This window comes from Calliphora vicina, chromosome 1 (genome assembly GCF_958450345.1).
Source record: "Calliphora vicina chromosome 1, idCalVici1.1, whole genome shotgun sequence".
NCBI classification, from domain to species: Eukaryota; Metazoa; Arthropoda; class Insecta; order Diptera; family Calliphoridae; genus Calliphora; species Calliphora vicina.
The window spans coordinates 46,281,601-46,534,171 of record NC_088780.1 but is presented as its reverse complement, the minus strand read 5'-3'; the positions used below and the strand labels follow the sequence as shown (position 1 = coordinate 46,534,171).

The 252,571-nt window shown below is 29.5% G+C and overlaps 10 protein-coding genes across 12 annotated transcripts; 5 read left to right on the top strand and 5 right to left on the bottom strand.

Annotated features, from left to right (window-relative positions):
• The first annotated feature begins 3,581 nt into the window (after positions 1-3,581).
• On the top strand, positions 3,582-5,072 carry LOC135948997 (uncharacterized). Its single transcript, XM_065498455.1, has 2 exons — positions 3,582-4,343; positions 4,408-5,072. The coding sequence occupies exon 1, from the start codon at positions 3,586-3,588 to the stop codon at positions 4,201-4,203; it is 618 nt and encodes a 205-aa protein (XP_065354527.1). The 5' UTR covers positions 3,582-3,585; the 3' UTR covers positions 4,204-4,343; positions 4,408-5,072.
• A 3,930-nt stretch (positions 5,073-9,002) lies between these two features.
• Positions 9,003-12,830, top strand: GABPI (zinc finger DHHC-type palmitoyltransferase GABPI). The gene is made up of 2 exons (XM_065510856.1): positions 9,003-9,102; positions 9,194-12,830. The coding sequence occupies exon 2, from the start codon at positions 9,299-9,301 to the stop codon at positions 10,502-10,504; it is 1,206 nt and encodes a 401-aa protein (XP_065366928.1). The 5' UTR covers positions 9,003-9,102; positions 9,194-9,298; the 3' UTR covers positions 10,505-12,830.
• A 909-nt stretch (positions 12,831-13,739) lies between these two features.
• Positions 13,740-14,501, top strand: LOC135959790 (complex III assembly factor LYRM7). Its single transcript, XM_065510864.1, has 4 exons — positions 13,740-13,872; positions 13,935-14,078; positions 14,137-14,218; positions 14,276-14,501. The coding sequence occupies exons 1-4, from the start codon at positions 13,852-13,854 to the stop codon at positions 14,419-14,421; spliced, it is 393 nt and encodes a 130-aa protein (XP_065366936.1). The 5' UTR covers positions 13,740-13,851; the 3' UTR covers positions 14,422-14,501.
• On the bottom strand, positions 14,484-16,412 carry LOC135959777 (peptidyl-prolyl cis-trans isomerase sig-7). Its single transcript, XM_065510843.1, has one exon. It carries the CDS (start codon positions 16,329-16,331, stop codon positions 14,499-14,501), a length of 1,833 nt encoding a protein of 610 aa, XP_065366915.1. The 5' UTR covers positions 16,332-16,412; the 3' UTR covers positions 14,484-14,498.
• A 1,929-nt stretch (positions 16,413-18,341) lies between these two features.
• On the top strand, positions 18,342-51,684 carry lili (LMBR1-like protein). Of its 2 annotated transcripts, XM_065510820.1 has the most exons (9): positions 18,342-19,019; positions 40,411-40,535; positions 40,689-40,828; positions 40,920-41,150; positions 41,362-41,430; positions 46,355-46,938; positions 47,001-47,232; positions 47,294-47,450; positions 50,950-51,684. In XM_065510820.1, exons 1-9 carry the CDS (start codon positions 18,945-18,947, stop codon positions 50,975-50,977), a joined length of 1,641 nt encoding a protein of 546 aa, XP_065366892.1. In that variant the 5' UTR covers positions 18,342-18,944; the 3' UTR covers positions 50,978-51,684. The 2 variants fall into 2 exon arrangements, with proteins under 2 accessions (XP_065366892.1, XP_065366884.1); XM_065510812.1 differs by lacking the exon at positions 50,950-51,684 and having other exon boundaries at positions 18,344-19,019; positions 47,294-49,803.
• Positions 43,026-44,088, bottom strand: LOC135959770 (sperm-associated antigen 1). Its single transcript, XM_065510833.1, has 4 exons — positions 43,883-44,088; positions 43,591-43,824; positions 43,390-43,512; positions 43,026-43,304 (listed from the first exon to the last, which is right to left on the bottom strand). Exons 1-4 carry the CDS (start codon positions 44,008-44,010, stop codon positions 43,085-43,087), a joined length of 705 nt encoding a protein of 234 aa, XP_065366905.1. The 5' UTR covers positions 44,011-44,088; the 3' UTR covers positions 43,026-43,084.
• A 2,570-nt stretch (positions 51,685-54,254) lies between the features above and the next one.
• LOC135959753 (coiled-coil domain-containing protein 149) lies at positions 54,255-58,338 on the bottom strand. Its single transcript, XM_065510796.1, has 6 exons — positions 57,521-58,338; positions 57,311-57,454; positions 57,116-57,223; positions 56,908-57,001; positions 55,755-55,893; positions 54,255-55,689 (listed from the first exon to the last, which is right to left on the bottom strand). Exons 1-6 carry the CDS (start codon positions 58,163-58,165, stop codon positions 54,897-54,899), a joined length of 1,923 nt encoding a protein of 640 aa, XP_065366868.1. The 5' UTR covers positions 58,166-58,338; the 3' UTR covers positions 54,255-54,896.
• Positions 58,339-63,232: 4,894 nt separating this feature from the next.
• Positions 63,233-70,255, bottom strand: LOC135948995 (uncharacterized). 2 transcript variants are annotated; one of them, XM_065498453.1, is made up of 6 exons: positions 70,217-70,255; positions 64,719-64,829; positions 64,211-64,462; positions 63,998-64,143; positions 63,627-63,833; positions 63,233-63,557 (listed from the first exon to the last, which is right to left on the bottom strand). In XM_065498453.1, the coding sequence occupies exons 1-6, from the start codon at positions 70,227-70,229 to the stop codon at positions 63,417-63,419; spliced, it is 870 nt and encodes a 289-aa protein (XP_065354525.1). In that variant the 5' UTR covers positions 70,230-70,255; the 3' UTR covers positions 63,233-63,416. The 2 variants fall into 2 exon arrangements, with proteins under 2 accessions (XP_065354525.1, XP_065354524.1); XM_065498452.1 differs by having other exon boundaries at positions 63,998-64,146; positions 70,217-70,244.
• Positions 70,256-82,169: 11,914 nt separating this feature from the next.
• Positions 82,170-190,623, top strand: Dhc1 (Dynein heavy chain 1). Its single transcript, XM_065515984.1, is given in 34 exon segments — positions 82,170-82,334; positions 82,400-82,559; positions 83,220-83,373; positions 83,590-84,226; positions 89,310-89,417; positions 89,501-90,580; positions 90,642-90,761; positions 90,882-91,038; positions 91,108-91,296; positions 91,380-91,570; positions 91,637-91,984; positions 91,986-92,418; positions 92,486-92,685; positions 94,473-96,347; positions 96,404-96,576; positions 98,534-98,689; positions 103,195-103,405; positions 112,175-112,561; positions 112,680-113,265; positions 113,320-113,574; positions 113,674-113,724; positions 116,624-119,301; positions 119,377-119,625; positions 120,005-121,573; positions 127,142-127,310; positions 127,373-127,525; positions 127,604-127,896; positions 127,967-128,459; positions 135,369-135,558; positions 135,844-136,000; positions 155,726-155,821; positions 156,099-156,155; positions 169,327-169,459; positions 190,215-190,623. Coding segments are annotated over 34 exon segments (14,127 nt in total). The 3' UTR covers positions 190,469-190,623.
• A 31,469-nt stretch (positions 190,624-222,092) lies between these two features.
• Dh44 (diuretic hormone 44) lies at positions 222,093-249,954 on the bottom strand. Its single transcript, XM_065498451.1, has 3 exons — positions 249,792-249,954; positions 236,544-236,666; positions 222,093-222,815 (listed from the first exon to the last, which is right to left on the bottom strand). The coding sequence occupies exons 1-3, from the start codon at positions 249,915-249,917 to the stop codon at positions 222,114-222,116; spliced, it is 951 nt and encodes a 316-aa protein (XP_065354523.1). The 5' UTR covers positions 249,918-249,954; the 3' UTR covers positions 222,093-222,113.
• Positions 249,955-252,571: the final 2,617 nt, after the last annotated feature.

The following is a 252,571-nucleotide window of genomic DNA, read 5'->3' as shown; positions in this document are numbered from 1 at the left end:
CTGAGTTTGATTTAGGGGTTTGTTTATATTTTGTTCGCTTTTGATAACATTTCAGCACCTGTAGAAAATTGTAACGGTTAAAATATATGTATATGAGATGATGTTGATTGTGTACGGACTGGGTGGTTAACACAAACCCCAATTTGTGAATTTGTATGAATTATACACTGTAATTTGAAAATGTTTTTGTTTATCGAATCAAATTATGCGGCAATAAATCTCGTACAAATTTAATTTTCCACTTTTTTCAGTTTTCCAATCATTTCAGAAAATTATTTTTTATTTTATATTTCAAATTGAATTCATTAATTCGAAAATGTGGTACATACATATATATATATGTAAAAGTGTTAGGGTTCCTAATCGGGTAAAACAGTAAAATTCCCGGAAATATGTTTATTTATACGTTTATATACCCTTCACCTTCGTGAGAAGGGTATATATAAGTTTGTCATTTCGTTTGTAATTTCCACAATATAATTTTCCGACCCTATAAAGTATATATATTCTGGATCCTTATAGATAGCGGAGTCGATTAAGCCATGTGCGTCTGTCTGTTGAAATCAATATTCTGAAGAACCCAGATATCTACGGGATCCAAATCTTCAATAATTCTGTCAGACATGCTTTCGAGAAGTTTCCTATTTAAAGTCAACAAAATCGGTTCACAAATGGCTGAGGTATGAGAAAAAAACCAGGACAATCTCGATTTTTGACCTATATCTGGATTACTAAGTCATAAATATAGACAATATGGATATCTAATGATAGATATTTTAAAGACCGTATATAAAACCATAGTAAGTTGGACCTACAATAGGTCAAAATCGGAAAAAATATGTTTTTACCAAAAAAAATTTAAAAACAAAATTTTTTTTTTTAAATTTAAAAAAAATAATTTTTTCAATTTTAAAAATTAAAATAAAAAAATAATAAAAAATTTCCAAAATATTAAAAAAACAACTTTGGAAAAAAATGAATTTTGTTTAAAAAATATTTAAAATTTGTATTTTGAAGTATAATTTGGTGAAGGGTATATAAGAATCGGCACAGCCGAATAAATATTTTTATTTAATATATTTATTTAACTTGGTGGTTACACGATCAAGTTTTGCCTTTAAAGTTTCAATACACTCATACTTTTTTACTAATACACTCTCACTTTTAAGAATTGAAACGAACTTGCATTCAATTTCTCATTCAAGTTAGTGTTTCAATTTTCAATCAAGAAAACAGCTGATTACATTTTTTTGGACAATTTGTACTAAAATTGTTTTCAAGTTGCGTGCAGCCTACGTCACAGCTTTAAATTTTTGTAAATTTTGATAGCCAGTTATGTAAAAGACTATCAAGAAAAACTTGATCGTGTGGCTGCAGGGTAAGACAGGAAAATTAACAATTCTAACATAGGGACTAATGCAAATTAAAATTTTTAATTCTTAAGATGATTAACATTAAAACTTCCAAGGATATTCATATTTAGAGAAAATAATAACAATAATATTGGTTTAAATTAGTTTATATACATTGAAATTTAAAAAATTTCTTTACCCAATATAAGATTTAATATGTACATACATTTACTGGTTTTTGGCTAATTTAGTATTAAAAATTTCCCGGATTTGAACAGATTTTCTGAATTTCCAAACCCAATAAACCAAACGCTATTATAACGATATCATATAGGATATTAACATTTCTAATGTAGCGACCAATGCAAATTAAAATGTTTTATTCTTAAAGGTATTATTAAGATGATTAACATTAAAACTTTCAAGCATATTCATATTTACGATATCATATAGGTGATATTAACTATCATATATGATTCTCGTATCATCTACGATAGTATTTATGGACTAAAGTGTACATTACCTATTAATATCGTTCTTCCAGGAAATTATGATATCGTTTTCGCTATCATAATTTTCAATAAAAACGTATGTAAATAAAAAATTTCGCTAAAATAAGATAAAATCCTGAAAGAAAAGGAAACTAGCATACGCAAATCAAATTTATAAATTTTTATTCGAATCACAAGTATATGTTTTGTTTGCAAATATATATTTTAATTTTTCAATTCACAATATAACTGAAATACGTACGCGTATTTATTACCCACAATTTAAACAGATTTTATATTTACATATTTTGTTTTCGCATGTTTTTTGAAAATGTTTAAATTAAATTGTTTCTGTCATAGAATAAACGCATAGAACAGAAGGAGAGAAAAATATCAGTGGAAAAAATTACTCTCTTTTCACACATACGGGTGATACAATAACAAAATACATGGTAATACAATCTCATGAATTAGGTTTTTGACAACATACTTAGGTTTATGGCTCTCAGTTACCTATCTAGTTGTCATCTATGATTTCTGTTTTAAGTTTTTTTCAAATGTTTGTGGTTTATTAATTTATTTTATTGGGAGTAAAATATTTGAGAACGTTTTAATATGATATCATAATCGTCCCCATAATGTAATATTTTATTAAAATAACAAACAAAATAATCAAAATTGGAAGAAAATAACAATAAAATGTTTACCGCCATATTCGAAATCAATTTTTATAAAATAATATTTGAATTACAATAAATTAAAATTTTTATTCCAATTCCATATGTACATAGTTAAATTCATATTGGACATAATAATCGAAACAACTATTCAGCAAACGTTTTTTTTTACATTACATGCTATTTTGTAAGAGCTAAAATAAACATTTGTTTAATCAATTTCTATCCAACCATTACACGATTATATTATTATATACATACATATGTAAATTGAAAACATAACCCTATTTCGCAAGAGGTCAATCTGGCATACCCAGATTGGCTGATTGTAAAAAATCCAAGGCAATAGGTGGTAGTGACCTAAGCGGCGAGGTACCTCTGGACTTCTCTCCAAGTACCTCCAAAGCCGCGAAAGCCCAAGTCGTCAAGGCGGCTAAATCCCCTGTTTCGGGTGCCTCTAAGGGGGAAGCGACTAAGTCGCCCCTCACGGATGCTTCCCATATGCCAATTGTGCGCTCAGGTCTTGTGAAGGAATCCTCCTGTCCTGAAGACGCATCACCCCTGGCCAATCCCGGCTCTGAAACTAACCCCAGGCATAAAAACCCTGCTAGAAGGGCTGCTACCACCAGGCGTTCCGCTTACCGCTTTGTTGAGGCACTTGGCTCGAAAAAAGTCGAGGACCTCACTAAGGAGCAACAAGCTTCGCTTTCCTGGGCGAAAGCCTATATTGCTGGTCTCAAGACCGCTCCTCCTTCTGCTGAATTACCAGCGGGGCCTAAACGGCAACGTTCAGAGGAGGATACAGCGACCAAGAGCCAGCAACCGGGACCTAAACGTCCCAAAGCGGCACAAAGGTCGTTAGCTAAATCCTTTAGCGAGATTGTCAAAGACAGTCTTGTTAGGGCGGTTATCGACCGGAGTGCGAATGACGGATCCATATCTCAATTGAATTGGGATATGGTGAAGCAAAAACTGGTAGGGGTGTTTTGGAAAGTTCTCAAAGAGATCCCAGGCACTCCTCCACAATGCGATGACGCTGGTTGGTACCAGGGTCACGTAAAACTTATGTCTTGTGTAGATGAACGCTCAGCGTTGCTACTAAAGACTGCCGTCGCATCACTGGGTGAGGTTTGGCCGGGGTCTAGGCTTGAGGTGGTATCTGTGAGTGAGATACCCCGAAAGCCTAGATCCATAGCTAAAATACCAGCTGAGCCATCTAGCCCGGAGGAGATCTTGGAGATCCTTCAGTGCTGTAACCCACAGCTTCCAACTCAAGACTGGAAAGTTGTTAAGGTTACGGACGCTGAGGGCTCTTCAAGGAAAGCGATCGTTGTCCTGAATAAGGACTCTTTGGGGCCGCTAAGGAAGGCACAAGGGAAGGTCTACTATGGATTTGGTACGATCATCCTGCGTGTCTACCGTAGCGACAACAAAGGCGATACATCCTCAGGTGATGTAAAGCCCATGCTCTCGGAAGAGGGCATGGATTGCAATGACGCCACTGATCCAGCCGACACTGAAGATACCAACTCAGTCTCTGAACTAGTTGGTACATTCTTTGAACGGATGGATGAGGTGGTGGACGAGGACGCCCTCCTGAATTCTGACCAGGAGGACGCCGACGTCACTATTGTAAAAATGGAGCATGGTGAGGGTGACCCAGATAAACCTTCACCACTCTAAAGCAGCATCAGCTGCACTGCTCCTCCGAATTGCTCAGAACGGGGAGGAGCTAGTCATGGTCCAGGAACCTTGGGTCCATCAGGACCGTATCTGTGGACTATGTTTGAAGGGCTATAAGCTCTACTTCGCTAAAGGCGCAGGTAAAATTAGATCCTGTATATTGGCTAAAAGCTCTTTGAAAATCTTCATTCTGTCTGATTACAGTAATGAAGATACAGTAGCAGTCTCATGGGAAACTAATGAAGGCTGTTTGTTATGGCTGATATCCAGCTACATGGCGCATGACCACGGGGAGCATCCACCAAACGATGATATCCGTAGTGCTGTGAAAAAGGCGAATGAGTCCAGGATACCATTGGTTATCTGTGCTGACGCTAACTCGCACCACATTGTATGGGGTAGCAGCGACACCAACACAAGAGGTGAGAGTCTTTTCAGTTTCATACTTAATAGTAGTTTGGAAGTAGTTAATAGAGGTTCAGAACCTACCTTCATTGTTTCAAACAGAAGTGAGGTACTAGACTTAACACTTGTGAGTGCTGAGCACCACAGTATGATTAACAATTGGGCTGTCTCCGACGACTGCTCTTTTTCTGATCATCTATATATTGATTTCAATATCAGTGTAACTTATAGGAATGATAATACCATTCTAAATAGGAGGAAGACCAATTGGGAGTTGCAGAGTGATGTACTCTCCCGGTCTCTACCAAACCCGCCCACTATTGAAAATAGGGACGATATTGAGGTAGCAGTTGAGGCACTTACAGAAGCGTTCCAATCAGCTACTAATTTGGCCTGTAAGCCGAATATCTGCAGGGGTAGGAATAAGCCACCCTGGTGGAACCCTGAGATTGCACACGCAAGAAGGGCGTGTCGTAAATTGTTCAACGAGGCAAAGAGGCTGGGTAACTGGCCGGAATATAAGTCCTCAGTGAACCACTTTAAGAACCTTACGAGGAATGCGAAAAGGAAAGCCTGGAGGGACTTCTGTAGCGGCGTGGAAGGATCCTCTGAGACTAACCGATTACGTAAAATTCTATCAACTTCACCGGTTGTACCGAGCTATATCCAGAAACCCTGTGGTAGATGGACTCTGAATAGTAGTGAAACACTTGAGGTCCTATTAGATACTCATTTTCCAGGTTGCCTTCCAGTCGATGATGAGACTATGAATGGGGCTGCCGATTCTGTTGCTCCGGGTGATAACTCTGTTCCGATAAACAGGGATAGAATCCAATGGGCAATCAAAAGCTTCGACCCGTTTAAATCTCCTGGGCCGGATGGCATTATTCCTGCTGATCTTCAAAAGAACGAAGAAATAGTTGTACCATGGCTCATTAGCATATACACAGCGTGTATTAGATGGACCTATATCCCCACATGGTGGACGAGATGCAGAGTAGTCTTCATTCCTAAAGGTGGTAAGGCGACTCACACTAAACCAAAGGATTATAGGCCAATTAGCCTTGCATCCTTCCTGCTGAAAACCCTAGAAAGGGTGATTGACGTATATCTGAGAATGACCATTCCGTCGGAACTCATCTCTAAATCCCAACATGCCTACTCCAAAGGCAGATCTGTGGAAACAGCTCTACATTCGCTAGTTGGCTCCATTGAGGAGTCGCTAATACATAAGGAGTATTCACTTGTTGCCTTTCTCGATATTGAAGGAGCTTTTAATAATGTCAGGCCCGATGCCATCCTATCTGCGATGGATGAACTGGGAATTGATCTATGTGTTCGCCGACTAGTCGAAAAGATACTCGGTTATAGAGTCATTTGTGCTACTTTAGGTGGTGTAAGTGTTTTAAAAGTGGCCAATCGTGGAACCCCGCAGGGGGGTGTTTTATCACCACTTCTGTGGAATTTGGCTATGAACTCCCTGTTGATCAGGATGGATAACAGAAGGATCAAGACAGTCGCATATGCTGATGATGTTGCAGTTTTTATATCTGGTAAATTTCTGGATACAATATCCAGTTGTATGGAATCAGCATTAAGTACACTGAGTGAGTGGAGTATTTCATGTGGACTTAGTGTGAACCCACAAAAAACGGAACTGGTTCTCTTCACTAGGAGGTATAAGATCGATGACTTCAGACCACCTAGACTGAATGGAATCAGTCTTGAGATTAGAGATAATGCGAAGTATCTTGGCATCATTCTAGATAAAAGATTGTCCTGGAATTTGAATATTCAAAACAGGATTAACAAGGCTTATGTAGCCATCTACTCCTGTAAGAAGGCAATTGGTACAAACTGGGGTATTATGCCGAAGGGTATCAGTTGGATCTTCAAAGCAGTTGTTAAACCCATCTTGTTCTATGGAGTGTTGGTGTGGTGGCACGCCTTGGATAATGCTACTCACCGTAAGGCTGTGGAACGAGTTCTCAGGACTATTGCGATACTGATTACAGGCGCTATAAGGACTACCCCCTCTAAGGCACTTTTTACTATCCTGAACTGGTTACCAGTTGATTTGATGGTGATACAAATGGCTCTCAACTCTGCTGTGAGACTAAATGCTGGATGTTCGTGGTATGGTAAAGATCATGGGCACTCTAAGATACTGAACTACTATGGGTACTTACATAGTAATGTCGATTACTGCATCGCAAAACCATTTTTCGATATGCATTTCCATATTAAGATCCCGAATAGGGATTCATGGCAGCGCGGACTCTTACCCCCTGATGATGTCATAAGGGTATTCACTGATGGCTCAAAGAGGGGCAATAGGGTCGGTGGTGGTTTCTTTATTGAGAACTATGGGATTAAATCCTATTTCAGGCTACCTAACTTCTGTACGGCTCTTCAGGCGGAAATTACGGCCATTAAACGTGCATCCAACTGGCTGAGGTTTTATCAAATATCTGGTGATATATGTATATTTACCGATAGCAAGGCTGCCGTTAAAGGAATAGCGGGTGTCTTTACGACATCTAGGTTAACCGAGGAATGCCGGGTATCCCTTAATGAGATAGCGAGACATTCTAGGATAACGCTTATATGGGTCCCTGGCCATGATGGTAATCAGGGTAATTGTATAGCTGACGAACTGGCCAAAATGGGGGCGATGATGGATGATGATGAGATCGACCCCTTTTCTGGTATTTCCCTTGCTATATGCAAGATGGCTGTTCAGCGGACACTATATGAATCTGCACAAAGCAGGTGGACCAATGAGTCTTCCTGTGTTACAACGAGGTCTACTTGGCCCGTATATGATGCCAGCAGGACGAATCTACTTATGGAATTTCGTCGTGAGCAAATAAGGCTAATTGTCTCCTTCATTACAGGACACTGTATAATTGGGACACATGCTAGGAGATTGGGCCTACGGTATAATGACTACTGTAGGAGCTGCCATAATGAAGAAGAGGATGAGACGGTGTCACACCTATTCTGTCAATGCCCGGCTCTGATAAATCTGAGGGAACGTATCTTCGGAACACCATTCCTATCATGCTTAGATGAGCTATCAAGGATAAGTCTTAGACGAATCTACTCTTTCATCAGAGAATCTGGTTGGTTTAGCCTGGAAACAACGGACGTATAATTAATACCAAGATGTTTACCCCTTGGGTATCACAATGGGATCAGTTTTGAATGGACCCAAGTGAGCTGCTTGAAGAGTGGCTACCCATGGAACCTAACCTAACCTAACCCTATTTCTATAAATTTAATTATTTAACAAAGTATTTTGTTCCGTTCAGAATTCATATTTTTATTATGTTTTCTTCGTGTTTTCGATAACACCGATAATGTTAAAATAGTAGATGCCGCCGTGAATTTGTTTTCCAATATGGTTCAATATCTAGACCGCAATTTGTGTTTTTTTGTTAGAATTCAAATAGCATGGTAACCTTTTTACAACTGCCTGCACTGTCGGTGTAGCAACGGCCATAAATGGCTTTTATTACGACACAGTGGCAACATCTGGATCTACTGCGCTGCGGCAGCGCGAACAAATTCACCCTTATCGCTGTTGGCGTATGAGCACTGCTACACGTTCAATATATGTATATTTTGTAGCATGCAGTATCGATGTATTGCTGAATAACCTAATATTCTGAAATCCAGATCGCGATCCAAATATCACAAGATATATTGAATGTGTAACTGTGCCATATGTGTTTTACGCTTACCACGGTTTCGTACTAGATTAAAGATAAAATGTAACCTGTTTCTTTAATCTAGTACGAAACTGTCGTAGGCGTAAATCACATACGCCAACCGCGATAAGGGTGATTATTTTCCTAATGGAAAATTCCCATTAGAGTTTGAATAATAAAAGTTTCTATTTCATAGAATTTTATGCAAAAAGTATGGAATAAAATTTGTATGATGAATTCAATTTTATTTTTTCATTATATTTTTAAGAAAAAAATTTTAATGGACTATATCTTTTGTAGAGCTGGAGTCTTATATTTTCTAGAGAATTATATTTCAACGGAGAGAGAGTAGGTGATCAGATCACTCCAACGACGAAATCATCTCACAAAAATACCTATTTTGATGACCTATTGGAAAATTTTATGATCAGTTCATAATTAATTAATAAATAAATAATAGGTCATGATTTCAAAATAGGCTCCATTTCATAATAGACTCAAATACTACTGAAAAAATACTGACAGATATTATTAGTGGTTTATTATATTTTGTATAATTCTGAACTTAGCAAATTTATTTCTACATGATCTTGTAAGTTCAAACCCATTAAAATTCTGATAAATTGAAAAATCTGGCATGCCTTCAATAACTAAACAGATGATTTGCTTCCCTGTGTTGTACACACAACAATAGTGGTTGGATGTGTTTTGTATATTTTCGGTACTTAAAAAATATATTTTTTCGTTGTGAAAAACTACATTATTTATCTATTAAATAAATGTAAGAATATAAACATTTCGTCCAATATTTGTATAATGTAAACATTTTAATTTGGTTTTGAAAACAGAAGTACTTTTTCTTAATATTACAGTGTATGTTTTTTAATATTTTCATGCTGCCTGGATTTTGATTTCTTTTTGTTTTGGAAATATTTCTATGGATAAAAAATCTATACGAAATGCTACCATTTTGAATAATGGCCAATTGTGATTATATAGCTGTAGCTCTAAAAGCCGAAGAAGAGGAAAATATTTCCCCAAATAGGACACGTCTTTGTTGCTGTGAATATTTGGATCAGCATCAACAAAGAAACCACATTTTGGCCTGCTGCTGTAATTGTTTGGACTTTGATTTAGCCTTTACCAGTTTTATAACGTGTCAACGGGTAAATACGCAGAATAAACAAAACATGCTATTAACATTCCAAGATAGATTACGTATACCATGGCGCGGTGGTGCCAAACGTATTTCCATGGAAGCGGTCATACCAGGTGTGGTATATCCCTTGGTTATTGGTTTGGCTGCTTTAAATGAGATAACATCGTACATAATGTTGGGTGCATGTGTAGTATTTTTGGCCTATGCCCATCATTTTGTAAAACGCAACCATGTGAAAACAAAATTCTTTTGCATGTGGATGATATGGTCAGTGGCGTATTTGATTGTGGGTCTAGAGTTTGCTCTGCCTTTGTTGGAACTATTGCCAGAGGAAAACTTTATATTGGTGTTGATGGCCTGTATAACCTTTTATTTGATATGGTTGTCGCGAAAGAATTCAATGGCATGTCATGATGTGCCATCCAGATCTAACGAAGATGATCTAGCTGATATTTCAGAAGCTACAGCAGCCGAGGAGGAAGAAGAAGCAGCTGCTCATACAGCCCTATTGATAGATAATGATTCCCCACGCAAATCCCTACACAATCGTGGAACTCATCAGCATCAAACAAATATGTGTCATAATTGTCGAAAGTATGTCTCGGCTCGTACTATACACTGTCATGTATGCAATGCATGCATAATGTTGCATAGTCATCACAGCTACTGGTTGGATTGTTGCATCGGCCAATACAATCTGTCATACTATACGGCTAGCATAATTATGGGCATATTAACACTGGCATTTGGAGTCTACCTAACGCTTACCGCTATATGTCACCCCATGCTAATTGGTCGCATTTGGAATATACCTATCACAATGCCAGACGATTGCAGTGAAGTATTTGATGAGTATACCCTAGGCTTATCTTATGTCTTATCTATATACGCCATTATTATGGTGACTTATCAATTAATTTCTTTGCTCTTTCAATTAATCAAATGTACTCGTGATCCCGTACACTTTATATTTGGAGATATGTCTCAGCCATTTTCAAAAATCTATAAAAAATTTAGTACATAAATTGGTGATTGCGTGAGGCAATACTTACTAGTCTACAATGCAAGGTTATTGAATGGACTACTTTAACTAGCTACGGTTTTTTGTGTCATAAAAAGAGTTTTTAAACTACTGAGAATAAATTTTAATACTTTTTGTTCATATATTTAAATTTTGTAAATTGTGGTTATGGATCATGTTTGAAAACTGTTTGTTAGAGTCGGTCCTAAAAAATGTATTTTTATGAATAGTGTTATTGTGAACTTTCGCTCTAAATGTTCCGTAGTATTTAATGGCTTAATGAAGTAGTATTTATTTAGATTTAATAAGTTACTGTTTGATTTCTGGCTCTATGCACAACGTTTTTTATATAAATACAATAATCCTAATAGGATTGATTTATTTATTACATTATAAGTATAAGAAACAAGGATTTAGTGCTTGTGCTATTAAGCAGCCCAATAAATCAAAGAACTATAATATTTTAAAAAATCAATTGGCGATATTAATATCGTTATGACTGGATATTATATTAGCGAAAACGATATCATAATTGACCAGAAAAACGATATAAGAAATAGTAAAATTTAGTCGTTTCGATATCGTTTGATTTATTGGGAGATAGATCTATATAATAGAGAATATTTTGGGAGATGTTAATGGGTAGAATCGTATAGCTCAGTTTAAATCACTTTTTTAAGCGATTCAATTAAAAAGTAGTAACAGTTCTTTATCTTTATCAGCCACAGAGCAATTACAAAAAGTATTTTCTTTTGATGTTTTTGCAATTGTAATCTGTTGTTGGAGAACTGCTATACCCTTTAAATTAAATCACTGAAAAAGAGATTATATTTCAGAGCGGCACATCTTTATCAATGGGCTCAATTTTTCATCCACCAATAATACAACTGCCTCGTCTGGAGCAAGGCGTATTTACACAAGATAAAAAGGCGAAATTAGCGAATCCTTTTATTTTTTATATATGGAGTTTGACATTCTCAAGATTAAGAGCTTTATTTGTGAACGTAAAACTTCTTATATAATAACTTAAAAATCCGCTAGAATTTGCATGAACTCGCTACTGCATTCACCTTTTATAAATTGGAATTGATATGGAGCAAGGACGAATTTAGCAAGGAGATAGCATGGTTGAATTCAAGTAAATTCAGCCAAATTCATTAGTTTTGTATATATGAAGTTTGACATACAAGCGTTCGGTCCATTTTAACGTACAAAATATATAATTAGTTGGGCTCCCGATGAATTCGCACATGCTATGTGTGACGTTGTTAAATTCGCCTTATACAATTCGAATTAATATTAATTAATGCGTCATGGCTAGTCCATGTATTTATACACAATTTTTTGATTCACTCGAATTTACCTGAATTCGCCACAACATCTACCATGTATAAATTCGCCTTGGTCTGGAGAGTTGGTGAGTTTATTAAAATAACTAAAAAATAAGTTTTTTGGTGAACAAAATTAGGGAAACTTTTTTATTAAGTTTGGTTAATGCATGTGTGTTGGTCACCTTAGGAGGAATCTTTTGGTTCAACTATATTTTTAACTGATTACACAACTCTCAATTTTTTTCAATATACTCGTATCTTAAAATCACTTTTGTCACAATTGTAAAAAATCTACAAAAACAACTAATACAATATTCCATTTAATTAACTATCTGCTTTAATATAAATACATAGATAAATAATACATTTCATATATGTAGGTTAAAAAGCAAAATCGTAACTAACGTATTCATGACGAAAAAAATTATTGCTTAATATCGAGTTAGAAATTGTTTGTGAATGGAAATTTATCACGACAGTTCATGAAACATTTTAAAATTAAGAGTTTTTGATTATAATCGCATATTTCGTCCTTTAAATTTACAAATCAAAATAACACAAGTGAGCGCAGTATACTTTAAGTTTTATTTTTTAAGCATGCATAACATAAACATACAATTATAACTATTTTTTAATTAGAATTATTTTCAAATTATAGCCAAGCTAAATTTATTTAATTCATAATTAGTGAATCCAAAGAATAGCTTCTATATTTTATTGTATTTATTAAAAACAATAAGAAATATTAAATGTAGTTTTTTTGTTTTAAAATATATCCAAACAAATTATTATTATAAACAAATTAAGATTAAAATTAATAAATTCATATATAATATCTTTACAATAATAAAAAAAACGTATGTATGTATTCGAAAATTAACTGAAAGTATTGAAAATGTAATGCAAGTAAGAAGCAAACTGCATCGTTTTTGCAAACGATTTTGCTTTTGTAATATTACTAATAAATTGCTGGGTAAATAAATAAATATTGAAAATAATTATTTCAGAATTTCTGCAAACAGTAGAACATTTAAAAAAAGGTTTAGAAGTTATACCATAATAAAAGTCGATATCAAAACATTGAGATCAAATATTTATTTTTGTGGATATTTACGCTTTTAGCATTTTACGGTTTTTTTGGAAAAATTCGAAAATTCCGTAATTTCAGTTTCATGTCAAGTGAACCAACTTTAGAAATCGATGTGTTCCGATCGGGATGAAATTTGCATCAAGTCCTATTGGAGAGTAATTCAGACACAACAAGAACTCTGAGTTAGAGGGGGTCAAAATTTGGCATTTCGGCCAAACAGGTGTTTTTTCTCATCCATGTAACTTAATACCTATTGTTCTTAGCAAACTGTCCCAAATAGTTTAGATAGCTATTTCTTCAATCTTTCGAAAAAAAAAATTGTTGACATTTTTTTTCCGAAATCAAAAACTTTTTTTCAAAATGGGCCTTTTTTATTTTATTTTTCAAAAGAAAGCTTGGGTCTTTTCCTTGACCTTTTTAGTCGCTTAGTGCGATGCGAGGGGGATATCTATCAAAATAAATATTTTGTAACTCAATATATAAAATTTTTGATTGTTTTTGGCAAAATCAAAAACTTTTTTGATTTTTTTAATTAATATGACAGTATGTACTTCAGACAATTTTTTCGCTATATTTTGTTGTATAAAAAATTAAGCAACAATTGAAAAATAGTATAATTAACCTAATGTATTTATTACCAAAAGTGTGCAACCCAAACATTATTAAACTATATTGATCTCAGATTAATAAATATGTATTATAACTACCGAACTAGTTATTTTTTTTAAATTAGCTTATTCAAATTTAAATTACATACATATTTCAATCAAATCAATAATGGGAGATATATAGTATTAAAAAACAAAGTACGATAATGCAACAACTCTGCATTTTTACACTGAAGATTCCAGTGGTTCTGAAACCATAAGAATAACACAAAACAGCTGACAATTACACAAACAACAAACATCTTTTTTTTGGAATCGAAAATGTCGCAAATTAGACGTGAGGTAACTTTTTGTAACAATATTTTTAATAAAATTATTAATTAAAATTACGGAATTTATTCTAGGTAATAAATGCATTTAAAAAATTACATCGCACAAGGCAGAATATATTTGCCGGAGACGATAGAGCTTTGGAGGCTGGACGTAAGGAAATAAATGAACGATTCAAAAAGAATATGACTGAAACTAATGTGGACAATGTGAAAAAGGTAGGCAATTTATTAAATAAATGTTGTTAAAGTCTACCAGTGGAGAATATTTTTATAGATGCTGCAATTAGCTTTAGATGTGGACAAGGAGCTACGAACAAATGTAATACAGGCCAAAAAGAAAGACGAGGGTGTTTACGGTAAGTTATTGAAAACGAAAACTGATTGTCTTAAATTTAACTTGTGAATTTTCTTAGAGTTGCGAATTACTCCTGAAACTACACGACTGGAAAATTTCCCTTTCAATCCTGATATTGAGATACCAAAACGGCGCAAGGGCAAATCGTCTGCAGCCAATGAGAGCGGTTGTTGTGGCGGGGCTGCTCCAGTAGAAAAAAAATAGTTTCATAAATTTATTTGACCTATATTGTTATTATATTAAAATTTTAGTAATTAAAAAAAATATATTTTTTGTTCGCTTTATTTTTTATGTTTTTTAGATTTACTTTTCTTTGATTTGCTCTTTTTTTGTTTAGTTTTCTTAGATTTTTTCTTTTTCTTTCGTTCTTCCTCCGAGGAGCTGTCTGAAGCGCTAGAATTTGTTTCAGACGAAGAAGATGAGTCGTTGTCAGAAGAGGATTCGTCGCTGCTAGTTTCATGCTTTGATTTCTTTGACTTTTTCTTTTGTTCCAGCTTTTTGTGTTTCTTCGAGGATGTGGCACCATTTTCTTTATTATACTCTGTAGAATTGTATGCTCTCTTTCTATCCAATTGCCGGTCTTCTGATGATTTATGTCTATTATGATTTGATTGTGGAGACTGTCTAGATCTTCTTTCTGAATTATATCTGTCATTGTATCTTTTATCTACGTAAGTATTTTGGCGTTGTCTTGGTGGAGATCTATCTTCATGTTTGTCGTTTTCTGTTCTATTGTAATGACCTCTGACTTTTTCTCTTCTGTCGGTTTTTTCAATTGATCTATTGCGAGATCTGGATCTAGAACTTATGCGCTGTTTTTCTGATCTGTTGTAGCCACTTCTGTCCTTTTTATCACTTCTTTCTAATGATCGATTACGAGTTGGGGGTTTTCGCTGTCTGTCTTGTTCACGATGACGCTCTTCTCGTGCCTTGCGCCTTTCAGCTGATGTCATACTTTCCCGTGACCGCGATTGTCTTTTAAGACGATTCTCACGAGTGTCTCTATCCCTTCTTGCTCCTGAATTAATATTTCTTTCTTTATAATCTCTCCTTGTGCCATCATTTCGTTTGTCTCCTTTGTCTCTTAAATTATTAAAATCTAAACCTTTGCTATCGCCTTCAATACCTCTACCTTTGCCTCTCCACTGCACTTTCGACACTGATTGCGAAAAGTCTACGTGAATGCGACGGTCATCTATCAACACATTGTCCATTTTAAAGTAGGCTGCTTCGCACGACTTTTGGTCTTCAAACTCTACAAAAGCATATTGTAAAGAGTCACCAGACTTGCGATCACGTATAACTTCACACCCTTTAACTTTTCCAAAACGACTGAATATGATTTCTAAATCATCATCGTTCGTGACTGGATTTAGCTTGCAAACGAACAAAACATTTTCTGGAGGTGCCATTTCAGCATCTGGCAAATCACCAACTATTTCCAAAATTGTTGCTCTTGCTTTGGCTTCACGTTCAGCCAGCATTTCCTGAATCTCTTCCATGCTCTTGCCATCGGTGTCATCAATATCTTCATCAGCAGCGATACGTCCATTTTTCAATCGCTCAGCACTCGGTGAGGGTGAACGACTTAGTTCTCGAAAGCCTCTAGGATCCGGAAAGGGATCTTCTAGTATGACCGTATGGGTTATTCTGATATCTTGATAAGGTCGAAAATTGTCATCTACTATAGATTCATTCAATTGTCTCAGCACTTCATGACCCTCTACAACCTCACCAATAACACAATGCTGACCATCCAAAGATGTTAAATTCTCACCCAGTGTAAAGAAAAACTGACTGCCCACCAAATGTTTTCCAGCTCCCACCAGCGACAAAAGACCGGCCGTCGTATGATGAATTTTTGGCAAACTTTCAGCTTCAAAGAATCTTTTATGATGTCCTTCGACAACTCCCCATATCGAACTGCCGCCATCTCCTGCACCGCTCGGATCGCCCGTTTGTGCAATGAAACCTTGTTCGATTGTGTGAAAAAGATTATAATTGTAGTATTTTAATTTACACAATTTCATAAAATTTAAGCAAGCTACAGGCCTCTCCTCGGTAAATAGATCCACTGTAAGATCACCGATTGTGGTTTCAATGACCACGGACATTATGTTTCCAAATTATTGTCACTTCTCTATAAAAACGTTTGCTATTTTATGAACAAAATATAAATTTGTGGTAAATAACATGAGTTGCTAAGACAGAAATGTTATTGTTAACAGTACTAAAAAGTAGTGTTGCCAGAGGTTTTTTTTAAAGAATTCAAAATTGTAATCGCTACAATTGTCTACCACAGTTTTCAATTTCAACTACTTAATTCAAAATCAAATTTAGCACACGAGTTGCATTTCATTTAAATTATTGGTTATTTGAATATATGTTGTAGGGTTTTATAAGTCGATTGTTCGAACAATCGACTTTTTCTTGAAAAAAGTTGAACAATCGATAATCTTATCTCAAAAGTCGAATAGTCGATAAAAGTCGACTTTTTAGATTGTTAAAAAAAATATTTAAATGTAACATTATACTAAAACTATTGCAATTTGGTACACTTGCATTTTTGTAGTGTATGTTAATATATGTAATAATAAATAAATGTTTATAAAATAAAGCTTTTTTCTGCACAAAATTCTTATAACATTCTTCTAACTATTATCGCCTTGATAAATTTAATTTTTATTACTAAACATTACAAGAGGCTCATCAATAAAAGTAGAAGCCAAATTATTTTTTACAAGAAATGGTAAAAAGTTGAAAAAAGATGGAAAGTCGGAAATAGTCGATTAACTAAAAAGTCGAAAGTTCGAAAAGTCGACTTTTCATATATCACCAAAAGTCGGAAGTTCGAAAAGTCGACTTTTTAAAAAATAGAAAAAGTTGAAGGGTCGACTTTTTGTTTCAGCTATAGAACCCTAATGTTGCCGGTGGGATAGACAAACCGTCTGGCAGCTACTCCACTTGCGATTGAGGTATGAGGTTTATTTACCACTTAGACACCTGACCATAAATGTCCCTCAAAGGGGGGCTATTCGACCTGGAGCCACCACTCCTGCTACATCCCAGTGGATTTCTAATACCAGTAATGAGAAAGGGCCTATTACTTTGGAGCCACCACTCCTTGGGGAGGAGCTAATTGATCTGGAGCCACCACTACTGCCTGTAAAGAAAAAGGGGGAAAATATTAAATAAAGGAAAAAGAATAATTCTGAACGATGCCATGTACCACCTTGATTTCGATGGCCGGAATAAAAAAAAAATAAAAATATGTTGGCTTAATTAATTAAGGTTTAGGCAATGGTAGACCGGTAAGTCCCCTTTTACAATGCAGAAATTGAAACGCAGACATTTTTCTCATTCTTTTTTGAACTAACCTAAACCTGTGTAAAACACACTCTACCTCTTCAACCCCTCGCCCACAAACTTCGTCTGTCTGCCTTTCAATTTCTGCATTGTTGCAGAAATTGCATTAAAACCAAGTTGTAATGGTCAATTTCTTTTTGGCTAGTTTGGGAGGGCAAATAATGGGAAAAACATCTGCCTCATCGTATTGGTTCTTGTGTTTGTTAAGTTATGTTCTAATTTCGGTAGTTTCTGTTTCTTCAGATGTTTATTTTTTCATGTTTGGATACGCGTCAGTCGAGAAGGTTTGGGACCTCCTGGCAGTCATCGAAAGAAAAGAGCTAGTCGGAAACCTCGCTTGTGCAACCGGTCCGTAACATATGAATATCAAGTATTTTGAAGTATCGCAGTAGATTATTGTGACAGGACATTATTTTCTTCTTCGCGGCCGTCTGGATTTTTTATACGGACCGCTATAGAACCTAATACCTATATTTGAGAATTAAATTAGGAATTAAACAAGAAATGCAATTATACAAAATTATCAATTTTGTTGCGCGTGTGGACAACCTTTAATGATACATACGTAGTAGTGTAGTATTATACTAATGCTTTGCAACTCTAGGAAAATTCATAGATATGGCAATACTATTTTTTATTTTTAGTTTGTACTAAAAAGTTAACAGTTTTCTACAACAATAAAATCAGCTGTAGTAAAAATTTCTTTTTGTGTATTTTAGCAGAAGTTTAGTTTAATTCTGTACGCGTTGCTGTGAAAATTCGGAAAAGTTGTTTTAGTTAAATGATTTTTGGTCAAAATCATTTGAGAAGACTTGTTTTAACACAATTTTCATAATAAAAAAAAATTACGATACACATAATTCGGAATAAATTATATACAAACAAATTGGAAAAAGTCAACAAAATTAAATGAATAGAAAGAATAAAAGTGAACTTTTCTTATCAGTTGGTGGACAAAAAATAAAATATGAAAATAAATCCATAAAATAGATATCGAAAATTATAGGTGAAAGGGCAAAACCAAGATTTTAACGAATCAAACAAAACGAGGAAAGGTATAAAAAGAAATCCTTAAAAAACGTGATAAGAATAGTTTTAAAAAAAGTGAAAATATATAAATACAATAACAACAAGAAGTGTTTTAGCTCGATTAATATTGTTGTTGTGAGGGAGGTGTCAAAGAAAAAATTCATTAAATAGTTAAATTTTACCCCTGCAAAGTGTAGTTTATGTGTTAATCCAATTGTTAAAGTGTTCTTTTTTAAACAAAAACAAATTATTTTTGCTATAAATTTGTGTATAATCTAAGCACTAAACTGGCCGCTATTAGTGAAAAATATCAAAAAAAATTCTTCAACAACATGGATGAGGACGAAGAGGATGAAGTAACAGACATCAAGTTACAAATATTTCATAACACTGTACGGGAACACATTGTAAGTAGAAAGAAACTTTATACCTACATACATACATGTTAGTTTCTTTTGTGGTAAATACCTATTTTGTTTTTTCTTAAAAAAAAATACCAAGTCAAATTGTATTGATATTATTTGACTAGTGTGATACTTCTGTACTTTCATACAGTCACGTTTTCAATCTACGAATTGTTACATTCGAGGCACAAAAATTACCACCACCATTATCACCATTACTATCAATGACTGAAGCGGCAGCCAGCCAGCATGCTGTATAAGTGGTTGATTTTTTTTTGTTTTTGATTTAATTTGGTTGCCCAACGAAAAACAAGTTCATCACATTCATTTAATTTTTTTGTTCTGGTATAGTAGACGCCAGCTATTACTTGCAAAACTAAACACAATTAAAAATTAAACTTGCTTTGGTTTATTCTAGCAGCTGTCTTTTGGCACGAGATTTTCATCAAGTTGTGTGTCCTTGGAAAAGGATACATACTTGGTTTTTTATATCATTTATGAAGGAATCATGACTGTACTGGTTTTATATATACATATATTTTAGTTGTTTCACAAATTTGATAACTCCAATAATGCGTGCTTACTTTAAAGATGTTTATTTAAAGGTTCAAATGTAATAATAAATTGATGATAGTTCTAGGGCTTTAATATTCTAAAAATCATACTGTGCTACCATGATTGCTTTAAAATTTTATTAAATTTTACACACAACTTAATAATAGGTGTGTTATAATTAAGGATCTAGAATATATGCTACAGTCGACTATACAAATGGCAAATTTTCCAAAAATTCAAATAATAGCTCACAATTTAAAAAAATTCTTCAGAAATTTTTTAGTATTTCAAAATAAGCGGCAGATTTGTATGCAAATGCATATTTTTTCTCGATCGTCCAAATACAATATAGAATAATTATCTACCAGAATCACACATTTTGCTATAAAATGGCATCGATTTGTTTGTCATATTTTACTTCGAAATGCATATTTATATCGGCATACAAATTTTTCGAATTTATTATACAAATAGTAACCAAAAGATATTAGTCGATATAAATATTGATGAATAAATTCTGTCAACTACGCGAAAAAATTATAAATAGCAGTCACTTCTTGGTTTTGTTGGCTAGAAGTTTAGAGTAGCAAACGATGTCGATTGCTTGATATTTTGATTATTTTAAAATGTAAGGCTCGTGATTAGGGTTGCCAGATAACAAACATGAAATAACTGGACGATAGAAAAACTTTACCTGGATTTTTAAAAACTAACTGGACAAAAATAAAAAAATTAATATGTACCATAAAAACAAAGAAACGTAAACTTCAGTGACTTAAATCACATAATGGTTTTGCCCACCGGGAAAAGTGATTTTCGTAAAAAAGTTATACGTGAAGCGGCGTTTCGCTGGGTCAGGTCAAGGAATCGAGATATATCGATTCGAAGTTAGTAAGTATCATTTAGGGGAAATTGTAATTTGTTTGCCTTTTTCATGCATTTTGACCATCAAATGTCCGAATATCGTTATGTTTAGTAAAGTTGTTTAGCTCAACGCCGGCTACAAGATAGTCAATAAAGAAAAGTGTTATTTTTGGTTTTCAATGATTGGGAGCCTGAAAAATCAGTTTTTCATAATGACATGCCTGGACACGTATTACTTTTTTCTCCGATCTAACTTTTCCCGGTGGACAGAAACCCCGACGATTTGAGCTGTCCCACAGTGTAATTTAAAATACTAAAAATCCTTTCCCAAAAATTAATTCCAATTGGTATGGAAAATACGAACGAGATCAATTTATAGAAATTTTTTAAGTTATTTTCATCTCATTAAAATGGACCATATATTGTGTATTAGAATATCTTTCGACAAATTATCAAAGGCTTGCTGTCAATTATATTTGATATTTCTAAAACTTTCGGAAGCTCTGATAAAGTACGTAATATCATTTCTAAGTACGTAATATCATTTCTTAAAAACTGATTTGCTCATATTTGTTTTTGTTTCGCAAGATGAAATCTTTTTTAAAGTTGTTACAACTATGCTTCCATAAAACTCATATTTTCACCGATTTTCAAAAAATTACTCATTGTACAGGAATCACTTTCTAGGGCTATCAATGCTGAATGAAATTCATGCATTACGTTATGCATAAAATACAAATATGCCTCAGACAAACCTTCATCCATATATTTTTCATCATCACTGATTATATCATGAGAAACAAATTCCCATGTAACTTTTCGACAAGCATTTTGAAAAAATACCTACTCGTGATTCATCTTTTTCTCAGAAGAATAATTATAATTTTAAAACTCGGATCCAGGATCTATTTGTAAAGAAAAAAAGGAAATGAAATGAAAGAACTAAGACGAAATGATAACACGGTATGAAGGACAGAAAATAAGTATAGACGGGGATTGTCCCAACACTCGTATAAAATAGCCAGCCAATTCCCCTGGTAAAGCCTAGAAGATTGCCTAGATCATATCTAACAATATCCCCTAATTCATCGTGGAATAAACCCTTGGCGGCTTTGACTGAGACCATGTAATCTAGGACAGTTACCCAAAGTATCTTTTACTATTTCTAGCTCCTCAATATCTTCTTCGCACATTCTAAAAAATGATCTAATTGAGCAGTTGTATGTTATCACTCATACTAAAGACCTGAGACTTCTCCTATACAAACCAATTAGCCTTGGACACTTTGCAATCCGTCCTTTTTTTCGCTGTCCCAATCCAATAAAGTTTTGAAGAGATCTGAATAATCGATAGATCTCAATCCCACTAACTACATAAAGATTGCAAAATATAGACTCAAAGGGAATGGACTCGCTATGAAGCAGAAATAAGAAACAACAACGGATATCCAACAAAAAGATACCTAAGTTTCCGTTGTTTTGTCAATACCCTAATAATAAATACTTTTTACTTTGTTTTCTATTTTTTTTGGATTTTGAACTTTTAATTGAGTTTTTGGAAAAGTTTCCATTGTATTGTCAACCACTGTATAGACTTGTTTAAATATCGGATGAAGTAGATGTAATGTCACATTCTATTTTCATAGACCATTCACGTGATATGTAGTCATCTTCTTTAGATATTTTCAAAATGGTTCCTATTGTGCACTAAATAAGTAGATATGTATGTACTTTTGTATATTAAACAATGAATGGGATTTGTACTTTATTTAGTACAAAGTTACGAAAGTCCATTTATTAATACGCTTATTATTCTATTTTGAAGATAGTTTTTTAAATTTAATTTTAAACAATAACATTGTACGAAATTACTTAACAATATCTTTTATATTTTTAAATACACTTTTGTACATTCTCGTATTATTTTAATTTAAACATTAAAAATGTGGTAAGTGCTCTACTTATTGCAGCAGGTGGTTAATTAAAAAAAAATTAATTGTTAAATAAATTCAACAAACTATTGTTTTATAAAAAACTGTATTTACCAAACACTGTTGGATATGGAAATTGTATGTCAAATTGTATTGAAAATTTTCGTTTAAATTTTACGATATTTAATGTACTATTTACTAAATGGTTTCTTCAGTTAATAATATTTTTACTTTGCGTAATTAAATTTTCCTTAACAACTATTTAAACCGATATCAGTCCATTTAATAAGTTGTTTTGTGTGCTAGAACAAGAATTTTTTTATCAAATTTTATATCAAAAAAAAGTTTGGCAACGATAATCATCAGCATTTTTACGTTTATCGATTAAATACCCACTTCGATAGACTGTTACCTTTGTACTTTCTTGTTGACTAATACGTACATAGATTTAAGTTACGTAAATGTTACTAGGCTAATATGATAATAAAATTTAATCTACAAAACTTTCAAGAAATTTTGCTAATTATTCCTATTGATGTAGGGTATGGTATGTAACTGATAAATTTCGATAACAAGTTTCTTTTTTCACTTGTAATTTTAATGTTTTTACTCATGCATGAAAACTTCAATAAAATTAAATTAGTTAATGAGTTAAATAAATCTCAATTAAAACTGAACAATGTTCAATTGGCCAACAACTAGTTGTGTGAGTTTGGAGTTCTTATCTTTATTTATTTAAATGGTGGTTATAATAAAAATAAATTACTTGCTGCATTTAATTTTGCATTTAGGAAGTAAGTAATTATTGAAAAATCATGACAATGCTGTAGAATTTATGAAAATGCTTCATATATGTGCTTCACCAATATGTAAAGCATTTATGCGTTACAACTTTAAATTCTGAAATAACCAAAGGGAGAAATCTGCCGCAGATCGCTCGTGCAGATGAGGCATGAACAAAATGCTTGTAAACTTCAAAACTACTTCTTTTCACACAAATTAAAATTCAAAAAAGCAATTAATATTAACTTACATAATTAACTTTAGCAGATTCATTAAAAATTAACTGCAATAGTATAAATGTCACTTAAATCTGTCTGACTTGTAGCTATTAAATGCTGTAAATTAAACAAAAATCATAGTATTTTAAAACCGCATTCCTTTTTTTAATTTTTATATATCTTTTTTTTTGTTCATCTCTTTTTGTCCAAACTGACGTAATACATTTTCATAAACAACCATCATTAATCAACAGTTTTTAAATATACATACATATTTTTTGTGATGCTTGAAGAGTTTTTATTTAATAGACAGAGGGACAGACAAGACAACTTAAAGACTTTAAAAATGAAAATATTTACAAAAAAAATATGCAAACAAAAAATATTAAAAACAATGGAAATAAATGTTTCAGTTAAGACGACCATTGAAAGCCCTTCCCAAAATGGCTATAATTCATTTAAAGTCTATAAAAAATTAAATTTAGCTTTTATTTAAAATATATTCTGTCTAGAACAAAATTATTAATTTAGGTTTAACTTTTAGTTTTTCATTCAGTTAACAACAAAAACATATTACTACTTGATACATATAAATTGAATAAACGGCCAGAGTTAGCTGTAGGGTATAATAAACATATTGACGGAATAAAAATATATGCATAAAAAAAAATAAAAGACAGACGAATTGGTTAGAAGAAAAAAATACAATATTATATAATTACAAAAGATAAACAATATTAAATTAAAAATGAATATTTTTTATTATTAAAATGAGTTACCAGATCTATTATAAAATTTCGTTGTTTTACTAAGAATAGCAGCAAGGCCAGTTTTTAAACAAATATAATATGTCATACATACAATGATATTTCTGTTTAAATCTGGAAAAAAAATCAAATTTAACAAAAAGCATTTTAGATATCAAAAAATAAATCTGTTTTCGGATTATTCTAATAAGGTTTTAGCTAAAAGAACCGGTTAGCCGGTTTTTATATAAACAAATTAACTAGAAAATAAAAATTATTGATCGAATAATGTTTTAGTCTAAATTGAAACCTTTCCTTTTAATTGTAGTATATATCATTTTGCCCACAAATAAAACCCTACACAATATTTGGCAATTTTTTTGAATACATTGCAGGACACTTATTTCCAAAACACATTAATTTTGCTCAAATGAAAAAAAATATTTTTTATTAATTTTTGACACTTAATTTTATAGTGGTAGAATTTAATTTATAGAACAGAGTTTTAATTTTTGGTATTGAAAATAGAACAAAATTTAAATAAATTAAAATTTATACATTTTTATAGAACTCTGTGTGTCTGGTGAAAATTAATAAGGCACCAATACAATATCAAAACTATGTACTAATACATTCTCACGACTTTGGTTTTTCCCTCTCAGTAACGCTTCTATCCAACATAATTTCAACATTTTCACAAGTCGTTTTTAACAATATTATGGTCTCAAAGTTAATATGATAAAGTTACTATTCACATGATTGTAAAAATCACGTCTATGTATGGATAAAATCGTCAACAAAGAATTGGAGGCATTACGCTATGAAGATTGTTGTTAATCTCAACAAGAGCTACTCAAGCAGCAATTTCAAAACGTTTGTGAGCTGCAGGATTAATCCAAAAGCAGGGAAATATAAAAAATGGATTCATTAGGATAACCCGAATGGTGGTGAATAGACACCAAATACAAACATACAAAAGTGTTCTATCTATTATGAGCTGCTGAAATCTGGCCAAACCATCACAGAGAACCTGTACCAAACATAACTGATTCGTTTGAAGCCAATACTTTGATTAAACTTATATTGTTCAAATATTTCAAAATAAAAGCTAAAAATTTTAAAAGATCCCGCATTTTTAAGTCATACACCCAATATTTACTTGAGGATTACAACACTTTTACTTGAGGATTACAACACTGTATATGTTAGAATATGTAAAAATACAGTCTTTAAACAAAATATTCAGTTTTGCCTAAGTTTTGTAGTTGGCAGATAATTTGTGTAGAAATTTCTCAATCATCCCAATGTTTTAAGGAAATTCTATAAGGAGATGTTGCTAATAAATACATTTTTTCACTTAAAAATATTAGTTTTTCCTTCTTTTTCTTCAATAATAAGTTGTAACTATCGTATTTGCAAATAAATTATATTTCTATTATTGGCAGGTTGTCTATGTTTTTAGTTTTTTGCTTTTAAAATGTGTAACTTTGATTGGACCACGTCTGTTCTTTTAAGTAACAAAGCACTTGATAAAATTTCTCAAATAAATTATTTTTTGAAGATAACAAAAAACAACAGAACTTTTAAGATGTTTCTATATATTTTTCAATGACTATGTATGCAATATTATTTATTGGTAGCATTATTTTTAAATTAATTTGTTTAATTTAGATTTGTCGAATACATACTACATATAAACATATTTTGTCTTCGAAAAGTTTAAATAAATATTTGTTTGTTTATGCACAAAAACAAAAAAAAAACATATGGGCAATTCCACGAGAATGACAAACACGACTGAAAAATCAAAAACCCTTGAAACTTTTTTACAAGATGATTTGAATAGGAGAAAATACTAAAATATTACTATGAGAATTTATTTAGAGCTTAGACTCCTTTTACACTAGGCAAATTAGTTGCGCAAGTCTCTTGTGTTTGTAGATGCCAGAATGTCGGGTTAAGGAAAAGAAAATTTTACATGCTGTTTTGTTGTTGTGCAAGAGACTTGCGCAACTAAATTGCCAAGTGTGAAAGGGGTCTAACAATATTAAATTTTATTTACTTTAAAATCATTCAAATATTGTTTTTATTTAAATATGACGGATTGTAAAGGAAAAATATTTCGTTTAGTGTAAGAAATTAAAAGAAAACATAACGCCTCTCACTATTCGCAATTTTTCGCATATTTATGCATGTACCTCAAAATTACTTCCGTTTTATGTCACGTACGATATACCCTTATTACGCTCGATATTTTGGAAAACAATGTTTTGAAAGAACTTATTATGTTTTTAAAATAAAGTACCCACTGAATGGAACAAAAAGACCAACTTATTTTAAAGATACTCTTATTTTTGCAAAATCTATTCCACTCTATAGGCGTACAAATGTCACGTATGATGATATGGAATTGCCCATATGGCTGTTGAGCAAACATATTAAACAAAATTTTATTTAGAAAATGGTATATGCATGTATGCTAATTGTGTTTGAAAATTAATTATTTATTACAAACTAGCTTGCTTCGCTTGGTAGCTATTTACTAATGATTTGTATTTCATATAGAATTAAAACACAGAATTTTCAGTAAAAAATAACACAAATTTTTATTGCTTAAAAAGTTGCTTCGGTTATTATGCATCAATAACAATTAAAACAATTGTTAATTAAAAAACAAACAAAAAACATTAATGAAAAAAACAATGTTTTTGGTCCTTCTTATTATTAAGAAAAATGAGAAGAGAAAAGGAGGCAGTACCATTTAGTTCTTTAACCCTACAAGAACAGTGAAGTCATTTGATGCATCATCTGATCGGTAGTACTGATAGGTTTATACATCAGTAGTTCCTAGGGTATTCATTCGACTAATGATCGTTCGATTAATCGAATAATTTCTTACGAATAATTATTCGAACAATTTAAAAACTGCCATTTTCGAATAACGAATAAGTCGAACAATTTTATGTAGAATAATCGAATAAAACGAATAAATGTTCATATATATTTAAATTTATTAAAATGCTTAAAATTTTTCATAATTTCAATTTAAATAAGTAATAATGACTCACAAAGATTGTATTGTTTCTGAAATTCGACAAATAACTAAAGACAAAGGGACTTTCGATCACTGTAGAAGAGTGTTCCGATAGCTCGTTCTATAAATATTTAAATATTACTGCAAGAAGTTACAATTATAAAAACAAATCTTTCAAAATTTTAAAAGAATCGCAATTAATAATCAAAATATTAACTTAGATTAAAGTGGAGTTGAATGTGATTTTGAAATGGTCGTCGAAAGTGATATTGAGGATGACATTTATAATGATTACATTGAAATAGATGAAGACCGTGATCTTAAAATATATGTATATAAGTGATGTTATTAACCGCGTACGTAAGTGTTGCAAAATATTTAATAAATCGAATGATAAACACAAATATTGCAAACTATAGGTTCTGTTGCAAGAAAAATATGGAGTTCGTCTTATACATGATTTTGAACATCGTTGAACATCTTTGTCTAACATGGTAATAAACTTTTTGCGTATTTGTAAAGGCGTCAATCATGAACTGCCTGACTTCAAATTAGCCACGTTCACTAACATGATATCAAACTTTGGACAGATTCCCTTTATTGTGTAATTCCCCAAGACCACTTTATTAAGCAAAGATTCGGCATTGATAGAGCTTGATGTATAATACAATTTGTTATAAATAGTTTAGAAATAGTGAATAATTAATTTACTAAAGAATTGGTTACTCCATTTAAAACCCGAATTAATGAACGACATAAAAACGTTTATATTGTATTTGAATTCAGGATCATGTCCAACTAGCTCAAATTTTTTAAAGCATAGCTCCAAAACTGAAACTGATTGTTCGGGAGTTAATCTGATCAGAATATATCTGTTGAAAATTTAATGATGGACTTTGTTTTCAAATGCTCTTTAACATTATCAATACTTGAATTGTTAACTTTAACGTTTATTTTTGTTTTTATTTAACAATAAAATATTAAAAAACCGACATCAAAACTTCATTCTTTACTTTTTTAAACAAATTTAAATTATTCGAATAATTCGATTAATTTTAAACGTGTGATCGAATTATTCGAACAAGTTAAAATCTCTTATTCGAATTATTCGTTTTATTCGAACAAGAGAAAAATCGAATAATTCGAATACCCTAGTAGTTCCCATCATTTTATTAAGAGCATCGTTAAAAAACTGATGGAAACATTCATGTATGTGTGACTTGTGTCGTGTTATTCATGTGTTGGTAAATAAATTGCTAGTGTATTAGTTTCCATCAGTCATTTCTTGCAGGGAAGTTTTACTAAATTTTTCTGATAATTAAAAAAATGAGAATTTAAAAAGGAAGCATTAGTGTTAGTTCTTCAAGTTTCTCCAAAAATGTGTCTTATTTAGAAAAATGAGAAGTGAAAAGGAGGCAAACCATCTCCTGAAAATTTCGAATTGAATAAAAAACAAATTAGCCAAATCGCTCCAGCCGTTCCAGCCGTTCCCACGTGATGCGATTACATTCATGGACCTTTTCATTTTTATATTAATAGATAGAAAAGAAATAACTAAAAAAACAATGAGTGTTAACAATAAAATATTCTTTACTCAAAAGGGAGAGTTATAAATCTTTTAACTGATAATTACGACTTGGTGTTACCTATAGTTAACATGCTCGCTTTTTGTGGCTAATGAGGTAAACATAAAAAAGTTTGTTTAAGATTTTTCTTCCCACTTTTAACATCCTTATGTACATAAAACTGAATTATTACAATGTAAATTTAATTTGTCAATTTCTATGCCCACTGCTGAATTTTTTTATGTACCACTCTCATACCAAACTGCCTACTCAAAAAATTGCAATGAAAATGTATGGAGATTTTTCGAGACGTCATATACATATTTCAACAACAAATAAGAAAAAATAGACAAACGTAGTTTTATTTTTAAATACATACATATTTTATGATTTAATTTTTCTTCATTTTATGTGCGTATGATTTGGGTTAACCCTTAGACGTATTATTTTAAATAATAACATTTACTTGATTATATAGTAAGGGGTTAAATATTCATGGAAAACTTTAAAGATGAATCAAAAATTATTTATGAACATAATTTCTACTTTATTATTTATAACAGAGAACTATTGAATTTATTTTTTAATGTAAATATTAGGTTTTAAGCTAAATTAATTGTATACAAAAGTTGTGGTGTAAAAGCCAGAGGATTATAATCTACTACACTGTATCTAATACATATGTATATAGTATTATTGAGCTCAAGAGAATAAGAACTGTTATTATAAAACTTATTATTACCGGACTATTTTACTCTATTATGCCTTTTTAAGGTTAAATATAAAAGTTCATTTAATGTCAATGACTTTACAATACGTTTGAATATACTATGTTTTACATTAAAAACTGTGTTTATTTGTATACCTTATAGTTCCTTATAAATTGTTATTATAAGATTGAAAATGTTTTCATTTTGACGACAAATATTTACACTTGCCATTACAAACATCTACACAGCACAAACCAATTTTGTTGGTGGGGATTTTTAAATAAAATTATTTATTTGTTTTTATTCACACAAATATATAAATTTGTTTATTTATAAACAAATGTAACGAATATATATGAAATGCTTTTCAGTTTGAATATTATCATTCATCTATATTTTGATATTTTTTGTATTTTTAGTTTGAAAAGTATTTTTTTAATTTTTTTTATTAATTTTTATGGGAACATTTTAAACCTTGAAATTTTAGCATCATATTCATTATCACACTATTATTTTTTTATAAATAGAATATCGTTTAATGAAATGGAAAGGTGATAAATATTATTTATGTATATTTTAAAAAGTTTTAATTTTAGTCGCAAAACTTTTTTAGGATATGATTTAATTAAAAGGTATATTAAACTGGAAATTCGGTTTTTAATAACTGAAAACTAATCTTTGTGAATAACAAGTAAATATTCTTGAAGAGTCTTTTGAATTTTCTACTTTACGGTAAAATAAATAATCTCTCAGTCCAGAACGCGACATTTGTATTTCTTTGAAGCGAAAACAAATTAAGAAATCTTAATATTTTTTCTTGTTTCCTTTTTTTTGAGAAAAATGTTTTAACACTTTGTTTAGTACAAAATGAAGCAATAACATATGCATCAAGAACGTAACATAAAATTGAACTTGTTTTCGACTGCAACCAGAAAAATTCGAAAATCTTCAAATTGGAACATAAGTTTTCAAATCGATTTTTTAAACTAATTTTGAATACTGCAAGTTCTGTTGATAGTTGTCATGTTCAAATTTGTAATCAAGTAATTTCTACAAAATCTTTGTATTTATTATTTATTAGTTCGAAATACTTTTTAAATAGTGCTTTAATAACATCACTGGTAATACATTATTTACTGATATTCCCAATGTTTGTTTCAAACTTATCTTTTTCTTTATCATAATTTTTCTTTCTATCGCGCAAACTTTTCTGCTTTCGATTGTGCTTCTCAGTGGCTTTATCGAAATATTCATTATACTTGATAATAATAAAAACATAAGATTCTGAATATATATAAACTTACGATAGCGAACGAGACACCCTTTGAAAATCAAAATGAAATGTTTGTTCTGATTATTATATGTAGTTACTTTTGTTTTAGTTAAAGCCACTAAATTTTTATACGAATTAAATTTGTCAACCACCTGATAACAACGATCGCGGAATATTAATAACAAACGATGATTGAGGTAAAAGAACGCGACATTGGAATATCAAAAAACAAATGAACAATTAGTTTTTTGTCCTTTATAATTTCCAACACCGATATGGTTCGCATGTTTTTATACTTGAAATTTATAAAAATGCCCATATACCAACAAAAAATTTACAATATTTTTGTACTTTTATAACCTCCCTTGCCTCTTTCTTATCACTTCAATAAAAACAGACAATATTTTCATATATAATAAAAAAATCTATTAGTTTTTGTTAAGTTTTAGAGAAAGTTTTGTTTACGTTTAAACACTACTGCTACTTGTGTGATTCACACGTATTATTTGTCATTATTTGATTAACACTCAATAATTATTTAAAGTTTTGCCAATAACAGTAAAATTTAAATAAATTCATAGAAGACATATTGAATTTCCTACGGAAGTATACGATTCGATGCATTTTTTGGAATTAAGTTATTAATATTTATATAAAATTTAATATTTATTTATTTAATGCCATAAGCTGGAAACAGAATATACATTAAATATTATAATGTATTTTTTTTGATTAGAAACCATAGTTGACAACTGTTTAAATTAGTGGTCGTCGCTCAGAGCCACCAGGGTCCAAAAATTTAGCTGTAAAGTATAGCTAAATATACGAGATATAAAAATCACAATCACTTAAATTGTTGACTGGTTAGATTACAACAGATAAAGTAAATAATATGTTATCATAATCCATATTCTCTTTATGCCTACCACTGCTTTACATTGATGGGAACTGAGAGCGAAATCGTAAGTCTGCTGTCAAAAGCCTAATTCATGAGAATATAATAGTATCTATTTTGTTATTCTATGACCTGTATGTTTAAATTTATTTCCCGTCATCGCTCTCTGCTTCCATTCTATGAATTTATATTTAATCTTTGTTAAAAACATTTTAAAATTATGGTGTGCTAATTAGTTGACTGCTTCATTAAATTCCAAGTAAATTGCTTTGCACTATACCATGATTAAATGTTTACAAAACATTGTCACGAATTGTGGGTTAGTATAACATCAACTCATGTTTGTTGACATTTACATATGGTATTTAATATATTTTTCAACTAAGGGAATTATTTTAGAGCCTCAACAAAAAAATATCACGTAGCGGCCAGACCGATTGACATTTATATATAAGTACAAAAATTGTATTGGTTTCAATTAGAATTTCTAAACTGTAATAGCGGAAATCAAAATTGCAATTTAAAAACAAAAAACCCATTGTTTTTAACTAAATAAATAAATGTAAATAAATATAAAACAAAAACAGGATAGAAATAAACAAAAGTAAAACATAATATTTACTTTAACAATAAAAATTATAAACAATTGTGTATATTTTAATTTCTTTCTATTTGTTATATTTTAAATCTTAAAATAAATAGATAATACGTATTGCGACAAGACTGTAATAACTCAAAATTGAGCGATTTTTAAAGCAACACTACACTAATTTTGAGCGTTGAACTGATTCGAATTATTTAATGTTTTTTTTTATTAATAAATTCATAGAGAAATACACATAGAGCGGAAACTAGAAAAAAAAACTCAAACAAAATATTACTCAAAAAATCTCACATAGCTTTTTTACTAATACATTCTCACCACTTAGGATTTTGACAACTGGTTATGTAGGTCATTGATAGGAGAGTTTCCGATCTATGTCTATTTATCTATGAATAAAATATTTAAAATAATAATAACTATTTAAAATTGAAAAAAAATATACTTAACCCATTTAAAAATATTTAACAACAATATTTTGTTCAATATTCATATGAGAAAAATCACTTTTACTTTTTAAGTACGTATAATAAGTATGTATAATAATTTGTTTTTTCATGTAGCGTATTCATTGAAAAGTGAATGAACGAATGTACTATATGAAAACCTACAAATCTACCAGTTATATTATGTATGTATGTTCTCGTTTATTGAATGAAATGTTGCTGCCCCCATTCCAAATTACTTAAAAATGTTGGTACATAATTTTATTTAATTCGGTTGACATCAAATGATTAATTATGTGTAAAATTAACATATTCACACACTTTTTATTTTTATCTACAATATTTATGATTTTTTTCTTTTAGATTTTGAAATTGTTTATCTTTTAAATTCTGTTTGCAAATTTGTCATTGCAAAATGCTATTGTACATTAATTTATTCATAAATGATGGACTGTGGTTTTAATGTACATATTTATTATATTCACAACCAAAAATATTGATTTAGTCATTACGTTTATAACTCTGCGAATGTCGATCTAGCTATGATCTTCTGTCTGTTGAAGACACGAAGGGTCTAGAGTCTAGAGCGAATGACCTGAGGTGATGGAGTTTCGCTCAAATATGAGCAAAATCAGAACAAGAAACAAAAATTAGATACAGTTTAAAAGCATTTAAAACACGATAGAGCCTTAACGAGAAGACATTTGGCAGAAATAGTTAATGCTACGAGGTCGAGTCAATAATTCCGTGACTTTTTGAATTTCCCGCCTCTTAACTGAAAGGACTACACTGCTTCTGTCAACAAGCATCTGTCAGTAGACTCTTGGCAAAATATTAACACGTTACTTTATTTAGGAGAAAATGAAAATGACTTGAGGAGAAAATGAAAAACAGTGAATTTCTTGTGCTCATTAAGCATTATTTTTTGCAGAAAAAACTATTACTTAAACTAAGGCTAAACTTGATAAATACTATGGGATCTCTGCAAAAAAATCGTTTACTGAATTTCGTTGTGTGTATTTACCCCCGATGTACGCTGTGAAATCCACATTGGTTACCTTTAAAGGGTAAACAAATCAATATCGTATATTATGCCAACTTATTGGGTCGATTTAATGGGGATTTGAAAAATAGCAAGGGTGCAAAAATGTGCTGTTTCCAAGGCAAAATTTGAATCAAAATATATATAAGTTTCCGATAACATTTAAATTGATGAATCCAGTAGGGTGAAAATTTCCACTGATATTTTCTAGTAATGGAAAATATAATATTAATCAAATCGGGTGAACCATAACAGTTTTTATATAAAATGCACAAAAATCGGACCCCATATTATGTTGCTGTTTGGATAAGCAAAAAATCACGACTACCTCAAAATTTTTGAACTACATATTTACATTTAAAACATTTTGGTAACGGTATTTTAGTGGAAGTATTTGAAACTGTTAAGTCCTTATACATAAACAATTTTTAAATTTAAACGTTTTAAAATGAAATTTTGTATGGAAATTTAAAATAGTTTAAATTTAAAATTTGTTTATGAATATGGGGGTTAGTGTAAAATTGCATTTAAATTAAACAAGTATGAATGTGACGATATAATTATCTTCACCAAAAATAATAAGGTGAATGTTAAATATATTTAAAATATGGGTAAGATATCTGGGGCTTTCGAAAAATTTATTTCAACCAATATACAGTCAGATGGAGAGACGGACATCGTTGTATCTAGGAACCATAATATATATGTGGCTTATACTTATTGAATAAGGACTATTTGCAGTATAGATATACTTTCGATATAGGTTCGCAAATTAATATTGTGAAGGAAAACAGGTCCATAAATAAGAAGTGTAATTATACCCTTCGCCATGATTGGCAAGGGTATACAGTGACAGACAATACAATAGAATCACTACATATGAATTCGATTAAAGCGGTAAAACTACAAAATTTGATTTCAAAATTTAAAATTTGTTCATTATATATTAATGCTCATAACGTAAACAATAAATATAAAAAAATAAAATAAAAAATAACACATTCTTATGTTAAAAACGATGTCAAATCTAAAAGACTAAATAAAATATGCGACATTCAAATAGAATCAATCAGTCTTAAAATGATTAAAAATAAAAAATCGTCATAAGAATTCGTTGTTTTCTTAATATTTTGTTGCATATCAATTATTTATAATAACAGCATCAAATCTTTTGGGGATTGAATTTAACAAACTTTCGCATGTAGATCGGGAAATTGCATACCATATTTCCTGAATTTTCTACCAAAGTTCTTCCTTGTTTTTCAATTTTTCAGGTCCGAGTTTGTCTTTTACTATTTTCCATAGGATTTAAGTCTGGTTATTGAGACGGCCATTCCATAACATGAATTTTGTTATATAAAAACCATTTTTTGGCAAGACCTGACGTGTGCTTTGGGTCATTATCTTGCTGGAAGAGCCATTTTAAGGGCATATTCCATTCTGCATGTGGCTTTATAACATTTATATACAAGTGCTTATCCATATATTCTTTAATCCAATAAATTGGATCAACGTAATACCAAGAAAAGCATCCCCATATAATAATATTTCCCCAACCATGTTTAAACGTTTTAGGTTTTTGCCATTTTTTTGGACGTCTAACCCATGTCTTATCATCACTACCAATTAAATTAATGGTCGTTTCGTCCGTCCACAACACATTTTGCCACTTTTTTATATTTTCTGGCCCACACCAATCCTTATGATTGCTCCTGGTTTTAAATGAAATATTGGTAGTGATTCTATTGTAATGTCCGTCACTGTATATAAGTTTGTCATTCCGTTTGTAATTTCTACATTTTTCATTTGCGACCCCACAAAGTATATAAATTCTGGATCGTTATAGATAGCAAAGTCGATATAGCCATGCCCGTCTGTCCGTTTGTATGTTGAAAGCAACTTTCCGTAGCCCCCAAATAACTTGATTCATACATTAATATATCGGGAATTTTTCCGACTCGGTTGCTATTTAAAATCGGGACAACCTCGATTTTTGCCATATTTTTATCTATATCTGGATTAATAAGTCATTAATATAGACAATATGGATATCTAATGATAGATATTTCAAAGCCCATTCCAACGATGTATATTAGGCTATACTAAGATGGACTTACAATGGGTCAAAATTGGGAAAAATATTTTTTCTTTTTAAGAAAAAAATTTAAAAAAAAAATTGGAAAAAACTTTTTTAAAAAAATTTACCAAAAAATTTAATTTTGTTTAACCCTCCGTCAGATATTTTACCAATTTAACTGTGATTTAAATATATTTCCAATTTGGCTAGGGGTTTGAGTCTCCAGGTACCCTCTACAAATATTGTTAGGTATCGTTTTATGAAAAAACACATTAAAAAAAACAACAAACTAAATTTATGTGGATTTTTTCATCTATACATCGTATACGTAGCGCATGTATCTGGCCAGATACACACACATTTTGTAAGAAGAGTACTGTACTTTATTGATATTTTTTATTTTTTTTTAGTTGCTTACCTGAAGCTGTGTAAGACTTTTTAATTTAGAATTAATTAAAACATAATTTATAACTACTAAATTTAATTGAAATAAACAACTATTTTTTGGAAATTAAACACAAAAATAAAATTTTTCTTGTTTTATTTCTGATAATTTTTTTTTTTGCACTGGTAGATGGTTTCGGATGCACTAAGAACAAAAAAAATAGAAAATATTTATCTGCCTGGCGTGATAACAATATAACAATGTAATATTATCACTAAAATAGCATATTTTTCATATAAATGTACTGAAATACATAGTGTATCTGGCCAGATACATGCGCTACGTACGTGACTATCGGAACATGTGGACCGTCACCATCCGTCAGTTAATAAAAATATTTTAAAAAAATATTTTTAAGTATAATTTAGTGAAGGGTATATAAGATTCGGCACAGTCGAATATAGCTCTCTTATTTGTTTTTTAATTCGTTCAGAATGAAATTACTTATGCATACAAATTTAAAATATATATAATATGAAAGTAAATTTTAAGTAGGCTTAAGTTCATTTTTATTATAATTTATTTGCAAAAATTTGGAATTTTTCAAAATATGTAAATATAAAACACACTTTTAAAGTGCCAGTCAAGATGTGCAATACAAGTTTTAAAATATGGAAAAATTTTGGTATGTTTAAGTTTTTTCGTACCATGATCAAAATATTTGTTTACTTTTCCAAAACATGTTTGCAATTCTACTAATTTTATTATGTAAACAAATAATGAAAAAATATGTCATAATACAAATTGTAATTTAAAACCACAGTGTTTAAATAAAATATTGCAAATCGCAACACTGGCAAAATAAAACAATAGTTTCTATAATGCCTATACATACCAGTATATACAATGCCTGCTAGTTTTGTTTATACGTTTGCCATATACTTATAAATATATACTTTCATTTTAAAAATAAGATCTGTTCATATTTTACGTTTCATTTCAATGTTTTTTTCTGAAAGACAGCAATCATAACAAATATTTGTATGTAAAATAAACAGAGTAACAAATAAATTGTCATACATCTTAAATCTGGGAGTTGTATTTTCAGTGATACAGTGATACTGGAATATTTTAAGGAAAATACAACTTAGTTTTTGAATATGTTTAACAAACAAAATATTACAAATTTCCTTAAAATCAAACTAGTAATTAACTGAAACCGTTGTTCCTTTTGTTTTTTTTTGCTCTCAGATCTACGCTCAGATCAGGCAGACTTGCTGAGGTTGTGTCGTCTTTGTGTACTAATAAGTAATGCATATAGTATGTGGTTGTCATTACAACGTGTGTACCTACTAAATTATTGATAGGTTTATATTGAAATATTGAATTTATGTTGTTATAAACATTTATTTTTCAATTTTAGAATTACAACTGTTCTATATCTTGTTTAAGATATTCTATGCCACACTGTAAATACAAAATAAATTCGATATATTTCCTTTACTTTGATTTCTTTTTGAGAAGAAAAATATAAAACAGCAAAAAATACAATAATTAAAAGCAGCAACCAGTTCGTTTAAATTGGCGCTAAGAAATATTTCACTTAATTTAGTTGAATCTCAATATCTTGGGGGGTTTTAATTGCCAGTATGCAATTTATTTTTGTTTCGCATCTGAAAAACAACTTTTCTTTTCAATTATTATCAACAAGTGTTTTCTTTATTTTATTTCAAGTTGACTATTGTCCACCTCTTGTTGTATTTATTTTGCTAATTGTTGTTTTTTATACAATATTATTTTTCAAAATTTCTTTCATTCGCCAACCCATAGATATTTTCCCATTACAAAGTCCATTTGGCTTTGGGACTTTTACTACACATTTTATTTATTTAATGTTTTTGTTTTTTATTACTGATATTGATTTCAATTCATTTGTCGGTTTGACTATTGCTTTCTTATAAATAGATTTATTATTAACTTTGCAAGTGATAACAAATTATAAGACCTCTTGTGTGTTAAATTGTGTTTTATAAAGACATGAATAAATGTATTGCATATAGAACTGTAATGAAATTATGTGATAATAATTTAAACTTGAAATGGTTTTTTGATTGATAGTTTAAATTTAATTGCTAAAATAAGATGTATATTATGTATTATGTATATTCATGTAAACAGTATACATTTTTTAATAATTTTTTAGGGAATAGTTTAATAATATGTATAATGGTTTTTCCTTGGACATTTAATTGTAAAATATCTCATAAATAAGGCTTTTAAGTGTTACTGTTTAAGTTTTAATTGTTTTCAATTTGATATCAGAATTCTTCGTAATCAACAAAGGAATAATCAGTAAATGAGCTACAATAATGCAAGATTACAATAATTGATTAAAAAAAGTGAATTTGTGTCACTATGTGCGAGGCTGAAAGTTTAAGCTAAATTAGATTTATTTTTTGTTAATTTGATAATAATTTTTCGATCCTATAAAGTATATATTCTGGATCCTTATAGATAGCGGAGTCGATAAAGCCATATCTGTCTGTCTGTCCGTCTGTCTGTTGAAATCAACTTTCCGAAGCCCCCAAATTACTTACATAAACGATTCATACATCTTAGCAAATAGCTGAGATATAAGGAAAAAACCAGGACAACCTCGATTTTTTACCTATTTCTGACCTATATCTGGATTACTAAGTCATTAATATAGACAATATGGATATATAATGATAGATATTTCCAAGACCTTTGCAACGACGTATAAATGTTTAACCCGAATTTTTTTTCACCAAAAGTTTTTTTTCGCTAAATATTAAAAAAAAAAATTCCAAAAAATTAAAAAAAACTGCAATAAAATTAATTTTGTTTACCTAAAAATATTAAAAATTTTTATTTTAAAGTATAATTTGGTGAAGGGTATATAAGATTCGGCACAGCCGAATATAGCTTACTTAATTGTGTTTAATCAAGTTAGTTTTTAAAATTATATGTATCAGATATTATCTTTTAATTAATGATTTAATTATCAACTGTTTCGTTCAAATGTACAAATGTATTTTTGAGAATTTTCATATTGAACGGTTTAAGTTTTATTTAACTTAATACAAGTATGTATAAGTTATCTCTGACTCACTCTTTACCATTAATAACATTATTGAGATGTCATTTAACATTAAATTATAATGATTATCAACGACCTAACATTTAATGTAAAAGTATCACCTATCGAAACAAGTTGGTTTAAGTATCTAAAATGCTAAATTCTGGCACTTCTCTGCTTAAACAATAGCATTTTTACTGATAATTTTAACATAGGACCACAACCGTATACTTTAATATCAATAAAACTAGTAATGACTTAAATAACTTATTGATACTTAGGACTCACAGAATTCGTTATAAGTGAAAACAGAATGTGCTCATACAAATTAATAGATAATAAGCAGCTGTATAACAATCGTATCAATATTTTGATTTGCCATTGAGCGATAGTTTAACCATTTCTACATTTGTGTGACGTTTTTAAATAACGGGTGACATTTTTAAATAATTCCAGTAAATGAAATCAAAAGTTAACTGTCTTCCTGTCACGCTTAACGTGAACATCATAGAGTCTGAACATGTCACAAACCTTGTCATAGACTTGGATAGACGTTTTACATGATGTCGCCACATAGAAAGTAAGAGGCTCCATCGTGAGACATAAATCTTGAAATTGCAAGACCATCCGAACCCGCATGTAAGATCACTTACATGAACTCAAACAAAGCTTCTTTATAATTTGAGCACACTTGTCCATCATGGCTCTGAAATGAATCAGCTGGTTTCAATAAAAAAATAACAAAAGAAAATGTCAAAATGGTTGTGGTTTGAAAAGAGTTACAAATATATTTCACACTCGTTGCCTATTGAAAATTATATTTTTCTCTCGCACTGCAAATCACAACCATTAAAAACTTTTTTGACAACTGTCATTTGTTGCATATCTGTAATAATCTGTGGCAAATAGTTTTCAATTTTAGTTATAATATTTAAATACTTATTATAAGGTCTAAACAGTAAAGATAGTAGATAAACAAAAATGCATAACTCATAAATTTGTCTAAAAATTATGATTTCCAAAAATTAAAATAAAATTATTAGTTATTTATTAACAATAATGATTACAATTTTATACTTGATCTACATGTGTATTATTAAGAAAATAAGTTGGCTACATATAAAATAAACACGTTATTTATTCCAATTTATCTTCTTTGTTTCGTTACAGATTTTTCTTCTCCTCTTAATTATTTTATATTTTGCATCATATGTGTTAATTTCACGTTTTCGACGCAAAGATCGTGATGATTTATTTTCCAATGATGAAGATGAATTATTAGTGTATCGCATAAGGTAAGAGTAAAATAAAATGTCCAATAATAGTAAATGGCAGTCACGTTAACCACACCAACCATAATCGATAATTATAAAAAAAACTAAATAAAAAATATCGTATATTGCATTGTGTTTAAATTGATTGTAATATTTTTATTTATTATTTTACAGCTCATGGCTTTGTACATTTTCAATGGCAATAGCAGTTGGAGCAGCACTGTTATTACCCGTCTCCATAGCTAGCAATGAAGTGTTATTACTCTATCCAAATAGTTACTACGTTAAATGGCTAAATAGTTCATTGATCCAAGGTGGGTTAGTTTGTTTGTAAAAACTCACACGTACCGTCATATATGGTAGCTTCATGTTATTGTAATTGTTTTCTACTGTTTATGCTTTTAGGTCTTTGGAATCATGTATTTTTGTTCTCCAATCTTTCCCTGTTTGTGTTCCTGCCATTCGCTTATCTATTCACAGAATCGACGGGATTTTCTGGTCATAAAAAAGGCATTATACCCAGAGTTTATGAAACATTTACAGTATTTAGCCTGTTGGCATTTGTTGTATTGGGTCTTACGTATGTTTTATCCGCTGTTATAGATCCAGAAAAGATTGGATTTTTATCACTATTAAGTAAGTTGTTAATTTCATTATCTCTGCGCTGTAAATGAAAACAAAAAGACAAATTTGCACCGGAAATTTATTGTAAATTTTACGCTTGTAATTTTCAATCATTTATCTGGGTGCAGTGTATTGTAATACCTTCCTAATAGTACATTTTACCACCATATCTGATTTTGTCATTAATTATTATTATTTTTTTCTTTTTTTTTTGTATATATAGATTTGGGCAGCGTTCATTTACCATTTTTATATTCATGTGTTTCGTTTTTGGGTGTGCTACTGCTACTTGGTAAGTTAGTTTTTGTTAATATTAATTAATGTTGTTGCATTTGTAAGATTTTTTCATTTATTTTATGTATTTAATCATTATATACTTTTCTATACACCTGTGCTAATTGCTTTTTGGAAATTGTAAGAAAAATTGCAATGTGCGCAGTGATTTAAATAATGAATATTTAAGATAGAAAATTCTGTAAATAATTCGAATACTTGTCAGATGTGTATGTTTTAATCATAGAGAAAATATACATAGAGCGGAAACTACAAAAAAACTCAAACAAAAAGATTACTCAAAAAAGTTTTCTACTACCACAGAGAGCTTGTCCGTCCGTCTGTAGAAATAAAAGTTTATTTCTACAGTGAAAACGGGATTTCACCGAATCTTGCTGTCAGCTTATTCGAGCGATACTAGAACCAGAGGAAGTATTCTTGATCAATTCGCAGACGAACATTATGATGGGGCATCTCTCAGGCTTCGATGTGTTTAACAATATTTTATTTTTTTAAAAAAAGAGAAGTATCACTCAGGCAATTAATATGCCTATATATAATTGTGTTACTTTCTTTGGAAAGGGGATAGAGTGTATAAGAAAAGGTGGTGAAAGGAGGAGAAAAGCTTTTAATTGACAACTCTGCAATTGCGCGTTATGTTTGTTACTAGAGCAGGTTGCAGCGCCTCTGGTGGTGAGATGGCGCTTTAGTCAAGCCAACAACCTGTATTTTTGTATCATGCTCGTATGCATAGAGAAACATACGAGTGTTGTTTTTGTTTTCATATAGTTTTTTCTACAAATACATTCTCACCACTTAGGTTTCTGACAACTGAGTTAGGTCTTTGACAGGAGAGTTTCCGCTCTATGTCTATTCTCTATGCTCGTATGTGTGATTATTTTGAGTAATTTTTTTGTTAGAGTTTTTTTCTAGTTTTCGCTCTATGTTTCTATTATTGTGCTGTTTTTCAATAGCGAACGAGTACTTTGAAAAACAGCATATATATGTTTTTATCATGCAATACAATTTTAAAGCTATTTTGTAATGTATTTAAATTCAAGAAGCTTTGAATCATTCAATAAGGAATTAATTCTATAAAGAATGAATTCTTTAAGTATGAAGGAATTAAGCCTATGAACTGATTCATAATGAATTCATTAACGAATGTATAGAGATACAATTTATTTTGATATCGATAATGGAATTAAGAATTAATTATTTCGAAGCTTTCGTTCCCAAATTAATTATTATTTGGGAACGAATTGCATATGATTATGTAACATGTTAAACTATAAAATTTACTTAATGCGTAGTTCTGCAATGAAGACAAGGACAATGAATTGTTCTACTTCTAGATGAAGTCTAGGACACGTTGCAAAATTATCGATCTAAAAGTTTAGAGGTTAAAATTAAATTCTAGAGCGTATTTTTGAACTATAAAAACCCTTTAATCTTACAAAGGATCTATGAAAAACAAAATTCTGGAGCATTTGCTAAAAGTGAAGGAAGATAAAGAAAGGCTTAAATGGAAGGGGATTCGGAGAAGTAAAATTTATATAAAAAAAATAAGCGACATGAATAAAACAAAACTACTAGATTTCTTTAAATACAATTTTCGAATAATGATTTTTATTGCATCAAAGTTCTGAAGTAATACAAATGTAATAAAAAAATTAAATTGATTCTCTAGCAAATTTTTCCAAAAAATCATCAATATAATCAGCTTTTTTGGGATTGTTTTTACGAGCCAATTTAATGCTGGTTTCGTAATTCTTTTCATCACCACAACGTTTATAAGCAGCAGCACGATATAACCAACTACGCAGATTTTTCTCTTCCAATTTATTCAAAACATAATCACAATCCATAATAGCACGTTTATAGTTTTTCAATCTAAATGTAAGAGATTAATTAATTAAATAACCAAAAGCATGAAACAGTTCACATGAAATTGGAGATATTTAGAAGTTTTACTTACTTCATATAAGACAAGGCTCGATTATTGTACAATATAGGGCTATCCTTAACATGATCTATAGCTTTTGTATACATATTTATAGCTTTTTCATAGCTTTGTTTACGAAAAGCTTCATTACCTAAACTATTTTCAAAAGGAATTCTAGTGTAATTAACTTTTTATACATTTAACATAATTAGTAATAGTTAGTTTTCATCCCACCTTCTAAAATTATGCGCTATTTTCTCACGTTCTCTTTTGTTTTTAGTTCTTTCTTCGGCATCTTGTTCTAGCTGTTTCATAAACGTAAATTTATCCATTTCGGCAACATCATCTTTTCTATTATCATCGTTTGGTTTGATTTTGTTTGTTGATTTTTTGTTAATTGATGTGCGGTCATCTTTAACCGTAATTATAAAATCATTTACATTAATTTCATCCATTATATTTTTTGTTCTAAAAGTAAGTTTTATAAGCAAGTGTTGAGCTGTTAGTTGAGTTGGGTTAAACTTACGGTTTTTTAGATGTTCCTTCATCGCCTTCTTTTTTATTTGCATTGCTTATGTCTTCCAGCAATTTCATAACTTGACTGACCTTTGATTCAAAGTCCAAAAAATCTTCATCTATTCCACAGGTATTCATTATTTTTTAGTTGTTTTTTACGGCTGAATTTAAGTTTTTGAATATTTATTTGTATGTTTTATTATTTTCTGACTATTGTTTAAATTTGTTTAAAATTTTTGTAATAGAATAAACAATTATATTGTCGTTGCTATAAAATTTGTTATCATTGTCATAGTAACCTTGCATAGTGGAGCAGAATCAACATTTTTTGGAAATAAATCTGGTATTTAAGGAGTATTCGAGTTTAAGTTATGAAAATGGGCCATACAAATGATCTAGGGGCTGCGCTATGGGTGCTCAAAGTAAGGTACATTCGACATGTAAAATTCTTAAACACGTGCCATTTTTTTTGTTTCCTATCCGATTTCAAAGATTTTTTCTTTAAGAACATATAACAATTTTATGTTTTTCTGAAAGATATCTTTACGGAGAACATTTTGTTATAAATAACAGTCGTATTCTTAGAATATGTCTCCCCCGCCCTTTGGAATTTGACCTATTTTTTTATCAAAAATTCAACTTTGGGCCACATGTTCTAAAATCCCAAAACTGGGATCAGAAAACAAAAAGCAGCTTTGGAAATCCTGTTGCCTATTTATCGCCAAAGTATTTTCCCAGCCCCGAGGGAAATGTGGACCCTATAGACAAAATTGTAAAAATACCATTTTTGGGATTTTCGCTCCAATTTTTAGGAATTGCGGGATTGCCTTTGACCCTTTGATTCAAAAATAAGCTACTTTAAAAGTCTTTTTCATACTAATTTTTTTTTTTATAAATTTTCTTAATATTTAATTCAACACAAGTCATTGAGTCATATGAGTGATCACAGATCGAGCTCATTTTCTTGATAAATCGCTTATTGCCCAAGTTATTAGAGAATTTAGATATTTTGAGTTTTTAAATAAAAAATCGATTTTTGGTCAGAAATATGCGTGATCACAGATCGAGCTGCTTTTCTTGATTAAACGCTTATTGGCCAAGTTATTAGCGAATTTTGATATTTTGAGTTTTTATATAAAAAATCGAATTTTGGTCAGAAACATGAGTGATCACAGATCGAGATGCTTTTCTTGATTAAACGCTTATTGGCCAAGTTATTAGCGAATTTAGATATTTTGAGTTTTTATATAAAAAAATCCATTTTTGTTAAGAAATATGAGTGATCACAGATCGATCCCCTTTTCTGGATTAAACGCTTATTGGCCAAGTTATTAGCGAATTTAGATATTTTGAGTTTTTATATAAAAAATCAATTTTTGGTCAGAAATATGAGTGATCACAAATCGAGCTCTTTTTCTTGATTAAACGCTTATTGGCCAAGTTATTAGTTGGGCTATGACCAACATTTAAAAAAAAATTTGTCTAAATCGGGCCGGCCGTTCTCTACTGATGCAATTACCAACGAACGACATATGATTTTTATTAATATAGATTTGTGGAATCAGACCACCCTAATTTCCTACTATGACCTGTAGTAAAAACTTTGGAATTGCTACATCCATGAAAGAGCACACCATCACGGCTTTAGAGATACGCATGCTGATACATGACATCACGCCTTCGTACTTCAAACGTGAATTCATTCTTTATAGAATCAATTCCTTATTAAATCGTTCATGTTTTCTTTAATTCAAATCCATTACAGAACACCTCTTTTGCGAGTTCAAGTTACAATCGCAAATGTTATGCGAGTGTCAGAACATCCTCGATTATTTATTTTACCAAAAACGGTATCACTAACGGTCATATGTATAGCGTGGTTAATATATAATTTCGATTCTATCTGACACAAAACCATTTATTTTTAAGTGTTTTTGAGAAAAACTCGGTTTTGATACTACTGCAAATTGCGTCCTATTTCGGGGGACATTTGTATGGGGGCTAGGTGAAATAGTGGACCGATTTCATTCAATTTTAAAAGACTTCGTTCTTGGGCGGTCATGAGAGTCATACGCATTATTTATGATCAAGTATAAACATTTAAGATTTTTGTAAGAATGTAAATTGATGTTATCAGCTTCGAAATAATATGCCGTTACCTAAAGAACCTATATGCCGTTACCTATATCGCTAAAAAACCGTTATTGAAATCCAAATTTTCGCAACCGTAACATTTTAACTATTTCAATTCTTATTGTTGGCTTGCTCAGAAAATCTATTGTAATTAATCTAATACGGTAGAACATTTTTATAACGAACCCGTAAAGATTAATTTTACTTTCATTGAAGCATAGTTCGCATATTAGTATTAAAACAAAAGTAACCACAAATGGGACCACAAAATAAGTTCGTTATAACCAGTGTTCGACTGTAATTTATTTACATACATTATATTTATCCATAGTTTTCTTTTCCTTTACAGTTTGCACACCTTTTGGCTTTGTACGTCTCTTTGGTGTTGTTGGTCAAGTTTTGGTTAAACCACACCTGTTGCGTGATGTCAATGAAGAGTACATTGCTTTTCACATGGAAGAAGCCAGCGTTAAGCGCAAATTAGCTAATTTAGAGCTACAAAATGTTAGCATTAACGAATCTCTGAATGGTACATTTTCATCCAATAACACCACATACGATACAGCAACTGGCAGTTATATTTTACACAACATGCTAAATGGTCATCATCATGCACAGCAAAGTAAAACTAATTTTAGTTATTATTATAATAATTTATCATCCAGAACATCACTATCACATTTAATACAAAGAAAACCAATGAATGGTGATATTAATGATCATCAAGCTAAATTAAACGAAAGACTGAGAGAGTTGGAAACTGAACGTAAAGAGTTGGAAAAACTTAAGAAATCATCAGCATTTCAAAGAAATTTTGTCTATCCATTGGCCATGTTGTTGTTATTATTCTTTACGGGCATTACCATATTGTTGGTGGTGCAGAATACTTTGGAGTTATTGATTGGCATTAAGGCATTGCCTTTAAGTACCAGGGTATGTTTGATTAATTAAATTATGAAAACGAGATTATAATAAATATTTTTATTTCATTTTAGCAATTTACATTGGGTATAACTTCTTTGTCGAAGTTAGGTCCATTTGGCGCAGGTCTAGAAGTGTGTCTGATATTTTATTTGGGAGCCACTTCGGCGGTGGGTTTCTATACCATGCCCTTTATGCGTAATGTAAGACCACAAAGGCGTAAAACCTCACTATCACAATTGATACTCAATTGTGCATTAGTGTTGATTTTAAGTTCAGCCCTGCCATTACTTAGCCGTATTATAGGTTAGTTGTTAACAGTTAACTAAGGATGTAAACAAATTTTAATTTGTTTTCTTTTTTGCAGGTATTACCAATTTCGATTTACTGGGTGATTTTGGTGCCATCGAATGGTTGGGCAATTTCCAAATCGTTCTACTTTACAACCTGGTATTCGGCTCTACCACTGCCTTAGTGGTGGCCAATAAATTTACCGCCACCGTACGACAAGAGTTATGTGCGCGGTTAGTAGAGAATTATGTAATTTTTACTAACTACATGTCATTCATCAACTGATATTTGCTAAAACGACGCTTTAAAACCATTAACAATCTGCCAAATCATACTACTACACCATCATCCTCATCGCATCAGTCCTCATCTATGGTTCCTATTAAACATTTAACAACTTCTACTATACCATCGACATTTTCATCGTTCTCTTCTATGGCTTTAATTATGTGGCGTAGTGTGATTAATCATTTAAATGATAATGGTTTTATTGTGTCGTTTTTAAGAATTTTTTCCAATTTTAACACAAGAAATACAAAAGTTTAAGTTCATTTCAAAACTATATTTTTTTTTATAATAAAAGAAAACTTCATATATTTATAACTTATTATTCATAAAACATTTAAATTGTAATCTTGTACTAAAATCTATAAATCATTTATAATTTCTTTTCAAATTCAAAAGAAAAACTCTATATATATTTAATATGTCTTAATTTAATTTTAGTGAAACTTTTAATATTAATTAAATCTTAAAAAATTAAATAAATTATAATTTGTTTACATATTCGAGTATTTTCGAAAAAGTTTCAGAAATATGACCGGTAAAATGTTTCAAGTTTTTTTTAATGAAAAATAAAATAATTTGAAAACTGAGTAATTTCCATACAAACATTTCAAAATTTGTATCTAAATCAGGCCCTTTACCTAGAACGCTGATTCCTCACGACAAAAGAATGGAAATTTATGACCTCACCACGGGATAATGTTTAAATCAATTTAGATTGCATACAAATGAAAATAACATTCGAATAAATTTCTTAATATAAAAGAAAAATAATTGTTTACAATTGGTTTTGATATTTTGTAATTAACAACAATTTTGAAATTATATTTATTACGCCATTGATTTTATTTAGTTCGTAATTTTGAAAAAATGTTCCAAATTTCTATTTCGAAATTGGTCCTTCAAGTTTGAAAATTGAAAAAATTATATAAAAAGAACGAAATCTCAGCAAATGTTACATTTGTTTACGCTACATTGTAGACATTTATTTACAAATGTTAAGAAGAAGTTGGGATCACATTAAATTTGTTTTATTAAATCAAAAAATCTCAGAAAAGTTGTTCCGCAAGGTGGTCTTCATTGATCAACTAATGCTTCTTTTATGTTTAAATATCACATCTCAACTGACAATAATATAAGGTATGAAATCCTTATCTATTGACATACCAACGAACATACAGATGTCTGCAGTGGTTCAGTTCCATATTTCCATTATTATTTTAATTTTTTTTTCAAACGGCTACACAAAAGTTTTTATGTTTTCCCGTGGTGTCAGTCAATGTGGATTTTTTCAGCTAATTTATAATTTATTCTTAATTCAATTTTCAAAATCAAATGTTTATCTCTTAAAGAATTCATTACAAAGTAATTCATAGGCTTAATTCCTACTGAACTCATTCTTTATAGACTTAATTCCTTATCCTTTACAAAATAACTTACTCAAACTTATTTAATGATTAGATTTTTCTTCAATTAAAATGTATTACAAATATGCTTAGGACAATATTATTAAATTCATTTGGTAAATTATTAAAAGCTAAACAAAAACAAAACTGAATGATTTCTATTCAAATTTGTTGTGTTGCAAATTGTTATATGGAATGAATTGCTGAAATGTTTAATTCTCAATTAAGATATTAGTGAATTAAGCTTAAATTGAATTAATTGGATGCTCTAATTCAAATCTAATCCAAATTGAATGACATTTTTTTCTTCAATCAATTTGTTTTTGTTTGGTTTATTGTCTAAAGCCAATTTGTAATAGATTTGAATTTGGGGAAACTTGAATGATTCATTACGTTTGAAGCCTATAATTAACTCGTAATAACTTCTTTAATGGAATGACTAAGAAATAAAATTTGAAATGATTTTGAAAACTTAATTTATTATTGTGTTCCAAAGTTCAATTTGAAATAAGATTGCATTACTTTAATGCTTATAAATTAAAATCTCATAAATTACTGCTACTCTGAAAGCTACAATTTACATAATTGAAACTGCTTTCACATCTGCAAAATTGTTTGATAGGAAACCAAGAATTAAAATAAATATTTTCTAATAAAAATTATACACAAATAATTGGATCTCTAGTAATTTTCTAATTCCTTTTCTATGATTTTATAATTCTTATATGTATTCTATGTTTAATTCTATAATTTAATTAAATTTAAATTAGTTTAGTAAAACTTTATCCAAATTATTTAAAGAATATTAAGAAACGTTAAACAATTATAGTTATTTTAAGTTTGCAATATATTTTAAGATCGATACTCACTATAATAAAATAATATAAAAATAAAACTTTTTGTAAGATTTATTAAAATGTTAAAATGTCGATTTGTGAGACAGTGAGTATTTTCAGTGAGCTGTGGTTTTTGTTCTTATTTTAATTATTTAATAAAACAAAAACTTTAATAATTTGTGATACATAAATTTGGCTGTGTTCTCTAGCAATCGTTTAAATGATTACCGCATTCGATATCGAGTAATACGGATCGTAATTTTCTTATATAAACCGAACTTCATTCAGTTGCGTTGCCAGAGGACAACCACAAATTTCTGATTGCCAATTTGGCAACAGAAATGATAGCTACCAGTTTCCATCTGTAATATCATTTAGGCAACTGACAACGCAACTGAAGTTCGGTCGCCATCCATAATCGACCAATTATTCGAGATTATGCCATTCGATATGGTGCAAAAAATTTAGTATATTTTATTACAATTTCGATATCGACATAATTTTTCGATACTATAACTCATTCGATTACGAATGTGGTAATACGGCCCCTTATCAGAGTTTTTTTTAATATGTTTGACAGATGTTTTGTTTAAATATAAAAATGTCAATCAAGTACTTTCAAATTGTAAAAATTTTACCACACTTAACACTATTACCACGAAGTCTGTTGGGTGTAAACTAGTACTGTTATACTGTCGGTTTAAATTATTTTTGTAAGAAATCTGTCAGTATAACTATTAGTTAAAACATAACCATACTTGGTGTTAATGGGTGTTAAATTAATTATTTAAATGCTACTGATAATAATAATATTAAAAGTTTACATATTTATAAAATTAATATATTGTTCCTTAAAACATATTAACAATAATACACTAATCAATACATTTTATTAAGTAGTAAAATTAATTAACTAATGCTCAGTAATAAAATTTAATAAAATTATGTGATAAATAAAAAAGCAAAAACTATTTTTATTAATTTGAAATCGGAAAAATTTAGGTTTTATACATTAATTAAATCAATCTGCAAATACTTTACTAAATAATTTCAAGTCTATAACTTCTTTAAAATTTCTTCTTCTATCTCTTTGCAATATTCATGCAGCCATTGTTCATCATAGCATTTTATTTCTTCCGTAAATCAAAATTGTATGTTAAACTTTATTTCTGTATTATTTCCTTATTTTTTTTTTTTAATTACAGATTGAGTGCGATGTTTATGTTGGGATGACCTAGGTCCTTTATGTATGTTTATTTATGTTTAAGTGTTATACTGTAAATTACAAACAAACACATATCCAAATACAATTTATGGAATTTACAGTTTTATTTATCACTGTTTGGTTATCCTTTTTGAAAGAAGTTTTAATTAAGCCACATCTCCATCCGAATATCAGTGCCAGTGAGCAGTTTGAAGTTAGAAAACATTAAATTTTAAACGTTTTCACATACATCATACAACGTTTATCATTAATCGGTTATTTATCTTCGTAACGATTGCCAGTACGAAATAAGTATTAATTAAGTTCATACACCATACAAACAGAGGCAGTTATCAGTTTTCGTGAACTGCTTGAAGTTAGAAAACCTGTTTTGTCAGTGCAGTATTTGAACAGTGTACTGCAATGTTAGATATATTTATTTTGGCAAAGATAGTTGGGTTAAAAACAACGGTTCAAAAGTTCGATTGCCATAATCAAATTTGATATTCCCAACATTCTATTAAACCATTCATTACGAATTAATTCATAGGCTTAATTCCTTAGTACTTCAAACTTATTGAATTCTTTTTTTTTAAATTAATTCATTATTGAATCAATATATTTGTTCTTAATTCATAATTTAGCTTTAATTCTTAAATTTTTCTTCAATTTAAATCTATTAAAAATTAGCTTTAGAAAATGTGTGCCAATATCAAAGGATCGAATGAATTAATTCTTAATTAAATTTTCAAAAACAAATTCAGCACGAATTATTTCCTTAGTACTTCAAACTTTTCCATTAAGAATTCATTTTTATAGAATTAGTTCCTTGTTTAATCATTCAAGTTTTCTTTAATTCAAATCTATCACAAAATAGCTAAAATAAATATGATTAAAATGTTTTTCAATTCAAATCTGTTACAAATAGGCTTAAGGCCATATAAGGCCGATTTTTTTATAAACTTTTTTTCACAAATAAATAAAATTTTTTTCGCTAATAAAATTTCAAAATTTATTATTTAACTAGAAATCATTAATCGTTGAATTAATTCATTATGGAATAACAGAATTCATTCAACTTTTAAATGATTCATTTTTTTTTAATTCAAATCTGATACAAATTGAATTGAAATATTTTACTAAGTTAATTAAAAACAAGTAAGAGAGCTATATTCGGCTTATATTTTTCACCAAATTATACTTAAAATAAACATTTTAAATAGTTTTAGGTAAACAAAATTAACATTTGTTTGAAGGTAAAGAATTAGATTTTGAGAATGGATTTATAGAATGAATCACTGACACTTTTTAATTCCGTATTAAGATTTTAGTGAATTAAAATTAAACTGTATTAATTAATTCGAAGATCTGGTTATAATTAATTTTGTAAATGATTAAAATCAAATTGATTGAAGAAAAATTTTTTTTTATTAAATTACATTTTTTTTTATAATTTTTCATTAATTTTAAAAAACAAATTCATAATTGGAATGTATTTTTTAATAAATATTATTAATCGTATTTGGCATTTTTCCAATGGTTTATGACTTTTTTAGGATTTTAGTGAGATAAGCTCGAATTAATTAATTTAATGGAAAATTAAATTTACGGATACATATGTGTTGTAAATCGATTGCTTTCAAATCAATCAATCAATTTGAAATTAATACTTAAAAATTTTGAACCAATGCCCTATTCTCTCCTTACAAAATATTGTCGGATGAAAAATAACGATATATTGGTTTTAAATGAGTTTTCATTTTCCAATAAACGCTGCTCAGTGAGAGATGCTGACAGTTTTCAAAACATTGTGGATGTAGATTTTATGTCATTGTATTTAATACAATGACTTTTCCCAGTTTTCAAATACGCTTTAAGAATGTAAATAAATTTAAAAAAATTTTAAACCTTGATAATAATACTGTGATTTTCATAAATATATTTATTAATTGTATATTAATTATGTTTAACGCCCATTAACAATAAAAACTTAACATAAAGTAAGCACTAACCATAGGTCTTAATATTATATTATGTCTAAAATATGTCCTTATTTTTGCTACCATTAAGTTGTAAAGTTAAACCACTATATTCTGAACTATATGCCAATAGCTTTGTTCAATAACAAAAAACTATTACGAATTAATTCGTAATTATTAAAATAATACAATAATTATTACAAATATTTAACCTTTAACTTATGACGTGAAAATTTTTGACATAGTCACAGATGTGGTGTAAATTTTACATCTTATAATTTTTGCAAAAAATTTTACTTTTAATATTTTCTTTTTAACAATAAGATACAACAATTTTAATTTAAAAAAAGAAAAGTAAATGTTATTTGAAACAAAAAACCAGGCACTTTATTTCGCAAGACTTTTTGATAAAACCTCATAAGTTAAAGGTTAAACATTTTCTAAAATTTTAGTGTTTCAATAATAGATCTATAGACAAAATTTTATATTTATAATAACAATTTTCATACAAAAATGAGCATGTGTTTTTAATTAAATCAATTGGAATTGGCATAATGCAAACATGTGAGTGAATGACCAGACTCAATGGTTGGAATTCCACTATTATGGGTGGTAACCTTCGCCAGGAACAAATTAAATTCGTTTGGACCGGGCGGGAAATAAACATCTCAGATTATTTGTTTGTAAATAACTCATCTCGAAAAGTTAAAAATTAACATTAATGATCATCATACACGAAAAAGGAATCGTTAAACAGATAATATACTACGAAATTTCAACGCAGAAATAGGGTTATTCATTTAGCTGCTTTATTATTTTTTATTTAAAAACCTACAATAAATTTTATGTCGGAAGAACAATCTCTCTGACTTTTTTTAATGGTAGGTGGTCCAATTTTCGATAACTCTCTCCAGCATGTCTTCCGGTATCTCCACAATGACGACTCTTTTCAGAATTTTTAGCGGTATTATGACTTTTGACTTGACTTGACCCCAAAGAAAAATCCAGAGATGTGATTATTCGTAATACAACTAAATAATTGAGAGATGTTGTTGCGGTGTGCTTCATTCCATGATGAATTGTCATACAATACCGAGTATTGTGGAAATACTGAATAAAAAGATGACAGTATGACATCTAAATATAGCACCCTATACATTCTAAAAAGTTGGGAACGGCGGACCTGAAAATTAAATTTTTGAAATTCTAAGATAAGTTATATATAAATTAAAAAACATAAAATCTCATATACTTTCCGAATTATCTCACAGAATCATAGAAATATAACGAATATAATTCTGGATCCTTTCAATTAATTGAAACAAAATTTTAAATTTAACGTTTATATAGCTTTATTTTTTAGTCTTTTTCATTATTATTATTTAATTTAACAATATATCAATATAAATATGAATATTTTAAGCCATTGTTGTTTTATTTTACTATTATTATGTTATTTATTGTGTTTCAAGCTTTTATTATAACCGTACGGATGATACATAACAAATTGTTAAGAGTGTGTTTTTTGTATTGATTAATAACAATGTGTGTTGAAGGAGTTATAGTTTTGTTGCGATTTAATATTTGAAGTTTGAGATTTCTTTGGTTTTTTTTTAAGTTAAAAAGGTACGTTCATCATGAATTTGTTTAATTTATTTGTATAGAGTATAAATATGAGGGCGGCAGTTAAATATTGTTTAGTTTATATATATTATTCATTTATATTTATATTTGTTTTTTCATAAAACAGTGACTAGAAAATATATAGTTGTTTGTTAAATAGAGTGAGGGAGGGTTTACTTTGTCAAATGTTAAGACTTCAGCTTTATGTTCGTTTTTGTTTCACCAAAGATGTTGTGTTGGAAATAAAACTATGTTTATGGTTGATATGGACTTAGAGTAAAGAAAATAAAAAATATATTTAGAGAAAGTGAGAGAGTTTAAAGGGGAGTAGTTGTAATACATTAATTTAATTAGCCTCAATTAAATTCGAACAGACACCACCAATGGCACCATCTTCACTATTCAATTCTTCTTCTAAAATATCATTGTTGTCTTCACCAATATTCGAGGAAACAGCATCTTCCTTGGCTTCGATGGCCACATCTTCACAGATACCACCCACAACTTCGTCAAAATCTCTTAGATCCAATTCGTGTAAAGCTTTTTGCACCAATGCTGCCAATTCGGGTGGTAAATCCTTCAAATCATCATTTCTTTCGCGAACTATGGAATTGGGTAGTAACAGAGACCTAGAAGAGTCTTGGCGTTGCGTTTTACCACCCGCTGATCCAGAGGTGGTGGAGGGTGTTTTATATGTAAAGAGAGCGGCATCAGTAAAATCGTTTAAATTTAAAGGAGCCATCATATCATTGTTAGTCAAATCATATTCAGACGATTGAATACTACGCCCTGATTCAGTTGACAAAGAAGACATGCCATCATCGGAGTTTCCAGCATTTGGCTGTTTTAGAGATTCTTCGTTTTCCGAAGACATAGTACCAGAATCTTCAGTCACTTGACTTTCACCACACGATGTAGTACTTTTGAAAGTGGTAGTTGTATTGGCAGATGCTACCCTAGCTTTTGTGGATACTTCATGCTCTTCAGGGGCCGAATTTGAATTCGTATCGACTAGTGAGGGACAGTAGCCTCTTAAGAGGAACTCTGATGCCGAGAAACCTTCATCATCGTTACTAGTCTCAATACCGGCTAAAGATTTCATTCTTTGTTCTAATTCTGCTATTTTTGTAGCCAATATTCTGATAACATGATAAAAGCAATTAAAATAAATATTTGTGATTGTACTTTATGTGGTTATACTTACTTGTTGGTTTTCTTTTGATGATTAAGAGCCAAATTTTTGTCATTTAGATTATCCAACAGTGTTAAACATAGTGATTTCAAATCATGTATAGTTTCAGTTTTCGTTGGTAAATCAATGCCATTTTCCAAGAGGTTTTTAACTAAAATGTATGAGTTGAATAATAAAAATTGTTGGTAAAAAAATGTTGTTAAAAAATGGGTGAAAAAAATCGAGGTAGTTTTGCTTATATCTTAGCCATTGGTAGGCGATTTTCTAGATTTAAAATATCCAAGTACCCAAGTTGGACTATATCGGATATATTGAAGTATCAGTCATATATGTAACTTTTTATGGGTCTTCCGAAAGCTGAGTTCAACAGACAGACGGACATGATATTTTTTCCATAGTTGTTGAACTTTTTAATAATAATTAAATTAGAGTTATAGTAATCTTGCTTCATACCAGTAATTTGAACAAACAAATCACATTTATGCGAAATTACGCAACTATCAACACAAATTTTGAAAAAATGTTCAAAATTATTTTGGACAATTTCTACTGTAATGGTTTTATCCATGGGGAAAAATTAAACAAATTTGTTCATTATCTTGCACTCGACAATAAGGGGAATATTAAACCAACTTCTCTTCTTACATTTGGTTTCGTTGATACATTTTAATAGAAATTCTACGGAATTAGCTGATTTTGGAATTGTTAGTATTAAGGAGCTCAAATTTAACATTTCACAAAATTTATCTTTAAAATTCTTTAATCAAATAGAGAAGAAAGATTTATACCTGGTATATGTTTGAGTATAGAAGGTATAAATTAATTGATAAAAAATATGTTATATCGCAACAGGAAACTATCTAAAACTTCGCAAATAATCATTGCTCTGCGCAGTTAGAACTAAAATGTTCAAAATTTGTTGTTGCATCTTTTATTAAAGATATCTGAAACACATAATATACGGGAATTTTGTAATGGATTGAATATATCAACTAATTTGCTTATATATATCCAAAATGTCCCTAAATTTTAGGATTATAAATCCTAAGAGGATGCTCTTAAATTATAAGGAAACAAAAAAATAACAGAAGATACAAAAAAAAAAACGTAAAAACTCAAAATATGAAAGTTTACAACATCAAATTACAATCAAATAATTCTTTACCTTGTTTATGAGACAATATATTTTCATCGAAATTAATTGGTGTTTGGGCACCTAATTTCATAATACCTTTTTTACGTTTTGTTTCCAACATAGTCTTATGTTTTGCAAGCATTATACATATGGTGAGTTAGTAAAATGTATATTAATACTTTATTAGTTAACAAATAATTTCTTTAGATGTTAATTAAAATAAAATTACAATTCTTACCTTGTATTTACTCAATGAATGTTTAGTTAATTCAACTTCATTTTCTATATTCTTCAAACGTTCATTCAGGTACTTATTCTCCAAAATGATACTATCAATATCAAGGAACTGCAATAAAATTAGAAAAAGTTTAAGTTAAATTTATAAAAAAGTTTTAAAACAACTAATAAACTTTATCCTTTATATTTATTTTACCTTGGGATGATTTTCCTTAGCCCTTAAAGCCACCAGCAGTTCATGATTCAGACGATGTGATTTACATTTATAGGCATCGCGTTCATTTGTTAATTCCTCTTTCTCATCAATAACGGCTTTTAAGTCAAAAGCTAATTGAGCATTCTGAAAAAATCAATCAATATTATTAAATCAATTAATTACTAAAATATAAACACGCAAATTTCTTGCCTTCTTCTTTAATTGTTCCAAGTGACAAATAAAATTTGAGCGTTCGTGTTTCCACTGTAAAAACATTTCCTTAGTGGAAACATCCAGTGAGGAGGGTTCCTCTTTAATTGAAACTTTTGATTTATGACCTCTTTTGACGTCTTCTGGAGGTGGTTTTTGGGATCCCCTTAAAACTTCTATGTCACCCTGAACCTCGGATAACTTTTGTTTTAGCGCCTCAACTTCTGTAGTCAATTTAATGTTACGTTCTCTACTTTCGTGCAAAATCTTTGCCACACTTGTTTTACTATTACTGCCGGGCACCCCACTGGTATCGCTGGTAAAACCACCCATATCCGATAGGCTATTGCGTCTCAAGGCTGCATAACGCAATTGAAGTGTTTCTGCCATTAATTTGAATTGATCACGTTCCGTGCGAAATTTTTCCAATTCTTTGCGTAGTATTCGTAGTGCTTCCATTTTACTTTGGAGTTTGCGATGCAGTGCCGTCGTTTCCACACTATAGTTTTCCATATGTTCTCCAAACATTTCACCGTACTCGCTGTTGTTTACTTCTTGACCTTGTTGTGAACGTTTTCGTTGCGTCCACACGGTGGAAGCCTTAATTTTATATTGTCCTAAAGACATGCTTTCATCATCGGACATTTTGTCGTTTTTTTAAGCATTGAATTAACAATAAATTAAATTGTTTGTCGAGAAATGAAAAAAAATATACAAAATTTTCACAAATCTTCACTTTATTAGAGATGACAGATTAGTGACAGTGAGAAAATCGATTGTTTATATTTGTTTAAAAGACAGGGTTGCTCAATGAGTACTCAAGTGACATCTGTAAAATTAGTGGTGGTTGTTTGTCGATTTCCATTTTTAGTTGTTAATGTTTTTGTCATCCTAAAAGTATGCAGTGGTTTTTTGCATTGTTATATGGTTGTTGAATTAGCTAGCTGGTTCTTAATTTTTAAGGGAAATTCGCCACAAGTGTCAAGGGTAACGGTTGTTGTAACAGCTAAAACTACATAATTTAGGTCAGCACGTTCTATGTGGTACCAGTAGGCATCGAACCTGTTGCTTCATCACCGACATCAGTTTGTGACAGAACTACTCTTGTTTTTCGCGACAGGTTTTTCTCCGTGTCTGGTATGGGCGGTTGGCAACCTCCAAGTACAACATTCATTCGGTATCCTGTAATGTCGTTCAAAGCTGCCGTATACGAATTGCGATCCAAAGGAAAACATACCTTTGTATGTTTTCCTCGTATACATGAATATCCTTCATGACCTGCCTCGGGGGAGGCTCCAGCTGTGTGATTTTGACTCCTCTGATGACACCCCAGGTGGATCTGCTGGGTGCCAACAATGGATAAAGTTATCCATTCCCCATGTGCTTCTGCCCATGTGCTTTGATAACCTTGTTTCCACTTTGCAATTTGTGCGTGATTATAGTGGCATGAGTTGAGGAGTAAATAGGCTGTATAAGGTGAACTTCAACATTTTTGTTGGGAATTCCAATAACATGTGGAAATAAATCTTGAATTTTTATATATACAAAATTCATGTCACTAAATTTTGTTACGATCGCTTCATAATTAGTGATAGCTCCCATATAAGGCCCACTTCCGAAAATCACTCACGAATATAAATTATTGATATTTTAAAAGAAACATTTTTTTTTGCAAATTTACTTAGTGTAGGGTATTATATGGTCGGGCTTGACCGACCATACTTTCTTAGTTGTTTTAATTCAGACTTTAAACTCCAAGGGGGTGGAGCCTCAAGGTCCCAAATTTTTGTTCTCGATATGATTTGAAAGATTTTTACATACATATTCGAATTCAAACAGCGTTGCCAACTTACGATCAATGGTCAACTGAAAGCTTTTATTTAGTAATGCCCACAGATATGTTACAGTTTGCTATTACAGCACTGTTATTTGAAAGCATTATGCTACTTTTAAATCAGCCCTTAAAATCGTTATATTTGAATTCAAGTACAATTTCGTAACAATATATAGAATCTACAATGAGATCTACAAAAAACATCGCTATAGCTATCTATTATATCTTATTGCTTTTTTTTACCTATCTCACATTTGGATTATTTGCTATTGATTAAATGCACATTTTTTTTGAATAACGATCACCTGTTTGTTATTAACCTATTTAATATGTCCTCAAGCAGTTTATATAAAAGCAAGGGAATATTTTAATGACCTTGAACTTTTATCCACATACGAGTATTTTTTTGCATGTTTGAAACCGAAATACATAGTTATTTTTACTGCCATAGAAACTTATTATTTATTTAACAATGAAATAATGTATGTTTTCATTTTGTTTACTAATCAACTGTTGCATTTTGTTCATACAGCCATTCATTCGTTTATTTTACATTTCGCCAACACGTCAGTCAATGAACTGTTTAAAATTGTTGTGTTTGGTGCCAATGGCCTCTGGGAATGACAGTGCCATTTTCGATAAAACACCATGACGATAATTGTGAAACAGGTGCCACCGAGTGTTATTCAGATTATCTTGTTGATACATAGTAGTTTGTCAACAATTTAGCAACAGTTTAAACAATCTTGTTCTTTTGCTTCTTGTTCGTTTAATTGCGCTTAATGCTACTTATTTTGTAGTCGTTTATGTAAACAAATTAACAGGTGGAATAATGAACTGTTGCTGCTGCTGCTGTCGTTGTTGCTATTTGTAAATAAAAAGTTTAACAATAAATGGATGGGTGTGATTGTTAGAACAAATTAAATTAAAATTATTACATTTAATGTACTTTGAATTAAATTTTAAACAATTTAAATAAATTTGGAATTAAATTGAAAGAGTGATATATTCGACTTGGCCGAATCATATATACATATTTTTCACCTTAATCTGAATAACACTCGGTGGAACTGGATTCCATGATGTGTAAAACTGTTGCGTATTCGGATGTTGCATCTGTCGATTCTCTCACAATGCCTACAATATGCACCAAATGATGTAAATCATGGGAAAATTGACCTCGTGCTCTTCCCATTATTGGGCCGCAATGGGGTGGAACTTATGTAAAGTATCTGGGGATCATTCTATATTCCAACTGTTCTGAATATTCAAGTGAGGATATCGAATGCAGCTTAATAAGAAGAGGCATAGTGAGGACCAGGGATATCAATCTGACTAAGTATATGGAGACTAAATCGATTCTAATTTACTGGTATGGGGATGGCACTTGGTAAGTCTATCGAAAGGATCATGCACTACGAAGTAACATTATAACCTTATTCTGTGTGCTGGGTCATTCTGATGTACCTTTAACTAATGATGCGGACGAACCGACTGCAAAACGAGGAAATCGACTATTCCGCTATCATGCTGTATGCCACTTATATAGCGGGAACTTTATCGGTCTGCAAATATTCTACTTGTATACATGCTCGATATCGAAGGGTTTGGTAGCCGTTTTGACAGGACACTGTTTTATATGAAATTTAATTTTTCTTCTAATGACTAATGCAGAAGTTGTCATCATGAAGACGTGGAGGAGATATTGGGTCAACTTATCTATATTTGCCCTGCTCTATATGGTATTATGACTGCGACATTGTTAAGACCATTAGTGTCCGACTTAACGATTTAACCTTTAACATGATATAAATAATCCGGTATTTCTGCTGCCTCGATTTTACGCATAACTCGGAAGTTAGTTTTTATACCCTACACCTCCATAGTGGGGATGGTATAATGGGTTTGTGCAGATGTTTGTAACGCCCAAAGATATATAAAGTATTGTCAGTTTTTGATTTTTATTTTTTTTTGTCAAGATTATTCGTCAGACTTTTTGAGTTTTTTTGTCAGAAATATTTGTCAGTTTTTAAAAAATGAATTTTTATATCTGCCAAAAAAATAAAAATCATAGTCTGACAAATATGTCTGACAAAAAATAACAATTATTTCGTACAAAAAAAAAAATAAAAATCAAAGTCTGACAAATATTCTTGACAAAAACAAAATAAAAATCAAAAACTGACAAATATTTCTGAAAAAAATCAAAAAATAACATTTATTTTTGACAAAAAAAATAAAAATCAAGAGTTTAAAAATCATGTTATTTTTTGAAAACGATCCTATTGTTTGACTTGACTATCCGATATTTTCTTGTGATGGCTTTTTTCCTTTGAAATTTCAAGAATAATTATTATTTTCTGTCCCTGGTTATAACTGTTTAATTTAAATAGGTATCTCCAAATAGGTTTTATATATGTATACGGAAGTCATGTCACGAAATATGATGATTACCGGTATATACTTAGTCATAACTCCCATATAAGGCCCGCTTCCGAAAATCGCTTAAAAATTTTGGTATCAGCATAAAATTCAACAAAAATAAGCTTCATATAGACATAAAGCACACGACCTAATTGCATGGCGTTCGGTCCATAGTTAGTCATACCTCCCATATATGACCAACTTCCGAAAATCATTCATGAAAATAAATTATTGAAATTAAAAAAAAGTTTTGGCTCATTTACTCATTGTATTATTCGGTCGGGCTTGACCGACCATACTTTCTTACTTGTTTTTTATTGTAAAAAATCAGGTAATATCTCTCTAATCTAAGAACATACAGGCTGTATCTAAATACTTACTTATAGAGCTGTTTTTCAAGCTTTATCACATTTCCTAAAAAAATCGGGTGAAAAAATATTATTCCCGAAATGGGTCACTTGTCCTTTTTTTTACTTTTATATACATATTGCCTATGTACAGTACGAATATAGCTAGAAATATTTCCAAATTTAAAGCCACACATAATACCCCTTTAAAAGACTTTCAGTTATAGACTTTATAAGAGGTGACAAATACAAGGTGGCGCAAAAGTTATCCTCCTATCAGAAAATGCTATAAATTTTGCGATTGGCCCCTAATGTCAGTTCTGTTTTGACATTTGTGTAGTAAACACATGCAAAATACACGTTAATAAACAGTGTTACGCTACACTGCTCCAGAACGCGGAATATTGCTGACTATTTATTTGACCAATAATCGGTCGGTTTTTTCATCAAAAATAATCATGAGTGATGATTTCCATCTTAGCGGGTACGTAAATAAGCAAAATTTACGCTTCTGGGGCACTGAAAATCCGCGTGTAACCCACGAAGAGCCATTACATCCGCTCAAAGTCACTGTATGGTGTGCTGTTTTCGCTGGAGGAGTCATCGGACCTTTTTTCTTCGAAGACGTCGCGGGCCAAACGGTTACTGTGAATGGTGAGCGCTACAGAGCAATGATCAACGAGTTCTTTTTGCCGCAACTTGTTGAATTGGGATTGGAAAGCATGTGGTTCCAAAAGGACGGTGCAACGGCACACACTGCAAGTGCCACAACCGGTCATAATTCTTCTAACACAGACATTTTTTTTTACAGATTTTTTGTCAGTAAGTTATCTGGCATTTGCCAAAAATTCTTTTTTGGTGCCATTTTAGATACATATATGTGATAATTAATTTCTAGCCTATAAATTAAACTGATTGAATCGACTCTGGTTCTAGTGATAATCTGTTAATAATATTTCGATAACGATTTGGCGGATTAGGTTAAAATTTCGCTAAACTTTTGAACAGTTAAACATTTATACATATTTAGCTCTATTCTTTTGTTGTTTTATTTAAGCAAATCGGAAAAATAGTTGTCGAGGTATGCTAAAATTGAGGTGAAACGTCTTTAATTGATTATACTTTTCATTAATATATTTATTAAAATTTACTGATAAGTTACATGCTGCAGGGACAGAGTCCTATTTTATGGAATGAACATTTTCTCTATCAGTTATCACATTTAATTAGCTTTCTTATAAATACTACTACAATTAATAATATTCTAAAACATGATTTTTTTTCACCACTTTTATTTGTTATAATTTTTCGGTTTATGCTTTTTATAGGCCAATAAGCCTTCTTTACGCAATTGTCTGGTATAATTTGAGTATCTGTAGTATAAAGCTCCACGTGCTGAGTTGGGTCCACTATGCGGAACAAAGTAGGTTTCCTAATAGAAATAAGGTAAAGTGTTAAGACAAAATACATTTACAAAACATTTTATAACATAAGAACTTACATATTTTTCTGAAGGAAATATTTCTAACAATTGCCGCGTCATGTCGTGGAATATGGCGGTGTATTTTTCAACTTTACGTTCAACGACATTACGTATCAAAAGATTAACAATACGTTTACGATTTTTAATATCTAAAAAATTATGAATTTTATAAAATTCCAAAACTGTTTGGCCATCTGTGCAGCTATTGAGTATATCGAGGACATTCTGAAAAGCAAGTAACATTTATTTATATTTTGTCATTTAATTTTCATAAAACATAATCAGCCCAATTATGAAAAAATTCCCCGGGAGTTTTTTCCATTTTCTTTTTAACATAGAATTTGAATAGGAAAAATGGGAAAAATAATTGGGCTGAATAATAAACTTACAAATGGCTCTCCTTTATAATTGAATTGATTTCTTATTTTTCTACTATTTGCAGGTTCTGGAAGTATCTGTGTTTCATTATTGTTACTATCTAAATTCTGTTCAGTTTCCTGAGTTTGTTTAAGGCATTCTAATGGAAAATCACTTTCTTCTGCAATATACAATAAATTTGTATAAGTTTTATGAATACATAGAGATAATGCTTAATGTTTTACCTGTTGAAAAATGTTGCATATCAAAATCCTCGGAATTACATTCTGTTTTAAGCTCTATTTGATCTAAATACGAATCACTGTCCACTTCACCTATTGACGATGTTGTTGTTCTGGGATATGCTATGGCATCGTAGGTTTCTCTCCATTCCTTTAACATAGCCCGAAATATGGTTCGTATGCCAATTTTTGGTATAAGCTCACAAATTTCCTCATCGGTGAGATAGATTAGGGAACGTAGGGTAACATCGTGTTCTGAAATTATAAGTAATATACGAATGAAACAAATATTAAATTTATAAACTATTAAATTTAATAAATTTTCAGGAAAAGTTTAACAAAATTGATCGTTAAATTTTTCCGAAATGTTGAATTATATGTATTAAAAATTAACACCAATTGTGTTTAACACACAGGTTTAAAGTTTGGACCCATTAGGTTTTTTTTAAATTTTATTCCTAGCAGTCCATTTCATTTAATAAAATTTATTATGTCAAAATCTAGTTTTTACCTTTAAATTTATTTTGTAATTCTAATAAATTCCATTTTTGTAACAGCTGCAATGTTTCTGTAACACCAGTTCTTCCGTATTCGCACTGAGGTGTGGATGATCTTGATTTAACTGTAAGTAGTGTATTAAACAAATTGTTAAAAAAAAATAAAATAACAAAATGTTTGTTTTTATAAATGGCAGAATGATAACAGTTATAGATAGAGCTGTAAACACTTTATCACACTTTTATATGGTTAGTATAAAATTTAATTAAAACAAATGAGATAAGCAAGACAAGTTAGATTTTAAAATAAATATTTAACACAACACTATTATTATAACTCAGATATAAATAAGTACTTATACCCAACACTACCATGGTGGGGAGGGTATTACATGTTGGTGTGGATGTTTGTAACGCCCTTAAAGTATACCGATCGACACGGAATAATTTTCTGAGCCGATTTAACAATGTCCGTCCGTCTGGATGGTTGTCCATGATTTGGAGCAGTCGTACCCTACGTTTTAAGATTCGAGAGATCGAAAAGGCTATTGTTGATTTAAAATCCAAGAAAGCACCTGGTATTGACAAAATCAGTAACAAGATGCTTATGAAGCTACCCCGGATAGCAATAAAAATAATTCTTTTTATTTTTAATATATATATTTTTTTTTATTTTAAATAAAAGCAGTTTATTTTTTAATTTTAATTACTAACAACTACTTTTTTAAACTAAAAAAGGTTCTTCATTATATTTTCATTAAGACTGCAAAAAATATTCAATTGCAACAAATTTATTAAAAAAAAATTATGATACTACCAAAAATAAGGTAAAAACGATTTATTAATTAATTACTCATAGCATATACTTTATTTTGTTTAAGAAAATCATATACTTGATGATACTTTAGTTTCAATTTTGGTTATAACTTGGTTATTTTTGATAGTAAAAGTTTAAAATTTTGCACACATATGTAATATGATGTAATGAATCGTAATCAATAATAAAATCAATTTCGAATTTTTTGATGATACATTGTTTTGCATTTTAGGTGACTATATACAGAAGTCATTTCACCTAATTTTCTGACGATCGCTCCATAATTAGTCATAGCTCCAATATAAGGCCCACTTTCTGAAATAACTTTTACGAATAACTTAACAAATAAGTTCCACACATATAAAAGTCATGTCACCTAATTTTATGACGATCGGTCCATAACTACACCATCTCCAATTGCATTTCAGAAGTTTCTAATCGTATTTCAGAAATTTAATTGAATTTCAGAAAATTTCAACTGAATTTCATAAATTTTCAATTATATTTCCGAATTTTCTAATAGAATTTCAGATTATTCCAATTATATTTCAGAATTTACCATTTGTATTTCAGAAATTTCAAATTGTATTTCAGAAAATTCTAATAGCAATACCAATGGATATTCCATTGGTATTGATTGCTATTAGAATTTTCTGAAAATTCTAATAGCAATACCAATGGATATTCCATTGGTATTGATTGCTATTAGAATTTTCTGAAATACAAATGGATATTTCTGAAATACAATTGGAAAATTCTGAAATACAATTGGAAACTTTTTAAGTATAAAATAAAAATTCTGAAATACAAATGGAAATTTCTGAAATACAATTGGAAAATTCTGAAATACAATTGGAAATTTCTGAAATACAATTAGAAATTTCTGAAATATAAATGGAAAATTCTGAAATATAATTAGAAAATTCTGAAATATAATTAGAAATTTCTGAAATATAATTGGAAATTTCTGAAATATAAATGGAAATTTCTGAAATATAAATGGAAATTTCTGAAATTGAATTGGAATTTTCTGAAATATAATTAGAAATTTCTGAAATTCAATTGGAAATTTCTGAAATACAATTGGAAATGGTGTAGTATAAATTAAAAACTCTGAAATACAAATGTAAATTTCTGAAATATAATTGGAATATTCTGAAATACAATTTGAAATTTCTGAAATATAATTAGAAATTTCTGAAATTCAGTTGGAAATTTCTGAAATGGTATCGTCGTATTTGATTTGAATATACATATCGCTCATTTGCTGCAACAACGTCATAACTCAAAATCCGTGTGTTTTGAACTGAGTAATACAAAATATGCGTTCTTTAGTATTTCATATAGTTTAATCAGTTTTAAAAAAAGTCAATAATTTTTTGTAATAGGGTGTTTTTTGTTGTAAACGACAAAATGAAAATTCATGTTTTCTCGTATATTTAACAAGTAAAAATTTGGGTTAAATACAGATTAGAAAGATATTAGTATCTACTATTTAAATCAGGTTTTGTTTCAGAAATCGCATGATTTAATGAAAATTTATTTAAGAAATAGTAAAATGTCATAAAACATTCAAAGTTGTTTTTCTCGAAACGACTTTTTCGAATTATGACGTTGTTGCAGCAAATGAGCGATATGTATTTGATTTGAATTTTATAAGAACATCAACATATTTAAGATGTTTATTTATCATGAGCGACATATTGAAGATGTTTATTTGTATGAAGGCAAATTGAAATGAACCGATTTTAACCAATTTAAATAGGCTTCGTCGCTGTACCAAATTTATTTACAATTGAGACACATATTTCGCGCATAAAGATTACATGTGCAGCCAGCCAAACGGACTTGCCGATGTCGTAAAATAGACTCAGAGAGTGATTATGTCGATTTGTATACTTTAAGGTAGGTGTTGCACTAATATTTGTTGGTGTCATAATCATCATCATTGTTTTCTCATAAAATCGGTATCGGAAGAAAAAAAAAACCGTTTCCAAAAAATATTGTTTCTACTAAGGTGAAGGGTATTTAATATTCGGCACAGTTCAATATACCTACATCATTATAGTTAGTGATAACTTTGTGATAAACATGATTTTGCAATAAATATCTATAAAATCTATTAAAAGACCAAAAAAATAAAGTCACGACATCGTGTTTATTGCATCATTGAACATTTAAGTTGTTTCATAAGTAAATAACCGGATATTAAAAAATAAAAATTAACTATTTATAAATGAAAAATACCTTCTATCTACCGGATGTAGCCCTTGAATTGTAGCATGGATTCTTAAAACACATTCTATAAAGTATTGGAATGATATCTTTCAATATTTTACAACTCTAATTCGTTGCGGCTATTATGTTTGGAGATGTGTTTACTAGTAGAAAATCTGCACTTTTTAAAGTTTTAAATCAAATTTTTGTTTTAATCTTAATCTTGAAACTATTTCAGAATGTTATGAACCATATCGAGATAATGATTTGTATGGAATCTAGTGCCTAAAAGTAAGGCATAAATATAGAATTTTTACTCTGTTTCATTTTATTTTTATAAAAGTATTTTACTAACATTTAAATAACTGAGCTGTTTTAAGAAATGCATTATCTTTCAAATTAATGATTGCAAATACTACAACTCTAAGTGAAAATTTCAGTGATTGCTCATAAAGTAACGAAAAAAATATAAGAATACAAGATTTTGTATTTTGTTTACGATGTCAAGATGAACAGATAAGCTATATACATATGTAAATACATATCAATGTATAGAAATTTGTGTCTTCTTTTAAAAAATATGAAACAAATTAAGGTGGTAATTTTGTAAAAAAAGACATTATCACCTCACTTTACAAATATTCTAGATTTTATTTGAATTGAAAAATTATGAACAAATTCTTTCAATTATTTATAAATATTATAAAATCAATTCATACTATTTATGATCAAAATTGGTTCTGTGTGAAGAAATTTTGAAAGTGTTATGCCAAAAACAACAAAAATATGGAAAATCGGGTTTGAAACAAAAACTTTATTCCAAATAAAAACAAGTAAGAGTTTCGGCTTTGCCGAATTTTAAACTAACTTTCAACGTAAGTAAGTTGTTTTTTTTTGTGCTGACTCAATTTTGAATATGGAAATTAGTTATATCACTAAATTTTGAGCCTTAACAGTAAAAAAATCTGAGATATATTCGCTTTTAATGTATTTTCAAGATATGGGTCCTAAAATATGATCTATGTATAATTATGGGCCGATAATATGATTTCTGCATACTTGAAACTAATTTCTGTTAATTTTGTTTATCTCTATGTCGATATTTATAGGATATTTAAATGCATTTATAAGATTTTCGGAATTGGGTCTTATACATATAGGAGCAATATCCTAGTGTAGACCGATATTATTAAAATCTAGTTGTATGATTTCTGGATATAAATTACTGATCTGTGTTAAATGTTGGTTCGATATCGATATTTATATAGATTAATGTGTTTTTCGGAAGTAGTTCTTACATGGGAGCGGTCATTTAAGGGCTGATCTTCATAAAATTCGATACAGGGATTGTTATATGGGGGATTTCACGTCAAGTGAACCAACCAACTTTTAAAATCGATGTCTTCCGATTGGGATGAAATTTGCACCAAGATTAGACCTATTGGATAGTAATTCAGATACAATTTTTTAGAGGAGGTCAAAATTTGACATTAAGATAGCTATTTATTCAATCTTTCGAAAAAAATATTTAAAAAAAAAATAAAAAATTTTTAATATTTTTTTCCGAAATCAAAAACTTTTTTGACTTTTTTTTCAAAATGGGCCCTTTTTTCTTTTTAAAAATAAAGCTTAGATAAATACAAATTAGAAAAATATTAACATCTACTATTTATATTTCTAAAATCGCATGATTTGTTAAAAATTTATTTAAGAAATAGTAAAATGTCATAAAACATTCAAAGGCGTTTTTATCGAAACGTTTTTTTTTTATTATGATGTTGTTACAGCAAATGAACGATATGTGTATTTAGTGAGATCTTCTGAAAAAGTCTTTTAAATAAAGAATATAATTAAAATGTTTTCCTTTTTACCGATTTTTTTCTTTAGATTTAATAAAACTTTTTTTGGAGATAAACTCTCTAGCTGATTGTATATGTTGGCGAATAAAATCCTTAGTTATACCATTGGAGTCCTTTTTGGATTGTTTTAGATTTTGAATACTTTTAATAGTTTAGTTCTGATAACTAAAAGACTCATTTCGAAAAAGTTTCATCTATACATGTAAATACAAACATAGTTTCAAATACATGTAAATTAAATGTGTCAGTAGTTATACTCACTATTGGATGTTCAAAAAAATATTTAATTTGAAATTTGTATTTGAATTGAAACGGAAAAATAAATACAAAAAGATATACGAGTATTAAAGTTCAAAAATATAAGGATTTTGGGTTAATCGGTTAATCGACACAAATTAATCGGTTTATTTGTTATTTGAAAATCGGCCACTTTAAGCCGATTAACGGTTAATCGATTGAATACCCTAGTATGCAGCCAAAAATAATGTAAAAATATTTAGGGCCTGCATATTTGTTTCTCACTTGAAACAAGTGTTTTGAAATCTGTTCTAAAAGATTACAACTCTTTTTTTAAAATACAATTCAAAATAATAAAGTAACGTGTTTACACAGAACTCACCGATTTCGTGCATTTTATTTACATATATTTAAAAAAAATAATATTAAAAAAATATGATTTTAAGTATCCGCTGTGTTTATCTCTACCATACACTGTTCACTTTACACACTCTTAACTTACTGACTTTAACTAAAAAAAAACTTGGGCAATTTTTCCATAAAATCGTGTGAGTGGATGACAGACTGGCTATTTTGTCGTTTGGGGAAAGTACGAGTAAATTGTTATTATCACACTTTGTTAGATTAAGAAGTTTAGTAGTCGCTGCAACGTACAAGTATTTGTGTAGAATAAAAATAATAATAAGAATAAATATCAAGTCAATCATAAAAGTACGTAACACTTTATCTTCCATTCATATTACCCACCTAGAGCTGTTTTCTTTATAAGTTTATATTTTGTCGTTTCAAAAGAATTGAAGTGGTAGAAATAACACAAGTAAGAAAGAAAATAAGGTAAAATAACTAAATAATATCAGTTTTAAAGGTGTCATAAAAATAATACACTAAACTGACTGATTAAAATATACATACAAACTAACTATTGTTTGTTTATACTAGAGGTTTTCTTTTACCATATCAAAATTTTTTAAAAAAAATATAGAATAATAAATTTTAATCATTGTATTTGCTAATAGAATTTTTGGTGTAAATAGATCATTTTGAAGTATATGACAGGTGATAAGTCATTCATTATAAAACTACTTAGTAAAGGTTGATGTAACAAAGTGTTAATAGAATTGCAGAAAACAATAATGAAGAAATATACAACAATTAATAATTCCAAATTCTGGACACAAAAGTAAACTCTGTGCTTCATACTAATATGAGACATGAAAAGGAGACAGTAAAATTTAGTTCTTTGAGTTTTCCTAAAATTTTCTCATACTTAAACAAGTAAGAAAGTATAGTCGGTCAAGCCCGACCATATGATACCCTACACCGAGAAGAACAGTTTTCTTTTAAAATAAGGTGGCATGTCTTCTATATATATGAAACTTATTTGTGTTGAATTTTATATGAACACCAACAGTTTAATCTTTACTCGTTAAAATGATTTTCGGAAGTGGGTATTATATGGGAGCTATGATTAATTATGGACCGATCGTTACAAATTTGGTGCAATGATTTAGGTATATATACAACTTATTTGTGTTAAATTTTATTGGAATACTATAATTTTTAAGAGATTTATGCGGTTTAAAGTCATTTTTGAGAGTGGGCCTTATATGGGAGCTATGACTAATTATGGACCGATCATCACAAAATTTGGTGGTGCGAGTTAGGTTTATATAAAACTTATTTGTGCAGGATTTTGATTTGGATATCAATATAAATAAGATATTTATGAGAGCTTAATTATTTTCAGATATGGGGGCTAGGAGAAATAATGGACCGATTCTAACCAAATTCAATAAGCTCAGTCCTTGGGACAATAGAAAAGCTTGCACCAAATTTTGTCGAATTATCTTTGAAATTGCGACCTGTACTTTGATTACAAGGTTTACATGGACGGACATCGCTTAATTGACTCAGAAAGTGATTCTGAGCAGATTTGGGACAACATTTTAGCATGTTGTCCCTCCCCACTACGGTGGTGTAGGGTATAAAAAATTAAAAGTGAAAAGGAGACAGTCTTCGAGTTTCTCCAAAATATCTCTCTTATTAAGAAAAATGCGAAGTGAAAAGGAGGCAATATATTAAAAACAAACAAATTTCCGAGTTTTACCATGAATTTTTCAATTTGTTTTCTATTGAAAATTTCGAATCGAATAAAAAACCCATGTAATATCCTACACTAAGTAAATGAGCAAAAATATTTTTCTTTTAAAATTTCAGTAATTTAATTTCGGGTGTGATTTTCGGATGTGGGCCTTATGGATCAATCGCCATGAAATTCTGTCGAGTGATTTATGACTATATGAAAGTTATTTGTTTAATTGTATGTGTTACCAACATTTTTAAGAGATTTATGATCGTTAAAGTGATTATCGGCAGGCTTGTATGGGAACTATGACTAATTGCACTGTACAATACAAAAAAAATTACAAGGTTCGACCAATAAATTTTGATAGAGGAGAAAAAAAAAGACACGTGTATCGGCGTTTTGAAAGTTTACATCTGAATTTCATTTAAAGTTTCACAACTCTGGCACATTCTAGAACTGGAGTTAAGGACACGTGGATATCTTTCTTCTCCATGGAACGCAGTAAGTCCTCGGTTGCTGCTTAACTGAGTTTCACTGTAGGAAAAATCTGATCTATAACTAATTGCAATGGTGATAGTTGGAAAGCATTCATAGAACTAGTTTCAAATGTTACAATTTCAGACAAAATAGCAACTATATGCACGCGATTTATAACTAGTACAGTTTATCGTTGATTAATTTGTTTCTATTATATTTTGACGAATAAGCAATAACAAATTAAATGTCAAGCAAATAAACTAATTCCACTTAGACTATATTTAGTACAAAATCGAATAACAAACATTTAATGCAACAATAAAGGTTTATATTTATAGTTTTTACACAATTTAATCACGTTTAACAGAAACACCACAAGTTCAACTAAATTTAACATTGACTTATATTCAAATATGCAATTTGTTTATAACTAACATACTGAATAAATACGACTAAAAATTCTATTAGTTACTTTTTCACAACGTATATTAATTCTTACAAAGATTCTGCAACATATATATTTGAAATCAATTATTTAAATTTTTTAGATGATGATCCGATTTGATAATTTTCGGTTGATGCATAATGTAAAAATATTTAATTAAATAATGATATTATTGTGTAATACTATTATTTAACTTAAATACATTTTAATACGTTAAATAAATATTTAACGTGAACAATCTTTTAATTGTCGATTAAAATGTTAATGTGTATTCATTTTGTATTTGGTACACAGGAAGGATGTATGAGCACAAAACCAGAGCGGGATACTAACACGGAATTAAATACAGACGAAACATTAAATTTAAAAGTTTAAATAAAGAGTTGTTCTTATATTATTTTTGAAATAATGTAATTAAATTCAAATATCTTGCAATATTAGAAACCTAGTGGGGGAAATGAAAAAAAGTGGAAATAAATCTGTAACTTCTAAACCAATAGTCCGATGTTAATATAATTTCCCACCACTATAGAGGACACTAAGGTGTGGGGAGCCTCAAGGCCATAAAGTGGTGTTTCTCGGGTATATGAAATATTAAAAATGATGCCAATTTTTTTTCTCCATCCGATTTGATTGTACATGTGTACAATCTACAAGTAGTGAGCTACAAAAAACATTGCTTGAACTATATTTTAGATATTTATATCTCATAATTAAAATTTCAAGTTTTTTACTTATCTTATTCTGGATTATTGTCCTAATCTGCTTAGGACAATAATAAACATATTTCTTGTAACTCTACTAAGTTTGTTTGCGTATTTTGGACGTGAACGTGTTTTACACAGACGGACAGACAGACGGATATGGCTCAATCGACTTAGAATTTCATAAGGATCAATAATATATATACTTTGTTGGGTCTCAGATGAATATTTCTCAATGTTACACACGGAATGACAAACTTATATATACCCTCACTCACCACTTATGGTGGTGGAGGGTATACAAATATGAGTGATCACAGATCGATCTCCTTTTCTTGATTAAACGCTTATTGGCCAAGTTATTAGCGAATTTAGATATTTTGAGTTTTTTTATAAAAGTCGACTTTTGGTCAGAAATATGAGTGATCACCAGGGAAACCAAAATATGCAAATGCATGTTTTTGGTGAGTCTAATGAGCACACTGTGGGAGAAATCAACAATTTAGTGGCGCAAAATAAAAAAAAAACTTTCGCATATTTGATTTATTGTTATGTAGTTTCAATCTATAGTTGTTGCTGTACTTAAAAATATTTAACATTTATTAATAACTTCAGTGGTTTGGTTTTGACAACTATTTAAATGTAAAAAATGTTTAAGAAATTTTTTTTATGAAGAATTGGTTTCAAAGTTGTTGTTAAGCTGGATAGTACAAGGTTTTCTTTAAGTTGTATTTTTACTTTTTTTTATGTAGATGGAATATGAGGCTTGGTAAATCAGAAAAATAAAAATATATTTTCCGCTATTTGTGATAAACAATGGCCATATTCTTATAGAATTTTTTTTTTTTTACTTTTTGAATTTTCGGAGTTTTTTTCCTAATTTTTTTACCAATATCAAGGCTATATTATAGACTACATATGCTGAAAAATTTAGCTGCGAAAAAGTGCGAGGTGAATTTATATAATTTTTTTAAGAAATTATTATCGTTGGGACGATGTAAAATCTCGTACTAAATTTGTTCCTTATTTTTTTAAGATTGTATATAAGAAGTGTTGTTGGTAATTACATTATATAAAAATGAAATGTATGTAATTCTAACTACTTACAAGTTGCTAAAAACAAATGCCCATATACCAAATTTGACTTAAAATTATGAGTCCTTTTAAATATGGTAGTGCTTTATATAGATTAAAAATATAACATTTGCAAAGCGTTTTATGTAGAGATGCCAAATGGGAATCCCGTTCCTGAAAATCCCGAGGTTTTCGGGATTTCCTAAATCCCGAAGACCAGGATTTTATAATTTTAAATCCCGGGGTTTTCGGGATTTTCCAAATCCCGTTTTTCATAAATAAATAAGGTAAATTGTAGTTTTATGTAAATATTAATATATTTGTTTTAACGCTTTGTTATATCAACATTGTCCAGAACTTCATCTGCAAGCTATAAAAAAGTGGAACCGTTATCGAAAGATGTTAAGCAACTTTTGTTGGATCCATTACTTCCTAGTGATTCATTAGACTCTGAAGACGACTAATTTAAATAAATTTTAAAAACCTCATAATAAAAATTCACAAAATTGTAGCAAGTGTTAGTTAGCTTAATTACTCTTTATTTCATTGTTTAATTATAACTAAATTATTTATAATAATGAAAGAAAATCATTTCATATCTAATAATTGTTATTCGTTTTTAAAAATAAACTTATTAATAAAACTAAAAAAAGTTTAATTTTATATGAATATTTCGACCTATGCCGGCAATAGGGTAAATGTCCAAAATCTATAGATTTAAATAGTTATTAAAATAATTTCTTACAATTGAAAATAGTATAGAATTTCTTCCGAGTTAGTGTAGTTTAGCAGCCACTACCGCTCATTCTACTGAAGTAGCAGTACCCATTTTGCATTGCTTTATTAGCTTACCTCCTTGCCTGCAATATTTCCATATAAATGAAATTAATTTGGCCAAGCGTTTAGAAGATACGAATTTAGTTCCACTAAATTAGGGTTTTCTCCCACTGTGGAGCACATGGATAAGATATTTACACGTTTCAGAACTATTTAAGAATTTTGGCATCGATTTGTTAGTGCATATTTTTGCATATTTTACCCTTAAATACATATTTTTGCATATATTTGTTTTAAGAGCATATTTATTTCATATTTTGCGTTTTTAGAGCATATTTTACTGTTTAATAGCATATTTTGAGTTTATCAAAAACAAATTTTGTCTTACTTATTTTTCGCTGTTGTGTTACAGGTTTTTACTTCCTTTGTTTAAAATTCAAATTTGAAAATAGATGGCTTTTCACCAAAAAAAAAAAGTTTAAAAAACAGAATTTTTTTTTTAAATTTAAAATAACAATTCGAAAAATTTTTTTATTCAAAAAATGAAAAAACTGAAAAAAAATTTTTCTTCACCTAAAAATATTTAAATTTTTTATTTTGAAGTATTAATTATATAAAGGGTATATAAGATTCGGCACAGCCGAATATAGCTCTCTTACTGTTTTAATATAAAATATGCTCTATTTTAATAATAGCTCCATCTAAATATCAAATTTGAGTTCTAATTCAAACTTAACCGTTCTAAGTGTTAAAGAAATATTGTCTTTTAAATTTGATCCTGTAACATCAGTTGATGTCGAAATAACATTTTCTATGTTTAAAAATGTTTTCAGATCCAATAGACAACGATTTTTAATTGAAAATTTAAGTAAATTTTTTTTGGTTAAAAATTATGTAAAAGTTTGTTTTTTTAAGAGCATATTTTTTAAATTTTAAGAGCATATTTTAAAGTTTTTACTGCATATTTAAAGCGCCTAAAACGCTTTTTTTAGAGCATATTTCCGGTTTCCCTGGTGATCACAGATGGGGCTCCTTTTCTTGATTAAACGCGTATTGGCCAAATTCGATTTAAACTATTGTGATTTTATAAATAAGTAATTGAATTTTGGTCTGAAATGGGATTGATCACAGACCGATGTATTTTGCAGATGTATTTAATAAGTGGGCGTATTAGTGGACGTGGACAATTTTTATTTATGTAAAAACTTTTGCGGGCTATGTATTGCGAACATTAAAAAAATAGTTAAATCGGTCCAGGCGTCCTGCGATTTTATATATAATTATATATTGGCGATTTTTCTTTCAGTAAAAACTTAAATTGGATTACTATGATCATTTAAACCAAAAATTAGCCAAATCGATGTAGCTGTTTTTCGATTTTAGACAAATCGAAAAAAGTGGGCGTGGCCAATTTTTCATTCCGTAAAAACCTAAATTGGGCTATGACCAACATTTAAAAAAAAAATTGTCCAAATCGGTCCGGCTGTTCTCTACTGATGCAATTACCAACGAACGACATTTGATTTTTATTTATATAGATATTTCAACTGGGTATCATTAATTAGCAACAAGTTATCAATATTCTAACAAATCAAGATGAACACCAATCGATTATTTTGACGTAATAAATCCTTATATTACTCTCCTAACAACTGGTTGCTAAGTAGTTACGTTTCGGAATTTCACCTGTTGGCTAAAACTGATTAACCTCTAGCAACAGGTTTTTAAACAAATAAAAACAATAAACTAGTGACAACACTAATTTTAACCCGGTTATGTTTCGAAATTCAACCTGTTGATATCGGAACTTTAGCTGCTAGCAACAGGTAACAAAATTTGTAAACAAAAATTAATAAAAATCGATCAATTATAAATAACTTTGGTAACTTTGGCTCCAGTTATTTGAATCATTACATGGCTCTCCTAACAACCGGTTACTAAGTAAGCGTTACTTTTCAATATTAAATCAATACTCTTCACAGACAAAATTTTCAACTGTTTACTGATAGCAGCACAAACTACTGCTCTCTGTGAAAAATATTAAAATAATAGTAAAATTAAATAATTAGTTTGCAAAAATACTTTTATTTAAATTTTAAAGTGTAACATTTTTGAATTTTGGCTAAAACTTGCGTGAAATATACACACAGGAAGGATGTTTGTGCACAAAAATACCAGAGCACATTTTGCACAACATGCTGCACAAATACGTGGAGATACTAGTTCCGAAGAGGAGGAAGAAGAGGGGGATATACTGCAGGTGAAGCGAACAATAAATTTAAAATAAGTGTATTTTATTAAATATAGGTATTTAAGATTTATTAAAAAAATTTAAAATTTTCCAGAATTATATAATCTTAATCTTTTCAGTGGTTGCCATACAAAAAAAAAGTAAAAAATAAATGTTTAATCAATATTGAATTTTTTGAGACCCGGTTGGAATTTTTTTGCTTAGAATTATTTTCTATAATAATTCCTTCTGGGTTTATAAAAGTTCAATGCTTTTTAACACGCAAGTGTCAAAACAAACCTAGGCTTCTTTAAAAAGGAAACAAACTGTCCATAAAAAATTGTTTTATAAACATATGACACAATTAATAATTTATTATGAATAATGCTTTTTGTATCTACATATTTTTTAAAACTTATTGAAATTTATTTGTCTAAATATTGTTTTTTTTTCTACTGGGTATTTTATTGTTCAACTAAACAACTTGATGACATGCAAATTATTTGTTTGTTGTAAATCATTACAAAATTGAAATTATTCTAAAGAAAATGTTTTATTTATGTTTTGTTTGTCATTACAGATATCCTCACAAATATCATTTCTTTATTTTTATAAAATTTAGTCACGTTTTGTTGAATGCACACAAGCCAAAATTTTTGAATTGGCGCCAACTTTTTTGAATAAACAAACTATAGAGATTCACCGTATTACACATGTTGTATTGGGTAACATAAGAAAATACGATTGAATGATAGAAAATAAGAATTAATGAATTTTTGAAAAAATATTTTTGTATCTTAATTACAGCAAAATTGTAAGAGCAAGGCAAGTAATCTAAACAAAATACGTCAAATCGAATTCTATGATAATTTTATATTATAGAATTCGATTTGACATTTATATTTTTTACCACTGTGTGTTATTTGCTCTTGCAAAAGTCTTGTAAAATCTGCACAGCAGAACTTTTTTATGTTTATAGTGGAGTAGTTGTAGTATTTGATTAATTTTAAGATTAAGTTTTGTTGATTGTAGTAACTAGCTTTAAAACATTTTGTGATTCGATTTCTATCGTATTAAACAATTCTAATTTAGAGTTGTTGAGTTTTTTAAGCTATTTTGCAGATTGTATTTTATTGATTTATTTTTTGAATTTTACCATGAACTAATAAAATATCAATTAAACTAATTTATGTGGAGAACATTGTCATAGTCATATCCATCCGGTATATTTGTCATAAATCCTGGATCCAGGTATTGTGTAGTCAACAGGAATATTCATATTGATCCATATTTCCATACATTTAGCCTCATTTCTGAGTTCGAGGCTATTTGTTTTGCCAAAAAATCTGCTGGTCACCAGTTAAAGATAGTAAACAGTGCCTTAGATGGAGTAGTCCTCAGTGCACCTGTCATCACGATTTTTCTTCTGCACCTGTAATAAGAATTGGTTTCGTATTGTGACTTCAAATTTGTAGGACTGATTCTCTAGTTAATGCTTCAAAGAACTTTTTGAAGAAATATAGTGAAGTTGCTATTTTAGCGATAAATGAAACACATAGTTCTAGTTATATTTCAATTGGATTTACTCCCATATCACATTCCTATCACCCTCTATATCGAGGAAGATATCATAAGTGTATTTCTTATAGTTAAGCGACTTAAATATACATATAACTAAGTAATGGTCTTCCGAGAGTATTTTCGGATCTTTGCTCGTAACTGCCACCCCCAAATTGGTCGAATCCAGAGCAGTGGAGAGGGTACAGGTCCTTTCGAAATTTCAAAGAGGACTCTTGAAATACTCCTGTATTTTAAGAGTCCTCTGACAAATGAGATGACAGATGAACACATTTGCGTTAATAACCGATTCCGATTTGACATTATTAAAGGTATCTTCTACATGAAGGAAGGGATCATGGCGTAATGATTATAAGGTGTATGCGTTACGGCAACAAATACAACAATACAAAAACAAATAACTTTTATAGTGTCAAAAACAGCTGACATAATGTATACAAACTACAGCAAAAAAATTTTGACAAGATTGAAGTTGTAAACAAACTCGAGCAAAAAAATAATCAGCTGTTTGATTAATGTCACCTTGTATATCATTACACCATGGAAGGGATCGTAAGTGTATTCCTTATAGTTTAGGGATTTACATACATGGCTAACTAATTAGTATTGCGGTAGATCTACACTTCGTAAAGCCATGTTGAGTCTTGGTTAAATCGCCCGGTTCGTGAGATGGTCTAATATATATATTAATGACTTTCTTCAAAGTTTTTTATAAAATCATATATCCAAAGGAGAAGCTGGTTGGCCTGAAGCAGAGCTTAAAATTAAATAATAAAATTTTAGCTTAAGTCTGTATAAATCATAATTTAGAATTATAAATGTTAGCAATTCATTCCATAAAATTACTTATTCCCGTCAAAACTAATTCTTTAGTTTCATTTAAAATCTTTATTTAAATAGAATTAGTTCATTGTTGGATCAACCATTGAATGTTTCAATTAGTGTGAAAACAAATTAAATCTAAATTGCATTAAAGTATTTTTTCTTCATTTTTTTTGCGTTTAATCATTTACAAAATTAATTGAACAAAAATGTCTAATGCAATTGATCACTATATTCTTAATGCTATTATTAAAACTTGAATGATTCAATAAGGAATTAATTCTATAAAGAATGAATTCGCAAGTGAATGAATGCAATACGTTTGAAGTACTAAGAAATTAAGCCTATGAATTAATTCATAATGAAGGCATTAACGCAATGGTTAAGAGATCAAATATAATTTGATTTTTAAAATTAATTCTTACGAACCTTTGGTCTGAAGATTTTCAGGATCAATGCCATTTAAGTATAAATGTTTTCCTGTAAGTCATACGGAATGAAGTCCTAAAGAGATGTAAACTATTAAGTGCTAATGATCCCTAGACTGAGTGTTTCGTTCCTGACAGCCAGGAAAATCTGCTTCCACTAGTACCTCCAGAGTATCTTTAATATTTGTGGTCCCAGATTCATTAATTTTCTGTATATCCAACATACAGTTGGACCTGAAGATAAAATCTCACATAGCCGATTTCTTTCTGAAGAGCTGTCTCCAGTATTGTCTTTTAGCTTTCTTAACTAGGTTTTCAAAACCGTTATGCGAGAATTTATACCTTAAGCTCCACATAAAGCTTTACCGGGGTTTATCCTTACCTCTTATGGTGGTTTCCTACCGAATTTCTCTGTTGCTTCAGCTAATATGTTAGTAACTCAGTAACTAGAGTTTGGACACATAGGTATTATATTGCCTTATACCTCAGCATAAATAGATTTCTTCCTATTTAGGAAATAGTTTTCAGAATTTACTTCCCAAGGGAAATATAAGTCGATATGCATGTGGTCTGAATATTAATAAAAAGGCTGAACAAATTCTATCGTTTTGTGTACACGCAGAGAAAAAATATAGTTGGGCATGGTTACTGTAACCATTTCAATATTGTTACAAGTTTTTTAACTATATTATAGTCACAGTAACCATTTACATGATTGTGGTAACCATAATATGGTTAATTTACGATTCACATGATTGGATCATATATATGGTTACAGTAAACAAATATATGTTTGTGACAACCATTCATATGATGAAGGACTTATCATATTATGGTGCTCTCGGCTTAAGGCTTATCATAATCTGATAACAACATATTATGATAAAATTATTCATCATAAATATGGTTGCCACAAACATATATTTGTTTACTGTAACCATATATACGGTTGATACAATCATGTGAATCGTAAATTAACCATATTATGGTTACCACAATCATGTAAATGGTTACTGTGACTATAATATTGTTAAAAATCTTGTAACGCTATTTAAATGGTTACAGTAACCATGCCCAATTATATTTTTTCTCTGCGTGTAAGTGCAAATCAAGAACTAAATTAATCGAGATCATTGGCGTTAAAAATTAATATAATTACGAAATAGAAGAAAGATGCATATGATTAAGTATACTTTGCAAATAATTAGGAGCCATTCAAGTATTTTGGAACTGGAATCTTCTGAAGTAGACTCAATCTATTTGATGAAAGATAACGTTTTATAATATTTTTTTTAAGTATTCAACTCTTAAATTAAAATCAGCATACACGAATTAGCACTAAATTTTTATCAATTTTCGAACAATAACATTTACACCTTTTGCTCTTTTAATTTAGAAGGATTTTGAAACATTTTGATTTTTTTAAACTATTTTATGTAAAAAACTTTTACTTATTTTTTGAATTTTGTTATAAAGGTTTTTGAAATTTTTTATATTCAAACTTAACAAGAATACAATTTTTAAAATCTCTGTCCTCTTTGATTTTGTTTTTTGGTACTTGCCATTTTGTTTTTGAAACGACATCTTTCCTCCTCGTTTTACAATGTGCACTTCCAAATAAAAAAAAAATATTTTTGCCTTAAACACACAATATGTTAATTTTTTCTGAACCACAATTGGTCTGGGATTACGATATCATACCGTTATTATTAAAATGACCACTGACGCTGACGAAGCACAGCGGAGACGTGAAGAATGTGAACGTAAGGCAAGGCGTGGGGAAATGGATCCCCGTTTGGAGTTTACTTTTCAACTGTTAATCGATGCCACGCAATTGCCGAGGCATCAGTTGATGGATTATATATTTGAGGGTGATATGGTTAGTATTAAGAAATATTATTATGTTTACTAATTGCTTTAAGGATATAATAATTTTTTCCAAAGTTGGATGAAATCAATCAATTATTTTTACCAAATATGAAAAATAAACTGTTGTGGTTTTATCAAGAGGTTGATGAACCGGAACCCCAACCTGTACTAGATCCAAATAAGCCGAGCACCTCACGTTCGGCTATGGCATCGAGTAGTTCAAAGACGCCTCAAGGTAAGTTGGTTTATTTGTGAAATGATTTTAAAATAAAAATCTAAAAAAAATTCTTAATGTAAATACAGTAATGTTCATTAAATATAACTATGTATAACATAATATATATAGTTATTGCATAGTGACGTCTTAAACAATTTTGTAAATTTTGTAAATTTATCTGTAAAAAGCCTTTAAGCAAAAATACCGACCTTGACCTAACCTCATACACTCTATAATAGGTAAATACTTCCAACTTATAGTTTGTCTCTTATTTTGACTTACTACATTTTCCGAATTTGTACATTTATGTTTTAACTCATTGAGTTAAAATCTGGATTGACAATTTAAGATGACTTCTGAAAGTAGGTTATGATAAATTTGACATTTTTTGACCAATATTTTCTAAAGGGTGCAATAACATTCGACCCCAACGAATATAATAAAAATATTTATGTATTTTCATTTGATATCCCAAAAATTTATCGTTTCAACAAACATTTTTAAATACAACAAAATAAAATAAATATTTCTTATTCATGAATGAAAAATATAAAAAAAAATTCTAGGTACAACTAATATTTATTTTCCATTTGTGAATTCATATCCAATGCATGCATGAATTCATATTCTAACCATAATTTGTTACACATATTTTTTGTTATTCTTTTATTTGTGGAGGTGGTGGCACATCACCAGGTGGCTCGGCACCCGTAAAGCAGAAGAAATTATTTCTAACTGATGGCTGGACATGTGCTTTTACCGGCATTTGTATCTATATATTTCGTATAAATGTAACAAAACAATTGCCTGAGGAGGGTTTTCAAAAGGATTTGTAAGTTAAACGAGAAAAAGGATAAAAAAAATACTCGTACTTGTGTATAAAAATAAATATTTTCCTTTTTAAAATAAATATTGAGAAAGAAAAAACATCGATTAACAAATTGTTAAACAAACCTTTTTGAGAATTTAATTTTAAATGTTTTTTTTTTGTTAAAACAATTGCTTAAAAGCTAAAATCAATACTAAATAATTTATATATTTCATTTAGATTCTGTGGCATTATTGATGCCAAAAATATTGGTTTGGTTACCTCCATCGAACGTATTGTTGAATATGTGTTCATGCAGGCCTTGGCTTTTCCCAGTCTGGAAGGTGATGAGGAGGATATCAGTTGTGGTCTCATAAAGGGACAACTTTTACCCGGTCTACGTTCATTTTGCAGTGCTCTACGCGTTTGTGAACAAGTTTGTGACCATTATAATGTTTTTAATGATGGCTGTGATATGTTTGAGAAAATCGATCAAATCGAAGAGGTCAAAGACCTATCAAAGAATCAAGAATTTTGCAATCAACTCGGGGAGAGGGTGACCAATTGGATTAAAGGCATTATGAAGATATTGGGCGAAAGTGAACAGCTGCGTAAAGAGAACGATCATAGTGGTCCCCAGGATGAACTGGAGTATTGGAAGAAACGTGGTGCACAATTTTCACAGCTTTTGGCTCACCTGCAAGAGAAGGAGGTTCAGTTCACGTTGCACTGTTTGTACTTGGCTAATTCGAAGGTGATGCGCGATTGGAAGGAAACAGATCGTAAGATAACGTTTTGCTACAATGAGGCCAGGGATAATTCGAAATTTATTCAGGCCATGGAACATTGTTGTCATTCGTTGTATTTGGATGATCCGGTATGTATAAATTACTGCATTTTACATATATTTACGAATCTGGTTGTTTCCATTATATGAATTTTCTTGTATCAAACTCCTTAAAATGTAAAATATATGACATAAATGATTAATAACTGAAAGGAAATAACGATTATAATTTTAAGTTGTAACATCATTTTGTCCTTCACCAGACAGATAGGATCCAATTTTATAAATCCTTTCTAAATAAAATTTGTGGGACTATTGCTTCATTTTATTTTGAATTCAAATTTCAACGTACAGTTTGAGCTTAGGATGTAAATTGGCTTAAAAACAAATTTATATCAATATAAAGTAGAAATATCCATGGTAGAACCAACCAGGTACAATTATTAGGGAGAGTTTTCAATATTTACCCCTACAACGTCAAATGACGCATTTATTCTCATCACTTTTTATTTTGTTTTCGCAATGTTTTGCACGTTATATTAAAACTAACACATATTTATTTGTAAAAAATTTAATTTCAATTAAATATTTCACGAAAAAAAGTAAATACACAAAAATTTGTTTAATTAATTTCATGGTACAATCAGTTACCAGGTACAATTATTAGAGAGAGTTTTCATTATTCAACCCTAAAACGTCAAACTATGTGTTTAATTACTTACCTTTTTTCAATTTGTTACCGCGATATTTTATACATTTTTAACGTTTTAATTGAAACTAGTACACATTTATTTAATAAAATATAGTTTTTCTTCAATTATTAATGAATTTATGGTTGAAATTGAATTTTTTCGTAACACAAATTTAAATTCAATTATTTTTTTTTGGCATTTCCTTTTTATATTTTTTAATTTTCTTTTGTTTGACGTTATAGGGAATGTATAATTGAGAGCATACTTTCTAATAATTGTACCTTGCTAATTCTACAATGATTAATTTATTTTTGTCTTAGACATTTCGTTTTGTTTTTTTCTAATTTTCTTTTGTTTGACGTTATAGGGAATGTATAATTGAGAACGTACTTTCTAATGCTAGGTATACACTAGGGTGGCCCTTAATAAACGAAAGTTGGATTTTGGCCATTCTCACCCCCCAGTTTGGTGAACATTAGTAAAAAAATCATCCTGAAAAAATTTTAGGTAAATCGGTTGGGGTTAAGATGTGCCGCAAGCCCTCTGAAGTTTTGAGATGCATTTACAAGGGGAAAAAATTCATTTTTTTCAGTTTTTGTAAAAATTTTGCCATTAAAAAATTACTTTTGTAATTCAATTTAAAAGAATCGAAATGTGTACGTAATTGTCGTTCTAATGAGACATAAAAAACAGAAATCGGTTAAAAAATGTTAAAGTTATTAAAAATTCGCCAGGCCATTAACGTGTCTCAGGCCACTAGAACAAGAAATGTTGGAACAAAATTAACATATTTTGAGAAATATTAAAATAAAAGCTAATTTTTACTTAAAATATGTCCATATTTACTTGTATATGAGTTTTTGTCTTCGTAGGATACCGTTAACCTATTCTTAGGTATGAACAAAAAAATTTTATTTTTTTAACGGCAGTTTCAAAACTCCATTTTCAAATTTTTAAAAATTTTGTTAAACAAATTTCAGAATGTTTTGATCATCTCATTGGGATTTATTAAGAGTATAATAGGGAATTAAATCGTGAAAAATTATGAAAATATCTCTTATAGTTTTTCCGTACCTGCGATTTAAATTTTGATTTTCGAGAAAAACCAATTATTTGGCAATTTTTAGGCCAATGAGCTCTATTTTCTTACTCTTATGAATTTTAAGCAAAACTTAATTAGAATATTATAGTCCAGATAATTCTAAATATACTCTGAAACTTTTACTAAAATCAAAAAACGTTAACCCTTAAATCGTGAAGGTCAAAGGTCAAATTTTTCAATATTTGGAATTTCTCTTGGAAAGATTTTGAAATGTTCGAAATGTTGTATATTTTTGGGCCGATTTTGATGAAATTTAACAAAAATATAACACAAAGCCTAGTATTTACAAAAGCAGCAGAAAAATTAAAATTAACCCTATATAGCACTTGGTGTTAAAATGACCCCAAACTTCTAAAACCATAAAAAATTATGATTTTAAAAGTTTGGTGTCATTTTAACCCCAAGTGCCATTAAGCGTTAATTTCCATTCTTGTGCTGTTATTATAAACCCTAGAGTTTATGTTATATTTTTGTTAAATTTCATCAAAATCGGCCCAAAAATATACAACATTTCGAACATTTCAAAATCTTTCCAAGAGAAATTCCAAATATTGAAAAATTTTACCTTTGACCTTCACGATTTAAGGGTTAACGTTTTTTGATTTTAGTAAAAGTTTCAGAGTATATTTAGAATTATCTGGACTATAATATTCTAATTAAGTTTTGCTTAAAATTCATAAGAGTAAGAAAATAGAGCTCATTGGCCTAAAAATTGCCAAATAATTGGTTTTTCTCGAAAATCAAAATTTAAATCGCAGGTACGGAAAAACTATAAGAGATATTTTCATAATTTTTTCACGATTTAATTCCCTATTATACTCTTAATAAATCCCAATGAGATGATCAAAAAATTCTGAAATTTGTTTAACAAAATTTTTAAAAATTTGAAAATGGAGTTTTGAAACTGCCGTTAAAAAAATAAAATTTTTTTGTTCATACCTAAGAATAGGTTAACGGTATCCTACGAAGACAAAAACTCATATACAAGTAAATATGGACATATTTTAAGTAAAAATGAGCTTTTATTTTAATATTTCTCAAAATATGTTAATTTTGTTCCTACATTTCATGTTCTAGTGGCCTGAGACACGTTAATGGCCTGGCGAATTTTTAATAACTTTAACATTTTTTGACCGATTTCTGTTTTTTATGTCTCATTAGAACGACAATTAAGTACACATTTCGATTCTTTTAAATTAAATTACAAAAGTAATTTTTTAATGGCAAAATTTTTACAAAAACTGAAAAAAATGCATTTTTTCCCCTTGTAAATGCATCTCAAAACTTCACGTCTTAACCCCAACCTATTTACCTAAAATTTTTTCAGGATGATTTTTTTGCTAATGTTCACCAAACTGGAGGGTGAGAATGGCCAAAATCCAACTTTCGTTTATTAAGGGCCACCCTAGTATACACGTTACGATAAGTCGTACGATAAATCGTATAAGTATGAAATTAGTAACGTGTATCATATTGTCGTACTAACGAAGTATGAAAATCAAAAATTTTTGATTTTTGTGATATTTTTATTACTTGTCATTTTTTTCAAAGGAAATAGTACGATTTGTAGTAACGTCTATCACAAAATCGTACTTCAACTCATACTACGATTAGTACGAAAATTAGTATCGTGTATACCCAGCATAATAATTGTACCTTGCTTGTTCTGCCATGGAAATATCTAAATTTTTTGGAAATAAATCTGGCATTTCTAAATGTTTCTGATCGAAATAAAATTTGACGTGGGCGTAGCCAAGGAGGGTTCGAGTTTAAGTTAATAAAGTGGGCGCTACATATGCTCCAGGGCGGCGCTATGAGGACTCAAATTAGTGTACCTTTTAATCACGTGCCATTTTTTGTTTCCCATCCAATTTCAAAGATTTATCTCTTATAATTTCTAAGATGTTTCTAGGCAACGACAGATGGCAGCACCATTATCCTAGACCAGCTACAGCAGACCAATCATCTACTTAGTTGGAACAACAACCGATTAACGAAACTGACACAAGGCAAAAATAACAATAGGCCTGATCTTATGGCAACCTCCTACATGTATCCTTGGACCCGCTACAGCAGACCAATTACCTACATAGCAGGAACAAAAACCGTTTACGAAACTGATACAAAAATAACAACAGTCTGGTTATAATGGCAACATCGTTCATGAAGACGCACGATACTCCAATAACAAGGAGTGCAATATTACATGGGAAATATGCGAAAAAAAAACAACTGTGAACAAATCGTATAAGATGGAAGATGCTTTGTGGAAGCCAAATGCTCCCAAGTGGGGTAGAGAAAAAAAAATTTTCCAAGTTATAGGCATTTCAAAACTTAAAATTTTCCCTTACCTTGGTCCGCTTTTTATGTGTACCCTATGAGCAAAATTGTAAAAATTACCATTTTTGGGATTTTCCCGCAAATTTTTAGGAAAATTTGTCTTTTGACAAATTTTTTTACCCTTTTTTATTTAGAATGAAAAATTTAAAAAATGTTGAAAATTTCATGGATTTCTGTTAATAAATAAAGTTTTTCTTACATATTACTTTATTTATTGAGTTTCTAAAACTAAAATTTGTATACAAATTTTAATAAGATTGCAAATATTAGGACCAATTTGATCCACATTTATTCCGAACTATTTTTATTTAGATAAGTTAATTTTTGTGTCTTACAAAAAAATTTTAAGTCAAAATCTGAATTAGATTCAAAAATATTCAACTTTTAAAACTCAGTCTTTCAATAATATTGCACATTTGCAGATTTTTTTTGTTGTTTGGAATTGCGGGATTTGCTTTTTTCAAATCGTACATTTGTTTCCGCCTTTACATTTGTTATCAAAAGCTGTATTAACTTTATATAACATTATATATAAATATAGTCAAAACAGCCCAAGTCTTTCAATACAGAGATATTAAAATCCATCGGGTATATAGAAAGATCTAAACAAAAATATGGTATCTTGCCTATGACCGATACAAATGGGTTGCTATCAGAATATTGATATAGATATCTCCATTTTATATACAATGATCCTTTTGCCTACTTTTTATGAAATTTGAAAGCCATACATGTTACTTTTAAAGCTCACAGAGTTCATATTGGAACAACTTAATCAATATTGAGACATTGAATATTCTACTAAATCAAAGTTCAGAAATATTTGCTTTCTTCTTAATTATTATGGACTCCTCTAAATACTTGTATATGTTTTCTAGAATAATTCATAATTAATAAATTACTGTAAATTTTGATCTATTATAATTGATCAAAAATCAAGTTTGTAATAAAATTAGGTCACCAAAATTATAAAAATCTTATTGACTTGTTTATCAATTTAAAAATAAAATAATTTACAATACAATTTTTACAATTTCAGGTTTGCATGAAGGAGTCTATTTTAAGCCTATTGCAAACAGTACGTTTAATTTATAGTGTTTCACAATTTTATAATACCTCTGAAAGAACTTCAGCACTTATGGTTAAGGTAAGTAGAACCAAAACCCAAATTATTTACTATATTACTATACATGGACGTTATTTTATCTATTTATTTTGTTTAAACTTCAGATCACCAATCAAATGATAGAAACCTGCAAATCCTATATAACTTGTCGTTGCAAGGAAACAATTTGGTCGCAGGACCGCAACTTAGTACGCACTAAACTTAGTAATTGCATTAAACTAAATCACATCTATCACGAAACCTACTACACCGTTAGAGAGCAACCATTTCTACCTAATCAAACACCATTTGGATTTTCGGAAAATTTCGTCTTTGGAAAATTTGATACATTTTGTGAACGTTTATCGAAAATCACCTCTATGTTTAATTTAATCGATGATTACAATCATTTATTTGAAAGGAGATTAGAGGGATTATTATTGGGCGAGGCCTTAGAGGAGGCCTCAAATCTGTTTGAGGAAGCCAAAAAGGATATATTGTCGAAGAAGTATGATTATTTAGATCATCGTAATGCCGACTTTAATGAGGATTATGAAAAATTCATAAGTAAAACAGATACTTTGAAAGATACCATAGCTACTCTAATAGAAACGAATTTTGATACCGTCTGGGAAACGCCTCAGTGTATACGGTTTCTAGTACGTTTCGAAAAGGTTAGCGAGAAAATACCTTTAACCAAAATGGATGAGAAGTACTTGCGCATTATACGCTATGTGGATAAGGAAGTTGAGAGAGTATTGAAACTTTTTCGCAAACAAAGAGATGATCCACCGGTTAGCAGAAATTTTCCACCCATGGCGGGTCGTGTGTATTGGACTCGTTCTTTGGATTGCCATATCAGCGAATTGGTTGACGCTGTATGTGAGCACCCGGTTTTGGGTAATTTACCGCCCTGCAGGGACTTGGAACATCGTTTCAATCATGTTATGACCATATTGCATGAGTATGAAGATGAAATAATTTCCATATGGCTGGATCAAGATGTTAGTGTGGCGGATGCATGTCTCTTGCAGCCCCTGTTGTCTTTGCAAGGAGATCGTATTTTTGTTAATTTACATCCAACTATTCCGTTGCTGATACGTGAGGCTAAACTGTTGGCCAAATTAAATATTGAATTACCTATTGTGGCGGCTACACTGATGAGTCGCCAGGAATATTTTATCACCATACAGGATTCATTAAACGTTAGTAATTATTTGAAATTTTCTCTTTATAATTGTTTAAGAAATGTGTTTATATTTGTAGCATCTTATAAAAATGTTTTTGAGTACTGTGAGAGCCGTTAAGCTGGAAGTGAGGCCTTTGTTTTTACCCCAACTTGTACGTTTGACGGCCATGTTAAAACCGGGCTTGACCACAATTAATGTAAGTAAATTGGAGTTAAAATTGAAGAAAAGTAATAATTATGCATTTAATTAAAACATGAAAAATAGTTCAGGGCTAAAATTGTTCTAAATAATTTTAATCAAGTCCATTTACTTTTAGTGGACCAATCAAAATTGGAATAAATTCTATGAACGCTGTAAACAAGCTATTGAAACATTTGAAGTACTGGTGGCAAGAATACATGATATCTACTCCAATCGTATATTGCATGTGTTAATGTGTATGCAGGAGATATCGCTACAAGTCTTGCCCGGAGGTTGGTAAAACAGAAATTCATAATTTTGATTATCGAAAACTATACATACTTTTTAACAACATATTTTAGATGATGAAATCTGGTCGGTTGATGAGTTTTTGGAAAAAAGCGAAGAGTCTTGTCGCAAAGCTGCTATAGAATTGAATCGTAAAAGTCAAATGGTTTCAGAAGCCGTCGAAGAGGTCCTAAATTTGGTGGATAAGGCCACAGAAACGTTCAAAGAAATAGCTGGAGATGATGTTGTAACATTGTTTGATGGTAAATCTCTGCTGTTTAGAAAAATTATAGTAAGATAATTAATCCATTCCGACTTGCCATAGCTTCAGCTAAGGACCAGTCAGCTTCGGCTAGAAAAGGTGGAGATACTGCAGGGGCTAGTACTAGCGCCGCAGCAGGTGGTGCGTCTACTTCAAATGCTGGAGGAGCTACGGGTTCGGGTGGTCAACAACAAGATTGGAGTATTTTATGGTCTTGTTTTGACAATCCTCTTACTTTGTTGGCCACTTCGGAAAGTTTACCCAAAGGCATGCAGGTTAGTTGACGGTTACCCTTAAATAAGAGAGGAAATAAATAATTAACCTTACATGCATTATTTTAGGACATGGTCTGCAATGCTGTGGTGGAAATGCGACGTTATTATAGTCGCAAAGTTATAGATGTTTTAATAAAAGTTATCCGTGCCGCCTTGGATACTATAAGACGACGTTTCATAGCTGACGATGATGAAACATTGATTAAGAAACCGGTATTCGCATTATATGCACAACTGCAAATTCCCAATGTAGTAATAAAACCCAATCTAGAAGAATTGCAAGAAATATTAATTACAGCTGGACGAAATATAACTGGCATAGCTAAGGGAGTGGCACAATGGACTAGTGGCAAAGAAAATCCGGTAAGTATCAAGTAATACCAAAAAACTATAAAATATTTATAACACTTCTATATCTCAACAGCAAGTTTCCATAACACCTCAACCTCGGGTGGGTCGTAATCATAATACCAAACGTCGTAAACTATATGCATTGGCCTCAGAGGAACGTCCTCAAATGCCCCATATGTTGAAATCGTTTTACTCGGCCATTATGGATAATAAGGAGGTGGCCAAGGCTTTAAATCTCTTATCGAATTGCACAAAAAATATTAAACCCGAAATTCAAATCTATATTAAACGTTGGAAACCTTATCATTTCCTGTGGAAGAATGATCGCACTACCAGACAGCTAATGGAATTTGGTTTACAAGAATTTGAGTCTACCTTAAGATGTCTAGCAGAATTGGATGCAAATCTTGTAATTGAACCCGATATGGAGGTATTTGGCCAATGTATTGCAGTGTATAACGAAAGATTAAAATATGGCTTGGCCATTGAAATAAAATGTGAGTTACTGGTTTCAGCTTGGGATTATTTATAGATATTTTAAATGGTTTTTGTTTTTGATTTTAGCTTGCAATCATAAAATTGGCCAAGCCATGAAGAAGAAATATAAAAAGGAAATGGATTATGTTTATGCTGTTATTAATGAAATGGATCGTAAATTAGATCGTCCTATTCGAGATTTGGATGATGTGCGCATGATTATGGAGACTTTGAGTAAGATTAGAGAACAGGAGGTGGATATGGAATTGCGTATTGATCCTATCGAGGTAAGAGATATTAAAGTAGGGTTTCTCAGTTCTAACATCATACATTATTTCCATAAAGAACCTAACAAAGTTGCCAACTCATGCTAACCTGTAATATAAAAGTTGTAACCTAATATTCGTCTCTTTAATTATAATCACTAGGGTGATAGATTCTTCGATCACCCTAGTGATGAGTCAAATTTGACCCATTTTGAAATTAAAATTGAATTTTTTCTAAAAGTGCGTTGTTGATATTTTCGATATTTTATGAATTTTATTTAATTTCAAATGTCAACAACTACGTTAGGTTTTTTTTTCAAAAATTGGTTAAATTTGATCCGAAGATCGTTAACCTTATGAAGGTTAAAATAATCTCTTAGGAATAAAACACAGTTTAAATGCTTTGGTGTATATGGATTTTTTTCTTTTGGGTTTATAAAGCTAAACATTGAAAATGATCTTTCACTCAGTCTACTTGCAGGACATTGCAAAGCATTGAATAAGTTTTCAAGCTCTCCAGATCGCTTGTGACATTTGTCTAAATATAAAAACTCTTCTAAAATAGTTGGAGTATTTGCTTTAAAAAAGTTTTATGGATTTTGAATATTTTTTAAAGTTTTTAATACACTAAAACTCATAAAAACTCACTTTTAGAAAAAGCCGGCTATTCGAGGAGAAAACCCTGGTTTCTTCGATATTCGAAATGTGAGTTTTTCAGAAAAACCGAAACAGACTTAACCAAAAAAACCGGTTATTAAAAACCGGGCCGATCACCCTAATCATCACATAATGTATATTTGGAATATATGCAGAATTAAACCGTTTGCATTTCAGATACTACAAAGTAATTTTCTAGTTAATATGACTTGAACCATTTGGTTCTGCCTTCTCAAAAGCTACAGTATTATTTTTTGAATGGAAGACATAAAGATATTCATATTAAGGTGGGTCAAAAAGTCCGTGCCTTTGAAACACAGGTTTTTTAACAAAAAATTACTTCATTTCTCAACGTAGTTTCCTTTGAGCTCTATGATTTTTGTCCAACGTTTCTCCAATTTTATTATACCTTCCAAAAAATAAGGTCATCAAAGAGATTTCATCGTTGGAGTGAAATCTCTTTCCGCTGAGGGAGCATTTCGTGGATATTCATTGATATTTGCCATGGGAACTGCATATGTTTGTACCTTTTGTGCACCCGATTGTGAGCAAAAGCGCCAGCCATCTTGCGGAAAGCTTTATCATACATACATCATTCAAAATTGAAACCACTGAGCCATTTGAGATGCTTATGGCTTCCACAATCTCTCGCACTTTTAATATTCGATCGGCCAACACCATATCGCGATTTTTTCTATTGTTTCGGGTGTAGAGATCTCAACTGGACTTTCAGATCTTTTGGCAACTTCCATGCTTGTACGCCCACAACGAAATTCAGTAAACCACTTTTTTATCATTGAAATTGGTGGCGCACTGTTCCCATATTATTTATAATAAAAACTATTACGCAAAAACTATTGCTTAATGATCAGACGAAATTCACTTTTTTCCAATTGCTCCTCAAGTCACGATGCAGTCTGTTATCAATGGCTGTCAAACACAAACTAAATGACACAGCTTGTTCAAATTTTGAAAGGAGTCAACTGACAGATGCCTGTTGACAGGAGCACATATACCCTTTTAGTTAAGAGCCGGAAAATTCAAAAAGGCAGGGAATTATTGACCCACCATCATATATTAATTCATTATAATTAAAAATTTAGTGTAATACCAATTAAAAATATAACGCTATATTTTCTTTCGCCTTACAGGAAGCCTTTAATGTCCTCACTCGTTACGAAGTACAGGTTGAAAGAGAACAATTTGATCTGGTAGACAATCTACGTTCCACCTTTCAAAATCTATTAGCTTGTGCTCTGCAAGCTCAAGTAAAGTTGTTGGAAATGCAGCCTTCATTCCAGGATGATTTGAAAATGAACTTGGACAATTTTAAACAAGATAAAATTACCTATGTCAATGAATATCGTACAGCAGGACCCATGCAGCCTGGTCTTACACCCCGAGAAGCTTCTGACCGTTTAATACTATTTCAAAATCGTTTTGAGGGAATGTGGCGTAGACTGCAGACATATCAAAGTGGTGAAGAACTATTTGGTTTACCACAAACCGATTACCCAGAATTGGGACAGATTAGAAAGGAATTGAATTTATTGCAAAAATTATATAAACTCTATAATGATGTAATAGATCGTGTTAGTAGTTATTATGATATACCTTGGAATGAGGTGGATATAGAGGAGATTAATAATGAGTTGATGGAATTTCAAAATCGTTGTCGTAAGCTGCCCAAGGGTTTGAAGGAATGGCCGGCTTTTCATGCCTTGAAGAAGACCATAGATGACTTTAATGATATGTGTCCTTTGCTGGAGTTAATGGCCAATAAGGCGATGAAACCACGCCATTGGCAAAGAATTATGGATGTTAGCAATTATATTTTTGAATTTGATTCGGAGGGCTTTTCTTTAAAGAATATACTGGAAGCTCCCTTATTAAAGCATAAAGAAGATATTGAGGATATTTGTATAAGTGCCATGAAAGAGAAAGATATAGAGGCGAAATTAAAGCAGGTGACCAATGAGTGGTCTGTACATGAACTACAATTTATGAGTTTCAATAATCGGGGTGAACTACTGCTACGAGGTGATACCACAGCAGAGACTATAGGTCAACTGGAAGATAGTTTAATGATTTTGGGTTCTCTGTTATCCAATCGCTACAATGCTCCGTTTCGCAAGCAAATTCAGCAATGGGTTTATGATCTTTCAAATTCCAATGAGATCTTGGAAAGATGGTTATTGGTGCAGAATATGTGGGTGTATTTGGAGGCTGTATTTGTGGGTGGTGACATTGCCAAGCAATTGCCTAAGGAAGCTAAACGGTTTTCCAAAATCGACAAATCCTGGCAAAAGATAATGCAAAGAGCTCACGAAACTCCTGGTGTAGTAGCATGCTGTGTAGGCGATGATTTGCTAAAGCAATTGTTGCCTCATCTTCAGGAGCAATTGGAAATATGCCAGAAATCTTTAAGTGGCTATTTAGAACGCAAGCGTATGATGTTTCCCAGATTCTTTTTTGTCTCCGATCCAGCTTTATTGGAAATTCTGGGTCAAGCATCCGATTCTCACACCATACAAAACCATTTATTATCCATATTTGATAATACGCGTAAAGTTAAATTTCATGACATCGAGTACAACAAAATGATGGCCATCATTTCAAATGAAGGTGAAATGATACAGCTGGATCGTGCCATACGAGCCGAAGGTTCTGTTGAGACATGGCTAACTCAATTGCTGGTCACAGCACAGCAGTCATTGCATTCCATTATACGTACCGCCTATGCCACAATCAATGATCCAAATTTCACTTTATTAGGTTTTCTGGAGAAGGTACCGGCCCAAGTTGGCCTATTGGGCATACAAATGATTTGGACACGCGATGCGGAAATGGCTCTGATGCAGGCCAGGCATGAGAGGAAAGTCATGTCAGAAACGAATAATAAATTTCTGGACATTTTAAATACACTTATCGATCAGACCACAAGAAATCTGACTAAAATGGAGAGAACCAATTTTGAGACGTTGATAACAATTCATGTTCATCAGAGGGATATATTTGATATATTGGTGAGTTGTGATAAGAAAAGTTAGTAAAGATTAAATACATTTTTTTTTAATTGAAGTGCCGCATGAATATAAAATCTGCTAATGATTTTGAATGGTTAAAGCAGTGTCGTTTTTACTTCAAAGAAGATTTGGATAAAACTTGGATTTCTGTTACCGATGTTACTTTTACCTATCAAAATGAGTATTTGGGTTGTACAGATAGATTAGTCATAACACCCTTAACGGATCGGTAAGTGTAATACTGAATATATGAGGATGGGTCAAAAAGTCCATGCCTTTTTGAATGAAGCACACGTTTTTGGATAAAAAATTATTTTATTTTTCCACATCTTCTCCTTTGTCTCCTTTGAGCTCTATGCACTTTTTACAACGAATCTCCAATTTTTTTTATCCCTTACACAAAATAAGATTTGTCGAAGTCATCGAAATAGGTATTTTTTGTGAGATGATTTCATGGTTGAAGTCAAATCTCTTTCTGCCGAGACATTGGAAACAATAAATAGTCACTCATAGCATTTCATAGCCTATTTCATGGATTTTTGCCATGGAAACTGCACTCTTGTGCATCCGGTTGTGAGCCAACAAGGCATCCATTTTGCGGAAAACTTTCTCATACCCAAGTGATCTTACAATTGTAACCACTGAGCCATGTGGCTTCTCTCGCACTTTCAATCTCCGATCGGCCAACACCATATCTTGATTTTTTTCATTTGTTTCGTATGTAGAGACCTCAACTGGGCATCCAGAACGTTCGGCATCTTCCGAAATATAACGGCCATAACAAAATTCAGTAAACCACTTTTTTACCATTGAAATTGATGGTGCGGGAACTCTGCACCATCAAGCTTAGCCTTTTTTTGAGTGGTGTTTTTTTTTCCGCAAAACGTAATTCTTAATGAGCAGACAAAATTCTCTTTTTTCCAATTTGAAAAAAAATTCGGGTTAAAAAATATTTTTTTTTTCCGATTTTGACCTATTGCAGGTCCAACTTACTATGGTCTTATATACGTCATTGCAAAGGTCCATATTGTCTATAGTAATCCAGATATATGTAGGTATAAAAATAGGTAAAAAATCGAGGTTGTCCTGGTTTTTTTCTTATATTTCAGCCATTTGTGGACCGATTTTCACGATTTTAAATGGCAATCGAGCCGGAAGAATTCCGGATATATTGATGTATAAATCGTGTATGTGAGTTATTTGGGGGCTTCGGACAGACATACATTTCAGGCAGACAGACATACAGACGGACATGGCTTAATCGACTCCGCTATCTATAAGGATCCTGAATATATATACTTTATAGGGTCGGAAATGAAAAATGTAGAAATTACAAACGGAATGACAAACTTATATATATCCTTCTCTCGAAGGGTATAATAATGACAGTAAAGGTAGAGTCACACATGGCAAATATTTGCTCAAAAAAGCGTAACCACTTTTTTTTAGCACAAATTTGTTTAACGTGTTTACTCTTACAAGTGTTTTGTAAGATCAAACAGCATCAAATAAAATAAAACTAAATTTTTTTTTTGAAACAACCTAAGTAAAATAAGTTTTTCAAATAAATAAAATAATTAAAATGTATTTTATTTAGTGGTTACGTCTTTTTCATCAAATATTTGTCATGTGTGACCCTACCTTAAAACATAAACAAAATACGGGGTTTTGAAAAGAACAGGTTAACTCTTATCAAACTACATTTTTTCAGAAAAGAACTCATAGAAGGTTAAACGGCAGAATAAAGGCATCATTTATGCCAGAAAAAAAAACGTCATTAGTCATACTTCTTATATTTTTTTAATATTTTTATTGAATAAAATCTTTATATATTAAATCATTCCATAAACAAATTGTTTATTCTGTTTTATTTGATTAAAAACTAATAATTAACCAATTTATAAATTTTTCTTATAATATTTTTTTGGTTAATTCTTCTCCTTATTATTTAACTATATTAAAATTAAAAATTTCTTTAATTTAATTTTAACCATAAAACAATTTCGTTTAACTTCTCGCAATAAAATATAAAACTTATTTAATCATTCTCCTACTACTCGTATTTAAAATACGAATGCGGTATTTTGCGGTAAAGGAAAATAGTTTACTAAACGTTTTATATTTTACGTTTTTTGTTTAGTTTTAATTTATTTATTTTCCTCTTTTTTGCTATTTTTCTTATATAGATGCTACATAACATTAGCTCAAGCCTTAACCCTGAGTATGGGGGGTGCACCATGTGGTCCAGCTGGGACAGGAAAAACTGAAACTGTAAAGGACATGGGTAAAACGTTGGCTAAATATGTGGTTGTATTTAATTGTTCCGATCAAATGGATTACAGGTTAGTAGAATGTGTGTAAATGTCCATATGTATGGGGTAGTTAAGTTGGAAATTTTGTGTATGTACATATGTGGAAGTATAATAGGGTGGCCCCATTTTTGTAGAGGATAGATAAGGTTTCAATGTTCCCAACTAAAATGGAAGAATAGTTTACCATGAGTATACCATTTCTCAAAATTTTTGTTCTGGCGTCTGTATTTGGTTAAAATTTTTATGATTTTTTTCAAAGGAAACATATAAGATATTGGTATCATGTAAAAGATTTTTAAAAAGCGCTCTAGTGCCATATCTGAATTGTCGTGCAAATCCAAAAATGTAAGTTTTAGCGATTTTAGTACAAATTTCAGCAACATAGTTTAGAGAATTTATTTTCAAATGGGTCTCAAAATGTCAGAAATGTCAATTTTATTGTCAATTTTATTGTTTTATTTACTTAAAAATATTTGGATTTTTGTTCATAATATTATTTTAAATGCATTGCAGGAAAAAGTTTTTCAAAAGTCTCGGAACATTTTCGACGCCCTTCTGAAAAAAAAATACTTCAGGTTTCAAGCAAATTGAAGTAAAATTGATAATCACTGGTGGATAATTGAAGATTCAATACTACTTTTTCTCATATTTAAATTAAATTCCTACAAAAAAAAAGTTGGCAACGGTGTACTCTATAATGTATGATATTAAGGTGGCACTTGTTTTGCTCTTTTCCTTTCTCCATCATCTTAAATCAAATTCTGAAATTTGGCGGAAAATCGAATAATGTTTAGATGTTGAATATTTTATTGGAAATTTCGTGTTTTGGGTCTAGACATATTTTTCAAAAAAAAAATTTTGAAAGGACCCAGAATATATATAATTTTGTGGTGTTAAATTTTGTATCAATATCGATATTTATGCGCTTTAAAGTATTTTTCGTAAGTGGGCCTTATATGAGAGATATGACCTTTTAAAGTGGTTGTTACAATTGTTATCGGAAGTGGATATTATGTGGGATCTATGGCCAATTATGGACTGATCATTGCAAAATCTGACTGACTGATAAGTAATTTATGTTGGTTAATGTGCTTGTCGGAAGTGAACAATTATGAGCCGATCTTCATTAAAATAGGTACGTCGATTTTAATGTTATGATGATTACGATATTTGTAATCAGAGATTTATGCAAATTTAAGAGATTTTCCAAAGTGGACCTAAGATGGATAGTGGGTATAAAAATAGGGACATGCACTGCAGTTCCACTGCCAAATCTAGCTGGAAAAAATTAAAAAATCATGTATTCAAAATATAAGTTAATCAGAAGTTTCAAAATATCTAGAAAATTTATGCTTTACTAAATGACTTACAGTTCATTTGTTTTATCACATAGAATTCCATACTTCAAAGCTTATATAGACATTGAAATTACCTTTTATTAAATGTGTTTAAATGTTCATATGTAACAAAATATATAAAATAAGTGCCACCCTAGTGCGCAATTATTTCAACAATGTTCGCAAAATATTTCCCTTTGGATATTCGCAGACATATTGATGATATAAAATTATTGAGTAGAATAATTATTTAAAGGTGATTTAGGTTATCAATTTAAACATAAAAAATATTTCCAACAGAGAGGTTCATACTCGTGTGATTACATTGAGGAAATGAACTGAACGTATGGGTAGTTCTATTGAAGTTAATTCAATAAAATTAATAAAGAATTTAATAGGCATAATTTAAGGCAATAGAACTTATAAGGTACCGAGAAAATAAACATTCAGAATATTGCATTCAAGTATGTACTATGACCAAGTGCAGGTCATTCGGATTTGAAACCATTTTATGGGGAAATTTGGAATTTAGCCTATTTGCTCCTAAATCACAAAGATTTTTATCAGCCTCGGCCCAAATGTGGCCCCAATGGACAAATCTTTTAAAATTCTAATATTTTCCATATTTTTTGGGATTTATGGGACTATTTTTCTATAAAATGTTTTAATTTTTACCAATCAAATATTAAGAATTACAAAGTCTACCTAGGTACTAACATCCAATTATATAAAATATAAATTTATTGTCTCTCCACAAACTCTATTTTAAGTTAAATTTTCAGACTAACTAAATTACTTCTGGATGATGTCTTTTACCATAGATAATACAGGGCAACAAAATCGAAAAAAATTTTGGAGGCCTTTTAAACTACTACACAATTTTGATGTATTGTGACTCCAGTAGTACAAAAATGGTAAAAATTTTAATTTCTATGGATAGATTTGTTTTTTAATTTTTTTTTTTCTAAAATTATGAATTTTTTTTAAATGCTTCTCCACATAATTTATGATATCTCAAAAACGGTTAGTCCGATATTATTGAAGTAAACTTAACAAATTTACATAACCTTTAAGCCGGTTATATTTTGCGTCTTAATCGGCTAAGTAGTTTCGGAGTTATAATAACAAATTGAAGCAAAAAATATATTTGTTACGTGAAAATAGTAAATTTTTGTGTTTTAAAAAACTCGGGAAAAATCGAAAACGACAGAACTTGTTAAGGTTTCTTACTTTGTCGCAAAGCCGCATATAATACCAACAAAATGAGATACTGAAGATAAAAATCGATTGATTTTTTCGAACTTATTCACAATTAAGTGAATTCGCTCATTTTCACAAAATTTAACTTTTGTTTGATATACATAAAATTGAGTAGTTAATGTTCTTCTTTCGATAGATTGAATATTGAAAACATTTTCCTCATGCTATGTAAGAATTTTTACATATATATTGCGTTTTAATCGGCTCTGTAGTTTCGGAGTTATAATAACAAATTGAAGCAAAAAATATATTTTCTATGTAAAAATATAAATTTTTTTTGTTTTAAAAAAATCATGAATAATCGCAAACGGCAGAAATTGCTTTATCGCAAAGCCACATGTAATAGAAACAAAATGAGATATCGATCGTTAAAATCGATGGATTATTTCCGAATTTATTCACAATTAAGTGAATTCGCTTATTTTCAGAAAATTGTGTGTGCTTACAAGCGTGTACTTTGAGTGTACAGTTTACATGTATTTTGTTTTTGTTAAAATTCTTGTTACAATAACAAAACACATGTAAAATTTTTCTAAGTTTACTTCAATAATATCGGACTAACCCTTTTTGAGTTATTATAAATTATGTGGAGAAACATCTAAAAAATTCAGAATTTTAGAAAAAAAAAATTTTAACAAAAAAATCTGTCTATTGAATTTAAAAATTTTACCATTTTTGTACTTAGGTACCATGGTTAGGGTTTTTAATTTTCCGACCTTTTTTGATTCTCGGGAATCGGAAATTTTTTTCTACATTCCGGGTACCCGGCTATTCCCGAAATATATAATTATACTGTAAATAAGGAATATTATAGCCAAATTTCATATAAAAACATAGTTTTATAATTATTAAATATCAGAGCTTCGAATTAATTAATAAAAGTTGTGCTTAATTCACTAAGACCTTAATCCGTAATTAAAGATTGTCCGCCTTTCATTCCATATATCCATTCCTAAACTGAATTAATTTTAAAGTTAATTAATAACAGAATTTATTCAAACTTTTAATGATTAAATTTTTGTTAAATCAAATCATTTACAAAATTAATTGAAAAAATTGTCTTAAGCCTTTTTGTACTAGATTTGAATTGAAGAACAATTTAATCATTTAATAAATTTTTTAAGCTATTTTGTTATGAATTTGAAGAAGAAATTTAAATTAAATTTAAAGAAATTAGAATGATTCAATAAGAAATAAATTCTATAAATAATGAATTCACTTTTTAAATTTTTCTAAGAAAAACCCCAAATAAATAATAATAAGCGGTCTATTATTACCTAGATATAAGCAAAAAACTGTAAAAAAAACTTTTCAGTGTTTTTTGGTAAAAAAAATAGAGTTCTAACTTGTTTTCTATGTATTTTCGTCAGTTTTTAATTCCCGGGATTCCCGACTAAAAATCCCGGGAATCGGGTAGTGAAAAATTGGCAAAAACCCGGGATAAAAACCCTAACCATAATACATCAAATCTATATAGTGGTTAGTGAAGGCTTTTTTTTGCTGTTGACCTGTGTAATAGATGAGAAATGATAAAATTGTTAAACTCCTTTCAACGGAGATTTATCTTAATACAATATTCGAAAACATTTTAACTTTATAACAATATCAAATTTAACCAAATACCCATATAGTTAAAGAAATACAAAATATAAGCACATGTACTACGTGCATAGTGTATCCTTATTTAATATTGAATTTTAATTAAAATTGTATATCATTTTTCTTTAACCGAATTATTTATAAGGATATTGACGTATACATATGTACATCTAACTACTTAAAACTCATACCGTAACTATCTACTTAGTGGATACATAGATAGACTTAGATTACTATTTGTATTTTGTTATTTATTTTTTTTATCTATGTGTATATAGCTGTAGTTTTATAATTTAAAATTAGATACAAATTCAATTCATTACACGTTTTATATTACAGAGGCTTGGGTCGTATTTACAAGGGTTTAGCACAATCCGGTTCATGGGGCTGCTTTGATGAATTCAATCGCATTGAATTGCCAGTCTTGTCGGTGGCAGCGCAACAAGTTGCTGTTGTCTTAACAGCCAAAAAGGAAAAGAAGAAATCATTTATATTTACCGATGGTGATACCATCGAAATGAATCCGGAATTTGGTATATTTATAACGATGGTAAGTAGTAATCAATGTTTGTATGGATGTTAGTCAAGTTGTAAGTATCGAATGCATAGATACATTTTTTATGTTTTAATATGCGCTCAAAAGTATGGTAGTAATTTATATTTTAGTAGTAAAATAAAATAAATTTAATGGCTAACAACTTTTAATTATCTTCTGTAGGGTTTACACTCATAGAATATAAAATGTGAAATAACGAAAACGAAATGAAGTGTATTAAATTTGAATTGAAAGTTAGCTTTAAAGCATAATGAGATGCTTTAAAGCTAACTTTCCAGCTAACCGACCACTGCAATAAAGAGCTTTATAGCAGTGGTCGGCATAAAGATAACATCGATTATAATAAATAACATCTTATGCACTTTTATCCTTGATGTAATAAGACGACGGTATTTCTTTCTTATTTTATCATTTATATGAACGTCTTTGACATTCGCGTTGTTCGTTGATTATGTTCGTTCTCTGGTGGCTATGAGTGCCACTGCTTTCCAGATACTTTTGCGATTCCTTCTTGTATACTTTTTCAAAAAAAGTTTTCGTAAGGGTCGAAACTATAATACAACATCAATACATGTTTTCTTGAGGAAACTTCTTAGAATTTTCCGTAGATTGCGTTTCTGCTATACGATTTTTTACTTTTTGATCGTCCATAAAAATCGACCCAGCCTAATGTGCATACACACAGGGAAAACAGATTCGTAATAGCAACCTAATTTGTTGTTCTACGATATACTTTGTTTGATACCAATAAAACATACAAAATTAATGACATTTAGCGTGGGAACCGATTTGAAGTTGACGAAATTAGAGGAAATTTGTTTTTTGGTCACAATTCTGTTAAAATTATTTCTTAAAAAACATTACGTAGCCTATTTTCTAATGTTTAATTTCAGATGATTTCTTTACTTCTTTTAAGATTATTTACGATTTTCTAATATTAAATTTCTAGGAAATTGTTAACCCTTTTATATCTGGGCTCAAAATTGTCCCAGACAGCAAAGTAAAGTAGAAGACTTTTGTTTGTTAATATCAATAAAAAACAAGTAAGAAAGTATGGTTGGTCAAGCCCGACCATATAATACCCTACACTAAGTAAATGAGCAAAATCATTTTATCTTTTTTTCTTTTAAAATTTCAATAATTTATTTTCGTGAATGATTTTCGGTAGTGGGCCTTATATGGGAGCTCGACCTTTTTTGATTACCTGGATTCGGGAAATTTTTTCTACATACCAGGATAACCGGCTATTTCCGAAATATATAATGATACTGCAGGAATATTATAGCCAAATTTCATATAAGAACTTAGTGTTATAATTATTAAATATCAGAGCTTCGAATTAATTAATACAATTTGAGCTTAATTCACTAAAATCTTAATCCGTTATTAAAAAATGTCAGCCTTTCATTCCATAAATCCATACCTAATATTTAATTTTTTAGAATCATTCAAAAGCCTTTGTTTAAACTGAATTAATTTTGAACTTAATTAATAACAGAATTTATTCAAACTTTGAATGATTAAATTTTTGTTAAATCAAATCATTTACAAAATTAATTGAAACAAATGTTTTAAGCCTTTTTGTACTAGATTTGAATTGAAGAAAAATTTAATCATTTAATACATTTTGGGAGATATTTTGTTAAGGATTTGAAGAAGAAATTTAATGAATTTATTTTATGTTTTGATTTTGATAATTGACTATACAATTTTCGTTATTGGTTGGTTGGAGTAAACAAAATTATTGAAAATACAGTTTTCGCATTTGAAAACGGTATTTTCAATATTTTTTTTTTAATTAAAGTTCAACCAATAACGAAAATTGTATATTCAAAATTGTAATTTAAATTATCAAAAAAGAAAATTCTTTACTGTCTTTATATTCTGAGTGTAGAAACGCACTTTAACTCTTTAACGGCATTTTATTCAGCTGTAAGTCTTATACGTAAAATAAAACAATGGATTCCAAGTTAAGAACGGTTTTCAATTGTTGTATAAATATTCGAGCATTGAATTTTACACTTTTCAATTTTTGTTTGTTCTTTTTTTTATATAAGAAAGAGACAAGTAAAACAGCACAAGTAAACAATTCCAATAAAATTCTTTTCCAAAATACAAAATTTTTTTGTTGAAATTATTTCTCAGCTTGTCATTCAATTAAATTTATTTCGAAAGAAAGCAAATATGTATTTTTCGTTAAGAAAAAAAATTAAAAACTTTTTCAGTTTCATTTTGGCTGTCTTTCAGTTGAATACACACAATTGACCTTTGAAAAATTGTGCAAAGTTGAATTTAATTTTCCAGAAAAAGTAAGCGGAGCAGCATCTTCCATATACTACATTGTACCAACTTAGTGAGTCAATTAATCACTTCATTATCTACACTTTAGAGCTTGTTAAATGCTCCTCTGATAGTTGTTTAAATTTACACAGACACATTTACTGTCACACAAACACAAAAGGTCCTTTAAACAATCAAATTTCGTTGTTGTTGTTGCTGCTATTTGGAAAATACACAATCATCTCTCCAAGGTCCAATTAAACTAAAACCAACAACCAAACACCCGACCAGTAATTTTTGGTTGGGGTTTTTACCTTCATTCTATTCGTTTTTTTATAGTATTTTTATTTGAAAATTATTATTTTCATTAGGTATAAAGGGAATTTGGGTTTTGTTGTTACACAAATTAAGAAGAAAGTTTTTTTTTTGGATTGTATTTGATTAAAAAATACGACATGACAGCATGTTTTAGCCTTTTTATGGTGTCAAAATTTTGGCCATGGAAACTGTAAGCATAAGTTGTATGTATCTTATAAAGTTTAGTAAATGTGGTTTTATGATAAATTACTTTAAGTTTGTTTAAAAACGTCAAGAATATATACCTTAAAAGTATGTGACATAAGAATTATTTTACAGGAATTAATTTGTTATATAAAAAATTAATTTGGAAGAAAATATTACTTTTATTAAAATTATGGCATAGTGAGACAGAATCAAAATATTATGGACATAAATCGAACATGTTTAGATGGCTGATCCGATTGATATGAAATTTCTGAGGCGAATTCTAGCTTATGTCTTGAGGGGTATAGAAACAATAAATGTAAAAAAATGGAGATTGCAGCCTTTACTTATATACCGATGTCTTCCGATCGGTATGAAATTTTTCTCATTCATGTAACTTATTACCTATTGTTCTTAGCAAAATATGTTCCAAATTGTTTAGATAGCTATTTGTTCAATCTTTCGAAAAAAAAAAAAATAAAAAATTTTTAATATTTTTTTCCAAAATCAAAAACATATGTGACTTTTTTTTTCAAAATGGGGCCTTTTTTCTCTTAAAATAAAGATTAGATATTTTCCTTGGAGAAATACATATTATAAAGACATAAATAAATGTTTTGTAACTTAAAACATGAAATTTTTGACTTTATTTTGCAAAATCAAAAACATTGTTGACTTTTTTTTTTTCAAAATGGACCCATTTTTTAATTTTTATTTTGCTTAAAAGAAATCTTACATATTTTCCTTGAATACCTATTTGGTCGCTTAGTGGGATGCGAGGTCGATATCTATCAAAATAAATGTTTTGTAACTCAAAACATTAATTTTTTGACTTTTTTTTGCAAAATCAAAAACTTTATTGACTTTTTTTTCAAAATGGACCCATTTTTTAAATTTTTTTTCTTGCTCAAAAGAAAGCTTAGATATTTTCCTTGAAGACCTATTTTTTGATTTTGCCAAAAAATCCCGAACGGAAGACATAGATTTTGAAAGTTGGTTCACTTGAGATGATATTTGTATAGGTATAATTGAGATGATATTTGTATAGGTATAATTGAGGGTTTTAATAATATATTAATATCATTGCTTTTGAAAAATACCACAAGGGTTAGAAAATGTGTTGTGAAGTACCCTACTTTTAGACCCCATAGCACCGCTCCTGCCAGTTTGAAATTACAGATTATGCAATGTGATTTCTCAATCTAGAAAATCCTTAATGGTGCTAGCATGTCAAAGCTGAAAATAATATTCTTTTTATAGATATCACGTATTCCAGATAACCAATTTTTACTTATAAGTCTTCATAACATAAAATATTTATTTCATCATGATGTGATTAAATACAAAAGAGTTGACACGTGAATAATATATACACTAGAGTATCCAAAACCGAAACCCAAAACCGGTCATCCGGGTTTTCCATTGTTATAAACTCTTCTGTTTGTTTTCAACATTTAGGTTGTTTGACAAACTGATTTATTTAAGATGGTTAAACGGTTTTAACGAAATATATTTTCTGATGACATTTTTAAAAATATTGAGATATTTAGTGTATTCAAAAGGTATCCATGTCATATTGTCATAATGTTCTAATATTTCACTCTCTAATATTTTATGACATTTTTTGCATGAAAGGTTGTTAACCTTTTTAAACCATATGATAACTTGTGAATCTACTAATTTTGTATAGAAATATACATAGAGCGGAAACTCTCCTGTCAAAGACTTAACTCAGTTGTCAGAAACCTAAGTGGTGAGAATGTATTAGTAAAAAAAACTATGTGAAAACAAAAACAACACTCGTATGTGTGATTATTTTGAGTAATTTTTTTGTAGTTTCCGCTCTATGTTTCTCTATGATTGTAGATTTTATGATATGAAAATAAAGTCAAAAATTTAATTAGACTTTTTTCATATTAAAAAAAATATTAATATTAATATAAAACCGGTTAACCTTTTTTTAGAATGACAGAAACCGAAACCGGTTTTTTAAGAATACACTTTTACGATTAAACCGGAAACTGTTTTTTTGGATACTCTAATCTACACCCACTAAAGCAAACGTCTTAACATACATTCTAAATGCTTCACTTATAAATAAAATGTTTTTCTCAGTAGAAAAATATAAATTTGTTTTAAAAGTTTCTTTTACGCTCCTTCTCAACCAAATTATTCAAATATCGTGTTAATCGAAATATGTACACAACACATGTAAATGTTTTGGGACATGTGTTGTGGCAGCCTATCAAAAAAAAATCATAATTCAACCCAAAAGTAGGTTTTTTTAGCATCTCAAATATCAGGAATAAGCTCAGTTTTTTAGTAAATTGATAAAGAAAATTGTTTTTTTTTTTTGCTGTATATATTTGTGTATGTGTTTCCTTACAATAAAAAAGGCTGTAAAAACGTAAATTTATGATGTTATCTGTCTGTGTATTTGAATGTAGGCGAGTGAAAAGAAATTTAAATTTTATAATGTTTATTTTATTGCTTTTCAAAAAGGATAATAAAGACATTGGTAAATTTCTTTCTAAAATATTGTTGAAAACAAAAGAAAGAAACCACTTAAAGTGTCTTAAGTAAATATAAGGAGTTTTTAAATCTGGAATAATTTTATGATTCTTAATGTAGCCTTCGGAGTATAATGTGTTGAGGAAACTGGCAGATTTAAATTACATTAATATAATTTGTTGCTTTAGTATCCTTGTTGATGTAGCAGTTACATAAAATAATATTGTTATGTAAGTTGGAGTTCATTAACAATAAATTTTATATATTTTACTAGATATATATTCAAGTCCAATGGACATAGTGATAAAAATCATGATGTCATGTTGCAAATTAATCTGTCGCTCGATTCCGTCTTTAGTTTTGCCAAAACGATTCCAGTTTTTCAGGTCAGGCTTATATGTACATGGCTGAGCATATTGGTTTATGTATCAAAAACTAACGTTTTTCAACAAATTTTAATTTTCTTCACGCTCTAAGTTGATCGCGAAAAAGCTTACTAAAGTACAATAGCATTCCAAAACATAAATAAAATCAATTAACCCTTTCAGACATTAAATAGAATTAGTTGTAAGTTTGTAAGTTAATTTGAGGCTGCTAATTAAGAATATGAAGTCAAATTAGAGGTAAATCGTCACACATTCCCGCCAGGTGAGGTCAAATATATTGGGCGAATTTTCTTAAAGGACATCTATCTCATAAATAAATGTTAAAAAATTAATGTAATTAATTGCAATTAATACACAAACATCTAAACTAATACTCAATTAATACTTACATGTTTTTTCTAGAGTTTAAAATAATGTAATTATAATTTTTAAAAAGCACCGAATATTACTATGTCTAACACATACTTATAGAACGCTAACGTACTTATGAAAATAACTTAATTTAACAAAAACCAATGAAAAACAAGTAAGGAAGTATGGTCGGTCAAGCCCGACCATATAATACCCTACACTAAGTAACAGAGCAAAAACATGTTTCTTTTAAAATTTCAATAATTTATATTTTTGAGTGATTTTCGGAAGTGGGCCTTATATGGGGCTATGACCAATTATGGACCGATCACCATAAAATTAGGTCGGTTATTTTTCATTCGAAATTATTGTTTTATACATTCTTAGAAAGATAATTTTCTCTAGAAGCTTAGGTTTATTGCAAATGTTTAAAATACAGTATTTAAATAGGGAATTTTTTTAAGATATAGGAAAAAGTACCATTATTTACCCAATTTTACAACTTTCAATCGATTTCCGGCACGTGTTCTAGTTATCCGATTGCACTTAAATTTTACAGTAGTTAGTTTTAGCTGCTAATGAACAAAATAAGACCCATCCAAAGCAAATCTATTTTTTAAGGGCATGTCTAATGGACAGCCAGCCAGCCGACCAGACGGACGGACGGACATCGTTTAATCGACTCAGAAAGTGATTCTAAGTCGATCGGTATACTTTAAGGTGGGTGTTAGACTAATATTTTTGGGCGTTATAAACATCTGCACAAACGCATTATACCCTCCCCACTATGGTGGTGTAGGGTATAATTAGATGTTTAAATCACATATATATACTAGGGTGGCCCTTAATAAACGAAAGTTGGATTTTGGCCATTCTCACCCCCCCAGTTTGGTGAACATTAGTAAAAAAATCATCCTGAAAAAATTTTAGGTAAATCGGTTGGGGTTAAGACGTGCCGCAAGCCCTCTGAAGTTTTGAGATGCATTTACAAGGGGAAAAAATGCATTTTTTTCAGTTTTTGTAAAAATTTTGCCATTAAAAAATTACTTTTGTAATTTAATTTAAAAGAATCGAAATGTGTACGTAATTGTCGTTCTAATGAGACATAAAAAACAGAAATTGGTCAAAAAATGTTAAAGTTATTAAAAATTCGCCAGCCCATTAACGTGTCTCAGGCCACTAGAACAAGAAATGTATGAACAAAATTAACATATTTTGAGAAATATTAAAATAAAACCTCATTTTTACTTAAAATATGTCCATATTTACTTGTATATGAGTTTTTGTCTTCATAGGATAGCGTTAACCTATTCTTAGGTATATACAAAAAATTAAATTTTTTTAACTGCAGTTTCAAAACTCCATTTTCAAATTTTTAAAAATTTTGTTAAACAAATTTCAGAAAAAATTATGAAAATATCTCTTATAGTTTTTCCGTACCTGAGATTTAAATTTTGAAATTTTCGAGAAAAACCAATTATTTGGCAATTTTTAGCCAATGAGCTCTATTTCCTTACTCTTATGAATTTTAAGCCAAACTTATTCAGAATATTATAGTCCAGATAATTCTAAATATACTCTGAAACTTTTACTAAAATCGGAAAACGTTAACCCTTAAATCGTGAAGGTCAAAGGTCGAATCTTAGATACCCTTCACCAAATTATACATAAAAATATTTTTTTTTTAAATATTTTTAGGAAAACTAAATTTAATTTTTTTTCAAAATTTTTTATATAAAAAAGTTTTATTTAATTTTTTTAAAAGTTTTTTCCAAATTTTTTTTTTATTTTTTTTTAATTTTTAAAATTTTTTTGGGAAAAATAATTTATGACAAAAAATTCTGATAAAAAAAAATTCGGGTTAAAAAATGTTTCCCCGATTTTGACCCATTGTAGGTCCAACTTACTACAGCTTTATATAAATCGTTTAAAATATCTATCATTAGATATCCATATTGTCTATATTAGTGACTTAGGTCAAAAATAGGCCAAAAATCGAGGTTTCCCGTTTTTTTCCTTAAGTTTAAGCTCTTTGTGGGCCGGATTTGTCGATTTTAAATAGCAACCGAGCCGGAAGAATTCCCGACATATTGATGTATGGATCATGTATAAGCTATTAAGGGGCTACGGAAAGTTGATTTCAACATACAGACGGACATTGCTATATCGACTTCGCTATCTATAACGATCCATAATATACTTTGTGGGGTCGCAAATGAAAAATGTAGAAATTACAAACGGAATGAAAAACTTATATATACCCTTGCCACTCATGGCGAAGGTCAAAATTCAAATTTTGACCTCCTCTAACTCAGAGAGTCCTTGACCGATCTTGTTGAAAAATAGTGTCTGAATTACTATCCAATAGCACCTTGCGGAAGACTTACCCTATCTGCCTTTCGATAGGGTAAAAGATGATTAACTTGACATGAAATCTTCCATATATTTATGATGTTTGGAATTTGTAACTTTAAGAATACCGGTATTTCACTGAAACGAAGTGTTCGTGAAAATCTAAAATTATTGGCGTATCCTATGGACTCCAACAAGTTGTATTTACCAATTAGTTGTATTTACTTTGCTATTATTACAGGCAATTTGGTAGAGTTATTGAGTCCGCCATATAACAACTGAAAAAAGTGTCCCATACATCATTTATAATTTCCTATAACATTTTTATCGCTTATATCTTAAAAAAATAATTTTTTGCCATTATTAATTTCCTTTTCAGAATCCCGGCTATGCTGGTCGCAAGGAATTGCCCGAAAATTTGAAAATTCAATTTCGCACTGTGGCTATGATGGTGCCCGATCGTCAAATAATCATACGCGTAAAATTGGCCTCGTGCGGTTTCTTGGAAAATATAACACTGGCACGAAAATTCTACACCCTATACAAACTGTGCGAAGAACAGTTGACAAAACAAGTGCATTATGATTTTGGTTTGCGTAATATACTGTCGGTATTGAGGACACTAGGTGCAGCAAAGCGAAGGAACTCAAAGGATAGCGAGAGTACGATTGTGATGCGAGTCCTGCGTGATATGAATCTATCGAAGTTAATAGATGATGATGAGCCATTGTTCATATCACTGGTATCGGATTTGTTTCCCAATCAGGTAAATTCAAATAAATATAACTGATTAAGAATTACTTGAAACAATTACAAATCTTGCTAAGATTTCAATATCATCTTTCTTAAATAAACTATAAACTTGTATGTATTCTTCTACATAGACCCTCGAAAAAACCAATTACCCAGAACTGGAAGCGGCCATAGCCCAACAGGCCGAAGAAGCTAATTTGGTTTACCATCCTCCTTGGGTTCTTAAGCTTATACAGCTGTATGAAACCCAAAATGTCCGTCATGGCATTATGACTTTAGGACCTAGTGGTGCGGGCAAAACAACTTGCATACACACTTTAATGAAGGCCCTAACACAAATGGGTGACTATCATCGTGAGATGCGTATGAATCCAAAGGCCATAACGGCAGCTCAAATGTTTGGCCGTTTAGATGTGGCCACTAACGATTGGACTGATGGCATTTTTTCTGCTCTGTGGCGTAAAACTTTGAAAGTTAAAAGTGGTGAACATATTTGGTTGGTTTTAGATGGTCCAGTGGATAGTATATGGATTGAGAATCTAAACTCCGTGCTAGATGATAATAAAACTCTAACCTTAGCCAATGGTGATCGCTTAACCATGGCTCCCACAGTAAAGATTATTTTTGAACCCCATAATATTGATAATGCTTCCCCGGCAACAGTGTCACGCAATGGCATGGTGTATATGAGTTCTTCGGGTTTGGATTCAAGGCCCAGTAAGTTTTTCTTAAAGCACAGTAGTCTAGCTTCTTAACAATATTTTTCATTAGTTGTTCAAGCTTGGCTTAAAAATCGTGCTCCTGGTGAGAAAACCGTTTTCTCGGATTTGTTTGAACGTACCTTTGTTCCCGTAATTTCTTGGGGTACCCAGAATCTTAAATTGCTTATGCCTGTTCTGCAATGTAATATTGTTCGACAAATGTTACTGATTTTGGAGGGTTTGGTGCCGGTTAAAAAAGAAGACGAACAAGCTGTTAGTATGTCTAGCAAAGAAAGTCAAGATGGTAAGTTGTTATTAACTTCTAGTTAAAATAATTTCCGATAAAGGTTTCATCATTTGGGCTTGTCATTAGTATCTACTTGTATTACATTTTTTATATTTGAATAATTTTTAACGTTTTCAGTTAAAGTTGTTAAAGAAGAACGCCGTAATTCCTTAGGTGAAGAAGAAGATGGTAAAGTATTTTTATTTCGTTTACTTAAACCTATTTTCAGATTCTGTTATAACTCTTCTATGTAAATATGTATCTACATTTTTCCTGATTAAGCTTGTATTTTCTGATACTAAACTACTAAAGCACTTTCATTTTTTTTAAAGCATGACAAACAGTGATTCGATTAATACTTTTTTGCTAAATGATTGGTTATCTATTCGATTGCAAAATTACAAAGGTCCAGCAGTTTTAGTAGATTTAGACACAATTGTTTTATTAAGTATATTATAGCACTACATTTAATATATAGCTCCTTTCTACTCATTATCTAAGATTTTATGATTTCTGATATTTGGTGGATCATATTAATGTCTGATTAATCTCTAAGCCAAAATCAAATAAGGAATTTTTGTCAGACTAGACGTTAATAGACTGCTAAAGGAAGCTATTTGGCCACGTGATGTATTGTGGGGGAACGAGTACTTAAATAGCAAAAAGTGTAGTACAATTGACCTGACTGAATGTTCCTTAAATTGAATATTTACTTTTGGTTGCTAATTTCGAAAGATGGTTTATATTTATCTAAGAATATTGAACTGGTGAAGTTTGGAAAAAAGTTAATTGAGTCCAATTTTTGATAAGTTGTCTGTTCAGTTATCCAACCCCATATTTTAGGTTAGGAAAGTATGTGTACAATTTGTGATTCCATTCGAAAAGAAATAATAAGATGTAGAAAAGAAGAGATCGCCTAATTAACACTCTCCTGTCATTAAATGAACATAGAATCATTAATGTGTACATTAATTCTAGTACATCGTAGAATATTCTGCCCAGCCATATAATCCTAGGTTCTGTTTTCCGAGGTCAGTTTATATCATTCAATCACTTCTCAGGTATTACTCTATAATAGTGACAGATTATAGATTTTATCACCAAATTCAACCTTATCTCCCAAGTTCGTCTGTGATCCCATTTCCATCTACATTATACTCATGCGGTACCTAGCACATCCTAACATTGTAAAGAAGACTTATTAGCCCATCGTATAATTTACTTGCCAGTGAACTGAAACACTTTATTTAAACAGATAAGGATTCCAGATACAACATAACATTCTTGATTATGGGTTGTGACATTGAGTTTTCTATCCATTGCCGACATCTCTCCGTTTTATGATAATCTAGTAAACTTAGCTTAGGGAAAGATTATAGTCTGCGCATCCTACTACATGCTTAGAGCAATATGTTCTCGAAATTTTATTCCAAACTATTATTCATGATTCTGATAACGTTTATTATGTTCCATAAATCAATGTGTGATAAAACAGAAAACTCATCGTAAAATGTATCCGAAAAAACTCGTTAAATTTGTGTTATAGCACAAATTTATCCGAAAAAACTAGTTAAATTTGTATTATAGCACAAATTTTAGTTTTTTCGGATACATTTTTCGATGAATTTTCTGTTTTATCACACATTGATTTATGGAACATAATAAACGTTATCAGAAGCATGAATAGACAATGTCTAAGAAAACATACCAAATTCTTCTCATCTTCCTCATGTAATAAGAGATAGAAGCATGTTCTGCCCCATGAGACTTGATTGACCATACAAAAACATTATACCTAATCAAAAATCAAGAATCGGATAAAATTACTTAATACAAGGGTGGGTAAATTAGTCCGAAAATTTTTCAATATCCCGGCAGTTAACTGAAAGGGCAACACTGCACCTGTAAACAGGCATCTATTAGTTGACTCCTGTCAAAATTATAACAAGCTGGGTCATTTAGTTTGTGTTTGACAGCTGTTGATAGCAGATTACAGCGTGACTTGAGGTGAAATTGGAAAAAAGTGAATTTCGGCTTCTCATTAAGTATTATTTTTTGCGGGAAAAAACCATCACTCAAATAAAGGCTAAGCTATGGGAACTCTGCACCATCAATTTCAATGGTAAAAAAGTGGTTTACTGAATTTCGTTGTGGCCCTACAAGCACGGAAGATGCCAAACGTTCTTGACGTCCAGTTGAAACCTGATGAAATGGCTCGGCGGAGAGATAAAATCGTCTCACAAAAAATACATATTTTGATGACAAATCTTATTTTTTAGAAGGGATACAAAAACTGCAGAAACATTGGACAAAGTGCATAGAGTGGTTTCAAAGGAGACTATGTTGAAAAATTATAAAATTTTCATTCAAAAAGGCACAGACAGTTTGACCCACTCTCGTAGGTTTGCAAACCTTCTTGATTGCCAATCGGTCATTGGTCAACTATACTTATATGGGCTGTCTGCGGAGAGCGCCAAAAGTCCACAGCCCATATGTGGGCTGTTCGTCCAAACAATTTTCAAGCCCACATGTGGCCTGTAGAATTTGAAAGCGAAAAAAACACCCTTTTAGCTATTTATATACATTTTAAAAGATATAGATATTTATATATACCGTAAAAATCCCCAATTTTGCTAAAAATAAAAAAACGGACTTGTGGGGCAATCCTCAGTCGCTGCCATGGACTTTTAACTTGTTAACAAAATCTTTTAAATTTTAGAAATTTGTATAATTTCTGAATTAATACAGGTATTAATCGAATTGTGTATTGTATTTTCTAAAAATCAATTCAGTATATGAGCTTGAAAAGTTGTGTCTACTACTAACTCTGTAAAAAGTGGTTTCTCGTCTAACAAAATTAACTACTTTCTTCTCTACCATTTTACTATTCCTTTACTTTAATATTCCTTTTATTATATTTTAATTTCTAACAATTTGTGCCTGTGAAATAGATTATGTCTACTAACTGTCTTCAATGTGGTCTCGTCTAACCAAATTTACTAACTCTTTCTATTTGCATCTGTAACAGTTATTTGTCATAATTAATTTCTTATAATTTTTCTTTTCATTTCCATTTTTATATCCGTAGAAGAAGCTGCCGAAGAAACCTTGGTAGAAGAAAAGGAAGATACTTGCACACCAGAGCATTTACATCGTTTATACATCTTTGCTTTAGCCTGGGGTTTGGGAGCTTATCTCAGTACAACGGATCGTGTTAAAATCAATCAATATGTTAAGGAAACCTTTCCAGATTTGGATTATGCCAAAGGCACTACCAGTGAAAATAGTATATTCGATTTCTTTGTTTCGGCAACGGGCAGTTGGCAATCATGGAAGACTTTAGTTACGCCCTATATGTATCCAGAAGTTTCCACTCCAGATTATTTGAGTATACTAGTGCCCATAGTTGATAATGTACGCATGGATTATCTTATCGGCTGCATAGCAAATCAAGAGAAGGCAGTCATGTTGATTGGTGAGCAGGGTACCGGCAAGACAGTGATTATGAAGAATTTCATGAAAAAGATGAATGTGGAAACTTATATGGGACGTTCATTTAACTTTTCGTCGGCCACAAGTCCATATCAATTTCAAAGAACTATCGAAAGTTATGTGGAAAAAAGAGTGGGTGTAACTTTTGGTCCTCCGGGTGGCCGCAAATTGATAGTGTTCATCGATGATATTAATTTACCCGAGATAAACGAATGGGGTGATCAAGTGACCAATGAAATTGTAAGACAATCTATGGATATGAAAGGTTTTTATAGTTTGGAGAAGCCTGGAGATTTCACCACCGTGGTAGATGTGCAATATGTGGCTGCCATGGGTTTACCGGGTGGAGGTCGTAATGATATTCCCTCTAGATTGAAGAGACAATTTTGTGTTTTCAACTGTAATATACCCGATAATGATTCCATAGATAAAATATTCCGTGTTATTGGCGAGGGACATTATAATGCCAAAAGAGGTTTCATACCGGATGTAAGAAATTTGGTTAAGAAATTAATTGTTATCACACGTTATTTATGGCAACGTACTAGGGAGAAATTGCTGCCAACTCCTGCAAAATTTCATTACGTTTTCAGTTTAAGAGATTTGTCGCGTATTTGGCAGGGTATGGTGGGTACTCTGTCTACGGTGATAACTTCGGAAAGTGTGTTAATGTCTTTGTGGAAACACGAATGCACTCGGGTATTTGCCGATCGATTTACCAATTTTCCCGATAAGGAGTGGTTTAGTTCGGAATTATCGTGTCTGGTGCGTTCGGAATTGAGTGAAAATCATGTTCAAATGATTATACCAAATCCGGTGTTTGTTGACTTCATGCGTGATGCTCCTGAACCTACAGGCGAAGAGGGCGAAGATGCGGATATGGAATTGCCCAAAGTCTATGAGCCGGTGACCTCTCACGAAGTACTCCGTGAGCGTCTGGTTATGTTTCTTGCCCAATTTAATGAAATGGTGCGAGGTTCCGGGATGGATTTGGTTTTCTTTCCTGATGCCATGTTGCATTTGGTAAAGATTTCTCGTATTATAAGGCATCCTCGCGGAAATGTCATGCTGGTCGGGGTAGGTGGTTCCGGCAAACAATCGCTTACAAAGTTAGCTTCATTTATAGCGGGCTATAAAACATTCCAAATTGCCCTAACACGTTCCTACAATGTGGCCAACTTTTTGGAAGATCTTAAACTGCTCTATCGTACTTGTGGAGTTCAAGGCAAAGGTACCACATTCCTTTTCACTGATATGGATATTAAAGAGGAAGGTTTCTTGGAATATCTTAATAATATACTTTCCTCTGGTGTCATATCAAATCTATTCTCAAGAGATGAACAAGCTGAAATTGTTCAAGAGTTGACACCCATAATGAAGCGAGAAAATCAACGTAAGACCGCCACCCCCGAGAGTGTGATGGAGTTCTTTTTGGCCCGTACCTGTGCTAATCTTCACGTAGCGTTTTGTTTCTCGCCCGTAGGAGAGACTTTCCGAGCACGGGTACAACGTTTTCCGGCTTTGGTATCGGGCTGCACCATCGACTGGTTCCAACCTTGGCCCAAGGATGCTCTCGTCTCGGTTTCTCGACACTTTCTGAGTGACTTTGAAATAGAGTGTACACCGGAAGTGAAAGAAGAACTTGTCAATGCTTTGGGTTCAATACAAGATATTGTGGCAGAAACTTCTCAAGAATATTTCCAACGTTTTCGGCGCGCTACTCATGTAACACCCAAGTCATATCTCAACTTCATAGCTGGCTACAAGAATATCTATCAGCAGAAGCAAAAGGAATTGGGAGATGGTGTTGAAAAAATGGATACCGGCTTAGAGAAATTGAAAGAAGCCTCAGCATCAGTGGAAATACTAAAAATGGATTTAGTCGTAATGGAGGAGGAGCTGGTGGAAGCATCTAAAAAAGCCGAGTCAGTGTTAGTGGAAGTAACTGAGCGGGCCATGCAGGCGGAAATAGTTAAGAATCAGGTGTTAATAGTCAAGGATAAGGCAGAAGCTTTGGTAGCCTGCATAGCCAATGAAAAGGCTTTAGCCGAAGAAAAACTGGAAGCGGCCAAACCCGCTTTGGAAGAAGCTGAAAACGCTTTGAATACAATTAAACCGGCACATATAGCAACAGTACGTAAATTGGGAAGACCACCTCATCTTATTATGCGCATTATGGACAGTGTACTAATACTTTTCAAGCGTAAACTACATCCGTGTATACCAGACTCTGGTACGCCTTGTCCCAAACCATCATGGCAAGAATCATTGAAGGTATGCCACCTACAAACATTTTTGCAAAATTTATATCAATATTTATGGGTTGTTTTATTTGCATATTACTCCCAGATGATGGCCAGTACTACATTCCTGTTGCAGCTACAAAACTATCCTAAGGATACAATAAATGACGAAATGATTGATTTATTACAACCATACTTTCGCATGGAAGACTATAATATGGATATGGCACGTAGAGTGTGTGGTGACGTTGCTGGTTTATTGTCTTGGACAAAGGCAATGGGTTTCTTTCATAGTGTCAACAAAGAAGTTCTACCATTGAAAGCCAACTTAACGATGCAGGAAGCTAGATTGAAGGTATGTAATGTTGGGTTGTATGTATATAAGTATATACATAAGTAAGTGTCAATAGGAATAATTAAAAATGGAACAATGCAAATGCGATAAGATGTTATGACAATGATTGGATTAAGATTGTAAAATATGTCGTTTTGATAGACACATTGATATGTTGGAGAAACAGGAGCAGGATACAGTGAAATAAAGGGATTCATGGTAAATTTAGATGTTTTTGTTAGATGAAACATTAATAATCTGTTGTTGTTTTTGAGATTATTTAATATAAAAGATAGTAAAGGATAATCTTTAAAATTGCATTGTCTGTGATCTTTTAAAAGTTTATGAATTAAAATATATTTACACGCCTTTGAATACATATTTTTTCTCTTTTAAATAGCTCGCTATGGATGACCTTGCAGGAGCTGAAGATCAACTACGAGAACGTGAAGAAGCCCTGCAGGCGGTTAAAAATCAATACGACAAAGCAGTGGGCGAAAAACAGCGACTTACAGATGCTGCCAATGCCTGTTTACGTAAAATGACAGCTGCAACGGCTCTCATAAATGGTCTGTCGGATGAGAAAGTTAGATGGACCAATCAAAGCAAAGAATTTAAAATACAATTGGGCAAACTAGTGGGAGATGTATTGCTAGCCACAGGTTTTCTTTCCTATTGTGGTCCCTATAACCAAGAATTTCGAGCAAACTTAATAAAAACATGGATGAGCATATTGAAACAGAAGACAATACCTTTTACCACGGGCCTTAACATTATAAGTATGCTAGTTGACTCATCCATGGTATCCGAGTGGACTTTGCAGGGCCTACCCAATGACGAATTGTCTGTGCAAAATGCTTTAATAGCCACCAAGTCCAGTAGTTACCCTTTGCTAATAGATCCCCAAACTCAAGGAAAACTTTGGATAAAATCCAAAGAAGAGCAGAATGAATTACAAATTACTTCCTTGAATCACAAATATTTTAGAACACACTTGGAAGATGCTTTGTCTTTGGGAAGACCCTTGTTAATAGAAGATGTGGGTGTTGAACTGGATCCTGTGATAGATAATGTCTTGGAAAAGAATTTCATCAAGTCGGGTAGTATAGAGAAGGTATTGGTGGGCGATAAGGAATGTGATGTTATGCCTGGTTTTATGTTGTACATCACCACCAAACTACCAAATCCTCCTTTCAGTCCAGAAGTAAGCGCCAAGACTTCGATAATAGATTTTACCGTAACCATGAGAGGTTTAGAAGATCAGTTACTAGGCAGAGTGATTCTAATGGAAAAATCTGATTTAGAAGCTGAAAGGGTGGCTCTTTTTGAAACTGTTATGCAAAACCAAAGGAACATGAAAGAACTAGAAGCAAATCTACTTTATCGCTTAAGTTCCTCTCAAGGTTCACTAGTAGATGATGAGGCTCTTATCGAGGTATTAAGGGTGACAAAAAGTACTGCTGAAGAAGTTAATGAAAAACTGAAAATTGCCGAAGTTACCGAACGTAAAATCATGAAGGCCAGAGAAGAATTTAGAGCTGTAGCAGCTCGTGGTTCTATACTCTATTTCCTGATCGTGGAAATGAGCAATGTCAATGTGATGTACCAGAATTCCCTTAAACAGTTTCTGTTCATTTTCAATAACTCCATTACAAAGTCAACAAAATCAAATGTTACCGAAGAGCGCATCAACATCATTTTGCGCTACTTAACGTACGAAGTTTACAAGTTCACTAACCGTAGTCTATACGAGCGTCATAAGCAACTGTTCACTCTGATGTTGGCAATTAAAATAGACTATCACAAAGGCAATATTAGTCATGAGGAATTTATGGCTTTCATTAAGGGCGGTGCATCGTTGGATTTGAATGCCGTTCAACCAAAACCATTCCGTTGGATTTTAGACATCACTTGGTTGAATTTAGTTGAAATAAGTAAATTGGAAACGTTTGTTAATGTTTTGGAATTGGTAAGTTTAACTATATGTATTTGTGGGTGGAAGTATAAATTAACATTCTTTTCCTCTTTGTTCATTTAAATGAGTACATAGTGAGGAATTTTTATGTATTACTCGTATGTGCATTAGATTTTTCTATGAATAAATCATCAAACTCAAAACATTTCCGATAACCATAGTGTGATGAAAAGCACAAACATAGAGTAGGATTATTGAAATGCAATTAGTTGGTTTGCAAATTTCTATATATGGATATTTTACTTTACAGAGTGTATTAACTCCATAGAAGAGAAATGTGATCAAATATAAATCATATATTTACTTTTTTAGTTGCATAATGACATTAAATACTATAAATGGAGTTAATCTGATTGTCAATGATACATCCATATAGTGAAATGTTTAATGTTTAATCGATTCTCAATTGATGCATAGATAAATATGATCTTAGATATTTTATTTTTTTTCTATTTTTTTGGCAAAAAGTCTATTTTTTACAGTTATTTTTTAGAAATCTAATAATGCAATTCTGTAGAGAAATATTTCATTAGTAGAAAAACATGATTTATTTTCGAAAAAAATAAAATTTTGTATAAAAAGAGTGTGGTGAAAATTTTACTACGTTTCAGTTGTTTATACAATAAATATGGTTCAACTACCAATATTTTTAGAGAATTTTTATTAAAATATAGTATTTTGAATTTAATAGGAAAGAAAAAATATTTAAATTACATATATAGTTTAAGAGATCTGAGCAAAGCAAAAAAAAAAAATTTATCATTTGCAGTTTTAATTAGAAAAAAAATGAGTTTGCTCGGTCTACCTCCGTGTTAGTACTACTACTAAATGAAAGTTTGGAATATTTTCTTTCATTTTATGTAAAAAAAAGTGATACAACGTTATTTTGGAAGGACCCTTGTATGGTAGGTACCCCTAGGGACTATCCGATATGAACCATTTTTAATATTTAGCTTTTCTATATGAAACTAGCCAAGTGTACCAAATTTTATTATCATAGGAGCACTCCTTCTACTTTTTGCAAAAAAATGTATGAAACCATACCACTGTAGCCCCTCAAAGTTGGTCACCACGATTCTCATTTTTTTTAAATTCACCAAAAATCCATTTATTATCCGAATGAGCTGAAATTTAAAATATAAATAGTCCTTGAGAAGATCGAAAATACTCTTACATATGTAAGTTATCTCTATTAGCTGCAGAGATATTTAGGTTTATTGATTTAGTTTTTTATGGTTTTTAAGATAAGGCGGGCCTAGGGAGTGTCGAAATTTATTTTTAAAATATCTGCTATATTGCCAATAAAATTCTAAATAAAACAAAAAAATGCTAAAAGTTATTTCGTCCCTATAAAAAAGTTACACGCATCTAAATTTGGTGCATGTAAAAAGTGCCGTATTTTTTAAATTTTTCCCAAAAAAGGCCACATATTTTTTCTTTTGTAGAAAAAGATTTTCTTTGTGACAATATACAATTTTTATATGATCCGGAAAGAGAACTTAACGCAAATGCATGTTAAGTAAAATGTGGCTCACTTACGCGGAATTATTATAAGACAATTATGAATGTTCAAATCATTTCCTCAGTGGGACCTTGTATGGGGACTACGGACAAATGTTGTTCGATTTTCGCCATATTTAACAGTATAATTTCAGAGTACTTAGAACTAATTTTTCTAAAATTTTATCTGGATCGCTAGGTGAAATCATGGACTGATATTGCCCATTTTCAATACCAAACAAACCATATCAACAGAGAGTATTGGGCCCTATCGTATTTAAAACAGACAGATGGACGGACATAGATAAATCGTAACCATTTCAACATTGTTTCTAGTTTTTTTTAACAATATTATAGTCACAGAAACTATTTACATGATTGTGGTAACCATAACATGGTTAATTTACGATTCACATGATTGTATCAACCATATATGAGGAGCCGCAGAACAAAAGGTACTTTTCGATTTTTTTCCAAATTGAAATCTCCTAGAAAAAATCAATTTCTCAAAATTTTTAAATTTTCAAAAAGTACCTTTTGTTCTGCGGCTTCACATATATGGTAACAATAAACAAGTATAAACTGGTTTGCTTTTGGATATTTATGTCATGGGACGGTTATAATTGCTCAATCTTTAGGTTTTAGGGAACACTAATAGAAAAGTATATAATTTCTGTAGCCAAGAAAAAGAAGTTCTTATAAATATTCTCCTAAATTTATCAGATGATAACTTAAAAACACTGTAATATATACAAGATGACAGATACAATCTCATTTTGTTATATAATTGTCAAATAATCTTTAAAACCGATTATTTCTCTCCTAACGAATAATTAAACCACATTTCGATAATAGTATATGCTTGAACAATTAGAGAGCGTATGTAAATTTTCGTGGTTTGCAAATCTATCTAAAATTTTGATTATGAAATAAAAATATTTTTAGTTGTGCCACCCACAGGAACTATTTATATTAAATAAAGTATGTACTCGTATAAATGTATGTTATATAATATTTTTTTTAATATTTTATACTGAAATTGGTTTTTGCGAATTTAAATTTAGTTGCTAGTATTGAGTCAAATGACCATCCCTAAATAAATATGTGTTATAAAGAGGAATAGCATAAGTGTATTTAAGTAGGTGTAGTTTGAAGGGTTCTCGTGCTTTGATAAGTTGCTGAGGATTTCCTAAAAATTCAAAAGGTTGTTGTTATGATGAGTGGCGTTGCATTAAATTAAAACCAAATCGAATTTAATTTTGAGTTTTCTCAGTGCCTTTAAACCCAGGTGGCAAATATGCGATTCTTTTATATTATGTCTCTAGGTTATATTTAATAACGGAAATACTTTTTCATTGTGTCGTCTTTGGAATACAAACATTTTAGATTTCAAGTAAATGCAACTTGTAGATTCCAAAAGTAAGAAATTAATACACTGAGAAAATGAGCAAAAATCGCCATGAAATTTGGTCGTGTGACTTATTTCTTTATGAAGCATATGTTTGTTTAAGTTTTGGGAGATTTATTATAGAAATATATAGACAGCCTTGACATATCTTTAGTTCAGCGTGCAAATGTGTTAAGTCCTTTTTTAAAAATTTTACAGGACATACAAAAAATGTTTTAAAATCGTCTGTTTTAAATATTTTTGAAGTTTAGTGTGTTGTCGACTTATACAGTGGTTGACAATAGTTGTTGACTTTTATAAATATTTAACTGATGGGTCAAAATCAAAACAAATTCTTATGAAATTCTTAACATTTTAGTATTTCATTAATTTATACCTTTAAGAACATATCTAATTAAATTTTAAAAATAGAAATCAAACTAAAAGTGTTTATTATTATTATTATGCAATCGATGGAAACTTGATTTGTTACAAATATGGTCTTTCTCATTTATTGATTTTTTGGATATTCCTTGTTTTTATTACTGCTTCACAGAGATGCAGCAGTGAACCAATTAAAGATTCAATCATCTCCTTTAAAATATTTTGCCATTGCCTTGTAACCGCATCTGATAAAGCTTCCTTCGAGGTATATTTTGAGTTCATATACATTAACATCTACAATGTTTATGGAAGTGAGATCTGACTCGGCTACAACTAGGGTATTCATTCGACTAATGATCATTCGATTAATCGAATAATTTCTTACGAATAATTATTCGAATAATTTAAAAATGGCCATTTTCGAATAACGAATAATTCGAACAATTTTATATAGAATAATCGAATAAAACGAATAAATGTTCATATATATTTAAATTTATTAAATTGCTTAAAATTGTTCATAATTTCAAATTTAAATAAGTAATAATGACTCACAAAAATTTTATTGTTTCTGAAATTCGACAAATAACTAAAGTCAAAGGGACTTTCGATCTCCTTTCGAGCTCCTTCTATAAATATATAAATATTACTGCAAGAAGTTACAATTCTGAAAACAAATCTTTAAAAATTTTTAACTTAGGACTTGAACCAATGACAATAAAAGGTACGGAATAAAATATTTGTTATTTAGCTGGCGAAATATTAGAATAATCGAAATATTAGAATAATTAATAATAAAAATATTAACTTAGATTAAAGTGGAGTTGAATGTGATGGGGAATATGATTTTGAAACGTCGCGACGTTTCAAAAGTCGAAAGTCGATGGAAATATGTAGATGAAGGTCATGATCTTAAAATATATGTATATAAGTGATGTTATTAACCTCGTATGTAAGTGTTGCAAAATATTTAAAAAATCGAATGATTTTGTAAGTGTTGCAAAAAAGCATGGAGTTGAACATCTTTGTCTGACATGGTAATAAACTTTTTGCGTATTTTTAAATGCGTCAATCATGCACTGCCTGACTTCAAATTAGCCACGTTCACAGACAATGATATCAAACCTTGAACAGATTCCCTTTATGGTGTAATTCCCCAAGACCACTTTAACTTAACTTTTTGCGTATTTTTAAATGCGTCAATCATGCACTGCCTGACTTCAAATTAGCCACGTTCACAGACAATGATATCAAACCTTGAACAGATTCCCTTTATGGTGTAATTCCCCAAGACCACTTTATTAAGGAAAGATTCGGCAACGTTGATAGAACATGATGTATAATACAATTTGTTATAAATAATTTAGAAATAGTGAATAATTAATTTACTAAATAATTAGTTACTCAATTTAAAACCCGAATTAATGAACGACATAAAAAAGTTCTTAATACGTTTATATTTTATTTGAATTCAGGATCATGTCCAACTAGCTCAAATTTTTTAAAGCATAGCTCCAAAACGGAAACTAAAAGGTTTGCTTGTCAATTGTTTTGTAGATAGTTCGGGAGTTAATCTGATCAGAATATTTCTGTGGAAAATTTAACGCAGGACTTTGTTTTTGAATGTTTTTTAACATTATCAATACTTGAATTATGAGATCGTAGGTGAAGACCAGCCAACCAGCCGAATCGACATCCATGCGCTAATTTAATTCTCCGTAGTGGGTCCTATATATTATGAGCTGCTTACGTCTGACCAGAGCATCACAATGAACCTTTACCGAATGCAACTTATTCGTTTGAAGCGAGAATTGTTCGAAAAACGCCCAGAATATACGGCCAGACATGAAACCATAATATTCCATCATGACAATGCTAGGCCACATGTTTTAATACCTGTTAAAGAGTATTTAGAATGAATTGATTGGGAAGTTTTACCTCACCCGCTTTATATTTTTTTTTTCGTTATGGAACAAACAATTATTGTTTAAGAACAAAAAGTTAAAATTTCTCCCCTTTTTTATCCATTTGTGAGTCAAGTTTGACGCATCCATGGATATTTCAATAAAATCGGATTAATCGTTTAGGCTTTATTGTTTATGAACTAAAGGTACCAATTGTACCAGTTTATCCCTTCCCGGTCCAAATATTGAAAAGGGTCTGTCTATCTATGTTCCAAATTTCAATAAAGTAGGATTTGCCGTTTAGGTATTCTTGAGGAACAAACAAACAAATAAACAAACTAACAAAACATTTATAATATTTATATATGGATTCTATTTATTTTGTAGATTGAATTAAATGAACGTGAATGGCGCACATGGTACGAATCTGAAAAGCCCGAAAATGAAGAAATACCTTGTGGCTATCAGACATCTTTAGATGGTTTTCGCAAATTGCTACTAATACGATCATGGTGTCCTGATCGTACAATTTCACAAGCTAAAAAATATATAGAAGGTAAACAATTTAAGAAGCATTGAAAATAAATTAGAATACTAATTAATTGTTGACTTTTCTAGAATCTCTGGGACCCGAATATAGTGAAATGCAAATTTTAGATTTAGAATATACATGGTCTGAATCCGAGCCGCGAACACCTTTTGTATGCTTACTCTCTATTGGGTCTGATCCCACTACACAAATTGCTGCTTTAGCCAAACAAAAAGGAATACGTATGTTGAGAAATTACATAGTAGCGTAAATATTTGAAACCTATTTTGCATAATATTTTCTCCATACTTTATGTATAGCACTTAAATCAGTCTCAATGGGTCAGGGACAAGAATTTCATGCACGTAAAATGATTATGGATTCAACGGCGAACGGTGGTTGGGTTTTGCTGCAAAACGTTCACTTATCGTTGCCATTTTGCACAGAAGTAATTGATATGTTGGTGGAGACGGAACGTATTGATGATTCATTTCGTATGTGGGTGACAACCGAACCTCATTCAGATTTTCCTATTGGTTTGTTGCAAATGGCAATTAAATTTACTAACGAACCTCCTCAGGGTATACGTGCCAGCTTAAAGAGGAGCTATCAGGTATGAATTCAAAAATACATACATACGTACATATAAAGATGTGTGATTAATTTTTAAAATCTCTATTTAGGCTTTCACACAAGATTTCTTGGATTATACTGCCGCACCACAATGGCCCACTCTGTTGTATACTGTGGCATTTCTGCACACCATTGTGCAAGAGAGACGTAAATTTGGGCCTCTGGGTTGGAATGTACCATACGAATTTAATGCTGCCGACTTTGCAGCCAGTGTACAGTTTGTGCAAAATCATTTGGACGAAATGGATCCCAAAAAGGGTGTCTCCTGGCAAACGCTGGTCTATATGATTGGTGAGGTACAGTATGGTGGTCGGGTGACGGACGATTTCGACAAACGTCTGTTGACCACATTTACAGCCGTATGGTTTTGTGAAGGCTTACTTAGTCCAGCGTTTGAATTTTACAAGGGCTACAAAGTGCCCAGTACGAAAAATTTGCAAACTTTTATTGATTACATTAATAATTTACCAGCCTACGATACACCTGAAGTATTTGGTTTACATTCGAATGCTGACATCACGTATCAAATTAATTCTGCTAAAGGTGAGTAGATTACACAGCATACATACATTGTGTGTATAAGTAAATATGTTTTTTTTTTTAAGGAAACCTGATTAAGAAGGTGTGTTGGTTTTGTTATTTTGTATTTTCCAAAGGATGAAGAATTATCATCCAGTAGAAATCAATAATTTTCTGTTGACACTTTTTCTGGGTGTTCAACTTAAGTTCTCATGTAATTGATATTTTCTTTCTGTTTTGGTAGCTTCATTTTATATGAATATTTAGTTTGTTTATACACAGATAGTGCCAGTGTAGAGTTTATTGACATTTTCGGTGTTCGTATTGTAAATTTTAAGTGTTTGTGTTTGGCCTCAGGTACTGACTATAAATAAACTTAAGGAAGATTAATTTTGACGTTATGAGAAATTCTCATATTTGTTAAGAGGAATGTTTTGCACAAAAACAAACAAATTTCGGAAACTTAGCCAGGAATTTACGTGTTAAAATGTTATAATAATGATAAGTAATCACAACAGTCTCAAATAGAAAGTCAAACTTGTTTTGAAGTTTTGTTACACTTTGTCTTTGTTTTCTTAATATGAACACTAATACGTACGAGTATTAGCCTGAAGATGTGAGAAAATCGTCAAGAAAAATAATAATAAATTTAATTTCAATGTGAAAACATAAGTTTATTTTTGTTTGCTTTAAAAGAAAGGAATTCCACCGTACATCACCCAAAAATTAATCTTCAGATTTTGTAAACTTTTAGCACGCTTATACGCTATGGAGCAATTTAGGTGATAACATTTTTAATTTTTTAAAAGCTCGCGATTTTATTCATATATTTCGATTTCTAAAAAGTCACAAAGTGTGTAAGTTTAAGTATGTTTCTCTTTAATTGTAAAATTGCCATAAAATATTTTAATATACAATTTCATTCTAAATGCAAATGCATTTTTATGATGCATTTTCTATCCTTTGGACTTTACAAACTTTTGTTTTTGTTTATCGATCATGTACCATACCAAAAAGTTAATTTTACATATGATCGGAGATAGACGTGATTATTTGTTATTCTAAAATTTCCAAAAATATTTTCGTGTAAGTTTTTTTGTGCTAACTTTTTTTAAATTTCTTTGATTCAAAACAATACGGGACAATAATGGTTTTGATAAACTAATTGGAAGCATGAAAAAATTGATATTATTGTATAGAGCTGCTCCAGGGGCACATTCGCCAGATGCCTAGTGGGATGGTTTCGCCCGATATTGTTCTATGGTGGCCGAAAACATCTCATCCTGCAGCACTATCCCTATCAACTACAAGATATTAATTTAATGATGATATATCACTGTACAATGTAAAGTTAAGTGTTGAACAAATTGAAAAAAAAACAAGTAAGAGAGTTAAAAATTCGGGTTAAACAATATTTTTCCCGATTTTGACCCATTGTAGGTCCAACTTACTATAGCCTTATATACAGTTGCGAGCATAAAAAATGCCACGCTATGCTATGTGAACTTCAGCTGGTATGATTTTTCTTATAACGGGATCCAATTCTCCCCATCTGCTATTTTTATATTCTTTGTGGTGATAGTCAATTATTGTATGACATTTTGTCCAATATTTGTGTTTGTAAGGATAATTATAAAATTATTAGTAAAATCAGTGGTAAATTTGTGCGAACAAAAAAAGTGCAACTCTAAGGAAATTGACTTAATTTTTGAAATTTTGAAGAAAATCATTATAAAAAATTGCTAAAACCTATAACACTATTACAATACAGTAATTTACTGTAAATACTAATAAATTCAAGGATATGAAATCTACAAAGGATAACAGAATTAACGAATGATGAATTTTCCGCTCAATATGGTGAATTGTTCGAAAACAAAGAAAATTTAAAGAATTATTATTTATTTCTTTACCAATTTAAAATCTTGTGGATATTCTCTATGAAAAGGAAATCATATAATTGAGGTGATGTGCCTAAAACTGAGTGCATAAGAGCTCAAGATCAAAAGGATATGACTAGTTAATGTTAGAAGGGTGCTCAAATTTAATGCTAGAATAATAGACACTGTTCCTATTTCATTGTATCCTATCATTAGCTTACATGATTACTAAGCTATCGCATTCTTTTACTATTTTAATTCAATATTTAAGGGAATATCTCTGACCAGACGGTCTGAGTAACAGATCTAAACTATCAGACTCGAATAAATTAAAATTACGTTAATTGACCTTTCTTATCATACGACTACACTATTTTAAGCATAAAGGACCTGCTTCGAAAAGCATAGGCTCTTAATTTATTTTTGTAAATAATATATGGTTTTTTGGATTGGTTTCTCCTTATTATATTTGCATCACATTTCAAAACTAGCCATTACAATTATTTCGACACTCTAATCATAACACAAATCTTAATTATATCCATATTTTTATAACGGAATAGGAGCATGGAGTTTTTTGGATAAAATGTTTATCCTTTTCAATTTTAATGTCCCTAAATTTGTTTGTATTAATAGTAAATGATGATAATGCAACATTGTTATAGTTTTTAGCAATTTTTTTAAAAATTTTAAAAATTATGTCAATTATCCTTACGTACAAAAATATTGGACAAAATGTTATACAATACTTGCCTATGATCAATAAGAATATAAAAACAGGAGATGTGGACAATTGGATGCCATTTTGAGCAAAATCAGTGCTGTTGAAAATCACATATCATAGCGTTGCATTTATCTATCATTAGATATCCATATTGTCTATATTAATGACTTAGTAATTCGGATATAGATCAAAAATAGGGCAGAAATCGAGGTTGTCCCGGTTTTTTCCTTATATTTCAGCCATTTATGGGCCGATTTTGTCGATTTTAAATAGCAACCGAGCCGGAGGAATTCCTGACATATTGATGTATGAATCATGTATATAAGTTATTTGGGGTCTACGGATTTCAACATACAGACGGAAGAACATTCGTTTCCTCAACAACACATACCAGTGGCTCCATCAGTTATTATCATAGTTGCCTTAGTATACTGCAACCATTTTTGGTAACCTATCTTATATTCGCAAAAGAAACTTCAGTCCTATGCCGATAGTAGGTATTAGGATTGTCATATGAATAAAAATTATTCGAATAATCGAGGAAGATGATATATTTTTTATTCGAATGAATAACATTTTTCAATTTAGAATAAAAAATTATTCGATCAATAATTGTCGATTAATCAAATACTCAAATATTTTTATTTCCAAGTTCAAATTTTAAAAATAGTTTCACCATGACACAATAATATAAGGTACAATCAGTAGAAATAAATTCTCAATTATACAATTCTTTTAACGTCAAACAAAAGAAAATATGAAAAAATATGAAAAAAATCAAAATCAAAATTTGACGTTATAAGGGTAAATATTGAAAACTCTCCCTAGTGATTCTACCTTCTACAATTATTGTATCATGAGTTTAACTATATAAACAAATATTTGGAGAAAAATATATCAAATAAACAAGACCAATAGTTTATAATATTATTTATATTGTAGTTGGTTGCATTAAAAATTGTATTAGAGATGATTTCTGCATTTAATTACCAATCGAATTTGGATTAACACACCAAGATCAGAACATTATGAAATATAAGTTAAAAAAGAAAACCTTATGATTACTAATTACCTAAGTAATAGAGTTGGAAATTCCAACGTTCGTTCTCAGCCAGCTGCCAGAATATCAGAGCAGTTCTAGGAGACTGTCACAAATGACAACTAGCTACATATCAAGCTACATGACTAGTTATTTTAAATCTTTGACTCTTTTGGATTACACTCTCTGATAGTTGGTTCAAAGTAATCAAGGCATGGGATTCACATTCCGGTTACATAGAGTCAGTTACCTTACTAAGTATCTACACTCTAATAAATTTTCATGTAACTTTACTCCATTTATAGTAGGTAACTTTTCTCCTACTATATTTAGAGTAAAAATACATGTTATGTCTAAACTCCAATATTTACACACATTGTATGTAAAATAATAGATACAAAAACTGTAAATTTACCTACATATATGTGTAAAAAATGTTTAGCAACATACCAATTTCATTTAAATTTTAATTTTTTGTATGTAAAAAACATTGTTAATATGTAAAGTTACAGTTAAACTGCTTAAACCTACATATAATACATGTATATATAATGTCAATATTCCCACCCCTTTCTATTCAAAAGACATAAAATTAATAAACTTATTTTTGAAGGATATTTGATTAAAAATGAACTGTTTTATTAAGATTTAACACTGAATAAATATAAACAAATTAAAAAAATATAGACAGAATACATTTAACACAAGTTTTTGGATTACGGAAAACATCAGCCAGACCAGATATTTGAAAAATATTGAACTCTTTTACGATGGCAGAATGTATCCGAATCTGCTTGATCTTACCACTATCGTTGGAAATCTCTTCAATTATTAATGCCATCATCTTGAAACAAATTCAAACCATAATTTCCTTTGGACACGGTACTTTTATACTTTTTGCTGCGATAACTGTAATTACTTGTTCTTTGTTATGGTATTTGCTTCCGATATATAGACACTCTCAGCAATATTTAAATAAATTTCTTAACAATTGAACATTTTTCTTTGAAGCAATTTTTTAATAATAAATGTTTGACAATAAACGTTTTCAAACTTTTTATTATTTCAGGAATTTTTTTTTGACAATTCATATTTGTATATTACTCGTTTTGTGTTTAAGATACATATAAATTTTACGCACAATATATGTAATGTCAAAGTAAATATGTTTATTTTTTAAAAACATGTTTATCAACATTCAATATACTTAATTTTGAATGTATTTTTGCAGGTAAAAGTATGTAATTAATTTCCATAAACATATTATGTCTAAATTTACGCATTTTCTGTAATTTTACATGAAAAATTACTTACTTTACAGGAGTAATTTTACATGCATTTTTTAGAGTATACCAAACTGGTTAATTGTTTAGCTACGTATTTATTCGAACATGTACGGGTGATAATTGATTTTAAATAGTAAGTTAAATAGCCATCTTCTAACAGATTGCTTGTAAACAAACCTTCCTCCGACAACTCTCCAATAGATTACTTCTGGTGGGTAAAACAACTACTTTCTAAAATGCATTATAATAAAACGTTTAAAGTGACTACACTATAGGTTACTTAGAGACACAAGTTCAATTTAGGTTACGTGGGATATCAGCAAAAAGAAAATAAACCGTATGAGAATTATATCAACACAATTTGTATAAAACCAGTTTGTACGAATTACTCACAGAACTTTTGAAGTGACTACACTCTAAACAGATTGCTTAGATATACTTAAGTGACAATTGACTTCACACTAGATTACCTTGAATGTAGATCTGCCTGTGTGCAAAGAGCACATATATGTCAAATGGAACAAAATATATAAATTGGAGTCAGCCAACTGATCAGACATTAGAGACAATTGCTGTCTATAAGGGATCTGCTGGGATCTGTCTAAAACCACTAACGGACCAAAATATATATGTAAATTGGTGTCAGCCAACTGATCAGACATTAGAGACAATTGCTGTCTATAAGGGATCTGCTGGGATCTGTCTAAAACCACTACAATGATCCGGAAGCCTTACAAACATAGAGAGATACAGATCGCTGAACCAGCACGATTGTAAATGTGTGTTTTTAAGACAATTTATTACATAACTTCCAATTTGCCCTCTCTTTTAGATCAAGTAAATGAAACACAAATGATAATAGAAGTTTAGATCAACTAAACGAATTCTTCATCCACATCACGACATTCGGTTAAGAATAAACTCAATATTATCTACAACAATGATTGTATTTACTGAATATTTGCATAAAGGATATGTTTAACTGAAACCGTAATCATCTTTAGGTTCTTCTAAATACCACCATACTTTCTATTACCCAATATAAATGTGTTTATGTTGAAATCTTTAACAATTTGCTATTCCAAAGATTTTGTAATCCATTAATTATAGCCTAAGTATACTTTGGTTGAATAGTAATTAAGACATTAATGTGTCTGATAGGAAAATCTATGACAAGGTCAACTAAAAGCATAATAAGTGTACCTATAAGTACATGAATACGTACATTGATATATGTATCTTCCAAAGGGGAAATAAATTAACAAAATCAATATACAAATTGAATTTATCTGTCTATATTGCTATATATGTTCATTAGTGTGGCTCCTATTTTCGATTTTGTCGATTTTCGATGCTCCCAAGGATTTCAATTGGTATCCGTCATCTAAAAACCAAATGCAGGCAATTTAAGCAAAATCGGAAAAAGTTTAGAGGTTGCTCATTTTAGTGGAGATTTTTCCAAAACAAAATTCAAATATCTGAAATAAAATAAGCTACGAAATATTTTTTAAGAAGAAATTTAAACAAAGTTGTGACCCAACAACTATTTGAATTTAGGATTTCGAAATCCAATTTCAAACACCTCCAATGTTAACCCAACTTACAACCATTAAAATGTGAATTTTTATCCTCATTTAGTATTTATTAAAATCGAAAACTGTTTTTTTTTATTTTTTTAGAATTTATTTTTAAAAAAATTTTGAAATGTAAAATTTAGGATTTGAGATATGCATGAAATTTGATAATTTATTTTGATATCAAATAATAGGTTATAGATGTCTGAGCATTTCTATATTTGAACATCTTTGGGTAAATTAAATAAAAAACTGTTATCAATTTCAATTTATTTTCAAAATTTATATTTTTGATAATGTTGCTAAAAACGTTACCCGATTTTGCTCTAATTTTAGTGCATCAAAAATGCATAATATAGAAAATAGGGGCCAGCCTAATGTGCATGTATTGTACATACCAATATATTTTAATGCTCTTATGTATCCTCAGGAATATTGGATACAATACTCAGTGTACAGCCCAAGGAAGGAGGTGGTGGAGGCGGTGAAACTCGAGAAAGTATTGTCTATCAACTGGCTGATGATATGTTGAGGAAATTGCCACCACAATATAATGCATACGAAGTGCGTGAGAATTTAATACGTATGGGTATACTGTTGCCAATGAATATATTTTTAAGGTAAATATCGTATCAATAAGAATTTAATTAGCTGAACGATGTATGGCAATGGTGTTAATGATGCTGTCGAGGATGACATGCATGTTTTCACTCAACATTATTATCATAATTATAATTATTATAGTAATTAGTATTCCTCGAAGGTATAATAATTGAGCGTTGTGCTAGTTATTAATCATGCAAATTATGCATTAATCCGTTAATATACATATAATTTGTATTTCTATTAATGAGTGTTAATTCAGTTAGATTTCTTTATATTTTTTATTTCAAATAATTCCATAGACAAGAAATTGATCGCATGCAAAAGGTGATAAAAAGAGTGTACAATTGTTTGTGTGATCTGAAATTGGCAATTGATGGCACGATTGTTATGAGTCCTGCATTAAAAGAATCTTTGGATGCCATGTATGATGCTCGTATACCAGAATCATGGATGAAGGTATGTCAATTATATATTCATAACTTTTCTTCCATACAAATATGTATTTTTGCATTTAAAAAGTGTGTTTGTTTGAGTTTAGCTGGTAAGTAGGTAATTTAAATGATGTTTTTGAAATGTGTGCAAAATTTACAGTATTGGCAAATGAACTTAAGGAAAGGGACATATAAAATTTAAGATATTTATAATTATGTCTATAAAAGTATATTCAATTGGCAGATTCACAAGTTATCCCATCATGTCATTTTGTCATAATGTTCTAATATTTCACAATGGAATTACTAAGAGCCGGATAATCCAAGCCGACGAGTCGTAAAATATTTGACCATTGTGAATCCACTACACTGAGGGAAAAACGACGTTGCATACGGTGTCACTTTTTTTTGACACCGTACGTTTACAATTTGTAATTAAACGAGTACGAATCGACAACGCAATGTTGTTAAATTATTCACTGACGTATATCAACGTGAGTTGCTCTGCTTTGTTTTTATAAGTGAGTTTTGATTTTATTTACATTAAAAAATTTTAATAAATATAATGGATAAACGTAAAGTAAATAAATGGTTTAAAACTCAAAATATAAAAAAAGCGTAATTGTGTTTAATAGCGAATTTGTGTTGATGCAGATGAAGATCCAGACAGTGAGAAGATCACTAAATCTAGTGACGACATACAACTTCAAAAATTTTTGTAAACAATAAATATGCCTTCAGTTTTTGTACATTTAAAAGTATCAAATCGATAACGAATAGTGTCAAATTGACAATGGTGCAGTATCAAATTGACAAAGGTCTGGTGTCAAATCTTACACGAACGGTGACAAATTGTCAACGGTCTGTTATAAAATCGTACATGAACGGTGTCAAATCGACAACGAATGGTGTTAATTCAGCAACGGAATGGTGTAATTTTTTCGTTGTCAAATTGACACCGTTTGTGTACAATTTCTACACATACGGGGTTGATACACTATTGATAAAGAATGGTGTCAAATCGTACACGGATGTGTTCAATTTTTCGCTGGGTGTAAATATGTTTTAGGTATATCTAGGATATATGTATAAGGAATACATTACTGTTTGGTCTGTATGAGTTCATTTCACTGATAGAGTTTTATTTCTTCCACAGTTTTAAACAGTAGATATTATAACCATCAAGTTTTCTTTTACTTTTAAATATATTCAACAATTTTCATAGATTATCACTATTCCTGAGAAACTCTATGAAATTTTATGAGTCTTCTGCGGAATCGTGTTATATAATTAGTTTGTTCTTAATTCAACATCCATTCACTATTTCACATATATGTATATATTATATTCGCTATTAGTTCTTCAGCTCTAAGCGACAATTGCATTTCATAGCTGAAGAATTTGGCATAGATGTTTAAATTTGTGTGGAGAAGAAGTCATTTTCATTTAAAAATATAGTTTAGCATTGGAATACAAAATATTTTTTCCAATATTTTTACTCATACCACCCGTAGTGCCGATAAAAACTTATACTTGTATTAAGTTAAATAAAACATCAACCGTACAATATAAAAATACGTAAATTTATTCAAATATTTTACAAAATTTGTTCCATAATGGTATGATGCCAAATCGGTCCAGAAATATGTAGACATTCTGTGCTGTTTTAAAAGCCATCTTTGTAGACACTCCGTAATATATATTTCTGTGTTTACCATGCCTGACGTCACAAATGTTTAGCTTATTTTGCCACAACTGCTATGGCTTGACACACAAGAAACTTCTTGGGGAATTTTGTTTGTTTTTTTATCCCGTATTGTTCTTGAACATTACCTCGTCCATCAGCCATGAAAAGTCTGCCAGTACATAAGTTTCATCATCACACAACAGGTGTACGTTTTTATAAAATTTTACCTCAATTTTATCGCTCGTTCTTTTGCTTCTAAGTTCTTTGTCGAATTGCGATCTGGAACTTTGTGAACTTTATACGACTTCAACCCAGCGCACAGTGGGGCAGAATCAAAATTGTTTGACTTGGGTATAGACAAGGAGTATTCGAGTTTAAGTTATTAAAATGGAACTCACAAATGCTCCAGGGAGCTATGGATAAATATATATTACTTAGATATTCTTAAGAAGTGTTCATATCTTAAATTTCAGCACATTCGGATCATAAATAGATTTTTGAAGTTTTTTTTAAAACATGTGAGACCCAAGATGGCGTGTAATTTTGCTAATTAAGCGTAAAGAACCTTATTTGGTATCTTTGGTGTCCCCCACTGAAATTTTTATTATCCTCATAAAATTCCACCATTTAACTCTGACAATAAGAATTCTCTCAGAAACATTTTTTTCATTTAGTATCATGCTCCCTTCGACAAAAAAATGAAAACTTTGACCCACTGTAACAAAAATTCAGACCAGCTGGACTATAAGTTTATTATACAAAAATAATCTAATCAACATGCCCTTTCAGAGTTATAAGGTTCGCTATTCTGTTCCAAAAATACAGTTAGACAGTGTAATTAATGTTAGAGTCGGGAGCAAACACTGTACATCCTTTGTAACATTTACTTATATATTTAATTTAATTTATTGTTATCATGTGCATATCGCACTGGTTCCACTAAAGACATTCAACTCAAAATTTAAAAATGTTCAGTAGACTGTTTTTTAATACAATACAATACAATGAAAGTTGAAGTCGGATACAACTGTATTTTTTGGCAAAAGAGTAGAGAAAATGATGTAAGATTTGAAAGTGAAAATTGGAAAATTTTGAGCTGATTCTCTTTAGAGGAACCAGTGCGATATGTTTATTTTATTATAATTAAAATAATACTATACAATTTTAAGTGTTTCAAAAATTATTGTCATTTAATACTGTATTATAAAATTCATAAATATAAATTAAATTTTAAAAAAATCGTTTGTATCAACCCTGTAATATTAATATTTATACTAACAAATGTGAACTGTGTTTCATCCAAAAAGTATGCTTCGATTTTTGAATTTATTGCATTATTAAGTTATTGCAAGACGTATACTTATTAATATTGTACTGCCTCGTATTACATATCACTCATACGTATATTATAAAAAAATTATCCCATAAAAAATTTAAGTTGTTCCAGAAGAATGGATATTTTCATGATTCCTTTAGTACTCATTTACTTAAATTCATTTTAAATACATTTCTAAATTATAATAAATTTATCATAACCGATCCCCTGAAAAATCACATCCAATACTCTCATTGCAATACTACTATAGAAATTGCAATATTTCACTATAATTTGGTATTTTTTAGGATTTAAAATGGACTAGTATTTTATTTTTTATTTCTTACAATAAACATTCAAAATAACATTAGAGTTAATGTTTAATAATAAAATTTGTAAATTGTGTCCATGTTAAAACTTTCGTTAATAAATTTATTTATTACTTTAATGTAAAATAGTTGCCAACTTAGCGGATTTTATTTGTAAGATCCATTTAATAACTTGAACTCGAATAATCCTTGGCTACGTTCACGTCAAATTTTATACCGATCAAACCAGTCGTTTAGAAATGCCAGATTTATTTCCAAAAAATTTTGATTCTTTCCCACTGTGCAGCGTTAGCTTCGGCTCTGCTCACAAAAGAATCAGAGCATTTAATTTTAGAAACAGCTTTTCTGAAAACAATTTGAAAATTGTTGTTTAAGATAACAAGTTTGTATAGTTTGGTGAGAAAACCTTTTTTTTTACAATTTTTTTGATAAACAAATTTATTGTTAAGAAAAATTTAAATTAAAAAATTCTCCTGAAATTGTACAGAACTGTATAAAGAACTCATTATCGGAGTTAGTATGGAGATAATGATGGTTTACTTATATCTCAGCCACTTATATATTTCTTATGCTGATTTTCAATATTAAAATACTCATAAATATTGTTTCCATACGTGGGATTTTAAATGTGTCGAAAAAAAATTGGCGTGGTCAATTTTTTTTCACTAAAAACTTAATTTGTATTACTATGATCAATTTAAAAAAAAGTAGCCGTTTTCCGATTTTTGATAAATCGAAAAAAGTGTGTGTGGTCAATTTTTCATTCCGTAAAAACATAAGTTGGACTATGACCAACATTTAAAAAAAAAAAATTGTCTAAATCGGTCCGGCCGTTCTCTCCTGATGAAATTACCAACGAACGACATTTGATTTCTCTTTATGTAGATAGATAGATAAGTGCACCGATTTCAACCTAAGGCTATCAAACAAATTCAACAAATTTTTTTGGCCAGCTTTTCGGGTCAAATACTGTGCAATACAATAAAAATAATTCCCATCGCTTTAAATCATAAAAGAACCATCTTTGACACTAGCAAACTATCCGACATTGCTTTAAAGCTGTAATAAATAAAGGAATCACGAATGGGACAAATCTAAGTAACACGACTGCTTTAAAATTTCAGAATCTAAGTAAATTTATAAATAGATTCATTCAGTAAATTCAGTAAATTTATAAATAGATTCATTTTAATAGTTTGAAATTGGAGTCTTGAAAATGGTATAAATGGTATAAAAAAGTTTACCGTTTTAACGTTAGATAAAAATTTAAAATAGTCTTTGATTATAGAATGTCATAACATGAGAAAAATAATATATTTATCCATAGACATTACTTTTTTTCCTTATCCAATATACAAAGACTTTGTTGTTATATTCATGTACTTGTTAAGTATTGTCGATGTTTTCTGGATTATACACATATGATTTACATAAAATTATATGCGATTATATTCTTATATTTACATACCAGCACATGTGCAATGTCAGTTATATTTCATAACTACAGATGTAGTTCTTTTGTATTTTTTTTAATAAAAACGTACATATGCACTTTTTACACCTGTCTGTTCGGTGCAAGGAGTAAAAAGTGATTTTTATGTATTCAAAAAAATAATTCATCATATTTGCGATATGAATGAATTACATCTATGAGCGAACATATGTGTAACAGAACTAAACTAAAATGAATGATTTCTTTAAGGAATAATAATATACTCGACAGGAAAACGATCAAAAAAACTACATCATAGTGATGTTCATTACAGTGAGCCTTATTTTGCACTTTTTCGATATTCGGAAATTGGTCTCGACATTTGAAAATCAAATGCTGAATCGAAAAAATATTTGTGAAAATAAAAAAATTTTTGGTTAAAAAAATCGCACAGTGGTTTAAATCGTTTTACTTCAATTAGTTAGAGTAAGTAACTTCGTATAACTTGTTTGTCACCACTATTAAATTGCAAAAAGCGACCCAAAAACTGCAGATATGCGTGTGTTTTTTAAGTTTTTTCCCATAATAGTCCCCATATTTTTTCTTTTATACAAAACAAATTTCTTTGAGACTACATAAATTGTTTTTATGATCTGGAAAGTGAACTTAATGCAAAAACGTATGTTGTCCCCCTAGACCTATCCAAACTTGGTCAATTTTGAAACAAAAGTTTAGGTCTGAGTAAACAATTCTTAAAACGCAAAGCACCGATCCTCAAAAGCTCTTCATATTTGTATAGCGCTGTATGTTCTTTATAGACATAAAAACGTTTTTTCTATCATACTGTAAATAACTTAAAAGTGGGAACTTTTCTAAAAAAAACTCAGTTTTTGGAACACATTTTCTCCGTTTTAGGAATTTTGGTTCTGAAAACAAAGAATTGCAACAATAGTGATGCCATTAACTTAAGAACATTTGTTTCTATATTACTTCCAAATTTTACTGTGATGTCTGTAACCCTTAAAATTTTACATTAATTAAAAATTTATAATTTTCTTGATGGAAAATCACTATATTAAAATCTTTTTAGTTTTTAAGGTAAATGACGTCCGAAAAAAACACAAAATTATTTAATTTTACTAAAATGTAAATTTTCAAGTCCTAAGGTTTCAACCAATGTCAAAAATTTATATAAAAAGCTTATATTTACTCTTCAGAAGCTCCACAAAACTTGCCCACTTTAAAAAATTTTAACGTTTTTTCAAATCTTGCATCAAGCCGGTCTTGCGTGGTCAAGATTGGGTTACGTGATGGTCCTGAATCATACCGACAATGATTTGCACATTCTTTGTTATTGCAGCACAATAGAGAAATTATGCACTTCTCTAACAAAAAATCTGGTTTCTATATGGTTCGAACCATAGAGAACATAGAGCGGAAACTCGAAAAAAACTCAAACAAAAAAATTACTCAAAAAAGTTACACATACGAGTGTTGTTTTTGTTTTCACATAGTTTTTTTACTAATACATTCTCACCACTTAGGTTTTTGACAACTGAGTTAGGTCTTTGACAGGAGAGTTTCCGCTCTATGCGTTTTCTCTATGGTTTGAACTTTAAATACAAAAATTATTGAATAGATAATTTTTGTAATTGAAAACACATTTTTGTTATTTTTTGTTTTTCAATTACGAAAATTATCTATTCAATAATTTTTGTACCTTGATTGAAATATAGTTTTTTCTGTGTGTGGGTTCTAAAAAATTTGTGCTTAACAAAACGTAAAACACTAGTATAAAACGAAAAAAAAAATTATTTAATTTCATTATGTAATTTGTTTATATATTAGATCAGGATTAAAAACATTCATTTAAAATATTATCGTTAAAAAACGCATAAAAAACATACTATTTAATTTTGTTTTTCACAAAACGTACTTTATTTTCTTTATTTTTTAACAAAAGGTTCTTTTCCGATATTAAAATGTTTTTATATCAAATATCCTTAACATTTAATGTGGTGACTTATGGCAGTTTGATGTATCTATTGATAAGTAAGAAACTTCTTACCATTTCCAGGTTCATGCTGTTTTTTAAGGGGGGATGAAAAAGTACCTTTTGTTATGCGGCTCCTCAAATATTGTTACTGATAAATTAGGAGTCCCTGGAAATTATTATAAAACAATGGAAAACAAAATTGTTCTTCATATATTTTTTCAAAAAAAGAGTGCACGAAAAAGCTATTTTTTGGGAAAAAAAATGTTAACAAAAATGGTTTGGAGGACTATTAGCTCCACCAAGCTGTTGGCCAAAACCTGATGACACCATTTTTTGAGGGCCCACTGATTTTCAGAATCTTTGGGGACCCAAAAATCACCAAAATGGAAATTATAGGATTTTATATATATAGGATTTTACTACCCTTTGGCAGTAGAGTCGAACATACATGATCGTGTGTTTTTCCAAAAATTTTCATTTGTTGCATAGCGTTTTTAGCTGAAGGTGAAAAATTGTAGGTCTTTGGAGTAAAATAAGGGTTGTCCTTGTAACCACTATTATAGATATTGAAAGTGAAAGGTATCACACATTTTAAAGCACATCTAATAAGTATTAACTGATTCAAAACTCCTATGTATCTACATATGTATGTTTGTTGGATAAATTCTAAAATATTCTATGTATTTTAACATGAATTTATTCCTTTAAATTTAGTACAATGTATTGTTTGAAACTTTTGCTTGGAATGCATAAAATTGTTTGTATGTTGCGTAAATGTGTGCGTATGTTTTTTAAACGAATTTATTGTTATTTCCCACACATCTGCAAATTGAAAATAAATTTCCTGTGATTTTTCTACTTTTTTTTGTGGCAAATAGGTGTGTAATTTTTTGTTATTGCCACTAAAATGCGGGATTGTGTGTTTTGGATTTCAATTTTGCACTAATATGTACTTTTGTATACGAACAACAATAAATTCAATTTATGCATATAATTACATGCTTATTGTTGTTATGTTATTATTGTTAAGTTTTATCGCATAATATGTATAAATTGTTTGGTATTAAAGTAGTTCAATGTCAAATGTAATGTTTTTGTTAATAATTCTCGAAAAATTTTAATTGCAAAAATTATAAAATCTCAATCAATGCATTTGGTTAGTTATTCTGCATATTGGTTAGTCATAGATTTAGATTGTGTGCACATTAGATCCGCGCTTAAAACAAATTTGTATTGGATGGCTATAATTTTGGATTTTAATATATGAAATTTGAAATTAATGCGAAATTTGGGACCTATAGGAAATGGAAAATATGCCGGAAATCGTGAAAAAATATATTCTATAATTTGAAGTAACAATTTGCCATCAAATGAAGGAGATGTTTAATGTTAGTACGAGTAGTAGTTAAATGATTTACATTAAATATTTTTACATAATTTGAACAAATTTCATAGTACGAGTTTAAATAATGTTGGTTATAATAACTGGTTTCGGAAACAATTGTTGCTGCCAACGAAATTAATTTAATTATTTTATTATAAAACATTGATAGTTTTAGTATAATTATTTTAAGTGAGGTTTTATACCGAATTACACAATACTGATTTTTGACCCACGTTCACATAAAGGATTAATTCCCAAAAAATTTCTTTACTATTTTAGGAAATATAAGATTTTTATTAAGCTAATAGTTTAGCTCATAACAGTGTGAAGTTATGTCCACCAAAAATACAAATAAAGGGTATTTCATTAAGCGATTCCTATCTTTAAATTTAAATAAAACAAAGAATGTGTTAGATATCAGCGAAATTTGTTATCAGTTTGAATGGCCCATCGATGTCATTATGCAATATATGGAATATAACATCGTGTAAATGAACGCCGCACAGTGGCACATATTATGAGAATTAAGCAAAAATACATTTTTATGGTAACCGATTTTAAAGAAATATTAAACAAAACTTTTAATAAACTAAAAAGTTTAGTAAGTATTATTTGTATAGTAACTAAGCAAATATTATATTAAAGTATATTATATTAAAAAAATATCTTTTTTGCTTGTTTTTTACTAAAATTCAGCTAAAAATTAAAATCCAATTTTGTTATATTATTAGTAGATTTTCACGTTTTATAGCGAAAATTAAAGGCCATAGTCTCACCTACTAAACCAAAAATTCGAATCTAATCATAAGCTTTTCCAATTTTTCATAACTCTGGCGCATAAATCAGGCTGAATTTGACCGATGCACTATAGGTTAAACGGCTACCAAAACTGTGCTAAAGTCCAATTTTTCAAATACAAATATTGCACTTTTTTTAATGCCATTTTGTAACCAATACTCCAAATTAACTAAGTCAGCTTTTTGTTTTTGGTAAATATTAAATTCCATTTGACAACACGCAGTCAAAGACATTGCATCGTAATTACTTAATAAATTTTGTTGAAAAGCCTGTATTGCTGTCAAATTTTCAATTGCATGTTTAAATAATTTCGTGAGTTATAAACAAGAAAGTGAAAATGAAGAACAATAAACTAAGTAAGTAACTAATGTTTTTTGTTAAAAAATTTGATAAAATTGTTTAACTTGCTTGAAATAAATCCACTTTTTTAACATAACCTGAAAAGTGCTGCGATTGTTTTCAAAATGTAACTTCGTAGAAGCTTTTAAAACTTCGGCAAAGTTCGGCAGATTAAATGAAACCAGAAATGAATATATTGAAATGTTATAAACCAATTTTTATTTCCATATAATAGCCATTTTTAGCCGTTTTCGAATAATACTATCTTTTTTAGGTTATTGTTTGAAATTTGGCTTAACGAAAATTCAAAAAAAGAAAAATTTTATGCCGTTTTCAAACATGTAGTTGACAAAATTGAAGTAAACATATTTTCAGATGAAGTGGAGAAGCATATAACTAAAACAATAAATTTGTTGTACCCTACACCACCATAGTGGGGAGGGTATAATGCGTTTGTGCAGATGTTTGTAACGCCCAAAAATATTAGTCTAACGCCCACCTTAATATGGTACATATAATTTTTTCGACCCAAGGACGAAGCCTATTTAAATTGGGTGAAATCGATCCATTATACCACCTAGCCCCCATACAAATTTCCTCCCGTAATTGGACTTTATCGGTCATAAATGTTGAATTTATATAGGTATCTACACAAATTTTGCTCCAAATAAATTTTATATATACGGAATTCATGTCAGCTAATTTTATGATGATCAGTCCATAATTAGTCATAGCTCCCATATAATACCCGCTTCCAAAAATAACTTTAACGAGCATAAATCTCTTAAAAATGTTGGTATACTTATAAAATTCAACTCTCATAAAGAAAATATGTAATCACACGACCTAATTTCATGACGATCGGTCCATAATTGGTCATAGCTCCTATATAACCCACTTCCGAAAATCACTCATTTCTTTGCAATCTATTTTACTTCATATTGCTGAAAAATTTTTGAGATACAAAAAGACGCTGTAATGGAAGCGGAGAAGACATATTTTTTAAGCTCCGAATTAATATTAAGCTGTACCTCAGATCCATTAATTTCCACATCATTTTTAGATAGGCGCTTACAAAACCGGAAACGTTCCACATTTCTACCAGAAGTAATTCAACTGTTATGTTGCAGTGAACCCATGGAAGAATTTCACTTTAGCCACCAAGACAATGAAATTAATGAAAGCGAAGAGGACCTCTTTGATTTAAATATGCATGAATTAGATTTAAGCAATTACTAAAAGTTTTAGTATAATTAAAATAAATTAATGTATTAAGTTTGCATTATTGATTGTAAATGGGTTAATTTTTGGTCGTTAGTGGGTTAAATTCCATTTTTTTAATAGAATTATTCTTACTTTCGAAATTCATTAAGGTTTTGGTTTGAATACCATGATTTTGTAGTCATTATTAATTTATCACAGAAAAAGTAGTCATTTAACCTATAGTGCGATGGCATGAGTAATGTTGGCTTTGAGTTGCATAGACATACGACTTATAAAAATCCCATACAAAGAAGTCTAACGGTTCAGTTCACATGCTCTCCACGTGAGATCGCTCGTTCAGAATGTCCAATGTGGCATGAGCTGTGTGGAACGTAGCGCCGTCCTGTTGAAACCACATGTCGTTGGTGTGACTTTTTCGGGATACATTAGACATTGATGACACCCATTTTGATAAAACAATCTTATCATTTGGACATGTTTTTGAACACTATATTCGTCCATGCTGATTTCGAAAAAGTTCGGAATTTCAATCTGAGACACTATGTGCTAGGGAAAAGGCTTGTCGGAACTTGAGAATAATTAGATTGTACGATTTTTTTCATCAATTGGAGATACGAAAAATTGCACAAAAATTATGGTAAAAATAAAATTTTATAAATTCAATGCCTCAATGTACCATTTGAAAAAAAATCAAGATACGTTGTTTTATTGAAATATTATATGCTGATGGAGGGTATATTGATTTTGCCATTTTGTTTGTTATACATCAAAATATTTTTCTAAGAATCCTACATCCTGGAAATACATTATCTACTCTCCACCAAAAATATTTTGATTTTGTCATTACGTTTGTAACACATCGAATTATATAGGTCGTAAACCCATAAAAGTATATATATTCTGATTTCTTATAAAATTCTAATACGATATACACATGTCCGTCTGAAAATATTTATTGTTGATCAGGAAAGTTTGGTGTTAAAAAAAGACAAAACCGGTGCTATCAAAAAAAAATTTTAGAACCAAATGTCTGTCTGACATTTAAAAACAATTAAAATACGAGGAGACTTCGTATACCGAAATTTGTCACAAATGGTTATTGCTGGAAGCTTAATTAAGTATCGAAAAGTATAAATTTTTGGGATCAAAATATATGAAAACAAAATTGTCCATCGATATTTTCTAGTAATAGAGAATATAGGCCCTAATTTTGTAAATCACGTCACAAAGTGATATTTATATGGAAAGGAAAAACAAAATTTAAAAAATTTTAAAAATTTGTTTTTGTTTTATATACAAATTCTTAACAGAACAAACGCACCAAAATTCAAGCGTTGATTTGCCTTTCATAATTTAAAAATTTTGTATATAAAACAAAAAAAAATTTTTTAAATTTTTCAAATTTTGTTTTTGCTTTCCATATAAATATCACTTTGGTGACGTGATTTACAAAATTAGGGCCTGAATAGAAACCCTAATGCTACAATCATGTGAATCTTAACTTTACCATATTATGGTTACACAATTAATAATTACAGCGACCATAATATTGTTCAAAAATTTTGAAATGGTTACAGTAAACATGTACAATTATATTTTTGCTCTCGTGCATGTTTTTTGTTATTGATTGTATCACCTATATATAAGAAAAGAAAAAATATAAGTCTAACACCCACCTTAAAGTATTCCGATCGACTTAGAGTCGATTAAGCGATGTCTTCCGTCCGTCTGGCTGGCTGTCTATGTAAACCTTGTGCGAAAAGTACAGGTCGCAATTTTGAAATTATTTCGATGAAATTTGGTACATACAATTATTTCGGCCTAAGGACGAAGCCTATTGAAAATGGGTGAAATCGGTTCATTATTTCACATAGCCCCCATACAAATGTCCTCCCGGAATTGGACCTTATTCGTGATAAATATTTAATTTATATAGGTATCTAACAAAAAAAACATAAAACTTCAAATACAATTTTCAAAACTTTTTCAACCATTTTTTAAAGTCTCTGAAAAGTATTTACAAAAATGTTTGCCTATGTCAGAAACGAACACGAAGTGTGAGCTGAACACGAATGCTTAAATCTATTATCTACTAAAAAGAATATTTTTCATTGATAAATAAAAAACCTTGTATTATTGTCTTTAAATTCCTAAAAACACGTTATTGATTTTCTCCAAGAAATATTGTAAATCTTTAATAAAAATTTTATAAATATAACAATGCCTCATTGTTTTAATGTTTGAAGAAATACAAAAACAACTTTATTGTTATCATAATTTTGATTAATGAATATTTCAAGGCCTATAGGTTATAACAAAACATTTGTATTCCACAGAAAACAGTGGTGACAGACGTTTTGAAACCTGTTGATATACTTTTTAACAAGTATCTGTTGTAATGTTGTCAAGAAATTGATCTAAGTATAATGTTAACATGTTTTTCCATTAAATTATTTATGGTTTGAGTTGGTGAACACAGATGAATGATATAACGACGGGATAGAAAATTGAAATTATTGCAAACATTTCTTGTTTTCTACAAATAAGAACAAATTTCTTGGCAAATAATAAAGAAAACACAACCTTAAATAAAAAATATTTTTAAAGGAATCTTTAAGAATTATTGTTGTTGGTCAAGTACAACTATGAGATGAGCTATATTAAATTAAATATTGATTCAATATTTTAAAGGATTGTTTGATAATTTCGTGGTAATATAAATTAGGTATTAATTTTAAATTTAATTAGTTTCTGTAATGAATAAATCTGGAAAATGTATTTGTTGATGGAGAAAGCATAAACCATAAATTGATCAATTTAATTTATTTATCCATTAATAATACTGTTTTACATTAAGAATGAAATTTTCACAACAAAATAGCCACTGTAACAAAGTTTTTGGAAAAAACTTTACCATGTCTTTAATATTGTTCTTCGTAATTATCCAAATTTTAAATTTTATTTGATAGAACAAACCATGTACGAGATTATGCATAAATAATAGGGATTTAATATTGGCCGACCCAAATCAATAACGTAAAAATCCCACACAATAGGATTTACAAAAGAGAAAATGCCAGGCATTTAAATTTTCAGCATATTTAAACGTATTACCAACATCTAAAAAGAAACACAAAATCAAAGAAAACATTTCTGATTTCTTTTTGAGAAAAAATCGACAAAAAATGCTTTAAGCTACAAAACGAAAAAAGAAAGTACATAGACAAAATCAAAACATTTTAGTTTTTACACTCTATCAAAACCAAAAAAAAGGATATTTTTGGCTTTTAGTGTGAATATTTTTTTTGTGTTTGCTTCATTTTACTTAACCAATAAAAAGGTGTTTTTTGTATTTGTAAAGAGGACAAAGCTGAAAAAGGCTAAAAATCCTTTTTGTCTAAACTTTTGCGCCTTTTTTTAACTGGCACAATAAATACTTTCCTTAAGCTAAATTTATTTAGCACAAAATTGTGTTTTTCATTTCACAGATTTTTTTAATAAGGGTAAGGGTTAAATAATAAAGAACCAAAGTTTGCAGGAAATTTATGTCTATTACACTTTTATATTTCTTTATAGAATTTTAATGGTACATTGTGGTCTAGAATTTAGTAATGAATTTAATGACAAAATATGAGCAGGTTAGTAAAAGTTTTCTACAAAGAAAAAACAAAATCAATTTGAAAAAAAAAACACTAATCTGACAGAGCTGTGAATTAATTAATTCAATTTAAGCTTAATTAAATCTTAATTCAGAATTAAAAATGTCATCAAATCATTAGCTTCATTGAAATGCTTTTATTTGAATAGAATTTATTCACTGTTGAATTAATTCATAATAATAGTAATTCAAATCTAATATAAATTGATTGAAAATATTTTTTCTTCATTCAGTTTTGTTTTGCCTTTTTGTAGTATATTTGAATTGAAGAAAAATGTATTCATTCATCATTAAAATTTAGTGGTGCGCGTTCGGCTTATATAAAACTTATTTGTGCTGCATTTGATTTGAATATAAGATATAACTAAGATATTTATGAGAGCTTAACTATTTTCAGATATGGGTCTTGCAGAAATAATAGACCGATTCTAACCAAATTCAATAGACTTCGTCCTTGAAACAATAGAAAAGCTACACTGTGCTAGTTGAAAAAACTGTCAAGCGGGGCACCCAGTGGTTATACCGTTATTTCGAAAATGAAGGAGGTTGCACAATATATATTCGCGTAACTCAAAAACGGTTTAGCTTATTGAATAAGTCAGTAGTTGTTTTAGAAATATAATTTTTTTTGGCAAACAAAAATAATCACCCTAACTATGAAAGAAATTTTAAAGTTAATTTTTGTAAAAGTCGACCTTATTTTAAAATATAATTTTTGTTTTTTTTGAAAAAAGCTTCAAAACTTTTTCCAACATATACATTCAAATAATTGAAAATATTTTTCAACAAATGTAAATAAAAAAAGAAATTAAAAAAAAACAAAATGTATATAAAAGTTCAAAACAAAAAGCTTTAATTGGTGTCAGAAGTGGGATAATGTTCAATGTCAAAAAGATGCAGTTTTAGAGGCTTTAAATGTAATGTAAACAATGTAAAGCCAAAATTAAATGTTATAACTGTTGTAAAATTGGTCATATTCAGCGAAACTGCAGAGCACCAAGAAAGCGAACCAGATATGTTGCACCATCAAGAAATAACCAGCTGGCGAATCATCAAGCATTATAGGAGCCACCTTTAAAAAGAGCTAGCACTGAGGCAGAAGATTTGGTATGGGCCCGTGAGGAAGTGGAGGATTGTATAAACAATGGTTTGTTGGTGTTGGAGCCAGCGGATGTGAGAAGTGGCCATGTAACAATGGAGGCCCTCGTTGAACAGTGTAACGACAGAATAGTTCCTGTTGGAGTGCTTGGTCTGTCCCTCAGAGAAAAGATCATCAGGCCGGGTTCCAAGATGGGTGAAGGTGCTTCAGCAGAAAAAGAAAAGCATGAACTCGTTCGACGAAGTAAAATGACAAATGACCAAATGAAAACCAGATATAGCTCACAACGTAATAAGGGTTTGTCATCCAAATTAACGAATCACTGCAAAGGACCACATAGGGTAGTTAAGAGATTGGACGACATGGTTTATAGAATACGAAAATGTGGAAGACCGATATCGGGAACTAAGGTTGAACATCTAGAACGACTAGCTACCTATGGGAGAAGTGAATCTATGCCTATTCGGGACGAACAGGCTTAAGCGGGGGGCAGTGCTACGAAATTGTACTTGAATTCATATGCAACGATTTTAACGGCTGATTGAAAAGTACCAGAATGCTTTCAAATAGCAGTGCTGTAATAGCAAACTGTAACATCTCTGTGGACATTATTAATATTGAATAAAAGCTTTCAGTTGACCATTGGTCGTAAGTTGGCAACGCTATTTGCTGCGACCGTATATTCGAATTCGAATATTCAGTTAAAGAACATTGTAGAAAGTACACCACAGATGGCGTATGTAGTAGAAAGCTCTAAACAATTAAAGAGCAATCTAGAATGCAGATGGCAGTGTTATAAATAGTGGCAGAGGTTGCAGTCGTTAGTCAGTTTATCAGAGACGCTATTCGAATAAACATCAACTGAGTGCCTTAAAGTGTGCTGTATTTTTCAAGTGAATTCGTGTACATTATAAAAACATTGAGTGACTATTTAATTCTGTTGTTGTTGTACATTTGAATAAATAAAGAGTTGTTACCATTTTCAAACTACTAAACGGCTTTTATTTGCAATCAAAAGTATCCGGTTTATTTAAAGGAAATAAACCAGCGTTTTGAAAAGGTTAAAACGTAACAATATGTTATGCAACCTCCTCCATTTTCGAAATAACGGTATGTATCGAAAATACGAGCTGACTTAAAAAAACGGTTGGAGTCACTGAATTTAGCGTACCCGAGTTAGTTTAATCCACCCAAGAGAGGCACATCATCACTATAATATTCATTAAATAAATAGATACATATGTAAATTTATTTAAAGATTACGGACAATTTTTTGAGTTAATATTTTGAACTATTTTTAATTTTTTTGTTAAAAATAAATGTGAACATTTTTTTAACACATTGACTGCCAAGGCACTTTCAGCAAATAAGATGCTGGGGGCCACAGCATTTTCCTTGCGTAATCTCTTCGAAAACATCAATATTGGAATTTAGGCTACTGTCAGTAATATTTACTGCTTAGAAACCGATTTTTTTTATAAAAAATGGCGAAAAAGAATTTTTTATTGGATACAGAGTTAGAAAAAATACTCAGTACAAGTTCAGAAAGTGATGAAGAATGTGAAGATTACAGATTGATGAGGAACTTCCAGACAACATCGAAAAAATTCTTAAAATCCAGCACTATTGTCTGACATGGCTAGAGCGAATAAAAGTCGTGTCGGACATATGTGTCCGACGTGGCGTAAACCGCATAGTGCAATGTCACACACATATGTCCGACGTGGCAGTCAATGTGTTAATTTACTATTAATTGACAATTTAAATAATCACTTGTAGGACTTTTAAAAAAAAAATATTATATTCGAATTTTTAATTATAACATCGCACGACACTCAATATTAGACACGAACCGGATGATATACGTCTGAAACAATTTTCATTTCGTAATCCTGTTTTCTCTGTACAAATTTTCAGAGTACATTTTTAAAAAAATGTTTAAAATACTTCTGACTATATATCTGTAATATATTTCGTATTATTTTTGTTTTATCCTGTAGGGATCAAAATATGTCAAAAATGTCCTTTCAAATTTTTATCTTTGAATATCCTTTTAGATTTCCAATAATTTTTTTTAAAAAAAATAGTGAGTTAAAGATTCAAATCTTGAATACCACAGCCAAAATTTCATCCTTCTATCTTAACTACTTAAGTGTTAAAAAATATTTTAAATTTGAATTATTTGTATTTATATATTTTATTTTAATATTTCATTCGAAAAAAATATAACAAAATCCGTTGTGAAAAGCAACGTAGAAGTCTTTTTAATAAACAAGTAAAATGGTATAGTCGGGCAAGCCCGACCTTATGATACCCTACACCGGGTATATGATTATAAAGAGTTTTCTTTTGATATGAAACTTATTTGTGTTGAATCTTATTTGAATATACACATTTTCGGTAGTGGGCCTTATATGGGAGCTATGACTAATTATGGACCAATCGTCACAAAATTTGGTGGGATGAATTGCGAATATATGAAACATATTTGTGTTGAATTTTGTTTGGATACTGACATATTTCAGAGATTTATGTATATTAATGAAATTTCGAGAATGTTACTTATATGGCAATATGTAATATGTAACATGGCAACATGCCGAACTCTCACGAGTTCGGCTTACATAAAACTTAATTGTGCTGAATTTGGTTTGAATATGTTTATAATTAAGATATTTATGAGAGCTTAACTATTTTCAAATAGGCCAATTGTATGGGGGCTAGGATAAATAATGGGCTGATTCAAACCAAATTCAATAGCCTTCATCCTTGGGGCAATATAAAGGTTTGTGCCAAATTTTGTCGAATTATCTTTAAACCTGCGACCTGTAGATTGATTACAAGGTTTACATTGATGGACGGACAGACGGACGGACATCACTTAGTCGACTCAGGAAGTGATCCTGAGTAGATTGGTATACTTTAAGGTGGGTGTTGGGACAATATTTTTGCATGTTGCAAACAACAGCCCTAACCCATTATACCTCCCTCACTATGGTGGTGTAGTTTGTAAACATGCACTTTTCTTAATAAAACTTTTTATAATAATAAATTTTTTTTTTATATTTTAATTTGACCTTTATATATATAAAGGATGAAATTTTTACATTTAGTATAGAGTATTTATAATGCACTATATTTTTTAAAAAGAATTTATTGGCAATCTTAAAGAATATTAAAGGATAAACATTTTAAAGGACATTTTTGACATCTTTTGATCCTTACAGGATAAAATAAAGATAATACAAAATATTTTACAACTCTTCTTGTTCTTTTGACATACAATTTGTCATTGTTGGAATAGCAGGAGTATTTTTAAATATTTTTTGAAAAATGTACTTCTTTGAAACTTTGAAGTCCTTAAAAAAGGACACAGGATCACGAAATGAAAAACTGAAAACACAGTTTTTCTTCATTAAATTTATAGTTTCAGACGTATATCATCCGGTTCGTGTCTAACGATTTTTTTCTCTATTTGTCTGACGGTGTAATCAAATATATTTTCAGCTGTATGGGGTACGAACAATTGTTTGAGACTGTGTATCTCTCATTTATGTGCCGATTTTTTCGATTTTAAATAGCAACCTAAGTTGAGCTATAATGGATATATGGATCATATATGTAAGTTATTTGATGGCGGAAAGAGGATTTCAACAACATAGTTCTATCAACTCCGCTATCTATAACGATCCAGAATATATATACTTTCTGGGGTCGCAATTGAAAAATGTGGAAATTACATACGGAATGATAAATTTATGTATAGCCTTGTCACTCAGGCTGAAGGGAATAAAATTAAATACAAACTTTTTGGCTTCTCCGCAGTAAACACATAGAATCTTTGGCAGTCTATGACTCTCATACTGATATCCACTGTTCTCACGCTTTATTACTGTTAACTTATCCTCCAAAAAAAGGACTAAATCTGTAAACAATATCACATTCATCTGAAAATTAATGATTTTTAACTACATGGCATCATCGAACCGTAGTACGGATTCCGTAATTATTGAATGGTATTTTTTTTGGTATCTTTGGATGCCGTTTCTGATGTTCTGATGTATTTATTAGATCCAAATACTAAGCTTTGACTATTTCATAAATCTACATTTTATTAAACTATTATGTGCTACTTTATTTCCATGTATTTTATAAATACCTTCTGGGGGTATTTGAAGTTGGGCTATTGTGAGTCTAGTTTCTCTTAAAGAAATAATCGACTGTAGTTTAATTCATTTTCTGTTTCGTCATTTAAGGTTAAAAGTGAATAACCAAATATCGGAAGGAACTATTCTTTAAATAAATAATTAATACCGTTATTTATAAGTATGCATTTTAAATATTTTATTAAATATATCACTACACATTTCCTCCTAAAAATGTCTTCAAACAAACAGATTTTCTTTTAACACACAAGACTTGTGGAAAATAAAATCTAAAAAGCACGTTTAGTTTATTAATTATACTGCACTGATTGTGTCATTTGCAGATATCATGGGAGTCAACAACACTGGGATTTTGGTATACTGAGCTGTTAGAACGCAATGCACAATTTCGTACTTGGATTTCAACTGACCGGCCAAAAGTAAGTTGCATACGAAAAAAAATAAAAAATAATTTGAATAAATTTCAAAAGAAAAACTAAAAAAGAGCAGCAACCACAAAAATCTTAATTACTTAGTGTTTATCATTTTTGTGGTTGCTCTTTTTGATAAACTTTCTTTGGTGGCATTTTGTTTTCCTTGCAATAGGTAACTAGACGTTAGAAATGTCTTTATTTAGTATCTTTAATCTTGGCTACTTTCGCTGTTTTTTTAAATCTCATTATATTTAATAATTTTTTTCCTGTGTGTATTTTAAAGGTATTTTGGATGACAGGTTTCTTTAATCCTCAAGGTTTTTTAACTGCTATGCGTCAGGTATGTATTTAATTTTATTTTTTAACTTGCGTCCAATATGATAAATGATTTAAAATTATGTTTTTTTATGCTTTTCTGTTTTATTATTTTATATATGTGTGTTTGTATTTATAATTAATGTTAATAATATTATTTTTTTATGTTGTATTAGTGGTTGGCATTTTACCTCAATCATAAACGAAAAAAATAAACTGATGTAGGTGAAAAGTCTTTAAAATCTCATTAAAATGACACACATATTGTTGATGACATTCGTTTCATTTTAATTAAAAGGAAATTTATTTAAACATCATTATGGATATTTATTTTTTTTTTGATTTCAAATGATTTAATATGTAGGTTGTTATAAATATGATTATTATTATATGTGTAAATTAAATTAAATTCGTTTGTATGCTAGAATTATTTTAAAATAATAGGGAAACTCCTAATGATATGCAATGTATTTTGCGCAATAATAAATTTATATTAAATGCGTATGAGTGATAATAAATTCGTATTAAATACATACATACTTATATACGTACGTATGAGTGATATATCGTTATGTTAGAAATCATATCAATCATATGTATAATTGAAAATTTAAAATCATGTATATAGTTTTTTTCCTGTATTTTTCACTATAAAATTCATATTATATGATAATAAAATTTCAATATGCTAAAATATAAATTTCATAGAATTGTAAATGCAATTTAGTTGTTCGCTCTATAGTTTTTTTTTACTTAATATAACTAGTATGTCATTGGTGTGTTTTTAAATAGCTACGATTTTTTCGTTTTTGCGAAAAAATGGCGTTGAAACCCCACAATGGTAATTATATATTTTTATTAATAATATCTTCATGACATTATTTTAATGTAAAGTAAAAGTTAATTTCTTAATTGCATCCAATTAGACTTTTCGCATAACACAGTAGAACAATGCAGAACTGTTAGTGGAAAGTTGTGAAGTCTATACTAAAAACATAGGAAAATCACATTGAATGCGTTTTTAATGCTTTATTTATGAAAATAATAATAAATACCAAGAATAATTTACTGCGAATAATGAATTACATACATATATATTTTTTTATTTAAAAGTTTAACAATTAAAATTTTTCCTAGTAAATAGCCTTTAATTAAATTTCACACTTAAAATGCCAGTTTAAAGACAAAAATTACATTGAAAATTTCGAGAAAAAAAGGGCGCCTTTAATTGTATTGTGCTTAGTATATAACAATAAATGGTTCATGTTTTATTGAAAGCTCGGCCTTTTTGCAATTTCAACAAATTAGGTAAAACTTTAACAAATAATAAATAAAAAACATAAATAATTAAAATTAATCTTTGGGGTTTTAAAAGCTCTTTAATATTAGGAGAAATTTCAGACATTCTCAGCGATTGTTTCTATGTTTTGATTGAAAAAATGCAGAAAATCTAGATTCACATAAATATTTAAATTTAAATTACAATAGTATTTTCAGCTCCAACATTTCAGAGAATAAGCAAAATAAAATATTTGTCAAATATCAACCCAAGTTTTCAATTTCAACTGATTCAAAATCAAATTTCATTTCAATTATTTCTTCTTGGAATATATCAGGTATTTTATCAGCAGACATAGGATTTGGAAGTAAATTATTTAGACAGATATCTAGTACAGATTCATGTGTTGTCAAAATATTAATGTAACGAAGTTTGTTTTATAAATCAATCTTGAGGAATAAGAACATTATTATGGTTAATGGTTTCCTAAGCTCTTCACGGTGGTCGCGGAATGTTTATAAGGATCCATAATAGTCGTAGACCAACAATTTATATTCTGGGCCCTAATAAGATTCTAAGACGAGTTTGCGCAAAAACTATGCCGAAAATCGGGCAACAATTGTCCCTAGACACCATATAAAGTCCACCTCAGAAATTGACTTGAAAATTGATAATTGTTTTATAATAAGGAATGAGAAGAAAAAACATACGTAAATGTTAATAAAAAAGAAACCATACGCAGAGAAAAAATATAATTGGGCATGGTTACTGTAACCATTTAAATAGTGTTACAAGATTTTTAACTATATTATAGTCACAGTAACCATTTACATGATTGTGGTAACCATAATATGGTGAATTTATGATTCACATGATTGTATCAACCATATATATGGTTACAGTAAACAAATATATGTTTGTGGCAACCATATTTATGATGAATAAATTTATCATAATATGTTGTTTTCAGAGTATGATAAGCCTTAAGCCGAGAGCAACATAATATGATAAGTCCTTCATCATATGAATGGTTGTCACAAACATATATTTGTTTACTGTAACCATATATATGGATGCTACAATCATGTGATTCGTAAATTAACCATATTATGGTTACCACAATCATGTAAATGGTTACTGTGACCATAATATAGTTAAAAAACTTGTAACAATATTGAAATGGTTACAGTAACCATGCCCAACTATATTTTTTCTTTGCGTGCACTAAACCTATAGTTTTTATTTTTTTTTAATGAAATTATTATTACAACTTACAAAAAATAATATTTTTATACTTCTAATCAATAGTGATGAATTTATAAACCTTTCCCGAAAACCTTTCCATTAAGGTTTTTATACAGCTCCGTTTAAAATCTACCACTCTTTTGGACACCTTTTTTGTGCTCTTCAATTCTCTTTTAACAGGATACCAATATCTCTCCACTGGCCTTATCTCCAGGCAGCTTGGAGGATTTGTCTCTCTTGGTACAAATACCATATTATTGTTCTTGTGCCACTCAAGCTTGCACCTGCTATGGAGGCATCCTCTTTTGTAAACATTCCTTCATGTAAATTCCGGTATTTATAGAGCCCTTTGTAACAAATGTTTGGCTTCTTTTGCCGCAACTGCATATTGCTTGACATACCAAGAACTTTTTAGTTTTTGCTTTTGGGTCGAGTACTGAACTAACTGGACTGCTTTCCTACCGGATGTTTTGGGAGCTCTTTTGAAAATGCTTTCTATTTATTAGGGTGATCGAATCTTCTAAATATAAAAAGTCTTCTAAAATATTTGTATTGTATTCTAAAATAGTAAGTATGTGTTGGAATTGTTTTGTTTGTATTTTGAATATTTTTCAAAGTTTTTAATACACTAAAACTCATAAAAACACACTTTTAGAAAAAACCGGCTATTCGAGGAGAAAACCCCGGTTTCTTCGATATTCGAAATGTGAGCTTTTCAAAAAAACTGAAACTGACCTTACCAAAAAAACCGGTTATTAAAAACCGGGCCGATCACTCTACTATTTATTGGCTTCAGACATAACATCTGGACCATTCCTTCACCAGAACCAGTTCTCCCTATACTGTTTAATAATATTGGAATCAGTTTGACGGAAGGCCTTTGATTTTGTCCAACTTTTTGTAGGACCATATTTGGTTTTGTTTTTTTCTCATTTTAATCAGATTTAACGAAAAACGAGTGTTAAGTTTTTTTCGATCTCAGTCCTTAATTAATATCGTGACGAAATTGCACATAAACAAGTTTGATATGAACCTAATTCTTTCTACCAACTTTTGTAAGGATCGGTCCATAATTGAGCCACCTATATCAGAAAAATATTTTATTGTCACATATTGATGGTGGGTATACAAGATTCGGCACAGTCGAATATAGCAGCCTTACTTGTTAATTTTCAACTTTAAATAAACATAATTTTTGAGCGCAATTCGAAAAAATATTACCACAAACAAACTTAGTTAAAAGATAAATATTTTTTTTTTCCAATTTTCCTTTCTTTTAAATCTGTTAGTGCAGTTTTATTGCTTATTTAGGTCTTGAGAAAACATGCATACGTGTGCAATTTATCTCTTCAAAATTCCGAGCTATAGGCATTTCAAAATTGATAATTTTAAAATTTTTCTATACTTTGGTCCGCTTTTTTTAAAAAATATAGGGCGTGCTTTTACTCGACTTTTGGAATTGCGGGATTCCTTTTGACATTTTCACAAGTTTTTTTACACTGTGTTATTTGGAATGACGAACTAAAAAAACAGTTTTGTTAATAAATGAAGATTTTATTACATATTTACTGAGTTTGTAAAACTAAAATTTCTATCAAAATTTTAATAGGATTGCAAATATTAGGAACAATTTAATACACATAATTAAAATAATTTTTGGTCTTACAAAAAAAAATTCAAGTCAATATCTCAATCAGATTAAAAAATATAACACTTTTAAAGCTCAGTCCTTCAAAAATTTAAGGGTTAACGTTTTCCGATTTTAGACTATATTTAGAATTATCTGTACTATAATATTCTGAACAGGTTTTACTTAAAATTAATAACGGTAAGGAAATTGGGCTCTTTCGCCAAAATATGGCCAAAAAATTAGTTTTTCTCGAAAATCGCAGAATTTATATCGCAGGTATGGAAAAACTATAGGAGGTATTGACATACTTTTTTCACATTTTTATTCCCTGTTATGTTGTTAATAAATTCCCATGTGATGATCAAAAAATTCTAAAATTTGTTTAACAAAATTATTAAAAATTTGAAATTGGAGTTTTGGAATTGCCGTTAAAAAATTTAATTTTTTTGGTCATACCTGCGAATAGGTTAGCGGTATCCTATGAGGACAAAAACTCATTTACAAGTATATATGGATATATTTTAAGTAAAAATAAACTTTTATTTTAATATTTATCAAAATATGTTAATTTTGTTCATAAATGTCTTGTTCTAGAGGCCTGAGACACGTTAATGGCCTGGCGATTTTTTAATAAGTTTAACATTTTTTAACCAATTTGTCTTTTATATCTTATTATAACGACAATTACGTACGCATTTCGATTCTTTTAAATTAAATTGTAAAAGTCATTATTTAATGGCAAAATTTTTACGAAAACTGAAAAAATTGCATTTTTCCCCTGTAAATGCACCTCAAAACTTCAGCGTCGTTGCGCCACCAGTTAACGTCATCCTAATATTTTACACAACGTGTTTCTACAATACATAGAACAATTTTTTAGAAATTTTTTTCGCACATATATATTTTTACTTAATGTAACGTTTTGTACTAAAATCATAATTTTCATAGACTTAGCACTTTTTCTCACTAAGCTAACATCATATACTCTCTCTGCATTCTGCACTTTATACTAAATTTAAGCAATTTCATTTTTGATAATCAAATATCATCCTATTAAAATATATTGCGTATGATTAATATAGTTTTTCAATTACATATCACACATACGCTTGATTAGTGGTAATTTGCAGATGAGGTAATTGATTCAAGTTGAAGCCTTCAATTGTCCAAATGAATTCATTTAACCATTTAATAGTTAATAAATAATTGTATAAAAATGTACAATGCTTAATTATGTTTAAAATAGTTTGTATTTTAATTAGTCACTAACATTTAAATTCATTAAATTAATATTTATACATATTTATTATTCAATTTATTAGCAGTTTTACCAAAATGTACATTTCCTAACAGACTCGAACTTGTTGAGCAACGAATATAGCAAAATAAATGTGTAGACATTAATAAAACTCAACGCAACAAAATTGTCAAACTATTATAAATGAATTCTGTAGTATTGACCACGTGTTAAAATAAATTAAATACTATTTGATTAATTTTAATTAAGGGCTATTTTGCTGCTAAGCAACCAAAGACAAATAAATACTTTCCATATAAAAACAATACATCTCTTTAGTAAGTCATCTCTAAAGGTATTTATATGAAAATTTGTTATAAAGCCAACTGAATGAATAAAGCCTGTATATATTGGTGATGGCGTTAATGTTGTGTAAACATTTTGTTTATTTAACAAATAAATAAGTCAGGTCAAAAAAACAAATACGTCAACTGTATGTGCAAAAGTTACATATTTAATATGTCTTAAAGGAAAAGAGAAAATATTTATGTGGCTTTTACTTAACAAAATAATTATGGATAAATTGTAAGACAGTTAAGTTCCAAATTTACACAGAGAAAAAATATGGCTGTAATATGATCACATGCATTTTTTAACATAATTAGAAGTTATTCATTGCCTCAACCATATTATGATACTTTCGTAATCACATATATGTTTGCAGCGATTAAGTTGTTGCCGCAAATGTTAATGCTATTGCACATCATAATCGGAGAGTACGATACGATGTAATTATTACTCATGCAAATGATTCGCACAAATATATAATTGATGTCTACAACTATATATGTGATTGTAGCAGTCATGTGAATGATACAGCAGTCAAATGAATGATCACAGTGCTGATTTTATTGTTGAGTAACTTGTTATCATGTTAAATAAAGACCTGTGATCATATCGCAATCATGTTTTTTCTCTGTGTGTATGAACACACGACATCTGAATGACTTATTGTCCAAAAGAGTAGACAATTTGTTAACAAAAGAAACGTGGTTAATGGTATTTAGACTTTGATAAGTTTATGTGTTTAATAAACTGTTTTCCTTTTGTTGATTCTCACGTTTCCCTGTCAAAACTTATATTTGACATTAAGGTTTATTGATGTGTTACAGGCATATATTAAGATAAAACGCGCATGCAGAAAATAATTTGGTTGTTAAGTATCACTAAAGTATTAAATATTTCTAAAATTTAAATGATCATAACTTCTGAAATTAGTATGCATGTTCTCTTTAAACATTTCGTACCAAAATCATTAGTTATCAACAATAAGTTGGACACCTCTTGAAATTTGAACATAGTTTTCTGATTGGGTTTGTTTTTGTAATAATAAAAATTTTCCAGCGACTTGCATATAGGATTTCATTGACCGAGGACTTTAAATTTTTTATAATATGATGACAAAAAGAGCATATTCTAAAAAAAAATTTAATTTTATGGAGTTAAATTGTTTTCGATATTAAAAAAACTGCATATTTAAACAAAAATTTAAAATTTGGAGAATTCACAAAAGGATGGAAAAAATTAGCGATTTATGAAAAGCAAACTAAAGGCGTTTTTATTTCTGACACAAAATGTTGCCAGCATATTTTGTACCATTTATACCTCAAACCACAACCATTTATGAAATTTTCTTTTATGTAGCTTCTAAATATTCTGAAACTATACTTTTTGCTTCCATTTTAACACTTTTAATCAAAAAATTAAACGTAAACGAACTTCAAAACCAATAACACGAAAATCTGTTTAAAAAGTGGTGCCTTTCTAATCCTTTGATAAAATTGAGAGGGAGAAACATTTTTGGAGTTTTAGAACAACATTATTTGAAAAGAACACGTTAAAAACCATTAATTTTTATTTAAATATTTTAGAAAAATTAAATTTTACACACTTAAAATTCACGAGTATGCGGATTGATATTTTTACGTGTTAGTTTAATAGAAGTATAAATGTCTTTTTTTATCCACCATCAATAAAGATTGGAGGTATATTGATTTTGTCATCTCTGTAAGACATCAAAATATTTGTCGTAGATATTATGTATATTAGAGTGCTCCAAAAAAAAAAAAAAATTGCAAATTCTGACCGTCTCCCCTCAAGAATTGTTCTATGTATTGTAGAAACACGTTGTCTAAAATATTAGGATGATAGGATAACGTTATCTGGTGGCGCAACGACGCTGAAGTTTTGTGGTGTATTTATAAAGGGAAAACATACAATTGTTGTAAAAATTATGCCATTAAGTAATTACTTTTGCAATTTAATGTAAAAGTATCGAAATGTGTACGTAATTATCGTTCTAATGATATAAAAAAGACAAATATTTTTTAAAAACTTTTAAAATTATTAAAAATTACCCAGGCCTTTAATGTGTCTCTGGCCACCGGAACAAGAAATGTAGGAATTAAATTAACATATTTTGAGAAATATTAAAATAAAAGCTTATTTTTACTTACAATATATACATTAGTGTGTCCCAAAAAAAGTTGTTTTTCTTTTTTCATGGGTGCTCAAGCATAATTTGAAAGCTTATAGGGTATAGTATTTTTGAAATTTTTTTCAGATTTTTCGGAAGTGGTTTAGAGGTCGCTCAAATCGAGTTTTTGCCAAAAATCGGGTTTGTCGGCCTTTTTTTGAGTTTTATTCATAACTTTGTCAAGATCGACGATTTTCATCACTTTTGAGGACACAGTTCAAAAGACAAATGTCCGGGCTTTTTTTTTGTGTGCAAAAATTTTTGGTTTTGTAATGAATTGGCTCATTAAAGTGACCTGCATTACAATTTTTCGAATTTTTTCCATAAATTTTGTAAATAAAGCTTTATAACTTTTAAAATTTTTATGAAAATGAAAAAAACTAAAAATGCAGTTTGAAAGATCAATTAATTCTTAATAATTTAGAGACAACAATTTTTGAATTTGCTTTTACCGTTCCTGAGTTATATAAAGCAAACGAAAACCTTTGTGTACACAAACGATTTTTATACCCTACAACACCATAATGTAATCAAACTACAAGTCGCATTTTCAAAGACAACATTTGATACAAGCTATTCTATTGCCAATTGGATGAAGTATATTGAATCTGGTTGGAATCGGTCCATTTTTGCTACTAGCCCCCATACGATTGACCTATCTATTAGATAAAATCTCATAAATATCTTAGTTATAAAGATATCTAAACCAAATTGATCACAAAGAAGTTTTATATAAGCTAAAGTCGCGCCTACCAAATTTTGTGGCGATCGGTCCATAATTAGTCATAGCTCCCATATAAGATCCACTTCCGAAAATCACTTTAACTAGCATAAATCTCTTAAAAATATTCGTATTCAAATAAAATTCAGCACAAATATGTTATATATATGTATATACAGAAGTCATCTCACCAAGTTTTATATCGATCGGTCCATAAGTAGTCATAGCTCCCATACAAAGCCCACTTCCGAAAATCATTTTAACGAGCACAAATCTCTAAAAAATGTTGGTACATTTTAAAAGAAAACTGTTAAAAGAAAATTGTTCTCCCTAAATTATTAAGAATTAATTGATCTTTCAAACTGTATTGTTAGTTTTCTTCATTTTCATAAAAATTTTAAAAGTTATAAACAGGGACCGTAACAATTATGACATTTATAATAAAAATCACAACATAATTGTTATTTTCTGAGTTTTATTTTTTTTGTCAGAAATAATTGTTATTTTCTGATTTTTATTTTTTTTGTCAGAAATAATTGTTATTTTTGATTTTTATTTTTTTTTGTCAGGAATATTTGTCAGACTTTGAGTTTTATTTTTTTTTGTCAGGAATATTTGTCAAACTTTGAGTTTTATTTTTTTTGTCAGGAATATTTGTCAGACTTGGATTTTTATTTTTTTTGTCAGAAATAATTGTTATTTTTTGATTTTTATTTTTTTTGTCAGATATATTTGTGAGACTTTGATTTTTATTTTTATACCCTTCACCACTAGTGGCAAGGGTATATATAAGTTTGTCATTCCGTTTATAATTTCTACATTTTTCATTTGCGACCCCACAAAGTATATATATTCTGGATCGTTATAGATAGCGAAGTCGATATCGCCATGTCCGTCTATTGAAATCAACTGTATGTTGAAATCAACTTTCCGTAGCCCCCAAATAACTTACAAACATGATTGATACGAGAAAATCGGCCCACAAATGGCTGAGATAACGGGACAACCTCGATTTTTGGCCTATTTTTGATCTATATCTGGATAACTAAGTCATTAATATAGGCATTTTTTTTTACCAAAAAATTTTTTTGGTAAAAAAAATTTATGACAAAAAAATTTTTTTGGAAACAAAAAAATTTTTGACAAACAAATTTTTTTGGTAAAAAAAATTTATGACAAAAAAAATTTGTTGGTAAAAAAAAAATTTATGAACAAAAAAATTTTTTGTTAAAAAAAAATTCGGGTTAAAAAATATTTTTCCCGATTTTGACCCATTGTAGGTCAAAGCCTTATATACATACATCGTTGCAATGGACTTTGAAATATCTATCCAGATATAGATAAAAAATAGGACAAAAATCGAGGTTGTCCCGTTATCTCAGCCATTTGTGGGCCGATTTTAAATGGCAACCGAGCCGGAAGAATTCCCGATATATTGATGTATCAATCATGTTTGTAAGTTATTTGGGGGCTACAGAAAGTTGATTTCAACATACAGCCGAATAGAGGGTCAGACGGACATTCGCTATCTATAACGATCCAGAATATATATACTTTGTGGGGTCGCAAATGAAAAATGTAGAAATTACAAACGGAATGACAAACTTATATATACCCATGCCACTCACAGTGAAGGGTATAAAAATAAAAATCAAAGTCTGACAAATATATCTGACAAAAAAAATAAAAATCAAAAAATAACAATTATTTCTGACAAAAAAAATAAAAATCAAAATCTGACAAATATTCCTGACAAAAAAAAATAAAACTCAAAGTTTGACAAATATTCCTGACAAAAAAAAATAAAACTCAAAGTCCGACAAATATTCCTGACAAAAAAAAATAAAAATCAAAAATAACAATTATTTCTGACAAAAAAAATAAAAATCAGAAAATAACAATTATTTCTGACAAAAGAAATAAAAATCAAGGATTTAAAAAGCATGTTATTTTATGAAATTATAGTTGAAAACAATCAAAATGGTATGCTTGACTTGACTCTCCGATATTATCCTGTGATGGCTTTTTTCCTTAGAAATTTCAAGAATAATTATTATTTTCGGTCCCTGGTTATAAAGCCTTATTGACACAATTTATAGAAAAATTACGAAAAATTGTTACGTAGGGCACCTTAGTAAGCCAATTGCAAAAACTAAAAATGTATGCATAGAGAAATAAAGCATGGACATTTTTCTTTTAAACTGTGTCCTCAAAAGTAATGAAAATCGTGGATCTTGACAAAGTTATGAAGAAAACTCCAAAAAAGCCCGGCAAACCCGATTTTTGGCAAAAACTCGACTTGAGCGACCTCTAAACCTCTTCCGAAAAATCTGAAAAAAATCTCAAAAATATTTTACCCTAACATTGCGATTTATTGAGAATATAAGAGGGAATACAAATATGAAAAATGTATGACAATACCTCCTTTAGTTTTTCCGTACCTGCGATTTATATTTTGACGAATGAGCCCTGTATCCTTACTGTTTTAATAAAACCTATTCAGAATATTTTTGTAAAACTTTCAGACTATATTTCTGTGGTCACAAGCAATAACCGCCTAATTCAAAAAACATGTTTTTGAGAAAAAGAAATTTATAGTTATAAAAGCGATTCTGAAAAAAATAAAAGATTGCATTAGAAAAAGAGGAATGCAGAATCAAAGATTCTTACCCCCACAATGCTAAAATGAAAAAGTATAACAAAAGCTTTATTTATTAGAGATATATTTAATAAAAACAAATATCATCGCTTAATACAACTCAGAAATACTAAATTGAATGTGCTAATGTCTGATTAGGCGTTTGTTGAAAATAAGTGTTTTGATTGTTGCTTGGCATATGTTGAGTTAAGCTGTTATTACATATTTAAATATTGACATGTCAAGTAATTAAGCCAATTTGCAATAATCGCTTATCCTTAGTTTGGCTCTTATAACAGCACTGTTATTTATGAAAATTTATTTTGTGAAAAATAACAATAACAACTAAAGTCATTATAAGCTATTTAAACAAAATAAAATATAATTGAATGTTTTCTTAAGTATATTTTGGCGCTTATTGTAAATGCGATAGTCTTCCTTAGGACTTAAGCCAATATGTTTCTAATTAATAACTTTTTAAATAAGAAAGTTAGGAAAGTAGGGATTTCACGTATACATACAGTTCTATGAAGAGAATAATGTAGCATATATAACTCAAATCTTTCTTAAGTCGACTTAGGTGGTTATTGCTTATGACCACAGATTTAAAATTAAGTGGACTTTAATGTTCTGAGCAGCTTTTACTTAAAATTCATAACAGTAATAAAATTAGGCTCATCTTTGAGCACTTTAATGTATATATTCTGGGTCCTCGTAAGATTTTAAGACGATCAAGCTGTGTCCGTCCGTCTGTCCTCTTGTTTGTTGAAAACATAATAATGCCCAAACGAAAGGAGTTAGGTGGCTAAAAATTTTTCACAAATACTCTCTGTTGATAAGGTTTGTTTGGTATTGAAAATGGGCAATATCGGTCTTTAATTTCAAATGCGGAAATCCCGATAAAATTTTGCAGAAATTAGTTCTAAATACTCTGAAATTGTGGAAAATCAGAAAACATATGTCTCTAGTAATACAGGTGACTTGAACATTCATAACTGTCTAGTAACTTTGAAGGTACCAATTTAATACCACTTTTTTCCGATCGACCGATGGGGTCTGTGAATATATAAAATTCCTTGTCAATTGGCATGTTAGAATTGGCAGATTTATTTCCAAAATATTTTGATATTGTTTCAGTGTTCATTTTAACTCAACATTTTAAAATTTGCCATGCGGACCAGTAATATTGAAACTATTGGTATATGTTTACAACTTTATGTTTTAATCTGTAGTACATATTTAAGCATTCAGAAAATTCTTTTAATAATTTGATTGATTGACTTAAAATATACTTAAAAAATACTTTGAAAAGTGTTAAAGCCTGATTTTCCTGAACTCTATTTCTGTACTAAATATTTATAATGCAAAACACATACAAATTTATTACTTTGACACTCCATTCCCTAACAAATAACAAACATATTTCATAATAGAATTTATTTGTGTAGGTGGCAATAGAAATAAAAAAATTACTTACATTGTATCTTAAAACATTGTTACCTACGGACATTTGATAAACGTGTGAAAATTTTACTCATATATTATTAATACAATTTCTTATTCCCTTTTATTTACTATACAATTTTATTTTTCAATTCTTTTTTTTTTCTTTTTTTCACTACGTTTTCTTTCATTTTGTGGCCTACTCCTTATCTGATGTGAAATTATGTCTATATGGATGGCAACACATGGTCATGAACAACAACAAACAAAAACAAAACAACATTAAAATTCCCTATATTCGAAACTATTTGTTGTGTATTTGTGATGGTCCTTCTACAAACACATTTACTCTATAACTGTTTTCGGAACACGGAATGAATGTATGTACGTACGTGCGTGCGTTCCAATGTGTGTCTGTGCGTGGGAACTTGTTATGGCACTGACATTGTTGTCTCATGTGTCTGCAGGAAGTAACACGAGCCCACAAAGGTTGGGCTCTTGACTCTGTAGTGTTGCAAAATCAAATAACACGCTATAATAAAGAGGACATAACGGAGTATCCAACTGAAGGTGTCTATGTGCATGGATTGTTTCTGGAAGGTAAGTGAACAACAAATATTTATATTGTATGTTTGTGAATCTATACACAGATAAATAGTGTGAAATACGGTAATTGGGACAAATTCAATGATTCATTAATATTTTGGAAATTAATAAGGTTTTGCAACATCTTCAAAACACTATGAAGTAGCTTCTTAATATAAAAAAATATTTGTTATAGCAAAACAAATTCCAAAAATACCCAGCAAAAATCTACATTACAAAGTAATGAATTAAAATACTGATATAATTACTCTTTACTACTTATACATTTGCCAATAAACGCTTTATTTTAGCACAACGATGTCTTAGCAGACAAGTACTTAAAACAAACACTTACAAATAGTGAATTAAATAACTCATTTCCACGTACGCTTAAAAATATGGTCTTTAATATGTTATTACTGCCCAAATACTATGTAGAATAATTATTTATCTGAATAACACATATTGCTGTAAAATCGATTTGTATATTAAAATTGAGTCCAAAGCACACGCGGTATATATAGAATTTAACCAGGTACGACAGCTGGCGCACAGTGCTTTGTTCAATGGACAAAAATCAAAAACAAGATCATGTCTTTAATGTTAATGAAATTTATATTTTTCAGTAGACAACTAAATAACTCATTCGTGTAAAAAGAGTCTTTTATAAATATCTCTTTTTGTAGTCACTAGAGGTCGCTAAAGTTAGTACATTTTCAACATAAATTTTATGGAAAAAAATATATTTTTTTATGGTTAACTAAAATCATTGTTAAAAGTTCGTTTTAAAAGATATAAAGATATAAAGATGGCTGCAAATGAAAGAATATGAATGTGGAATTGTGGAAAATTACTGTTTTTGTCAAAAAAGGTGTAAGAGTTTAATCTGCGCAATTTTTAATAATTAACATTTTTTTTATTGTAAGCCTGAAATTCTAAAACTTTATTGGAATATTAGTAAAATATATGTTAATCTATTTTGATTATGTTTTACTATAGAATAGCCTAAAGTATTATCTATAAGAAAATGTAATCATTAGTTTTTCTTTCGTGTGAAAACTATTAAAATTTTGTTTTTGTTTAAATGTATAAATTACCATTTCGTAAATTTTCAATTTGATGGTTTAGGGAAATAGCTCCAGATTTTTGGTTTTTTATAAAATAATACCGTTTTTTCTTTTAAATAACTAAGAAATATTGCGTTATTTAACAAAAGTGGTTTAATGGTATAAAGTGTATTAATAGGTCTTTATTTGGTTCTTGATGTTGTATGTTTTTTTGCTGAAATCCAAAAAAATTCCAAAGTTTGATTTAATTATGAAAAAAAAACATGTTAATCAATTTTAATTTTATTCTTTAATTTTATCTAATGTCTTATTTATTATAATGTGAAATCATTATTTGTCTGTTTTGACTAGAACTTTAAAAAAAATTTATTTTTGATGGCACCCATAAATAATACATTTTTGCCGTAAATGTAAGTAACTCAATAATTGAATATAACCTACATATCCTTAGGTTGAAATAGTAATATGACCTTCTGCTGATATTATGGACACTTAAAGTATAATCCAACATCCAGTTTCTAATATTACAGATGAACCACAAGCCTATCAACATTTGAAAATGTCCGTCCATCCGGCCTTCCGAATTTAAAAAATATATACAATATTTCAGTATTTTTAAAAAAAAAAATGATATATGGCAGTTATATAAATCCTTGCTAGAATTGAAATGTTAATAACTAAATATTATAAGAGAACAATAATTTCTGAAAATTAACAATTTCATTCAGGTTTATAGGTTTTTTAAGGAAAAGGATGTATGGCAGCCACCCGAATCCTTGCTGCGATTGTAATAAAAATTTTCACAAACAACAATAACTTTATTAAAATGATTATAATCAAATTGATTCCAAAATAAGAAACGATTTTTAGGAATTTTTAAAAAAAAAATTAGATGTTATACAGGATATTGAAATCTTGATGTCTTGGAATTATGAATATCCTTCCGATAAAATTTTCATAATTTTGAATCTAATATTATAAGAGAACAATAATTTCGGAAAATTAATAATTTTATACAGGTTTATAGGAAAAGGATGTATGGCAGCCACCCGACTCCTTGCTGCGATTGTAATAAAAATTTTCACAAACAACAACAACTTTATTAAAATGATTATAACTAAATTTTAAAATGTTAGGAGTATAACTGTGAATTTTATTCAAAATTATATGTTCAGGATATATGTTCACGGATTTTTTCAAGAATTATATTTTTTTTTAATCTTACTAAAAGGTAATATTCTACTAACTTTTATTCGTCTGCAATAACTCCTTCTATTTTTGTTCATTGCCTATATGAAAACAAAGCACTGTGAGGCGTCTCCACGTAATATTATTGTTTCGAACAATATTTTTCTGGTCATAGTAATAGTACTTTCCAAAAAAATGTGATGGTTTAACAAATAATGTTATTAGAAAATCCCTAACTTTGAGTTTTAAATATTCTGTAACACTGTAGTTATTTCTGATAAAAGTTTCTACTTACAAAGAAGCCGCATGTTTGTTTTATAGCTTCAGTAAAAGTTATGCATATTTTTACTTAGTTTATAAAAATGTACTTCAAAGTGAGTAGTTTGATAATTTTACGATAACAGTCGTTTTCGATATTAAGAATTATGTTTATGGAACCAATTAATATAAAATCACATGTTACTAAATTTTATCTGGAGACCATAAACCTATAGCATCGCATATATAAGAGTAATTAATGGTAATATTTACTACATTTATTGACGTTAAAGTCATTTTCTGTGTGGAAATTGGTTTTATTACTTTCGTTGGCTTTGTCTTTAAATCAAGACTATATGGTCGGTCAAGCCCGAAAATATAATATCCTACACTAAGTAAAAGAACAAAAACCTTTTCCTTAAATAAAAAATAATATGTACCAAATTTGATCAAAATATCTTAAAAATTGCGATCTATATTCTGTGCACAAGGTTTATATGGACAACCAGCCGACCAGCCAGCCAGACATCGGACATCGTTTATTTGACTCAGAAAGTCGATTGGTATACTTTAAGGTGGGTGTTAGACTAATATTTTTGGGCGTTACAAACATCTGCAAAAACGCATACTAGCATTTGATAGCATTGATATTTTCTAGTAATAGAAAATATAATCGGGTGAACCAGATAAATGTTATTATATTATATTGTATATAGGATTCGACACAGCCGAATAAAACACTCTTACTTGATTGTCCCAAATTAAATATTTGTGGCGAATTATACAACCACTCTCTTTACTTTATAAAAAAAAACATTTTTTTTTCTTAAAAATAATCATTATTTTGTACGTACACATATTTTCTTTGTATATGCATTTTTCATGTTTTTTTATCTTTGTTATTATTGTTTTGCTATTGTTGCAAACTACAAATGTGTGAAATTTTGCAAATTTTTCGAGAGAAAAAAAACATGTATGAAGAAAATAGTCTGTTTTTCATTTTCATACATCTTCCAAACTGACATGAGTACAAATATGATATATCGTACTAACAAAGTGTTTGATGTTTTGTTGCTTATTTACTGCTGCAACATATATTGTTGTTGTTTCTGTTATGTTTTGGTCTTTAAGGTACCATTTTTCATATCTTATTAGTACAGGTTATTGTATGGTTGTTTTCCATTACATTTTTGTGGAAACAACATTTTTTTATTTTGCATATATGTATGTACATATTTTTAAACAAATCGCATATTATTTAATTTGATTATGACAAATTTAAAGAGAATTTACATATAAAAATGTATGATTTAAAGAAGTTTTAGTGGAAAAAATGGCAAGAGATACATTTTGGGCTTTAAAGTTACGAAATATATTGCATGGGAATTAGCAAACGTTATTACTTTAAATGTTCATAATAAACGATTTATCAAAATTTAAAAATGGCATCATTTACTTTTGTAATTGATTTAATAACAGCCTGTTATAAATAAGTCAGAAAATAAAAATAGTTTTTAGCTTTTTATTTTTTCGATCAAAAATAGAATGTTATTTTACATTTTCCCATTATCTTAGAAATAAATGAAATAACCAAGTATTTATACACTTTACAACTTGCAAAAATATTGTCCCAACACCCATCTTAAAGTATACCTAACTCAGGATATCTTTCTGAGTCGATTAAACGATGACGGTCAGTTTTCCGTATCAAACTATGAATATTTAGGTGAAGGGTATTTCAAATTCGCCACAGCCGAATATAGTACTCTAACTTGATCTCATTAAAGATTCCAAAATTACTTACTTTTGGAACCTGATTACAGGTTAATATGCCTTAGCCAAATATAATATAGCAATGAATTATAATTTAAAATGTAATTTTTATTGACTTATGTTATGCAAATTCAGTTAACTGACCTTATTTCTTATAACATAACAATATATTTAATTCAATTATTAAGGGTTATGTTACTAAGAAATTAATAAAACTTTCTAATAAAACAAGAAACAAAATATAATTATATTATTTAAATACTTCCTAAACCTTTTTCCCTAAAACAAAATTTCTGCAAAAAAAAGTAATTAACCGCAAAATTATGTACAAATCATATTAAACCACAATGTACAAAAGAAATATTTATTATGAAAATAAAAATCAAAAACACATTTTATACTAAATTAACAACATTTGCTCTTTATGCAAAAAGTTTATAAATACACAATTTATACACTCAAATTCCTTTTTATCTGTGAATGTATATTTTATGCTTAGAATTTTTTTATTCAAGAAATATTCATTAAAGGTCCCCAAAGAATTAATGGCCAATTTGGAGTGGCAACAAGTAAATATGTACATGATGAAATAAAGTATAGACGGGCAAGACTGACCATACAACACGTGCAGCACAGACGAAATTTATTTTAACGTATTTGTTTTTAAGATAAAGTGTATACATTTATTATGAAATGGAATTTATAAAAAAAAATAATATTGACTTGCAATTTTATTTTGTAAGACCAAAAATTAATTTATCTTAACAAAAAAAAAAAAAATAGTTCAGACTTAATGTGTTCAAATTGTTCCTAATATTTGCAATCCTTTTAAAATTTTTATACAAATTTTAGTTTTAGAAACTCAATAAATATGTAATAAAATCATTATTTATTGACAAAACTGAATTAAATTTTCAACGCTTTTTTAAGTTTGTCATTCTAAATCACGAAGTGTAAAAAAACTTGTCAAACTGTCAAAGGGAATCCCTCAATTCCTAAAAATTGGAGCAAAAATCTCAAAAATGGTATTTTTTACAATTTTGACCATAGGGTGCACATTTCCTTCGGGGCTGGGAAAATACTTCGGGTCTTAATAGCGAATACATCAAGGTTTCCAAAGTTGTTTTCAGTTTACTGATCCCAGCTTTTGGGATTTTAGAACATATGGCCCAAAGTTGAAATTTTGATAAAAAAATAGGTAAAATCTGATGAGCTTAGGGGCGACATATTCGAAGAATATTACATGTTTTTTATACCAAAACCTTCTCGGTAAAGATAACTCACAGAAAACCATAAATTTGTTATGTGTTCTTAAAGAAAGTTTTTTTTTATTAAAAAACAAAAGAAATCTAATATTTTTTTAGTTGAAAATCGTTTAGATTTGGATCCGTAATCGATATTGCTTGGAAATCTTTTGTGTATTAGTAGTAATTTAGTTGTCTAACTAAAAAAAATCGGTCTAAAAGTACGTCCTATATTTTTAAAAAAGCGGACCAAGGTATGGGAAAATTTTTAAATTTCAATTTTCAAATACCTATAACTAGGAAATTATAAGAGATCGGAAACAACAAAATTGTATGTGTTTCAAAATGTTACATGTCGAAGGTACCCTACTTTGAGCTCGGACCAGCCATTTAGAAATGCCAGATTTATTTCCATAAAATTTTGATTCTGCCCAACTTTTATACAAATTTTAATTATTTTCCTTCTATTCTTCTGTCAGTAGTTCTAGCAGAGAGTTACAGTGTATTTCCCAATAAATAATTTATAATATTAATTCTTATGAAATAATTATAGTTTTAAATGAACATTAGTATGCACCTCTTGGATGTTTGATGTTTCCAAGATCTACAACTGTTCTTTGTCATCAAATAGGACAACTTTTTGGTTACAAGCCTGGGGAATTTTGAATAACTTTAAAAATGTTTAACCAATTTTAGTATTTTACTAGCTGACCCGGCAAATGTTGTTTTGCTTTCAAGGTGGTTGAAGAGGAACTTTTTTGTTTTGTCAAATATAAACGTAAGATGGGTTTAGAGTGCTTCAACTACATTAAAAATTATGAAAAGTTCTAACATTTTTTTTACATAAAAATTTCAAGAATTTGTTTTATTTTTGAGGACTTATTTTAATTCAAAAACATTTGGATACACAAGCACGGCTCGTCTAAATTCAATCCGTATACTTGAAGCGTTTCTCCTTGTGCCTTTTTAATGGACATGGCAAATGATAGACGCACTGGGAATTGCATGCGCTTGAATTCAAATGCCATGTCTGTTGGTTTCAGTGGAATACGCTGTATAAGCACAATTTCGCTTTGTCAATCAATACTACGGCTTCAATCAAATTCGGCATACATTTTTTATAGCAAGTCTTGTGCCGTTACACAGTTTTGGCGCATTTAAATTCCGCAGTAAAATAATAGATGAGCAGATCTTTAAATTCAAACAATACGGTGGCATACCAGGCGGTTCCAAGTAATTCAAAAATTGTAATGGATAATTGACTGCGTCATTTTGATTCATTACGGTATCAATAAATTTGAATAATGTGGTCTGATGACTTTTCTTGAATGTGATAATAGATAATTGATTGCGTTGTATTATCGATTCGAATTTTGTCTTTTCCGCCGACCTAAATTTGATCGAGCAGCTCGTGGTATTACTTTCAAAATTAAAAAATCTAAAATTTAAAGATTTGCATAAAAGCACCATAGTAACAACTACAATAACAAATATGTATGACTTCAATGTACATACGTTTTTCATTAGAAAATAAATTCAAACTTGAATTTCAGAATAGACTGAAATCAAATACGTTAAAAAAACGCACTAACAACATCAATTTGCCACTATATTGAAGTTAAAAATATCAAAAAATTTTTTAATAATATTTTAAAAATACGTCTTAACCCCATCCGATTCATTCAGGTTGATTTTTTACCAAAATTCACAAAATGTTAAGGGCCATCCTAATGAATATACCTAACAAAAGATAAAAAACACTAAAGCTAAACATTTTATGAAAATTATGGATTTTTGAACCGATTTTGAAGAAGCATATGCACATTAGGTATATAACTATTGACATTACTAATTGACATATTTATAAAATTAGTTATATCCCCAATGCACATGGATTTGTTTACTATTGTTGGCACGTATTTAGTTTTTAAATAAAAAGACCAACAATATATTTTTATATTTTATAAAAAAGATTCTTTAATAATTCAAATTCAAAAAACGAATGAAAAAATATTTTTCATTTTGTTATTATAAAAGCAAAGTAAATGTGATTAATTTTAAAAAGTTTTATTTGTTACAATTTTTGTTTGACAAGTATATTTTTGTAAAGTGTTTATTTTAGAGGCACCACAGTACTCCCCCTCCAGCGTTGTCAAACAGCGAATCTGACTCTTTTTGTCTTCTTAAATACATCTGGGGAATCTGTAAAACTTAAACAAGGTTTTAATCTATCTATGGTAACAACATTTTCCTTTCCGTTAATTAGAAGTTTAAAAAATTTGTCAGTTCTTGAAATAACTTTATATGGGCCATTATACGGAGGTTGAAGTGGTTTCTTTACTGCGTCACATCTGACGAATACATGTTCACAATCTTTAAGTTTATCATTAACGAATGTTTTGCTGTTGCTATTACAACCAGTTATTAAAGGCTTGATACTTAACATGTGATCTCGAAATAATTTAATCCATTCTGTGTCACTAATATTAGGAGATTTTTCTTCGATTAGTTCACCTGGTAAAGTTAGAGATGTTCCATATACCATTTCTGCAGCAGACACATTGGAGTCCGTCATAATTCTTGTGCGCAGACCAAGCATGACAAGTGGTAGAACGCTTACCCAATCTTTCTTCTCATAACACTTCAGTGCAGACTTCAAAGTTCTGTGCTATCTTTCAATTAGCCCATTTGATTGAGGGTGATAAGAGGTCGTATGTGTTACTCTTGAGCCGAATAATTTGGAAAGTTCACGAAATAATTTACTTTCAAATTGTCTTCCTTGGTCGGTTATTATTTGTTTTGGTACTCCAAATCTAGATATCCAAATATTAGTAAAAGCGGCTGCAACTGTTTCAGCTTTTATGTCTGTTAATGGAATAGCTTCCGTCCATTTTGTATACCTATCAATACATGATAGGAGATATCGATAACCTTGGCAACTTTCCAATGGACCTACAATGTCTATATTGATATGCTTGAATCGTTCTGTTGGTGGTTTAAATTCGCCCAAAGGACTTTTCGTATGCCGGTTTACCTTTGATTTTTGACACGCAATGCAACCTCTAGCCCATTCTGAAACATCTTTTCTTAAGGATTTCCAAATATAACGCGAACGTACCATATCTACAGAAGCTTTAGAACCTGGATGGGATAAGTTATGAAGATTATCAAATACTAATTTCCGAAAAGATTTTATCAAATAAGGTCTTATTTTCGAATTGGAGACGTCACAGTAAATCTTATATTCCCCATTATTTACTAATTTTAAATTAAGAGAAGAATTGTTGTTGTTTATAAGTGACATTAGCTCTTCATCGATCTTTTGTTCTTCAGCCAACTTGTGGAAATCTAAATTTGTAGGCATATCTATTGCTTGAATACGGGACAGAGTATCAGCAACAATATTGTCTTTTCCTTTTATATGACGAATATCGGTAGTATACTGACTTATATAATCCAACTGTCTTAACTGTCTAGGAGAAGCTTTATCAGGTTTTTGTTTAAACGCGTATATGAGTGGTTTGTGATCGGAAAAAATACAAAATTGACGACCTTCCAAAAAATATTGAAAGTGTTTCAGTGTGGCAAATATGGCCAGTAGTTCACGGTCATACGCACTGTATTTTTTCTGGGTCTTATTAAGTTTTTTAGAAAAAAATCCCAATGGTTTCCACTCACCTTCTATAAACTGCTGTAATACACCTCCCATTGCTGCATCCGATGCATCTACACACAAGGAAGTGGGAACATTTTCTTTTGGATAACACAAAAGAGTTGCTTTGGCCAGTTGTTGCTTACATTCTTCGAATGCTTGTTTTCTTGATTCATTCCATTCAATAGGACGTTTATCATTCTTAATATTACCTTGATGTATTCCATGTAAAATTGCTTGATGTTTTGCGGCATGTGGTATGAAACGTCGGTAGAAGTTAATCATACCTAAGAAACACTTGAGCTCCTTAACAGTTTCAGGTAGTTTGTACTGTGAAATGGCTTCAACGCGACTGGGAAGTGGTTTCAGGCCCTTTTCCGTAACCAAATAACCAAGGAATTCAAGTTGTGATACTCCAAACACACATTTCGAAAAGTTTATGGTAAGACCATATTGACGCAGCCTTTCAAATAAACTCCTTAAATGCTTCTGATGTATTTGCTCGCTTTCAGATGCAATTAGTAAATCATCAATATAAACGTATATGAATTCCAAATCTCTTGTTACTTCATGCATAAAACGTTGGAAGGATTGTGCAGCATTGCACAAACCAAACGTCATTCTGAGAAACTCAAAATTTCCCATCGGTGTTGTTATTGCCGTCTTTTTAATGTCGTCTTCTGCGACAGGAATGTGGTGGTATGCTTTTACTAAATCTACCTTACTAAATACTTTCTTACCATCCAAGAGCATTCCAAAATCGTGAATATGTGGAACAGCATAACAATCAGGTATGGTACGTGCATTAAGATTACGGTAGTCACCACAGGGACGCCACTCTCCATTGGATTTCTTGACCATGTGTAGTGGGCTTGCCCAGTTACTACTGGAAGGACGACAAATTCCAAGACGAACCATTTCATTGAATTCTTTTTTAACTACAAGTAGCTTTTCAGGTGAAAGACGTCTTGGTTTGCAAAATACTGGAGGACCATTTGTGGTTTCTATAAAATGTTTGACTGAATGTTTTGCATTAGAATGAAAATTTATTTTTGATAGATCATTATATTCCATTATAAGAGAATAGAATGGAGACGAAGGTGATATAGTTTTTATTGACAAATTTTGATCATTAACTACTATACCTTTAGCACTGTTTTTAGATTTTGGATCGATGAGGCAATTATTTCTAACGTCGATGAGTAGGCCATAATTACCCAAAAAATCTGATCCAATAATTGGTTTATCTATATCAGCAATGACAAAATCCCATGTGAAATTCCGCTTTAGTCCCAAATCAATAGTAAGAGTTTTGATTCCAAAAGTTCGAATTGTCGACTTATTTGCTGCATATAAAATTAGTGAACTAGGTTGTTGCTTGTGTTGTAATGATGATACTGGAATTACTGAAACGTCTGCTCCAGAATCGACTAAAAACCTGGATTTCGATTTAATATCTCGAATAAACAGGCGACATAGCTCTTGGCTGCTCCCATCCGTCACCGAAGATGGAGCTCCGATTAGTTTTCCTGATTTGATTGATTGAAATTGCAAGGGACAACACATTTCTTAGCTTCGTTTCCAAATTTGAAATGATACCAACATAATGGTTTATCTTTGCTTGAAACTGTCTTGGAACGACTACGTTTACCTGTTGTCTTGCTCTTACTCCTCGATCTTCCGAAAGATTCCATTTTGTTGCACAGACTTTCCAGCTGACGTTCAATATTATCGAGCCTGCTCGTACGGTTTTCTGATGACGTGGAAATCGTATGGAGTTCTGTATCTGAGCAATCACAAATTTTATCTGCCATGGTGGCCAGTTTTTCTAAGCGGTCTTCACTGACGGATAAAATTGCATTCATTTGAGATGGTAGCCGCTGCATCCAAAGTTTTTTTAAAATATCATCCGATACTCTACCTTGAGCTAAGGAACGCATTTGACTTAACAAATCTGATGGTTTTCTATCCGATAATTCGACTTCTGTCAAAAGTTTCTTGAGACGCTTATCTTCAGAGTCGGAAAATGAACTGATGAGTTTTGCTTTCAAGGTTTCGTACATGTTTGCAGCCGGAGGGTTGATTATGATGTCTTGCACTTTCTCGAGAATGTTGCTTTCTATTGATGCCACAATTGTGTGAAATTTCGTTGCGTCTTGAGTAACACCAGCCATTATAAACTGCGATTCCATTTGTTTAAACCAAAGCAATGGATCTGAACGCCAAAATGGTGGTGCTTTTACTGCGACTCTTGAAATTTCCATATGAGGAGAATTTGATGGTAGAGATGAAAAATCGTCTTCGGAAGTTGACATCCTTATTACATAAAATCTTTAAAATGCGGGGTCACCAATTTGTTGGCACGTATTTAGTTTTTAAATAAAAAGACCAACAATATATTTTTATATTTTATAAAAAAGATTCTTTAATAATTCAAATTCAAAAAACGAATGAAAAAATATTTTTCATTTTGTTATTATAAAAGCAAAGTAAATGTGATTAATTTTAAAAAGTTTTATTTGTTACAATTTTTGTTTGACAAGTATATTTTTGTAAAGTGTTTATTTTAGAGGCACCACACTATAATTGATTAAGAAAACGGATTGTTGAAAACTTAGTTTATATGCACTTATTATAAAATTTTGTAGATTTTAACTTTGAAATCGGTATTTTTTTGGCGACTTGGATTTTTAGGTTTGAGATATGACATAAAATTTGTCTGGCAACATTGGGTATAGGGTCAAAAGAAGAGAGACAATTAATACATATGTATAACTGTGTAACCCAAAAATTAATTCAAACCTATACTCACAGATAACAACAGGTGAATGAATAAATTAATGAGAACAAATACACATGTACATTAGGGTGATTCCCCAAAAAAAAATTTTGTATGTTTGCAACTAAAATAAATAAAAATTTTAATTCATTCTAAGATACCGTTTCTCAAAATGTTTGTTCTGGATTCAGTGTTTGGTGAACTGGATCTCAGAACCAAAAGATTTTTTCATATGTCTCACAACAAAAAAAAAATTGATTATTTATTTCAAAAGAAACAATTTTAGTTCAAGTAATAATTTAGTTCAAATTATCTAAATTAAATTTTCTAAGTTTTGCACCAGTATAATTTACACCTACGAATATAAAACCACACTAAATGTTTCATTGTATTAAAATGACACCCACACATAAAGCCAACATTAAGAAAAAATGTGATTTCTAATGTATCTATGTACGTTTATTTTATTTATGTGTATGTAGGTAAATTCTTTTTTATGTGTGTATTAGAAAATCCTTGTTATGTCACAAGAGAATAAACGATAATGTAAGTTCGAATAAAACTAAAGACATTAACTTTCGTACAAACATATGTACATTAGGCCTTCCCTTATAAAATAACTTTGTTTTGGATGGGTTTTGTTATAACTTGCGTTAGCATAAACTAAAAGATGCATAAATTAAGGACAAGGAGTTTTATTATTCAAATAATTCGATTATTCGAACGAATAATGAGTAAAAAATATTATTCGAATAATTTAATAAAATTTGTTTAAAACCAGAAAATTTCTGTATGTATATTTCCAATATAGAAATTAATAGACTTCTCCTCGAAGAGGATATTTGAAAATCTACCAAATAATAATGATACCCTAGCCAGTAAAGGATTTAACATTGACATCATCCTACAGACCGATTAGCTTATTGCCTTGTTTGTTTAAACTATTTGAAAAAATAATCCAAGTAAAAATTTTAATATGGGCATTTCCACCGAAAGGTCCACCGAGACCAGAAAATTAAAAGTGTTTGAAAACACTTTGTTTTATCCCATTTTCATAGGGAAACAATCAAATTTAAATAATTGGGGATTCAAACTGTCTCCTATTAGGTCGTATTGTCATAATGTCATAAAATATTTTTTTAGTTTAAATAAATTTTTGTTGGGTTTCAAACAAAAAAGTTATAAACTAATAAGACTTTTAGAACTATGTTTATTGGTTTGTCATAAAATAACACTTTTTTTGTTTGCAGTACAACAAGAATTTGCTTAAACTAAAAAAATATGTAAAGAAATTTTCCATTTATTCATAACCCATTTCGAGATATTCGAATGCAAAGTCGACCAAGGGCGACTTTTCAAATTTGAATATTTATAATGTACATTTTGTTTTGATACTTTTGATATCTAAAATCTTCCTGAGGGTACAAAGAGTCAAAATAGAATGCATAAGAAACTATGCGATTGCAAATAACTGTAAGTTTTTGCTTTGCATTATCAAATATTTCGATGTCCCTTGCGACATTGAAAAACAACATTTGGTATCAGTGCGTCGAAAGATTATCAAATATTGAGTCCAAACAGAGATTTTTAATACAATTAAAATAAAAGAAACTTTACTGAAAAATAAGAACAATTATGATTTTGGTACTCAAATAAAGATGGTCCCGGCGACATCGTAAATTTTAAAATTATTTTTTCTTACATAAATGAAATAAATCATGTAAATATGCACAACATCACATAAATATGGTAAAATTATATCTTCTGCCGTCTGATGAGATTGAAAAGCATTCTTTATTATATAATTTAGACAAAAAATGGAGAGAAGTGAAAAGCATTCCAGGTATAGCCCTGTTGGACTACTTTTGAAAGGAAAAGCAGATAGAACTGCGTATTCTGGAAAAAATATCCATTTGATATTCCTGAAACTACTTTCATTTAAATTTATTTTTTTATTGTATTTACTGATATACAATACTTTGCGCTATGTCTATACTTGATAAATTTTTTGAATGATAAACGTCAAAATGGTTGTCGAGATAAAAAATTATAATTTTTTAGTGTTATTGCCTCGTTATGACAAATTTGTTAGTGTTTTTGCTCAGACAACATTGAAAACATTTCGTCAAATATTTGTCAAGTATAGACAGGGGTTTATTCGTACTAAATATTTTTCTTACGTTTTTAGTTTGTTGATATTATATTGAAATAAATACATTCAACACTTCTATTAATTTAAAAACATTGTTTACAATTTATTTCGTAAAAAGCAACAGAAAATACATTAATATCATGATGGAAAAAAATGTCCCTTGCGACATATCCCGTGCGACTGTGATTAAAATTAATTTAATATAAAAAGTATAACAAGTTTTTGCATAAAACCAAAACCATTTTTAACAGACATCAATGCACAATATTGTAAAATTATTCACATTGAAATATTGCTTCCGGTTTCGCTGAAAATTGGCGTTCGAATGTTTGGCCACGAAATTGACTTCTGTATTTGTCCCATGCAATTGCCTCGGTTTTTTGCAATTATCTTGCAAATGAAAACTTGCCCAAAATCAAACTTAGCACCAATTATAGGGCTAATTAAGAGCTATAAATTAAGCTTTTTGTCAAACTAAAAATTCTATTTATTTTGACTTATTTTTCACTTTTAATGTGTACGAATGTCCCGTGCGACATAATGGAATTGCTCATATTCTTAAATAGTCAAAACATTATTTCAGATCATCAACAATTGAGCAAGTTAACCGTCTATAAAACTGGAGAGAGACGAGCATCTTTCAAACTAAAGAAGTACTGTTGGTCAATATGTATTTCTAGATGTTGCTCAGGCTTTTGACAAGGTATGGCATAAAAGTCCAATACGCAAGATAAAATGCCTACTGCCTTCTAGTACACACACAATACTAGAGCCTTACCTATGCTGAGATTATGTGACAAGCGAATATGCGATCAATGCTGATATACCTCAGGGTAGTGTTCTGGAAGCAACGCTGTACCTATTATACGCATCTGATTTGCCAGAGTCCGAAGAATTAACCATTTCCACCTTTGTAGATGACACTGCAATTCTTAGTTCTTATGTGGACTTAAACGTAGCATCTGGAAACCTAGATAATTATCTCAGACACGTAGAAAAGTATCTATAAAATTGGAGAATACAAGTGAATGGACATTTTAACTTAGGAGAGGAAGTTGTATACCAGTGACACTAAACAGTGTGCACATCCCACAGTCTGATCACGTTACATACCTTGGTATTCATTTACATTGACACCTTACTTCGCGTCGGCATATAGAAGCCAAGTGGCTCCACATGAAGCTAAAAGCTTCTAATTTACACTGACTAATCCACCACCATTCGAAATTAAGCCAGGATGCAATATTATCCTGTATAAGACGATCTTAAAATCAATTTGGACATACGGATTCTAATTATGAGGATCGAATAATTGTTTTTCTAAATTTTAAAATTTTATTCATTCGGATAACATTTTTTCTTTCTTAATTATTCGAATGCTAACCCTTATATATGGTCAGACAAAAAGCGTACAACTTTGATATATTTCATTTCTTTACAGATCTCGAAAAAATATAATTTATTTCAAACGTTTAAAAAATAATTTAATTAGTTATGTTTTACAGTGTTATTGTTAGCAAAATTTTATAATTTTCTATAGATAACCGACAGGGGTTCCAGTTATCCCTGTTGGTTATTTAGAAACCCACCCAAAGCAAATATTTTTTTAAGGCCAGGTCTAATAGACACATATATGTATAGGTGCGCACAATGTTTTTATTGAATTTCAGTTTAGGTGGTTAATAAACAAAGATTTTGCTAACAAGTTTTACCGTAATAACCGAAAATGTGTTTTCTGCGAAGAGATGCGGCTTAAATTTTGTTAATGCTATAAGTTTGTGTTAAGCTCTTAATATTAATTAATAGAGATTTTCGATAAAAGAGCATAAGTAAAATCAGTTTTGCTGTGCTATTTACTAAACTATAATGTTATTAAAGAAACGAAAATAATTTATATTTTCAAATGCTACTTTAGTGATAAAATTTTAAAACAGCTGCGTATTAAATAAGTAACTTAGGCAATCAAAAATTATACTTAAACAAGTTTACATCAGAGAACACTAAGCCGGGAGAGCCTAGCCGTCGATAAATTTTAAAAGCCGCTGCTGCCGAAGTTTTTACGTCTTAAATAGGCTTGAAAATAGCCGCCGTATTTGTTTAAAGTTCTATAGTAATATCACAAAATTTTCGGAATTTCACTTTTACAATTTTTAATTTTTTACAATTTGAGTAATTAGTCTTTAGTCGGCTGATAGCCGGCTTTGAGCCGCCGCTGACATTTGTTGGAGTCAGTCGCCTAAAGTGGAAACTACAATTTTTCTTGAAGTTCAACAAAATAAATCAGAATTTTTTGTTAAATAAAACTCAACAAAAAAATCTTTTTATATGTTAATTAAATCATAGCAATAGCTTTTTGCAATAAAAATTATTTAAAAAATTAATTTTGATTGAAAAATGTTGAAAAAAACCTCTTGTTTATGATGGGGTTTCGCGAGTTTTGTAACCTGTCTTTTAAAAAACTGGTTAAACGGTTTCAGTTTTTGTCTTCAAAAAAAACCGGTTAACCTGTTTATATTAAATTTTTATTTAGCATTTTTGAATTTTTAAAGCTCTATCATTATGCAATTATTTTATATATTTTACGAAATATTGTCAAATGCTACAATTTACTATAAAATAAATCAATATTTTTAAAAACTGTATCAAAGTTTTTATAAATATGTTTGATTGAAATATATTTCATTGAAACCGGTTAACCGTCTTACAAAAAACCGAAAAGTTAAAAAAATCGAAACCGGTGGAGTTTACAAAGATGAAAAAACCGGTTGACCGGTATTCGGTTTTGGATACTCTGCAAAAAACCCATAAAAAACAAACACTTGTATATCGCTGACAAGTTATATTTGTTTAACCCTATTTATATATGTAAATATCTCAATTTTAAACACTTTTTTGGTCCTAGTTATTTGAAGCCTGGTCCTATTGTGGTTATTGAAATTAAGGACGGCTGCACCAGTATCCCTAATGGTTGAGTATCCCTAACAATATGATTATATAGAAAATTAAATGTATTGGTGCCAGAGCCAGAGGGTTAAACAATTGCTTAAAATTCTACTTTGTGGCAGCCAATTTTTTGTCCAGACTTACTCTATTAGGTCTAGTTTCAAATTCAAAAATTAGTTTGGCGGCAATTAGGGGTACTTTTTTCTAATCCCTTTTCACATTAAGAAATTTTGACAAAAATATACTTTTATATATTTAATTGCAAAAGGTATTACTAAAATCATTTTCACTACTCGTAATGTCCTCGTAATCTTTAGGACTTGTTTTATCCAAAAATAAAATGTAGATCAATAGCGCAATACAACTTTTCATAATATATTTGGTGAAACATGATACCAAAATCCCTCATGAACGTACTACTTATTCATTGCATACATTTACGACCCTGTATTTTCATAATTAACATATCAATCGAAAAATGTTGAATGCATTTTATAGTAGCAACTATCATAGAATTATTCTATGCTATAGGTTTATAAATTTAAAAAAATATATATATTTTTTATAAGCTAGATTGGTCATTTTTCCCACAGTGCGGCGTGACGATACGTTACGATTTTCTTTAGAAATAATAAGAGTACACAAACACGTATACTTAATATCAACTAGTATAAAACCCTCATTAATCATACGACTGATGTCTAATATTTTGTGCGTTTGTTTATTTGAATCTCATTTGTTTATTTGAATCGCATATAAATTCGCCATTTCTGAACTGATTTCGCCAATTTCCAAAAATGGGTATGAATATATTCTCATAGTATCAAAATAATTGGTGATTTATATAATTGGTGATATAGGGAAAAATCAGCTTGAAATTCCAAGTCCAAATTCTGTGCTTTTTACAAGCTTTTATTTAACTACCAATGTTTGTTTATTTGTTTGTATGTTTTTTAGGTCAGAATTTAGCCAGAATGACAATGCAATATTCTGTTGACAATTCGAAACTAATTTCTAAGTTATGTTCAAAAAATTGTTGAAGCTATAAACCTGATGACAATGCAATATTATATTCGAAAATTCAAAATGAAATATTGTTCTTCTTCATTCACTGTCTAAATTCTTTGTCTCCTAAATAAATTTTGTTATGCGAATAATGGCTAATACTTTATTAACTTTGTATCGTAATAAAAAAGTTTTAGTTTAAATTTGTTTTCTGATTAAATATGTATTGTCTTTATCACAGCCAGCGAGAAAAAGATGCAGCAAAGGGGCCTTCCTAAAGGCCTAATTTTACAGACACATGACCTGTAGGGCTATAACCAAATTTTGGCCCTAGCACCACGCGAAGGCAAATGTTGTGTTATTTACGATAACATTTTTTTCGGATCATTTTGGAAGAAAAAAAACCTTACCCACAGTAAAACAGTGTACTCTTTCCCGTTACCGCAAATTTTAAATATAGATTCCAGCCAGTTTGATATACATTATCTCAAACTATTGTCCATACCCCATGCAGCTGAAAATATATTTGATTATCAGGGAAACCAAAATATGCAAATGCATGTTTTTCCTGGTGAGTCTAATGGGCACATTGATAAGATATTTACACGTTTCAGAACTATTTAAGAATTTTGGCATCGATTTGTTAGTGCATATTTTTGCATATTTTACCCTTAAATGCATATTTTTGAATATATTGGTTTTAAGATCATATTTATGTCATATTTTTGCGTTTTTAGAACATATTTTGACTTTATCAAAAACAAATTTTGTCTTACTTATTTTTCGCTGTTGTGTTACAGGTTTTTACTTCCTTTGTTTAAAATTCAAAATTGAAAATAGATGTTTTTTTTAATATAAAATAAACACTATTTTAATAATAATTTATTGCAATAACAACCTTAATTGAAAAAGTGACTTTATATTTATATAAAACTAGCTGTCCCGGCAAACGTTGTTCTTCCATAGCTCACACAAAGTTTGAAGACTTCCACTATAATAGTACTAAAGATATGCATTAAAAAAATTTTACTTTGTATGGGAGGTGCCATGCCCATTGTACCTATATAGGTCAATTGTGAATCTAAACCATACAGGGACCCACTCAAACACACACAACAAATTTCATCGAATTTGGCCCAGCCGTTAAGAACGAGTTCAGTTACTAACACACGTACAGAAGAATTACTTATATATATAAAAAAAAGATAAAGATATCATCAAAAAATACCTCTCAAAGCCTTTTCATAACTTAAGTTCCTATTGTTTTTATGTTGTATTTATTTTTTGTTATACTTGTTTTAATTCTTGTTATTTTTGTTTATTTTATGTTATTTTACATTTTTAGAAATTTTTTGGTAAAAAATTATGTAAAACTTTGTTTTTTTAAGAGCATATTTTTTAAATTTTAAGAGCATATTTTAAAGTTTTTACTGCATATTTAAAGCGCTTAAAACGCTTTTTTTAGAGCATATTTCCGGTTTCCCTGTTGATTATAATTCGATAAATACTTACCCGATTTGAATAAAGTAAATGTTTTTTAAAAGTACAACAAGTGATTATAAAAATTTCTAATTAATAATAAAATAAAAAAAGGGTCACGTTTATTTTTAACAAGAACGACTATTTAGGAACTTCTATTAAGGCTTAAAAGGGAAAATATTCTTAATGAGTTTAGCATAAAAGATTTAGAGAATCACACGGGTAGTTTTATATATAGAAAGCTACCTCGAGTGAACTTTAGAACATAAAATTTTATAGACGTTTAGAAGAATTGTTACCTTTTTCTGGTTTCATGTAAAGGTTATTGTCTATCAGGCTTTATTTGTTAATAATAAAGAAGTCAAAAATCTTAATCAAATTGTCTCCAACATATTATCATAGCCCATTAATTGAGATTACAATATTAATAAAAAAAAACCCACTTAGCATGTGCATTCCTCGCTTTCTCAGTGACGAATAAACGAAATAGAATAAGAATATGTGTGTTGTAAGCCAGCGTGAAAGAACTATAAAATGGGCACCTGTTATAGTGAGTCAACATGTTGGAATAAATGCAAAACCAATCATGTTTAAATTTTATACAAAAGGTTTAGCAAAGCAATTTTTAATGTGTAGCACCTCTGCTGCGATAAGACAGAATATAATGAGTACCGCATCTTTTAGAATGTGTAAATATGTTTTTTAGAAGGCCTGCAAAGTGAAACCCTATCTTTTTTCCAGCTAAGAACTGTGGATGAGTGCACGTGGGCACAGGATGCTCTCTTAACTGTCGATTTTAATTGTTCTTATTTTTGCGTTTTTTTTTATCAGTATCATTTGCAAATGTATAAACTAAATGTATCCTAAGAGATTAATACTTTTATATATTGTATTGTTCTTTTTGTGTATTAAAATTCTAAATGGTCATTATTTTAAAAGGTTCCATTAAAAATCGTTGTATTTTATACTTTCTATTTATATGTATAGAAAATAGAAAAGTGAATGAATGTAGTAAGTCTTGGTGGTTAGTTTTGTTAAAACAATGAATTAATGGCAAATTCTTTGAAAACAAATGACCCACGTTATTAACGTTTGACTTAGTTTTGAAATTATTGTATAAAGTAACCGCACTTAGCCTTATTTACGTGTATTTATTCATAAATAACAAATATTTTAATGGATTTCTTTAATTTTGCTCATTTCATTGTTTCATTTTCCTTTTCATTACAGGTGCTTCTTTGGATCGTCGTAGTGGCAAATTAATCGAATCGAAAATGAAAGTTTTATACGAACAAATGCCGGTGATATATATCTATGCCATTAATACTACAGCCGGCAAAGATCCCAAATTGTATGAATGTCCCATTTATCGTAAACCTCAACGTACCGACCTCAAGTATGTGGGTTCTATAGATTTTGAAACCGATTTCAATCCCAAGCACTGGACATTGCGTGGTGTTGCTCTACTGTGTGATATTAAATAAACAGGAGTGTGTTGTATCTATCAGCATATCTATTCTATCATCTGTGTGGGATTATTTTATGAGAATGTATTCATACTTATGTATAGATGAATGTTAAGATTATTTAAAATTCTGTTTTATTTATGCCTGTATATACTAATTGGAAGAGTGTGCGTGTCAATTTATGTATGTCCTTTACATTTTCCTTTTATTTAGTTTTTATTTTTGTTTCCTTGGAATGTATTAGTATTCAAATCCATATATTAATTTCTAGTTTGTTAAATTAACTCCTGTAGGCAAATTAATTATGCTTCCGTTTCCAAATGCAAGTTAAACGTTGCTCATAATCTTTATGGAAATCTCTAATGAAATTAGCCGTAGTTTATTGTAGCATGAGGTAAACATATTTAGTAATAAATACTACAAAGTAGCATATTTCTAGCATAAAATATTTGTTGTATGAATGTGTAAAAATTGTTCTATTTGGATTAAAAAAAAATTAGATTAAAAAAATCTTATACAATGTATAGTATTTCATCAATTTCATGAATTAATTTCTTTTTATTACGTAAGGCAGACAGATGTAGATATTTCCGTTTGAATTGGTGGCACTTAGCAGAAACAAAAAGTTTATTTATTTGTCTTAAATGTAGGCCAACAAACAGAGCTATTCTATAATATGAAGAAACCGGGAATGAAATAGAAATGCATATTTTACCATATAAATAAAAACAAAGTGATGATGGAAATCAATCGATTTTAAAATTAAATTGGGTTTTCAAATCGGCAAAGGTGTGATTGAAAGTCTTATTAAATAATAATTATTTTGGCATAAATTAAACTACTTGGGGTCATTCCATATAAATTCAACTCAGTTTGGATTTTATCCGGTTTATCAACCTTAACGTTCGAGTTTTCAAAAATCCCTTTTTAGTGGATCTACATATATGATGTAAAAGGAACCCATTAAGTTTTTAGCTTTATCGGGTGGTGCGATGATGAAAAAATCTGCCAGTCATGTTACTATTTTATTTATATATCATTTATATATTATATATGTATTTAGATATCATGTCAAAAGAAAAATCTTTTAAAACTGATGTCTTCCGATAGGGATGCAATTTGCACCAAGGTAATTCATATTTGATAGTAATTTAGACACAATTATTCAACAAGATCGGTCAAGAACTCTCTGAGTTAGAGGGGGTCAAAATTTTACATTTTTGCCAAACATTTGTTTTTTCTCATCCATGTAACTAATTACCTATTGTTCTTACCAAAATTTGTCCAAATAGTTTAGATAGATATGTATGTCTTCAATCTTTCGAAAAAAAAATTTAAAAAAAATAAAAATTTTTGACTTTTTTTTCCAAAATTAAAAAAGCTATTAAAGCTTTCGTTAAAAGGTTATTCGGGAATACAAAATTAGTATTTTAGTAAAATTGTTTTATGCTAAATTCCCAATTTTTAATTTGATAAATTCACTGAAATTTATTGTTGGGGGATAAGCTAGTTCCTATGCGCATTTCACTGGTTGCTTAGGCCAGATCATCAGGAAACCTTTTCCCAAAAGGCTTTAGAAAAACTAAAGATATTATACAATACAAATAAAAACACGGACCATTTTGAAAAAAATTCTAGATTTTTCAAAAAAATTTAATTAAATTTCATCCCGATCGGAAGACATCAATTTCAAAAGTTTGTTGTTCACTTGACGTGAAATCCCCTATATGTATAGAGTAACTTCGGGTATTGTGGACTATGCGTCTAATGTGGACCTATGTCTTTTTTCAGAAACTATTGAAGGTATGATAACACAGCTTTGCCGTACATTTTACAATTTGTTTAAAACGACAATTGCACATGAGCTTTCATGAGTAATTAATATGTTGGGTTTTTATTCTTGTATTGAAATTAATGGGCATGGTCAACATTTTTTCGGCCCAAGTAAGAAACAAAATTTGGTACAGTTAATTGGTAGAATTTAATGTTGGTCATTTTATATAGTTAAAGTGAACACTTAGTTTTGCATATATTTGGTAAATATTTAAGCACATTTAGATTATTAGGAAAAATTATTTTTTTACTACTGAAACACAAGTTCGTGTAATGTGTGACGGTATTTTTTTTTGTTGAATTCTATTTGATATGACCATTAATGAATTGACTCTTTCAAGTGATTTCGATTTAAAGTGTTAAAACAGTAAATAAAATAAATTTAAGACTTAATGTTTCATTCCCACTTGTTTTTTTTTGTTTCGCTCCATTTCTTTGATCAACACATTTCTCAATTATATTCCACTCATTTTTCAAATACCTTTTTATTCAATAATTCTTTATAGTCCCGTTACTTTTCTCAATGAGTGTTTTATTGAATGAATATAGATTTTATTGAAAATATGTAGTGAGGTTAAATCGAGAAGATTTTTGGATGATTCAGAACTGAGACGTCAAACAGAAAAGTTCAACCAGCCCATATATTTTATTAAGATAATAATAAAACGTGGCCAAATCTAAAGATTATATAATCTGATAATTAATTGTGAAGTACAATTTAAGAATTTAAATTATATAAAAACTATTTGAATTGCTACATAAATTTAAAAATCAAAGAAAACAAGAAGCGAACAATAAAAGAGCAGTGATCTCCACCAATTAAATATCAACCATTAAGTCTGGAACTCAATTCTACTGTTTGAAACCATGTGTTGGACTTGGAACCGAGACTGGCGTTTTCGAGTACACTTTCTATAAACCTTTGAAAGCACACCGATACCTAAACTTTGGTAAAGTATTCATTTATTCGCCAAATAGTTGAAAAGTTTCAAAATTCAAAAGTTAAATAATTAATTAAATTAGAACTTGAATTCGGTGTTTACTTAAAACCAAATTGTTCTGTAATTTTTATTATAATTATATACATATAATTTCTTATATATATTTATTCGACTTCAGTTTAAAACTACTATTACAAAGAAAATAATTCAAATATTTAATTAGTTCACAAGTTCATATAATTAATAAGTCCCATCTTTGTTAGTTGTTATTTGTATTTTGTTATTCTTGTTTTATTCTTGTTTAAATTCTTTCATTGATATTTTTAAGCATCGATCAATGAAGTCTCCAAATTTTTATTGTATTATAATTTCTCTTCATTGATCATTTATCATTGCTCATTACTTTTGTTTTAAGATTACTGTATTAACCCAGGAAACATTTTGCAAAGGCATTAGCAAATTAAAGATTTCGTTATTAGAGTATATGTTTATATAATCATATATTATTATATTTGTGTAAAGTTAATAAGATAAATGGATTTATAAATTACAGTACAGTATTTATACTAAATGAATTTCTCAAATAAATTAAAAGTAATTTTAAGTAATTTCAAAATGAAATAAGAATTTATTAATTGAAGTTAAGAAAACTAAAACAAAAAGGTAGTGTATAATATGGGGTTCTTCAAAATTGATTTAAAGGGATTTTAACGAAGAACCATGGCTGGTGAGGGCATGGATCTAGAATATCTAAGGATCCGGTAGTTGTGAAGTAAATGAAGTTAGCTTGTTTTAAATATAAATTAGAAATAGCCCTTTTTAGTCCGTCCGAATTTAAAGTGAGTTATAATATTTTGTTTTATGATGTATAATATTTTGTTTTATGAGCACGTTTTCTAATTTTGTGTTGGTAGTTATTAGGATAACGAAAGCCAAGAACCACACCCATCCGGCGAGCCCTAGTCTATGTTTGAACGTGCGGACTTTCGTTATGCCTAGAAAAAAAAAAAAAATTGAATTGTACCAACAACACCTCTAGCAACAATCTACCATTACAAATGTGGACCACCTCATTTACTTTATTGTATACTACTGGTCCATATTACCCTCATATAGTAGTCCACATTACCCTCCCATTTTTTAAATGCTGTTTTTGCTGGATTCCTTACAAAATTTTCACATACATTTTTCCTCCTTTGACGCAAAAAAATTTTCAACTACAAAAAATTAGAGAATACATTTGCTAAATTATTGGTACACAACTGTTTTAATATCCATATATATTGTGGCCAACATTTAGAAAATATAAAACGGTAGTTCATAATACCCGAAGTTACCCTACAGATTTTAAAACATAAAATTGAATCCTTTCAGATAACACTGCACACTTTTTGAAATCGAATAACGCGTTTCAAAGTTATTCGATGTTAAACATTGCTAATTTTTCATAGAAATTTCTGGGATGACCAACTGTGCATTTAAGATTAGATTATGTAATTTGAATTTTAACAAAATCAAAGAAGAGAAAAATTCAAAACCCTATTTATGAATCGATAAATATTTGAATTACCCCACAATAAAATCATAGTCTTTAGTTGTGTTCAAATCATTTTCCAGAATATATATGTAATCCTCGGAATTTCCTGATTCTATTACAAGTTCTACTCTAAATATGAGAAAAATTTTTAGATTCAGCTGATGCACAGTGCGGCCAAAGGCACCTTTGACCGGCCATAAGTCTAAAAATGTTCAAAATGATCCACAAATTGGTATATGGGGGTTTTTGGGGTCGCTGAATACGAATCCGTTTAGAATTAACAAATTCAAAATGGTCGACCTAATGTGGCGTCATTTCATACGAAAAAACTTGTAAAAAATTAAATGAATATGCTAATTGATTAAAAGTTTTTGTTTTGATATTATTAGGGTATATGATTGAAAAATTACAAATTTACAATGGTGAAATGCAATTTGGCGATGTTACATACTAAAATGCATACGTATTTGTGTATCTCTACCTTAGTTCACGTTTTCGAGAGTTTACTGTATATTTATATATATAAATGTGGTGTTGTATTTTATGTTATTTCATGTAAATCAAAGCGTGGTGAAATGCAATTTGGCGATGTTACATACTAAAATGCATACTTATTTGTGTATCTCTACCTTAGTTCACGTTTTCGAGAGTTTACTGTATATTTATATATATAAATTTGGTGTTGTATTTTATGTTATTTCATGTAAATCAAAGCGTACTACCTTACAAGGAAAAATAAATGCGCAATAAACCCTCTAGAAAGTATTTTTGCAAGGCAGTTACCAAAAAAAAATTATTTTTTTTTGCCGAACGTAGGGCAACTTGCAAATACTTGCAGCTGAATTTTATTTTATTTGTTAAATAATCACCCTTAATCTACTTGGCGTCGTCGACATTGTCGTCGACATTGTCGTCGACATCGTCGTCAATATTGAGTCAAAAAATGGTATATGTTACGCCGATATTGATAACAATTGGTAACTTTTGAAAGCGGTTTGTACTTTAACCCGACTTATAAAAGAATAAAATGCTGTCAAAAGTTACCAATTGTTATCGATTTCGGAGAAACACATACCATTTTTTGACTCAATATTGACGACGATGTCGACGACGCCAAGTAGAATAAGGGTGAATACTTTGACTTATTAAATCCAATAGCTTAAAGAGCAGGAAAAAAATGTTTCACTCAATCACATCAATTTTGTTTTAAAAATAAAAAAATAGACTTTACATATCACTTTCTAACAATTTACTATTTAGAAATTTACATTCAGATTTTGATTTTGCGTATTGTTGTTATCTTCAGCTGTATCCATTTTGTTTCGTTTGATTTGCTTGATTACAAAAACTTCGACACGTGTTTAACGGAAACTTCTACTAGTCGATCTTTCCTACGGTAGTGTGCCATTCGCGTGAAGGCTCCTTCAAACTGAAATTATGAAGGGCATTTGAGGCAAGGGACCTTACTATGATAATTTTTCATCTCCTAGAGCATTTCTTTACCCAACCCAAAAGTTTTTTCGACTTTTGACCGGAAAAAGGTGCCTTTGGCCGCACTGTGTGATGGTATAAATTCGTCTCAGATGTTTGTAGTAGATTTAAAGTGTTTTAAAAAATGTATATGCTTTTGGACATCAGCAGACTTCAAACTGATTTCTAATCATTTAACTGAGATGAAAACTCTGACAGTGTATGTGTAGAGCGGTTTAAGTGCAAATTTAAAAAAAAAAATTAGTTTTTAATCTTTTGTGTTTTCTTACCACAAAATATCTTTAACGCATGTCCAATAAACAGATTCAAATGTGAACGTATCCATGTAGAATTCAACGTTTCTAGTATGATTAATATGTGATAATTTATAACAAGCATACTCTTGTATACTCATGTGAATTTTGTAGTACGTATTGAGATAAGGGAATATTCTTAATATATATTCTTCTTTGTGTTATTGTATCAACAAATCTTAATTTTACCATCACAATCTCATTGCAATAATAGCTTAGAAATATTAAGACAATATTTACAGAAAACACAACGCGGACGACAGCTGCAGCTGGAAAGAAAATGCATTACATTATTCTTAGTTTATATAAAATTACTTGTCGATGTATTCTTGAAATTTATTGCAATTCTAATAGAATATTAGACAGATTTTCCGATTTTCACCATACGAAGACCTACAAATATTGTCGTAGATGATAGTATAGCAGATACTATCTACAATCCGGTAGATCCGCCATGAGCGAAGGGTATCCGATAGTAATTTATACATTTTTCATTTGCGACCGAAGTATATTCTGGATCGTTATAGATAGCGAAGTCGATATAGCCATGTCCGTCTATCAGTCTTTATGTTGAAATCAACTTTCCGTATATCTTACATACATGATTCATAACTAGGGTTTTTATCCCGGGAATTCCTGGGACAAATTTCCCGGGAATTTTGCCAATTTTCACTACCCGATTCCCGGGATTTTTAGTCGGGATTCCCGGGAATTAAAAACTGACGAAACTACAAAGAAAACAAGTTAGAAATCTATTTTTTTTTTTTAAAGTGAAAAGTTTTTGTTTTACAGATTTTCCTTTATATCTCGGCAAAAATGGACCGCTTATTATTATTTATTTGGGATTTTTCGAATGAACATTTAAAAAAGCATATGGAAAACTACACGATCTGTAAATAAAGGTGAATAATCTTCAATGCCAAGATTGACCGGTGCGAATTATTCCAGAAAACACTAGTAGAACTACTTTTGATGGCGGCACACCATTTGGTATTTTCAAGTATATTATAACCAAAACTGAAACTAAATTATCATCAAGTACATGATTTTCTTAAACAAAATAACGTATATGCTTTGAGTAATTAATTAATAAATCGTTTTTACCTTATTTTAGGTAGTATCCTAAATTTTTTATAATAAACTTGTTGCAATTGAATATGTTTTGCAGTCTTTATGAAAATTTAATGAAGGACCCTTCTTTAGTTTAAAAAAGTAGTTGTTAGTAATTAAAATAAAAAATTTCAAAATTTATATATAAACTGCTTTTATTTAAAATAAAAAAAATATTTTTATTTTTTCATGAAAATTTATATTGATGATACGTTTTTTTGTTTCAGAAAACAAATATTCACATATCTTAAAGTGTGCTTTGAAAAAATTTGTTTTTTTTATAAAATATTTTTCTAGTGTCATTGTAATTCAGATTTGAAAATTTTGTTTCAATATCTCAAGTAGTTTTCATTTTATATCGTTTTTTGCGTCTCCTATAAACTTATGAAAAGTGATGATACGTTATTTTGCATTTTAGGTGAAGATATGTTGTATTGTAAAAATTTACCCTTGAATCCAATAATTTGGAAATTTTCGAGATCAACATAAATTTTATCATTTCATTCCTTTTACTAAAAGGCTTAAGAATTTTTTTTTTCAATTCATTTTGAAAATGATTAAAAGTAAATATATCTGAATAAAGAAAAATCATTTTAACTTTAAATTTTTAGTAGATTTGAATTAACAAAAATTAATTAATACGAAGCTCTATATATAATGATTATATGAAATTTTAGAGAAAAATTTTACCGATTCCCGTGAATCAAAAAAGGTCGGGAAATTAAAAACCCTATTCATAACTTACATACATGATTCATACATCAATATATCGGGAATTCTTTCGGCTCGGTTGCTATTTAAAATCGACAAAATTGGCCCACAAATGGCTGAGATATAAGGAAAAAACCGGACAAAATTTTTGGCTTATTTTTGATCTTTATCTGGATTACTAAGTCATTAATATAGACAGTATGGATATCTAATGATAGATATTTCAAAGTCCATTTCAACGATATATATAAGGCTATAGTAAGTTGGACCTACAATTGGTCAAAATAGGGAAAGCTATTTTTTAACCCAAATTTTTTTTCATCAAAAAATTTTTTTTTGAAGGTTATATACGATTCGGCACATTCGAATATAGCTCTATTACACTGTACAACAAAAAAAAAATATGCTGGACATTGTATGATAATGAAGTGGAATTGCATAGAGCTAAAAAAATGTAATTAATGAATACTTTCTATCCAAATATTCTATCGAATGTAAAATAATAGAGATATTAGTGATTTTTAGTTAAATTTGAATTATTTTTTTCATGCTTGGGGTACTTTAAAATAAAATTCTTAATAAATGCGAAATTAACCCTAGGCTCACTTTTGTTGTGTCTTATTTCTGACTTTCTGGTTGAATTTTCCGTTTTGTTGTATTCAGGGATTTATAGTAAAATTTCAGGGATAATATTTTTGCGGAACATTTTTTTTTGCTCTTTTTTAAAAGAAGGACAAAAAGACCCATGCCTTGAGGATTTAAAAGGTTATCATATTTTACAAAAATGTTAAATTTGCTGAACACATTTTATACCTAAAATGCAAGGATCACATGGTTTCTTATGCCGATTAACAATAATAATGTGCCAGAGTTGGGAAACTTTAACCCCCCCTCAAATGAAATCCAGATGTAAACTTTCAAAACGGAAAAAATTTGATTTTGTTGTATAGTGTTATTATATAATTTCATTTGTAATTCTATTGTAATAACATTAAAATTTATTTTGGGCACTTTTGAAAGAATTTTATCTTAGAATTAGTGATGCAACTTTTATTAAAAAACTTTGAATTTTAAAATATGTAATATTCTATTATTTTCATGTGTCGTTAAATTCCCGTTAATTTTCTTTTATTTAAAACAACGCGTTCGCAAAAACTAAAATTATTGCAATTATTTCCCATGATAAATATTTAAAGATTTACTAAAGGAATATTAAAGACATTGTCGTTCTTCTACTAGTCAGTATAAGTTGAAACATGAGACAATTCATGCAATTGTCTTTCATTTTGTCGTCAAAAGAGTTTTACTGACGATAAGCTGAAGACATTGTCGCTCATCTTGTTGTTGATGTAGCTTCAAAAATTACAAAATTTATGCAATTGTATCTCACTTTGTCTTCAATATGTATTTTGTTTATTAAAAACAAGTTCATTCAATTGTTTAGCTAATCTAAAATGGAGCTTGAAACACGACAACATACGCGACTTGTATAGATGACCAATTATTAAATGTTCTGAAGACAACATCGATGAAAATTTCATATATGACTCTCTGCCCAACACTATTAATATACAAGAGGCATTTTCGGGACATTCCCATCAAGATCTAACTGAGACACTCAATTAGTTAGTTAGTTAGTTAGTTAGTTAGTTAGTTAGTTAGTTAGTTAGTTAGTTAGTTAGTTAGTTAGTTAGTTAGTTAGTTAGTTAGTTAGTTAGTTAGTTAGTTAGTTAGTTAGTTAGTTAGATAGTTAGTTATTTAGTACTCTGCGTTTCATCGTAGAAAGTTACTACCAATATGTTCATATGTTCACACAAATTTAAATTTGTGTGGAAATTTAAAAAATAAATAAAATACAACAATTAGAAATTTCCCAAAAAAATATGTTTCTTGTATTGTTTTCTTTTTTTTTGTATTCCACATCTTGATCACAAAATTAAAATTATTACCGGTATTCTCAATGTAGAGTAGTTGCCCTAGAAATATAGTAAAAGAGCAGTTTAGCTAAAACCAAAAACAAAATACATTAGAACTACTTTTCTACTGCTTTTTAAACAATTTGAGGTAATTTTGTATTTAATATTTCATGACATTTATACAAAAAAAATATAATACAAAATAATATGGACAAATCCAAAGAAACAAGTCGGAAAGTACATAACAAATGCAATTTATGATTCGAGAATAAATTTATCGACAGCAAATTGCTCTTTTACACTTTTACCAGACCAAGAGCTTTAGAATATTACATATAATGTGATTACCAAAGTATAACAAGTAGTCCGACTCTGTATTTTTTAAAATTACTCTCTCACTTATACAGGTACCATGAGAATTCAACACCCTTGTAAAATAATTAAACACACCAAAATACTTGAAATTTTAACTACGATTTTACGACTAAATAAAGGCCGAACCACATTATTACACTTTTAAATAATATAACTTTTATTTCCCAAACACGTTAATTTAGCTCAAATGAAAAAATGTATTTTTTTTTTTAATTTTTGACACTTAATTTTATTTGTGGTAGAATTTATATTATGTAACGGAATTTCAAGTTTTGGTATTGAAAATCAAACAAATTGAAACTTAACACAATTTTATAAAACCGTTCAGGTCTGGTTAAAATTAAAAACGTACCAACACACTTTTGTTACTTAAGGTAGGATCACATGATTGCCGTAATGCACCAATTATTGGTTTATTTTATACGTCAATCGTGTGATTTCACAACTTATTGGCTCATATGTCAAACTATAGCCATATTGTGCTTATTTGGCCCAATCAAATGCATCCCTGGTGCGGCAATTATGTGAATGCTTGATAGGCAACATGCACCAATAAAAAAGTTAAAAATACACCAATATACATATATTGTGTTCTAGTGCGGCAATGAAAGAAGGCAACTCTGCCACTCTCTGACCCACATACATCTTTTAACATTTCTTTATTAATTTTTTTATACGATAATTAAGGCCGACGCAATTTTCTTTTTTTATTTAATAAATAATTTTTTCACAAATAGATTTTTTACATTTATGTAAACAAAACAAAATTTAACATCTATCACAACAGCTGTTTCTCTGAGTTGCCGTAAACTAGAACAATCGTGTGACTGGAATGCGATAATTATTGCCACTAAATTGCTTTGCGCCTATTTACGACAATCAAATTTATATAAAATTAGGCAATCATTTGACTGCAGAGAATTTGATTGGGACAATTTCTTTATTGGGCCCCAATTCAGAACAATAAAAATTGTATAAAATTGGTGTATTGCGGCAATCGTATGATCCTACCTTTAGACTTAAGTAATTTTTCACTAAGACATATTTAGAGTTAGGCAATGTCGTTAAAGAGTTGTTCTACCTGTTATACTTAGTTACTGGCTAACTCTATAAATGTGTTAGTAAAAACTAACTAAAAAAGTACCTAACTCTGAATTTGTGTTTGAATTTTTATATGATTTTCAATACGGAATATTTAAAGTCTGTTAAATTCTACCACAAATAAAACAAAATGTCAAAAAATTAATAACAAAAATGTTTTTTTTATTTTATGCAAAATGGACGTGTTTCTGAAATGAAAATGTGATAAAATTGTATATTACAAAATTATATGAGTTAAAAAATTAACGTGAATTAATCGACAATTTATAGTTAAAATTTCGAGACATTTGATGTACTTACATTTCCCACGATACCCGTTTATATGAGATAGTAATATATTGAAAAATATAGAGTCGGACTACTTGTTACACTTTTTACAAAAAGTTTGTACTTTTTGCTTTAACGAAGACAAATCTTGTTTTGAAACATTATTTAAATCAATTTCACTGATAATAGAATTGTAAACAGCCTCTTCACTATAAAAAGGCTTGTAAAGTAAGTAATTTTTCATGTAAAATTACATGTACAAATTAAAAAATGCGTAAATTTAAGCACAGTGTATTTATAAAAATGATTTACTTACTTAACTCTGCAAAAATACATACAAAATATAGTACTTTGCTTGTTTCTAAACATGTTTATAATATAATAAACATTTTAACTTTAAAATTTCATATAATATGAGTAAAAGTAAGTTTTACACTCAAAGTGTATAATATAGAAATTGTCAAAATTTTGTTTCAAAAATAATAAAAAGTTTCCAAAAAATTTCATATTTTTATTAAATAATTATTTATGAAGTCCTGAAAACATTTTTATTTTAAAAGAACTTATTTTCTTCCACTTTTCTCGTTATTAACGGAAAGTGTATAAATTTTCACCAATGAAAGTAAGTAAAATAACTTTACAAATATCCTTTGTATATAATTTTCTAAAAATATTCTTTGACATTTTTATTAATTTTCAGATACATATTTTTCAAAAGAAAAGGTTAAAATACAGAAACATTCAATAAAGATATCACAACAGCTAAAAGCGGTTTTATTTAATCAACAATTATATAAAAGAGCATTACTACGAATAATTTTGTGCTACGTTTAGAGCAGCAATAGCCACAAATAAGAAGAAAACTTTATGTCATTTAATAATTTGGCTGATGTAAGATGAAATGGTATAAGTATATCGTCACCTATAATGCAAAATAACGTAAGTTTGTAGGAGATACATAAAACGATATAAAATGAAAACTACTTGAGATATTGAAACAAAATTTTCAAATCTGAATTACAATGACTCTAGAAATATAATTTATAAAAAAAATATTTTTTTCCAAACACACTTTAAGATATGTGGCTTACGTTTTTTTGAATTGTTATTTTCTGAAACAAAAAAACGTATCATCAATATAAATTTTTAAGAAAAAATAAAAACTTAAATAAAAATATTTTTTTTTTATTTTAAATAAAAGCAGTTTATATACACATTTTTAATTTTATTATGTTTTTTTTTAATTTTAATTACTAACAACTACTTTTTTAAACTAAAAAAGGTTCTTCATTAAATTTTCATTAAGACTGCAAAAAATATTATATTGCAACAAATTTATTAAAAACAAATTAGGATACTACCTAAAATAAGGTAAAAATATTTTATTAATTAGGGCCTGGCTCACTAAATGCGAACGAACATTTTCTTTCTTATTTTATAAAAAACAACAAATAAAATAGATTTTTTTATCAATTTGAGCCAGGCCCTTAATTACTCAAAGCGTATACTAGAGTGACAGCCGATTTTTTTTTTTTAGATTTCAAAGAGTGCCGGGTGGAATATTGTGACACTAGGCCTAAATGTTAAGTGCTGAAAATTTGAGCCAAATCGGGCAACGATTTCTGGACGCGCATCGAGGTCAAAGTTCAGATATATGCAAAATTTTACTGTTAATATGGAATAAATAGGTGAAACTCGTTAACTTTCTGCATTGTTTTCTAGAAATGTGTAGATTTATTTATATTAATGAATATTACATTAAAAAAAATTTTTGGAAATTAACCCTGTATCTCCTTTGGTTCAAAATGACCCAAAAACTGTATTATCGCTAAAATTAGAGAAAAATGCAAATTTTTCAGTTTTTGAAAAAATTTTGCTACTAAATAAATACTTTTGCAAATGAATGCAAAAGAATCGAAATATGTACGTAATTATCGTTATAATGAGATATAAATGACAAAATTTGATTAAAAAATTTTAAAGTTATTACAAATTCGCCAGACCATTAACGTGTTTCAGGCCACTTGAACAAATAATTTAGGAAAAAAATTAAGATATTTCGAGAAAAATTAAAATAAAAGCACATTTTTACTTAAAATATGTCCATATTTACTTGTATATGAGTTTTTGTCTTCGTAGGGTACCGTTAACCTATTTGGAGGGATGGCCAAAAAAAATAATTTTTTTTAACGGCTGTTTCAAAACTCCATTTTCAAATTTTTAAAAATTTTGTTAAACAAATTTCAGATTTTTTCGATCATCACATTTGGGTTTATTGAGATCAAAATAGGGAATAAAAATATGAAAAAATTATGTCAATACCTCTTACAGTTTTTTCGTACCTGCGATTTAAATTTTGCGTTTTTCAAGAAAAACTAATTTTTTGTCCATATTTAGGCGAATGAGTCCAATTTCCTTACTGTTATAAATTTTAAGTAAAACCAATTCATAATATTATAGTCCTTGTAATTTTAAATATGTTCTGAAAGTTTTACTAAAATCGGAAAACGATAACCTTTGAATCGTGAAGGTCAAAGGTCAAATTTTTCAATATTTGGAATTTCTAATGAAAATATAGCGAAATGTTATATATTTTTGGGCTATTTTCATGAAACTTGAGGAAAATATATAATGGTGTCTAGCATTTACAACAAAAGTACAAAAATGGATTTTAACCTTTAAGAGTACTTGGGGTCAAAATTGTTGTGTTTTTCGTGATTTTAAAAGTTGAGGGTAATTTGGACCCCAAGTGCTGCTAAGGGTTAATTTCCATTTTTGTGCTGTGATTTTAAATTCTGGACTTTATGTTATATTTTCCTCAAGTTTCATGAAAATCGGCCCAAAAATATATAACATTTCGCTATATTTTCATTAGAAATTCCAAATATTGAAAAATTTGACCTTTGACCTTCACGATTCAAAGGTTATCGTTTTCCGATTTTAGTAAAACTTTTAGAAGATATTTAAAATTACAAGGACTATTATATTATGAATTGGTTTTACTTAAAATTTATAACAGTAAGGAAATTGGACTCATTCGCCTAAATATGGACAAAAAATTAGTTTTTCTTGAAAAACGCAAAATTTAAATCGCAGGTACGGAAAAACTGTAAGAGGTATTGACATAATTTTTTCATATTTTTATTCCCTATTTTGATCTCAATAAACCCCAATGTGATGATCGAAAAAATCTGAAATTTGTTTAACAAAATTTTTAAAAATTTGAAAATGGAGTTTTGAAACAGCCGTTAAAAAAAATTATTTTTTTTGGCCATCCCTCCAAATAGGTTAACGGTACCCTACGAAGACAAAAACTCATATACAAGTAAATATGGACATATTTTAAGTAAAAATGAGCTTTTATTTAAATTTTTCTCGAAATATCTTAATTTTTTTCCTAAATTTTTTGTTCAAGTGGCCTGAAACACGTTAATGGTCTGGCGAATTTGTAATAACTTTAAAATTTTTTAATCAAATTTTGTCATTTATATCTCATTACAACGATAATTACGTACATATTTCGATTCTTTTGCATTCAATTGCAAAAGTATTTATTTAGTAGCAAAATTTTTTCAAAAACTGAAAAATTTGAATTTTTCTCTAATTTTAGCGATAATACAGTTTTTGGGTCATTTTGAACCAAAGGAGATACAGGGTTAATTTCCAAAAATTTTTTTTAATGTAATATTCATTAATATAAATAAATCTACACATTTCTAGAAAACAATGCAGAAAGTTAACGAGTTTCACCAATTTATTCCATATTAACAGTAAAATTTTGCATATATCTGAACTTTGACCTCGATGCGCGTCCAGAAATCGTTGCCCGATTTGGCTCAAATTTTCAGCACTTAACATTTAGGCCTAGTGTCACAATATTCCACCCGGCACTCTTTAAAATTTTAACAAAAATTTTTTTCCATACAACTGATTGTCACTCTAGCGTATACGTTATTTTGTTTAAGAAAATCATATACTTGATGATACTTTAGTTTCAATTTTGGTTATAACTTGGTTATTTTTGATAGCAAAAGTTTAAAATTTTGTACACATATGTAATATGATGTAGTGAATCGTAATCAATAATAAATCAATTTCGAATTTTTTGATGATACGTTGTTTTGCATTTTAGGTGACGATATGTATGTTTTATTAAGGAGTGAGATCGAAAAATTCTTAACATACATATATGTTTATAAAAAAGAAACCACTAAACTTACAGCTTTAATTTTTTTTTTATTTGATTGAAATTATTATTACAATTTACAAAAAAAATTATTTTTATAGTTTTAATCACTAGTGATGAAATTTTGAACCTTTTTCGGAAACCCTTCCATTAACGTTTTTATAGTGCTTTCTGTCACTTTGCTCGAACATGTAGTCCATCTCCGTTTAAAATCTACCACACTTTTGGACACCTTTTTTGTACTCTTCAATTCTCTTTTAACAAGAGCCCAATATCTCTCCACTGGCCTTAGCTCCGGGCAGTTTGGAGGATTTGCCTCTCTTGGTACAAATACCACATTATTGTTCTTGTACCACTCAAGGGCTTGTTTGCCATAGTGACAGGATGCCAAGTCAGGCCAAAAATAAGTGGACACATTATGAAGTCTTATGAATGGAAGCAGCCTTTTTTGTAAACATTCCTTGATGTAAATTTCGGTATTTATAGAGCCCGTTGTAACAAATGAGTGGCTTCTTTTGCCGCAACTGCATATTGCTTGCCATACCAAGAACTTTCTGGGAAATTTTGTCTGCTTTTGGGTCCTAAACTTTTCTTCAACATTCCCTCGAGCATCAGCAACATACAATTTTTGACCTGGAAGTTGCGAAAAATCTGCCAGAACATACGTTTCGTCATCCATTATGCAGCAAGAATATTTTTTTATAAAACTTGACTTCAATTTCCGTGCTCTGTTTTTGGCCTCTAAATTTTTAGTAGCGTTCCTGTCAGGAACTTTTTGAGCCTTGTATGTTTTTAAACCTGCATTAGCATTAACTTTTCGTACCAAATAGTCCGAGCACTGAGCTAACCGGGCTGCTTTCCTACCGGATGTGTTGGGAGCTCTTTTGAAAATGCGTTCTATTTTTTTGGCTTTAGAAACATCATGTGGACCATTCCTTCTACCTGAACCAGGTTTTCTATCAACTGACAAGTTCTCCCGGTACTGTTTAATAACATTGGAAACAGTTTGACGGCAGACCTTTGTATGCTTGGCCAACTTTTTGTAAGACCAAGTTGGGTTTTGTTGAAAATATTTAATAATTTCAGTACGCACTTTTTTCTGGTCACTCATTTTAATCAGATTAACAAAAAAATTAATATAATTGACATTACACATAATAACTGACATGTTTTTCAAAGGTAACTTGATCAAAAAAAAATTCAAATAATACTTGGGTTAAAAAATGTAATGAAAAACGTGTGTTAAGAATTTTTCGATCTCACTCCTTACGTAATGGCTTATTCAAGATCGTTATGATCATTAAATCCAAATTATATATTCCATTTTCGTTACAGACTCACAATCATGCTCTGTATCTCAAAATAACATATAATATCTAGATTATCTACTTTTTTAAATGTTCCTTTTTTATCAACAGTGATGGAACGGCAATCACACGGCCAAAGTGTTAGGAGCAATAATAATATCTAGAAAGTCTGAAATTTCAAATGTTCCTATTTTAACAATAGTGATGGAAAGCCAAACACACTGCTACAGAGTTAGGAGCAATTAAACCCGACCAAAGACCGAGTAGTCCTAGAGACATTATCAAAAACTTTATCAATTTTTTGTTTTTCTGTATTATATTTAATTTATTTGATTTTAATGTTCTGGTTTGAGTTTAATAAAACATATTTTAAAAATAAAATCTCTTGTTTTTATTTTTTAATATGAAGAAGAATCGTTTAATAATTTTGATGTATATATACATATTTTATGTGGAGATTTAAGCATTATAACTGTAATTTTACATATTATCAACTTTTTTTTTGACACAAAACATATAAATTTAGACGATATTGGTATGTTGATATACATTTTTTAAACACATAAATAGGTAAATTTACACATTTGTATGTATATTTGAATTTACACACAACATGTATTTTTACACTATTTATAGTAGGAGAAAAGTTACCTACTATAAATGGAGTAAATTTACATGAAAATTTATTAGAGTGTTCTTTTGATTTTTATCACTAATCCAAACTATATTTCCTTTAGTCGCAATCATTTTCAATCGAGACTAGTCGCAATGTATCAAATTGATATCAATAAATAAAAGGCGCGTTTGAAAATAATCTCTTCACTTTTTATTTCAAGAACTTAAAAACAATATTAAATTCAAATAGGGTTTTTAATTTCCCGACCTTTTTTGATTCCCGGGAATCGGGAAATTTTTTTCTACGTTCCCGGGTACCCGGCTATTCCCGAAATATATAATGATACTATAGATTAGGAATATTGAAGCCAAATTTGATATAAAAACATAGTGTTATAATTATTAAATATTAGAGCTTCGAATTAATTAATAAAATTTGAGCTTAATTCACTAAAATCTTAATCCGTAATTAAAGAATGTCAGCCTTTCATTCCATAAATCCATTCCTAGTATTTAATTTTTTAGATTCATTCCAAAGCCTTTGTTTAAACTGAATTAATTTTAAAGATAATTAATAACTTTCAAAGATTCAATTTTTGTTAAATCAAATTGAAGAAAAATTTAAACACAATAAATTTTTGAAGCTATTTTGTTATGGATTTGAAGAAGAAATTTAAAGAAATTAGAATGATTCAATAAGAAATAAATTCTATAAATAATAAATTCTCTTTTTAAATTTTCATACGAAAAACCCCAAATAAAGAATAATAATAAACGGCCTGTTATTGCCGAGATATAAGCAAAAAACTGTAAAAAAAATTTCACTGTTTTTTGGTGAAAAAAATAGAGTTCCAACTTTTTTTCTGTGCATTTTCGTCGGGGATTCCCGACTAAAAATCCCGGGAATCGGGTAGTGAAAAATTGGCAAAATTCCCGGGAAATTTGTACCGGGAATTCCCGGGATAAAAACCCTAAATTCAAAGTATTTAAAAGAGTAATCAAAATAAAATTGCAGTAAAAATATATTTTATTAAAAAATAGCTTAAAATTTAGGTTGCTTAAAAAAATTTACAATCAAAAATTGTTTGCCTGTATCAACCACATCAGTTGCGACTAACGAAGGGTTAAGCTGAGGCTGTCTGAAAGAAAATGATATAAATCAAATATTGAAACCCGAAACGAAAAATAACAAAAAAATAAATTCAGAATTCTTTTATTAACACTTTTCATCAATGAAAAACTCTGCAGTCCACGGCCAACATTATCAAAAGCTTATGCAAAGTTTATATTTATGGAAAAAGTCATTTATTTGAGGTTAAGATAGAATTACACGTAATCTAGTAAGGATTGTTGAGTATGAATTTGGGCCTATATCTAAAAATCTAAAACTTTTCTGAAAATTTGTACAAAATGTAGCATTTATAAATGTATACATATGTATGTATAATTTAATTTCCGATGTTTAAATTTAAATCGATGTTTAAAGCTAAAAATAAATTTTAAGAAACATTTTTATTAAACCCATTCCTGTTAAAAACATAAAACATCAATTTAAACAATTGTGTAGGCTTCTCTATTATATTCACACATCTTGTTCATATTTAGAAGTGTTTGAGAAAAAACGTTTTTTATACAAAAACTTGTATTTGTTGGTGTTGCTTTGTGTCAAAATAAATCAGAGTTTTCACAGATTGTATTTTCTATAGGAATTAAAACATACTACATGAGTACAGATATATGAAAGTGAGTTTAGATTTTTTTATTTCATATGACTCCCTGTGAAGTTTTTCTATTTCCGATACTCAAGTGAATTGGTGTCATAATGGAAATTTAAACAAAAATTGTTTTTATAGCTGTCATAAACAATACGTAGTCTAGTATGAATGAAAACAATATTAAGCAATTTAGTTTAATACAAAAAAAATAATATGTATATGATTTAGCAAGATTTTTCATGAGTAACTAAGTTTATGCAATTGCTATGAACAGAGAACATGTAGGCAAATATTTAAAAATAAATTTAGTTGGAAATTAAAACGAAAATTTTGTAATTAAAAAGATATAAAGAATATTTAATTAAGCAGTCTGTAACAAATAAATTCTTGAACAATTTAGTATATAAATAAATTGGTCATCTCGACTTTCAAGGTATGTGCATTGTGTTAAGTTTCAATTAAATAATTTTATTGACTTGTTAAATGAGTAGGCTCTTAATAAATTTTATTTGTTTTTTTTGTTACACAAAAATAAAAATTTTAAAGCATTTTTTAATATCTCCCCAAATATTTTTGTTGTTCGGGAACACAAAAGTTTCTTGAAAATATCATACAGAAGGACGTTTTAATATATTTAAAACGTTGAAATAATATAATAAACGTAAGCATATTGTTGGATTAGTATGCAAACATTCTAAGTCCACTTTTTATGAAAATTGAGATATTAATACACAACGCTAGAATATAAAAATACACTGTTTATATAAAAAAAGTTTACAATTATTTCGTTTTATTCATGACACAACAATATAAGGTACACTCAGTAGAAAATAAATTCTCAATTATACAATTCTTGTAACGTCAAACAAAAGGAAATATAAAAAAATTAAAAAAATCAAAATCAAAGTTTGACGTTAGAGGGGTAAATATTGAAAACTATCCCTAGTGATTTTACCTTCTGCAATTATAATTATTGTATCATAGTTTTATTAAAATTATATTTTTAAATAAATAATATCCCCTAACATGTAATATATAAAATTGTCATTCCGTTTGTAACATTGAGAAATATTTATCTGATACCCAACAATTATATAATTTGTATCCAGATAATCCTCGTATACATATATGGATAGAAACACAATTTTCTACAAAATGTAAGTAAATTTTTAGAAAATGAAAGAAAGATCAGACAATGTAAAACTGAGAAAGCATTTTACTAAATACGATCTCTAGTTTCACGAGTATAAGATCTTGTTCAAGCACAAAAGGAAAAAAGTATTTTTCAAATCTGGATTGATTGTTTCATCGATCAAACATTTTTTTAATATGTATTAAGGTGGGGTCACACATGGCAAATATTTTCTGAAAAAGCGTAACCACTTTTTTTAGCACACATTTGTTTGATGTGTTTACTCTTACAAGTGTTTTGTAAGATTAAATCAATAAAACTAAATGTTTTGTTTTAAATCATCCAAAGAAAATAAGTTTTTTAAAATAAATAAAAGAACTCAAACGTATTTTATTTAGTGGTTATGTCTTTTTCGTCAAATATTTGTCATGTGTGACCCTACCTTTAGACTAATAATATGATTTTTCGTTAAGGCTTAACTAATATATATGTGGGACAGAATACGTTGTTTGATAGGGGAAAGGAAGAGGTCGATCGGCTTGGTTTGCTTGACGAGTACAGTGGATGGTTTTAGTGGATTGGGTCAGGACAATTGGGTACAAGACGGAATGGGTAGGGGGATATAAAATACTTACATTTCGGACACAGGATCTTCACTGACAAAATGACATTTACCATAGAGTCATACAGTGAGACCTGGATTTTCCGTAATGGTCGGGTCCGGGAGCATTCTGTATAATCAATTTTCACGATTAATTGAGTACCAATTTTGAGTAGTTTTTTAATACATATAGTTAGTGAATACTATGTCGCTTTTTTGTTTATTTTTGAGTGGAATATTTTAGCTTTTCATTCACTGTTAATCCAGAAAATGGAGTTCCTTTAAATCGTTCCTTCCGGAACCATTCATAAACTACAAAATCTACTTTTGGTTCTTCAGCAGTCTTTAAAGTTGTTAGGTTTCGAAAGCCAATAACATAATCACTTTGTTTTTTATAATGTCTAACACTAACAATCTGCACTTCTCAAATTTCTAAATTAAACACGTGTAAATATGTATAATGCAGGATAGTAGAGGTAATTACGGTTAATCGATGCCAAACAATTTTAATTGATCCAAAAATATTTTCTTTTTCTTTCACGGATAATTGATGTTGCCGGTTAATCAAATCACGGATAATCGAGGACTCACTGTATTTTGTTTATTAAAGTTCCAATCTTTTAGAATGATGTAAATTAATGTAAATAGTGTTGAATGAATTGAATTGAAACATAATATAATTTATTTCGAGTTTCGATAGAGACAGAGAAGGAAAGGTGGTTTTCTACATATATGTATGTATATTTATTAGAGTTCGTTTGTGAGCAGGTCACTTCATTTGCTTTTCGGGCTTTTTCTGAAGGTTTTTGTGCAAATAAAAATAATGGCGTCCTTTTTGTTTGAAAATTTTCACTCCTTGAGGTGGTTCAACGCCCTTAAAGACACGGTTGAATATATTGCAAATCTGATTCCATCAAAAATTAATAAAATAGATGTTTTTTGAATCCTTAAAAATAGTTCCAATAACCCACAACAGGGGGCGAAAATCTCATAAAAAAATTAAAAAAAAAATAATTTTAGATTTTTCTGACATGCACGATGAAAATGCATTTTATGCTTATCAAAACGTTACCAATATTTGCTTTCTATCACAACCTGTTAAAAATTCAAGACTGTACACTAGGGTGGGTCAATTTGTTCGGGCCCAAAAAACGTGGTAAAGCGTATAGCAAATTCGTAATCTACGGAAAATTCTATGAACTTTTTCAGAAGAAACCATGGTTCTAAAATCAAAATCGAGCTTCCGGTTTTTTACGAGAAGATTTGGAGCTCAAGACCTCTTTTGCTAGGATACCTCAGGTATGTTCAATTTTAAAAATAATAATATTTCTTCGTTTGTGTTCCGATTTCAAAAAAATTACATATATATAGAATCTTCTCGTCGAGTACTACATATAACATCTCGTAGCTATATATTCTTTATACATCTTCTTAGAATTTTTTTTAGATAACTTAAAAAGAATAAAAGCACCTTTTTCCCAAAAAATAACGAAAAATCGCCTGAAATTTAAGCATAACTTTGGACTCAGTCATTATTTTTAATAACTTTTTTCTTTATGTTATATATACATTTCTTGTTAGTCCTATAAATTAAAAATAGAGAAAATCGGAAAATATTTGAAACCGCGGTCATCAAAAAACTGGAGTAGGGTGGGTAAAAATGTTAAAAATTTATTATTCAATTGCCAATATCTCTTACGCTATAAGAGATAATTGATAGCTACGAGGTGTTATATGTAGTACTCGACGAGAAGATTCTATATATATATGTAATTTTTTGAAATCGGAACACAAACGAAGAAATATTATTATTTTTAAAATTGAACATACCCGAGGTCTCCTAGCAAAAGAGGTCTTGAGCTCCAAATCTTCTCGTAAAAAACTGGAAGCTCGATTTTGATTTTAGAACCATGGAACCTGGAAAAATTCTTAGAATTTTCCGTAGATTACGAATTTGCTATACGCTTAGTAGTCAAAAAAATTGACCCACCCTACTGTACACTCTGAGGAAACAGAGATTACACTACGACATATAAAAAAAAAATCATTTTCGAGGCACCCAAATTTCAGAAATTTTTTTGATATGTCACACGGTTGCTCAGAATTTAATTTCATCGGCCAAAAGTTCAACTTTTTGTTAACTCCTATTTCAATTTTAATGCCACTCAATAGTAAATTGAAACTAAGGTAGCCAAAAAACAGATAAAAAATATTGGCAGTTATGGGCGTTAAGTATTTTATGTTATTTTACAAAAAATTTAATCAGAAGTAAATTATCATTACTCGCAAACTATTATCGATAATTGGATTTGTTATATTTAAATTTCAGTGGAATAGAAGTCCTTAGGGTCAAAAGGGGTTAAACAAATTTTGCTACCAGCAGAAAGGCCAAATATATAAGCCCATACATACTTGTTGACCTGTTTTTTAACACTTTTTTCATTTGAATGAAATTACTCCCATATTTGTTTCTATTTTTATTTTACCCGTTTATATGACTGACGCAAAGTACAAGTCGCTATTTTGAAGATATTGCGATACAATTTGGTATATACATTTTTTTCGGCCAGAGGACAAAGCCTATATAAAAAGGCTGAAATCGGTACATTATTTCACCAAGCACCTGTACAAATATTCTCCCGAAATTGGACTTTATCGGTCGTAAATGGTTAATTTATATAGGTATCAACACAAATTTTGCTCCAAATAAGTTTTATATATATTGAATTCATGTCACCTAATTTTATGACGGCCAGTAAATTTCTCAATAACTCTTAAACCGATTTTAATGAAATTAAAACTCGAGAAAAATTTCTAAAATATATCTATCGGTTCAAAAGTTACAGAGTTTTGGCCGATGAAAGCGATACAAAAAGCTTTCGATAATTCGATGGAAAAATATCGAAAAATGTTTGTTCTTACAAATTGGCCCACCCTACTGTACATCATGTAAAACTTAATATATGCTCTATGATTTCGTCGGACCCTTTCAGAACATCTATAAGTACCTCTAGATAAAATATTTTTTTTTTATAAGAATTTATTAGTACCCCAAAATTTGTTTGGTTTTTTAAAGTTATTAACAAAGTGCCACCAAATTGGTCATTTCTCCCACTTTGCAGTGTAATGAACAATTCTAATCTAGTAGAAGTGTATTATAATTATATTTAATTTTATTTTATTTCTAATAATTTTTCTTTTTTTAATTTTTGTCCCGCTAGAATAGCCGTTTTGGCCAAACTTTTCGGACCAATATAATTACTCCCAGAGCATGATATTGCACTATTTTGTAATTTTACAGTATTATACAATAAATTACCTTTCCAATGATATTGCCGGTGAGAAACTAGATAATCTGTAAAATTACCCTGTGTAAAAAACCACTTATTATGTACTAAATATATTGCTAGATAAAGAACGCCTAAGCGAATGATTAATATTTTTAATTAAATTATTACTCATACTTACTGTAGTTGCGAAATGTCAAATTGAAAAATGTAATCCAAGAAATACACATAATTAGTATGTATTTGTAATATTGTTTGTAGTTTATATAGCTTTTTAGCATTTATTTATTTATTTATTTTTTTTTCATTTTATTTAATAATTACTTTAAAATATTATACATTGATAAGTAAATAAATAATGGGAAATCAATAATAAATACATATAATATGCTTATAATTGTTTTTGTTTTTATTTATGTTGAAATATATGCATGTATGTTTGTGTATAATATAACTTGTATTTGTTAGTAAAGTTTATGTTAAAGTACATAATTTTGAAATTATTTTGATTCTTTTGGTATTTCTACTCAGTTTTGGTAAAATATTTACATTTTATATTTAGTTTAAGATATTTTTGTTTGTAAATAAATATTTTATTAATAGAGAAATAAATAAATGAATTTATTTTTAAATAGCTTCACATAAAATGCATACGTTTAAAAATAAAAGTTAAAAAAATATACTTTTGGGAAATATATATTTGAAATGGTTGGTAAAGTTAGATTTTTCTACGTATTTGTGTATATGAACAAGTTCTTTAAACGTTTGTTTATCTTTAATAGGTTTTTATTTATTTATAATAAATAGTTTTAATACATTTCATCGTTATTTCAACAAACATTTAATTTATTATTTATATAAGTTTGGTTTCTTTTTTTTTTTGTTTAACTCTGCACATTTACAAACAACAGCTTTATAATATGGAACATTTGGTTTAAATTTTTATTTGATTTTTCTTTTTTGTTTTTTCTTTCATAAATTTACAATAAATTGTTTTTTAATTGTAAAACATAAATAAAATATAGTGAAATTTATTTTAAAAATAAATTCATAAGTTTTGTTTTTTTATTATTATTTATATGTAATAAAAAAAATATATATACTTATATGAAAATAGTTTTCGTTTTAAGTCATTATTATTTTGTACTGTAGAAGTTATATTTTGTTATTAAAATTAAGTTGAAATTATTTTAAAATTATAATATTATTTGTTAAGAAATTAAGAAAAAATTTAACTAAATATTTGAAAATACCAAGTTTTTATTATAAATATATATATATAGGTTTCTCCTAAATATATTCTCCATTTTTACAGTTCACCTTTAAGATCACATCAAAATCATAAATAATGATCGCACTCGGAATACTATATTTAATGTGAAGTTAAGAGATACTTCACGCTAAACATGTTTAGTTTAAATCTGTTAAAAATTTAATAATTAACTGTTCTGAATTTGAGGTTTTTTCGATTCAAAAATTTCTCTCAAAATATAAAAATTTTGTAGGATCAGATCAAAACCAAAAATAATGATGGCACTCGGAACACTATTTTTAATGTGAGGTTAACAGATTCTTCACTTTAAATGTATTTAGTTTAAATCTGTTAAAAATTTAATAATTAACTGTTCTAATTTTAAAGTTTTTTTAATAAAAAATGTATCTCAAAATATAAAAAAAATGGATACTTCTGATTTTATCGTTTTACAAGATCAGGTTAAGTTAATAACCATTAACTTAACCTGATCTTGCCATGAAATACATATGAAATTATTACAATTAATCAAACAAATTGTTGTGCGATCACCATAAAATCGATAAATTCTTTGAGGCAAATACAAATACTTGTTGTACGATCACCATAAAATCGATAAATTCTTTGAGGCAAATACTATATTAAATGTTATATTAAATAAATTTTACATAAATTAAAGAATAAATACCAAGTAATATAAACAAATGAATAAATAGTCTTAATAATTAACAGCTGCCCATGAAGAGTCAATTTAGCTTTTATTTAGTTAGATATCTCGAAAACAGCACTAAATTCAAAATAAGTAGTAAATAAATATTTAGAGCTAGCATTCAGAAAATAAAAAATTCGTTTGAGGTGTAAGTTTAAAGTCCGCCCGCGGAAAGAGTTTCTGTGTCTACTGCATTAGTTATGGCAATTATAGACCTAATAATAAAAAGGCAATTTCATTTTAAAATTGAGTATTAAAACATATTATAACTGTTAAATGACAAATATCTTGTTAATAATGAAATCTTTGTTTTGTCAAAGGCTTATACAACAAAAGAAAACGTTTACACAGTTGATAAGATTAAGATTCCGAAATCTGCAAAATTCAAATCGGTAATTTATGAGATATATTTCTTGTTTGATTTTATTTTCATATATATTATATATATATTAAAATTACGAAGAGCAACCCTTAGTTTTTAACTTACACAGAGAAAACGGATTCGTAGTAGCAAACGAATTTGTTGCCAATCGAATAATTCGATTCTAACAACAGAATGTAAGTTCGTAAAGAAGAATTTCGATTGAAGCAATCAAACTTTTGTTACCACTCTAAAATTTTGTAGCAACAACTTCGGTCATTAAGGTAGAATCATTCGATTACCAACAAATTCGATTGTTATCACGAATCTGTTTTCTCTGTGTATCAAATTTTTAAATTGGAGCTTGAAAATCGTGCAAAAAATTAACCCTTTTTGGAGGCAAATAGGATGGAAGTATTTATGAATCCTGATAATGACGAAAATCTGGGGCACCGGCTCAGCTTGAGATATAGACAAAATTCAAAGACATCTTAATAAGAAATTGCAAATATACACAAATATCTTTATGTGCCTTTGATTTCAAATCGTGTTGAAAATAGTTTAAAGAAAATTTCACTACCTCACAACATATTCAATAAACCATCGCATAAGAAGGAGGTCCACTGTAGACATGAGGCTAAGTCCTCAGGAAAGTATACTGAATTAAAATGCTAGATAATTTTTTTTTGTCTGGCTTCAGCTGGACAAAATATTTAATATTTCCAGATTTAAGATATAAAATAATTATTGCTAACTACACCACTTCCAATTGTATTTCAGAAAATTCCAATTAAATTTCTAATTATATTTCAGAAATTTCCAATTAAATTTTCTGAAATTTCCATTCAAGTTTTTAATTATATTTCAGAACTTTCCATTTGTATTCCAGAAGTTTTAATTTATATTTAAAAAGGTTCTAATTTTATATCAGAATTTTCCACATGTATTTCAGAATATTCTATTTATATTTCAGAAATTTCCTTTGGTATTGCAAATGGAAATTTCTGAAATTTTTATTAGAAAATTCGAAAATACAATTGGAAAATTCTAAAAAAAAATAAGAAGTTTCTGAAATACAAATGGAAAATTTTAAAATTTTCTGAAATTCAATTAGAAAATTCTGAAATATAATTGGAATATTCTGAAATTCAATTAGAAAATTCTGAAATATAAGTGGATATTTTTGAAATAAAAGTCTGTAAGCAGTCTGTGGGAATAACATCCAAAATATTTTCATACTAAATGCATATGTGCAGCAGACGTTGGTAAGTATTCATTGTAATGCCAAAGTACGGCTTCTTTTTTTAGGACCATTTAAACAGAAATGGACATTTTATAAAAATTTAAATACTTGTTTCTGCTAGAACAAATTTCCGTTTACTTAACTACAACATGTGCTCGAAATTAATGGAATGCTTTATCCTTGTTACTAAAAGTTATATTTGAAGTTTTAGAAGTTACTAAAAACGAATTTAATATTTAAACATTGGTCGAATGCGGTAATCATTATCGAGTCAATTTATAATAATTTTTGTACTTTTTTATTATTTATACATACGTATTTATTATAATTACGCTATCGAAAGGATTTTTCGATACGAAAGCTCATTCCATTACGAATGCAGTAATTTGGCTCTGACTGTTTTATTTTGAAATGATGTGTTCAAAATATTTGTGTGGTAGCACAGTTTACGAGTTCAAAGTGTCGGTCAAATTTTGAAAACATCATAAAAGTTCCTTCTTTTAATTTATGGTGGGATGTCCACAAAATAGATTAGAACAAAATATTGTAAATTTGAAATGTCATGACGCATAATAGGTAGATTCATAATAATTCTTGATTCAAAAGTATTTTATTCTCTCAAAAGCATTCCGTTTTCCGAGTTTATAATTACGAATTATCGTAATGGATGTCCGGGTATATCGGCCATGCGACTTTTCTGGGATATGTATTTAACTTTCCTGCGATATTGACAAATTTTTTTGACAGACAATATTCAGTATGATTCAAGGGCAGCTCAATAGGGAATAAGTTAGATATTTATCATTCACTCTGTAAGTCATGAACTTTATTGCATGTTCAGCTCGATATCAAAGCTTACAAGGTATCTTTATGACTTAAGTCGTCATCTCTAACGGGATCGACTAAATGTTCTGGTAGGCGGTGTTGACAGGGAACTGTTTAATAGGTGTGCATGGAAAGATATTGAATCTTTCTTCTTCTAACTTGAATGATGTAGACGATTGATAAAGAATGCGCCCTGCTCTCTCATTGATAAAGAATGCGTCATTGTACTGTCCATTTCAGCATGACCTGATTGGATATAAGGAATTCGTTCCTAAAAGTAGGCAGGTTTTCACTGGCTGCGATAATAACTTACCCTAACTTTGAAGACGATTGATATCACTCTTAAAATTAGAATTAATAATCAGATTGTTCATTTACCAGCTAATTTTAATATTTTCAAACATTTTCAAAGCTATTAATAAGCTATTAAGCTATAAGAATTTGAAAAAACTACACCATTTCTAATTGAAATTGAGAACATTTTCCAAATTGGAAATATGAAGTTGAATTTGAGGAAAATCCAAATTATATTGAGAATATCAATTTGAAATTCCAAAAATTCTAATTTAAATTGAGAATTTTAAATGAAATTGAGAAAAATCCAATTAAAATTAAGAATTTCTATTTTAAAATGAGAATATATGAATTGATATTGATATTGATAAATTCAATATTTAATTGAGATAAAGCATAATATAATTGAGAATTTTATAGTAATTTGTATTTTTTATTTGGAATTTAATGATTGTTTTTAATTTAAATTTTCACAATTTCAAATTGTATTTCATTTGGAACTTTCCATGTCACAACAATATAATGCAGAGTCATTAGAAAATACATTCTCAATTATACAAATCTAGTAATGTCAAACAAAAGAAAATATAAAAAAATTAAAATGAAATGTCTTCGAAAAATAAATAATTTCTACAACATTTCCAATTGCATTTCAGAAGTTTCAAATTGTATTACAGAAATTTCTAATTATATTTCAGAATTTTCTAATTGAATTTCAGAATATTCCAATTATATTTCTGAATTTTCCATTTGTATTTCAGAAACTTCTAATTGTATTTCAGAAACTTCTGTTTGAATTTCAGAATTTTCCAATTGTATTTCAGAAAATTCTAATAAAAATTGTGAAATAAAATTGGAAAATTCAGAAATTCAAACGGAAGTTTCTGAAATACAAATGGAAAATTCTGAAATATAATTGGAATATTCGGAATTTCAATTGGATGTGGTGTAGTTTAATTGAAAAAAATATTTTCAAATATTTTTTTTGGAAATTTATATTTCGTCAAATAAATGGTGTCCGTTTCAAAATAAAGGTGTTAAATCTAAAGAATTAAAATCAAATTTTGAAGTTGTAGGGGTAAATATTGAAAACTCTCCCTAATGTTTATATTCTATCATGGAACTTTCTAAATTTTATTTGGAACTCTCTCAATTTTAAATTATAATTCTTAATTTCATTGGGAGTTATCTCAATTTCCATCACAGATGACTACTAGATAGGTAACTGAGATCAGAAAGTCTAAAGGTACGGTCACACATGGCCGTGTGTGTCTTACAAGTGTTTTGTAAGATCAAACAGCATCAAATAAAATAAAACTAATTTTTTTGTTTTGAATCAACCTAAGTAAAATAAGTTTTTGAAATAAATAATAGAATTCAAATGTATTTTATTTATTGGTTATGTCTTTTTCGTCAAATATTTGTCATGTGTGACCCATCCTTAAGTCTAAGCATCTATTCTATGTTTTCAATATTATTTTGAATTTTCTCAATTTCGATTTAAAATTCTTAATATCATTTTTTTTTTTTAAATTTTATTTAAAAATTGAGAACAAAACAGAATTTATATGAAACTAGACGATCGCCCGGCTTCGCCCGGCTTCGCCCGGTAGCTATTTACTAATGTTAGTTCTTCAAGCTAAGAAAAGTGAGAATTGAAAAGGTAATATATTAAAAATTAAAATTACCGAATTTTTTCTTTACAAACCATCTCCTGAAAATATCGAATCGAATAAAAAAAATCAGACAAATCGCTTCAGCCGTCCTCACATGATGCCATTACACATGTATATGGACCATTTCATTTTTATATATTTATATAGATAGATAAGTTTTCAAAGGCCTTTTTGATAGGTGTATTAGGTTTAATTTGTTGTTACTGTCAAAAATCTATTGTAAATTGTTACGGTGTAAACAGATTTAAAGGTTTGAATAAGTTTAAAAATTTTATGAATTATCTTTTAAATGAAATTGCCTTTTTTATAATAATTTGTTAAGAAAAACTTCGTTTATTTTATAAATATGGTTTTCGAAAACATTTTAAGGTTTTTTTTGTTTGTTTAATTTTGATTTAGTTTTAAATATACATAATTAGTAAGTAGTTACATTCACCATTGACTTCGTTTGTTTTTAATATAATTAAGTACAGTTTTTTTATTTTTGATTTCTTTATCTTTTGTTTTATAACAATTATTCCCTAGTTATAATATTTATATGTATATTATTTATTATTAATATTATATATTTGTTGTGGTTGTTTGTTAAAGTTGTACAATTACTACTTAACACATTAAGCAATACAATACACTCAAAAATTTATAATCGATTATTCGTTTTTAAGCCTTATAACATGGTTAGAATTGAATTTTTTTATAGCTTTTTTTGTTTTTTTTATATAATAATACTTGTCTTTTAGCGATTAACAATAATTTTTTGTAGATTTATTTTAATTTAGAGTGGAATTTTTCTTTATCAATAAAATAAACATACCGATTGGGAGAGAGGGGAGGGTTAAGAAGCGGTGTGTTGTGTTGGTGGTTTAGAAGGTCTCTTAAATAAATTTACTTTCTCGTTAAGTGATTTTGATTTTTATGCAAATGATACAAATAACGTTGTATCTGATAATCACCAGCATTATCGTTCATTTCATTTTTAAAATCATTTGCATTTGGATTCGACGATATTGGATTTGCATCATTAAGATCTAAGTTCAAATCGTTCTTATGATGATGAAGTTGATGATTATTAATCAAGGTTAAACGTTTATTATCGTCATTTCTGTTGATGTTGTTGTTGATTGATTTTTGAAATGTTGCTGCTTCACGTTGCTCATCATTTGCTGTGTTGGAATGTTCATTATTTGATTGTTTTATATGTTTCATGGAATGTTTGTCATTATTGCCCATTGCCCCATTAAATACCATAATGTCCTGTTCACCAGACTCAGCATCATCCTCGCCAGCGGTTGGAGACGAAGAAAGCGCAGATCCTTCGATAGCATCGTTAATGTAATTGTTATCAAATTGTATAGCAGTCGATTCGTAAGGCAACCAAGGATGTCGTTGCTGCTGTTGCTGTTGTAGATAATCAAAAATTAATGTTGTGGGTATTAATTCGTAGTCATAGGGTTGTAAATGTTGCATGGGTTCTGGTTGCATCTGCTGTGATTCATGTATATCGTATAGGGCTGCAGTCAGGGGTGATGAATATTTGCTGGCCATACGTTTGCCAACATTTTTCAATATGGCTCGATTCAATTCCACCTTTGGCGTGAAAAGAAATTGAAAGAAAGCATACAAAGAAATTAAGTGAAAAAAGTTTATGCCAACAGGGAAATTAAAAAGTTTTAAATACTTTATTTTATAACATTTATTTAATACGAGTAGATACATACTTATATATTTCAATTTGCTTGCAAGTAAGACACGAAAAATATAAACATTGTAAATGATGTGCTTGATTGAGCATAATTTCTTATAACGCAACTTAATTTAACTGTTTGTTAAATATTCTTTTGTAAATTTTTGTTTCATGTTGTATTCCTTGAATAAAATATGTATTTGGAACATTTCTTTTGTTTGTAATTTATTTATTGATTGTATCATTAGACATTGAAATGTTCCTTTTGTATCATAATATAAAATAATTTACATAAATACCTAAACTATAGATGTAATGTTTTATTAAACAATGTTGGCATATTTAAGTATTTACTTTTGAATAATTTACATTTAAAGTAAATAACAACTGAATCGAATAATTTCTATTCATATTATAGGCAATATTTTTACACTAGGGTGGTCCTTATTTTGCAATTTCTCTATTTTCAAAGATCACAAGCTCCAAAATTGTTGCCTGGCTTCCAAAAATCAAATTCTTCAAATTTGAATAAAATCGTTTAAAGTTAAGATGTTTTACTTTTTATTTGAAGTTTGTGGTTTTAGGTGAGTTTCTATCTAGTTTTCAGAAAAATTAAATTTTAAAAAAAATTCAATTCAAACTATTGTAGTTTTCATATTTAATTTACCCATAGCTCTTTATAATGTGACACTTCACAAAATCCTAAAATTTCATACATACCTCAAATACAAAATTTGTTTGAAACCAATTTTTGAAAAATTAAAAAAATTGTTTCCGATTTTAATAAATGCTAAATGAGGATTAACTTAACTATTCGGCTGTGCCGAGTCAATGACAATAGAATACTTTTTTGATATAGGAATTATATGGGTGTAGGGTCAAGTATGGACCGGTCCTCACAAAAGTTGGTAAAAAGACGTAGGTTCATATAAAACTTGTTTATATGCAATTTCATCACGATATTAATTACACGGTGCTACGATGAAAAAAAAACTAGGAAAACGACCTAGCGTGGGTTATAGGTCTTGCTGAGTACATTGTGTTGTCAAAAAATATCAGAAACATCCTCAAATTCAGAAGTTATTCTGAAAAAACCATTTTCAGTGATGTTAGTCAACTTATGGATCTGTAACTCAGTCAGTTTTTATCCGACTTTAAATTTTTTAACGGGTTTGGAAAGAAAACTCATTACGCTTTAAAATGACGTGCACACATTTGTAAGTTATAAGTATTGATACAATTTATCAACTTTTTTTATTCTAGTCGGTTTTCATTGCTAATTTTGATATGGAAACCTATAAAAATTTATATCAATTTATAATGGAAATTTAGTTGTTAAAAAAACATGGTATTAATTATTCAAATCAAATGAAAATTGTAACATTTCATGAATACATGTTTTAGTATTTTCTCCCCCAGCGCATATAATACAAAAAAAAACTGTACAAAAAAATATTTGTACAATTTTTAATTTACAAGATAAATTTTGTAGAACTTTTTCCGAAAAAGTTTAATAAATTTTGCAAGTATAAACCGATTTTAAGAACTAATGTCTCGTTTTTGTCTACATAAAATATTCTTTAATATACTGTGCAAAAAAATAGGGTTTTATAGAAAAAAATTAAAATAATTATTGTTGAATTTGAAAATTTACGAAAAAAAATAAAAAAGAAAGCGAAACTATTTATAAAAACTTTTAGAGGTATTAAAGTACTACGACCTACCCTAAAACAGTTTTTTCAAAATAACTCAAAATATTGAGGGTGTTTAAAAATTTTTGAAAACGATTTCAGTATGTCCTCACCTATGCCTACAACTAGGGTTTGGGGTTTCCCGGATAATTTTTCATTCAAGTGTGTAATTTTGTAGCAGAATGTTATTATATGAAAATTGTGAATGTTCAAGTCATTTTTTGAAGAATGACTTTTGACCATTACTCTTCTTTCAGAGTGCTTAGAACTTATTTTGTGCAAATTTTGATCAGGATTGCCGCATAATCAACAGTATTCCGTGGGGACAATTATATGAGGTCTTGGTGAAATCATGGACTGACATTGCTCATTTGACTATCGTGTTTTCAACAGACAGACATACAGACGGATAGACGGACAGATGGAAGAATGGACGGACATAGCTGGATCTTGGTTCTAAAACGAATATTTCGATATGTTAAAAACGGCATAACAAAATCATTGTGGGTATATGTATATTTCTTGACGATGGATATTTTTAAAGATCCAAATTTGAATGCTTGTTTTTATTGCTGTTTTAACATTTCCGCTGTTGATGGAAGTTCTTCCCTGGAGAAAAACCTTCCGATTGATACAGATGTTTCTGAGTTGACAATCTTTGGCCAATTAGGAATCGGTTCGTTCCGGAGCGTAGATTCAATTGTCATGGTCAATTATGGATTGATCCGGAAAAAGTTTTAAGTTTTAAATATGATGATACACTTTAAAGTGGTTGTTGGACTATATGCGTTACAAACATCAGTACAAATCCAATATAGCTTCCCCTTTTTGACCATATTTGAAAATATGGACAAAGTTTAATATAAGGGCCACCCTATTTTACAGATGTTAAACTACAGGTTGTTAAATTGACCACTCCACACCTATTTCATCTTATAACTTTTACAACTGTTGACTGAGTGGCTAGACATACAATTCTTGTTAGCCTAATAATAATTAGTAAAGAAAACAAAATATTTTCATTTCAAATTCTATAATTTTTTCATGATAATAACATAAATTGACATCGACGTGCTAGGGAAAAATATACATAGATAAATTAAAAAATAGCAGCGGCACTTCACAAATGAGGAGCCGCAGAACAAAAGGTACCTTTTCGAATTTTTATACAAATTGATTTTTTGGTATTTTTATATTTGGGTTGAAATCTTCTAGAAAAAACCAAAAATGTTTCAATTTTCAAAAAAGTACCTTTTGTTCTGCGGCTCCTCAAATGATGTTCGACGGCAATACCGCTGAGACAGGAAGCTGACTTTTTTTAAACCCAAATTATTAACAAAGTGAGAAAAGATGATATTAAAAATTTTTAAAATCTGTGGTAAAAAAATATGTTTTAGTATTTAGCATTTTTAAACATAAATTTTCTAGATCCAGTCAATTATTTACCTTGTTGGTTTTACTATAAAATTTAATTATAATAAATAATATGATTCTAAAAACTAAATAACAAAAGAGTCTTACACAACGTAATATGAATTTTTGTATGACTATAGACTTTTTGAGACAACATGCTTTAAGCCATGCTAAGTAAGAACATTATCATCATTAATAATATTTTATTTTATATAATTTTTCAATTTATATTTCATTTTCTTGCCCTAAAATTATGTGTCTAAATCAATTTAAATGTATGTTACTCAAATTTTTTTTCTTAATCGTTGAACATTAAAGGAGACATGTAAAATTGATATTTATACAGCAGACCTAAATTACAAAGACACCCTACTCTCTGTATGGCAAATTTAATTAATTTTAATATTCAAGTAATTTTACAAATATTTTTTAATTTAAAAATATTTTAAATTCTATCAAACTTAAATAAATTTATTGAAAAAGAACAATCCAAATACTATAGAATATGCATACATTTAATGGTAATTTGTTACAAAATCAAATCTAATTTTATTTTACATTCCAGTCGTTGTGTGCATACCATTTTCAAATAATACGTTGAAGTATTTTTACATACTAGAGAAGTGTGTACTACTTGTTGGTATCTTTAACAGGCCTGCGAAAAGCTCTTAAAAACTCAACCAGCCTGACAAATCAATTTGTGCGTGCAACAAGATTCGTCTACTCGCGCGAAAATTTATTTCTACGTTCTGTTAAACATCGTTTATAATCAACTTTTGTGTGCAGTTTGCGGTGGCATAAAATTACGATGAATAAGTATGTTTAACTATTTTACATTTTCCTTTCCAAATTCCTCAGCCATGTCGTCGTGCGAGTAAAAGTAACATATTACGTATTAGGTAGGTACTAGGATATTTGATATAGTTTTGTAATCAAAATTTTAGCTTTTTTAATTTGTTTTAAATATTATTCTTAATAGATATTAAGAAAATAAATAGAGCACACTTCTAGGAACAACTCAAATCAAGTAATATTGAGAAAAGATTCTTGAAAGGACTTCAGTGGCACATATTTTGAAAAACCGGCCAAAAATAATATGGTTATGGATTTTAAACTAATGTTACTCATTTGAAAATAAATACAAGGAGCCTAAAAATTACAACACTACTTCAACTATATCACAGCCAACAGGGTGATCCAAAATAGACTATCTCAGTATTTTGCTAAAATTAAAACATTTCGTAACAAATTTTAATTCTTATATGACTTTAACTTTTTTGTTTTAAAAGATTTGGAGACAGTATTAAAAAACTAAAGACTTTATGTCTTTTAGAAATTTAAAAGGTACCAATTGCTCAAAAATCACCTACTTAATAGAGCATAACTCCTTCCCGTCGAAACACATCAAGAAAAATCGTGCACTCTTTTATAGTCCGAACCTGATATCCTCGCGTGTGTACCAGAGTTATTTTTCTGACCAAAGGTCAGATATTTTGTTCAACATTTATGAATACGAAGCTAAAAAAGAATGTGTTGTACAATATCTTCCTGTATATCCGAAACGAGCTATAGTCTACTTAATATTTCGATAGGAGCAGGGGGACCGGTACCCCCATTAGATGCAAATATTAAACATTGAATATCTAAAGAATCATTATAGTGAGAGTCTTCAAACTTAGTAGCAGCCATTGTTTCAGCACACTACCCTATTGATCTAACAATAACACGGGTAGCCGTAGGTGCAGAAGGGAGATGGGACACAAATATTAAATATCGCATATCTAATGAAAGGGTTGAGGCATAATGTGGTATATGTGTGTAAGACTTAAAAATGCAGGATTTTTTTAAAATTGTTAGCTTTATTTTTAAACTTTTCCTATCTTTCTGTGAACATTTGGATTCCGCGCAAAAAAAAAATGCAGGATTTTTTTAAAATTGTTAGCTTTATTTTTAAACTTTTCCTATCTTTCTGTGAACATTTGGATTCCGCGCAAAAAGAACTGTCCATCTTTTGAGGCCAAGAATGAATCAAGCAAATTTCGGCTACTCTCTTCTTAAGTGGAGCGTATCCCAGAGAGAACGTTCTTCATCTACTAAAACAAATAATAGTCAAACAAGGCCGAGTCCGGACTATAATGCGGGTGAGGCGAAACTTCCCAACAACTTCATTCTAAATTCTTTTTAACAGGTATTGCAATATGCGGCCGAGCATTGTCATGATGGAATATTACGGTATCATATCAGAACGTTTTTCGGCCAATACTTGCTTCAAACGAATCAGTTGCGCAAGTAATGATTCTGGCCCAAAATTTTTTTCTTTTATAGCATTTAAACATCATTTCAAACATGAAAAATCGTATTTCAAGGTGTCTCGACTTCAATTCGTATGTTACCCAATTTCACAGCTTTTGAATGAATCCTGCTACTCACAAACGTTTTGAAATTGCTGCCTGAGTAGCTCCCAATGATTCTGCAAGCTCTTGTTGAGTTTTACAACCATCTTCATGCTTCCAATTTTTGGCCTTCAAACTTTTTTGGCTGGCCTGGGCGATCTTTGGCTTCCATGTCTAAATCACCACTTCTAAACCGCACAAACCATCTCAAGCACGTTGAAACCGATGGATCACATTCACCATAAGCTTTGTCGAAGCAATAAAAATTAACTTGTTTACACTATAGTGTTCAATAACTGAGTGAAAATAAATTACAGTTATGTATTCTTCATAATGACATATAACCCAGTATGCAACATTTCGAGTCAGTTCTTTTTATCGAACTTATTTCGCATTAAAATCGAAAATATGAATTTATTATGATGCTCTATCCAATCTACATTTTTTAGAATATCGTATTTTAATATTTTATAGAAATGGCGAATAATGTTCGAGTTTTTTTTTAATGTCAAATTTTATTTTTGCACAAATTGACAAATTCATATACATACATATTATTCTTTTGTCAATTTGTGAGAAAATCAAATTTTATTTCTTATCCTATCAATAACATATTCATAAAAATATAGTTTAACACGAAAAATGGATCAAAGACGTCTTAAAAGAAAAGCGCAGCCAATTATTGATGTTGTTTTTGACAATTCGAATCTCATAATCAGCAAGCATCAGAAATATGTTCAGAGTTTATTGCATTTGAAAATGAAAACACATCTAACGCAACATTATTGGATAATAATAAAGGTATTGAATATGCATTATTTAAAGAAGAAATTGCTCGATAGTATAAAGTATACAAAATTGTTCATATATTTAATCGAAATCGAATCAATTTAGAACATTTTTAATACCGAAAAAGGTATAGTATATCGATAAAAATTAGAATCAGAATAATAAATAATTTTCGACTCTTTATCACTCTGCACTCTACTTAGTAAAACACGCACATTCTCGACATTATATCGAAGTCGATATCGACAAAATTTTACGAAAAAATTATTCATTTTCGACATAACTTCGAATCATTTTGCATACTGGGAAGTTACTAAAAACAAAAACTGCCATCAAAAGATACGTCATCTATTGAATATCCCGCATTTTTAAGTCTTATATCCAATATTTATATATATAGAATCACTTTCTCAGTCAATTAAACGATGTCCGTCCGTCTGTCCCTCTGGCTGGCTGTCCATGTAAACCTTGTGCGCAAAGTACAATTTTGAAGATATTTCGACCAAATTTGGTACATATCATTTTTTCGGCCCAACCGCCAAGCTTATTGAAACTGGCTGAAATTGGTCGATTGTTTCACCTAGCCCCCATACAAATGTCCTCCCGAAATTGGACTTTATCGGTCATATATGTTTAATTTATATATTAATCTCCACAAATTTCGCTCCAAAAAAGTTTTATATATACGAAATTCATGTCACCAAATTCTGTTACGATCGGTCCATAATTAGTCATAGCTCCCAAATAGACCCGCTTCCGAAAATCACTTTAACGTGCATAAATCTCTTACAAATGTAGGTATTAGGGTATTCAATCGATTAACCGTTAATCGGTTAACCGATTAATTTTGGACGGTTAACTGTTCGAATAATTTAAAATTGCCGATTTTCAAATAACAAATAAACCGATTAATTTGTGTCGATTAACCGATTAACCGAAATTCCTTTTTTTTGCACTTTAAATTTCAATAATACAATTCAAATACAAATTTCAAATTAAAATTAAATATTTTTGAACATCCAATAAACGTGATTAGTGAGTATGTATAACAACTGACATATTTAATTTACATGTCTTTGAAAATTTGTTTGTATTAGCATGTATAGACGAAATTTTTTTTGGAAATTAGTCTTTTATCATAACTAAACAAAACTATTAAATTAATCAAAATCTAAAACAATCCAAAAAGGAATATTCTTTATCATGCTTTTGATTTCTCCAACATATGCAATCAGCGAGAGAGTTTTTTTCCAAGAAAAGTTTTATTAAATCTAAAGAAAAAAAATCGTTTAAATTATATTCTTTTTATAAAATATTATTTCAGAAGATCTCACTAAAACCCTAAAAAAACTCACACATTTGCTGCAACAACGTCATAATTCAAAAAAAGTCGTTTCGTGAAAAACGTCTTTGAATATTTTATGACATTTTACTATTTCTTAAATACATTTTCAACAAATCATGCGATTTCAGAAATATAAATAGTAGATGTTAATATCTTTCTAATCTGTATTTAACCCAAATTTTTACTTATCAAATATACGAGAAAACATGAATTTTAATTTTGATGTTTACAACAAAAAAACTATTTCACACAAAAAATAATTGACTTTTTTGAAAACAGATGATACTATATTAAAGATTAATGAACTTTGTATTACTCAGTTCATAAAACACGGATTTTAAGTTAGGACGTTGTTGCAGCAAATAGGCGATATGTTTACAAAAATGATCTCAAATACCTTATTTGCTGTTTTTTTATGTTTTTGTACACAAAATTCGTTGTTGTATTTCAAATTTAAAATGAAAATATAAATTATTCGGTTAATCGAATAATTTTAAATTAACCGATTATTAACCGAATAAATCTAAACCTCGATTAATTATTTGCTCGATTAACCGATTAAACCAGAAACCCGATTAATTGAATACCCTAGTAGGTATATATACAAAATTCACCGTAAATAATAATTGGTCATAGTTCCCATATAAGGCCCACTTCCGAAAATCACTCACGAATATTGATATTTTAAAAGAAAAATATTTTTGCTCATTTACTTAGTGTAGTAATTGACCGACCATACGTTCTTAATTGGTTTGATATGTTAATAATTAAATAGTTTAAAAATTATCAACAGAGAGTATTTGTGCAAAATGTCAGCCAGCTAGCTCATTTCGTTTGGGAAGGCGGAAGGACATATCTAGAGTATCCGGAATATATACAAATGTGGGTCTACGACAAATAATTTGATATGTTGCAAATAGAATGACAAAATCTATATACCCCCATCTTTTTTGATGGTGGATATAGCAATATTAAAAAATGATGGCCGAGATTTAATGAAATATTTATCATTATCAAGAAATTTTAACACTTTCATATGGTCAAGGGTTTAATTATCTAATATTTCGGAATTTTAGTATAACTTTTTTGGGGATTTTTATGAAATTTCAGAAACGTATTTGACTATGATCAGATGTCGAATTAGCGTATTCGTGATCGAATATGCTATTGTATCGAAAAATGATTTCGATATCAAAATTTTAATAAAATGTTATAAATGTCTTACTCGATATCGAATACCATAATCTTGAATAAGATAATTACGAGCAATTCAGTCCCAGAATTAAAATGAGCAGCGACACAATATAAATTATGTATTTTATACTCATGGAACAAACCTAACCTACAGCTATTTACTCTTCACTTTCTATAAATATCGTATCTTAAAATTCCAAAACCACTTTTAACATTTCATAACAAACCACCATCCTAATGAGTAAGTTTGTATGTACCAGCATGAATGGCTGAATATTCAAATACGTACACATATCCAAAGTATAAAAACATTAAGCGGTTGAATTGTGGAAAATACTGTAAAAAGTTGTTAGTGTCATTTGCTTTATGCAAACAACCCAATTGATGTAAATATTTCTCCAAAACGGAAAATCTTGCTAAAGAATTCCTTTAAATGTGTTTACCAAAGGAAGGCAGGCAGGCATTTCTGCTGCTGTTGACTTAACGTGTTTGAGTAGAGCAGAGTGTTGTTTAAGAAAATAAAACAACCAGCACTCTTTTAGATTGAAGGAAAAAAATTTTAAAAACAAACAACAAGTAAGTGATGAAAATATGTTTACAAAATAACTGTAAACAGGAATGGATTTCTTTTTTTTTTGTTGGCTTATTTGCTTAAACATACCAATATATAAACAGGCATAAGAGTTTATATAAAATGCCTTGAAGTTTCAAACACATGCAGGATATAAAATATGCCTTCATATACATACATATGTTTGTATTTCTGACACAAATTGTCGCATGTAAAATACGAGTGAGTAATGGAGCACAATATTTAAATTGTATATAAATACTACATCAGTATTAATGAGAGTTTGTGTATGTTGGCTGCCTGCAGTTCTGTGTGATTGTGCCAAACTATTGATTTTACCTATTATTTAGAGTCAGCACTGGCAACATGTGCGTATCCTAGACGGAACTCAAGTCAAAAGGACACTCAGTAACAATTGACTCTCCAACAGCCTATTTCTGGTGGGTAAAATTATTACTTTTTAAAGCTCAGTAATAAACATATTATTTATGACTACATCCTAGATTACTAAGAGACACTAAAGTGATGGTTGACCTTACGCTAGATTACCTGGGATATATCAAGTGCCAATTAACTACGCTCTGCTTTACATTAGGCACATATGTGTCAAATGACCCAAACATATATTAATCAGACATTAGTGAACATTTTTATTTAAAAGTGCTGCTGGGTTATGTGTAAAAAAATACTATTTAAGGTGTATTACAATATATTTAGTTAAAAGCGATTTAATATATTAAGTTATTTAGACTTGCGGTAATAAGATTTTAGGTGCTTGTCTGTCTCTTGTACAAATTGAAAAATGCGCATATATTTTTTGTGTGGTCCCACATCTATGTTTTTAGGAATTTTTACTAAAGGATTTTTTTATGATTAAATTTAAAAAAATATGTTTTGTAGAGAGAGAGTTTGTTAAATACTACTTGTATAGACACATGTTGTTTCCCGTAAACTTCTTGTGGTTAACAATTTATAATTTTTACAAATTAAAGTTTTATAACACTCTGTAACAATTTTAATCTTTTTTATACAGTTTTTTATGATAGGATCAGATGACCTTTTAAATGGACTTTAAAATTTCAAAGGATACACAGTTTTCAAAAGAAAGTATACGTAATAAATTTATCTGATTCAAAATTGGCATCAAATAAAAACTTAAAAGTTCAGGATTGTAATAAAGTTATGTGTTTTGCCCCTGCATCAAATATACGGTCAAAATTTGTTTTAATACGTTGGAAAAACACTCAAAAATTAAATTTTCATAAAAATGTTTAAAAATAATTTTTCCATCTTATTTTTGAATCAAGAGGAAAATATACAACATTATTTGACTGCTGACTTTCTTAGCTTCTTAGCTGATACTTATTTATCCTTTGAAATTTTAAAGTCCATTTGAAGTAACATGTGACCTGATAAAAAAAAACTGATTAGGGTAGAAGGGGGACCAAAGCCACTTTTTTTTGAGACGATTTCAAATTTTTTTTTTTTGCAAAAATTAAAATTTTATGGACCGACTGATGTTTTAGCGTTCTCAGAATATCAAAATTGTTAATAACTTCAAAATTATAGGGGGTAAGATTTTATCGTAAGTTAATGTTTATATTTTACAGAAAACGAATTTTATCGTAAGCGAAACACAGTGGTATCGAACAAAAAGAGGGAAATAAATCTGTAACTTCTAAATGGTTAGATTGGTTCGAATGAAATTTCACATGCGCAAAGAAAAAGTGTTGTCGAGTTTAAGTTTTGAACCTTGACCTCATGGGCACACCGGGGGCGCGCCCAAGGGTCCCCAAAGTAGGACACCTCAGGCATGTTATATTTTTAAAACGATTCAATTTATTCGTTTGTGTTCCGATTTCAAAAAAATTACACACATATAATCTTCTCATCGAGCACTATAAAAAACCTTGTCATAGCTGTCAAATATTTCTTATAGCTTAGGAGATATTCGCATTTGAAAATTAAATTTTCAAAATGTTTACCCACCACACTCCAGTTTTTTGGTAACAGCATGTCCAAATATTTTCCGATCTTCTCCAATTATCATTTGTTGGAGTAACAACACATTTATGTGTCAAATAGAAAAAGAATTGTTTAAAAATAATGATTAAGTCCTAAGTTATATGCATTCGAATTTAAAAAAATTTAAAATTACGATTTTTTGCTAATTTTCTGGGAAAAAAAGTACTTTTTTTTTTAAGTTATCGCAAATAATTTCTAAGAGGATGTATAAGGAATATATACTTTCTGAAAGCTAAGTTTTTATAAAATATTTTAATTGAAAAACAATTAAAAAATTGTTGTTATCGAGGAGACCAGGTCCATTCAATAAACACCTATTTTTTATGTTAAATTAAATTTTAGGTCAAAAATTCTAAAATCGCATATTCGATATCAAAATATAGTAACCAATTTTAGGTGGCCTAATATGTTTCTAATTATTTTGTAAAGGCTTCCGATATCCCCTACCCTGGTATGGATATTATAACCAAAAAACTAAAAATTCACATTTTTGGATTTTTTCAACACTTTTTTGGGATTTGCGGGATTGCTGATAACAAATTTCAAAACTTGTTTTTATTATTCTATTTTAAATAGAAATCTACACATCTGTGAAATTTCATTAAAAACTATTCATAAATAAAAATTTAATTTCAATTCGAAAAATTTGTATCTATGCAAAAATTCAATAGAAAATATTTTTTGTCGTATTTTTCAATTAAGTATTCCATGAATTTTTAATTGTCAAAAGTTATATATATTTTTGAAAAATAGACAAATAGCTTGAACGAAATTATATTATATCGCATCATAACATTTTTAATTCTATGTATAAATTTCAAAATAATCAAAAAAACCTTCTCCTGTAAAATTTGTGTTTTGTCGCTTACGATAATTTGACGCTAAGGGCTCGATATGTTTGTGACAACCATTTTATGCTAAAGGACTTACCATATTATGTTGATCTCGGCTTATGGATATCATAATCTGAGAACAGCATAATATAATGATTCATAATAAAAATGGTTGTCAGAAATATATACTTGTTTACTGTAACCATAATTGTAGCTACATAGAGTCATATAAATCCAAACGTATGTATATATTTAGATAGCAGCCTTAACATTGGCAAATTGTTTTCAATGTACAATGAATGCTAGTTTAAAAGGAAGTCAAACTTTATTTCGTAACAATTCTTCAAACAATTTCAATATCGAATTTTTATCAAACTTAGATTGATCTTCAGATGAAAGTTAAACTTGTGACAGATTTGCGAATTCATGAAAAAGATACCAGAAAGCACATTGACATTAGTTTTTGATATGCAAAAAGTAGCTTATTACTCTCGTCAGCTAAGTTTTTACCACTTTGTATTGCAAAAGTCTATCATTTTATTGCTGGACTGAAAATCAAACTGTTCGAGGATCTACGAAAATTGATTCTGCCTTGCTACATTATTTAAATGTTCTCTGTTTAAAAGATATTAATTTTTTATTTAATAAAGGTTCGATAGTCACAAAATCTATGCAAACTTGCAAAAAAATTTTGTGTTAAATATTTTATTAAATATTGATATTTATGCGCGTTACTATATTTTTCTCATGTGGCCCTTATATGGGAGCTATTAGGGGATATCGTCAGACCATATAATATCCTACACCTGCATATTTTTATAGCAAAAGTATAGTAATTCATTTAGAGAAAACTAATATAAAATCTATTAAGAAAATTTAGAGTTTCAATATGTCGATTCTCTGGAATGGGCCGTTCCTAGTAGTGATCATTAAACATGTAATAATTTCCGGTAGTAATTTGAAAATTCATACCTCTATGGAGTTCATGCATTTCAATGTATGTAGTTTCATAAACAATGTTTTTCTATTTCAAGGTATTTTATTAAAGTTTAAAGAATTGTTTGTTGCTGAAATATTATTTGAAATACCATTCGAAAAAATAGCAAATTCTTTATTAAAATACTTAACTAAATTTTAACTTATATACTGAGATTACTTAGGTTGTTTTTGTTCATAACTAATATTGTTGTAAAAAGTTATTCTTTTGATGCTACTTATTTCATAGTATTTTTTTACATTTATATTTGAATAATTTCCATTTTATGTTGGCCACAAAATAACCAACATTACGCATTTTATTGTGAACACAAGAATATTGAAGTACATTCATTTTTCATATTTAATATTTTGGCTAAATATTTCTTTTGTGAAACTTACCTGTCTCGAATTCTCTTTCATTTGCCTACGAGCTATTTCCAGTAACAAACGTTGCCTCAAAACATCCAGTGGATTCACAATTGACAAAGATGGTTTGTTGCGTTTCGAACGGAAGTAATCATTCTGCAAAGATAGTAGAAGAATATGAATAAATAAAATATTAAAGGAAAAAAAGAGACTGAAAGTTACTTAAAATTGAGTTTTACAGTAAAATATTAAATTACAAACAGGTGGGCATTCAATTTTGTACTGCTAGACGGTTGTGAAATAATGAATAATTTTATTATTTTGTAGATTAATTTTTAAAAAAATTATAGGAGGTGTAAATGTAATTGTGTATATGATATAGTTATATTGGCGGTTTTATTTAAAGTGGTAATATTTTCATTACATTTAAGTTATCACTTATTTAATCTCAGATTTTCAACTTCTTGGACAAATAATCAAAAATTATTACATTTTCAATCAAGAAAATTGATTGCAAATCAGAAAATATAAAAATCATGAACATACATATAGATCCTTTATTAGTATATACGTGTATTGAATATGTAATTCAAAATAGTGTTACGATTTTGCATTAGCGAATTGAATTTATCGGTCTGTAACGAATGCTTGCAAAATTCATCATGTTTATAAACATTTCCATCACTAAATGCTTCTACTTATTAACAATGTTGATAGCACGCAGTTTTTAGCAACACTAAATGTTTGAGCTGCTAAGATAAAAGCTCTAGAAATAGATGATTTTAGTTTTGTCCATTAAGATAATTCATGAAACTACTGGATGGAAGATGACGCTCTTTATAACTAGAGGCAGAGGTTGCAATTGGTATTTAATTTAATATAAGTGTGGACATTAAAAGAAAGTGACTATTTAAATTGTTGCGTAAATCGAAAATAAATAAAGTTTTGTTACAAATTTTAAACTAATAAACTGTTTTTTTTTTTGCAATCAAAAAATAAACCACCTTTTTTAAAAGGTAAAAACGTAACAATAGTTAATTGATAAAAATTAAAACAATTTTTAGAAAAATAATCTTGTAAGTTGTAACAAATATTTAAATAAAATACCAAAAATTGGAATTTCAGGATATTTGTTGATAAAAGCTCATATGGCGTATTCGAAACATATAAATTGTATTTCGTTAAAGATTGGCTAAATCCGAAAGCTCGGCATTAAATGGTATAAATTCGGAAGTACCTGTTAAGGACCCTATTATAAAATTGGACACATTTTTTTTAGTGTCTATAATTTGAAAGTGGGGTTTTGACTGAAAACCTATCAAATTCTATATTTCTGTAACACTCGACTTTAAAGTCTATTTTTGGATTCTTACAAAATAAAGATTAATTTTTTTTGTATGTGTATGATTTTATGTGAAAACAACACTGTTATTTTCATTTATAATATGTTAGGTAAATTCTTTGCCAGATATTAAGATTTCTCTAATTAATTTTCAACGTAAAAAACAAGACATGATATATGTAAGTAGATAATAGATTTTATCTATTTTTCAAAAATATATGAGGAGCCGCAGAACAAAAGGTACCTAATTTTTTGAAAATTTAAAAATTTTGGGAAATTGATTTTTTCTAAAAGATTTCAACCCAAATATTATAAAATTACCAAAAAATCAATTTGTAAAAAATTCGAAAAAGTACCTTTTGACAATTAAAACATTCATGGAATACTTTTTTGAAAAACATGACAAAAAAATTATTTTTTGCGAAGATGTAAATTGAAATTAAATTTCTATTTATGAATCTTTTTGAATAAAATTTCACAGTTATATAGATTTTTCTTTTGAAAATGCAAAACTAGAAATCAATTTTGAAATTTGATAAAAAAAAATGCCGCAAAACATTTTTTGAAAAATCCCATTTTTGGGATGATCCTGGTCTCCTCGGTATAAAAATAATTTTTTTTTTTTTATTCTAAATATTTTATGTAAAATATAAATTCCTTATACATCTTTTTAGATATTTTTTAGATAAAAAAGAAAAAAATTACTTTATTCTCAAAAAACTAGCGAAACATCGCCAAATGCGTATAACTTTGGAGTCAGTCATGATTTTTAAACAATTTTTGATGATTTTTAAACAAAATTTGATAAAGTAAAAATGTAGAAAATCGGGAAACATTTGTAGTAGGAGTAGGATGGGTAAAAATTTTGAAAATTTAATTTTAAAATGCGAATATCTCCTAAGCTAGAAGAGATAATTGATAGCTATGACGGGTAGAGTAGAGTAGATTTAATATATGTAATTTGTTTGTGGTGTCCTACTTTGTGGACCTTTGACTGCGTCCCTGGTGGACGTCTGTAGTCCAAGTTCAAAACTTAAATTCGACAATCCTTACTCTTTGCGCATGTGAAATTTCATTTAAACCGGGCTAACCGTTTGGTAGTTTCAGATTTATTTCCCTCTTTTTTTCTATACCACTGTGCAGCGCCGCACCTACGAGTCCGTAAACTAGAATACTCCTCTGCTACGCCTGTGTGTATTTTTATGTCAATCGAACCAGCCAGTTAGAAATTTTATTCTGCCTCACTGTGCTTTATAATCTAATACATTTAATATTCAATGACAAAAGCTTAACTACACACAGAAAACAGTTTGGTTGGAAAACGGTTAGAATTATTAATATTTAATTAACTAAACTGAAAATTTATTATAACTATGGAAAATGTATTAATTCAACCGATTTTCCATATTTACAGCTAAAAATATACATTAGTAATTATATTACGATTCCAACAATTGTTAAATTGGTTCAGGTAATCAATTTGTGCCAGATTAAAATTAGTTTATGTGATTCAGTAACTTCAACAGATGTAAATTCAAGTTTTAATAGTAAATATGGTGGTTACAATCAATATATTGGTTGTATTATAATAATTTCTCCTAAAATTATGCTTCTAGTTAAAGTAACAAATAATTGTTCAAACCAATTTCCAAAATTCGATGTTCACAACTGAAAAAATAAGTACATAATCCAATCGAACTATTTGTTGATTTATTTGACAACAAAAAATTTTCTAATAAAATAAACCAGAAAATAAAATATGAAAAAAATATTCATAATAAAATATTAACACCAAAAACATAATCAAAATATTCCATAGACCGTTGCGGTTATAAATCCCTAGAATGGTAAGTTTACATGATGTTTCTCTTATTAGAAATATCCATTTTAAGGAATATTCTTGCTAATTTAAGTTAAACTCTGATTTAATAGGTATACGAACGAGGTGTTACTTTTGGCGAAATATTTCGGATCTCTTTGTTTTTTCAGTTGATGTCGCATTGAAATATTAAATGTTTGGTGATGCTGTTATGTCTGCTGCAACCGTTTCAAACGAAATACTAAGAACTGAAAACAGATAATTTTAACTGCAATGCAGATGTAACAAAAACACGGTAAAAATAAAAGTTCTACCATTGCTGTTCCCACCGCCAATTTTAAAGATCAATCTTTGTATTTTGTATTACTTGTATTTTGGAAAATAAAATAAATAAAAACCATTTTGTAGTCATTTTTATAGGAACATAAAGTCAGTACTTGCAATCGAATTATGGATTGGTATGGTAACCGATTGAATTTGAAAAAATTCGGCTGTCATAACAAATTTATTTTCTCTGTATACCAATAAAGTGTCAAGGACCTCAAAAATTCGGTAATTGCAACTGATTTATTTGATAGTAGATGTAACCGACTAAATTCGATTGGCGACAAATTCGGTTGCCATAACGAATTTGTTTTCTCTGTGTACAATTTAATCTATAATTTCTTTAATCTAACTAATTCAAGACACTTGTCTTCAACATGTCCTGCCATTTGTTAAGACATGCATGACTAAATTTAATAGAAAATATTTAATAGAAAAACATGAATTTTAATTAGTAATTTTAAATAAAACATAAAATACATGTAATAGTAATAATTTTTCAAATTTCCTGTCAACCTTGCAACACCTTGACAAGGTATTTAATTTCACTTTATTTTCATTTTGTAAGCATCAATTTTTAATAATTTAATTTTCTTATAAAATTGTTTGACATGCAAGTAGTTGATAAAATTAAAACTTTGTAAAATTTCCATTTAACTGAGGGTTTATGCATATGACAAAGTTAAACATTCATAGATACACCTACAAAATCTACTTTAAGTAAAATTTCTATTGGCGTTCATGCTGATATTGCTACTGCTAGTTGCTGTTGATATTGTGTTGCTACTGTCACAAACAAAATATATAATTTTTTATAAGCTTCATATTGAAAACTTTGACACCTGTGTCATTTGTTTTTTATATACTCTTAGCTACAGCAGTAGTTATGTTCATTCATTTATATTTTCTTCGTTTCACTTTACTTTTGTTTCTTTTTTTTTAAATATTTTTCTTTACTTATTGTCATTTTTGCTGCATGAAATAAGAATAAATTGTATTTATTTGTTGAGACTTTGTAACAACACTTGTCTTTTAACTTGATTAGAGGAAAAACTTTCTCTATTTTATTTGAATTGTTTAATTTTATGGAAAAGTTATGAGAAGAAAATGATTTTTTTCTAGAGTTGCCATTATATATATTTTATGCATTGTCAGCTATAATGAATAGTTTATATTTAATGACTTAACATAATTTCTTTGTTATATTATCGATTATGATTAGCCTTGTAGGTTTAATGCTAGAGATATTTGCTGAGAATTAAAATGAAAACGAACTATGAACAGGTTGTTATGTTAAAAAAGAGATAAGTATTTTGGATCCAATGGATGGAAAATGCCCAGATGCTAAGGCCTAGGTAAAAATTTATAAAAATATCCATATCAACTTAAATACTCATCAAATTTTTCAACAAACTTTTATAAATCATAAAAGATCATTTTAAATCTCACAAATCACATGTAAAAATTATTGTTGAGTAATAATTCATTACAAATTATTATACCGAATACTACAACGATCGATCTTTAACCGATTATAAGTAAAAATATCATACACTGAATATGATCGTGTATGTCTGAACGATCATGAATGTTGAGACGAATGGAAATCTACTTTTACATAGAGGATATGTAAGATTTACCTCCGCTAACTTGTCATTCATATTCTTTGGATTCTCTCTTAAATATTGCTAAAATAAAATGACAGTTTTTTTTGTTTAAGGACAAATTATAATACAAGTTTAACAGTATATAAAAGTTTTTCTTTCATTTCTTCGAATTGCATTTCTTTGTTAACAAAATAAGTATATTAATTTAATATTAAAAACATTTCTTTTCTGTGGTTTTCTTTATTAAAAATAAATTATTACTATTTAGACAACGAAAACCAAAAAATAAACAGTAAAATCTGAAGAACAATAACTTATAAATTCGTAAAATAAACAACTACGAAGTCTTTTAAATAAGTGACAGAAACTTTGAGGTTAATTTAATTAGAGTTCGTTAAGTTGATAAAGCAGAGTCAACCAACAAGTGACATGATTTAAATGAGAACGTATTGATTTTTAAATTTAAGATATTAAGTATTCTATATCGACGGTGTTTACCCAAAATGGTTTAGCTGCAGATTTTGTAAAAATGAGTTTTAGATACCAAACTATTCCCTGTGATGCACTTTTCCTGTGGTATTAATTTCTGATCAAAATGTTTATTTGTTTGCGACTTATTCACATTTTTTGTTTGGTTTATCTACATAAACACTTCTTTTTTGAAGGCAAAATGGTTTATCTACAATGTATTTGCGAGATTTTCTAGCAGTCGTATATTAAAAATCTGCAATAAAGTAATTATTTTAAAACGAATTCAACTTTGCTGATGAATATTAATACGCAGATTTGAAATATGTTTTCAAAATGTTTCTATCTTCACACAGTTTAACGGACAAAATATTCGATAATTGGGATGGGAGTTTATTACTTTAGCCAAAAATAAATAGTATAGCAACATTTTTGTCCTCAAATTTCATTTTAAGACACACTGCTTAAAGGGTGAACCATTTTCTCGCAAATGCCTTGTCTAATTACTCAATAGAAAACAAAAACAAATATTGAGCAAAAATATCTGGAAAAGGGACACACTCAAATGGAATGTGATAGTGCACATGCAAAAATTTAAAAAATGTTGAAGGACCAATCCATATATTCCTCATGTTTATATCAATATAACGAAAGAGGCGCATAAAATTGTAATAGTTGGTGCCAAAGAAATAAGCAAACCGTTTGATACCGAATACTTAGAATACAATTTTTTCAAAAACGTCAACGATGAAAATATTATACGCTTTTCTAGTATTTGTCCTGGACGATCTAAGAATGGCCCAACTGTTTCAAAACTAAAATCACTTTTATATTTACCGAATGGTAGTGTAAAATACAAAGTCAGTTTTAATGATGAGTACAAAGATCATCCAGTACGAATAAAAAAAATACCCAGGATATATAGATCCACAATCAATTCACCAAGAATATCTTCCAATATCCACCAGTAAATGGAAACATCTACAGGAATTGAAATCTGTGATACCTAATGAATATCATTCTGTCTATGATAATCTTCATTCAAAATAAATGTAATTTATTTAATAAATATTAATAAAAACCCTAACACTAACCATACAGATAATTATTTGGACCTGAAGTAAGTTCTTCTTCTATTTTTCTTAATCCTAAAATTTTTTAAAAGTGAAAAACAACAGTATTTAAACTTAAATTTTTTTTCAAACAAAATGGTTTTTCTACTCATTTTAATATTAACATCGAAAATTTTCTAAAACAAAATGGTTTATCTACCGTTAAAATGTGAATAATGGGTTTTATTTTATAATATATATTTTAGGGAATTAGTAGAAGCCAATCAATCATATTGTGGAAGATCGATTTGTTAAATACTCACTAGTTAGGGAATTAAACAGTTTTTTGCTTCTCCTGAACAGTTAGGTTTTTGCAGATAAACCATTTTTGATAAATGCCGTCGATATGTTAAGACATGTGTTGCCGTTCGTGTAAAAAGTCGATTAATGTTCGTGCCCTGCGGTTGGTTAACTCTTCTCGGTTTAGTGGTCACTTTTCTAACCACCTTTTCTAGAGTCTTTAAACTATTTTGCTAAACAATTATATTTTTTGAAGTCATCGTTTATGTTTTTTTTCCAAAACTTTGCCGTGGTTAGATTAATTTTAAAATATCTGTATTACTTTGCTATTTCGTTTGTTTGGTCAGAAAATTTAGTCAAAAATTTTAGTGGTTAGTAAAGTAACCACCTCACTCCACAAAAAACTTTAGAATAGTGTGGTTATTTTATGTTTTGATTTATTTTTTACAATAAACTAACCTAGATTAAATAAAAACGCAATTGTTTTGATTTTAAACTTATACACAAAAAAACGTAGTTACAAGAGTTAACATTGTTTAAAGTTGGGGGGATAATAATGATTATTGAAAGGCTTGTATTCATACCACTTTGATATAATCGAAAGTCGCCAAATATATACAGAGATCCTCAAAAGTGAGTAAACACCACAAATTATTCTATTTTTAAAAAAAAAAAATAATGAAAATCCTAAAATCTAATCTAAGATTAAAATTTAAAAGTTTCGATTTGTTGGAGATTGTGCTGAATAATAGATTCGGTTCTGAAACAAAATGATTTAAGTCGGACTAAAATGATTTTCACGATCTTAAAAAAATCAAAAAATTCACTAGTGTTTACTCACTTATGAGGCTCTCTCTATATAGTAAATCTATCAAAACATTCCCTTTAAATTGTAATTAAAATACCACTTAAACAATATTAAATTACGAATTTCTAAAGACAAATACCAAGTATTTTAATTACTTTTTTATAAAGTATTTTTACATCACAAACAATTCTACGTAATATAATTCTATTAACTATATTAATATAAAACTAATAATAAATTATTTTTAAATTAATGCAAATTACTTTAATATTACTTGTGCGTATTAGGCAATATTTAAAAACAATATAAACAAAAGTAGCAAACAAAGTAGTATGTATTTAAAAATTAATTAATTTAAACCATATGATGATTTGTAAAATCAATTCTATAATGAAAAAATGGTTTTAAATAGCAAATCACCCAGTTAGTATTAATCGGATTAAATTATAATATTTATTATTTAAATATTCTGTCACTATCTGCTAAATAAACCTTAACATGGCAAATTTGTCAACTATGTATACAAGATAGAAGAATGAATTGAAAATAATTGAATTTAAATTAAATTTAAACACATTTTGTATACATAAATTGTAATTATTGCTTACTAAAAATTATGTATATTGATTAAATGTTGAACAAACAAATAATTGTAACAATGAAGAGTAGCTGCTTTAGCCTGGATGGAAATATTAAGGAACTATGCACAAAACTAAATGTTTGGTGGTCATGAAGGTATTGAAAAAGTCAAAGCTTAAAATACCGAAAAAAAGTACACTAATGCCCATAATTTTACCAAAGTTTCAAAACAATACACACTAATCAAGACATATTTATAGAAAGAAGATAATGATTTATTCAATCCAATTTAAGGAAATTTAATTAGTAAGATTTAGCCTAAACTTTTTGAATTTTACGGAACTACAATGGATCAGATCCCTAATAATTTCCTATGGTTTCATCTATCTATCTACAAGGTGGAGCAAAAGTAATCACCAAATGATATTTTGCTGTAATTTTTTTTTATGAAAAACTGGTTCTGCTTGTAAAATTTGTTTATATATTTTTTTTAATATGGTGATTACATTGTTTGTTTGTAACTTATAGGAGCCTAAACCACTAGACCATTCCTCTTGAAACTTTTACTGTATGTTCCCCTATATCCTGAAAATGATACCCTTTATTTTTAAATATCAAGTGGGCGTGGTACTTTCCATATAAACTAAATATTGGGTGTATCGGGTGATTTTAAATTTTTCCATAGTTTGAAAATGGACGGTATTGTAATAGTGGGCGTGGCACCACCCATACAATGCAATTCCATAATTTTGAATATCTGAAGAACTATAATCGTAAAAGTATTTAAACTTTGTACGAATTAATTTCTTATCACTATACTGACTTTGGCTGAAAATGGGAGTGATTGTATTAGTGGGCGTGGCACCTATCATGCAAACTAAATAGTTATTTTCCAATATATAGAGAACTATAATTGTGAAAGTCTTCAAACTTTATATGAATCAATTTCGTATCACTGCGTGAAGTTAGACCAAAAATTGGAGGGATCGGAACAGGGGTGAGTCATCTCCCATATAAAGTAAAAAGTTATTGTCCTAATTATTGTCATTTTACATAGTTCGTATAGATGGGAAGTTTGTCTGAAAATGGTCTGGATTGGACTAGTAGCTGTGGTACCTTCCATAGATATGACAAATTATATATAGGGGAAGATATAGTAGCTATCATTATGATTATTTAGAACAGAAATGGGCAAACTACCAACAATGTTAAGCAAATGTTAAAATTTGTATATAGGAAAACCTTCTATATACACAGCCTCAAAAGTGAGTACACACCAGTGACCTTTTTGATTTTTTTAAGATCATGAAAATCATTAGAGTCCGACTTAAATTTTTTTTATAACCGAATCTATTATTCAACCCAATCTCCATCAAACCGAAACTTTTAAATTTTAATCGATGGATAGATTTTAGGATTTTCATTATCTTATCCTGCATTTACACATTCAAGTAACGAAAATGTCAAAAAATACATCGAAATATCTACAAGTTGCTTGAGTGTTTACAGATGCAAGTAAAAGTTAATTTTGTAAATGTTACCGAAGGAGAATGATGCCGCCAAAAAGCCACAAATATAATAATACTACAACTAATTTAATAAATAAACCTTTAAGATATAAGCATTTGTTATTTTCAAGTCCATTTGCAGAAAGTATCAAAAACTCACTGTCCAGCTAAATTCACTAGACAGTGAGCTGCAGGTGGCTGCATGTGTCATTTTGTTAGTGCAAAAGTATGAATGGATTGAGTTCTTCGAACTATTACTTTCATGTGTAAACACTAGGTTACAAAAATCAAATAATTTGTGGTGTTTGCTCACTTTTATAAAAAAGAATTTGTGTTTGTATGATTGTTTGCATATTTGTACTTTATGGGAGGCTAAACCGGTTAACCGAAAATCAACATTTAAAATTACCCGGTTCTGAAAGAAAAACTGTATTTACGTTCACCTGAGGCTAAACATAATCTGCAAACAGCCACTAAGATACTCGTACTTTAACTACTTAAGAAAAAATACAAACTTAAGCTTCTATTGACACATTTTCCAACAAAATATCATTATACATATGTCTTTAGGATTAACCATTATATTTGCAAGTCATAATTTGGGAGTAAATGGTTTTAAGTATATTTAAGAATTTTTAAGAAACACCTTGTATTACATAAACATAACATCGTAAACCAAAAGTTAATAGGTTGTAGTATATTTGTTTTTGGGTTAAATGGAATTCATAAGATTAACTTGTTGTGAATTTGTATAAATTTTGTCCTTCATAACGGAATTAACATATTGTTTATTTTTCAGCAGAAAGATTTTAAATTGTTTTGTATAAATTATCTTTAACAAATTTATGATCTCATCACAAAACAGGAAAAATACTTTCGTTTATATATTTTCGAAATAAGTAAGACTCTGAGGGATAAGCGACAAATTTTATTCGAATTGAATAACATTTTCTGTAGACACAATAGTTTGTCTGGGAAATTTTAAAATTATTATTAAACAAAACACGAAATAAAAATATGTCATGCTAAATAAAGCCATTAATTGCAAATAAAAGCACAAAATATAATATCTAAATACTCGTACTTCAAACATATTTCCATTCTATATATCTAAACATTTTCAGACACCCTTGCAAATGTAGTTCAAAACATATACTTGTAAAATAAAAATTTTCTAAATTAATAGTTGTTCTAAATCTAACTACTGCACTGAGGTTTCAAATTCAAATCTAGCTGTACAAAATTATTTAGTGGCTTTTTATGGATTTACGTATTTTTCGAGTTACAGTGAAGCTAGATATAAAAAACTTCTAAATAAAAAAATATATTTTAGTGGCAAATTGTAATTAAAGATTAAACAAATTAAAGGTTTATCAAAATCTAGTTTCAAAACATTATTATTTGCAATGAAATTCATTTAAGTACAATTTGTTTTCGTTAATTTCCTACAAAATTGTTTCCCATAAAATTGGAAATAAAATAAAAGTGTTGACTAAGTGAGATGATATTTGTTAAGAAACAAAACAGCCATTGGACGGGATCCAGCAAGGTATATATAGTAATATTAATAATATATTAAACATCTTTTTTATTTGAAACCAAACATTAAAGGACTAGAACCGGAGAAATATGAGGATCAAATAAATAAATGAACTATAAATCATTTAGTAAAGCATAAATTTGTTAGAAATTTGGAAACGAAAATATGAGCGAAGATTTGCTTCTCCCAATAAAACCAAACTATCAATTAAAAATCAGTTTTACGTTATATGAAAGCTAGTTGTTAACTATTATATAAATTATATTGTATTTCGCTTTATTCTTTATTTTATTCTTTTATATTCTGGATAAAGCACACTCCAATCCGGTCCATGGATGTTAAAAGAATTAATGACTCCTGGTCAGAATTGCTCCACAGTGAGTCATTCTCATTATTTAATTAAAACATAATCTCCCTGGATAGAATTTGATAGGCGATTGATAAATTTCATCAAAAAAATCACCATATGGAATCCTGGCGTAGTTGCTGCAGGGATCCATCACATCATAATGACCATACTGAAATAAAGAGTTATTACTGAATTTCTTGGGAACAGCGAAAAGTTGAAGCAAGATGAGCTTGGAATACCTCAAGGTGGGGTGATCCCATCTATACTGTGGCTGATTTTTGTTAACTAGATTTTTGTCGAATTTGAATATAAGGGAATGAAAATTGTTGCTTATGCGGGCAATGAGTTATTTCCACCAATTTCGCACTAGATTCACTATGTGGTCCAAAGTGTACGGAGCTATGAACTATCTCTATAGAATAATGCAGAAAATTTAGGTATTATTCTGAAACTGAAATTATTATGGAAACTGAATATTGTACAACACAGGCTAAAAAAGTCCGTTAAACAGTGGGGCTTAAAACATATGCTAAAAAGTGAATTTATTCCGCTATAATATGTACAATCCTGACTTTTGCAAACTGCAATGAAAAGCAACTATGCCGTGCACCAATTGTACAGAATTCTGCTTGTATATGCATTACAGATGTTCTTCAGATTAGTTTTTCAGAGGCTCTGAAATTGTTCCCACCCAACTCCAATTGATCTTCATTAACAGCAATTTTCATCTGCTGGATTTTGGGATGTTACTGAATTAGCTACTCGAGCACTGGCGCTTTTGTCGACAACCAGGCGGCGCTTATGACGTTTAAGTCCTGTAATTAACCCTCTAATGCCCAAGCATACCCAAGGCAGTCAACACAAAAATGGCAATAAATGCAAGTATTACTGATTTTGCATTTCAAAAAAAAGTTGCTAAAATTATTTTAAAAAGATTTCAAAGTATTTGAAATGAAATATCAGTTATATTTGCATTTATTGGCATTTTGCGATGAGTGGTTTGAGGCATGCTTAAGTATTAGAGGGTTAACAACTGTCACGGCTAAGACGTATATCTAACATTACTCACTAACAATGGGTCACTAAGTGATCGGTAAGCTTTCAAGCAGATTCGGAGTTCCCTTCAACAGTTTCTGCCGCAGATGCCTGGATCGCAGAAATAGTTCTTCACCTCCACCAATGACAATAAAACAAAGCAAAACAAAGAAGTACCTATCAGTTTATAGATCAACAATTCACTGAGTCACGTAAAGTGAAAAAAACATGAACCAAAAGCCATAAAATACATATTTGCATATACATAAGTATAAATATTGTTAAAAAAAACAAATAGTCCATCAAATGATACGTTTTATTTTATTTATTTTATAATTTAAAACGATAAATACCTACGCATACAACAAAAATTATTCAGACAAACAAAAAGCAATTCCCCATAAAAACCGCAATACAAAAAAATGCAATTTTATAAACATGAATTTATTTTTTTTTTACTTTACTTTACGTTTATTTGTTCTGTAGTATTTACACATTTATTAACGTGTATGGAGGATATTTCACGACAAATGGCAAACAACCAACATACCTGTAACAATTGGGAATCCATGTCATCCAGGTGATAACCACCGTAACTTCCTCTTTGTGCTGTATAAACGAGTTTTGTAGCACACAATAGTGTTAAGACTGGACACAGCCACGTTGTGGCTTTCATGGTGCTAAAAAAAGGACAAAAAACAAACGTAGAGAAAATGTATAAAATTATCGCAAATAAACATTGAATGTATTTTTAATATTAATAAAAATATAACAAGAACCAACATACACATACATACATATGTATGTATACATATAGGATTCAGAAATGTAAAAAATAAATTATTTTTTTGTGTAAACAAAAATATTTTGTTTTTCAGTATTAAATAAATAAACTCTACTACTGTTACCGAGTACAAGTATTGCTGCCATCATACCACTAACATGATTGAGAACAAACTCAAAAAAAAAAGAGTTCATGTATGTTTTATTTTAATTGTTGCATTTACTTTGCTGTCACAACATGTTTGCGTAGCCACAAGTGATGCGGAAATGATATAAATGTTGCGTTCATAGAAAAAATGTCAAATGTGTGATGATGATGATGATGAATTTTGAAGGAAATACGTTTTTGTATGCCCTTTACAGTGTTATGTAGGATGGTAATATCGATTCAATATAAATGGTGTTTTTTTAAGCCCGATAGAACTTACGAAAGGGTTAACTGTCAATTAAAAGGCGACTCACGCACAAGCTAAAAAATTGTATACCCTACCATCGAGCGATTCTATTCCGAAAATTCTCAAATCGCATAGTCGATATCAAAATAAAGTAACCCATTTTAGATGTCCAAATATGTTCTTAATTATTTTGTAAAGGGTTCCGATAAACCCACTCCTGGTATGGGTTTTTCAACATCTTTTTGGGAATTGCGGGATTCCTGATCACAAATTTCAAAATTTGTTTTTATTTTGCCATTTCGAATAGAAAAATCTATATAACTGTGAAATATCATTAAAAAATATTTATAAATGTAAAATTAATTTTAATTTGAATAATTTTTATCTTTGCAAAAACTTAATAAAAATAATTTTTTTCAACCTATACAACCAGTTTTTTCAACTAACAACTAAGGGTAAAACTGGTTATCATAAAATTTTAAAACCTTTTGTCTATTTATAACAAAATATAAACAAAATAATACATAAATTCCAACAAACGATTTAGATATTAGCATTTTTATGCTAACGACATGCCATTCCCCATACAAAACGTATGTACATACCAAGGTATGTTGCTGTTGACGTGCGTAAAGCAGTTCTGCTGTTGACATAAAGGTTAATTAAGGCAATTTATCAAGGTTCAAGCTGTCTTATCCATTACGATCGTACTTTAACCAATAGGGTTACCGTTTTAAACGGTGTTAAACAAGGTTGTGTCCTCTCGCCCTTATTATTCAATATTGTATTGGACAACTTACTGATCTACGCGATCCCAACAAATACTGGTATTACATTATTCTGGACCCATTTTTAAATTTTTTTTAGCTCAAACAAAAGCTGAGATATTTTCATTGAAGATCCGTTTGGTCGTTTGTGGAATGCGAGTGGGATATCTATCAAAATAAATATTTTGTAACTCAAGATATAAAATTTTTGACTTTTTTTTTTGCAAAATCTAACTTTTTTTCAAAATGTGCCCTTTTTTAAATTTTTTTTTTGCTCCAAAGAAAGCTTAGGTCCATTCCTTTAAGATATTTTTGATCGCTTAGTGGGATGCGAGTGGGATATCTTCGGTATCGGTGTAAAAAAAATCAGAGTATAATTTTCCATTTTTTTGAAATGAATAACCTTATTATTTTTTTTACAAAATATTTATCTCATCATTTCAGCAAAATTAAATTTGAATTCTTTATAGCATTTCTAAAAACAGTCACCTAGTTTAGGATGGTAGATTTATATATGTAAATATATATCCTATAAGTTAAGCGATTATCCAGGTCAAATATTTTGTATTAAAACTTTTCGGTTTTCAATCATCCAATACTTTCAATCATCACATGTACTTTCTAAATCTTTAAATCTAAGTACAATACAAAAAAAAAAACAAGAATTTTCATAAAATATTACCAAAAATCTATTATACAGTATAAACATTGATAAGCAATACATTTGTAGATACAATTGTAGATGTTTTCAAATACTTTTTATCTATTACAGACAAGCAGCTGTGACCTTCAGTCATATGTAAGTACATACAAATAAATACCTATACAACGCTATAAAAAAGTTTTTACTTTTTTTCTTTGGTCGTTTTCTGTCCAATGTATTCACATAATGCGGTAATGTTGTAAGTACTCATGGCAACCAAAAGCATTACAAGTATTTACTAAAGTATTAGCAGGATTTTTCAAGTGTCAACCACACGACTACTCCATGTACTATAAAATGAAACATTAAATCTGAAAGAACATGTGGTATTCCTTGTACGTACTTATTTAATGCTACATTTAATGTTTACATGGAGATTTTAGAAATCTTAGGAGGATTATATTCACATAATACGGGTACTTTTACAATACCTATAATGTGTAATTCTACGTTTTATGATTATTATCATTATTATTAAACAAATATTTATAGACACTTTTGATGGGTACTTTTTCTATTTCTTTACTGTACATTTGTCTGCTGCCATATATTTATGTTTAATAAATTTAATACAATGTAACAGGTTTGGGAGGAATACATTTACTATGAGGTTTTAAAAAAAATATTTTATTAATACAAAAATTATTTAAAAAAAAAACCAAGTGAATCTCTTTTCCTAATT

Excerpts from the sequence above, each read along its gene's own strand:
- LOC135948997 (XM_065498455.1), top strand. The coding sequence starts at position 3,586 with ATGTCTTGTGTAGATGAACGCTCAGCGTTGCTACTAAAGACTGCCGTC.
- GABPI (XM_065510856.1), top strand. The coding sequence starts at position 9,299 with ATGGCCAATTGTGATTATATAGCTGTAGCTCTAAAAGCCGAAGAAGAG.
- LOC135959790 (XM_065510864.1), top strand. The coding sequence starts at position 13,852 with ATGTCGCAAATTAGACGTGAG. Across the intron at positions 13,873-13,934 it reads TGTCGCAAATTAGACGTGAG|GTAATAAATGCATTTAAAAA; the intron begins GTAACTTTTTGT and ends AATTTATTCTAG. Across the intron at positions 14,079-14,136 it reads ATGTGGACAATGTGAAAAAG|ATGCTGCAATTAGCTTTAGA; the intron begins GTAGGCAATTTA and ends ATATTTTTATAG.
- LOC135959777 (XM_065510843.1), bottom strand. The coding sequence starts at position 16,331 with ATGTCCGTGGTCATTGAAACCACAATCGGTGATCTTACAGTGGATCTA.
- lili (XM_065510812.1), top strand. The coding sequence starts at position 18,945 with ATGGATGAGGACGAAGAGGATGAAGTAACAGACATCAAGTTACAAATA. Across the intron at positions 40,829-40,919 it reads AAATAGTTCATTGATCCAAG|GTCTTTGGAATCATGTATTT; the intron begins GTGGGTTAGTTT and ends TTATGCTTTTAG. Across the intron at positions 47,233-47,293 it reads ATTACTTAGCCGTATTATAG|GTATTACCAATTTCGATTTA; the intron begins GTTAGTTGTTAA and ends TCTTTTTTGCAG.
- LOC135959770 (XM_065510833.1), bottom strand. The coding sequence starts at position 44,010 with ATGAATACCTGTGGAATAGATGAAGATTTTTTGGACTTTGAATCAAAG. Across the intron at positions 43,825-43,882 it reads GAAGGAACATCTAAAAAACC|AACAAAAAATATAATGGATG; the intron begins GTAAGTTTAACC and ends ACTTACTTTTAG. Across the intron at positions 43,513-43,590 it reads ATAGCGCATAATTTTAGAAG|TTTAGGTAATGAAGCTTTTC; the intron begins GTGGGATGAAAA and ends TTTTGAAAATAG.
- LOC135959753 (XM_065510796.1), bottom strand. The coding sequence starts at position 58,165 with ATGTCCGATGATGAAAGCATGTCTTTAGGACAATATAAAATTAAGGCT. Across the intron at positions 57,455-57,520 it reads TGGAACAATTAAAGAAGAAG|AATGCTCAATTAGCTTTTGA; the intron begins GCAAGAAATTTG and ends TGATTTTTTCAG. Across the intron at positions 55,690-55,754 it reads CATCAAAAGAAAACCAACAA|AATATTGGCTACAAAAATAG; the intron begins GTAAGTATAACC and ends TCATGTTATCAG.
- LOC135948995 (XM_065498452.1), bottom strand. Across the intron at positions 64,463-64,718 it reads ATTACAAAATAAATTTAAAG|AACACGATGTTACCCTACGT; the intron begins GTAAAAACTAGA and ends TTATAATTTCAG. Across the intron at positions 64,147-64,210 it reads TATGCAACATTTTTCAACAG|AAGAAAGTGATTTTCCATTA; the intron begins GTAAAACATTAA and ends TGTATATTGCAG.
- Dh44 (XM_065498451.1), bottom strand. The coding sequence starts at position 249,917 with ATGAAAGCCACAACGTGGCTGTGTCCAGTCTTAACACTATTGTGTGCT. Across the intron at positions 236,667-249,791 it reads TGGATTCCCAATTGTTACAG|AATGATTACTTCCGTTCGAA; the intron begins GTATGTTGGTTG and ends CTATCTTTGCAG. Across the intron at positions 222,816-236,543 it reads TGAAAGAGAATTCGAGACAG|GTGGAATTGAATCGAGCCAT; the intron begins GTAAGTTTCACA and ends TTCACGCCAAAG.